The sequence below is a fragment of the Typha angustifolia genome, chromosome 8 (assembly GCF_048772165.1).
Source record: "Typha angustifolia cultivar Huaian chromosome 8, ASM4877216v1, whole genome shotgun sequence".
Lineage (NCBI taxonomy): Eukaryota > Viridiplantae > Streptophyta > Magnoliopsida > Poales > Typhaceae > Typha > Typha angustifolia.
Genome location: NC_133246.1, coordinates 10,792,745 through 11,037,793, shown reverse-complemented (window position 1 = coordinate 11,037,793; position 245,049 = coordinate 10,792,745). Strand labels below are relative to the sequence as shown.

Sequence of the window (245,049 nt, the reverse complement as noted above, 5' to 3'; positions counted from 1 at the left end):
TTGTCTCATAATATTTTTTGATCTATCACTATGTAACATACACTTAGCCAAAACATCTTCTTTATTAATATCACAAATTATAATTCAAATATTTAAAACAAAGGGTGTTGCTACCATGTAGGACTTAATAAAGGAAGTGAAACATCATAGATCAGGCTTTCTTTCTTCAAGTGTAAACATGCAATTAGCATAGATTTAGGTTTTTCTTTCTTGCCTCAACATATATCCATTTTACATGGTAGTTTCTCATTTTCCTCATCCTCGAACTGATTTTAAGTTCTCTAGAGGAGCATATGCTCAAGTTAAAATATAAGCTACTCATCTTATTAGAACTAAACTAAAAACAAAGTAGGAGAACTACTACAGTAGCCATAACTTCTAAAACTAAAGTCAAGATAAATTACTCCCGCAGTTGAAATTGAAATACAAATGGTTATAGTTAGTGTTGAGGTTACATTTGTTTCATTCCAACCAAATTGAGATATAGTTCAGATGTAACGTAGATCTCATTTGAGGAATAAAAAAGAACACCAAACTGAGATATGGTTCAGATGTAATGCATAACTCATTTGAGGAATTGAAGTGTTGTAAGACCACTCCACCCATGGTATGTACTCCAACTACTGCCTAGGATGATCTCCAACAAAGCATCGAAGGTATTATTCAATCCCCCGGTTCACGATCTCTATTTGCCCGTTGATTTGTGGATGATATGTCGAGCTTAAATCTGAACGGATCACTTGCAACTGAAATATTCAATCCCAAAGTTACTAATAAAAACTCGGTCATGATCTAAAACAATCTAGCATGGCATGCTATAGAGTTTGGCCATGTTTTGCACAAAATTTTGAGCCATCGTCTTTGCCAAAAAAAGATGCACCAAGGTTGAAAAATGAGTATATAGACAACTACCACAACGAATATCACTGATACCATTGAACCAGTGGTAAACCCTCAATAAAGTCTATGGATATGTCCTCCCACACACGGTCTAAAATGGATAAAGGTTGTAGAAGTCCAACTGGCTTCATCGTTTTCATCTTTGCTCGTTGGCACGCTTAACATGCTCTCACGTGTGTTTTAATGTCTTTCTTCAATCTAGGCTAAGTACAACTTTGAGAGAGCCTATTGTAGGTCCTCAAGATAGCCTCGTGACCTACCTCTAGTGTGTGATGGAAGTGCTCTAATAATTTGGTCTACAATGGCGTGTCCTCGGGCACCTGAATGCACTCATGGTTGAGCAAAAGCCTGTCTCAGTTTTCCAATTCAGGTGGCTCTTTGAATCAACTGTAATTTTCTGCAATAAACCTCTCACATATGGGTCAATCATACATGTTCTCCTTATGTCATCTAGAAGGGAAAAGATGGAGTGGAAGAGATCCGCAAGTTTAATTTCATTCTGTTGACGCGATAAAGTGTCCACCGCTTGATTCTCTGATCCCTTCTTATATTATAGCTCATTATTATATCTAAGCAATTTGGTTATCCATTGCTGTTGTGCCAGCATATGGATACATTGTCTGCTATGGTCGAGGTAGGTGAGGGTTCGTCGGCTTGGTGAATGTAAGGCAATGATGGTTTCGGGTGAGGTGGTTGGGTTTGCTACGGTTCGGCAATGGAGGTGGAGGTGGTAAGGAGGTTAATGGAGTGAAGATTATGGTTGTGGGAGGTGAGTGTTTTGGGAAAGAAGATAGGTGGGTGAAGGGATGGTGTTGGTCACGTTAGTTGAGGGGAGGAATGAGATAGGGTGGCTGGCGTGCGTGGGCTCAGCTGGTAGGTCTGACCTCTTTCATGAGAATAGCACCTCTTCCTATTCTTGAAGCATCACATTCAATAATAAAGCTTTTGGTGAAATCGAGTAAAGACAAAATGGGGGTTGTTGTTAGTGCTGATTTTAATGCTTCAAAGGTTGCCGTGACTTTGTCAATCCACTTGAATACATCCATCTTTATGAGAGTTGTAAAGGGTGCTATGATCTTCCCATATCTATCCATGAACCTCATATAATAGCCTGTCAGTCCTAGGAATCCTCAAAGCTTGCGTAGGTCTTTGGTTGTTGGCATTCAATCATATATGCAACTTTTTTCAGATTGACCCCTACTCCTTTTGCTGAGATTATATCACTAAGGTACTCCACTTTTTGTTCCACCCACAAGGCATTTGGACATCTTTGCCTTCAATGAATTAGCCTCCAAAATTTTCAATACCTCTCATAGATGTCGCAACTACTCCTCTCGAAATTTCTACTATACACTAAAATGTCGAAAAGAAAACCAATATGTCTCGTCACAAAAGAGGTATGAAAACTTTATTCATTAACCCTTGAAAGGCCCCTACAACATTTATAAATCCAAAGGGCACGACCAAGAATTCATAGCGGTCATCATGGGTTCAAAAGTTTGTTTTATGCACATTGATTGGATCAATCCAAATATGGTGATAATTGGCTCATAGATCTAATTTACTGAAGTGAGATGCTTTATTTAACACACCCAGTAGCTTCTCTATTACTACTATTGGATACTAGTCCTTGATGGTAATGGTATTTAAAAGGCTCGATAATTTATGCAAAATAGTTAAGCTCTGTCTTTTTTTTTCACTAGTAATATTGACAATGAGTAGGCACACTAGTAATATTGATAATGATTAGGCACTCTAACTTGGTCGGATGATGTCTTATCCAACATCTCCACTACCAACTTTATAATTTCTTCCTTTTGAACATGCACACCTATAAGATTTCACGTTGGTTGGCTGGACCCCCGGTATAATCTCTACAAGTGATCCGAACTTCTTCTTAGTGGTAACCCTTTAGGTTCATTAAATAAACCATAAAATTCAATCAATAACTTGATCAATTTCAATGTTTTACATTCGTTATGAGGAGTCATAGGTTTAGTTGGAGCTACTTCCAGTAAGTAGGTCTATCCCCTAGCTCTTAGTATCCCATCATTGGGTGCAAAGTTAGGTTTGCCGAGGTTTAACACCATTGAGGTGCACCACTTTTTTGTTTCGTCAAATCGTCATTAACATAAGGCTGAAATAAAAAATCATCGATCCTAGGCTTTAGAGCCATTAGGTACCTAGGACAACATCAGCATCTCAAAGGGTGAGAAATTACAAGTCCACGATCAAATTGTGGCCTCAGACTTGTATCTCCACCCAATGGCACAAGCTATCCACCTAGAGCTTGTTGCTGTTATCGATCACCACCTCAAACCCAATGGTTGGCTCCTCCTCTAATCCTATTTTCTCTAATCACTTGTCTAAGAAATTATACGTACGCCCCTAATTGATGAGGATGTGTATATAATGCTTCTCGACCAAGCTATCTACTTAAAGCGTCTTTGGTGCAATGATTCTCGAGTATACATGCACCTTTCGCTTGTCTCTCTTCCACCTAGGCCAGTGTCACAGTACAAACAGAAGGTTTAGCACGTCCCCTCATATTTGCTGAGGTCCAAAGTCTGCAACAGTAGCCCTTGGTCTGGCTAAAAAATTTTCCATCATCAAGTTTGATCGCACTGGGTACCTCATGCCTTAATTGGGTTAAGTAGTCCGTATCTAGTTTCTGAGTCCTCTATGCTTCTTTTCCATGAGCATAGCATCTTTATAGGCCTCTTTCAAGGTTCATGGTTGAAGTGTTTGAACATCTACTTGGATTGCGCTCTACAATCCTGAAATAAAAATGCTCTTTAACAATAAATAATCAGATCATGGTGGAAAGCAACGAGTACTAATTATTGAACTCTTCTTGATATGCAAGCACAATGGTTCATTGAACCATCTTAGTGAGAAGAGCACCAAAATCTTCATATTCGGTTGCCCCAAACCATTTAGTGAGGTCAGAACTAAAGATTTCCCACTGATACAACTTTTGGTGCGCGACCACAGCTCAATACCAATGTAGGGCTGATCTTTCAAAATGAAAACTTGTGAGCAAGAATTTTTGATCCTCTAGTGTCCTCTGAAAGGCAAAGAATTGCTCTACATGACATAGACAATCAACTGGATCTCCGTCGCTAAATTTTGAAAAATCTAGCCACACTATCTGCCCTTAAATCCCATGGTTGCCATTCGGATTGTATCCTCGTCCAATTCTAACATGGGATGGTCGTGGCCCCATTCTATGATGGTTTCTTCTCCTTTCTGCCTCAACTCGACATGGTTCAAGGTCTAGCTCCTCTTGCCAATAGCTATCTTCATCTAAATTCTTAAATTTGACTTGGTTCTTGTGCCCACTATTGACTGATTCTTGGAAGCCAATGTTTGCTACTCTATCATACCCGGATGGGGCAGCAAGGGTTCTATATATTGGTTTGAAGGTATTTGAGAGCCTTGAGGGGCCGATGGTGGGGCAGGAATTGTCAAAATTGGCATTGAAGGCCTTGGTTGCGAGGTAGCCAAATTGGATAGTCGGGCTATGATTAATTTTAGAGCATCCACATGTCTTTGTGCCGTTTCCACATTCTTTTATGTTATGAGTAGCAACTGTTTCATCGTGTTTTCCATCGTTGGAGTTATCGAGGTATCCTCCGATCTTTCACGGTTGGATCTTGATTCATGGCAGTCGTATCACCCTCCAAACACGTTTCTTTAGTATTTTTTATTGATCTTGTGTTCACTAACTGATGGAGCTCCGAGGTGGTCCAAGGGTTGTCTGGCTCTGATACCACTTACTACATGTTGGTTAAGAATATATTGTAGTTCAATCGATCTAAACCTCAGTTAGAGAATGTATATTTAATTAGGGTAAGGCAAGACATTGAAAATAATTTTGGTGGCAACATTGGGTATGTGGGTAGTCTAAATTGATGAGAAGAATGAGAGAAATATGCTGGTGGTTGTGGTTTAGATAAAAAGTATAGTTCAATAAGTGATAACCGAGGGGGGGGGGGCTAATCAGTAGATGAGGAAGGAAGCAATGACATCTCTAGATCAAAGTTAGATTGGTCAAAACTTGGAGATAGTTGAATGAGAGAAAAGAAGAGCGAGAGAGATGAAGATAAGACCAATAATTCTCAATTAATCAAAGCCTAATCTAAAGGTGTTTTCTCAACACCTATTTATAGGCTAACCCATGTCCTAAAATAATTAATAGAGTCTTAATGCAAGAAAACACATAAAGTAATCAACGTTCAAGTAAAACTCATCGTCGGGCATTCGAACGGGCCCTGAGGTCCCACCTCCTCTCTCTACATATCTTTCGCTTCCTCCATCTCTCATTCTTCCCTACTTCACTCTCAAACTCTCTCTCCCTTTTGGTATGTCATCGCCGGTCGCCTCGGACTGCCGTCTCCATCTCCGCCATGCTGGTGAGGCATCTCTCTCCTTCTCTCTTTTCTTCTCCCTTTCTATTCTCTCCCTCTCTCTCTATTTCTCTCTATTTCTCTCCCTCGCTCTCTCCGCTACTACCATCACCTTTGACCACTTGATCCTCCACCGAAAAATCATCGGTGCTCCCTATCCTCACCCTTCTCCTCTCCCTCTCTCTATTACAAACCGGCTTGATTTGATTTGTAATGGTTCTAGACAGATTTGAGGACGTAACTTGAGTGTTATATTCTGGCTGATCTAATCGTTGGATCCCTCTAAAATTATGATATGTTGTTGCTCTAGAATATAAATTTCCAACAAATCTAAGATTGTGAAGTTTGGCCAAGTAGATCTTCAAATATCATCTAAATAGTTACCAAAGGTTGAAGAAGAATGGATCTACGGGATGAAGGTCTTAAGTTGATTGTAGGGAGCCTATGGATGGTGGCACGGATTCCTACGTATAGGATGGAGGCAATGATAGAATGGAGGTCAATTAGTTTATGGAGGTGGCTCGATAATAAATGATGGTGGTGGATGCTTACGAATGCATATGCAATATATGGTTGAAGGCTATATTGGCCTACAACTGTGGTAGCGGGTAAAGATTATGAGGTTGTAGATTATGAGTATGAATCTATAATAACATTAAATATGAACATTGTAGATTATGAGGTTGCTAATCTTATCGAGGTGGTTTCAAGATATTCTAATACTAGATAGATATCTTATAAATATTTTTTTAAAATTGCACATAGCTTAATTTAACAAATTAAATAAAATTTTAACCTACCAAGACTTTAACTAAACCATATAAGCATAATGAATAAGATAACTAGACTCAATTCATTGAGTCCAATGTCTTTCGAGGTGATCCAATCTGCTTCGAATCACATCATTCTACCATGCTTCCATTCACATTGTCCTCAAGGTGAGAAGTAGTTCCCGTCTATGAAAAACGATCTCTTTAGTCATCTCAAAAGTGCCTTCATGATGTTTTGATGTGGCCTCTCTTATAATCAACATCTGGTCTAAGGACGACATACTCTGATACCACTTGTTACGAATTGATTCGATTTGTTTTGTAATGATTCTAAATAGATTTGAGGACATAACTAGAGTGTGATATTCCAACTTATCTAATCATTGGGTCCTTTTGAAATTTTGATGTTATTACTCTAAAATAGAGCTTTCTAACAAATCTAAGATCGTGAAGTTTGGCTAGGTAGATCTTGAAATATTGTCTAAATAGTTACCAAAGGTTGAAGAAAAACGAATCTATGGGATGGAGGTCTTAAGTTGGTTGTACGGATTCTGTGGGTTGTAGCATAGATTCTTAGGTATAATATGGAGATGATGATGGAGTGGAGGTTGAGTGGTTGATGGAGGTGGCTTGGCAATAGATGATGGTGGTGATGGCTTGCGAATGCAAATGCGATAGATGGTTAAGGGTATGATTGGTCTACAATTGTGGTAGTGGGTAAAGATGAAAATCATACGAAAGGTAGAGACGGTTAAGATAAAGAGACAAAGGGAGAGAAGTAGGTCTGTCCTAGTGGACTAAAGAAATTAGCGAAAAAGAGAGATTAGAAGCTAGATGAGACTTTGCCAACGAAAGAGGTGGCACTGGTTGGTGGAGAGAGAGGAGGGAGATGTTGAGGTCGGCGGCCAAATTGAGAGAGATGTAAGGGTAGAAGCCAATTAATCTTTCATTCCAAGCATGCCTAAAATATAAACCATAAGACCCTATTTATAGAGATTAAACCAAAAGTGCCTAAACAAACATAACTAAACTAGTCTTGCTTATCTTTCTCGAATTAGTTCTTCGTTTTCCTATAGATAGAGTCTGAATCTAGAGAAAACTTGAACATAAAAGTTGTAGATTATGAGGTTGTTGATATTATCGAGGTGGTCCCATAGTATTCTAATACTAGACAAATATCTTCTAAATATTTTCTCGAAACTATACAAAGCTAGATTTAGCTAATTAAATAAAATCTTAACCTGTTAAAACTTTGACTAAATCACATAAGCATAATAAATAAAATAACTAGACTTGATCTATTGAGTCCAATATCTTTCGAGGTGATCCGATTTAGTTTAAATCACATCATTTCACTGTGCTTTCGTTCACCTTATCCTCAATGTGAGAAGTAGTCCCCATCTATGAAAAGTGGTCTCTTTAGTCACCTCAAAGGTGCCTTCATGATATTTTGATGTGGTCTCTCTTGTGATCAGCATCTGGTCCAAGGAAGACATGCTCTAAGACCACTTGTTACAAACCGGCTTGATCTTTCTAGATAGATTTGAGGATGTAACTTGAGTGTGATATTCTTATTAATCGAATCATTGGATTCTTTTAAAATTCTAATATATTATTGCTCTAGAATAAAGATTCTCAACAAATCTAAGATCATGAAGTTTGGCCAAGTAGATCTTTAGATATTGTCTAAATAGTTACCAAAGGTTGAAGAAAAATGGATCTATATGATGGAGCTCTTAAGTTGGTTGTAGGGATTTTGTGGATGGTGCTATGAATTTCTAAGTATAGGATGGAGGCAATGATAGAGTGGAGGTCGAGTTTTGATAGAGGTGCTCGGCAATAGATGATGGTGGTGGTGACTTGCGAATGCAGATGCAATAGATGGTTTAAGAGTATGATTGGCCTACTATTGTGGTAATGAGTAAAAAAAAAATTTGTACAAAAGTTAGAAATGATTAAGATAGAGAGACGAAGGGGAGAAGTATGCTTGCCTTAAGAAACTAGGGGGATCGACGGAAAAAGAAGATTAGAAGCTAGATGAGACCTTGCTAATGAAAGAGGTGGCACTGGTTGGTGAAGAGGGAGGAGGGAGATGTTGAGGCTGGTGGCCAAGTAGGCACTAGATAGAATTTGTATGAAACTTTTGAGAGATATTCTAATGGATCTAGCTATAGATCAACGTAAAATTGTGATATGATGTAGCCCTAGAAGATAACCCTAGATTGAAAGATATCTTCAAAAAGGTAGATGAAGGTCGGAGGGTGAAAGTTGTTGGATTCAGGTATGCGTAGGATTTGGGATCCATCCTTCAGCAAAACTCCAAGTTTGCTGCTTGTATTTATAGCAAAGTCTTTCAACATCTTCGTGGTGTTAGGGTCCTCCTTGTAGGCCTCTCGCAGCCGCTAGAAAAAAAAAGGAAAAACTATTGCCAAAATTGCCACTAACTCGGTAGAATTCGATAGCCGCGATAAAGCATCAACAACAAATTCAGACTCTATCTACAACAAAATGAAGGGCTAATTCGAGAAAGATAAGGAAGACTAGTTTAGTTAAGTTTATTTATGCTCTTTTAATTTAATCTCTATAAATAGAGCATTATAGCTTATATCTTAGGGATACTTGGAATGAAGGATTAATTAGCTTTTGCCCTTGCATCTCTCTCAACTTGGCCGCCAGCATCAACGTATCCCTCATCCCTTTTCATCAACTAGCGCCACCTATTTTGTTGGCAAGGTTTCGTCTAGCTTTTAATATATTTCTTTCATTGATCCTCTAGTCTCGTAGGGCAGGCATACTTCTTTCCCTTTGTCTCTCTATCTTAACTGTCTCTACTTTCTATACAATTTTTATCTTTACCCACTACCATAGTTGTAGTCCAATTATAGTATTCAACAATCTATTGTATCTGCATACGCAAGCCACCACCATCATCATCTTTTGCTGAACCACTTCCATCAACTACTCGGCCTCCACTCCATCATCACCTCCATCATATACTTAGGAATCTGTGCCACCACCCAAGGAATCCCTAAAACTAACTTAAGACCTTCATCCCATAGATATGTTCTTCGTCAACCCTTGGTAAGTATTTAGATGATATCTCAAGATCTACTTAGCCAAACTTTACAATTCTAGATTTGTCAGAATGCTCTATTCCAAAGAAAAAACATATTAAAATTTCAGAATGATCTAATAGCTAGATCAACCAAAATACCACACTCAAGTTATGTCCTCAAATCTATCTAGAACCATTACAAATCTGATCAAGCTGGTGGAGGGGATCGGATGTTTCGGAGGGGGTGTCGAGGTCACTGTTTGGGTCATCACCTCCCCTCCCTCTCGAGTTGGATTTCTTGCTGTAGGAGGGCCTATTCCATTATGGTTGGTAATGTTGGTGATGCTGGGCAGCGAGTAGGGCCTCTGCTAAGGCCTTGATCAAGTCATTGATGGACGTTTGCATCTCCTTTAAGTTCACTATCAAATTGGCCAAAAGTTCTTTGAATAACACCTTCGCGTATGTTGGTGGCTCGTTGCCAGCAGTTGTCAGTGGTGTTGGTGGCACTAGAGAAACTCTCACAAAGATAGAGAGAAGTCCTTGGTCCTCCATGGGTGTTCCTTTCTTGTTCGTTTTTTTAAACTAGTGCTAACAATCGAGTGTTGAATAGTGGCTCTGATACCACTATTATGAAGTAGATCTCGATTGATATCGATGTAAGAAAATTGTGAGAGTTTTAGGGGTGGTAGCCTCACGAGTTACGGATCTTGTTAGGTTTTTTATTTGTTGGCAATTTTGTACAAAATATTCTAAGTGTATTTTTTCATGTATATGAGCTTTACACAAGTCTAGAATATCACTGGTGTGAAGAATTGCAAGATCATTGGAGAAAAGCCGTCGCGTTCTCACCGCGTTCACAAACGCGTTCGAACGCCAAATCTGCGTTCACACAGACAGAGAGCCGCGTTCACAAACGCGTTCGAACGCGGGCACTGCGTTCACACAGACAGAGAGCCGCGTTCACAAACGCGTTCGAACGCGGGTACTGCGTTCACACAGACCAAGAGCAGCGTTCACAAATGCGTTCGAACGCAACTTGAAGAATTCAAGTTGTCGCGTTCGAACGCACTTGGGCCCGTTCGAACGCACCTGAGATTAAGTTAGACCGTTCGAACGCACTCGGGCCGCGTTCAAACGCACCTATGAAGTTTGCAATTTATTGGATTTTCATGAGTACGAATATGACTTGGATTTGGCTCTATCTTGGAGATCATATATAAGAATAGTGTTGCCCTAACCTAGGGGAGTAGAAGAAGATTATTCAAGGAGACTTTTTGGAGGCTACATCGGTTCTTCAACAAACAAGGCTCTTCGCATCTACAAATCTTAATCTTTCGTCTTAAGGGCTATCTAGACGAAAGATCAATCTCGAGGGCTACTGAGATTGGACTTCAATCACAAGAAGCAGTGAATCGTGGGTTTTAGCGATCAAGACTGAGAGGAACAAAGTCGTTTGGATCGACGGGTTGTTTTGTGAGTTAGTCTTGTAATTGCTACTATCATAGTGATTGGTTTTGATCCGAGTTTGGATCCGTGGTTTTTTTTCCGTTTGGGTTTTCCACGTTAAAATCTTGGCGTTCATCTCTACTTTCGTTTTTAATATTTCTTCCGACCTTTACTTAAGCGAACGAGAAATATTATTGCCTAGAGGTTAGATACATACGTGTGTCTAGGGGTTTTTTCAATTGGTATCAGAGTGGGTTCTCTCACCCTTTGAGAGAGATCAAATAGGCATGGATTTTCATAGAGATGGACCCTCATCTATTAGACCTCCTATTCTAGATGGATCAAATTATGGATATTGGAAAGCTAGGATGAGAGCTTATTTGAAGTCTATAGATGAGAGAGTTTGGATGGCCATTATGAACGGTTGGAGTCCACCAATGTACATGGTGAATGATGAGTTAGTTGAGAAACCGATTGAGTCATGGGATAAAACAGATTATGAAAAAGTTGGCTGGAATAGCAAAGCAATAAATGCAATTTTTAGTTATGTTTTCTCGGAAGAATTTAGAAGAATATCTACTTGTGAAATAGCAAAACAAGCCTGGATGATCTTAGAAACAACTCATGAAGGTACTATGGCTGTAAAACTTTCGAAACTTCAGAGGTTGACTACTAATTTTGAAACCCTACGTATGGAGAAGAATGAAACATTTGATGAGTTCTATGCAAAGTTAAGTGATATAGTCAACTCCAGTTTCAACCTAGGAGAGAAAATTCCTGAAAATAGAATTGTCCGTAAGATCCTTAGGTCTCTTCCAGAAAGGTTTCAGGCGAAAGTTACAGCTATTGAGGAAAGTAAGGACATTGACTCTATGAAAGTTGAACAACTGGTAGGAAATCTACAAATATTTGAGTCCAGTCTTTCAAAACCGAGGAAGTCCAAAGGGATAGCTCTATCCACTGTTGAACAAAATTTAGAGGAGTCTGAAGATGAAGGTGATTTAGATGTTGAGATGTTGGCTATGTTTGTCAAAAAGTTCAATAAATTCTTTCGAAAACCAAACAAGTTTAATACTGAAAAGTTTGAAAAAAATAAAACTTTTGTGAAAAATAAGAATACTGTGACTTCGAATACAGGTGGTAGCAACAACAATGTCAAACAGAAAAATAAGAATTCTAAAAATAAAGTTCAATGTTTTGAATGTTCTGGTTTTGGACACATCGCACAAGAATGCCCTAATCGTCTTAAGAGAAAGGGCAAAGCTATGAAAGTTACTTGGGATGATTCAGATGAATCTAATGATGATTCTGAAAAAGACGAAGAAAACTTTGTAGCCTTTGCCTCTTCTTTGCTTAATACTGACTTTGTTGATGATACTGATAGTACAGATAATCTTGATATGCTACCGGCTGAGGAAGATGAATCTGAAATTCAAAAGGCATATAATGACTTGTACCTGGAGTCGTTTAAACTCAAGAAAAGCAATCTTAGACTACTTCAACGACTCAAGGAAATTGAACCAGAAAGAATTCAATTTGATGAGAAGTACAAATTGGAGCTTGAACGTGTCAAAGACCTTTCTGAACAACTTGACAATGCGAAAAATAAAATGAAGGCTGATAAAATTGAACTAGAGCGATTGCATAAGGAAGTTACATTTCTAAAAGGGAAGAACAAACCGGACGAGATTCTAAAAGCTCAGATCTCTGGAAAAGACAGGTATGGTGTTGGATATACTGGTAATTCAAATAATAATAAAACTGTTTTTGTTTCTGCAGGTATACAAAAGGAAGAATACTTGAAGCCATCAATCGTATTTTCAAAGCAATCCTGGATGAATCCTTCAAAATTGAAGTTGAATCTACAAACTGGTGAATCTTTGACGGCACCAAAGGTAAACTTTAGTCACACTCCTCGACAAAAGGTGAGTAGAAAAGGGTTTGTTCCGATATGCTATCATTGCGACATTCTAGGGCATATTCGACCTCATTGTAAATTTTTGCAAAAACCTAGAACTGCTTTCATTTATGGGATGAAAACAAAAACCATATGGGTCAAGAAAAGTGATTTGAAATGTTATGTTGTGCATACAGCCTTGAAAGCTTTAAATTCTGATTTATGGTATTTAGACAGTGGCTGTTCAAGACATATGTCGGGTGACAAGTCGTTATTTTCTAATCTTGAAAAACATGAAGGGGGAGTTGTGACATTCGGAGATGGTAATTCATCAAAGGTAATAGGTAAAGGAAAGGTAAGTACTCTAGGGATTCCTAGTCTCGAAAATGTTCTTTATGTTAAGGGCTTGAAAGCAAATCTACTAAGCATCAATCAATTTTGTGATGAAGATTATGAGGTAAAATTCTCCAAAAATGATTGTACTGTTCTAGATCATGATGGTAATGTTATATGTTATGGATCTAGAACATCTGATAATTGCTATGTCGTTGGAACTTCACATAAACTGAAATGTAACAGTGCGTCTTTCGACATTGTAGATCTTTGGCATCAACGTCTTGGACATGTGAATCACAAGGAATTATTTACTCTGTCCAAACATGAAGTGGTAAGAGGAATACCTAAGATAAAAGAAATGTCAAAAAGAGTGTGCGGTTCGTGTCAAATTGGAAAACAAATTCGTATCTCACACAAGAAGGTAAATACAGCTACCACTGACCGTGTGCTACAATTAGTTCACATGGACTTGATGGGTCCAACAAAAACCGAAAGTCTTGGAGGTAAACGCTATATATTCTTAATGGTCGATGATTACTCCAGATATACCTGGGTTGCCTTTCTACGTGAGAAGTCTGAAACTTTTGAAGTTTTTAAATCACTATGCTTAAAATTGCAGAATGAAAAATCTACAACCCTAGTTAGGATTCGTTCTGATCATGGTAGAGAATTTGAAAATGAAAATTTTTCTATATTTTACGATTCTCTTGGTATTCAACATGAGTTTTCAGCTCCTATAACTCCACAACAGAATGTGATTGTTGAAAGAAAAAATTGAGTTGTGCAGGAAATGGCTAGGGTTATGCTTCATGCTAAAAAGGTTACTCAAAGGTTTTGGGCAGAGGCGATCAATACAGCGGTACATGTAATAAATCGTGTTTATCTAAGACTAGGTACAAATATGACTACTTATGAAATCTGGAAAGGTAAGAAACCTAGTGTTAAATATTTTTGAGTTTTTGGTAGTAAATGTTATATCTTGCGTGATCGAGAATATTTGACTAAATTTGACACTAGAAGTAGCGAAGACATCTTCTTGGGGTACTCGAATAATAGTAGAGCCTACAGAGTATTTAACCTTGAAACTTCTACTGTTATGGAATCTGCTAATGTTATGATAGATGAATCCATGACTGACTTAACTAAAGCTACTTCTATTTCTGTTTCTGCAGATACATATTACGAAGAAATAGGAAAGGAGCTTGATCTGGAAATTAAGAATCAGGACGAGGACAAAGTTGAAATGAACAAAAATGACTGCAACGTACCGGAACCATCTGCTAGAGTGAAATCAAATCATCCACTGTCACAAGTGATCGGAGACGTGAATGGACCAATTAAGACAAGACGACAAATCCAAAGTGAGGTATCATTTACTTGTTATACATCTTCTTTTGAACCTAAAAATGTGAAGGAAGCATTATTAGACGATTCTTGGGTAAATGCTATGCATGAGGAATTAGAGCAATTTTCTAGGAATGATGTTTGGTATTTAGTTCCTAGACCTAAGAATGTGAACGTTATTGGAACAAAATGGATTTACAAAAATAAAAGTGATGAACATGGCAATATAGTTCGAAATAAAGCCAGACTAGTAGCACAGGGATACACTCAGGTTGAGGGTATAGATTTTGATGAGACATTTGCTCCTGTTGCTAGATTAGAGTCTATTCGTATACTGCTTGCCATTGCTTGTCATTTAAAATTTAAATTGTTTCAAATGGATGTTAAAAGTGCTTTCTTAAATGGTATCCTGAATGAAGATGTTTATGTGGAACAACCTAAGGGTTTCGAAGATAAAAAATTTTCTTCTCATGTTTTTAAATTGAAAAAGACTCTTTACGGGCTAAAACAAGCTCCAAGAGCTTGGTATGAGAAGTTGACCACCTTTTTAGTGGATGCGGGGTTCACTTGAGGGGGAGTGGACAAGACATTATTCATTAGACGTGAAAACAAGAGTTTAGTTGTGGCACAAATATATGTGGATGACATTGTTTTCGGGGCGACGAGTCAATTATTAGCTAAGGAGTTTGCTGATCTCATGCACAGTCATTTTGAGATGAGTATGATGGGTGAGTTGAAGTTCTTTTTAGGGCTTCAAATTACTCAATTGGAGAGAGGGATTTTTATCGCTCAAACCAAGTATGCTAAGGATCTTATGACTAAATTTGGTTTAGAAAATGCAAAACATGCTAGAACTCCTATGAGTACAACTACCAAAATAGGTAAGGACATGTCAGGAAAAAGTGTTGATCAGACAGTGTATAGGAGCATGATCGGTAGCCTTTTGTACTTAACGGCTAGTAGACCTGACATTGCATTTAGTGTCGGTGTTTGTGCTAGGTTTCAGTCTAAACCCAAGGAGTCACATTTGTTTGCTGTGAAACGTATCATAAAATATGTCAGTGACACAATTGATTTAGGTATCTGGTTTACTTATGACTCGGGTGCTATCATATCGGCATACACGGATTCTGATTGGGCAGGTTCATGTGATGATAGAAAAAGTACTTCAGGTAGATGTTTTTATGTTGGAAACAATCTGGTTGCTTGGCACAGTAAGAAACAAAACTCGATATCTTTATCTACTATGGAGGCCGAGTACATTGCAGCAGGAAGTTGTTGTTCTCAGTTACTATGGATGAAACAGATGGTCAAGGATTATGGCATTGAACAAGATACTATGGTGCTTTATTGTGACAATATGAGTGCTATTAATATATCAAAAAATCATGTTCAACACTCGCGTACAAAACATATTGATATCCGACATCATTTTATACGCGAGTTAGTTGAAGACAAAACAATAGCACTAGAACATGTTGAGACGGAGAAACAGTTGGGTGACTTGTTTACAAAACCTTTGGATTTACAGAGATTTAAGTATCTTCGTACTTATTTAGGGATTTGTGCTTTGGACTGATTTTATTGGGATTTGTGTTCTTTTTAGTTTGCGAGTTTCTTTTGTTTCGTTTTCTTTTTAGGTTCTCTTTTACTCTGAAATTTTTCTTGGTTTTAGTTTCAGTTTTGTCGAGAGTTTTTGTCATATAAAAAAAATAAAAAAATAAAAAAAAATTGATGCACTCCTAGATTCAATAATATACTCTTGACATAAAAATATGATTTTTCTTTTGATTATGAGTTATTATAGTCAATTTTGTCATCTTGTAGTATATTGTTTCAATTTTGATTTTGTCACTCCCTCGACTTCTATAATAATAAATTTTTAATGCCTCATAACGTATGTGTATTCTTGTGTGAGCATGATATCATGAATATTTTTTTTAAATAGCTCTCTATTAACTTTGATTTGCACAGTTTGACCTCATGCTTAGTTATCAAATATTTTTTTATAAAAGATCAATGAAAAGGGCTACAATGAGTTAGTGTGAAAGCCATCTTGTTTCGAGTCCAGTTTGACTCAGTAGATTATTTGCAAATTTAAAAAAAAATGATATATGTGAATTTCTTCTTGCACATCGTTTGATTTGTACTACAAGAAAATGGCTACCTACTCATGTGTGAAAGCTATCATTGCACATATATGTTTCAGTAAAAAAAAAATACAGGAAAAATTCCTGTTGAGTTATGGAGAATAAGTCGAAAGGTGCAAAATTTCTATACTAAGTCGGTTTGACTACTGTGTTGCATCATTATTTATATAGTAAAGTTTGTTTAAGAAGATTGGTTCATGTTTTCTATGCTCATCTTGCATATGCATATCGTTATGATCAATCAAGATTAATGTAATTTTGAGTGATGCATTAGAATTGATTATAATATGCTTTTGATGATTTGATTGATCTTGTATGACTTATTTCATTTGATTGTCATATTCTATGTCTTGAATATATTTTGGAATTCTAGAAGTGCATCTCCAAAAAGATTTTTAGCTTGTTTTTAGTTTAAATTTAAAAAAAAAATCCAAATCCTCAAGAACTTCATCTTTTTCATCAAAATTTTCACTTCAAATCTTTTTAAAGTCTTTTGGTCGAAACTTCAAGATTTTCTTCACTTTTTGCGAGGTATGATCATTCATCAATTTTCTTATTTTTTATTCAATTAAGTCTCTTGATCTTGATTGATTTCGTGCGGTTTCAAGTTTTGATCACGTTAAAGTTAATATCTTGATGTTTTTTTTTGTGCGATTGAACGTGATAACTTAACATTTTTAAGTGGAAGATGGATTTCATTTAGGGTGTTCATAGTTTCTAGAATTTTTGGATTTCTTGTTATTTTTTTTGTACTCTTTGGGCATATGTTGAATCTTGCGACTTTTTTTTCCTTCTCTAGAATGCCTAAAAAAAAAAAAAAGAAGCTACAGTTACCAAGAAACCAAGGCCGCCTTCGTCACCTACCTCGACTTCGTGTTGACAATTCTTTATCGTCAGTTCCCTCCGAGTTCCTAGTCTTTGGCATTTGTGCCAAAAAGGGGGAGAGTGTCTCAGTGTTTAGGTGTCTAGGTGTGTAGGGGGAGTATGGGCATAGGGGGAGTTTAGTGGAGTTTACTTGATGGTTGAACTTTGCTTTGTCTTAGTGTCATTGGCATTTGAACTTAACTTGAAGTAATTGTGATAACGTGTGTTTAATCTTTGTCTGTTAAATTTTTGCTCTTATGATAACTTGTGTTTTGATTTTTTTTATTTCAAGTTATTTTCACTTGATCTTGGATTGGTATATGTTTCCTTGCAGGGATTGATGTGCAAAATATTCTAGACTTGTTGATTGCTCAGTCTAAAGTCATTGTAATATCTTGTAACCTAGGTGTTTTGTCACAAATTGCCAAAGGGGGAGATTGTTAGGTTTTTTATTTGTTGACAATTTTGTACAAAATATTCTAAGTGTATTTTTTCATGTATATGAGCTTTACACAAGTCTAGAATATCACTGGTGTGAAGAATTGCAAGATCATTAGAGAAAAGCCGTCGCGTTCTCACCGCGTTCACAAACGCGTTCGAACGTGAAATCTGTGTTCACACAGACAGAGAGCCGCGTTCACAAACGCGTTCGAACGCGGGCACTGCGTTCACACAGACAGAGAGCCGCGTTCACAAACGCGTTCGAACGCGGGTACCGCGTTCGAACGCGGGTACTGCGTTCACACAGACCGAGAGCAGCGTTCACAAACGCGTTCGAACGCAACCTGAAGAATTCAAGCTGTCGCGTTCGAACGCATTTGGGCCTGTTCGAACGCACTTGAGATTAAGTTAGACCGTTCGAACGCACTCGGGCCGCGTTCGAACGTACCTATGAAATTTGCAATTTATTGGATTTTTATGAGTACGAATATGACTTGGATTTGACTCTATCTTGGAGATCATATATAAGAATAGTGTTGCCCTAACCTAGGGGAGTAGAAGAAGATTATTCAAGGAGACTTTTTGGAGGCTACATCGGTTCTTCAACAAACAAGGCTCTTCGCATCTACAAATCTTAATCTTTCGTCTTAAGGGCTATCTAGACGAAAGATCAATCTCGAGGGCTACTGAGATTGGACTTCAATCACAAGAAGCAGTGAATCGTGGGTTCTAGCGATCAAGACTGAAAGGAACAAAGTCGTTTGGATCTACGGGTTGTTTTGTGAGTTAGTCTTGTAACTGCTACTATCATAGTGATTGGTTTTGATCCGAGTTTGGATCCGTGGTTTTTTTTCCGTTTGGGTTTTCCACGTTAAAATCTTGGCGTTCATCTCTACTTTCGTTTTTAATATTTCTTCCGACTTTTACTTAAGCGAACGAGAAATATTATTGTCTAGAGGTTAGATACATATGTATGTCTAGTGGTTTTTTCAGATCTAATGGCTTTAGTTTCACTTATTTCTAAGGTTAGGTGAAAAGATAAAAATAAAATAGTGAGAGAAGGTCAGAACGGGACAGAAATAGAAATATCCGACATTGTAGTGGTTGTCGGAGAATGGTGAACGGCCATAAAATAGGGTGACGAGTTACGGATCTAAACTTTTCTTTGTTGTCTTGTGCATGCCATCCAGATGCTCTTACATATTGTCCGGACATCAATTAAGATCCTTTAAATGTATTGTTCCAACCAATATTAAACATACTTAACCCATGTGGCTAGATCGTCTCAAGGACCCTAGCGGATCTGAACCAATATTAAAGAAAGCACAACAAACATCCTATACTAATTTGTTAAAGCAACATAAATTAAGCAAAGAAACTAAGTACAAGAGACCAAGCTCCTTGAAGGATGTTTGCAACAAGGACAGCGACAAGACTGAGGTAGGGAGGAGGGAGGTGGCCGTAGTGGGGAAGTAGTGGAGGAGGTAGTTGGAGTGAGCAGAGGAAGAAGGGAGGGCAACTTATATTGTCACGGTCAAATAAGAAATTAACAAATATAATGTTTTTGAATGTAAGCCACTTTGAAGGCATGAAATTTTTGATCATATCTTTCAATAAAAACCAATCGTCACTCAACCCCGTTAATACTAAGGGGATATATGAGATGATATTGCTAACTACAAGGGGCTGGTGGTAAGAAATGATTTTATTTTACCCAAATAGAAATACTTGGCGCATAGACTAGATAAAAATAGTACTACCACTTGCTGTAAATACAAATAAGCTAGACTAAATTGTTTTACCAAATTGATATTATGGTATCCAATTATCAAATCATCCAAATTCATTGTTCCTATAACAGACAGAGAAGTACATTAGATGCATTGAAATCATGTGGAAACTAGACATAAAAGTTGTAAAAATTAATAAGCTATAATAGCTGTAATAACATCTCACATCCAGAACAAAAGAAAACACAAAGGACATGGCTACAATTTGACAATGTTGGTATAATGTATTAGAAAGTATATCATATAATGTCATTTTAGTTGTATGGAAGCCTCTTTGCACTCATAAAATCCAGCAAGTTCTTTGCTTTCGGCTTTTCTTCTTAGGCTTTGGAGGACATAGAACAATCTTTATTGCAGCATCGAACACAGTCTTCACATTCTGTTGCAGAAAACCCAAAATAAAAAAAGAAGTTATAACAAATAAACTTGGAAATATTTTTATGTTCACTCTTTTAAATTTAACATAATTGGCATATTTGCATTTCTCTAATAGAGGAATTGAAGTGGAATTTTACATTGTGAGCAACTATCATTAAAATATTTTAACTTATTAGTTGTAAAATAAATCCATTTCACTAGAAAATTTTCAAACACAATAATTGCAGCTAAAAAGAAAAGAAATCTAATTTCAGCTTTTGATTAAACCAAAACTTTCTCATTTCTGTCATCTTCCATCGATAGGGAATATGTATCTGAATCAATCTGCACTATTAAAAGAAAACAGAGAGAAGAAACTTTATAGGTCATTTGCATTAAAAACTAAAATGATTCCCATTCTGCAAGGGCCATAGTTATTCACTTTGCAGAACTAACCAAATCCAGTTATATATCACCACATTACTGTTATTATACATACTAATTGGTTATTTACTATCTACAGATTAACAAAAATGGTTTGAGTAGTTCTGTAAAAGTCAATTTATAAGTGTCATTCTCATTATCTATATTCCATTAACTACATATTTAAATTTAGAGATTTATGCATAATTGCCATCGAAAACTTTTCAAATATTATTATAGACACCACCTTCTTCAAAATATCGTAATTGCCACTAAATTCACTAAGTGATTTTATATTTACTATTTTCCATTAAATCTAACTAATTATAGTTAAAATTAGACTTTGATTAAGAAAACATTATTATTTTAATATAAATTGTTTGAAATGATTCAGGAGCTATCTAAAAACTTGTTTTAGTAGCAATTATATAAATAAACCTTAAAAACTTGTTTGGGGTTTCAGATCACTTCCTCACTAGTGTTTGGACTGGACCTGGACAGGGGGTTTTTTGTGCCATTAAACCCTCTACCGAGGAACCTAGCAGACCTCAGAGTCCAACAAAAATATAGATATGTGGACCTGCCAGACTTTGTGCTCGTGGACTTGTGGACATGGCTCTACTCCTTGCTGTTACACTTGGATGGTGGGTAACTAACATGTTCTTGATTGCATGCCTATAAATTGTTTGTAAGATTGCCTCACAGAGAAACCCTGCACTTTAACATATTGCTTGTCCAGCAGCATTTCAGCTTCACATGCAATAGATTTTCGCAAGTATTAATATTTTTACCTGTTGAGTCTTCGAGCTACATTCTATGTAAGCGGCTGCACCTATCATCCTTTTCAGCTCTTCACCCTGTTTCAAAACAAAAATATCCCGGTAAATTTTATCCATTTTGTTAAATCTTTCATGTATAGCTTCAACTTTATAATCATTATACATGCCTGTGATGTTGTAATTGGTGTTACACCTTGATGATCAGTGAAAAAATGCTTGTCTTCACGTAGATCTGCAAAATTGTAGCCATTGATTGTTACTTTTGATAAGAACATTTTAAGTATGGGGTTCATAAAACAAGTTCAAGTATGTTCTCTAATTGGTAGTTGTAGGAAAAGAAGGTTTACAAATTTGAAGGACAAGATTAGGAAATTCTTTTCAACTTTGTAGTTATGCATTTGCTCTTTTAGTAAAAGGGCATCCCAACGCATGCATTTTCGGCATTTTCAGTTTTAGCGCTACTTTAAATTGAATTCCTACTTATCTTCATGATAAGTTTGTACAGATTCATGAAAATAATTCTTTGATTATTACAACTTTTTCATTTTTAATCTTGAAAAATAAGGTTATGATGTATAAAAATACTTCTTAAATGCAATATACTTACCAAGTTTAGTTCCCACTAATATAATTGGTACATTTGGAGCATAATGTCTTAATTCAGGTATCCACTGTGCAGCACATAAGGAAAGGTAATCAAACATTTGATTAAATAAAAATACTGAAATGGGGAAGGAATGTCTTTGAATTTGCTACCTTTTTGTAGATGTTTTCGTAGCTAGCTTTGCTGATTAGTGAAAAAGCTAACAGGAACACATCAGCTCCTCTGTAACTAAGAGGTCTAAGTCTGTTGTAGTCTTCTTGACCTGCAGAAAATAGATCTACCAAAGTTAGAGATATCCTATAATGGTTTTCCATGGAAATTGCTAGGAATCATTGTCACATAAAGTCGCAAGTAAAAGCGTAAAACTCTAAGATTGCTATAGTAATATTCAAATTCTTTAAATTATAGCATTGTCAGAACTAGTGTTTCTAATAGACAACAAAAGTGCAGGCAGAAGATTATTTAAAATAGGCAAAGATAAACTGTTATCTCATTATATCAATTTAGCTGTTATATTAGCAGAGATATCAGGAGGTTGAATATTAGCAAACTAAAAAAGATTGTTAGTATATTCAAATACACTATCACCATTATAATATGACACTAAAGTACCATATATCAGGTTAATTATACCTAATGGAATACATTAAGATGGGGAATTCCTGAAAGAGAGCAAAGCATATCTGCGGCTTGTTTCATTTAAAATTTTTGAAGTTACCATTTTAATCTGATCTAATTAATTCTATACAGTTCAGTATCACTTTCTCTATTGAGGCAATAACTAGAAGTAGATTGCAACTTTTGGAACAGGTAGCCTACCTGCAGTATCCCAGAGCCCAAGGTTCACTGTGCTTCCATCCACGACCACATTCGCGCTGAAATTGTCGAACACAGTCGGAACATAATCCTATAGCCACAAAAGATACAAAATATTCTGGTGAAATCAGCAATTTAGCATTCATTGGTCATTGATTTTGCTAAATGTTTGTCAATAAAAACTCTTTATTCTTTACCGTTGGAAATGTGTTGCTTGTGTAGGAGATGAGCATGCATGTCTTCCCGACTGCCCCATCGCCGACTGTCACACACTTGATGAACCTTGCAGTGCTCATCCTAGGATGATCTCTTTCCTTTCCCTACCTCTCCTTTCTTCTTGGTTCCACTTGTATATAAGCCTCTTAAAGGGTCTTAACAACTGCTCAAAGCATGATGTATAAAGGCAAATGAATGCAAAAGATATGTAGATGGTAGTGGAAATTTTGTTGGCTAGGTATAGTGGGAGACTTTTGAATTTTGAACAGGAATGGAGGGGGAGGAAGAATAAGACTTCAAGAGTTAAAGATGAGGAAAAGAGTCTGTGATGAGGTGGGAGCAGCCCCACCTCTTTACAATGATGGGTAGCACCATATCTGAAGCTCTTTTTTATTTCCATTGCTTTGAGTGCAAGGCCAGAGGCATAGACTACATGAACAACCAATAAGAGTTAATTTGAGTGTGGATTGGTTAAGTGTGGGAGAAGGAAGTGATGAGGAATGATGGAATCAAGGTGGAAATGAGGGGCTCCTTTGCTTAATTAGTTGCCTACTACTGAATGACCATGATGGTGTGGAATCATGGTGTTGCCATTCTCTACTTTAATTTTGGAGAAGATGAGAAAGAAAAAGCAGGGGAAAAGATTGATGGTGGTTGTTAAGGTGAGTAAAAGTAACCAAAGTTTTACTTTCTTCTGTGCTAATATCTGTCGCTTGGTATTCGAATGCACAAGTAGGAATTAGTCCCACATGGCGGAGTAAGTAATCAAAGTGAAGACACGAAAGGGACAAAGCAGAGGAAATCAATGATAATGCAAGAAGAGAAGAAGGGCTAAGAACCATTATTGACCAAACACAAAATAAAAACAAACTTAGGGAAAAGGAAAAGGAACACAATTACAAGTTAGATAGAGCGAGTATCTTAAGGATCAGATTTTAATGGTTGGCTAGCTTTAAGAACAAAACAGCTTCTGAGTTTCGTGGGATGTTCGAAAAAAGAACAAATGTTTTCATAAATACAAAAAGAACTCTTATTTTCTTTTTGTTGTAAATTGTATTCCTATAATCATCCCCCATCACCCCCACCCATGAAAAAAAAATAAAAATAAATCATTATATGTTTTTATGGTTTCTTTTCTTGCCTCATGGTTTTAATGGTGTAAATTGCTATTATCTATGATGAATATGTAATTGAGTTGGAATAAAGAAATAGATACCGGGTTGGGAAAAGCTGTGTTACTTCGTAAAGTAAAACTAGTTCAAACGAAAAGATGAATGGCAATTGACATTTTAATGATGAATATTCTACTAAACTACCTTCTATTGTCGCTGGATACTAAATTAACTATATTTCTATATTGTTGGGTTCATTTGCCGACTATTTGGATGACTGTGAACAGAGATGTCAAACTTTGCTGCTAATAATGGTGCTTTCATACTTAAATATTTGAACGTTAAAAAAACTGTCTCAATTCTATATTACAAAATGTAAATATATTTGTCTCCTTAAGGGATGTCCTGGGTTCACTTACGAGTTCTAGTGGTAATAATCTATGCTCTTATGGACATAAAGAACATTCCAGTTAGCCTGAAACAATCTAATAAGTGAATATTTTCATTGTAAAGTTAGACTCGCACTGCCACTAAAAGAGAGTAGTATTCTTGGCAGAGAGGAAGAGAAGAGGGGAGATGAAGATGGGATAAAAAATGGAGGTTAAAGATATAATATATATTATTAGTTACTATTTAATAACTTACGTTTTTAGGTTAATCATTCATTAATTAGGTATCAGAACTAGGTTTACTGGAGGTCGTGAATGCAAACTTCATCAACCGCTTTTATTTCTTATTCTATATCAGTGCAGTTTGATGGGCCGTTTATCTTGTTATCTATTGTCTGTATGTCTAAGAGAAATCACACTCCATCTGAATTGACAAATTAACCACCACTTAATTAAAACAAGGGATTTTTACAAATAACACCCTACATTTTGCCTAATTTGTGATTCGCACCCCGTCTTTGGGGATTTTATAACGCGACCCCTCATTTTTCCTATAATATTCATTTAACACCCTAACGTTACTTTAGCTAACTGACATTAACCATATTATATGGTTTATGTGACTCTAGTTCAAAAATTACTAAAATACCCTTAAGAAATCATCACCTAACCCAAATCCTCACAATCCTCTCTCAGAACGAAACCTACCCCACAAAATCCTTTTCCCCAAACTTAAACCCTACCCCACAAAATCTAAATCCTCTTTTTTAAACTAAACCCTACCCCACACAATTAAAATAACAAACCCCACTTTCCCACAGTAATCCCCAAAATATCTGCGACGTAAAAGCCTCAGAAGCTTCACCCATTTTCTCCTCTCTCCAAACCCTATTTTTCTTAATCTTTTCCCAAATTTTCTCCATCCCCTCCCTGTTTTTGAGGTCGCAAGCAACAAAGTCAAGATTTCATCTCCCTCCCCGTATTCTCTACACAAGCTAAGATTCCCTTTGTTGAGGAATATAGTTGCACGCAAACAATTAAGGTTTATTATCTTAACTTTAATCTTTTTCAATTTTGTTTCTTTTGTCTTTTGTTACATTTTTTACTGATTTCTATTATGGTTTGTGGAGAGAGATTGAGAGATTTTTATTAAGAATTTTTTTATATTTTTCAGTAATAAATTTCTATTACATTTTCTATTACATTTTCTATTACATTTTCTATTAGTGTATTTATGTTAAGAATTTATGTTACGATGGATTTTAAAGTAAGGTTCCCTATGTTGTTATGTATTTTTTTTTAGGTTTTCACAGTGTAATGGGGTTTAGAGTTATGTATTCTTATGTGATGGGTTCCTAATGATATGTGTTCTTATGGTTGTATTGTAGATGGAAAGTAGTTTTATTGATGTAAGACTTCATTATGGAGGTATATGGAGGGCAAATCAACAAACATTGCTATCGAAATATGTGAATGGGAGGCAACTTAACTTTGTAATGGAACGAGACTACTCTAATTTCAAGGATTTGTATGAACATATTGAGACTGAGTCAAAGTTAGAGTATAAGTATGGCATGCACATTTGCTATAAAAGATATGGAGAAAAAGAAACTTATGTCACTCTGTCAACAGATTATGATGTACTCAACATGATTGATGAATGTGAAGCTCAAAAGTTTGTTGACATGTATGTTGCGGCTAATGAGGAACATAATCCTTCTGCTAGTAATAATAGACAGCAAAGTGAGCAGCCTCACTGTTATGATGATGCTGGGGGTTATCCTAGAGATACTAATGTGGGTGATCTCTTTGATAGTGATATCGATATAGCAGATGATATTATAGAAGAGTCTTCTGATGGCATTGTGGAAGAGGACCTGCATGAAGATATAAATAAAGATGAAGATGATAGCTCATCCGAAGATATGGAGAATTTTAGGATTCACACATATGAAACAGAGAAGCAGAAATTTTCTATGGCAGTTGGTAATTTATATGATAATGTGTATATGTTTAGAGATGCTTTCCGGGATTATGCAATATGTAACCATTTTGAAACACGTTATATCCATAATGAGAAACATAGGGTAACAGTTAGATGTGCTAAGCCTGATTGTAGTTGGAGGTTGCATGCATCAAAAGTACAAGGTGGCCCACTTATACAAGTAAAGACAGTAAAAGGTGAACACACATGTGAGGCTGCTAATGTTTATAGGAATAAAATGGCTACATCTAATTGGATATGCAACAAAATAATTGACTGGATAAGATTGGAACCTAACCTTACAATCAAAGCTATTTGTGCAAGAATCAAGGAGGCACATCATGTATAACTACATTATGCTCGGGTATGGAGAGGAAGAGAATTGGCATTTGAAAAGCTTTATGGAAATGTGGATAGATCCTTTCAGTTTTTCCCTTCTCTTTATAGAGAACTTGGAGAGAAAAATCCTAGGAGTGTAATTAAGTTAGATATAAACCCAGAAGACAATACATTCAACAGATTTTTTGTTTGTTTCAAAGCATGCAGCGATGGTTTTATTGCTGGTTGTAGGCTATATTTAGGATTGGATGGCTGTCATTTGAAAGGGAAATATCTTGGTGATCTTCTTACAGCAACAGCTTGGGATGCAAATTATGGGATTTTTCCACTAGCATTTGCTGTCGTCAATATTGAGACAGGATATACATGGAAGTGATTTTTGGACAACATTAGAGAGGCCATTGGAGAAGTAGAAAATCTAACCTTAATGTCAGATAGGCAAAAAGGTCTGGATGCTGCAGTTGTTGAGGTGTTTCCAAGAGCTGAACATAGGGTGTGCTTTAAACACTTTTATGAGAATTTTAAAAGAAAATTTCCTGGAAAGCAATACAAAAAATATATGTGTGGGGCTGCCAAAGCATACATTCACTCAAAATGGGAAGATGAGATGAAATTACTAGAGGAATTGTCCAAACCTGCTAGAGAATGGGTTAGAGCACAGAATGAAAAGGTAATTATTATCTACACTTTACTATTTCATCTTTTATTGTTAAAGAATATCACTATTTACTGCTAGAGAATGTTTTTGATTATTGTTTCACTTTTGACTAGTTTGTCCATAAACGCAGGGTTGGACAAGAAGTGTGTATGGTACTACAGCTAAAGTGCACTATTACACTAACTGTGGGGCTGAATCCTTTAATAGATATATCTTGGAAGATAGAGCTCGACCATATGTTGACTTGATAGATTGTATTCGACAAAAGATGATGACTCGGATGGAGCAACGTAGAAGGCATGCACAAAGTTGGCAAGGCAAATACACACCTACCATCAGTAAATATATTCAATGGGTTTGCAAAGAGGCTGCAAATGTTGGTGTGGTGTATAGATCGGCTAATGAGGAGGCAGAAGTACAAGGCAAAGATGATAGGTGCACTATTAGGTTGGATACACGTTATTGTTCATGTGTAAGATGGCAAATATGTGGATTTCCTTGTGTTCACGCTGCAGCTTTCATCTTATCAATTCGTCGAAATGTATCTGATTATATAGATGATTACTTCACTATTGAGAAGTATCGAGCTACATATGCAGCAAGTATAGCACCACTTCCGGATAAAAAGTTATGGAAAGACCCTGATGTTGGTCTAAATGTTTTTGCTCCACAAAGAAATCGACCTAGAGGGAGACCTAGAAAAAAGAGGATTAAGGGCCCGAATGAAGAGTTATTGCCATCTGGACTAATGAGACCCACCAAAGTTTGTGGACGATGTGGAGAGCGAGGGCACAATAGAAGAAGTTGCAAGGAGCCAATAGGAGAGAGTGCATCTGTTGGAGCACCTTCTACTTCAAATGTAAGAGGAAGAAGTCGAGGGAGGGGTGAAGTAAGTGGTAGAGGGAGGGGTGAAGCAAGTGGTAGAGGGAGAGGATGGAAGAGATGTATTACTAGATCTATGCACCAATTTGCAAGCAGTACACAATAGGTAATTTTAGCATATATTGTGTATTTCATATATACATTGAAATCTTTGACCTGCCTAATAACATATGTTTTTATCATTTGCAGGTTTCAAGTATGGATGCTTTGATGGTTATCTTTTTGTCTATTTTGTCATGGCCTACAAAGCCATTTTTTGTACATTGGAATCTAACATTGCCTATAGAGCCATTTTTGGTCTATTTTGTTATGGCCTACTGTGATGTATTTCTTATTATCACCTACTGTGATGTATTTTCTATTATCACCTATGTGATGTATTATGATATTTTCATGGTTATAATGAATTTGTGTTAAATTATGATGTGCTGTCAGATTATTTTTTAAGTTTCAAGTATGTTATTCTATTTTAGATGTGTTCTAATGTATGATATGAGTAAATCAAGGATATTATGGTGTGCTATTATGGTGCTTGGGATATAAATTTGGTGTGTTATTATGGTGTTTGGGATGTAAGTTTCAAGGATATTATGCTCAGCTATTATGGTTTATAGTTGAGAATTTATGGAATTAAACTTTTTCACATTTTGGGCATCTTTTTCTGTGAATGATTGTAAGAGTTAGTTTTGAACCTTGTTAGTGATGTATGAGTTAGGCACATTTGCATGTTCTGAGGATTCAAAATTTTCTATAGGGTAATCATCTGATTCAGGTGAAAGAGAGACAGAAGCTTCTTATTCTAAACAGACATATAGTCACTCAAAACCTTTGAAGACTTCCCTCTTATCGAGTGTCCTCATATCAACTTTGTCAATATTTGGGACACACTCTGACTCATTTTCTGAAGAAAATGAACTTTAGAAGTATACAGTTAAACTTCAAACAACATAGCAAGTTTGATTCCATAAATTGTCAATTGAACTTTAGATAACATAACTCACAAGTTTCCAACTGAACTACAACAAAATGATAAAATATTGGGAATTTCTTAAAATATTACAAATATGCTAGTTTTGAATCACTTCAAATAGAGTGATACAAAAATTAACATCACAATAATTCCCAACCAAAGAGTCTTATAGATCTTCCCAATCTTTTTTTCCATTAACTCCAATTTAAGTTCAATTGTGTATAGTTAGTATTTGAGATCTATGGGACGGAAATTGATATCATCACACCATGCAAAAAAGTCACACTTGTCATCCTGCAAATTCAAGTAAAATTGACATTATTATTCTATCATATTTATGTCAAAGAAATTTAACAAGAAGGGTTTTGCAAACTGATGATACCTTTCTTCCAGGGCAGCAATAGAACCTTCTATTTTTATTCTTCTACGTCATAGATATTCTTACGTTGCAATTTCCTCTACCACAAGGACAATTGAACATATAATCCATGTCATTCCAATTGGGCCCAGTTGATGATCCCATGCTTGAGCTCATTGTAGTCAAACAAATCTATAAGAATTTTAACAAACCAAAATTTAACTCCAGAAGATGAAATATTAACTTCTCATTGTTTTAATCATCTTTAAACCCTAAAATCCCAAAATGGGGTTGAGTTGTCTTTAAACCCTAAAACCCCAAAATGACATTCAATCAAAAATGATTACAGAAACTAACCGGTGTAGAGTTGGTACCTAAGTCTTGCAACTTAGGAGGAGTGATGTAGGCTTGGAGAAGTTCTTATCGTTTGGGCAACTTCGGAAGGCAACCTCCTTCAACCTTCGACTGCTTGGTGTTTTGGTGATGTAAGCTTTGGGAAGCTCTAATTCCAAGCTGTAATCTTCGGACTACAAGCTCCTTCAACTCCGATGGCTTGGTGTTTGGGGAGCTATTGCTTGGGGTTTGAAGCTTTGAGGTCAGCTTGGCATTTAGGGATGTTCTTCATGGTTTGGGGAGCTATGAGATAATAAATTATAGAGGTTTAAGTTATGAATAAAATTAGAGATGAGTACAAGGGTAATTTAGGAATATTATAAATTATATAATAGATTATAACAGAATATTCTCTTTCTGGTATCGTTCTGTTTGATTATAGTTAGGTTAAGTTAACTCAGGGTGTTAAATGAACATTACTATAAAAATAAAGGGTCGCGTTATAAAATCCCCAAAGACGGGGTGCGAATCATAAAATAAGCAAAATGTAGGGTGTGATTTGTAAAAATCCCTTAAAACAAACATGGGAGGCCTGATATGACTAACAACTATCCAACATTTCTCATTTATTACACCCACATCGTATTATATATATATATATATGTGTGTGTGTGTGTGCGCGCGTGTGTGTGTGTGTGTTTGTGTGTGACATGCACAATTGAAGCTCAGTTGATACGCCTAATGGTGAAGAGGCCAAGTTTGAGTGTTAATGATGATATACATTATTAGTAAATTATAATAGATCAAGATTGAGGATGGGCTTTGGCGTTCAAGAAAGGGGTGTGGGCTCGGCTCCGGTGATTTTGTTGGTAGCTTGGCCTAGAGTTCAGCCTAGCCTTCGGCCTAGTGCCATTGCGAATCGGGTTCATGTTCAAAGGTGTGATTGATAGGGCAGGGATTTGAAAATAAAGTTAGTGGGAAAACCTCAGGAGGGGTGTTGATACTATCACCCCGGACGGAGGAAACGAAGAGGAGTGTCAATATTCTCACTCTAGGGACACGAGAGCACTAAAATCAAGGAGGAGAAATGTAGCAATCCTCTATATGAAGATATTTTGTTAGGGTTTGGCAAGAAAATCAAGAATAGGTCGGCTAAGGCATTTCCATCTAAGGTTCCTTCAATTGAAGCAGCGGTGATCGATTGGTTGTTTCTAGTGTAGTGATCACTAGGCGATGAGTTATTGAAATAGTATTTTTGTTACGAATTAAATTTGGACTGATCTGGATGTAAGAGAATTATGAAAATTTATGTAGTAATAGAATCACGAGTTACAAATCTAATGGTTTTGGTTTTACATAAATCGGGAGTTAGGATGAAAAGATTAAAAAATAGTGGATATAGGTTAGAAAAGAATAGATATATAAATATTCGACATTGCGACAGTCGTTGGAGGGTGGCAGATGACCAAAGGTTGTGGTGGATGCCGTATAGTAGGGTGGTCATGATGGAGAAAGTGGCTAGGGTTTAAAATTTTACGGCTACAATCTACTCCTATAAAGATAATGACAATCTAATGATTATGGTAAAGAATAGAGCGAGACAATAAAATAACTAACTCAGTGATCAATTTTCCCCTAATAATCAACACATATCCACTCCTATTTATAAGAGTAAAAATTCTAGTGGATTAGATCACATATAGATTATTTACTTTATGTAAAATTTTAAAGCAATAAGATAAATTTAACTAATTAACTCAATTTGACTCGACTTGACTGACCTAAAAAAGTATAAATACTTAAAAGAAGATGTATCACAGAAAGAAAGCTAACCACAGATTAAGAGGATAATCAAAGGCACACGCAAACATAGCAAAATTAATGTGAAAAACACCCTCAACAAACTAGGATAAAATAACCACGAATCTCTTCTATGAGATCAAACCAAGTACTAAAAGACATGAGGTTACAAAACACTTACAACTCGATTGTGGTTACTCACAATCATCTTATAAGTACTTTGCTTAAATCATCAAATGGATCACTTCTAATGCTTGATATCCAACATTTGTAACCTTTAACATTGTTGGCCTTCGTATCCCTTGAGGCACTAGCAAGAATAAACTTTAATGCTCTAGGACTCCAAGAAAATCTGGCATTTAATCCCTTGGAAAACTCAAACTCATCTCTTGTATTAAATGCCCTTCTAGCCACTTGAATAGTCTTGGGGGAAGACAGTTCATTTTGCACAATCTTTTCCTTTTATAGTCCCCAATAGGTAAGCTACTTTTCAGCCCTAATCTAATGATCTTTCATAACATGTTCGAACCTGTTTGAACAAGTCCACTTTTAATGCTGCTTTCAATGGACTTTGCAAGATTTTGTTTGAAGATATTCAAACAAACTTTGAACAATTAAAATATGTTCGAGCAAACTTTAAACAATTGAAATATGTTTGAATGACTTCGAACAAGCTATCACTTGAATATTTTTCAACAGCTCTGGAAACTTTCGTTCGAAGTTTGTCCGAACAAGCTTTGAACAATCGGAGTAGGTTTGAACGACTTTGAACCAGCTACCTCTTCTTCGCTTGAATATTTCGAAAACTTTAAGTTTTGACCCAACTAATGGGGTTTTAATGTCTATTGGTGGTGTGCATGGTTCTATCTGTTTGTTATTTTAAACTCTGTTATGGTTGGTTTGCTATAGAACTTTGGTTATGGTCGGTAGTAGTGTGGTAAGTGTTGAACTTTCCCTTCAAAGGTTTGGATGTTCTTGTCTACAGTTTTGATGTTAGTTGAGGGATGTTGTGTTTGGAGTTTGGTGGTTTTGCATCAAATTCAGTTGGAGCTTGTAAGGATGTTTATCGTTTCAATAAAATATGGCTTTGGCCTTTTGTCACAAAAAAAGAGTAAATTATCTAATAACTTAATCTTTTAGCTATTACTCCTAAAAGTGAGGAAAGGGAGAAGTGACAACCGAGGGGGTTTCTTAAACCCTTTTAATGCATATAATAATAATATCTAGGTATTTTAATGCTATTAGAAGTTCATAGAGATCAAAGTATAGTTTTATGAATGATCTTTCCTTGTGCATCATGGAGACATTAGAGTTCACGAACAACTTACAAACATGTTAAATATAACATAGAATTCTTCATTTGAGAATATAAGTTCTTAGTTGTTTTTTTCCGCAGACTTTCATTTAGATGGAAAGTAATAAAGAGAACCTAATTTCACGTCTAACAAACTAGTGGGCATATAGATTGTTAGAACTACTTGTAAAACAAACAGAGACACTTCATATAAACTTCATTCATCGTGGACATTCATTCTGGATGTTACTAATAGTCCAAATTGGGTTAGAGTCTAGAAGGCCGAGAGAATTTGACCAAAATGAGAGAATCAGAAAAGATGTAGGAATTTATTCTTGACCGTAACTCTGCAACAATGTGAAAATACTCAAGAATAACCATTGGTTCTCTTTTTAGAGCACTCCCACAATGATCAAGTAAAATGGATTTAGAGAGAACATGCCTATGGGGAAGATTAAAAAGCTATAAGCCAACACCACTTTTATGTGTACCTCTCTAGGCTACATCCGCTCAAACTACATTGGTGGTTGGGAGAGAAGTAACGTCTGTAGCAGCAAAGAGAGGTTTTAATAGCAAAGGGGCCAACAGTATTGTAGTTACTTTCCAATCACTTCTTAGAGGCTTCAAAATATCTTCATCCCATAAAGAATAGGCTTTGGGAGCAACAATTTTGACACAAGGAGAGATTCCTTTGAAAACAAGGCCATTGTGTGCTTGTTAGATGCACCATATAGGAATAAATGAAAGATATAGATGAGAAGGTATCTGTTCAAGGAGTATTGACGTTGAGAAGCCAAACATCTTAAGGAATTTGGTGCTTCATCAAACCGAAAGTGCAGGCTCCTTAGAAATGGAGCCAAAGAGGACAACGACTTAGAGTATTATGTACCGGAAGAGTGCAACTATAGATCGTCGGATGCATGTTAGGATCCTTGGAGGAGTGACTTACAAGTCCAAGTTAGCCTCCATAAAATTTATTAGATTTGGAACCTTTTTGTGTAAAGAAAGTTTCCAAATCTTAGATGTGTTTGAAAAAATTCTGATACGATTCGGACTTCACCAATGTCGTCAGCATGGATTCACTTTAGGAGTGTTTTTGTTTCTTGTTTCAGTGTTTAATTTCCATGAGAATAAGTTTTATGTAAGTCGTGTTCGAACACGATTATGAACGGGGTTGTGAACGTGGGTGAAGAGTGTGCATTGTGCGTTCGAACACCTCGTTCGAATGCAATGTGAACGCCTGCATCGTGTTCGCAAATCCAGAGAAGTGGGAAACAGGCGCGTTCGATCGCCTACAGCGCGTTCGAATGTCTGTATCGTGTTTGCAAATCCAGAGAAGTGGGAAATAGGCGCGTTCGAACGCCTGCAACGCGTTCGAACGCCTGCATCGCGTTCGCAAATCTAGAGAAGAGCGAACTCAGTCGACAAAATTGTATTGTTTAGGGTTAATTTTGAGTTGTTGGTTAGCCTCTAAAAGGATGTGGATGGCAACCAGAGGTCATTATTGATTATTGAAGAATTAAGTTTTGCCTTGCCTCCTTCATCTTCTTCACTCTCCCTCAATCCTCAGCGATGCCGCTTCTAACCTCTCTCGACCGGCCAATCACCCTTGACCCTTAGGGGCGGCCCTCTCCTCCCCCTTCTTCCAATCTATCCGACACTTGCCCTAACCCTTCCATCGACCATAACCCTTCCTCCACCACTTTTCACCGGTGCCACCCCATTAACGCCGGTCCTCCACCAACCACCATCACCTAGGATCACGTGCCTCCATCCACAGATCCTAAACAGACCACCCTGACATTCATCCACTAATCAGATGATATCTCGAGATCTCCATATCCTATTCACCTGAAACTAGATTTGTTGGAAAGCTCTTTTCTGGGGTTACAACATATTAAAAATTTCACATCGATCTGATGGCAGCATCGTTTGGAATCTTATTTCAAAGTTCTATACCAGATCTAGTCCAGATCAGAGAATTGGAAGAGATCGAACCTTAGCCTAAGGGGAAATCGTATCAAATTCTAGATATGGAGAGAGAGTAATATAGTTGGAGAAGATAGAGGCAAGCAAAGCCATGTTCCATACAGTGCCACTATAGCAAAATAATCCTTTAGATGGGTGATTCGTATAGGAGGAGAAGATTGTGGGATTAGCATGGAAAAAGCCAAGGATATGATAGAATAGATATATGTATGATACGTACCAGATCTCGAACCATTCGTACGTAAAAAAATTTGTTAAACTTTAATGAAGATAAGGCATGGGAAAAGCTAGGGATATGATAGAATAGATATGTGTGATACGAACTAGATATGGAACCATTCGTACATAAGAAAATTGTGAAACTTTAATAAAGATAGCCTCACAGTTCTGTTGGCTCTCGCTTAAGAGGATTTGGAATTCCGAGCAAGAAGTTATGGCCAAAAGAGTGAGGGAAGGTCAAGATAGGGCTGAAACAATTTTTTTGATGTTGCGATAGTTGCTGGAGGGTGGTGGACGACCAAAGGTGGTGGTGGATGGCTATAGGTAGGGTAGCTCATGATAGAAGATGGTGTCTAGGGTTTGAAGCTTGGAAGAGTTCTACGGTTACGATCTACTTCTACAAAAATAAGGATAATCTAACAGCTACAATTAAATGGTAAATGCACGATAATAAAATAACTAAATTTAATATCATTCCACACATTACCTCATGATCACTCATATTTATAGGAATAGAATCATAGTGGATGTGGCCCAATCCACCCTATTGGGCTTACATCCACTTTATTTGTAATTTAAAGTAATAAGCAAATTTAACCAACTAACTCAACTGATTTGGGGTCGATCCAAATTGTGAGCTATTCTGCACAGTGAGTGAGAATATTCGCCAAATATTCTCTAGATATCAAAAAATTACAAAACTAATTGGAATAGCTTCTATAACTTCTAGATCTACAATTTTGATATTCAGACCCTTGTCAAATTATGATGAGATTTGGGTCTAATCTAGATAGCAAACTGACGGTGGTATTGTGTTACAAGCTGGCCTAATTCGATCCGCAACGGTTCTAAAACTTAGATCCTAGCTTGATAACCCTCCAATGGCTAGATTGATGCTAGGGTTAGTTCTTGGTGTAAAATGGGAGAAGTTGTTGTGGAAGAGGGGGGATAGAGGCTGGAAGAAGTCGACCAAAGACTTGGGCGGTGAAAGAAGGAAGGTGGGAGAGGGTGCCAATGGCTAGAGACAAGAAAGAAGGAGATAAGGCTAAACCTAATTCCATTAATAAGATAAGATTTCAATTAGGGTTTCCTCCACATATATATAGAGGTTCACCCTAAGAACTCCTTAATTATCATAAAAACACTTCAAACAACCCTAATAATCCATAACTTAACCCACACTTTCCCCGCGGTGCATTCGAACGCGCCCAATTGCATTACGCGTTCGAACACGAATTTTTCGTTCTCTATTGATGCAAATGTGATGCATGCGTTTGAACGACCGCGTTCGAACGCATCAATTTCGTCCTCTATTGATGCAAACATGATGTAGGCATTCGAACGACCGCATTTGAATGCACCCATTTCTGTTCGAATGCGCCAATTCCATCCTCTATCAATGGGAACGTGATGTAGGCGTTTGAACCACCCCGTTCGAACGCGGTCCTTGCATTCGAACACACCCTAGCAAAAATTGATTTTATTGATTCTACTTACTCAATTAGATAAATAGGCTCATTCCCATGAACCCAATGTCACGCGTGGAGCCAATATGGATTGAATCGTACCACTCCACAGCGCTTTCGTGCACCTTGCCCTCAAGGTGTTAGCTTAGGGTAACGGTCCATGAAGTCAGCTTCAGGCATCCATGTCACCTTATCCACTGGGCGTCCTTGCCACTCCACCAAAATCTTAGTCATCCACTCATCTTAAACTCAAGTGTGTCGGTGAGCTAGGATCCGAATTGGAGTACGGGTACTTGGTTCGGATTTAGACTCTTTGGCTTCCGTCATCGTTGGTTTGGGTGGAACACCTCCGATGGGCTCGGTAGAAGGAACTCGAGTCTTGAGATTCAAGACGTGAAATACTGGGTGTATTCGCACCTCCTCCGGTAAGTCTGGGCGATAGGTTATAGGTCCAATCTTTTCGATCACCTGGTATGGTCCATAAATTTTGGAGCTAACTTTTGATTGGGAATTGGTCTAATCGAGCTTTGCCAGTATGGTTCGAGTTTGATGTAGATCCAATCCCCAATTGAAAAAGACCTTTCTTGGTGCCTCTAGTCATAGATTTGCTTCATCCTATTTTGGGCAGCCACTAAGTGTATTTTGAGTCTCCTCAACACCTCATCATGGTCACGCAAAACTGCATCTACCTCGATTTGCTCATTTCAGGCTGATGGTAAGTATGTTTGCAAGGTAGGAGGTAGCTGTCCATAGACGGCCTCAAACGGAGCCATGCCAATGACCGAATGAAAAGCTTTATTGTATGATCATTTCACCCATGGCAAATATCCACTGCCATAGTCACTCGCCCACAAAACACCTCAAATACTGCTCTAAGCAACGGTTCAGCACTTCGGATTACACGTCCGTTTGAGAATGATAAGCTGAACTCATCCGGAAGGTAATCCCTTGTAGTGCAAAGAATTCCTGCCAAAATTGACGAATAAATATAGGATCACGATCTGAGACAATTGATTTTGGCATACTATACATCTTGGCCACGTTGCGCACATAGACCTCCGCCACCCTTTTCGCCGTGTAAGGATGCGCTAAAGCTGAAAAATATGCATACTTGCTGAGGTGATCTACCACCACCAATATAATAGAATGTCTTTTGGCCTTGGGAAGACCATCAATGAAATTCATGGCGATATCCTCCTAAACCTTCATCGGAATGGAAAGCGGTTGAAGCAATCCAGCAGGTTTTGCTGACTCCGTTTTTGCCCTTTGGCACACTTCACAAGCCTTGACATAGACCTGTACATCTTTCTTCATCCCAGCCCATATACAACTCTAACTCAACCTTTTGTAAGTGTGTAACATCCCTTCATGTCCAGCTATAAGAGAGTTATGGAAGTGGCGCATTAACTCCATACATAATTGACGGTCAGCTGGAACAATGATCTTACCCTTGTCCATCAAGAGTCTGTCCCTCATCAACACCCCTTATTTATAGTTGGGATCTGCAGCAAGGTCGTCCATCATCTTCTTGGCATCCAGATCATTCTTATAGGCCTCCTGTAGTAGCTGGAAAAAGGGAAAAATCAGTGCTGAAATGGTTGCCAACTCGGCTAGGTTTGGGCATTTGGATAAGGGGTTGGCGGCGTTGTTTTTAGTCCCCCTTTTGTACACGATCTTATAGTCATATCCGAGTAGCTTAGACACCCACCTCTGTTGGGCTGGTGTGTGAATGTGCTGCCTAAGAAAATATGGTAAACTCCTTTAATCCGTGCGAATCGTGAAGTGTCGCCCGATGAGATAAGGCCTCCATTTGGTGATAACATAGATGATGGCAAGCATCTCTCTTTCATAGGTAGATAGCAACTATGAACGCTCGGAAAGAGCCTTGCTCATGTAGGCTATAGGCTTTCCTTCTTGTATTAAAATCGCCGTCACACCGACTTTGGATGCATCGCACTCAATGGTGAATGATTTGATAAAATCTGCTAAGGCAAGGACCGGGGCTGAGACCATTGCCTTCTTCAAGGCTTCAAATGCTTCCCTGGTTTTGTCCGTTCATGAGAATGCACCCTTTCGTAGCAAGGCCGTGAGGGGAGCTACCACCTTGCCGTAGTTCGCTACAAACCGACGATAGTAGCCAGTTAAACCAAGGAAACCATGCAGCTCCTTGGTAGTCTTTGGCAGCGGCCAATCCACCATGCTTTGGATCTTCTTAGGGTCTGCTTCCACACCATCTTTTGATATGATGTGACCCAAGTAGTCGACCCTTTGCTGCCCCTATGAACACTTGGAGTCCTTTGCCTTTAGCTCATGCTGCCGAAGTAGTCCAAGAACCATCCGAAGATGCCCCAAATGTTCCTCCCATGTCCAGTTGTATACCAATATATCATGAAAGAATATCAGCACATATTTTCTTAGGTGAGACCTAAAGATATCATTCATCAAGCTCTGGAAAATGGCTGGGGCATTGGTAAGACCGAAAGGCATGACCAGGAACTCATAATGTCCATCATGAGTTTTAAACGCCGTCTTGTGCACATCGTATGGTTCGACTTTGATTTGATGGTATCCAGCTCTCAAATCCAACTTTAAAAAATAATATACACCAACTAGTTCATCCAACAACTCTTCAATCACCAGAATGGGGTACCGATCATTGACGGTGATGGAATTAAGAGCTCGATAATCCACACAGAACTGCCGCGACCCATCCTTCTTCTGCACAAGTAAGACCGGTGAAGAATAGGAGCTTCTACTTGGCCTTATCACCCCACTGGACAGCATCTCTTGGACCATCTTTGATATAGCTTCATTTTGGATGAATGGATATCGGTATGGCCTCACATTGGCTGGACCCGCCCCTGGCAAGATCTCGATGCGATGGTCTTGCGCTTTAGGTGGTGGCAGTCCATGGGGCTGCTAGAACACATCTTCAAATTCTTGCAAAACAACCTTTGAATCAACGAGTAAGGGTACTGAATCATCCATGTTTTGGGTCCCCTCGATGAGTTACATGTGGAACCCGCGGCACCCGGGTTTCGACAACCGTTCTAGGGACTGCAGTGCTCCAAAGATTTCCATGTTTGATGCTGCCATTAACTGGATCAGTTTGCCTTCGTATCTGAACTCCATCATCATGGTGGTAAAATTGAAGGTGACCGGTCCAAGATTTCATAGCCATTGCACCCCAAGCACCATGTCGGCTCCTCAAAGAGCCAATGGGTAGAGATCAATTCAAAAGGTATGGCCTTGAATTTGCAGCTGTACCTTGCGACCTATTCCCTTAGTTCTCAACACTGTGCCATCCCTGGTAATCACATCAAAACCATTAGAAGGTTCCGACTCTAATCCCAATCGCCTCACCATCCGTAGATCCACAAAGTTGTGGGTGCTTTTGTAAATCAATAAGAATTAGCACCTTTTTCTTCTTAATCATACCTTTGACCCGAAGGGTTTTCAGAGTCGATTCGCCGGCAAGCGAATGGAAGGAGAGTTCGGGTTGAACTTCCAGCGAGTTGTCTTCCTTGATGTGATTCATTTCTTCCACTTACTACCCTTCAAGATTTTCAATAGGATCTTCCTCAATCATCTCTTCCATGAGCATGATGGCTACAAGCTGTTTGGCACATTTGTGGCCCGGTGTGAAGCACTCGTCGCAATAAAAGCATAAGCCCTTCGACCGCCGATCTTCAACCTCTGCCAGTATGAGGCATCGCCTTGTCACCCTTGGCTGTCCCCTAGAATCATAGCTTGTCCGTGGTGGGTTTGGCTAATTAAGGTTTGGCTGAGCCCACCCCAAACGTGCCACTCCCGAGACCAACGATTAGGTGTTAACACGCAGGTCCGTAACGCTCCAATTGGGGCGATGAGTAGCCTTCAATTCCTTTATCTTTTCTTCCATCATTTGAGCTACTGAGAAGGCCTCTAGTAAGGATGCAGGACCGGTAGCCTTGACTTCCGCTTGGATATCACGATGAAGCCCAGAGATGAAAGTACTTTTAAAAGCCGAGTTCGACCACCCATGGAATCTATTGCTGATTCTTTCGAACTCCTCTTGACAGGCTCTTACAGAAGTCTTTTGGGTTAGTTTCGTTAAGGTGGCTTGGAAGTCTTCATAGTCCGATGGGCTGAAATGCACACAAAATGCATTGGTGAACTCCTCCCAAGTGGCGAAGGGACATGCGTGATGAGGCCAATAACACCTTTCGATGATTAGGTGTCCCTTGATATGTGAAGAATTGTTCCACCCTATAAATCCAATCCAACGGGTCCCCATCGCTAAATTTAGAAAAATCGATTTGAACAGTGTGGGGTTGTAGCATTTGGTCATGCCCGTTCTCAAGTCCTCAAAGAAGTAGCTCTTGTTGTTGGGCCCTTGGCTGATGAGGGAGTTCCTCCCACTCACCCCAAGGCTCCTCCTCTAGGTGTGGGGCCATAGGTTTCCTCGAGTGAAAAGGAGGTAAGTTGGCACGGCGCCCGTGTGGCTCGTCGCGTTGTCTCCAAGGTGCCTCCAGGATCGGTTCTCGTCGGTTCCCCTCTCTAGGTAAGGGGGGTTCTTTATGTCTTCAATGACGCCCAGGTGTATGCCTTGGAGGGTATTCATTCCTATCAGCAAGGGTGGCTTTGATCTCCAACAATGTTTGTGCCATAAGCGCTAGGGTTTGCACGAGATCAGGCAGGCTTTTTGTCTGTCCTCGAGAACTCTGAGGGGATGGAGATCTTGATATAGCCACGCGGTCCGTCTCCATGCCTTGATCACTTGCTTAGCCGCCTTGGATCTTGTGGTAGCCATAATGGTCCGAGGAAAGGTATCTCTGATACCGGTTCTTACGAACCGGCCTAATCCGATCTGCAACGGTTCTTAAACTTAGATCCTAACTTGATAGTCCTCCAATAGCTAGATGGATGCAAGGGTTAGTTCTTGGTGTAAAGGGGGAGAAGTTGTTGTAGAAGAGGGTGGATAGAGGCTGGAAGAAACCAACCAAAGACTTGGGCTGTGGAAGAAATGAGGTGGGAGAGGGCGCCAATGACTAGAGACAAGAGAGAAGGAGATAAGGCTAAAGCCGATTCCAATAACAAGATAAGATCTCAATTAGGGTTTCCTCCATATATATATAGAGGTTTACCCTAAGAACTCCTTAATTAACATAAAAATACTCCAAACAACCCTAACACTCCCTAACTTAACCCACACTTTCGCAGCGGTGCGTTCGAACATTCCTGATTGCGTTTCAAACGCAGAATTTCCATTCTCTGTCGATGCAAACGTGATGCAGGCGTTCCAACGCGCCCATTTTCGTTCGAAAGCGCCAATTTCGTCCTCTATTAATGCGAACATGATGCAGGCATTTGAACGGCCGTGTTCGAACGCACCCGTTTCCGTTCGAACATACCAATTCCATCATCTGTCGATGTGAATGTGATACAGGCGTTCGAACCACCTCATTTGAACGCACCCTAGCAAGAATTGATTTTATTGATTCTACTTACTCAACTAGATAAATAAGCTCATTCCCATGAGCCCAATGTCATGCGTGGAGCCAATATGGATCGAATCGTATCATATTGGTGGCAGGTGTTCAGCTTATAAATGTTGATGGAGATGGAGTGGATGATTGATGACAGTGGTGGTGATTTGGTAGATTGATATTGTAGAGGAGAAGAAAGGGAGAAGTAGGCCCACCCTACGAGTCTAAGGGGATCAGCGAACAAGGGGGATTAGAAGCTAGATAAAACCATTCCGACAGTTATAAGACCATATTAATGCTTTACTTAAGATACAAGTTATAAGACCATATTTATGGAGAATAGAACATAAGAATCCTAAACAAATTAATAAAATTAGCTAAATCAGTTTTCCTTAGTTATCTTAGAATATTTCTTCATTTCACCATATATAGAATTCAAATCCGAGGAAACTTCGAATATGAAAGTTCTAGATTAGGACATCTCCAATCTATCCAAGTGATTTCATAATATTTGAACTTTTGATGATAATTTTATGATTATTTTTCTAAAACCATGCAGAATTAAACTGAACTAAACTTAGCTAATTAAATAAATTTTAACATACTAAGACTTTGACTAAACCACATAAGCAGAATAATTAAGATAACTAGATTCGATGTATCGAGCCCAATGTCCCTATGATGTGAACCAATCTGATTCGATTTGCATCACTTGACTCGACTAACTTGACCCACGTGGTTGGATTGTATCAATCCACCACACTTCCGACACCTTGTCTTCAAGGTGACTAGTCCTTAACATTCTTATACTAGTACAGTCAATCATTCAAATCAGTGGACTCAGGTTCATCGTCTTTGAGTCCACCTAGGAACATGACGTGCGCTAGATAGCTCTTGTAGTTTTGATCGGGGCTAAACCAGTCATTATAGTAAAAACATAAATTTTTCTTTCTACACTCCTCTAAGTCATTAGGTACCAAGTGGCAAGAGATCTGCTGGTGGTTGGGCTGAGCTATTTGTGGGGGCTGAGTTGGAATAGAGGAGTCAGCTCAAGTGGGTCCTAAGAGTCACCTTCCTCATTTCCTCTTTGTGAAGCTGGTTCAACTTCGACTCCATTAGTACAGCTAGGAAGAAGGCCTCATTAGAAATAGTGGACCTTAGACCTTGACCTTAGCTTGAATGTTAAGCTTGACCTCACTAATGAAGGTACTCTTTAGGGTTGAGTTCAATCAGTTAGTGACCCGATTGCAGATCCGTTCAAACTTCTCCAGATAAGCTCAAACAATTATTGACTGAGTTAGCTCAGTCAACATAGCCTTGACGTCCTCATATTAGACCAAACTGAATTGAGTATCAGTCACATCAGCGAAGTCTTGCCAAGACTTAAATGGTCAAGTCCACTTTGTTGACTAGTGCTACTTGATCGCCATGCCCTCTAAGTGAAATAATGTGAGCTAGACCTTCTAGCAGTCAGATATGTTGTGGTACCTGAAAAATTGCTCCGCTAGGTAGGTCCAATCTAGCAGGTCTTCTTTTAAAAAATTTAAGAAACCAAGCTTGATAGTCCGAGCTTGAATTCTCCAATGTGATCCATCATAGCAAGCCAAGCGACCTTGTAGATGATGCTGGTCAGGTGGGTCATAGACCTAGGGGTCTGGCTCATGTCATGCCCAGGCTGCATGCTAGTTTAGCTTAGTTAATTTATGCGGGCCTATTGGGTCATTCCACTAGTCATCCTCAAGCTCGTATTTGGGGTCATGGTTATGCTCATGGGCCTTAACTTGGTTCACACGAGGTAATGAAACTGGTTTGCAAAGATTTGGCCTCCATTGGGATTCATGCATTTCATCTTCTCCATGCAATAATCATAGGGATGATATTAGATCTTGACCTAGGGGCACCGCGACAAGTTGCATGGTGGGTTGTGGCTGGGTTTAGTCGTGGGTCGTCCACAATCAACCTCTAGCTTACCTCGTAGTGGTGGAAGGAGATTATTCTCCACACACTGGGCTGGCTACATGGGCCACCATGGTGCGTCTCCGATGGCCCCTAGTAGCTGTGGCTAGTACCCCTGGCCTTACTATAGTGGGGCTGCGGTGGTGGGACAGATAGTGGGCGGCACTCTAGCGAGGTGAGGCTCGATGAAGGTTGTAGTGTAGAAGGGCATTGCGTCCAACCATCTAATGCTTGTCGGTGGAGCTTGTAGTAAGCTAGTGGAAGACGGTCGTGGCTACCGATGGTCATAGTGGAGATAGTTGCAGCAAGTGGTTTGCTGATTGTCTCTTACGGCTGCCACCGACTGGCTCAAGTAAAGGGGAGGGTTGTTATGATCCGATCACATATGTTAAGTCAGTCAAGTCGGTTGAGTCAAGTCAAGTCAGTTAGTTAGTTAATTTTATCTTATTATTTTAAACTTTAAATAAATCAGATAATATACATGTGGATCCAATCTGTTAGGATTTTTACTCTTATAAGTAAGAGTGGACATGTGTTGATAATTATCATGAAATCGATCATTGAATAAATTTGATTTTAGCCAAATTATTATTTTTATCTTTATCTTTTACCTTAGCTGTTAGATCACATTTATCTTTCTAGGAGTAGATCATAACTATAGAAGCATCCTAATCTTTCAAACCCTAGCCATCTTCTTCTACTAGCAACCACTTTTTTATGGCCATCAACCACCATCCGAAGACCACCGCAACGTCGATTATTTACCGTTCTACCTTATTTTGACCTTGCTCGACTATTTTATTAATAACTTTTCATCTCAACGTTAGATTCTCGTAAAACTAGAACCATTAGAACCAACACATAAAATATCACAATTTTCTTATAGTTCATAATATTGGTATTAGAGCTGAGTTCCTCGGACAATGGTTAACACGCGATCCAAGACGATCGAGAAAAGAGCAACCATAGAAGGTCAGGAACTCATCTCTGTGGGAGTATCTCTAGCGATCCCTCCACCACCAGCAACCATCGACGCTGAGCCATAAGCATGGGCAATGGTGATATCTAAAGAATTTTCGACAGAATTAAAGGAGAACTCGAAGGATATCCAAACTGCCATCAAGGACTTGATCTAAGCCTTGGCAGAGGTCCTACTGCTGCTCGCTGCAAGGACCCATCGGATACCAATTGCCATCAGCCAGCAACCTTACCCAGCCACCACCGATGCCCATACAGCCCATAGCGATGCCCTTAGGCTGAAAGATAATTTCAGCCATAGGGTTAGGGTTAAGGCTATCCTATGGGAGAAGTGCACATATCTCAAGGCATCCTAAATTTTTAAATTTTTGCAAGCAAACACAACCACCTCTCGTGAACTAGTTGAGACTGATGTGCATGACCCCGATCCTGAGTATGAACTTGAGGATGATTAGTGGTACAAATCAGTGGACCCGTGTTAGCTGACTAAGCCAAACCTATATGTAGACTTGTGGGCCCATGAGCACGACATGAGCTAGAAGTTCCAGCTCGCATACTCGTCACCTTGAGGACATGATTCGATCACATGAGTTAAGTTAGTCAGTTGGTTGAGTCAAATCAAGTCAAATTGAGTAAGTTAGTTAGCTTTATTTTATTGTTTTGAATTTTAAATAAATTGGATAATCTATATATGGATATTTGTTGATAATTATCATGGAATAGATTATGGAATGAATCTAAATTTAGCCAAATTATTTTCATCTTTATCTTTTACCGTAGCTATTAGATTGTCTTTATCTTTCTAGGAGTAGATCATAGCCATAGGAGCATCTCGATCTTTCAAACTCTAGCCATTTTCTTCTACCAGTAGCCACCCTATCTTATGGTTGTCTGCCACTACCCTTGGCTATCTATAACCCTCCGACGACTACCGTAATATCGGTTATTTACAATTCTGCCCTATTTTGACCTTACTCTATTATTTTATTAATAACTTTTCATCCTAATGTCAGATTCTCATAAAACTAGAACCATTGGAATCATAACTCATGAGGCTACCACTGCATAAAAATATTATATTTTTCTTACCTCCAAACCGGTCCAAATCTGGTTTGTAACAGGGGGGTCCCATAGAAGGGATCAAACATTATGGTTGGGGTTGGATCACCATAGGTGGAAAGCCTTGTGGACTGGTCTAGATGTAAGAAGATTGTGATACTTTATGTGATGCTAGCCTCGTGAGTTTGGGTCCCAGTATTTCTAGTTTCACGAGAACCTGACATCGAGATGAAAAAATATTAATAAAATAGTGGAGCAAGGTCAAATAGGACAAAACAGTAAATAATCGACATTACGGCTGTCGACGGAGGGTGACGGATGGCCAAGGGTGGTGGTTGATGGCCACAAAGTAGGGTGGCTGCTGGTAGAGGAAGATGGCTAGGGTTTAAAAGATCGGGATGTTTCTACACTAACGATTACAGTAAAAGATAATGATGAGATAATAAAATAACTTAACTTAATCTTCATTCCCACCCTCCACTAATCAACACATGACTACTCCTATTTATAGGAGTAGAGTCCTAGCAAATCGGATCCACATATAGATTATCCAATTTATTTGAAATTCAAAACAATGAGATAAAACTAATTAACTAACTTGACTTGACTTAACCAATGTGGTCGGATTGTAACAACTAAGTCAAGTTAGGGAGCCACCTATAAAGGCTATAGTGCGCATCTGAGTTAAAAGCTTTTGGATTAGTGGAAACCCTTCTTTGTCTCTCTTTCCTCTCTCTTGTATGACTCCTTCAAGGGTGGCCGACCCTAGCACCATATAGAAATGCCATTACTATCTACCTCCTCGACTGGTGGCAACCCTTTGACCCTCCTTCTCCCCATTCACCTTCTCTATCGACTACAATCACCCACCATCACTAAAGCCACCACCTCCACCTTCATACTACCCACCCTAACTTTCCATGACCACCATCCTTTTTGGTGCCACCACATCACTACCAGCCTATCATCTCCATCCAGTACATAGGAGTCTATACCTCCATCCACAGAATCCCCATAAGGCATCTGGAGAGCACCGTCATACTGGTCTATTGCCTCTGACCTGCGGTAGCCAATTGATCGATATCTCATGAGCTACCTAGCCGATTATTTAAATCTTGCATTTGTTGGATAGCTCTCTTCTAGAGCGACATATATTCAAATTTCAAGCAAGATCGTTCAAAATCATCCTCGCAAAGTTCCACCCCTAAATCTATCTAGAGGTTACTGCAGATGGATCAAGTCGTCCCCATCTCTAATAAATTAGAGAGCATATCAATAACTTTAGTTGCTGATTGGAAGGGAGCCTATAGTCCTCCAAATGCACCCAAATGTAGTAATTATGAATTGTAGAAGAGATTTCCATGTGAAAGAAGCATTATCAGGACTTCTTGATTGCCAAAAGGATTGTGAGGGAAATTATTTGGACTTTATTGATCAAGATCAAAGGGAATTCTCATTCCTTATGGCTTTATTTGCGTTTAGAGACCCCCTGTAAACTATTTATGGACTCTTAAACTAGTCACCAAATATTTTTTTATCCTTTTTTTATATCTAATTAAATTTATTCTTCAAAAAATTAAAACTAAAAAGTGAGACTAACTAACTGAGTTTGGGGCTTAGTCATAAGCCAAATAATCCTATAGAATTTGCTTATTGAGTTTAATAATTATGGCACAATTAATATGATACACCTTGCTAGAGTCTTTTCTTATTGCATTAGTTATTTATTTTCAGAAAAATAAAATTTTCTGTAGGTCGCATTCGAATGCGGAGGGGGGAGAGGGTGGGGGCGCGTTCGAACGCCTGCATCAATTCACAAAAATAGAGAACGTGGAATGTGTGTTCGAACGCGGTCGGGCGTATTCGAACGCCCATGTGCGAACGTTTGCATCAATTTGCATCCATAAAAAATTTTTTTTGTGCATTCGAATGGAGTCAACCCTGTTCGAACGCGATCAGCAAGAATCCACTAAAATTAGGGTTAATATTATTATTTTGGCTTGTTGGCTAGCTTCTATAATGGTGTGGATGGCAGCCAAAATCATTATGATGAATGAATATTGGTTTCTACCCTTCTCTATCATCTATCTAGTCTCTCTACCCTAATCTCCCTCTTCCTCTTCACCAATTAGCCACCTCTACCATTGGCAAGGTCTCATCTATCTTCTAACCTTCCTCGTCTATCGAGTCCTCCCTCTTCCTTGGGATCTCGACCATTTCTTCCCCTTCGTCTTTATCCCTTAAACTATATCAACCATCCACTCTCATTTTCATTATCATCCATAACCCTAACATCCACTCCACCCATCACTATCACCATCACCCCCACTCTAGCATATTTTCGTCCTAGTTACAGTTCGAATCTATAAAGGACGTGAATACGAAAAATATAGATCAGGAAGTTACAAATTGATCAACTTTTATTTCGTAATTTTTTTACTATAGAAAATATTTAATAAATATTTTCTCTCAATTACATGAATTGCTTCTTACAATTAATTCAGGAATCATTCGATAATTTATCATAATAATGGTGAACTTTTTAATGCTTAATCCTCCCGTAGAGAGAGCTCTGGGAATATATTGCCAAGCGTTAGTATAATTCTTTTTACCCTCATTTGTGTAACAAATGATGATGTGATTGATTTAACAGACGAGCTCTGTTGTCGAAGAATAGAGCATGATTGTCGAGAAGTGTCCCTACTGAAAAGAATAACTAATTTTGTTGATTATTAGATTGACTGAAACCATCTACATTAAATGTTCATGACTTGTCAGGGACGTGTGATTTAACAAGTAGTATTCTTTCCTAGAACCAGTCATATCTGAACATCGAATGTAGGACTGTTGTACCAAATCTAGCAAGTTTGAGGCTGTGGATGTTGTTGCAAGACATCCCATCTTCAAGCATGCAAGAGAGAACATCACAGAAAAGAATGAAAATGTTTTGTATAGTTTAAAACAATCTAAAAAATCATGAGTCTCTACATATGCTGTGATACCAATTAATATTTTGAGGAAGATAAGATTCACTAGGTTTAGAAGATATAAAAAAATCAGTCAAATAAAATCTGATTTCCAGAGAGAAAACCATGTAATAATAAGAAAAATAAAAATACAGCAAATACATGACCGTGACTCTTTCAATGCTAAATGCATCTTGGTCCCTTGATGTGAAAAAAAAACTATGAATTCGCTCAAATCGGACCAATCTATTTCTTATTATTCATAAATAGAAGAAATTATAATTCCTCGAATACTCCACGGTGTAAGCGTTTAAGATCTCTCTTATTCGTAATATGCCACAGTTAACTACTTCATGAATATATTATTTTCACGTCTGATTCATAGTATGTTGCCATGGCGATCCTCAAGCTTCACATTAGTCTGTCAGTAGTTGATGATGACTTTTTTAGCTCCTTTGATGCTCTTGATCAGTCCCTAATGTAGAAACAACAATCTACTATGTGTTGGTGGCTCTCCTCGCTCTAGATGTAAAGTATGCTTCTTGAGGAAAACCTAGAACTTTCAAAGTATGAAACTTCATCTCACTTGAGTTTGCTTTAGATAGATGCCCTAAGTTGTAGTTGGTTATTGACAGCTTGGTTTAGCTCCTCTAAATGCTTCAAGACTTATACGAACGAAGATAAACATTTAAATAAAAAACTCTTTGTATGATAAGAGAAAGTGAAGCTTATTTGTTATGATCCTATCACATGGGTTAAGTTAGTCGAGTCGATTAAGTTAAGTCAAGTCAAATTGAGTTAGTTAGTTAGCTTTATTTTATTATTTTAAATTTTAAAAAAATAGATAATCCGCATGTGGATCCGATCCACTAGAATTTTTACTCCTATAAATAGGAGTGTATATATATTGATAAATATCATAGAATCAATCATTGAATGAATCTAGGTTTAGTCTGTTAGGTTTTTATTTGTTGGCAATTGTGTACAGAATATTCTAAGTGTATTTTTTACATGTATATGAGCTTTACACAAGTCTAGAATATCTCTGGTCTGAAGAATTGCAAGGTTATTGGAGAAAAGCTGTTGAGTTCACACCGCGTTCGAACGTGGTGCGTTCACAAACGAGTTCGAACGCGGTGCGTTCATAAACGAGTTCGAACGCGAAATCTGCGTTCACACAGACAGAGAGTCGCGTTCACAAACGCGTTCGAACGCGGGCACTGCGTTCACATAGACAGAGAGCCGCGTTCACAAACGCGTTCGAACGTAACCTGAAGAATTCAAGCTGTAGCGTTCGAACGCACTCGAGCCCGTTCGAACGCACCAACAAAGTTTAAAAATATTGGAGTTTCATGAGTACGGATAAGATTCAGATTTGACTCTATCTTGAAGATCATGAGTACGGATAAGACTCGGATTTGGCTCTATCTTGAAGATCATGAGTACGGATAAGACTCAGAGTTGGCTCTATCTTGAAGTTCATGAGTACGGATAAGACTCAGATTTGTCTCTATCTTGAAGATCATATATAAGGATTGTGAAACCCTATCTCAAGGGAGTTGAAGAAATATTATTGAAGGAGACTTCTTGAGGCTACATCGATTCTTCAACTAACAATGTTCCACTCATCTACAAGAATTTAATCTTTCGTCTTAAGGGTGATCTAGACGAAAGATCAATCTCGAGGGCTACTGAGATTGGACTTCAATCACAAGAAGCAGTGAATCGTGGGTTCTAGCGATCAAGACTGAGAGAAACAAAGTCGTTTGGATCGACGGGGTGTTTTGTGAGTCAGTCTTGTAACTGCTACTATTATAGTGATTGGTTTTGATCCGAGTTTGGATCCGTGGTTTTTTCCCGTTTTGGGTTTTTCCACGTTAAAATCTTGGCGTTCATCTCTGCTTTCGTTCTTAATATTTCTTCGGACTTTTACTTAAGCGAACGAGCGATATCATTGCCTAGTGTTTAGATACATACGTGTGTCTAGGGATTTATTTTTTTCAATTGGTATCAGAGCAGGTTCTCTCACTCTTTGAGAGAGATCAAATATGCATGGATTTTCATAGAGATGGACAATCATCTATTAGACCTCCTATTCTAGATGGATCAAATTATGGATATTGGAAAGCTAGGATGAGAGCTTATTTGAAATCTATAGATGAGCGAGTATGGATGGCCATTATGAACGGTTGGAGTCCACCAATGTACATGGTGAATGAAAAACTTATTAAGAAACCGATTGACTCATGGGATAGGTCAGACTATGACAAAGTCGGCTGGAATAGCAAAGCAATAAATGCTATTTTTAGTTGTGTTTCCTCGGAAGAATTTAGAAGAATTTCTACGTGTGAGATAGTAAAAGAAGCCTGGACGATCTTAGAAACTACTCATGAAGGAACCATGACTGTAAAACTTTCGAAACTTCAGAGGTTGACTACTAGTTTTAAAACCCTACGTATGGAGGAGAATGAGACATTTGATGAGTTCTATGCAAAGCTGAGTGATATAGTCAACTCTAGTTTCAACCTAGGAGAGAAACTTCCTGAAAACAGAATTGTCTGTAAGATCCTTAGGTCCCTTCTAGAAAGGTTTCAGGCAAAAGTTCCAGCTATTGAGGAAAGTAAGGATATCGATTCAATGAAAGTTGAACAATTGGTAGGAAATCTACAAACATTTGAGTCCAGTCTTTCAAAACCGAGGAAATCCAAAGGGATGGCCCTATCTACAGTTGAACAAAATTTAGAGGAGTCGGATGATGAAGGTGATTTAGATGTTGAGATATTGACCATGTTTGTCAAAAAATTCAATAAATTCTTTCGGAAGCCAAACAAGTTAAATACTGAAAAACTTGAGAAAAGCAAAGCCTTTGTAAAAAGGAAGAATATTATGAGTTCAAATACAGGTGGTACCAACAACAATGTCAGACAGAAAAATAAGAATTTTGAGAATAAAGTTCAATGTTTTGAATGTTCTGGTTTTGGACACATCGCACAAGAATGTCCTAATCGTCTTAAGAGGAAGGGCAAAGCTATGAAAGTTACTTGGGATGACTCAGATGAATCTATTGATGATTCTGAAAAGGACGAAGAAAACTTTGTAGCTTTTACCTCTTCTCTACTTTATACTGACTCTATTGTTGATACTGATAGTACAGATGATCAGGATATGTTACCTGCTGAGGAAGATGAATCTGAAATCCAAAAGGCATATAATGACTTATACCTAGAGTCGTTTAAACTCAAGAAAAGTAATCTTAGACTACTTCAACGACTCAAGGTAATCGAACCAGAAAGAATTCAATTTGAAGAGATGTACAAATTGGAGCTTGAACGTGTCAAAGACCTTTCTGAACAACTTGACAATGCAAAAAATAAAATGAAGGCTGATGAAATTGAACTAGAGCGATTGCATAAGGAAGTTACATTTCTGAAAGGGAAGAACAAACTTGACGAAATTCTAAAAGCTCAAATCTCTGGAAAAGACAGGTATGGTGTTGGATACACTGGTAATTCAAATAATAATAAAACTGTATTTATTTCTGCAGGTATATAAAAGGAAGAATACCTGAAGCCATCAACTGCATTTACAAAGCAATCGTGGATGAACCCTTCTAAACAGAACTTGAATATACAAACTGGTGAATCTTCGACGGTACCAAAAGTAAACTCTAATCACTCTCCTCGACATAAGGTGAGTAGAAAATGGTTTGTTCCGACATGCTATCATTGCGGCATTCTAGGGCATATTCGACCACATTGCAAATTTTTGCAAAAACCTAGAAGTGCTTTTATTTATGGGATGAAAACAAAGGCCATATGGATCAAGAAATCTGATTTGAAATGTTATGTTGTGCATACTGCCTTGAAAGCCTTAAATTCTGAATTGTGGTATTTAGATAGTGGCTGTTCAAGACATATGTCGGGTGACAAGTCTTTATATTCTAATCTCGAAAAACATGAAGGGGGAGTTGTGACATTCGGAGATGGTAACTCATCCAAGGTAATAGGTAAAGGAAAGGTAAGTACTCCAGGGATTCCTAGTCTCGAAAATGTTCTTTATGTTAATAGCTTGAAAGCAAATTTATTAAGCATCATTCAATTTTGTGATGAAGGTTATGAGATAGAATTCTCTAAAAATGATTGTACTATTCTAGATCATGATGGTAATGTTATATGTTTTGGATCTAGAACATCTAATAATTGCTATATTGTTAGAACTTCACATAATCTGAAATGTAACAAGACAAAACAATAGCAATAGAACATGTTGAGACGGAGAAACAGTTGGGTGATTTGTTACAAAACCTTTTGATTTACAGAGATTTCAGTATCTTCGCACTTCTTTAGGGATTTGTGCTTTGGATTGATTTGTGTTTTAGTTTGCGAGTTTCTTATTGTTTTGTTTCATTTTTTTTAGGTTTTATTTTACTCTGAAATTTTCTTTAGTTTTAGTTTTAGATTTGTCGAGAGGTTTTGTTATAAAAATAAAAAAAAATTGATGCACTCCTAGATTCAATAATATACTCTTGACATAAAAATATGATTTTTCTCTTGATTATGAGTTATTATAGTCAATTTTGTCATCTTGTAGTATATTGTTTCAATTTTGATTTTGTCACTCCATCGACTTCTATAATAATAAATTTTTAATGCCTCATAACGTATGTGTATTCTTGTGTGAGCATGATATCATGAATATTTTTCTCTATTAACTTTGATTTGCACAGTTTGACCTTATACTTAGTTATCAAATATATTTTTATAAAAGATCAATGAAACGGGCTACAATGAGTTAGTGTGAAAGCCGTCTTGTTTCGAGTCCAGTTTGACTCAGTACATTATATGCAAATTCAAAAAAAAAATGATAGATGTGAATTTTTCTTGCACTTTATTTGATTTGTACTACAAGAAAAGGGTTACCTACTCATGTGTGAAAACCATCATTGCACCTATTTTTTTAAAAAAAAAATACAGGAAAAATTCCTGTTATGTTATGGAGAATAAGTCGAAAAGTGCAAAATTTCAATACTAAGTCGGTTTGACTACTGTGTTGCATCATTGTTTATATAGGAAAGTTTGTTTAAGAAGATTGGTTCATGTTATCTATTCTCATCTTGCATATGCGTATCATTATGATCAATCAAGATTAATTTAATTTTGAGTGATGCATTAGAATTGATTATAATATGCTTTTGATGACTTGATTGATCTGTGTATGACTTATTTCATTTTATTGTCATATTCTATGTCTTGAATGCATTTTGAATTTCTAGAAGTGCATCTCCAAAGTCTATTGATCTTGATTGATTTCGTGTAGTTTCAAGTTTTGATCACGTTAAAGTTAATATTTTGATGCTTTTTGTGCGATTGAACGTGATAACTTGCATTTTTAAGTGGAAGATGGATTTCACTTAGGGTCTTCATGGTTTCTAGAATTTTTGGATTTTTTTTTTGTATTCTTTGGGCATATGTTGAATTTTGCGACTTTTTTCCTTCTCTAAAATGCCTAAAAAAAAGCTACAGTTACCAAGAAACCAAGGCCGCCTTCTTCACCTACCTCGACTCTGTGTTGACGATTCTTCATCGTCAGTTTCCTCCGAGTTCCTAGTCTTTGGCATTTGTGTCAAAAAGGGGGAGAGTGTCTTAGTGTCTAGGTTAGTGTCTAGGTGTCTAGGTGTGTAGGGGGAGTATGTGCATAGGGGGAGTTTATGAGAGTCTTAAGTACTTTTGAACTTTGCTTGAAGTAACTGTGAACTTTGTCTGCTTAAGTACTTTTGAATTTATGCTACATTGATAACTTGTGTTTAGATTGTTTATTCATTTCAAGTTATTTTCACTTGATCTTGGATTGGTATATGTTTATTTGTAGGGCTTGATGTGCAAAATATTCTAGACTTGTTGATTGCTCAATTTGAAGTCTTTGTAATATCTTGTAACCTAGGTGTTTTGTCACAAATTGCCAAAGGGGGAGATTGTTAGGTTTTTATTTGTTGGCAATTGTGTACAGAATATTCTAAGTATATTTTTTACATGTATATGAGCTTTACACAAGTTTAGAATATCTCTGGTCTGAAGAATTGTAAGGTTATTGGAGAAAAGCTGTTGAGTTCACACCGCGTTCGAACGCGATGCGTTCACAAACGAGTTCGATTCACAAACGAGTTCGAACGCGAAATCTGCGTTCACACAGACAGAGAGCCGCATTCACAAACGCGTTCGAACGCGGGCACTACGTTCACACAGACAGAGAGCCGCGTTCACAAACGCGTTCGAACGCAACCTGAAGAATTCAAGCTGTCGCGTTCGAACGCACTCGAGCCCGTTCGAACGCACCAACAAAGTTTAAAAATATTGGAGTTTCATGAGTACGGATAATATTCAGATTTGGCTCTATCTTGAAGATCATGAGTACGGATAAGACTCGGATTTGGCTCTATCTTGAAGATCATGAGTACGGATAAGACTCGGAGTTGGCTCTATCTTGAAGTTCATGAGTACGGATAAGACTCGGATTTGTCTCTATCTTGAAGATCATATATAAGGATTGTGAAACCCTATCTCAAGGGAGTTGAAGAAATATTATTGAAGGAGACTTCTTGAGGCTACATCGATTCTTCAACTAACAATGTTCCACTCATCTACAAGAATTTAATCTTTCGTCTTAAGGGTGATCTAGACGAAAGATCAATCTCGAGGGCTACTGAGATTGGACTTCAATCACAAGAAGCAGTGAATCGTGGGTTCTAGCGATCAAGACTGAGAGAAACAAAGTCGTTTGGATCGACGGGGTGTTTTGTGAGTCAGTCTTGTAACTGCTACTATTATAGTGATTGGTTTTGATCCGAGTTTGGATCCGTGGTTTTTTCCCGTTTTGGGTTTTTCCACGTTAAAATCTTGGCGTTCATCTCTGCTTTCGTTCTTAATATTTCTTCGGACTTTTACTTAAGCGAACGAGCGATATCATTGCCTAGTGTTTAGATACATACGTGTGTCTAGGGATTTATTTTTTTCAATTGGTATCAGAGCAGGTTCTCTCACTCTTTGAGAGAGATCAAATATGCATGGATTTTCATAGAGATGGACAATCATCTATTAGACCTCCTATTCTAGATGGATCAAATTATGGATATTGGAAAGCTAGGATGAGAGCTTATTTGAAATCTATAGATGAGCGAGTATGGATGGCCATTATGAACGGTTGGAGTCCACCAATGTACATGGTGAATGAAAAACTTATTAAGAAACCGATTGACTCATGGGATAGGTCAGACTATGACAAAGTCGGCTGGAATAGCAAAGCAATAAATGCTATTTTTAGTTGTGTTTCCTCGGAAGAATTTAGAAGAATTTCTACGTGTGAGATAGTAAAAGAAGCCTGGACGATCTTAGAAACTACTCACGAAGGAACCATGACTGTAAAACTTTCGAAACTTCAGAGGTTGACTACTAGTTTTAAAACCCTACGTATGGAGGAGAATGAGACATTTGATGAGTTCTATGCAAAGCTGAGTGATATAGTCAACTCTAGTTTCAACCTAGGAGAGAAACTTCCTGAAAACAGAATTGTCTGTAAGATCCTTAGGTCCCTTCTAGAAAGGTTTCAGGCAAAAGTTCCAGCTATTGAGGAAAGTAAGGATATCGATTCAATGAAAGTTGAACAATTGGTAGGAAATCTACAAACATTTGAGTCCAGTCTTTCAAAACCGAGGAAATCCAAAGGGATGGCCCTATCTACAGTTGAACAAAATTTAGAGGAGTCGGATGATGAAGGTGATTTAGATGTTGAGATATTGACCATGTTTGTCAAAAAATTCAATAAATTCTTTCGGAAGCCAAACAAGTTAAATACTGAAAAACTTGAGAAAAGCAAAGCCTTTGTAAAAAGGAAGAATATTATGAGTTCAAATACAGGTGGTACCAACAACAATGTCAGACAGAAAAATAAGAATTTTGAGAATAAAGTTCAATGTTTTGAATGTTCTGGTTTTGGACACATCGCACAAGAATGTCCTAATCGTCTTAAGAGGAAGGGCAAAGCTATGAAAGTTACTTGGGATGACTCAGATGAATCTATTGATGATTCTGAAAAGGACGAAGAAAACTTTGTAGCTTTTACCTCTTCTCTACTTTATACTGACTCTATTGTTGATACTGATAGTACAGATGATCAGGATATGTTACCTGCTGAGGAAGATGAATCTGAAATCCAAAAGGCATATAATGACTTATACCTAGAGTCGTTTAAACTCAAGAAAAGTAATCTTAGACTACTTCAACGACTCAAGGTAATCGAACCAGAAAGAATTCAATTTGAAGAGATGTACAAATTGGAGCTTGAACGTGTCAAAGACCTTTCTGAACAACTTGACAATGCAAAAAATAAAATGAAGGCTGATGAAATTGAACTAGAGCGATTGCATAAGGAAGTTACATTTCTGAAAGGGAAGAACAAACTTGACGAAATTCTAAAAGCTCAAATCTCTGGAAAAGACAGGTATGGTGTTGGATACACTGGTAATTCAAATAATAATAAAACTGTATTTATTTCTGCAGGTATATAAAAGGAAGAATACCTGAAGCCATCAACTGCATTTACAAAGCAATCGTGGATGAACCCTTCTAAACAGAACTTGAATATACAAACTGGTGAATCTTCGACGGTACCAAAAGTAAACTCTAATCACTCTCCTCGACATAAGGTGAGTAGAAAATGGTTTGTTCCGACATGCTATCATTGCGGCATTCTAGGGCATATTCGACCACATTGCAAATTTTTGCAAAAACCTAGAAGTGCTTTTATTTATGGGATGAAAACAAAGGCCATATGGATCAAGAAATCTGATTTGAAATGTTATGTTGTGCATACTGCCTTGAAAGCCTTAAATTCTGAATTGTGGTATTTAGATAGTGGCTGTTCAAGACATATGTCGGGTGACAAGTCTTTATATTCTAATCTCGAAAAACATGAAGGGGGAGTTGTGACATTCGGAGATGGTAACTCATCCAAGGTAATAGGTAAAGGAAAGGTAAGTACTCCAGGGATTCCTAGTCTCGAAAATGTTCTTTATGTTAATAGCTTGAAAGCAAATTTATTAAGCATCATTCAATTTTGTGATGAAGGTTATGAGATAGAATTCTCTAAAAATGATTGTACTATTCTAGATCATGATGGTAATGTTATATGTTTTGGATCTAGAACATCTAATAATTGCTATATTGTTAGAACTTCACATAATCTGAAATGTAACAAGACAAAACAATAGCAATAGAACATGTTGAGACGGAGAAACAGTTGGGTGATTTGTTACAAAACCTTTTGATTTACAGAGATTTCAGTATCTTCGCACTTCTTTAGGGATTTGTGCTTTGGATTGATTTGTGTTTTAGTTTGCGAGTTTCTTATTGTTTTGTTTCATTTTTTTTAGGTTTTATTTTACTCTGAAATTTTCTTTAGTTTTAGTTTTAGATTTGTCGAGAGGTTTTGTTATAAAAATAAAAAAAAATTGATGCACTCCTAGATTCAATAATATACTCTTGACATAAAAATATGATTTTTCTCTTGATTATGAGTTATTATAGTCAATTTTGTCATCTTGTAGTATATTGTTTCAATTTTGATTTTGTCACTCCATCGACTTCTATAATAATAAATTTTTAATGCCTCATAACGTATGTGTATTCTTGTGTGAGCATGATATCATGAATATTTTTCTCTATTAACTTTGATTTGCACAGTTTGACCTTATACTTAGTTATCAAATATATTTTTATAAAAGATCAATGAAACGGGCTACAATGAGTTAGTGTGAAAGCCGTCTTGTTTCGAGTCCAGTTTGACTCAGTACATTATATGCAAATTCAAAAAAAAAATGATAGATGTGAATTTTTCTTGCACTTTATTTGATTTGTACTACAAGAAAAGGGTTACCTACTCATGTGTGAAAACCATCATTGCACCTATTTTTTTAAAAAAAAAATACAGGAAAAATTCCTGTTATGTTATGGAGAATAAGTCGAAAAGTGCAAAATTTCAATACTAAGTCGGTTTGACTACTGTGTTGCATCATTGTTTATATAGGAAAGTTTGTTTAAGAAGATTGGTTCATGTTATCTATTCTCATCTTGCATATGCGTATCATTATGATCAATCAAGATTAATTTAATTTTGAGTGATGCATTAGAATTGATTATAATATGCTTTTGATGACTTGATTGATCTGTGTATGACTTATTTCATTTTATTGTCATATTCTATGTCTTGAATGCATTTTGAATTTCTAGAAGTGCATCTCCAAAGTCTATTGATCTTGATTGATTTCGTGTAGTTTCAAGTTTTGATCACGTTAAAGTTAATATTTTGATGCTTTTTGTGCGATTGAACGTGATAACTTGCATTTTTAAGTGGAAGATGGATTTCACTTAGGGTCTTCATGGTTTCTAGAATTTTTGGATTTTTTTTTTGTATTCTTTGGGCATATGTTGAATTTTGCGACTTTTTTCCTTCTCTAAAATGCCTAAAAAAAAGCTACAGTTACCAAGAAACCAAGGCCGCCTTCTTCACCTACCTCGACTCTGTGTTGACGATTCTTCATCGTCAGTTTCCTCCGAGTTCCTAGTCTTTGGCATTTGTGTCAAAAAGGGGGAGAGTGTCTTAGTGTCTAGGTTAGTGTCTAGGTGTCTAGGTGTGTAGGGGGAGTATGTGCATAGGGGGAGTTTATGAGAGTCTTAAGTACTTTTGAACTTTGCTTGAAGTAACTGTGAACTTTGTCTGCTTAAGTACTTTTGAATTTATGCTACATTGATAACTTGTGTTTAGATTGTTTATTCATTTCAAGTTATTTTCACTTGATCTTGGATTGGTATATGTTTATTTGTAGGGCTTGATGTGCAAAATATTCTAGACTTGTTGATTGCTCAATTTGAAGTCTTTGTAATATCTTGTAACCTAGGTGTTTTGTCACAAATTGCCAAAGGGGGAGATTGTTAGGTTTTTATTTGTTGGCAATTGTGTACAGAATATTCTAAGTATATTTTTTACATGTATATGAGCTTTACACAAGTTTAGAATATCTCTGGTCTGAAGAATTGTAAGGTTATTGGAGAAAAGCTGTTGAGTTCACACCGCGTTCGAACGCGATGCGTTCACAAACGAGTTCGATTCACAAACGAGTTCGAACGCGAAATCTGCGTTCACACAGACAGAGAGCCGCATTCACAAACGCGTTCGAACGCGGGCACTACGTTCACACAGACAGAGAGCCGCGTTCACAAACGCGTTCGAACGCAACCTGAAGAATTCAAGCTGTCGCGTTCGAACGCACTCGAGCCCGTTCGAACGCACCAACAAAGTTTAAAAATATTGGAGTTTCATGAGTACGGATAATATTCAGATTTGGCTCTATCTTGAAGATCATGAGTACGGATAAGACTCGGATTTGGCTCTATCTTGAAGATCATGAGTACGGATAAGACTCGGAGTTGGCTCTATCTTGAAGTTCATGAGTACGGATAAGACTCGGATTTGTCTCTATCTTGAAGATCATATATAAGGATTGTGAAACCCTATCTCAAGGGAGTTGAAGAAATATTATTGAAGGAGACTTCTTGAGGCTACATCGATTCTTCAACTAACAATGTTCCACTCATCTACAAGAATTTAATCTTTCGTCTTAAGGGTGATCTAGACGAAAGATCAATCTCGAGGGCTACTGAGATTGGACTTCAATCACAAGAAGCAGTGAATCGTGGGTTCTAGCGATCAAGACTGAGAGAAACAAAGTCGTTTGGATCGACGGGGTGTTTTGTGAGTCAGTCTTGTAACTGCTACTATTATAGTGATTGGTTTTGATCCGAGTTTGGATCCGTGGTTTTTTCCCGTTTTGGGTTTTTCCACGTTAAAATCTTGGCGTTCATCTCTGCTTTCGTTCTTAATATTTCTTCGGACTTTTACTTAAGCGAACGAGCGATATCATTGCCTAGTGTTTAGATACATACGTGTGTCTAGGGATTTATTTTTTTCAATTGGTATCAGAGCAGGTTCTCTCACTCTTTGAGAGAGATCAAATATGCATGGATTTTCATAGAGATGGACAATCATCTATTAGACCTCCTATTCTAGATGGATCAAATTATGGATATTGGAAAGCTAGGATGAGAGCTTATTTGAAATCTATAGATGAGCGAGTATGGATGGCCATTATGAACGGTTGGAGTCCACCAATGTACATGGTGAATGAAAAACTTATTAAGAAACCGATTGACTCATGGGATAGGTCAGACTATGACAAAGTCGGCTGGAATAGCAAAGCAATAAATGCTATTTTTAGTTGTGTTTCCTCGGAAGAATTTAGAAGAATTTCTACGTGTGAGATAGTAAAAGAAGCCTGGACGATCTTAGAAACTACTCACGAAGGAACCATGACTGTAAAACTTTCGAAACTTCAGAGGTTGACTACTAGTTTTAAAACCCTACGTATGGAGGAGAATGAGACATTTGATGAGTTCTATGCAAAGCTGAGTGATATAGTCAACTCTAGTTTCAACCTAGGAGAGAAACTTCCTGAAAACAGAATTGTCTGTAAGATCCTTAGGTCCCTTCTAGAAAGGTTTCAGGCAAAAGTTCCAGCTATTGAGGAAAGTAAGGATATCGATTCAATGAAAGTTGAACAATTGGTAGGAAATCTACAAACATTTGAGTCCAGTCTTTCAAAACCGAGGAAATCCAAAGGGATGGCCCTATCTACAGTTGAACAAAATTTAGAGGAGTCGGATGATGAAGGTGATTTAGATGTTGAGATATTGACCATGTTTGTCAAAAAATTCAATAAATTCTTTCGGAAGCCAAACAAGTTAAATACTGAAAAACTTGAGAAAAGCAAAGCCTTTGTAAAAAGGAAGAATATTATGAGTTCAAATACAGGTGGTACCAACAACAATGTCAGACAGAAAAATAAGAATTTTGAGAATAAAGTTCAATGTTTTGAATGTTCTGGTTTTGGACACATCGCACAAGAATGTCCTAATCGTCTTAAGAGGAAGGGCAAAGCTATGAAAGTTACTTGGGATGACTCAGATGAATCTATTGATGATTCTGAAAAGGACGAAGAAAACTTTGTAGCTTTTACCTCTTCTCTACTTTATACTGACTCTATTGTTGATACTGATAGTACAGATGATCAGGATATGTTACCTGCTGAGGAAGATGAATCTGAAATCCAAAAGGCATATAATGACTTATACCTAGAGTCGTTTAAACTCAAGAAAAGTAATCTTAGACTACTTCAACGACTCAAGGTAATCGAACCAGAAAGAATTCAATTTGAAGAGATGTACAAATTGGAGCTTGAACGTGTCAAAGACCTTTCTGAACAACTTGACAATGCAAAAAATAAAATGAAGGCTGATGAAATTGAACTAGAGCGATTGCATAAGGAAGTTACATTTCTGAAAGGGAAGAACAAACTTGACGAAATTCTAAAAGCTCAAATCTCTGGAAAAGACAGGTATGGTGTTGGATACACTGGTAATTCAAATAATAATAAAACTGTATTTATTTCTGCAGGTATATAAAAGGAAGAATACCTGAAGCCATCAACTGCATTTACAAAGCAATCGTGGATGAACCCTTCTAAACAGAACTTGAATATACAAACTGGTGAATCTTCGACGGTACCAAAAGTAAACTCTAATCACTCTCCTCGACATAAGGTGAGTAGAAAATGGTTTGTTCCGACATGCTATCATTGCGGCATTCTAGGGCATATTCGACCACATTGCAAATTTTTGCAAAAACCTAGAAGTGCTTTTATTTATGGGATGAAAACAAAGGCCATATGGATCAAGAAATCTGATTTGAAATGTTATGTTGTGCATACTGCCTTGAAAGCCTTAAATTCTGAATTGTGGTATTTAGATAGTGGCTGTTCAAGACATATGTCGGGTGACAAGTCTTTATATTCTAATCTCGAAAAACATGAAGGGGGAGTTGTGACATTCGGAGATGGTAACTCATCCAAGGTAATAGGTAAAGGAAAGGTAAGTACTCCAGGGATTCCTAGTCTCGAAAATGTTCTTTATGTTAATAGCTTGAAAGCAAATTTATTAAGCATCATTCAATTTTGTGATGAAGGTTATGAGATAGAATTCTCTAAAAATGATTGTACTATTCTAGATCATGATGGTAATGTTATATGTTTTGGATCTAGAACATCTAATAATTGCTATATTGTTAGAACTTCACATAATCTGAAATGTAACAAGACAAAACAATAGCAATAGAACATGTTGAGACGGAGAAACAGTTGGGTGATTTGTTACAAAACCTTTTGATTTACAGAGATTTCAGTATCTTCGCACTTCTTTAGGGATTTGTGCTTTGGATTGATTTGTGTTTTAGTTTGCGAGTTTCTTATTGTTTTGTTTCATTTTTTTTAGGTTTTATTTTACTCTGAAATTTTCTTTAGTTTTAGTTTTAGATTTGTCGAGAGGTTTTGTTATAAAAATAAAAAAAAATTGATGCACTCCTAGATTCAATAATATACTCTTGACATAAAAATATGATTTTTCTCTTGATTATGAGTTATTATAGTCAATTTTGTCATCTTGTAGTATATTGTTTCAATTTTGATTTTGTCACTCCATCGACTTCTATAATAATAAATTTTTAATGCCTCATAACGTATGTGTATTCTTGTGTGAGCATGATATCATGAATATTTTTCTCTATTAACTTTGATTTGCACAGTTTGACCTTATACTTAGTTATCAAATATATTTTTATAAAAGATCAATGAAACGGGCTACAATGAGTTAGTGTGAAAGCCGTCTTGTTTCGAGTCCAGTTTGACTCAGTACATTATATGCAAATTCAAAAAAAAAATGATAGATGTGAATTTTTCTTGCACTTTATTTGATTTGTACTACAAGAAAAGGGTTACCTACTCATGTGTGAAAACCATCATTGCACCTATTTTTTTAAAAAAAAAATACAGGAAAAATTCCTGTTATGTTATGGAGAATAAGTCGAAAAGTGCAAAATTTCAATACTAAGTCGGTTTGACTACTGTGTTGCATCATTGTTTATATAGGAAAGTTTGTTTAAGAAGATTGGTTCATGTTATCTATTCTCATCTTGCATATGCGTATCATTATGATCAATCAAGATTAATTTAATTTTGAGTGATGCATTAGAATTGATTATAATATGCTTTTGATGACTTGATTGATCTGTGTATGACTTATTTCATTTTATTGTCATATTCTATGTCTTGAATGCATTTTGAATTTCTAGAAGTGCATCTCCAAAGTCTATTGATCTTGATTGATTTCGTGTAGTTTCAAGTTTTGATCACGTTAAAGTTAATATTTTGATGCTTTTTGTGCGATTGAACGTGATAACTTGCATTTTTAAGTGGAAGATGGATTTCACTTAGGGTCTTCATGGTTTCTAGAATTTTTGGATTTTTTTTTTGTATTCTTTGGGCATATGTTGAATTTTGCGACTTTTTTCCTTCTCTAAAATGCCTAAAAAAAAGCTACAGTTACCAAGAAACCAAGGCCGCCTTCTTCACCTACCTCGACTCTGTGTTGACGATTCTTCATCGTCAGTTTCCTCCGAGTTCCTAGTCTTTGGCATTTGTGTCAAAAAGGGGGAGAGTGTCTTAGTGTCTAGGTTAGTGTCTAGGTGTCTAGGTGTGTAGGGGGAGTATGTGCATAGGGGGAGTTTATGAGAGTCTTAAGTACTTTTGAACTTTGCTTGAAGTAACTGTGAACTTTGTCTGCTTAAGTACTTTTGAATTTATGCTACATTGATAACTTGTGTTTAGATTGTTTATTCATTTCAAGTTATTTTCACTTGATCTTGGATTGGTATATGTTTATTTGTAGGGCTTGATGTGCAAAATATTCTAGACTTGTTGATTGCTCAATTTGAAGTCTTTGTAATATCTTGTAACCTAGGTGTTTTGTCACAAATTGCCAAAGGGGGAGATTGTTAGGTTTTTATTTGTTGGCAATTGTGTACAGAATATTCTAAGTATATTTTTTACATGTATATGAGCTTTACACAAGTTTAGAATATCTCTGGTCTGAAGAATTGTAAGGTTATTGGAGAAAAGCTGTTGAGTTCACACCGCGTTCGAACGCGATGCGTTCACAAACGAGTTCGATTCACAAACGAGTTCGAACGCGAAATCTGCGTTCACACAGACAGAGAGCCGCATTCACAAACGCGTTCGAACGCGGGCACTACGTTCACACAGACAGAGAGCCGCGTTCACAAACGCGTTCGAACGCAACCTGAAGAATTCAAGCTGTCGCGTTCGAACGCACTCGAGCCCGTTCGAACGCACCAACAAAGTTTAAAAATATTGGAGTTTCATGAGTACGGATAATATTCAGATTTGGCTCTATCTTGAAGATCATGAGTACGGATAAGACTCGGATTTGGCTCTATCTTGAAGATCATGAGTACGGATAAGACTCGGAGTTGGCTCTATCTTGAAGTTCATGAGTACGGATAAGACTCGGATTTGTCTCTATCTTGAAGATCATATATAAGGATTGTGAAACCCTATCTCAAGGGAGTTGAAGAAATATTATTGAAGGAGACTTCTTGAGGCTACATCGATTCTTCAACTAACAATGTTCCACTCATCTACAAGAATTTAATCTTTCGTCTTAAGGGTGATCTAGACGAAAGATCAATCTCGAGGGCTACTGAGATTGGACTTCAATCACAAGAAGCAGTGAATCGTGGGTTCTAGCGATCAAGACTGAGAGAAACAAAGTCGTTTGGATCGACGGGGTGTTTTGTGAGTCAGTCTTGTAACTGCTACTATTATAGTGATTGGTTTTGATCCGAGTTTGGATCCGTGGTTTTTTCCCGTTTTGGGTTTTTCCACGTTAAAATCTTGGCGTTCATCTCTGCTTTCGTTCTTAATATTTCTTCGGACTTTTACTTAAGCGAACGAGCGATATCATTGCCTAGTGTTTAGATACATACGTGTGTCTAGGGATTTATTTTTTTCATAGTCAAATTATTATTTTTGTCTTTATCTTTTATCTTAGCCGTTAGATCATCTTTATTTTTTAGGAGTAAATCATAGCCCTAAAAGCATCCGATTTTTCAAACCCTAGCCATCTCCCTCCACTAGTAGCCACCTTATCTTATTGTCGTCTACCACCACCCTTAGCTGTCTGCCACTCTCCGACGACCGCCGGAACGTCGATTATTTATCGTTCTGCCTATTTTGGCCTTACTCCACTATTTTAATTATATCTTTTTATCCAAACATCTGACTCTTATGAAACCAAAACCATTGGAATATAAAATATCACAATTTTTGTACGTCTAGATTAGTCCAGATTTAGTTTGTAACATTGGTATCAGAGCATATGTTCCTTGGACGATCGTTAACACGTGATCGAAGACGAACAAGAAAGGACAACCATAGAGGGTCAGAAATTCATCTCAGTTCCTATGGGAGTATCTCTGGCGCCACCACCACCACTGGCAGCCATCGACGATGAGCCACCAGCATAAGAGAATACATTAATAAAGTCTGTGGACTCATTGAGAGAATCATCAAATACGGGCTGAGCTACACCTAGCCCAACTTGGAATGCGGGTCCGGGCTGGGTCGCACCTAGCTCGGCACGTGAGCCTCGGGCTGGGCTACACCCAGCCCAACCTAGCACTCGGGCTGGCTGCACCCTACCCGAGCCCGAGGCACCCCCTCTCCTTTCTCACCTCGATCAAAAAGAGGATAGAAGGGTGTCTATCGGAGGCTACCACCATCGGCAGCCAGGGCTGACACATTGGTTGACGCCTCGTCAATGGAGGAAGGCACTTAGGATGCCAACCCAGCCAATGGGAAAGATGGGGACAACCCATCGATGAACGAGAACCCAATCGGTGGTGTGGCGGGAGAGGGGTGGGGTGGGGGGTGGGCGGAGGGTGGAGGGCTATCAACTAACCTGGCCGCCGACAACCCAGCCGAATCCATTGACATGCTCCCCTCGGCAAGCAAAAGCCAGTTGAGGGGAAGCCGAGCTGCTAGAGGCGACCAACGCCGTAAATCCATCTCGCGTCGGCCAAGGCGAGGGTCCGTTCGATGACTCTGGCCGCGAGGGTGTCGAAGGAAGCCACCGAGGGCATCCTTGCAAAAAGGGGAAGCTCACCAGACTGATGCGGCAAGGCACGAGGCTGTCGGTCGGCCGATCATAGCGAGACTAAGAGGGGGAGAAAAATCAAAGAAAAATTCTAATTAACTAATGAATTGCAAATCAAACTTACTTGGAGGACGAGGGAGCTCCAGTGCTTTGATTCTGGAGTCGGCGATTCCGATGGGACTCCAACGCAACGGGAAGAAGATGGGGGAAAGTACTACTGACGGGGAGAAGAAAGAAGAAAATAGAAAAGAAGGAAAGAAAGAGAAGAAAGGAAAGAGAGAGGGAGGGGGAAGGAAAAGGGTGCACGTGCACGAATTTTTTTATTTTTTATTTGGATGTTACAACAGTGAAGTACGTCCAAAATCATAAGACATAAATCTACCCAAATCATGATAAAATCTGAGTAGAAAAAACTTAAAATGATTTTAAAAAGCCCTCTAGCCGACGTATTTAGGGATGAAAATAGATTGGATTTAATTCGATTGAACATGCTACCCTATCTAACCCGAATCAGATATGGGTGGAAAATCATTACTCGACCCAAATAAGGATGCATATACGACTCAATATTTGAAAACAACCTAGATACAGATACAAATATAGGTAGGATGACTTTTTTGGATATGAATAAGAATATCAAATATCTATTTACCAACATAAAAGCTTGGATTTTTCTCTTTGGTGGAGGAGCTCGGTCTCCTCAACTTCCTTGAGAATGTCGACACCATTTCTCCCTCATTCCCGCTTTCGTCTCTCTCCCACTTCTTGCCCCTAGTATCACCATTTATTTCCATCTTCATTCACCGTATTTTGCCTTTGCTATTGATTTGCACTGCAAAGGTCAATCAATATGATTCTTGGGTTGGACTTGGAACTTCCACTTTTGCAAATTACAATAGTAGATTCTTCATTTGTAGTTCTTTGTTGGTGCATATTTTTTTTTACCTTGTTCTCTTTCTTTCTTCTGTTTTAGGTTTGTTTCTCTGTAGTCCTGAAGTGAAGGATTTATTGTGTGGAGTGAAGCGGAAGGGTACGATAGTATAATATTTGTTTGAAAATTTCATGCCCTTAAGGTTTCTAACGATGTCTAATAGGCAGGGGATGTGAATGAAACAACAACCCACTAATTGTAGTTTTAGGGTCTTTGTAATTTGATGAATTCCTATTGCAACCTTTAATGAACAATCTTCTTTTATGCAAGAACCATAGGTACTGTAGAAGCTAACATTCAGATCCAATTAAGATCTAATCTATATCTAATCCATATCTATTTTTACTAGAATATAATTTAAAATTTTTTTACTATTCATTCAATATCTATATCAAGATTTGCATCTAAGTCAAAAATATAGATATGATATATAGATTGAATACTATTTAATCTGTATTCACCGAGATAGTTTGCACTTTCTAGCACTCATATTATGAAATATTTGAAAATTAAGGAGCATATCATCACATAAACCTTGTATATATATCATTAGAAGCATTATATATCTTTCGTACATTTGATATGACCATTGATATCACACCTATGATTAGTATCAATATGCAATTATCTACTTAAATCAATCCTACTTGTATTATACTTCACATCATGCTTCTTCATAAACTATGCTCAGCAAATAGGGTACATTATTTTGCTTTTTAAAGAAAAAAGTGCATACTTAGAGAGTTTATTATTGTCTCGTAGCCTTTACTTTATTGTCCCTTACTTTTGATCTCTAAGTAATTTTGTCTACCACTGAGAACATTGTTTCCTCGTCAAGTTAAACTCACTTTAAAATCCTAATCTTGCTTCTTTTGTCCATCCTTTTGATGACTTCGGATATTCACAGAAAAATTAAGAATTTAAATATATATATGCATAAATCATATATTTTAAACAATATACATATAAATATGACATTTAATGAGACATCACAACCAAATATAGGCCTCTTAAATTACTCAGATGATCGAAATACACACCCGTCGATAAATCAACTACATGTCCTTAGACGAACAAACAAGCAGAAAGATAAAATTCATTGTAATCCACCAAGAAACCCATCACTATTAACCTGTAACCCTGACTTTATGTAGACACTGCCACAAGACTGAATACTACATCTACTCGCAAATTCACTATTATCCGTTGCGTCATCCTAAGCATCTTGTCTATCAATTTGATAACAGTTGCGTCGTTCTAAGCATCTTGTCTATCAATTTGATAACAATCAGCGTCTTCCACTGCACCACCACTTCCATCTGAGCCCTAAAATGTTTAGGAGATGCTCCATATAAAGATCGATCATGTCACTTCTGAACGGCGAGAATGGTAGTGGTAGTTGTTGGGGTTGGTTACAGTGCTCTATCTGAGACATAGTACGATAAGGGAGGGAGAGATGGTGAGGAAATTGTCGGTATGTGAGCAGTTGCATTTTTTGAATGCATCGACATTTGGCTTTCCTCGCACTTGATGAGCTCGTTTGCCGGTCAGAAATCGATCCATCAAAGTCCCCCTCACCATTTCAACTGTCCGTGTGTTTGTTTTTCTCTTTCTTTTCTTTTTGTTTCTTATTTTGTTTGAGAGATGATTTGGTACAAAGCAAAAGGTTGCTGAATTGAGATTCTATCATTAGATCTATCAGAGGATAAAATTGGTATATGCATGCATTACTTGTAATTAATTTAGTCCCAAAATTAAGAGCAATTCCATCATATATATACGTTAAAATAGTAAATCATGTGGAGAGATAATATTGATTGAAAAATTTATACAATACATATGAGATTATGTAGTTGAGATTCAAGTCAAAATTTAAATAGAATCACTTTAATTAAGAAATTTTAATTTGAGCGGGAGAATGGCTTAGTAATTTTTCCTTGATTGTTGACGGAGAAGATTATAATCAAATCTAATTTAATTAGTGTAGACCACTTCCCTTACTTAAACTAAAACTTCTTAGTCAATATTTAATGTAAACTCAAAACCCATTTGTCGGAGAAAATTTTCACTCGATGTTAATAGTTGATTTCTTCTATCTCTACATCACTTATAGAATTAAAATTTTGTAGATCATCTAAGAGAATGAAGAAAATAAAAAGGCTAATTTAGCATTACAAGGTGAAAGAGTGACCAATACTTCCCGTCATACTAATTGGTACTTCATATTAGTATTGAATTATTTGCCATTTTGTTTTTGTTCTCGTTTTCTTTTTCTTTTTCTTTTTCTCTTCTACTCGATAAAGGTGTGGGCTTGCATTTGATCTTCATAAAGTAACCATCAAGTTATGCTACGGATCAACTTTATGAATTTTTAAATACTTTATATTACTACTGGGTGCGAGTTGCGATACATCAAGTTAACTGTTAATACTTGTAGCCTTGTAGGGCATGTTTCTTAATTTCTACATACTCCTTTCAAGATCACTAATCTGTTCTTCCAATTTTAGTTTAATATTTAGTTTATACAGGATTATGTATAAGATAATTAAATAATATGATATTATTATCCTCAATAGAGAATTTTATAGCTCCTATTATTATCTCAAAATAGTGTTGATTATCTCAAATTTTGAATATGTTGATAAAATAGATTATTGTATTTTTATAAATATAAAATTAATAGTAAATATTTTTTTCAGAAACTGTTAAATAATAAAATCAAATAACACAAAAGTGTTCAACGTTTATATTTAGAACTGAGAACATAGAATAACAAAATAAATCTAACATACAATTAAAATATAGAAAAATAAAGCAATAAATAATAAAATATTTAATAAAACTATTAATATAGCTATATTTAAGTAAAAGTAAAATAAACTAAAAATAAAACATAAATACAAAGTCCAGAAAAAATGAAAATAAAAATTATTGGAATAGTTACTAGTATATCAAGTCTCTAAATGTATCATTTCTAACATCGATCGGAAAGAAGGAACTGGAATATGCTAATCAGACCATTACCCCTCTGTTCGGATACAATTCCACCACCTTATGTGATCGTCTGATAGAAGAGGAACATACGCGACGTTACGGCGGTCGTCGGAGGGTGACAGACGCCAAAGGTGGTGGTGGATGGCCGTATAATAGGGTGGCTGTTGGAGGAAGATGGTGACTAGGGTTTGAAGGTGGAAAGGTTCTAGAGCTACGATCTACTTTTAGAAAAGTAAAGACGATCTAATGGCTAAGATAAAATGATAAATACGGTAATAAGAAAATAATTAAACTCAATTAATTCTCAATACTTGGATTTACTTGGATTCCCCAACAAAGAAGCCCAGCTCTCTATATATAAAGGTGGTACAAGGAGTCTTACTCGGACTAGCTCTAAAGGCTTATACGATTCGAACTAGGACTTGCCTTAGACTAACCCTAAAAGCTTATATGACTTGAACAAGGACTTGTCTTAAAAGGTTACATGACCTAATTGAACTTGTCTTAGTGGTTTACATGACTTAACTAAACTTGCCTTAAGTGCTTATATAAGAGATAAACATAACCTATAGATAAACAAAGTTAGCTAAATTAGCCTTTCTTATCCTTCTTAGATTGATTCTTCATTCTGCCATAGATAGAGTCCAAATTGGAGAAACCTTGAATACGAAAATTGTAGATCATGACGCATTTGATCTTCTCCAAATAATTTCATAATATTTGCTCGTCTGTGGAATATTCTTTGAATATTCTCCCAAAACTACACAAAGTTGAATTGGTTAATTAACAAATTCTAACATAATAAGACTCTAATTAAAACATATAAGTAGATAAGATAACTAGACTCAATCTATTGAGCCAAATCTCCCCTTGATGTGATCCAACCTGACCCGGTTCACATCAATCTACCATGCTTCCGACCACTTTGTCCTCAAGGTGTTCATAGTGGTTTCCAAACCTTCGTTCGCTCTTGAACTTTATGTTCTCGATCTTCATGTAGGTCTCGTCTACCATAAGGAGGGGGCCATGGTGGGTTTTGCTCTAGGGCCAACCATTTTGAGCCATAGTTCGTCCTAGCCACAAGTGGCTCGAGCCAAGGTCTTAGCACATGCGGTTTAGGCTATGGCTCGGGTGCAGCTGGTCCAAGGAAGGTGCTGACGGTGGTAGCTTAGACTGAAAGTGCCTGGATTACTATCGATAAAAAACTAGGGTTTTGACCTTTATTTTCCACCTCAACCAGGAAGATGACGATAGGGCTGTCACTAGGTGCTACTTCGGTGTTGCTACAATGGAAGGCTCCATTTGTAAGGATGGAAGGTGCTCCACCGCAACTAAAGAAGGGATAGTTGTCGTAGTTTGGATGGTCTTCACGGTTTCACCCTTACTAGTACTTGAAGGTAGAGGTGGTGATTGTTCCACGGTGGCCGATGGCAGTAGCGGCGTGGGGTGACTGTGCTGAGTCAGGAGGGCTGTTGCCAAGGCTTGTATAGCCTCCGTGATAGATCTAGTGACCTCGTTAGAAAGATCTTTAAAAAATACCTTAGCCTATGCCAGTGGCTTGTCGTTTACTGTTGGTGGTGGTGGCAGGGGTACTAGGTCAACTTTCACAAGAACAGAGATGAGATCCTAGTCCTCCATGGTCAATCTCTCCTCGTTTAGCTTTCGATCATGTGTTCACCATTGTCCGAGAAACATCGGTTTTGATACCAATGTTATATGTAGGATGATTATGAAAATTTAGGTGGTGGTAGCCTCACGAGATAAGGTTCTAATGGATTTAGTTTCACATCAATTGAATGTATGGATAAAAAGATATAATTAAAATAGTGGAGCAATGTCAGAACGGGGCAGAATAGTAAATATCCGATATTGCGACAGTCATTGGAGGGTGGCGAACGGCCAAGAATGGTGATGGACTGACGTATAGTAGGGTGGTTGCTGGAGGAAGATGGTGGCTAGAGTTTGAAGGTGGAAAGGTTCTAGGGCTATGATATACTTCTAGAAAGGTAAAGACGATCTAATGGCTAAGATAAAATGATAAATATGGTAATAAAAAAATAACTAAACTCAATTAATTCTCAATGCTTGGATTTACTTGGATTCCTCAACAAAGAAGCCCAACTTTCTATATATAGAGGTGGGTACAATGAGTCCTACTCGAACTAGCCCTAAAGGCTTATACGACTCGAACTAGGACTAGGTTTAAACTGATACACTTAGTTAGAATCTTTTTTTATTGCATTAGGTATTTATTTTTATTAAAATAAAATTCCTGTAGGTCGCGTTCGAATGCAGGTAGAGTCGCGTTCAAATGCTCTTGTGAACGCCTACATCAGGTTCGCAAAGACAAAGAACGCATATTGTGCGTTCAAACGCGGTTGGGTGAGTTCGAACGCCCACGATCGAACGCCTGTGTCACGTTCGCAAATCCAGAGAAGGGGCTTTTTGAGTGTGTTCGAACGCGAACGCGAACGGGCGCGTTCGAACGCGATCGACAGGAATCCTCTAAAATTAGGGTTTCATATTATTTTATGACTTATTGGCTAGCCTCTATAAATATGTGGATGACAGCCAACTTCATTAGCTATTGGATTCTTGATTTCTTGCTTCTCTCTATACTCCTCCTTCCTCTCTTTTCACCATCCTTCCACACCTACCGTTGGCAAGGTTTTTTCTCGCTTCTAATCTCACTCGTCTATCGAGTTACCCCTCACTTCTTTGGGATCTTGACCATTTCGTTCCTTTCGTCTACTTCCCTTAATCACTTCCACAATCTACCATCATCTCTATACCTATCCATAACCCTAACATCCACTCCACCCGTCACCACCACCATCACCTATGTTATTCTATATTTTCTTCCCTACTACAGTTCTAATCTGCGAAGGGCATAAATATAAAAGTTATAGATCAGCAAGTTACGGATCCAACTCAATTAGTTTCATAATTTTATGACTACTGAAGAATATCTGACGAATATTTTTGCACGATTCTGTAGATTAATTCATGTAATAAATTCAGATCTTGAAAGAATCTTAGCGTAGCCTATCTTTGGTTCCAGATCTCATCAATTTAGTATCAGAGCCTATCTAACAAATTGGTATCAGAGCGTATCAAAGTGGTATTAGAGCTTAATAATTTGTATCAGAGCCTATCATTGGCTTCAGACTTTAACAAATTTCCTTAGACTAACCTTAAAAGCTTATACGACTTGAGCTAGAACTTGCCTTAGAGGCTTACATAACTTAATTGAACTTGTCTTAGTGGCTTACATGACTTAACTAAACTTACCTTAAATGCTTACATAAAAGATAAACATGATTTAGCTAAATCAGTTTTCCTTATTCTTTTCGGATTGATTCTTCGTTCTGTCATAGACGGAATCCAAATCTGGAGAAATCTTGTATATGGAAGTAGATCAGGACGTATTCGATATTTTCCAAATAGTTTCATAATATTTACTCGTCTATAGAATATCTTTTGAATATTCTCTTAAAATTGCGAAGAATTAGTTAACTAACAAATTCTAACCTAATAAGACTCTAATTAAAGCAAATAAGTAGATAAGATAACTAGACTCAATCTATTGAACTAAATCTTCCCTTGATGTGATTCGATCTGACCTGGTTCGTATTATTAACAAATATGGGTATAAATTGGATGATGTGGATTGTGAAAAGTAAAATAACCGGAGAGGTTGCTACTAAACTGGTTTGGACTTCAGAGTATGAGAGTTATAGACTTTGACGATTGTTTCAATATTATTAGATACACTAGTTATGTAGATATATGGATATCTGAATCTGTATCCCAATTTGGAAAAAAGTCAAAATTCCTATCCAGGTCATAGAAAATTTGGTAAGTATATCCTACCTTTTTCAAATACGAAACTGAGTCGGGCCAGATCCCAGATATAATGAAACGAGTAACAATTGGACAAACTACATATTTTACTGACATAACCTCTGAAAAAGGATGGTCAAAGAAAAAAATTTCAATGGTGCACGATTATAACCATATGCACCATTAAAAACAAGTGTGTTCACACTATTGCTTATTGCCATCAGCTTACATGGGAGCTGTGGAACTTAAAAAAGTAAAGGAAAGAAAGAATAAGAAAGAGAAGAGAAAAAACATGCTGAACTCCTCTTCGTCTGGTTCCAAATACTACTTCTCTGCAATCAAATAATCTGAAGAACAAGACCAAATATAAAGCAATACATCTCTAAGCTTTAACTGTGAATTAGAATCTGGACAATTCGGTGAGCGATCGTTTACCTATATTGGCTAAGTTAGCTTCCGTTCCGGTAATCGGAGTTCACTGGCCGGTTCGGAAAAATATGCATGAAGTTGTTGATGAGGAAGAAGAAGCATGTCCGGCATAAGTCCCTGCGGTAATATTTGTGGTTCTCCAACGATTGCTCCACCCATGTGTACTTGGTAGCCATTGTTACCACCTCCATAGTTATTGTTGTTGTTGTTGCTGCTGCTGCTGTAGTGATTTTGTTGGCTGTCGTTGCTGTTGCTACCGCAACCGCTGTTGTTATTAACCCTCTGAACGATACTACCAGCAATCATTTTGTTAAGATTATTATTAAGATTGTTGCCTTGTTGATGAAGAAGACGCCTGCTGCACTCTCCGCATTGCTCGATCTGCTTACAAAGAAGTTGGATTTCTCTCTCTCTTTTTATGATCTCTTTGTAGCATCCCTCGACGGGATCCTTCGCTCTCCAGTTGGCCTCCCACGTCAGCGTCCACGCCGCCCGCTCCTTCTCCCGCCGGGTGGCGAGGCCCTTGAGCATCTTGGTGATGTTGCTGACGCCGAACACCTTATGCGCCTTGTCGAACTCTTCTTGCTTCTCGGCCGGGAAGTACCGCGCCAGCTCGCAGTTGTCCGAGCACTTCTTGCGCTGGTGCTTGCACGCCGCGCACGCTCCACCTTGTAGACCACCGAGGGCGTGGCCGGGGCTGGGATGGCTGTTCATCGGCATCATGATGGATGATGATCTAATTATTGGGAGCACGGAAAGACGGTCGGCCTTAGCAAAAAAAAAATGAAGGCTTAATTCATATTTATGAGGGTAGAAAGAAGGAAGGAAAGAGGGTGAGGTGGGAGAAGGGTGGAAGGAATTAGGGTTTTGTAGGTGGCTCACAGGAAGATTGGGAAAGGGATTTAAAGAAGCCAATTAAAACACAAACATAGATGGCTGGGTTTGTAATAAGAGTATATATAAAACGATCGAACTCTTAACGGTGTGATGGGAATCCTATTAATTTTAAATTTAATAGGATGGATATGAATAAAATTCTGAATATACTACAGTAAATAAGATATTGTAATTTTTCCTTTTTAAAGGAAAGATACGATTTTTATTTTTATTTTTCAAAAGCAGGGAGGTTAGATAGAGTTAGATAAAAAATTAACCATTCCATAATATAAAGATACTTTAAACTCTACAAAATTTTAGCCAACATATTAAGTTATCGAGTTTAAGTTCTAAATTATTTTGCTGTTGAATAGCTCTTCCAAATAAAGATAAACCAAGTCTCCTAGCCAAGTTAAGCCACCAACATCCACATAAGTTGCACAAATTAAATTTGTTTAGACTTATTTGTAATAAGAAGTTAGTACCTTCTCAACTTAAATAAGAAATTTTAATATTTTTTAATTATTCAAGAGCCCAAAAATTAGATATGGACTAAATCATAAGTAAATCCTTCATAAATATAGATACACTTAGACCTTACCAAACTTTAGCCAATATATTAAGCTGTTTAATCTAAACTTTAAGTCGCACGTATTGCCAAGCTATCACTGTGATCTAAACACCGTTGAGATATCGCTCTAAGTCATCATGAGCTGCTTGTTTAAGTCACCGCAAATAGGAAATTGCAGTTGTATTATTTATAGATATCCTAGTTTGTCGATGTGGGGGCAAGTCTTCTGTATTCCTAGCTGGAGGAAATTTTCCTACTGCTGGGATGAGCCGGTGTTTGGCTGCCATGTTAGGCCTATTAAACTTGATTCGTGCCTACGAACTTAGATCTTTGGAGTTTTTTTTTCTTTTTTCTTTTTTCTTTTGACTGGTACAAGTTTACACACCAAACAATGTACAGAAATATTTGACTTGTAAACTTACTTACTCCACTAATTAAGTTTTGGCCTAAATAAATGCCATATAAGATAATATGCATACGTCTACAAAAAGTATTGTCCAATATTTAATATAAATAGCTTTATCTGTTGGCGATTATGAGTACGCATATATAGATTAGGAATCAATAATTTGTATACCAATCTTTCAATTTGCAAGAGTTATTTGCACCATTAAATCAATTAGGTCATTTTTGCTTTGTCTTGCACTTAAGACTTTTTTTCTTACGTTTCTTTCAACTTTGCCATTTCTATCATTTAGTACCTTATTAAATATTGATGGGATATTATAATAAAGACAAAAATGACCCGTACTCATCTTCTTCTTTATTTTCTTCATCTTTTTCATCTTCTACTTCATATGCTGCTAGTAATTATTATTATTCTTCTTTCTCTTCTATTTCTTCTTCTTCTTCTTCATCTTCATTATCTTCTTCTTCTAGTGCTCCTTTTTTTATCTCTTAATCATTTTTTATATAAATCTCTAATCGATTTCTAATATCTAATCTTCTTCTTATACAAGTCTTTAATCACTCTTTCTACTTCACCACTGACGTTGTTAAAAGAGAATGAAACGTGTATGGAAAAAAAAATGAAAATTGTTAAACGACAACGAAATATAAATTCTCACCGCTATCTCTAATTAATCTCTTACTTTATTAATTAAATACTGATTATATTAGCACTAATACACCAGATCCCATTAGAACTTCGTAGTTAAGTGTGCATAAGCGAGAGTAGTCTTTACTCCGCCATAAATTCACGATCTTCCCGTTATCTGACACAGCCTTCGCCTTCGCCTTTTTCGTCCATCTCACCCATGCACGGTGTGCCGGAGATGCCAAAGTCCTCCGTTATCAAGGAAACTCCTCTCAAGCCTCCTTCTCTTAAATGTGTTTAGCGGTGCCAATCCTTCAGGTGCGATCATACTAGCACTAATCCACCGGTTCTATCAAAACTCAGTAGTTAAGCTTGCTTAGGTGACCCCTTGGGAAGTACTCGTGTTACACCCCAACTCTTTTTGTCGGCGTTCCCCTTTTTCGTCCATCTAACCCGACTGCGGAGTGCCGGAGATGGCAAAGTCCCTATCATAGAGAGAACTCCTCCCGAGCCTCATTCTCCTCTTAAATAAGTTGAGCGGTGTCAATCCTTCGGATGTAATCATACTAGCACTAATCCACCGGATCACATCAGAACCCTTGGAAGTCCTTGTGTTGCACTCCCATTCTTTTTGCTGTCCCTCCTCGCAATCTCAGGATACGCTGATAGGGTACAAATTATGCGCCCGACCCTTTACTCCGTCGAAACTTCACGCCCTTCCGGTCAACTGACATGGCATTCACCTTTTTTGTCCATCTCACCAGTGCGGGGTGTGCCAGAGATGCTAAAATCCCCGTCGTCGAGATAACTCCTCTCCAGCTTCTTTCTCCTCTTAAATGCATTTAGCGGTGTCAATCCTTTGGGTGCGATCATACCAGCACTAATGCACCGGATCCCATCAGAACTCTGTAGTCAATAGTCTTTGGGCGAGAGTAGTATTAGGATGGGTGACACCCCGCGAAGTCCTCGAGTTGCACCCCCACTCTTTCTATTGTCCTTCCACGTGATCTCCAGATGAGTAGATGTGGTACAAATTATACGCCCAACGCTTTACTCTGTTATCACTTCATGCTCTATCGGTCATCTCACACAGCCTTCACCTTTTTCGTCCATCTCATCCGTCCGCGATGTGCTAGAGATGCCAAAGTCCTCATCGCCGAGATAACTCTTCTCGACCGTACTCCTCTTAAATGCGTTTAGCAGTGTTAATTCATTTTGTTTAATCATACTAGCACTAATGCATCGGATCCCATCAAAACTACACTGTTAAGCATGCTTAAACGAGAATAGTACTAGGATGGGTGACCCCCTAGGAAGTCCACGTGTTGCACCCCCCACTCTTTTTACTGTCCCACCTCGGGATTCGCTGATATGGTACGAATTATGTGCCCGACCATTTACTCTGTCATAATTTCACGCTCTTCCGTGCTAACTCCTCTCGAGCCTCTATCTCCTCTTAAATACGTTTAGCGGTGTCAATACATTGGGTGTGATCATACAAGCACTAATGCATCGGATCCCATCAGAACTCTGCAGTTAAGCATGCTTGGGCGAGAGTAGTACAAGAATGGGTGACCCCCAAGGAAGTCCTCGTGTTGCACCACCACTCTTTTTGCCGTCACTCCTCGGGATACACCCATATGGTACGAATTACGCGCCCGACCCTTTACTTCGTCATAACTTCACGCTCTTCTGGTCATCTCACCTAGCCTTCGCCTTTTCCCCTCCAACTCACCCGTGCGCGGCGTGCCGGAGATGCCAAAGTCCTCGCTACGGAGCTGACTCCTCTCGAGCCTCCTTTTCCTCTTAAATCTGTTTAGCGGTGTCAATCCTTTGGTTGCGATCATACTAGCACTAATGCACCAGATCCCATCAGAACTCCACAGTTAAGCGTGCTAGGGCGAGAGTAGTACTAGGATGGGTGACCCCCTGGGAAGTACTCGTGTTGCACCCCCACTCTTTTTGCCTCTTCCGGTCATCTCACCCGTGCGCGGTGTGCCGGAGATGCCAAAGTCCCCGTCGCCGAGCTAACTCCTTCTCCTCTTAAATGCGTTTAGCGGTGTCAATCCTTCGGGTGCGATCATACTAGCACTAATGCACCGGATCCCATCAGAACTCCGCAGTTAAGCGTGCTTGGGCGAGAGTAGTACTAGGATGGGTGACCCCCTGGGAAGTCCTCGTGTTGCACCCCCACTCTTTTTGCCTCTTCCGGTCATCTCACCCGTGCGCGGCGTGCCGGAGATGCCAAAGTCCCCGTCGCCGAGCTAACTCCTTCTCCTCTTAAATGCGTTTAGCGGTGTCAATCCTTCGGGTGCGATCATACTAGCACTAATGCAGCGGATCCCATCAGAACTCCGCAGTTAAGTGTGCCTAGGCGAGAGTAGTACTAGGATGGGTGATGGTGACCCCCTGGGAAGTCCTCGTGTTGCACCCCCACTCTTTTTGCCTCTTCCGGTCATCTCACCCGTGCGCGGCGTGCCGGAGATGCCAAAGTCCCCGTCGCCGAGCTAACTCCTTCTCCTCTTAAATGCGTTTAGCGGTGTCAATCCTTCGGGTGCGATCATACTAGCACTAATGCACCGGATCCCATCAGAACTCCGCAGTTAAGCGTGCTTGGGCGAGAGTAGTACTAGGATGGGTGACCCCCTGGGAAGTCCTCGTGTTGCACCCCCACTCTTTTTGCCTCTTCCGGTCATCTCACCCGTGCGCGGCGTGCCGGAGATGCCAAAGTCCCCGTCGCCGAGCTAACTCCTTCTCCTCTTAAATGCGTTTAGCGGTGTCAATCCTTCGGGTGCGATCATACTAGCACTAATGCACCGGATCCCATCAGAACTCCGCAGTTAAGCGTGCTTGGGCGAGAGTAGTACTAGGATGGGTGACCCCCTGGGAAGTCCTCGTGTTGCACCCCCCACTCTTTTTGCCTCTTCCGGTCATCTCACCCGTGCGCGGCGTGCCGGAGATGCCAAAGTCCCCGTCGCCGAGCTAACTCCTTCTCCTCTTAAATGCGTTTAGCGGTGTCAATCCTTCGGGTGCGATCATACTAGCACTAATGCACCGGATCCCATCAGAACTCCGCAGTTAAGCGTGCTTGGGCGAGAGTAGTACTAGGATGGGTGACCCCCTGGGAAGTCCTCGTGTTGCACCCCCACTCTTTTTGCCTCTTCCGGTCATCTCACCCGTGCGCGGCGTGCCGGAGATGCCAAAGTCCCCGTCGCCGAGCTAACTCCTTCTCCTCTTAAATGCGTTTAGCGGTGTCAATCCTTCGGGTGCGATCATACTAGCACTAATGCACCGGATCCCATCAGAACTCCGCAGTTAAGCGTGCTTGGGCGAGAGTAGTACTAGGATGGGTGACCCCCTGGGAAGTCCTCGTGTTGCACCCCCACTCTTTTTGCCTCTTCCGGTCATCTCACCCGTGCGCGGCGTGCCGGAGATGCCAAAGTCCCCGTCGCCGAGCTAACTCCTTCTCCTCTTAAATGCGTTTAGCGGTGTCAATCCTTCGGGTGCGATCATACTAGCACTAATGCAGCGGATCCCATCAGAACTCCGCAGTTAAGTGTGCCTAGGCGAGAGTAGTACTAGGATGGGTGACCCCCTGGGAAGTCCTCGTGTTGCACCCCCAATCTTTTTGCCTCTTCCGGTCATCTCACCCGTGCGCGGCGTGCCGGAGATGCCAAAGTCCCCGTCGCCGAGCTAACTCCTTCTCCTCTTAAATGCGTTTAGCGGTGTCAATCCTTCGGGTGCGATCATACTAGCACTAATGCACCGGATCCCATCAGAACTCCGCAGTTAAGCGTGCTTGGGCGAGAGTAGTACTAGGATGGGTGACCCCCTGGGAAGTCCTCGTGTTGCACCCCCACTCTTTTTGCCTCTTCCGGTCATCTCACCCGTGCCGGAGATGCCAAAGTCCCCGTCGCCGAGCTAACTCCTTCTCCTTTTAAATGCGTTTAGCGGTGTCAATCCTTTGGGTGCGATCATACTAGCACTAATGCACCGGATCCCATCAGAACTCCGCAGTTAAGCGTGCTTGGGCGAGAGTAGTACTAGGATGGGTGACCCCCTGGGAAGTCCTCGTGTTGCACCCCCACTCTTTTTGCCTCTTCCGGTCATCTCACCCGTGCGCGGCGTGCCGGAGATGCCAAAGTCCCCGTCGCCGAGCTAACTCCTTCTCCTCTTAAATGCGTTTAGCGGTGTCAATCCTTCGGGTGCGATCATACTAGCACTAATGCACCGGATCCCATCAGAACTCCGCAGTTAAGTGTGCTTAGGCGAGAGTAGTACTAGGATGGGTGACCCCCTGGGAAGTCCTCGTGTTGCACCCCCACTCTTTTTGCCTCTTCCGGTCATCTCACCCGTGCGCGGCGTGCCGGAGATGCCAAAGTCCCCGTCGCCGAGCTAACTCCTTCTCCTCTTAAATGCGTTTAGCGGTGTCAATCCTTCGGGTGCGATCATACTAGCACTAATGCACCGGATCCCATCAGAACTCCGCAGTTAAGCGTGCCTGGGCGAGAGTAGTACTAGGATGGGTGACCCCCTGGGAAGTCCTCGTGTTGCACCCCCACTCTTTTTGCCTCTTCCGGTCATCTCACCCGTGCGCGGCGTGCCGGAGATGCCAAAGTCCCCGTCGCCGAGCTAACTCCTTCTCCTCTTAAATGCGTTTAGCGGTGTCAATCCTTCGGGTGCGATCATACTAGCACTAATGCACCGGATCCCATCAGAACTCCGCAGTTAAGTGTGCCTGGGCGAGAGTAGTACTAGGATGGGTGACCCCCTGGGAAGTCCTCGTGTTGCACCCCCACTCTTTTTGCCTCTTCCGGTCATCTCACCCGTGCGCGGCGTGCCGGAGATGCCAAAGTCCCCGTCGCCGAGCTAACTCCTTCTCCTCTTAAATGCGTTTAGCGGTGTCAATCCTTCGGGTGCGATCATACTAGCACTAATGCAGCGGATCCCATCAGAACTCCGCAGTTAAGTGTGCCTAGGCGAGAGTAGTACTAGGATGGGTGACCCCCTGGGAAGTCCTCGTGTTGCACCCCCACTCTTTTTGCCTCTTCCGGTCATCTCACCCGTGCGCGGCGTGCCGGAGATGCCAAAGTCCCCGTCGCCGAGCTAACTCCTTCTCCTCTTAAATGCGTTTAGCGGTGTCAATCCTTCGGGTGCGATCATACTAGCACTAATGCACCGGATCCCATCAGAACTCCGCAGTTAAGCGTGCTTGGGCGAGAGTAGTACTAGGATGGGTGACCCCCTGGGAAGTCCTCGTGTTGCACCCCCACTCTTTTTGCCTCTTCCGGTCATCTCACCCGTGCGCGGCGTGCCGGAGATGCCAAAGTCCCCGTCGCCGAGCTAACTCCTTCTCCTCTTAAATGCGTTTAGCGGTGTCAATCCTTCGGGTGCGATCATACTAGCACTAATGCACCGGATCCCATCAGAACTCCGCAGTTAAGCGTGCTTGGGCGAGAGTAGTACTAGGATGGGTGACCCCCTGGGAAGTCCTCGTGTTGCACCCCCACTCTTTTTGCCTCTTCCGGTCATCTCACCCGTGCGCGGCGTGCCGGAGATGCCAAAGTCCCCGTCGCCGAGCTAACTCCTTCTCCTCTTAAATGCGTTTAGCGGTGTCAATCCTTCGGGTGCGATCATACTAGCACTAATGCAGCGGATCCCATCAGAACTCCGCAGTTAAGTGTGCCTAGGCGAGAGTAGTACTAGGATGGGTGACCCCCTGGGAAGTCCTCGTGTTGCACCCCCAATCTTTTTGCCTCTTCCGGTCATCTCACCCGTGCGCGGCGTGCCGGAGATGCCAAAGTCCCCGTCGCCGAGCTAACTCCTTCTCCTCTTAAATGCGTTTAGCGGTGTCAATCCTTCGGGTGCGATCATACTAGCACTAATGCACCGGATCCCATCAGAACTCCGCAGTTAAGCGTGCTTGGGCGAGAGTAGTACTAGGATGGGTGACCCCCTGGGAAGTCCTCGTGTTGCACCCCCACTCTTTTTGCCTCTTCCGGTCATCTCACCCGTGCCGGAGATGCCAAAGTCCCCGTCGCCGAGCTAACTCCTTCTCCTTTTAAATGCGTTTAGCGGTGTCAATCCTTTGGGTGCGATCATACTAGCACTAATGCACCGGATCCCATCAGAACTCCGCAGTTAAGCGTGCTTGGGCGAGAGTAGTACTAGGATGGGTGACCCCCTGGGAAGTCCTCGTGTTGCACCCCCACTCTTTTTGCCTCTTCCGGTCATCTCACCCGTGCGCGGCGTGCCGGAGATGCCAAAGTCCCCGTCGCCGAGCTAACTCCTTCTCCTCTTAAATGCGTTTAGCGGTGTCAATCCTTCGGGTGCGATCATACTAGCACTAATGCACCGGATCCCATCAGAACTCCGCAGTTAAGCGTGCTTGGGCGAGAGTAGTACTAGGATGGGTGACCCCCTGGGAAGTCCTCGTGTTGCACCCCCACTCTTTTTGCCTCTTCCGGTCATCTCACCCGTGCGCGGCGTGCCGGAGATGCCAAAGTCCCCGTCGCCGAGCTAACTCCTTCTCCTCTTAAATGCGTTTAGCGGTGTCAATCCTTCGGGTGCGATCATACTAGCACTAATGCACCGGATCCCATCAGAACTCCGCAGTTAAGCGTGCTTGGGCGAGAGTAGTACTAGGATGGGTGACCCCCTGGGAAGTCCTCGTGTTGCACCCCCACTCTTTTTGCCTCTTCCGGTCATCTCACCCGTGCGCGGCGTGCCGGAGATGCCAAAGTCCCCGTCGCCGAGCTAACTCCTTCTCCTCTTAAATGCGTTTAGCGGTGTCAATCCTTCGGGTGCGATCATACTAGCACTAATGCACCGGATCCCATCAGAACTCCGCAGTTAAGCGTGCTTGGGCGAGAGTAGTACTAGGATGGGTGACCCCCTGGGAAGTCCTCGTGTTGCACCCCCACTCTTTTTGCCTCTTCCGGTCATCTCACCCGTGCGCGGCGTGCCGGAGATGCCAAAGTCCCCGTCGCCGAGCTAACTCCTTCTCCTCTTAAATGCGTTTAGCGGTGTCAATCCTTCGGGTGCGATCATACTAGCACTAATGCACCGGATCCCATCAGAACTCCGCAGTTAAGCGTGCTTGGGCGAGAGTAGTACTAGGATGGGTGACCCCCTGGGAAGTCCTCGTGTTGCACCCCCACTCTTTTTGCCTCTTCCGGTCATCTCACCCGTGCGCGGCGTGCCGGAGATGCCAAAGTCCCCGTCGCCGAGCTAACTCCTTCTCCTCTTAAATGCGTTTAGCGGTGTCAATCCTTCGGGTGCGATCATACTAGCACTAATGCACCGGATCCCATCAGAACTCCGCAGTTAAGCGTGCTTGGGCGAGAGTAGTACTAGGATGGGTGACCCCCTGGGAAGTCCTCGTGTTGCACCCCCACTCTTTTTGCCTCTTCCGGTCATCTCACCCGTGCGCGGCGTGCCGGAGATGCCAAAGTCCCCGTCGCCGAGCTAACTCCTTCTCCTCTTAAATGCGTTTAGCGGTGTCAATCCTTCGGGTGCGATCATACTAGCACTAATGCACCGGATCCCATCAGAACTCCGCAGTTAAGCGTGCTTGGGCGAGAGTAGTACTAGGATGGGTGACCCCCTGGGAAGTCCTCGTGTTGCACCCCCACTCTTTTTGCCTCTTCCGGTCATCTCACCCGTGCGCGGCGTGCCGGAGATGCCAAAGTCCCCGTCGCCGAGCTAACTCCTTCTCCTCTTAAATGCGTTTAGCGGTGTCAATCCTTCGGGTGCGATCATACTAGCACTAATGCACCGGATCCCATCAGAACTCCGCAGTTAAGCGTGCTTGGGCGAGAGTAGTACTAGGATGGGTGACCCCCTGGGAAGTCCTCGTGTTGCACCCCCACTCTTTTTGCCTCTTCCGGTCATCTCACCCGTGCGCGGCGTGCCGGAGATGCCAAAGTCCCCGTCGCCGAGCTAACTCCTTCTCCTCTTAAATGCGTTTAGCGGTGTCAATCCTTCGGGTGCGATCATACTAGCACTAATGCACCGGATCCCATCAGAACTCCGCAGTTAAGCGTGCTTGGGCGAGAGTAGTACTAGGATGGGTGACCCCCTGGGAAGTCCTCGTGTTGCACCCCCACTCTTTTTGCCTCTTCCGGTCATCTCACCCGTGCGCGGCGTGCCGGAGATGCCAAAGTCCCCGTCGCCGAGCTAACTCCTTCTCCTCTTAAATGCGTTTAGCGGTGTCAATCCTTCGGGTGCGATCATACTAGCACTAATGCACCGGATCCCATCAGAACTCCGCAGTTAAGCGTGCTTGGGCGAGAGTAGTACTAGGATGGGTGACCCCCTGGGAAGTCCTCGTGTTGCACCCCCACTCTTTTTGCCTCTTCCGGTCATCTCACCCGTGCGCGGCGTGCCGGAGATGCCAAAGTCCCCGTCGCCGAGCTAACTCCTTCTCCTCTTAAATGCGTTTAGCGGTGTCAATCCTTCGGGTGCGATCATACTAGCACTAATGCACCGGATCCCATCAGAACTCCGCAGTTAAGCGTGCTTGGGCGAGAGTAGTACTAGGATGGGTGACCCCCTGGGAAGTCCTCGTGTTGCACCCCCACTCTTTTTGCCTCTTCCGGTCATCTCACCCGTGCGCGGCGTGCCGGAGATGCCAAAGTCCCCGTCGCCGAGCTAACTCCTTCTCCTCTTAAATGCGTTTAGCGGTGTCAATCCTTCGGGTGCGATCATACTAGCACTAATGCACCGGATCCCATCAGAACTCCGCAGTTAAGCGTGCTTGGGCGAGAGTAGTACTAGGATGGGTGACCCCCTGGGAAGTCCTCGTGTTGCACCCCCACTCTTTTTGCCTCTTCCGGTCATCTCACCCGTGCGCGGCGTGCCGGAGATGCCAAAGTCCCCGTCGCCGAGCTAACTCCTTCTCCTCTTAAATGCGTTTAGCGGTGTCAATCCTTCGGGTGCGATCATACTAGCACTAATGCACCGGATCCCATCAGAACTCCGCAGTTAAGCGTGCTTGGGCGAGAGTAGTACTAGGATGGGTGACCCCCTGGGAAGTCCTCGTGTTGCACCCCCACTCTTTTTGCCTCTTCCGGTCATCTCACCCGTGCGCGGCGTGCCGGAGATGCCAAAGTCCCCGTCGCCGAGCTAACTCCTTCTCCTCTTAAATGCGTTTAGCGGTGTCAATCCTTCGGGTGCGATCATACTAGCACTAATGCACCGGATCCCATCAGAACTCCGCAGTTAAGCGTGCTTGGGCGAGAGTAGTACTAGGATGGGTGACCCCCTGGGAAGTCCTCGTGTTGCACCCCCACTCTTTTTGCCTCTTCCGGTCATCTCACCCGTGCGCGGCGTGCCGGAGATGCCAAAGTCCCCGTCGCCGAGCTAACTCCTTCTCCTCTTAAATGCGTTTAGCGGTGTCAATCCTTCGGGTGCGATCATACTAGCACTAATGCACCGGATCCCATCAGAACTCCGCAGTTAAGCGTGCTTGGGCGAGAGTAGTACTAGGATGGGTGACCCCCTGGGAAGTCCTCGTGTTGCACCCCCACTCTTTTTGCCTCTTCCGGTCATCTCACCCGTGCGCGGCGTGCCGGAGATGCCAAAGTCCCCGTCGCCGAGCTAACTCCTTCTCCTCTTAAATGCGTTTAGCGGTGTCAATCCTTCGGGTGCGATCATACTAGCACTAATGCACCGGATCCCATCAGAACTCCGCAGTTAAGCGTGCTTGGGCGAGAGTAGTACTAGGATGGGTGACCCCCTGGGAAGTCCTCGTGTTGCACCCCCACTCTTTTTGCCTCTTCCGGTCATCTCACCCGTGCGCGGCGTGCCGGAGATGCCAAAGTCCCCGTCGCCGAGCTAACTCCTTCTCCTCTTAAATGCGTTTAGCGGTGTCAATCCTTCGGGTGCGATCATACTAGCACTAATGCACCGGATCCCATCAGAACTCCGCAGTTAAGCGTGCTTGGGCGAGAGTAGTACTAGGATGGGTGACCCCCTGGGAAGTCCTCGTGTTGCACCCCCACTCTTTTTGCCTCTTCCGGTCATCTCACCCGTGCGCGGCGTGCCGGAGATGCCAAAGTCCCCGTCGCCGAGCTAACTCCTTCTCCTCTTAAATGCGTTTAGCGGTGTCAATCCTTCGGGTGCGATCATACTAGCACTAATGCACCGGATCCCATCAGAACTCCGCAGTTAAGCGTGCTTGGGCGAGAGTAGTACTAGGATGGGTGACCCCCTGGGAAGTCCTCGTGTTGCACCCCCACTCTTTTTGCCTCTTCCGGTCATCTCACCCGTGCGCGGCGTGCCGGAGATGCCAAAGTCCCCGTCGCCGAGCTAACTCCTTCTCCTCTTAAATGCGTTTAGCGGTGTCAATCCTTCGGGTGCGATCATACTAGCACTAATGCACCGGATCCCATCAGAACTCCGCAGTTAAGCGTGCTTGGGCGAGAGTAGTACTAGGATGGGTGACCCCCTGGGAAGTCCTCGTGTTGCACCCCCACTCTTTTTGCCTCTTCCGGTCATCTCACCCGTGCGCGGCGTGCCGGAGATGCCAAAGTCCCCGTCGCCGAGCTAACTCCTTCTCCTCTTAAATGCGTTTAGCGGTGTCAATCCTTCGGGTGCGATCATACTAGCACTAATGCACCGGATCCCATCAGAACTCCGCAGTTAAGCGTGCTTGGGCGAGAGTAGTACTAGGATGGGTGACCCCCTGGGAAGTCCTCGTGTTGCACCCCCACTCTTTTTGCCTCTTCCGGTCATCTCACCCGTGCGCGGCGTGCCGGAGATGCCAAAGTCCCCGTCGCCGAGCTAACTCCTTCTCCTCTTAAATGCGTTTAGCGGTGTCAATCCTTCGGGTGCGATCATACTAGCACTAATGCACCGGATCCCATCAGAACTCCGCAGTTAAGCGTGCTTGGGCGAGAGTAGTACTAGGATGGGTGACCCCCTGGGAAGTCCTCGTGTTGCACCCCCACTCTTTTTGCCTCTTCCGGTCATCTCACCCGTGCGCGGCGTGCCGGAGATGCCAAAGTCCCCGTCGCCGAGCTAACTCCTTCTCCTCTTAAATGCGTTTAGCGGTGTCAATCCTTCGGGTGCGATCATACTAGCACTAATGCACCGGATCCCATCAGAACTCCGCAGTTAAGCGTGCTTGGGCGAGAGTAGTACTAGGATGGGTGACCCCCTGGGAAGTCCTCGTGTTGCACCCCCACTCTTTTTGCCTCTTCCGGTCATCTCACCCGTGCGCGGCGTGCCGGAGATGCCAAAGTCCCCGTCGCCGAGCTAACTCCTTCTCCTCTTAAATGCGTTTAGCGGTGTCAATCCTTCGGGTGCGATCATACTAGCACTAATGCACCGGATCCCATCAGAACTCCGCAGTTAAGCGTGCTTGGGCGAGAGTAGTACTAGGATGGGTGACCCCCTGGGAAGTCCTCGTGTTGCACCCCCACTCTTTTTGCCTCTTCCGGTCATCTCACCCGTGCGCGGCGTGCCGGAGATGCCAAAGTCCCCGTCGCCGAGCTAACTCCTTCTCCTCTTAAATGCGTTTAGCGGTGTCAATCCTTCGGGTGCGATCATACTAGCACTAATGCACCGGATCCCATCAGAACTCCGCAGTTAAGCGTGCTTGGGCGAGAGTAGTACTAGGATGGGTGACCCCCTGGGAAGTCCTCGTGTTGCACCCCCACTCTTTTTGCCTCTTCCGGTCATCTCACCCGTGCGCGGCGTGCCGGAGATGCCAAAGTCCCCGTCGCCGAGCTAACTCCTTCTCCTCTTAAATGCGTTTAGCGGTGTCAATCCTTCGGGTGCGATCATACTAGCACTAATGCACCGGATCCCATCAGAACTCCGCAGTTAAGCGTGCTTGGGCGAGAGTAGTACTAGGATGGGTGACCCCCTGGGAAGTCCTCGTGTTGCACCCCCACTCTTTTTGCCTCTTCCGGTCATCTCACCCGTGCGCGGCGTGCCGGAGATGCCAAAGTCCCCGTCGCCGAGCTAACTCCTTCTCCTCTTAAATGCGTTTAGCGGTGTCAATCCTTCGGGTGCGATCATACTAGCACTAATGCACCGGATCCCATCAGAACTCCGCAGTTAAGCGTGCTTGGGCGAGAGTAGTACTAGGATGGGTGACCCCCTGGGAAGTCCTCGTGTTGCACCCCCACTCTTTTTGCCTCTTCCGGTCATCTCACCCGTGCGCGGCGTGCCGGAGATGCCAAAGTCCCCGTCGCCGAGCTAACTCCTTCTCCTCTTAAATGCGTTTAGCGGTGTCAATCCTTCGGGTGCGATCATACTAGCACTAATGCACCGGATCCCATCAGAACTCCGCAGTTAAGCGTGCTTGGGCGAGAGTAGTACTAGGATGGGTGACCCCCTGGGAAGTCCTCGTGTTGCACCCCCACTCTTTTTGCCTCTTCCGGTCATCTCACCCGTGCGCGGCGTGCCGGAGATGCCAAAGTCCCCGTCGCCGAGCTAACTCCTTCTCCTCTTAAATGCGTTTAGCGGTGTCAATCCTTCGGGTGCGATCATACTAGCACTAATGCACCGGATCCCATCAGAACTCCGCAGTTAAGCGTGCTTGGGCGAGAGTAGTACTAGGATGGGTGACCCCCTGGGAAGTCCTCGTGTTGCACCCCCACTCTTTTTGCCTCTTCCGGTCATCTCACCCGTGCGCGGCGTGCCGGAGATGCCAAAGTCCCCGTCGCCGAGCTAACTCCTTCTCCTCTTAAATGCGTTTAGCGGTGTCAATCCTTCGGGTGCGATCATACTAGCACTAATGCACCGGATCCCATCAGAACTCCGCAGTTAAGCGTGCTTGGGCGAGAGTAGTACTAGGATGGGTGACCCCCTGGGAAGTCCTCGTGTTGCACCCCCACTCTTTTTGCCTCTTCCGGTCATCTCACCCGTGCGCGGCGTGCCGGAGATGCCAAAGTCCCCGTCGCCGAGCTAACTCCTTCTCCTCTTAAATGCGTTTAGCGGTGTCAATCCTTCGGGTGCGATCATACTAGCACTAATGCACCGGATCCCATCAGAACTCCGCAGTTAAGCGTGCTTGGGCGAGAGTAGTACTAGGATGGGTGACCCCCTGGGAAGTCCTCGTGTTGCACCCCCACTCTTTTTGCCTCTTCCGGTCATCTCACCCGTGCGCGGCGTGCCGGAGATGCCAAAGTCCCCGTCGCCGAGCTAACTCCTTCTCCTCTTAAATGCGTTTAGCGGTGTCAATCCTTCGGGTGCGATCATACTAGCACTAATGCACCGGATCCCATCAGAACTCCGCAGTTAAGCGTGCTTGGGCGAGAGTAGTACTAGGATGGGTGACCCCCTGGGAAGTCCTCGTGTTGCACCCCCACTCTTTTTGCCTCTTCCGGTCATCTCACCCGTGCGCGGCGTGCCGGAGATGCCAAAGTCCCCGTCGCCGAGCTAACTCCTTCTCCTCTTAAATGCGTTTAGCGGTGTCAATCCTTCGGGTGCGATCATACTAGCACTAATGCACCGGATCCCATCAGAACTCCGCAGTTAAGCGTGCTTGGGCGAGAGTAGTACTAGGATGGGTGACCCCCTGGGAAGTCCTCGTGTTGCACCCCCACTCTTTTTGCCTCTTCCGGTCATCTCACCCGTGCGCGGCGTGCCGGAGATGCCAAAGTCCCCGTCGCCGAGCTAACTCCTTCTCCTCTTAAATGCGTTTAGCGGTGTCAATCCTTCGGGTGCGATCATACTAGCACTAATGCACCGGATCCCATCAGAACTCCGCAGTTAAGCGTGCTTGGGCGAGAGTAGTACTAGGATGGGTGACCCCCTGGGAAGTCCTCGTGTTGCACCCCCACTCTTTTTGCCTCTTCCGGTCATCTCACCCGTGCGCGGCGTGCCGGAGATGCCAAAGTCCCCGTCGCCGAGCTAACTCCTTCTCCTCTTAAATGCGTTTAGCGGTGTCAATCCTTCGGGTGCGATCATACTAGCACTAATGCACCGGATCCCATCAGAACTCCGCAGTTAAGCGTGCTTGGGCGAGAGTAGTACTAGGATGGGTGACCCCCTGGGAAGTCCTCGTGTTGCACCCCCACTCTTTTTGCCTCTTCCGGTCATCTCACCCGTGCGCGGCGTGCCGGAGATGCCAAAGTCCCCGTCGCCGAGCTAACTCCTTCTCCTCTTAAATGCGTTTAGCGGTGTCAATCCTTCGGGTGCGATCATACTAGCACTAATGCACCGGATCCCATCAGAACTCCGCAGTTAAGCGTGCTTGGGCGAGAGTAGTACTAGGATGGGTGACCCCCTGGGAAGTCCTCGTGTTGCACCCCCACTCTTTTTGCCTCTTCCGGTCATCTCACCCGTGCGCGGCGTGCCGGAGATGCCAAAGTCCCCGTCGCCGAGCTAACTCCTTCTCCTCTTAAATGCGTTTAGCGGTGTCAATCCTTCGGGTGCGATCATACTAGCACTAATGCACCGGATCCCATCAGAACTCCGCAGTTAAGCGTGCTTGGGCGAGAGTAGTACTAGGATGGGTGACCCCCTGGGAAGTCCTCGTGTTGCACCCCCACTCTTTTTGCCTCTTCCGGTCATCTCACCCGTGCGCGGCGTGCCGGAGATGCCAAAGTCCCCGTCGCCGAGCTAACTCCTTCTCCTCTTAAATGCGTTTAGCGGTGTCAATCCTTCGGGTGCGATCATACTAGCACTAATGCACCGGATCCCATCAGAACTCCGCAGTTAAGCGTGCTTGGGCGAGAGTAGTACTAGGATGGGTGACCCCCTGGGAAGTCCTCGTGTTGCACCCCCACTCTTTTTGCCTCTTCCGGTCATCTCACCCGTGCGCGGCGTGCCGGAGATGCCAAAGTCCCCGTCGCCGAGCTAACTCCTTCTCCTCTTAAATGCGTTTAGCGGTGTCAATCCTTCGGGTGCGATCATACTAGCACTAATGCACCGGATCCCATCAGAACTCCGCAGTTAAGCGTGCTTGGGCGAGAGTAGTACTAGGATGGGTGACCCCCTGGGAAGTCCTCGTGTTGCACCCCCACTCTTTTTGCCTCTTCCGGTCATCTCACCCGTGCGCGGCGTGCCGGAGATGCCAAAGTCCCCGTCGCCGAGCTAACTCCTTCTCCTCTTAAATGCGTTTAGCGGTGTCAATCCTTCGGGTGCGATCATACTAGCACTAATGCACCGGATCCCATCAGAACTCCGCAGTTAAGCGTGCTTGGGCGAGAGTAGTACTAGGATGGGTGACCCCCTGGGAAGTCCTCGTGTTGCACCCCCACTCTTTTTGCCTCTTCCGGTCATCTCACCCGTGCGCGGCGTGCCGGAGATGCCAAAGTCCCCGTCGCCGAGCTAACTCCTTCTCCTCTTAAATGCGTTTAGCGGTGTCAATCCTTCGGGTGCGATCATACTAGCACTAATGCACCGGATCCCATCAGAACTCCGCAGTTAAGCGTGCTTGGGCGAGAGTAGTACTAGGATGGGTGACCCCCTGGGAAGTCCTCGTGTTGCACCCCCACTCTTTTTGCCTCTTCCGGTCATCTCACCCGTGCGCGGCGTGCCGGAGATGCCAAAGTCCCCGTCGCCGAGCTAACTCCTTCTCCTCTTAAATGCGTTTAGCGGTGTCAATCCTTCGGGTGCGATCATACTAGCACTAATGCACCGGATCCCATCAGAACTCCGCAGTTAAGCGTGCTTGGGCGAGAGTAGTACTAGGATGGGTGACCCCCTGGGAAGTCCTCGTGTTGCACCCCCACTCTTTTTGCCTCTTCCGGTCATCTCACCCGTGCGCGGCGTGCCGGAGATGCCAAAGTCCCCGTCGCCGAGCTAACTCCTTCTCCTCTTAAATGCGTTTAGCGGTGTCAATCCTTCGGGTGCGATCATACTAGCACTAATGCACCGGATCCCATCAGAACTCCGCAGTTAAGCGTGCTTGGGCGAGAGTAGTACTAGGATGGGTGACCCCCTGGGAAGTCCTCGTGTTGCACCCCCACTCTTTTTGCCTCTTCCGGTCATCTCACCCGTGCGCGGCGTGCCGGAGATGCCAAAGTCCCCGTCGCCGAGCTAACTCCTTCTCCTCTTAAATGCGTTTAGCGGTGTCAATCCTTCGGGTGCGATCATACTAGCACTAATGCACCGGATCCCATCAGAACTCCGCAGTTAAGCGTGCTTGGGCGAGAGTAGTACTAGGATGGGTGACCCCCTGGGAAGTCCTCGTGTTGCACCCCCACTCTTTTTGCCTCTTCCGGTCATCTCACCCGTGCGCGGCGTGCCGGAGATGCCAAAGTCCCCGTCGCCGAGCTAACTCCTTCTCCTCTTAAATGCGTTTAGCGGTGTCAATCCTTCGGGTGCGATCATACTAGCACTAATGCACCGGATCCCATCAGAACTCCGCAGTTAAGCGTGCTTGGGCGAGAGTAGTACTAGGATGGGTGACCCCCTGGGAAGTCCTCGTGTTGCACCCCCACTCTTTTTGCCTCTTCCGGTCATCTCACCCGTGCGCGGCGTGCCGGAGATGCCAAAGTCCCCGTCGCCGAGCTAACTCCTTCTCCTCTTAAATGCGTTTAGCGGTGTCAATCCTTCGGGTGCGATCATACTAGCACTAATGCACCGGATCCCATCAGAACTCCGCAGTTAAGCGTGCTTGGGCGAGAGTAGTACTAGGATGGGTGACCCCCTGGGAAGTCCTCGTGTTGCACCCCCACTCTTTTTGCCTCTTCCGGTCATCTCACCCGTGCGCGGCGTGCCGGAGATGCCAAAGTCCCCGTCGCCGAGCTAACTCCTTCTCCTCTTAAATGCGTTTAGCGGTGTCAATCCTTCGGGTGCGATCATACTAGCACTAATGCACCGGATCCCATCAGAACTCCGCAGTTAAGCGTGCTTGGGCGAGAGTAGTACTAGGATGGGTGACCCCCTGGGAAGTCCTCGTGTTGCACCCCCACTCTTTTTGCCTCTTCCGGTCATCTCACCCGTGCGCGGCGTGCCGGAGATGCCAAAGTCCCCGTCGCCGAGCTAACTCCTTCTCCTCTTAAATGCGTTTAGCGGTGTCAATCCTTCGGGTGCGATCATACTAGCACTAATGCACCGGATCCCATCAGAACTCCGCAGTTAAGCGTGCTTGGGCGAGAGTAGTACTAGGATGGGTGACCCCCTGGGAAGTCCTCGTGTTGCACCCCCACTCTTTTTGCCTCTTCCGGTCATCTCACCCGTGCGCGGCGTGCCGGAGATGCCAAAGTCCCCGTCGCCGAGCTAACTCCTTCTCCTCTTAAATGCGTTTAGCGGTGTCAATCCTTCGGGTGCGATCATACTAGCACTAATGCACCGGATCCCATCAGAACTCCGCAGTTAAGCGTGCTTGGGCGAGAGTAGTACTAGGATGGGTGACCCCCTGGGAAGTCCTCGTGTTGCACCCCCACTCTTTTTGCCTCTTCCGGTCATCTCACCCGTGCGCGGCGTGCCGGAGATGCCAAAGTCCCCGTCGCCGAGCTAACTCCTTCTCCTCTTAAATGCGTTTAGCGGTGTCAATCCTTCGGGTGCGATCATACTAGCACTAATGCACCGGATCCCATCAGAACTCCGCAGTTAAGCGTGCTTGGGCGAGAGTAGTACTAGGATGGGTGACCCCCTGGGAAGTCCTCGTGTTGCACCCCCACTCTTTTTGCCTCTTCCGGTCATCTCACCCGTGCGCGGCGTGCCGGAGATGCCAAAGTCCCCGTCGCCGAGCTAACTCCTTCTCCTCTTAAATGCGTTTAGCGGTGTCAATCCTTCGGGTGCGATCATACTAGCACTAATGCACCGGATCCCATCAGAACTCCGCAGTTAAGCGTGCTTGGGCGAGAGTAGTACTAGGATGGGTGACCCCCTGTCAATCCTTCGGGTGCGATCATACTAGCACTAATGCACCGGATCCCATCAGAACTCCGCAGTTAAGCGTGCTTGGGCGAGAGTAGTACTAGGATGGGTGACCCCCTGGGAAGTCCTCGTGTTGCACCCCCACTCTTTTTGCCTCTTCCGGTCATCTCACCCGTGCGCGGCGTGCCGGAGATGCCAAAGTCCCCGTCGCCGAGCTAACTCCTTCTCCTCTTAAATGCGTTTAGCGGTGTCAATCCTTCGGGTGCGATCATACTAGCACTAATGCACCGGATCCCATCAGAACTCCGCAGTTAAGCGTGCTTGGGCGAGAGTAGTACTAGGATGGGTGACCCCCTGGGAAGTCCTCGTGTTGCACCCCCACTCTTTTTGCCTCTTCCGGTCATCTCACCCGTGCGCGGCGTGCCGGAGATGCCAAAGTCCCCGTCGCCGAGCTAACTCCTTCTCCTCTTAAATGCGTTTAGCGGTGTCAATCCTTCGGGTGCGATCATACTAGCACTAATGCACCGGATCCCATCAGAACTCCGCAGTTAAGCGTGCTTGGGCGAGAGTAGTACTAGGATGGGTGACCCCCTGGGAAGTCCTCGTGTTGCACCCCCACTCTTTTTGCCTCTTCCGGTCATCTCACCCGTGCGCGGCGTGCCGGAGATGCCAAAGTCCCCGTCGCCGAGCTAACTCCTTCTCCTCTTAAATGCGTTTAGCGGTGTCAATCCTTCGGGTGCGATCATACTAGCACTAATGCACCGGATCCCATCAGAACTCCGCAGTTAAGCGTGCTTGGGCGAGAGTAGTACTAGGATGGGTGACCCCTGCCTCTTCCGGTCATCTCACCCGTGCGCGGCGTGCCGGAGATGCCAAAGTCCCCGTCGCCGAGCTAACTCCTTCTCCTCTTAAATGCGTTTAGCGGTGTCAATCCTTCGGGTGCGATCATACTAGCACTAATGCACCGGATCCCATCAGAACTCCGCAGTTAAGCGTGCTTGGGCGAGAGTAGTACTAGGATGGGTGACCCCCTGGGAAGTCCTCGTGTTGCACCCCCACTCTTTTTGCCTCTTCCGGTCATCTCACCCGTGCGCGGCGTGCCGGAGATGCCAAAGTCCCCGTCGCCGAGCTAACTCCTTCTCCTCTTAAATGCGTTTAGCGGTGTCAATCCTTCGGGTGCGATCATACTAGCACTAATGCACCGGATCCCATCAGAACTCCGCAGTTAAGCGTGCTTGGGCGAGAGTAGTACTAGGATGGGTGACCCCCTGGGAAGTCCTCGTGTTGCACCCCCACTCTTTTTGCCTCTTCCGGTCATCTCACCCGTGCGCGTGGGAAGTCCTCGTGTTGCACCCCCACTCTTTTTGCCTCTTCCGGTCATCTCACCCGTGCGCGGCGTGCCGGAGATGCCAAAGTCCCCGTCGCCGAGCTAACTCCTTCTCCTCTTAAATGCGTTTAGCGGTGTCAATCCTTCGGGTGCGATCATACTAGCACTAATGCACCGGATCCCATCAGAACTCCGCAGTTAAGCGTGCTTGGGCGAGAGTAGTACTAGGATGGGTGACCCCCTGGGAAGTCCTCGTGTTGCACCCCCACTCTTTTTGCCTCTTCCGGTCATCTCACCCGTGCGCGGCGTGCCGGAGATGCCAAAGTCCCCGTCGCCGAGCTAACTCCTTCTCCTCTTAAATGCGTTTAGCGGTGTCAATCCTTCGGGTGCGATCATACTAGCACTAATGCACCGGATCCCATCAGAACTCCGCAGTTAAGCGTGCTTGGGCGAGAGTAGTACTAGGATGGGTGACCCCCTGGGAAGTCCTCGTGTTGCACCCCCACTCTTTTTGCCTCTTCCGGTCATCTCACCCGTGCGCGGCGTGCCGGAGATGCCAAAGTCCCCGTCGCCGAGCTAACTCCTTCTCCTCTTAAATGCGTTTAGCGGTGTCAATCCTTCGGGTGCGATCATACTAGCACTAATGCACCGGATCCCATCAGAACTCCGCAGTTAAGCGTGCTTGGGCGAGAGTAGTACTAGGATGGGTGACCCCCTGGGAAGTCCTCGTGTTGCACCCCCACTCTTTTTGCCTCTTCCGGTCATCTCACCCGTGCGCGGCGTGCCGGAGATGCCAAAGTCCCCGTCGCCGAGCTAACTCCTTCTCCTCTTAAATGCGTTTAGCGGTGTCAATCCTTCGGGTGCGATCATACTAGCACTAATGCACCGGATCCCATCAGAACTCCGCAGTTAAGCGTGCTTGGGCGAGAGTAGTACTAGGATGGGTGACCCCCTGGGAAGTCCTCGTGTTGCACCCCCACTCTTTTTGCCTCTTCCGGTCATCTCACCCGTGCGCGGCGTGCCGGAGATGCCAAAGTCCCCGTCGCCGAGCTAACTCCTTCTCCTCTTAAATGCGTTTAGCGGTGTCAATCCTTCGGGTGCGATCATACTAGCACTAATGCACCGGATCCCATCAGAACTCCGCAGTTAAGCGTGCTTGGGCGAGAGTAGTACTAGGATGGGTGACCCCCTGGGAAGTCCTCGTGTTGCACCCCCACTCTTTTTGCCTCTTCCGGTCATCTCACCCGTGCGCGGCGTGCCGGAGATGCCAAAGTCCCCGTCGCCGAGCTAACTCCTTCTCCTCTTAAATGCGTTTAGCGGTGTCAATCCTTCGGGTGCGATCATACTAGCACTAATGCACCGGATCCCATCAGAACTCCGCAGTTAAGCGTGCTTGGGCGAGAGTAGTACTAGGATGGGTGACCCCCTGGGAAGTCCTCGTGTTGCACCCCCACTCTTTTTGCCTCTTCCGGTCATCTCACCCGTGCGCGGCGTGCCGGAGATGCCAAAGTCCCCGTCGCCGAGCTAACTCCTTCTCCTCTTAAATGCGTTTAGCGGTGTCAATCCTTCGGGTGCGATCATACTAGCACTAATGCACCGGATCCCATCAGAACTCCGCAGTTAAGCGTGCTTGGGCGAGAGTAGTACTAGGATGGGTGACCCCCTGGGAAGTCCTCGTGTTGCACCCCCACTCTTTTTGCCTCTTCCGGTCATCTCACCCGTGCGCGGCGTGCCGGAGATGCCAAAGTCCCCGTCGCCGAGCTAACTCCTTCTCCTCTTAAATGCGTTTAGCGGTGTCAATCCTTCGGGTGCGATCATACTAGCACTAATGCACCGGATCCCATCAGAACTCCGCAGTTAAGCGTGCTTGGGCGAGAGTAGTACTAGGATGGGTGACCCCCTGGGAAGTCCTCGTGTTGCACCCCCACTCTTTTTGCCTCTTCCGGTCATCTCACCCGTGCGCGGCGTGCCGGAGATGCCAAAGTCCCCGTCGCCGAGCTAACTCCTTCTCCTCTTAAATGCGTTTAGCGGTGTCAATCCTTCGGGTGCGATCATACTAGCACTAATGCACCGGATCCCATCAGAACTCCGCAGTTAAGCGTGCTTGGGCGAGAGTAGTACTAGGATGGGTGACCCCCTGGGAAGTCCTCGTGTTGCACCCCCACTCTTTTTGCCTCTTCCGGTCATCTCACCCGTGCGCGGCGTGCCGGAGATGCCAAAGTCCCCGTCGCCGAGCTAACTCCTTCTCCTCTTAAATGCGTTTAGCGGTGTCAATCCTTCGGGTGCGATCATACTAGCACTAATGCACCGGATCCCATCAGAACTCCGCAGTTAAGCGTGCTTGGGCGAGAGTAGTACTAGGATGGGTGACCCCCTGGGAAGTCCTCGTGTTGCACCCCCACTCTTTTTGCCTCTTCCGGTCATCTCACCCGTGCGCGGCGTGCCGGAGATGCCAAAGTCCCCGTCGCCGAGCTAACTCCTTCTCCTCTTAAATGCGTTTAGCGGTGTCAATCCTTCGGGTGCGATCATACTAGCACTAATGCACCGGATCCCATCAGAACTCCGCAGTTAAGCGTGCTTGGGCGAGAGTAGTACTAGGATGGGTGACCCCCTGGGAAGTCCTCGTGTTGCACCCCCACTCTTTTTGCCTCTTCCGGTCATCTCACCCGTGCGCGGCGTGCCGGAGATGCCAAAGTCCCCGTCGCCGAGCTAACTCCTTCTCCTCTTAAATGCGTTTAGCGGTGTCAATCCTTCGGGTGCGATCATACTAGCACTAATGCACCGGATCCCATCAGAACTCCGCAGTTAAGCGTGCTTGGGCGAGAGTAGTACTAGGATGGGTGACCCCCTGGGAAGTCCTCGTGTTGCACCCCCACTCTTTTTGCCTCTTCCGGTCATCTCACCCGTGCGCGGCGTGCCGGAGATGCCAAAGTCCCCGTCGCCGAGCTAACTCCTTCTCCTCTTAAATGCGTTTAGCGGTGTCAATCCTTCGGGTGCGATCATACTAGCACTAATGCACCGGATCCCATCAGAACTCCGCAGTTAAGCGTGCTTGGGCGAGAGTAGTACTAGGATGGGTGACCCCCTGGGAAGTCCTCGTGTTGCACCCCCACTCTTTTTGCCTCTTCCGGTCATCTCACCCGTGCGCGGCGTGCCGGAGATGCCAAAGTCCCCGTCGCCGAGCTAACTCCTTCTCCTCTTAAATGCGTTTAGCGGTGTCAATCCTTCGGGTGCGATCATACTAGCACTAATGCACCGGATCCCATCAGAACTCCGCAGTTAAGCGTGCTTGGGCGAGAGTAGTACTAGGATGGGTGACCCCCTGGGAAGTCCTCGTGTTGCACCCCCACTCTTTTTGCCTCTTCCGGTCATCTCACCCGTGCGCGGCGTGCCGGAGATGCCAAAGTCCCCGTCGCCGAGCTAACTCCTTCTCCTCTTAAATGCGTTTAGCGGTGTCAATCCTTCGGGTGCGATCATACTAGCACTAATGCACCGGATCCCATCAGAACTCCGCAGTTAAGCGTGCTTGGGCGAGAGTAGTACTAGGATGGGTGACCCCCTGGGAAGTCCTCGTGTTGCACCCCCACTCTTTTTGCCTCTTCCGGTCATCTCACCCGTGCGCGGCGTGCCGGAGATGCCAAAGTCCCCGTCGCCGAGCTAACTCCTTCTCCTCTTAAATGCGTTTAGCGGTGTCAATCCTTCGGGTGCGATCATACTAGCACTAATGCACCGGATCCCATCAGAACTCCGCAGTTAAGCGTGCTTGGGCGAGAGTAGTACTAGGATGGGTGACCCCCTGGGAAGTCCTCGTGTTGCACCCCCACTCTTTTTGCCTCTTCCGGTCATCTCACCCGTGCGCGGCGTGCCGGAGATGCCAAAGTCCCCGTCGCCGAGCTAACTCCTTCTCCTCTTAAATGCGTTTAGCGGTGTCAATCCTTCGGGTGCGATCATACTAGCACTAATGCACCGGATCCCATCAGAACTCCGCAGTTAAGCGTGCTTGGGCGAGAGTAGTACTAGGATGGGTGACCCCCTGGGAAGTCCTCGTGTTGCACCCCCACTCTTTTTGCCTCTTCCGGTCATCTCACCCGTGCGCGGCGTGCCGGAGATGCCAAAGTCCCCGTCGCCGAGCTAACTCCTTCTCCTCTTAAATGCGTTTAGCGGTGTCAATCCTTCGGGTGCGATCATACTAGCACTAATGCACCGGATCCCATCAGAACTCCGCAGTTAAGCGTGCTTGGGCGAGAGTAGTACTAGGATGGGTGACCCCCTGGGAAGTCCTCGTGTTGCACCCCCACTCTTTTTGCCTCTTCCGGTCATCTCACCCGTGCGCGGCGTGCCGGAGATGCCAAAGTCCCCGTCGCCGAGCTAACTCCTTCTCCTCTTAAATGCGTTTAGCGGTGTCAATCCTTCGGGTGCGATCATACTAGCACTAATGCACCGGATCCCATCAGAACTCCGCAGTTAAGCGTGCTTGGGCGAGAGTAGTACTAGGATGGGTGACCCCCTGGGAAGTCCTCGTGTTGCACCCCCACTCTTTTTGCCTCTTCCGGTCATCTCACCCGTGCGCGGCGTGCCGGAGATGCCAAAGTCCCCGTCGCCGAGCTAACTCCTTCTCCTCTTAAATGCGTTTAGCGGTGTCAATCCTTCGGGTGCGATCATACTAGCACTAATGCACCGGATCCCATCAGAACTCCGCAGTTAAGCGTGCTTGGGCGAGAGTAGTACTAGGATGGGTGACCCCCTGGGAAGTCCTCGTGTTGCACCCCCACTCTTTTTGCCTCTTCCGGTCATCTCACCCGTGCGCGGCGTGCCGGAGATGCCAAAGTCCCCGTCGCCGAGCTAACTCCTTCTCCTCTTAAATGCGTTTAGCGGTGTCAATCCTTCGGGTGCGATCATACTAGCACTAATGCACCGGATCCCATCAGAACTCCGCAGTTAAGCGTGCTTGGGCGAGAGTAGTACTAGGATGGGTGACCCCCTGGGAAGTCCTCGTGTTGCACCCCCACTCTTTTTGCCTCTTCCGGTCATCTCACCCGTGCGCGGCGTGCCGGAGATGCCAAAGTCCCCGTCGCCGAGCTAACTCCTTCTCCTCTTAAATGCGTTTAGCGGTGTCAATCCTTCGGGTGCGATCATACTAGCACTAATGCACCGGATCCCATCAGAACTCCGCAGTTAAGCGTGCTTGGGCGAGAGTAGTACTAGGATGGGTGACCCCCTGGGAAGTCCTCGTGTTGCACCCCCACTCTTTTTGCCTCTTCCGGTCATCTCACCCGTGCGCGGCGTGCCGGAGATGCCAAAGTCCCCGTCGCCGAGCTAACTCCTTCTCCTCTTAAATGCGTTTAGCGGTGTCAATCCTTCGGGTGCGATCATACTAGCACTAATGCACCGGATCCCATCAGAACTCCGCAGTTAAGCGTGCTTGGGCGAGAGTAGTACTAGGATGGGTGACCCCCTGGGAAGTCCTCGTGTTGCACCCCCACTCTTTTTGCCTCTTCCGGTCATCTCACCCGTGCGCGGCGTGCCGGAGATGCCAAAGTCCCCGTCGCCGAGCTAACTCCTTCTCCTCTTAAATGCGTTTAGCGGTGTCAATCCTTCGGGTGCGATCATACTAGCACTAATGCACCGGATCCCATCAGAACTCCGCAGTTAAGCGTGCTTGGGCGAGAGTAGTACTAGGATGGGTGACCCCCTGGGAAGTCCTCGTGTTGCACCCCCACTCTTTTTGCCTCTTCCGGTCATCTCACCCGTGCGCGGCGTGCCGGAGATGCCAAAGTCCCCGTCGCCGAGCTAACTCCTTCTCCTCTTAAATGCGTTTAGCGGTGTCAATCCTTCGGGTGCGATCATACTAGCACTAATGCACCGGATCCCATCAGAACTCCGCAGTTAAGCGTGCTTGGGCGAGAGTAGTACTAGGATGGGTGACCCCCTGGGAAGTCCTCGTGTTGCACCCCCACTCTTTTTGCCTCTTCCGGTCATCTCACCCGTGCGCGGCGTGCCGGAGATGCCAAAGTCCCCGTCGCCGAGCTAACTCCTTCTCCTCTTAAATGCGTTTAGCGGTGTCAATCCTTCGGGTGCGATCATACTAGCACTAATGCACCGGATCCCATCAGAACTCCGCAGTTAAGCGTGCTTGGGCGAGAGTAGTACTAGGATGGGTGACCCCCTGGGAAGTCCTCGTGTTGCACCCCCACTCTTTTTGCCTCTTCCGGTCATCTCACCCGTGCGCGGCGTGCCGGAGATGCCAAAGTCCCCGTCGCCGAGCTAACTCCTTCTCCTCTTAAATGCGTTTAGCGGTGTCAATCCTTCGGGTGCGATCATACTAGCACTAATGCACCGGATCCCATCAGAACTCCGCAGTTAAGCGTGCTTGGGCGAGAGTAGTACTAGGATGGGTGACCCCCTGGGAAGTCCTCGTGTTGCACCCCCACTCTTTTTGCCTCTTCCGGTCATCTCACCCGTGCGCGGCGTGCCGGAGATGCCAAAGTCCCCGTCGCCGAGCTAACTCCTTCTCCTCTTAAATGCGTTTAGCGGTGTCAATCCTTCGGGTGCGATCATACTAGCACTAATGCACCGGATCCCATCAGAACTCCGCAGTTAAGCGTGCTTGGGCGAGAGTAGTACTAGGATGGGTGACCCCCTGGGAAGTCCTCGTGTTGCACCCCCACTCTTTTTGCCTCTTCCGGTCATCTCACCCGTGCGCGGCGTGCCGGAGATGCCAAAGTCCCCGTCGCCGAGCTAACTCCTTCTCCTCTTAAATGCGTTTAGCGGTGTCAATCCTTCGGGTGCGATCATACTAGCACTAATGCACCGGATCCCATCAGAACTCCGCAGTTAAGCGTGCTTGGGCGAGAGTAGTACTAGGATGGGTGACCCCCTGGGAAGTCCTCGTGTTGCACCCCCACTCTTTTTGCCTCTTCCGGTCATCTCACCCGTGCGCGGCGTGCCGGAGATGCCAAAGTCCCCGTCGCCGAGCTAACTCCTTCTCCTCTTAAATGCGTTTAGCGGTGTCAATCCTTCGGGTGCGATCATACTAGCACTAATGCACCGGATCCCATCAGAACTCCGCAGTTAAGCGTGCTTGGGCGAGAGTAGTACTAGGATGGGTGACCCCCTGGGAAGTCCTCGTGTTGCACCCCCACTCTTTTTGCCTCTTCCGGTCATCTCACCCGTGCGCGGCGTGCCGGAGATGCCAAAGTCCCCGTCGCCGAGCTAACTCCTTCTCCTCTTAAATGCGTTTAGCGGTGTCAATCCTTCGGGTGCGATCATACTAGCACTAATGCACCGGATCCCATCAGAACTCCGCAGTTAAGCGTGCTTGGGCGAGAGTAGTACTAGGATGGGTGACCCCCTGGGAAGTCCTCGTGTTGCACCCCCACTCTTTTTGCCTCTTCCGGTCATCTCACCCGTGCGCGGCGTGCCGGAGATGCCAAAGTCCCCGTCGCCGAGCTAACTCCTTCTCCTCTTAAATGCGTTTAGCGGTGTCAATCCTTCGGGTGCGATCATACTAGCACTAATGCACCGGATCCCATCAGAACTCCGCAGTTAAGCGTGCTTGGGCGAGAGTAGTACTAGGATGGGTGACCCCCTGGGAAGTCCTCGTGTTGCACCCCCACTCTTTTTGCCTCTTCCGGTCATCTCACCCGTGCGCGGCGTGCCGGAGATGCCAAAGTCCCCGTCGCCGAGCTAACTCCTTCTCCTCTTAAATGCGTTTAGCGGTGTCAATCCTTCGGGTGCGATCATACTAGCACTAATGCACCGGATCCCATCAGAACTCCGCAGTTAAGCGTGCTTGGGCGAGAGTAGTACTAGGATGGGTGACCCCCTGGGAAGTCCTCGTGTTGCACCCCCACTCTTTTTGCCTCTTCCGGTCATCTCACCCGTGCGCGGCGTGCCGGAGATGCCAAAGTCCCCGTCGCCGAGCTAACTCCTTCTCCTCTTAAATGCGTTTAGCGGTGTCAATCCTTCGGGTGCGATCATACTAGCACTAATGCACCGGATCCCATCAGAACTCCGCAGTTAAGCGTGCTTGGGCGAGAGTAGTACTAGGATGGGTGACCCCCTGGGAAGTCCTCGTGTTGCACCCCCACTCTTTTTGCCTCTTCCGGTCATCTCACCCGTGCGCGGCGTGCCGGAGATGCCAAAGTCCCCGTCGCCGAGCTAACTCCTTCTCCTCTTAAATGCGTTTAGCGGTGTCAATCCTTCGGGTGCGATCATACTAGCACTAATGCACCGGATCCCATCAGAACTCCGCAGTTAAGCGTGCTTGGGCGAGAGTAGTACTAGGATGGGTGACCCCCTGGGAAGTCCTCGTGTTGCACCCCCACTCTTTTTGCCTCTTCCGGTCATCTCACCCGTGCGCGGCGTGCCGGAGATGCCAAAGTCCCCGTCGCCGAGCTAACTCCTTCTCCTCTTAAATGCGTTTAGCGGTGTCAATCCTTCGGGTGCGATCATACTAGCACTAATGCACCGGATCCCATCAGAACTCCGCAGTTAAGCGTGCTTGGGCGAGAGTAGTACTAGGATGGGTGACCCCCTGGGAAGTCCTCGTGTTGCACCCCCACTCTTTTTGCCTCTTCCGGTCATCTCACCCGTGCGCGGCGTGCCGGAGATGCCAAAGTCCCCGTCGCCGAGCTAACTCCTTCTCCTCTTAAATGCGTTTAGCGGTGTCAATCCTTCGGGTGCGATCATACTAGCACTAATGCACCGGATCCCATCAGAACTCCGCAGTTAAGCGTGCTTGGGCGAGAGTAGTACTAGGATGGGTGACCCCCTGGGAAGTCCTCGTGTTGCACCCCCACTCTTTTTGCCTCTTCCGGTCATCTCACCCGTGCGCGGCGTGCCGGAGATGCCAAAGTCCCCGTCGCCGAGCTAACTCCTTCTCCTCTTAAATGCGTTTAGCGGTGTCAATCCTTCGGGTGCGATCATACTAGCACTAATGCACCGGATCCCATCAGAACTCCGCAGTTAAGCGTGCTTGGGCGAGAGTAGTACTAGGATGGGTGACCCCCTGGGAAGTCCTCGTGTTGCACCCCCACTCTTTTTGCCTCTTCCGGTCATCTCACCCGTGCGCGGCGTGCCGGAGATGCCAAAGTCCCCGTCGCCGAGCTAACTCCTTCTCCTCTTAAATGCGTTTAGCGGTGTCAATCCTTCGGGTGCGATCATACTAGCACTAATGCACCGGATCCCATCAGAACTCCGCAGTTAAGCGTGCTTGGGCGAGAGTAGTACTAGGATGGGTGACCCCCTGGGAAGTCCTCGTGTTGCACCCCCACTCTTTTTGCCTCTTCCGGTCATCTCACCCGTGCGCGGCGTGCCGGAGATGCCAAAGTCCCCGTCGCCGAGCTAACTCCTTCTCCTCTTAAATGCGTTTAGCGGTGTCAATCCTTCGGGTGCGATCATACTAGCACTAATGCACCGGATCCCATCAGAACTCCGCAGTTAAGCGTGCTTGGGCGAGAGTAGTACTAGGATGGGTGACCCCCTGGGAAGTCCTCGTGTTGCACCCCCACTCTTTTTGCCTCTTCCGGTCATCTCACCCGTGCGCGGCGTGCCGGAGATGCCAAAGTCCCCGTCGCCGAGCTAACTCCTTCTCCTCTTAAATGCGTTTAGCGGTGTCAATCCTTCGGGTGCGATCATACTAGCACTAATGCACCGGATCCCATCAGAACTCCGCAGTTAAGCGTGCTTGGGCGAGAGTAGTACTAGGATGGGTGACCCCCTGGGAAGTCCTCGTGTTGCACCCCCACTCTTTTTGCCTCTTCCGGTCATCTCACCCGTGCGCGGCGTGCCGGAGATGCCAAAGTCCCCGTCGCCGAGCTAACTCCTTCTCCTCTTAAATGCGTTTAGCGGTGTCAATCCTTCGGGTGCGATCATACTAGCACTAATGCACCGGATCCCATCAGAACTCCGCAGTTAAGCGTGCTTGGGCGAGAGTAGTACTAGGATGGGTGACCCCCTGGGAAGTCCTCGTGTTGCACCCCCACTCTTTTTGCCTCTTCCGGTCATCTCACCCGTGCGCGGCGTGCCGGAGATGCCAAAGTCCCCGTCGCCGAGCTAACTCCTTCTCCTCTTAAATGCGTTTAGCGGTGTCAATCCTTCGGGTGCGATCATACTAGCACTAATGCACCGGATCCCATCAGAACTCCGCAGTTAAGCGTGCTTGGGCGAGAGTAGTACTAGGATGGGTGACCCCCTGGGAAGTCCTCGTGTTGCACCCCCACTCTTTTTGCCTCTTCCGGTCATCTCACCCGTGCGCGGCGTGCCGGAGATGCCAAAGTCCCCGTCGCCGAGCTAACTCCTTCTCCTCTTAAATGCGTTTAGCGGTGTCAATCCTTCGGGTGCGATCATACTAGCACTAATGCACCGGATCCCATCAGAACTCCGCAGTTAAGCGTGCTTGGGCGAGAGTAGTACTAGGATGGGTGACCCCCTGGGAAGTCCTCGTGTTGCACCCCCACTCTTTTTGCCTCTTCCGGTCATCTCACCCGTGCGCGGCGTGCCGGAGATGCCAAAGTCCCCGTCGCCGAGCTAACTCCTTCTCCTCTTAAATGCGTTTAGCGGTGTCAATCCTTCGGGTGCGATCATACTAGCACTAATGCACCGGATCCCATCAGAACTCCGCAGTTAAGCGTGCTTGGGCGAGAGTAGTACTAGGATGGGTGACCCCCTGGGAAGTCCTCGTGTTGCACCCCCACTCTTTTTGCCTCTTCCGGTCATCTCACCCGTGCGCGGCGTGCCGGAGATGCCAAAGTCCCCGTCGCCGAGCTAACTCCTTCTCCTCTTAAATGCGTTTAGCGGTGTCAATCCTTCGGGTGCGATCATACTAGCACTAATGCACCGGATCCCATCAGAACTCCGCAGTTAAGCGTGCTTGGGCGAGAGTAGTACTAGGATGGGTGACCCCCTGGGAAGTCCTCGTGTTGCACCCCCACTCTTTTTGCCTCTTCCGGTCATCTCACCCGTGCGCGGCGTGCCGGAGATGCCAAAGTCCCCGTCGCCGAGCTAACTCCTTCTCCTCTTAAATGCGTTTAGCGGTGTCAATCCTTCGGGTGCGATCATACTAGCACTAATGCACCGGATCCCATCAGAACTCCGCAGTTAAGCGTGCTTGGGCGAGAGTAGTACTAGGATGGGTGACCCCCTGGGAAGTCCTCGTGTTGCACCCCCACTCTTTTTGCCTCTTCCGGTCATCTCACCCGTGCGCGGCGTGCCGGAGATGCCAAAGTCCCCGTCGCCGAGCTAACTCCTTCTCCTCTTAAATGCGTTTAGCGGTGTCAATCCTTCGGGTGCGATCATACTAGCACTAATGCACCGGATCCCATCAGAACTCCGCAGTTAAGCGTGCTTGGGCGAGAGTAGTACTAGGATGGGTGACCCCCTGGGAAGTCCTCGTGTTGCACCCCCACTCTTTTTGCCTCTTCCGGTCATCTCACCCGTGCGCGGCGTGCCGGAGATGCCAAAGTCCCCGTCGCCGAGCTAACTCCTTCTCCTCTTAAATGCGTTTAGCGGTGTCAATCCTTCGGGTGCGATCATACTAGCACTAATGCACCGGATCCCATCAGAACTCCGCAGTTAAGCGTGCTTGGGCGAGAGTAGTACTAGGATGGGTGACCCCCTGGGAAGTCCTCGTGTTGCACCCCCACTCTTTTTGCCTCTTCCGGTCATCTCACCCGTGCGCGGCGTGCCGGAGATGCCAAAGTCCCCGTCGCCGAGCTAACTCCTTCTCCTCTTAAATGCGTTTAGCGGTGTCACCTGTGTGCTGTGTGCCGGAGATGTAAAATGCGGACTTTTGGTGACCCTTGGGAAGTCTTTGTGTTGCACCCCACTCCCCGTCGCCGAGGTAACTCTTATTGAGCCTCATTCTCCTGTTAAATGTGTTCACCGGATCTTATCAGTACTCCGCAGTTAAGTGAGAATGATATAGACATAAATATAGTAAAAAAGTTTGTAACGTCATAACTTTTTGCTCGGTTATCAGTTTTAGTCATAAAATATGTTGTTTTGAAGATATGAAAGAGTTTGAAAAATTGGAATAACGCAGTCATTCACTGCAGTCAGCTGTGCTCAGAATCGCAAAAAAAGGACCGCAACTTTTCCCTAATTTACTTTGAATTTTTTCTTTCTATTCCAAAACGCTAAAAACTCTTCCCTAATTTATAATAGTTGAACATTTATAAAATAAGCTTTTTGATATTTTTATCTAAAGGTAAAAGGCTGAACATATTAATTTTTTATTTAGGGCTATAGTGCTGCAGATCCATTTTGGTACTAAGTTTTAACTATAACTATTATCTTGCCGTCTTGGCCAAATAAAATACGAAATTGGGCTAGTATTCAAAGCCTCAATTTAAGTGCCCTGCCGATTATTTTGGCGGGTAGGAAGACTTCGGCTATTGATTTAGGGCTCTTCTCTTCCTCTGCTCTTTCCATCTAATTCCTCACGATGGATAAACCCCAGAACAACAATCGAGGGTTCGAGGAGAACACCATGGCTATCCTCGACTCCTCCGGCATTAAGGATTCTCGCGATATCCACGATGACAGTACTATTTCGACACTACTGCCACAACTCTCTCTCTCTCTCTCTCTCTCTCTCTCTCTCTCTCTCTCTCTCTCTCTCTCGGCAAGCTGACGCCAATTTCTTCCACTTTTTCCTAGGAGTCTCCTTCCTCGAAGCCGTCCGATCCACTTCACTTGCTTCTGATTCCCCGTCGGCTCCCTCTTGGTGCTGTTCCCCTATTTGTCCTTCTGATTCTTCTTATTTTGATGGAAAGTTTGTTCCTTCCGCATAATTTTACTTGCTTCATTCTTGTTCTGTTGTCTTGATAGGAACATGTATGATGCCATCTTCAAGATTCTTAGAGATGGCGAATCTCTGGAACTGGCAATGGCCAGTTACCAGATCTTGAGTGACTTAGACAAAGTGAATTTCTTCATATTCTCTTCTTTTCAGTTCGGGATGACTGGATGGTATGTTGATTATGGATGGCATTCTTTTTGTGTCTTGCAGCAGTACCTAAGAGTTTATTTGACAAATTCTGGTGGGACTGATGAACTTGTTATTGTTAAAGAGGTGATGCAAAGATATCTCTTTAATCCCTGCTAATGAGGTCCTTCAATCTTGTGTCACTTCTGATAAAGTTGACAACTTGTGGCTTCTGTAGATTTGGTCACCGTTTATTCTTGTCCAGGAATCTGTGATAACTTCAAATCATCTTTTTGACACTTTGGTGAGCTGAATCCTAATAAGAATGCATGCCGTACCAATATCTTGTCTGCATTGCTGCTTCTATTTATCTTTCTGTTACAATATGTTAATGTGGTTTCTAGCCTTAATACTATCAATAGTTGATAACAAGAGGGAAATTGAAATGTTTCATCCTTGACCGCTGAACAATCATATAGTAATTGACTTTTGTTTCTTTCTGTTCTACTATGTTTAAATGATTCTAAACCAGTTCTTGTTTAACTTCTAGCAAAATGTGCTTCCCAGATGCAGAGGGATCTTTTAGTGAAGCATGAGACAACGACAAAGAACAACTTTGGAAGATATACTACATTCCTATTTAAGTTTAGAGAAAGTGGAAATGAAATCGCCATGACCAACTTTGACTCAATTTTTATTCTTCAAATGTCAATAGTTAGGATATACTACATTCAAGAGGATAAGTAGTTTAAATGAGTACGCTAGACTAGTTTAATTCACTAATTTTATGATAGTAACACTGGTTGTTTTTGAAAGATCTTTGTGGTATCTATTCCTTATTCTCTCATTTCTTGAGCTTATTTATATTTCTCTGACACAAACATGCTACTCAATAAATTCTGGGGTGGGAGTCACATTACTATTTATTGTGGGTTTGTCATGGTGCTGCTGCATATGCAACCATTTCTATGATTGAGACTATGCTCCAGGAACGAAGTGATTGGCTTCTGCTAGAGTACATTCACCAATTTGGAAGTTGTAATATACGATGAAAAAGAACCACAACTTTTTCTAATAAGCATGAGCATGAGTGTCTTGAAAAATTGGTAAAAACTTATTTACAAGCTATTGAAGGATAAAGGGATTTAATTACAACTTCATACAGAATAAAGGAATTAATATTATTAAATCGACATGATTTGATCATTAACATAATTGCACTGACAAGTGAAAAATTTCAATATATGATAATTGTTTCTATGATTTAAGTGAATAAATTGATCCAGTTTGGGTGGGTCCATGGTTTTCTTACTCTTTGGTGAGATATTTTTTCACGTTAAAATAATTGTGTCGTGGTCTTTGCCATGTTTACTTTTCCTATTCTTACTCGGTTTTTTGTTTTCTATTCTTACGCGGATTTTCACTTACCAATTTAAGTTCGGTTTTCAAGTGAGAGTAAAATTAGGATTTTCATCTCCCACTTGGTTTCAGTTCTCTAAATACAATTCTTAATCGATTTTTCTAAAAAACTAATAGGATTTTTTTTTCTATATGAATTCAGTTTTGTTTTTGACTTTGACTTCACTTATACTTTTTCTTTTCATACCTTTAAACCTAATGAGTATAAGAATCATCTCCCCTGAAATTCTCAATTGGTTTCCCAAAGAAGTATCTCTTATCTTAGAGCGATACTCATTCTTCATTGTGCTCTTTTAAAAGTGACATTTCATTTGTTAAATCTAACACACATGATTAAAACCGAAATAGATTGAATAAAGACCATTTTGCCTTTGTATAAATTATTTGAATTGATTCAAAAAGACAAACTATTCAATATTTTTACCCAATATCATAGTTCAAGGAAATAGATCTTCCTTTATGCAAGACAAAAATCATTTATAGAAATTTTACACTCTAAATTTCTAGAAAGAAGGGTATGTTACTCATTTATGTATGTTAAATTGTTAATTAAAAAAAAAATCTCCGTTAGAAACTAATCATAGCAAATTAAGTAATTATAATATTTTGACAGTTTTCAGTGGCAAATATGTAAAAATCCCTTAACTAAATTACAAAAAAACTCTACATGTTGGATGTTAGAGTCACTGCCACAATGATGACTTTATGATCATGATTGGTAATGTTCAAGATACTAGTTGTAAATCTATGTCTGACTTGCCTTCTATTATCTATTTGGTGCTAAGTACTACATTTTTTTCATAATTATCTCTATCAAGGTGTCATATTCTTGTATCTGTAACCATTCCTAGAATTTTACATATTTTACATATTTAAATATTCCAATTGTAGTTTGTTTCGCTTGTTTCCTTAAATTCATATGTAAAGTAGCTTCTTGGTAGGCTTTAACAATTAACACACCTATAATCTTTCTCAGACAGAATACTTATGATTGTTTACTAAGGTTAAGAGATTGTTCCGTGCTTTGAAAAGAACAATAATGATAGAAAAAGAAAGCACAAATTTTCCTAATTATAAGTTGGTTCTGCAATTTTAGGAAAAGCACTCAAACCAATCTCTAGGTCAGGCAGATTTTGACTTAAGCAGATTTTAGTTCTGGGCCATCATGGATTGGAATTTAGTTTCAGAGTTCCAGTTGTAGTTTCAAACAATGCTTTATGCATGTTGGATGTTGGCGTTTATCACTTCTTCTTATGTTATTGTACATATACTTATGTTAGTGTATGCTTTCTAAGATGCAGTGGGTTTAAGCCTAAGGTGTCTGACATGGGAATCAAATGAAAACTGACTTGTAAATGACCCTACGTAGATGCAATTGTCTTCAACCTTTAAATAAATTTCATGTCATCAGACGCACACAATTACAACAAGTATTCACTATCCCACGTAAGCCTTTGTTTCAATTTCCTATTTTGTAATAAAAAGTGTAAAGGTTCATCTGAATTTTCTAGTGCTCTCATATAGATATGTTAGGAGAATGTTGGCAGGTCTTTCTTCTTTTAGCAGCGGTGGATATTGTCAGACTGTGAGCATCATGATTATGTCATCGTGCCATTCTCTGGCTGCATATTCTAGGTTTGTTATGTTTGATACTCCATGTATAGTTGAATTGTCAGTTCAAGGAATTATGAGATTAAACTCATCATTCAAGCTGTTAATAATTGTGACTCTTAAAGGAGCCCCTTGTTATTCATTTTATATGGACTGATCTTTAAGTAAATTAGAACAAGGTTGTAACTTTTTAATCACTATTAGAATGATGACCTTATATTCAGGATAGGTAACGTTCAAGTTATGAGTTGTTTGCATATTTACCTATGTCTGAATTGACCTCTGTTCTGTTTGGTTTAAAGAACCTATTGTTTTTATTTAATATCTTTATCGAGGTCATTTATTATTGTTTGCATCTACCAATGGTCATTTAACAAGTCAGTTTTCTTTTGATTGCATGAGTGTGAGTCTGATGAAGATGTGGCATTTACCAATGGTTTAAAGAATCACTATTGGAATTCCATTTGATTTAGTTATCTTTGTTTCTTTTAAAGAAATTTTCTGCCTTGATAGAGGACATGGCTCAAGCAGTCAATAGCTTGGATGTTCAAGAGGGAATGAAGGCAAGTGTTAACTGTCTTAATTGTTCCTTTTGATCTATGAAGTTCATTGCTGTTCTATGTGTGCTTCCCTTCTGGTTTCATACTTTAATCGTTGCAACCATGGGTTTAATAGACAACTTTGTATTTCTTTTGTTAGTTTTCATCAAAGAAAAGAATAATAACATAAAAAAAGATACATCCCTCTTTGTTTTCATAAGTTGATGGTTGTAATGAAGGGATTCTTGTTCATGTATATACAAACTACAAAGCAAGTAGGGAGCTTTGAAATTATTGCATACTTACATGATTTCTTTTTTCGTTTCTCCATTCAGCCATACCTTTGCCAGCATGCTAAAGATGGCTTAAGAAATATATGAAGTGCTAGGTCAGGTAAAGGTTATGTGTAACTATGAAAAACACATTTGTTAATTTACTTTCTACTTTCTCTTTATCTTGGATTCGCCAGAAATTGCATGTCGCCATTGCTTAAAAATGCTTTATGCAATATCCTACCTTTTCTATGTTGTCCAAGAATGTCTTGCTAGCTACTCAATTTTTCATCTTTAACATTTCTCTTTGCCAAGACAGCCACCTTAATTCTGCTTCAGCTCTCGTTAGTTCAAACAACTATCTTCTCCCATACCGCTGCATCTGAAATTATTTTAAGCTACAATTATTTTGACAAAGTATAATTAGATCCTTCAAATACAGATTTATATTGATTCATTCATAAGTGTCTTATTTCTGTTTCATGTTCTTTTGAAGTTGAAATTTTGTCCATTACAATGTTTAGGCTGTACGAAACATGTTGCTGTTTCAGTACCTTGTCAATGTTCTTGAGGCAGATTTCATACCTCGACACACTTTATATAAAGGTTAACCTTTAGCATGTCATTTTGGTTTTACTTACATTCACTACTCTATTTTCTTCTATTCATCTACTTCAATGGTGTTATGACAGAATCATTGAATTGGGTCCTTTTTAGGGAATCTGTGCTTAATATGATTCTGGTATGTATATACTTCCACAACTGGAAACCAAGAAACATTTCCTCATTTTTATGTCCGTTTATGTTGAATGCCACCAAAGAAATATTAAATTATTTCTGGATTTTATGCAAATTCCATATGCATGTTTTTCTTTCTTGTCTACATAAGGGAATCAAATTTTATTTGAATTGTAAATGAGTGGCAGGGATCACGAAAAGTAAACTTTAAAAGTTTAGTCAGGGATTGCATGTCCCTTGTTCTTAAGCGATGTCGCCATAACATGAGAAACAGCCTTCAAGATCTGAAAGTTGTGAAAGAAAGTGGTAAATCGACAAATGATTCAGATGTATCTTTGGTAAATGCAATTCCTGAGCTACAAAGAAGAACCTGTAGTGCTGTGCAAAAACTTTTCACACTGGTGAGAATTTGACTATTCTTTTGAGGTACTATGTTATTTACATGGTTGAAGGTTAAATCTTTGATCCTTCAAGATTATGGGGCTGGATGATATTAGAAAAGAGGCAGATTTACTAGGAGCTACTTCAAGAATTGATGGCTTCAGGTTATTGTATTTTCAATTTGTGTTCATAACTGAAAGATGCCATTTATCATTGTGGATGATGTTTTAATATTAGCCTCTTGTGCAGGAGTCCTGCTTTGGAGATTATTTTGGATGAACTAACTTACAACATAAATCATGTGTCTCCATTTCTTGAGGTAATTAGAGGATCATTCCTGTTTATTTCTTGATCTCTTTCTTTTCTTTCTTTCTTTCTTTCTTCTTCTTAGGTTATGCAAATCTTAAGCTCTCAATTGGCAACTGACTTGTGATGGACTAGCATACAATTGCATGTCATTGTTATCATTGCTTTGTGATGTAGAATGGAGATACTAGCAAAGGACAAATGAACAAACCTGCAAAATCCAACAATAGAGTGCTATAATTCACCAACGAAAAAAGTAGACAATATCAAAAACTATAAATATTCATTTTAGAAAAATGATCTACAACCACAAAGATAGAATCTGCTTTTGGAAGGTATGTGGTAAATCAAGTACAAAATTTATATTCACCTTTTGCCACAGGCGATCTGGGTATAGGTGCTAGGGTGTACAAACTAGTGTTTTGTTTGCGATCCTTGGCTGATTGATAAGTTCTACACTGACCGACTAATTTGGTTGCATCACAGTTGAGGCTTGGATAATAATTTGGCATTCAACTTCCTTGATAGTCTCATCTTGTTGGAAATGACCTAAAGGCCATTAACATGAATTTTTCAAACTAAAAACTCACGCACAAATGTGCGAGATATACAAAGTTTGTTGGTCTTAAATAGATACCCTTTTTGGAAAGAATAGCTATCTAGAGCATAGTTCTCAGTTTCGGCCAATCCCGAGTGGGATCGGCCGAAACGGATCGGGATCGGCCAGGGCCGATCCCGATCCCAGCCGAAACCAATCAGTTGATTGGTTTCGGTTGGGGTTTCGGCCGTTTCGGCCGATCCCGACCGAAACGGGTCGGATCCGACCCGGATCCGACCCGGGGGACATCAATAATTGATGTCCCCATCCCCACCTGCCTCTCTCCCTTTTCTCTCTCTCTTTCTCTCTTTTCCTCTCTTAGTCTCTTTCTCTCTTTTCTTTATTTCTTTCTTTCTCTCTTTCTCACCGATTTCTTACTCTCTTTCTCCCCGGCGACTGAGTAGATCTCCATCTCTCCGGTGACCTCGACCTCCGGCGACGTTCTCCGACGACCTCGATCTCCGGCGACCTTCGGTAAGTTTTTTTTTTCAGTTTTTTAATTTTTTCTTCCCTGCTGCTGCTCACTGCTGCTGCAGCAAGGTGCTGGCTGCTGCAGCAGCAGGTGTTGCAGCACGGTGCTGCTGCAGCAGCAGCAAGCTGCAGGTGCTGCTTATGGCTTTATGCAATTATGCCTTATTTTAAATTATTTTATATTTTATTTTGATTTTTGTTTATGTTTTTTAGTTGCAGTCTTGCAGAGCTAAAATATCAATGGCTCCAAAAGAGAAGTCATATGATACCGATATTGGGTGGCAACATTGTAGCATTATTGGGCAAGATAAAAGGCGCGTTAAATGCAACTGGTGTGGAAAGGAAATGAGTGGTGGTGTCAGTCGTTTGAAAGAACATTTAGCTGGAAGACAAGGAAATGTAGCAGCTTGCACTCAAGTGTCTTTGGAAGTTAGAAAACAGATGTTGGCTCATTTAATTGGCAAAAAGAAGGATAAACAATCTGCACAACAAAGAGAGTCAATGATTCGTGAAGAATTGATGCATAATTCTGTACAGATTGATAATGATAGCAGTGAGCAAAGTGAGGAGGATGAGGAGGAGAGACAAATGAGGAGGGCAATAAAAGAGAGCAGAAATATGCATAGAGAAGAGGAAGAGATGAGAAGAAGCACTGGTAGTAACTTTCAGAGATCTAGATCAGTTAATATACGAGGAGAGAGAGAATATGGGGGCAGCAGTTCAACCCATAGGACTCCTGGTGTTACAGCAGAGTCTGAAAATATTGGACCAATGGATACATATCTTCAGAAAAAAAGGGGTCGTACACAGACTTCAATCAAGACAGCTCTCAAAGGAATTAAAAATGCAAAGAAACACATTGGTAGAGCTATCTCTAAATTTTTCTTCTACAATCATATTCCTTTCAATGTAGTTGATAGCCCTTACTATCACACTATGGTGGATGCTATACAATCAGTAGGGCCTGGTGTTCCCCCTCCTAGTTCAAATGATATTGCTACTAAATATCTTGACTCAGAGGTAGATGAACTTCATACTTATATTGAGACATTTAAACGGTATTGGGATGAATTTGGTTGTACACTGATGTGTGATGGGTGGAGTACACAAAACAGAAGAAATATAATTAATTTCTTAGTGTACTCTGGCATGGGAACAATATTTTTGAAGTCTGTGGATGCTACTGCTCATTTTAAAAGTGCAGATTATATTTGTCAGTTGATGGATGAGGTAGTACAAGAAATTGGTGAAAAAAGAGTAGTCCAAGTAGTTACTGATAATGGGGCAAATTATAAAGCTGTTGGAAATTTACTGATGATTAAAAGACCTCATTTATATTGGACGCCATGTGCTGCACATTGTATTGATCTGATATTAGAGGATATTGCAAAAGAGCCTGAAATTGATATGGTCATATGTGAAGGTCAGAGGTTAACAAATTTTATATATAACCATGGTTGGGTTCTTCATTTACTCAGGCAGATGACTGGTGGTAGGGAGATCATCAGACCCGGCGTCACTAGATTTGCCACTCACTTTTTAGCCTTGGAGAGCATCATGCGCTACAAGGATGATATTATACGGATGTTTACATCACAGGAGTGGTCTATGAAAATTAAGAATATGAAACCTAAAGATAAATCTTTAGGTGAAACTTTGAAAAATATGGTTCTTGCAAATACATTTTGGGATAATATTACAATTGCCACCGCAGTATTTGAGCCTCTTGTCAAAGTATTAAGACTTGTAGACAGTGATGACAAGTCTGAGATGGGTTTCTTATATGAGGCAATGGACATAGCTAAAGAATCAATAAAAAAAAATGTGGGCCAAAGTTATAAGAAGTGGTGGAAGATGATTGATTCTAGATGAAACAAACAACTACATAGAGATATACACGCTGCTGGTAAGCATGCTTTTAAGTTTTAAGTTTTAATTTACTTTTATTTATGAATATTTAAAAATTTGAATGCTTACAATTTTTAAATTTTTACAGGGTATTTTCTTAATCCAAGATTTCAATTCTCTAAAAATGTCAATAATGATAGTGAAGTCTTGTTGGGGGTTAGAAAGGTAATCAGCAAGCTTGAGCCCGATATTCATAAACAAATCCTGTGCGATAAAGAAGTAAGTTATGATTCAATTAAATAATTTTATTATTATTTGTTTCAAGTTTTAACTTTCAATAATCAATATAATCAATAAGCTAATAATATATTTCTGATTTCAGATGGAGAGATATAGATTGAGAGCTGGGCAATTCAGTACTGCTAAAGTTGTTGCAGCTATATCTCATAACACTCCAGCTGAATGGTGGTCTATTTATGGATGGGAGGAGGCACCAAATTTGACGCCAATAGCAAAGAAGATTTTAAGTCAAACTGTGTCTTCATCACAGTGTGAAAGAAATTGAACTACTTTTTCCTTAATCCACACAAAAACACGCAACCGATTGACAATGGAAAGATTGGAGAAGTTAGTTTTTTGTTATTATAATATGAGATTGAGGGAGAGAAATTTAAGAAGAAAGGCAGAAAATGAACAACTGATTGATTTAAATCATGTTTTTGATGAAGAAAACCCCTTGACTCCATGGATCAGAGAAATGGAGGACAAGTTATTAGATGACAGAGATAACCCATGGTTAGATAAAATATTGGGAGAGACCACGACGAGGGCAGAGGCTGGTACGAGTCATAGTCCTGATGATACATATGGTGGTGAGATCGTTCCATCTAAATTTGTTGAGGAAAGTCAAAGAGGCATAAGGAGTGAAGACAGAGAAACTGAGGATATATATACATATCAGCGACGTCGTCATGAGATGCATTTTGGTTCCTATGATTATGGTACATCGAGTATTTATTGTTTGGAGCCATCACAAGATCCATATGCTAGTTATTATCCTCAGTATACTCAGTATTCTCAGACACAAGATCCAAATGCTGGTTATTATCCTCCTCAAACGCAAGTCACACAACAAGATCCATACAATATGACTAGTATGATGGAATCACTTTTTGGAGCATCAGGTCCCAGACATCAATATTTACAAACTTATGGTGATTATGATGATGAAGACTATAGAAATTTACGAGAACCAGCTCAGTATTCAACAAAGTTTTAAATTTTGAGTAAGTTAATACATTTTTTTAAGTTTTTAGACTTCATATGTGAGTAATTTTTGTTTTCTTATTTTTTGTCATTTTTCTAAATTTTTCTGCATTTTTAAATAATATTTAGAATTTTATATAATTAAAAAATAGTCCGATCCGATACGAACGGCCGATACGGCCGATACGTATCGTTTTTCTGGACGGCCGATACCGATCCCGATCCCGATACTGGGAACCTTGATCTAGAGATGTTTGAGTCATTCGATAAAATGAGAAAGACTTCTCCAAAGTTAGGTCATGAAAAGTAATCTTTTTTTAGTTTGTCAAATCCGTGAATTTGGTACTTATGATAGAAAGAAGTTAACTCTTCGACTAAACACATTGATCGCATTGTTTTTGTGATCACGTTGTTTTCGACTTCGACACTATGTTTTGAATGCATAAGTGTAAGGCGGCAGCGATGGATGCGGCAACAACGACCGATGCGACAACAATGGTGTCGGTGGAGTAGTGGTGGCAACAAGAACAATATCGGTGGAGTTTGCAAAAAATGACAACAAGTGCTGCAGCGACGACATCAATGAAGTCGACAGCAACAATGATGGCAAGGTGAAGCTTGAGGGAGGCAGGAGACTCATCGCAGGAAGGGCTGCTGGCCGTCTGTGGATGTTGAGGAGGAAAATGGTGAGTCAGTGAAATTTAATAGTGTTGTGGGTTATTTTTGTTTATTTGTTTTGGTTTTAGTTGGAGCTGAAAGGAAAAAGATGTGGAAGTGGGATGAGAGCTCGAAGAGGAAGGAGGGATAAGGAGGGATTAAAGGAGGAGGTCAAGGTGGCAGCTAGGCTTTAGATTTTTTTCTTTTAACTATTCTTTTCCTCTCAGGCTAGAGGTTGAAGATTATTAGGAATAAAATGGAAAAAGAAATCACATGATTAGGCACGCTTGGTTTAGGTGTTGTAGCAAAATAATGGAATTTTTTTGAAACATCAAGTGGTGACATGATGGATGGGTTGTTTGAGAAGTATGGTGGGCACATGGGTTTTGAGGGTAGAAGAATTTGGGGGATAAAGGAAATGCCAAAATGGAAAGAAAGATAAATCTTCACTGGCTTGTGGATTTGGGGAAAGACATTCAAAATTTGGGTAGGTTTGGATAGTTTAGATATGATTAGGAAAGAAAGCTAAATTTGTTGAGATATAGATAAAGAGTAAGTGATATGAACCCAATCATGGAGGTTATGTTGGATGGGGTTGCAAGAATGCAATTTGCGCAGTCGGTAGAGAATATTTGTCCAATGCTAGAATGCAATCTACGTTTTTGATATTCACACCCTTCTCAAATTCGGAACGTATTTGGGTTTAATTTTGATGAAGTTTTGATGGTGGTGTTGGTGGCGAGTGGAGATGATCTCAGATTAGAAGGCTAGAGGTGGAGTTGTAGGCCTGTAATGGAATGGTGGACGTGAGGAAGATGGTTATGGTTGATTTGGGATGGAGGAAAGCTTAAGAGGGTGTTGGAGTGGTGGTTGATGGTGGTGAGGTAAAAAATGAGAGAATCGACAATGGTGGTCAAAGGCAAGGCGTGGTTTATCGAGGTGGTGGTTGGGCACAACAATGGCCGTGTCATGCCACTATTAGCACGGCACGTGTCGGTCGACACAAGGCGTGTTGAGCGGCACGCCTCAACACATCCCACTGTGCTAGTGGCACGCCTCTACGTGTCACTGGCATACATTTATAATATTTTTAATTAACTTTTTAGGATATTTAAAGATGCTTTTGGGTCTTCGATATGTCAATCCTTTTTTGGTTTAAATATATGTATTAAAAATTTAAAACCTACATTATAATGTTTTATCTTTATATTATTTTTGTAAATGACGTATTTAGTAAAGATAAGGCAATAGTTAAATATAAATATTATTTAACACATTCTATGATTGAAGACATTAATTAAAACTAATATTAATGATTAAACAATTCATAATATAATTGAACACATAATATTAATTGATAATAATTTAATATTTAAAATTAAAATCTAGTTTAATGTAAAATGATAAGGAGGATCAAAGATTTCATTTGTCGGCATAAAAATAATACGAGAATATTGCAGGAAATATTGTCGATATTTTTTAAAACTTATTTATTAGTAGTATTACTCGTTGTAACATCTTACACAATCTTTATACAAATAGGAATTTCATAATTCTCCTATGATATGATGTAGATATTGAGAATAAATAGCATTGACACAGGCACAGATACATTATAAACATATACAGATTGTGAAAATAGAGTATAATAAGGGTGTTCTGGCTCTGGTGGATGTGATTGATATGATGGTAATTATGATGAACCCATATCATTCTGTGGGTGTATTTCTTCTGATGTTTTGCTATCTATAGACTCGAAGTCTTTTGTCAAAATAATACCTTTTTGAGAAGGTTGTGTAGCAGGGACGCATATTTTATCTCCATCATCGTCGCTACAAGACTGAGTCTCATTATTACCATCACCATCATCATTATCATTTCTAGTCTCATTATCATCAATTTTATCTAGGCCTTCTAAATAATCAATTGATCAATTTATTTAAAAATGATTGATGAAAATAGAATTTTTTTTTTTTAAAAAGGACTTCACATGGCACAATGATTGGCAGCTGGCCTTGCTGAATGGCACACAGCAATGTCGGTTGGCATGGGTCGGTATGGGGGTGTGCCACTAGTACACGTCGTGCTAAATGCCATGCCATTTCTGGCACGGCAAGTGCCGGTCGGCACGGCCATTTATGGCTGGGCCTAGCAGGGTGAGAGAGAAGAGGAAGGAGGAGGTGGTCGATGCCCAAAAGAGAGGGGAGGTCGGCAAAAAAATGGGAAAGTAGTTGGCGGCCTTGGTGGCTTGCTCAGCTAGAGTTGAATGATGTGAGGGGGAGAGTCCAGGTTGAAGAGAGAGAAAGGAGAGAGTAGAGACTAGAGAGAATGATTCAATTACTCAAACATGACCTAACCTGATTGTACTCCACAATATATATTGGAGGATAAGTGGTTTAACCCAACCAAATACTTAATCCAAGTCCAAACAACCAATTAAACTATCTAAGTCATATGCTGAAATAGAAATAGACCAAATGCTGAAATCTCTTGGTGAGTTATTCTAGATCTGGTCCATTCCTGCAAGCCCAAGCACACCGGTCCATATCATCGGTACGATAAATCTACTTCTACCCTTTCAGATATGCCTTCTTTTGATCCTGTCATTTTCACCTTTTCCATCTACACAAAAAGAAAAAGATAGAGGCTGTTTTGGATGAATATATAACATCTCATAATACTGAAAGAGGAGTTCGCTGTTTCCTAGTTTGATGGAGAAACCAGTCGGATTCTGATAGCACGTGGATTACTAGAGAGGAGCTACAACAGATTGATCTTAGCATCTTGGAGTTCTATCAGAGCAGTCCTCAACCCCACTTGATTGAGTTGATTTTTTCCCACCCCAAGAGAACTGGTATGGACATTACCTTTAGATATGTGTATTCGCATAGGCATAGGAGGGCAGTGCACTTGGTGACCCTCTGGTTGGGTGAAAATCATGAGAGAAACTTTGGTGTTAAGAGTATCTTAGTCTTTTTATGTTAGGGTATTTTAATCTTTTCTCTCTCTTAGGGTTTTGCCTATGTAAAGGCTTGTGATGTTCTTATTTGAGGTTAGTGAATATTTTGAGATTGCCTACTTTCTTTCTTTTGTTGGTGAATTCTAACACCCCGTTGATGGATTCCACAAGTTTTTTTCCTTTCTTCTTTACCGATACATCTGTTCTACATTATTTTGCATATTAGTCTTTATCATACAGCTAACTCGGTTATGAACTAGTTATGCACTACTTAATAGTTTATATGCTTCTCTATTTGAGAACAATCCACATAGATTTCTCTGTGACATTATATGATTATTCCTTTCCATTGGAGATCTAAGTTGCCCTTGTTTATTATCTTTAGCTTGTACTATATTTATGATAAGAATGCTTAGGTGAGATTCAAACTGCACTAGAACTTTCTAGAACTTTCTGAGAGCACATAAATGAGTCGAGTTGCGATCTCTGATTGCTCCGTCGATGCTCTGACGCGCCAATTCGAGGACGTGAATCCAATGAGAAATAGAAGAAGAAGAAGATGATGATGATGATGAGAGAAAGGGGAGGAGGAGGGGGTTTTCGGCATGAATCCCCCCTAATTTAGGGTTAAGGTTTATATTTATAGGGTAAATCCCAATATCAATTTGGATTTGGCCGAGGATTTCGCGGCCTCCTCTTCCTCTTCCTTGTCACAACACGGGTGAGAGGAGAAGGGATCACACGTGCAGTGCACATGAGCCCTTTTCTTTATTAGGTTCTCACAGTATAGGTTAATCATTTCCTTCGAGCCTTCTCATTTTCCTAATTGTGCTCTGGTCAACTCATATTGTCAGAGAAAGCCTAAATTATGATTTATTGGAGCCTTTGTGATTTTTCGTTGTGCTCTGGCTGACCCATATTGTTGGAGAAGGCCCCAATGATGATTTATTCCATCTGTATATTCTCATAAGCACACTGACCATTTAATGCTGTAACCTGTATAATCTTTGCCATGGAATTCAATTGCTTCTCATTTGTGCTTGGGAAAGATGTCTTTTCACATTCAGCTACCTGTGTATTGTAGGTCTTTGCTGAACCTAAATGGAAGTTGGAGATAATTTTGCAATACTTCTCAAAATACTGTTTGAAGGTATGCCTTCTTATAAGAGCCATAGTTGCATAATCTGAGGTGAAACATTGTAGTTTTATCCATTTTATTTGCCTGTCATCAAATGTTAGCAAATAATTATAGGGAATTAGAGATGTTTGAGCATACATTAATGTTTTTCTTTAATTTGTGAGAAAAAAATAGGTTTGAGCATACATCATATTCTAATACCCTCCTTCACTTTTGATATATTTGTGATGGGCCTAAGAAGTGTATTTGATTTAAATGGGTTGGAATTTTTTTTAATTGATGAGATGGCTTGGTGAGATTCACACTTAGGATCTACTGCTCTGATATCATGTTAACTTATCAACTACTCTACAAGTTTCTTAGAGAATAACTATTTTAACCTTTTAATCAATAATTGATTCTAACACCCACTATAAGTTTGCTTAGTTTGACATCGAGATTATTTGGAAGAATGTCAATCTTTTTATTCCTTTTATTGGAAAAGGATGCTAGATAGTCACTGCAATCCAAAAGAAGGATGTTTATCTTTATAGAAAATTTATTATATATCAGGAAGGTGTGCAAATCCAAAAGAATTGGAAAGTTTGGGTGTTACGTTATCAAGCCAATTGGCATCCAAATTTTCTTCTTTGTTTTATGTGCCTTACGCAAAACTATTCATGACTAAAGATCATTGGTCTCAGATCCATAATAATGACTTTATTTGATCATGAGCAATCCCGGCTCCATGTTTTAATATCATTTTTAGCTGACTTATTTATCTCCATGGTCTTCACCATACTAAACACAAGGTCTAAGGCTTTAGCTACTGAATAGATGCCAATATGGTAGGAATGGGGCAACCACCTGCAATGAGAAATATCCTGTTAGGGTCTCTGGAAACACCTCTTGTCCACCATGGGCTTCTGGGGACTATATGAGATCTATTTTCATCTTGACATAACACTGCCTTACCCAGACTGCACTTAAGATATTACTTTGAAGGTGCAGCTGGTACTGGACAATAAACCTTTATAAATGTAAACAACAGTCTGAGGGTTTAACCTCTGAATCTCGGAAATAATCCCATTGTGATACTTCAAAAGATACTGCACTGATTTAGCAATCAAGGTAGGATTCAAAGTTCTCCTGTAAGTTTTGTGCCTTCAAATACCAGTCATCTCTCAGCACAGCTCCTGCCAGTTTGCAATTCGATAAGATCCTTAACCCTAAGATTAGTGTTTCATAGCTACAGGTTTAATATAACTTGATCTCCTTTCCATTGGAATACCAAAGATCCATGGTTCTGCGCCAATTTAGGGTGTTGTCTTCATCCTCCTTAGCCAATGTATTTAGAAAGATCTAGAGTCATCTGGCTAAGAGCAGAGCTCACCAGTCTTTAAGCCCAAGAGACTTTATTCTCTCTCCTTCCTCCAAAACATGTACACAGAAACTTAGATACTTAACCCCAGTTAGAATGGACCAAAGGGTTTGATCATCCTGAAGGATCTTTATCCCCTGATTGAGCTAGACTGCCATATTCTTTTGGCATCAAATATAGGTTATCTCACTGCAAGCAATTAAGGATTGCCTCTCACATATACACACACACATACATATGATTTCTAGAGCTGGAAATACTGAAACTTTAGAGGCTAAGAAATTTTTAGATATTGCTATAACTTATTAGTTAAGTTGAGGCTAATTTTCGTATGTTCAGGCTAATGGTTAACCATCCTTACATTGATCACATCTTACAGTACATTAAGTATCTACAAAGTGTAGACCAACTTAGGGATCTCATAAAAGTCAAGATAAAAGGATAATTTTTATTGCACATAATATACAAGTTTAGAGTGTTGATTATGATTGTGCTCAATATGAAGCCCGGAAATATTGACACTGACTTTTCTTCAATTTCCTGAGATAAGTGGAATTCAATTTCCATTTGTTCAGAATGAGATATGCATTAAAAGGTAGTGCATCTGAAATAAACTGTCAAAAAATTCAAATTGAGTGGCACCAATGCTTAGTACAAGTAATGTATGGGCTGACATATATTTCGTCCATAGTTTTTTACTGTGCATCGTGGTGAAAGTGTATCTGAACTATGCAAATAATACATAATGGTTACCATATATGATATATGGTTGAAAATGCACTTAACTCTCTCTCTCTCTCTCTCTCTCTCTCTCTCTCTCTCTCTCACACACACACACACATGCATGCATATTGCATATATATTCATGCATTAAAACTTTCTGGATAACTATCCTTTCCTGGTAACTTGCTTCTTGTAAGATCGTAATCTTTAACAAGAAATAAATGCTTTATGATGGAGGCAAATGATTGCCACTTAATTTGCTTTTTCTGTATGCTGTCTTGTATAATAGCATTCGGTTCGCACTCGAAGATCAAATGATGCACCAAAAGATCTAACACTGGAAGGTGTCCTGAATTATTTCTCATCCACCATGAGTACAAAAAGTATCCTGAAAAAAATTACTTCAGAGGTAGTGCAGGTGCTGTTAGCTCATGCCTTTCAGGTAAACAAATTGTCAAAGTTGGCAAAAAATGTTTATTCCTTGCTCTAGACCATATTTTGCTAAAGTTGACAAAATATGTTCTGGACTTAGTTCACAAAAGATCTGCATTGATTATTTAATTTAATCCCATTTTTCTTTCAATTAGACATTTAGACCTTAATGTCTATTGTATTAGTATGGTCAATATATTGACTATACATCTGTGGTTTTTACCCTAGTTTGGAGTTTTCGACGTAAATCTTGCGTGATTCCTCTAAGGAGTCAAGTTACTTTGATCTCTTTATTCATTTTAAGTGATGTGGAATTAGATCATGAAATTTTTTGGGTGAAAGAGTTGTTTGTGGTTTTGTCAGTGAAAAAGAAATTCATGAAACATATCAGCATCACAAACACTATGGTTGATCCTAACAATGGTTATGTCGATCCCTAGTCGGCACGACACACCCTCAGCGCACCTCTATGTGCCAATGGCGCACATTGGCATATGCCAATTTAGCACATTTTTAATTAACATTTTAGGGTATTTAAAATTATTTTTGGGTCTTCGACATATTAATCTTTATTCTTTGATTTAAATATATGTATTAAAGTCAGCATTAGCCAGTCAGCACGGTTTGGCATGGAAGTGCGCCAGTAGCACCCCAATGCTAGGTGCTGTGCCACCATTGGCATAATCATCATTGGTCAATCCAACCTTAAAAAGTTAAAATTTAATGCAGTTCATATAGACTAATTCAAGGAGTGTTTAAGTTCTCTTTTTAAACAATAAAATCTGTTGAAGGCAATGTGTTAAATTTTATTGCTTTTTCTTACTCATTATGATATGTATGAATTGCCATCAAGTGGTCTGACAAACACGCCATTTCCGAGTACTCTGATGCTTGCTAGCTCAATAAGTAGAACATCTTGTGCCATCTTCCCAGCTGTCCTTGATTACATAGCATGGTGGTATTTCATTGTCTACTACTATGCATTATAAAGGATAAAGTTAGATTATTCTAGATTCTTTCTCTTACAACTGTATCTCTAATTTAGAGTAATGTATTCTAATGTTTATTTATAATGTAAAATAGTAGTGTAATAATTACTTTTGATATGACATAAAGTTAGGATAAACTACAAATAAGAGGTAAAAATTGATTCAAATATCCTTGTTTTGATATATAAATTTAAATTAAAGTGTTCTTATTTCTTATAGGTATGTAATACAAACTTGTATGTAAAGAAAATTGGGCAGTAATTTTTTATTTCTGGAATGAAATAGATGAGTGGTAGAAGAGAGAATTTTAAAATTAATTTTAGTCAAATTGAGGGTAAAATTCTAACTGGGCTTGTGTGGAATAATTTAAACAATGTTTCTAATATAGAGTAAGGATAATTTGATATTTATTTTCTAATCTAAAGTAGCATTTCCTAATCTAGAATAAGAAAAAGATAATCCTAAAGCAAATGAGCGCTAGATGAGTAGAATGATGCAACACCAACGAAAATCTTTACCAGGTGCTGCCTCAACTGTGTCCATTCACAGAGTGCACGCAACAGTTGCCATCTCATGATGGCTGTTGCAGGCTTGCAGCAACCAAAGATTCCGTGATTAGCTCAATACAACAACAACAACAACAACAAAAAATCTAAAATCAGCCTTAATATAGGGAACTGCAATGGCATAAACAAGAGGATAGCAGGCCTCCCACATAAGAAGAGGGATCCTGACAACAGTGTGTGGTGCAAGAAAGACCTGATGTCTTGATATCTTCTTTGAACATGAAGATATTGGTCTTAACTTGAAATTAGAAGTTCTTGGATTGTTGTCAATTTGCTACTCTGTATTTGGTTTTTATCCTGTACCTTTTGGTTGAGTGACCTTACTCCAATAGAGGGATATGTTAGACCCTCTTTTCCAAATGCAAAGACAGTATCACAGCAATTTAATTCTTTTACATTCAGTTCACGACTGCCCCCTCTGAGAAAAGTGACTTCTCTGTGGAGTTCAGCTTTGGAAAGGCAGTCAGAGGATGACCTTGGTCCATCAAAGTTTTGAGTAGTGGGTGGTAGCTAGATTTTTTTAGAAGACTCCTCGAATTGTAGAGACCCAGAAGATTTCTCAAATTGTGGAGACCTAGAAGATTCCTTAAGTCGTAGAGACCCAAGGGAATCTCTACTGCCAAGGGGTTGAAAGTATTGGTGTTGGCAGCTAAAAGGTACTGCCCTTCTACATTGCTGCATAAAAAATGACTGATTTTGACAAGATATCCCTAGGGCGTGGACTTTACAGAAGTGATCTTTCCTGTCACATCTGTACATATTAATATGTCTTCTAATAAAACCTTACTATGATCCTCCAATTATATTAGAGACAGTTATTCTCCACCAATGTCATTCTTGTGATATTTTTATTTCAATTCATTATTTATTCTCTTACTTAATGCATTCTGTCAGGCTTGTCTCTCCCTAAAGCACGATCCGGACCATATCCATGACTCCACTGAAAAGATTGGAGCCACTCTTTTACAGATATGCAACAATATTATTTCTGCTTTTCAGAATCTGAGAAAAATTGATGAGTAAGTCTATGAGCTTTGATGTATAATAGTATTATTCTTGACCTGTGTTAGCATAATGGGCGACTACCTTGAGCTACTTGCTTTTCATTATTTAGATGGAACTTATGATGTATTTATTTATTTGGGTGAGCTAGGGTGGAGGTGTGCTGTGTCGGGGTGGTAATTTACTTTTTCTCAATCCTGCAATTATGCTGCTATGCAAGACTAAGATCTCAGAAATTCAATTTCAAAAATAAAGATCTCAGAAATTCCACGTAATTTCCTTTTAATTTTAAAAATAATCATCATCTTTCAGTTCTTAGCATATTCTCCTACCAGTCCTTGCGTGTATAGATTATTATTGACCTTGGTGAGTCGTTGATGTATTACCACATAGTCTTCTCTGGGAGGTGGAAAACTCCTATCCTGATTATCGGCTGTCTTGTGTCATGTATGAAATATTGATCCTCTAAAGATAAATGTATCTTGCAGCTTAAACCTTTTAGGTTGCCCCTGTTACATGGTGTTTGAGCAGGAGGGTCCTGAGTTTGAATATAGCAGGCCTCTCTGTCATCAAAATGAAAACCTACCATTTAATTCCAGTCCATGTGTTGGGCCTCAAACATGGTGAGAACAGTCTTTTAACTCAAAGATGTCTCAAATTCTCCCAAGGATCAACTAGATAGATATGAGGTTCCATGTTGAAACAAAAAGCTTCTATATTTTACTACTATCCTATTTGTGGCTTGGAGTTCTGCCAAAGTGTTCCTATGTTTGGTTCCGTTTCCTGCCATAACATTTAAATTTTTTTTACAGTTGATGTTACCATTTTTTGCACAGGAATCTGGAGTTGACTTCATTCGAGAAAGAAGCTCTGTTTACTGCTGCAATAATTTCGTCACAAAAATTGGGAACTGAAGGGTGATAGAAGCCTATACCTATATATTTTGTCGTGCTTAACCAACCTGGTTAAAGTTAACATTGCAATGAGCTTTGTGGCATGCACAAATATTTTGAAAACAGGTTTGGAGACTTTGATCTGCTTCATTTTGGAAGATAGTCAAAATCAACCAGAAATGACACAGTGAATAGGTATTCAACTAGCAGCTTATGTATATGAAATTCAATAACGCAGAAGAGGTTCTTATTTACTAATGAGGACTTGTAGCGTGAGTTGGTCTTCAGTATCCTAGTTCGAGTATATGTATCTTTACCTGGACATATTTGTAAGTAAATCTACCATGCAAGGGAACTTGCATGAGTTTACAAAAATTTATTCTGTTTGTGAGATGAGTCAGTCAGGATAAAAAATTAGGTGGTGGGCTTAAAAAAGTGTTTTATATTTTTATGAATCATCTTTTATGACAAGTGACTTAGTGTGTGCATCAGATTTATCGGAGCTTGGTTAGCTGTCGGTTTAGGGTGTTTAAGGTAAGAAGGGTGATTTGAGGGTGAGCTATTAATGTTTTGTTGGAAGACGCTTTTGTGTAGGGCTTTTCTTGAATACCAATTAGCTAGTCTTTAGTGGGTTCATGTTCACCACTTTTTTTTTGTCTAAAGTTTTGGTTGGGTGTTGATAATGTCTAAATAATACTTAAGAGTAGAGCTGTTTTTATTTTATAATAAGAATGTTAGAGGAGTTAGTTTCATGATGCCTGGATTTCTCCTTGCTTGGAATAATAAAAGGGCTCCCCCCGCCCCCCCGCCCGTAATGTCCGAATTTCTACTTATGGATGATTGATGATTGATGATTACTTATGCTTTAATTTAGTATTTAAGCTCTCAAAATTGTGTAATTATTAGAATAAGTGTTGGGTGAATGAAGAATGATATTGTAAGTTAGATCAGTCATTTAAAGAAAAAATTTATTGAGGAGTTATGTGGCTGCTAGTGAATTTTTATTATTGTTGGTGGTAATAGAGTTAATTTATGAATTCTTGTATGGTTAATGACTTATAGTAGTAGATATGAAGATCATAATAGAGAATTAATACTATTAGACTGCTAATTTGATAATGCATATCTTAGTAGAGTATTATCATGTGGAAAGTAAGAGTTGAGACATGACATGAGTGATGATTTTTGAAAGTCGTTATTGTGAAATGAAACTCTTTAAGATGTGCTTGGTGGCTGATGTTGTTATAATGTGAGGTCATCACTTTATGTTAGTGTGTCTTTCTTAATGTATTGGTAGATAGTATGAATTTTTCTATTTGTACAAAGTATAGTAGACCATTAGTTGAAAGATTTAAATTATTGAAGACATGTTAATAGTAATTTGACATTTTTGGTAGACAGTTAGAAATAAGTTGGAAAAGTGGACTCAAGGTTTGGAAATTGTTTGGATCACTTTGAACTATGAGGGAAGCGTATATTTTAGTTTTATCAGGACGATATTATGACAATTTGTTTTGGATGATACCAAGTGACTGCATTTCTATGTCTAGCTGATTTGATACTATCCTTAGATTTTCATCCTTGGTGAAGGAATAGGCTATTTCGTTGGCAGAATCTGAGTTAGACCTTATAGCTAAAGTTTTGTAAAATGACTTGTTGTGTGGTATCCTAAGTTAGGGCGCCCATTATAAAGAGTATTGGTGAGCAAAATTTAGTTTTGGGGCCTAGTTTGAAGATTTTGTAAGCTTTGTGGTATTATCATAGTCATTTGTAGCGTTAAAAGTTATCGGTAACATTTAATTTTGCTATAAATGATTTTTACTAATTGATGAGTTATTGTCGATAGCTTGTTGAATCTTTAACTCATGGTGTTAGCTATTGAGATTCTAACGTCGATTTCTATGGTTAAGATTGCTCTAGGAGAGGTTTATCTTTTAGAGGACAAATTTTTTTTTGATGCATGATATGTATTGAATATATTAGGTTTTATGCTCATCATATTTTAGTGAAAATATTTTCTAATTATTAAATGATCCTAAGTCCATGGAGGAGTTCGTGAAGATTTGTTTTATAATTTTTTTATTTATTTTATTATTATAAAATAAGTTAAATAGATTGTAGTTCTCTAGTTGGTATTTGTTTCTGAATAGGTGGACTTCTTTTGCTCGTATCAGTTTTAGAAATATTAGATTTTTATTTTGTATATAGTTTTATAAATATCAATTAATATGTTATGTGAAAATTATATGGGTTTTATCCATATAAAAGAGACATGTATTTAGAGATGGGTGTTCTACATAATTTACACCGAAAGAGAAATGTAATGTATTTTCTACTCTTTTATTTTTGAAATATTGCATGATGGTGTGATTTATTAGATAAATAAAAAAATCTTATGTTAAAGTTCAAACTATTTAGGTGAAGAGAAATGGTCCTACCACACCCACTCGGGATGGTGTGCATTTGATGGATTTGTGGGAATTTTATCAATTTACATTTTGGGCTATCTCTTTTGTATATCATCGAGGCATCATGACGTGATGGAATTTTATGATGTGATGTTGAAGAAGGATGTAGTTTTCATTGGATTATAGTCATATTCTGTTGTATTATTGGATTTATTTTATATCAGATTTTTATCGAGAGACACGACTAAAAAATATCCTATAAGTACAACGGTTATTTATAGCACACTAAAAGGATAAAAGAGATACCATATAGATTACTACTGTTTATAAAATGTTGAATAAATACAATAAGCAAGTAAAATAAATTAAAAAGAGAGAGTGACTAGGTATTGGTGCTATATTAGAATATTTTAATTTTATCTGTTTTTAAATTTAATATATATAACTCAATTTAGAGGTTTCATATTCTAAACCCTAAATTGGATAATTTAGTATTATTATAGAAAAAATTTAAAGTAATTTTATTGGCTTTTTTTATCTTGACTAACCATGTAACTAGTTCTATTTAGCTTAGTCTAAGGTCGATGATGTATCAAAGGTAACAATATAGCAGAGGATCAAACTATTAAATAGAGATTAATTTATCATGACATAATTATGTAAATATTAATTATATAATATACGTAAATCATGAGATAGAATAAATCGATCTTTAAAATTATATAAGCATTTCAGAATTACAAAATTAAAATAAAATAAAAATAACCAAAATATGGGAGAGGCATCCCTAGTTGTGCCAATATGTTTTGCTACTAGTAGCTTCTTTCTTCTTCTTTTGTCTTTTTTTTATTTCTTTCCCTTCTGCTCTCTTTTTTTTTTCACTTTTTTCTCTTATTTTCTACGTATTTTTTGGAATATTTTTCCACTGCCTCTACCCCTCTATTTATAGAAAATTTTCAAAAATTACTATCACAGGATTTGTTGTTTAGCCGACTGCACGAAATTGGTCAACCGGAATGGATGTAGATGACCTGCGCGTGGAATGGTGGCCGGGCCGCTGCGGGTGCGAGCGCGCTGCGGGTGTGGATCGGGTCGCTGCTGGCTCGCGCGCATGGGCCGGTGGGCCGACGGGCTAGCGGGCCGACAGGCTACTGCATCCAACCTGTTTATGATCTAAAAATTTTTTGCAACTTTGGCACATATTGTTTTGACAGAATTTCTCAAAACTTCATTTTAGTATTAAAACATAAATTTTAATCAATAATTTAGCATTTTATAAAGTGAAACGTGAATTTAGAGAAACTCATTTAAACAGCTAGAAGGACTTTTATTTTTTAACAATTAAACTAGTATTTTTATTATTTATAAGGGCATTTTTATGCACTTATCAGACAACTTTGTATTTTTGATCAAATTTTGTTGTCATATCCTCTCTTGAGCTTGATGAATTTTACTAACTTTTCATTTAGGTCTGTATTGTTGAATTTTGTTGATATATTAAATTCTTGATAGATCTTTTGGACGGCTTTGATTGTCATGTTCTTTTTAACTATATCAGATTTCATGTGTTTGACGGATAGAGCCTTTTGCGATAGATTCTGATCGACATGTCCTATTGGCTTTAGAAGGCTTTCATTGACTTGTGATTCTCGATGTGTTAGCCTAACTAATTCTTGGATTACTTCACACATGGAGAATTGCTATCGATTTTTGCACACTTGTCATGATCTTTATTTACATAGACTTTGGATTTTATGGTTTCTATGAGTTTTCAATTACATGTCTTTTTTATTACTGGACTTCTATGACACATGTGTTTATCATATTTTTCAAATTTGTCCTAATTGATATTTGATAATTTTAACTCATTATTCTAAAAGTTGTTACGAATCAGATCTCGACCGATCCGAAGGTAATAAAATTATGAAAATTTAGATAGTGGTAGCCTCATGAGTTAGAGTTCTAATGGCTCTAGTTTCACGTCAATTGGGTATCTAGATGAAAACATATAATTAAAATAACGGAGCAAGGTGTGAACGAGGTAAAGTGATAAATATCCGATATTGCAGCGGTCGTCGGAGGAAGGCGGACGGCCAAGGGTGACAGTAGATGGCCGTATAGTAGGGTGGCTGCTGGAGGAAGGTGGTGGTTAGGATTTGCATGCTTGGAATAATTTTACGGTTATGATCTACTCCTATAAAAATAAAGATGATCTAACAGGTGATAATAAGAAAATAACTAAACTCAATTAATTCTCAATGCTTTAATACTTGGATGCTTGTATTCCTAATGCCCAACCACTATATATATATAGGTTGGGTACAATGAATTCTACTCGAATTTAGTCCTAAAAACTTATACGACTCAAATTAGGATTTGTCTTAGAGACTTACATGACTTAATTGAACTTGCTTTAGTGACTTACGTAACTTAATTAAAGTTGTCTTAATGGCTTACATGACTTAACTAAACTTGCCTTAAGAGTGGTTACATAAGCATAAATAAATTAAAAGATAAATAGGCTTGATCTATCTAGCCCAATATCCTTATGATATGACTTGATATGACCCAGCTCATATCAATCAACCACAGTTCCAACCACCTTGTCCTCAAAGTGTCCATGGTAGTTTTCATACCTTTCGATGCACTCGAATTGTATATCCTCGTTCTTTGTGTGATCTCGTCTGCTACGAGGAGGAGGGCTCTATGGTAGGTTCTGCTTTAGGGCCCATTTATTTGAGTCAAAGTCTGCCTTAGCCATAGGTGAGTCGAATCAAATCCTAGCCACGAGCGGTTCGAGCCAAGGTCTTAGTGCATGTGGTTTAGGTCATGACTTGGGTGCAGGTTGTCCAAGGAAGCTGTTGGACATGGAGACCAACGCTGGTGGGGGCTAGATCGCTGCTGGTGAGAAGCTAGGGTTTTCGGCTCTAGCTCCCACCGTGGATGGGGAAGACTACTCGAAGGTTGTCACTATCGGCTGCTTTGGCGTGATGCAAATTGGGTCAGATCAGATCGCATTATGAGGACATTGGATTTGATGGATCGAGTCTAGTTATCTTATTTATTCTACTTATATAGTTTAGTTCGAATCTAAGTAGGTTAGAGTTTATTTAATTAGCTAAGTTCGTTAACTTTTGTGTAGTTTTAGGAAAATATTCTACAGATATTCATTAGTTAAGAGAATATTATTAGAGCACTTGGAGAAGATTGAGGATGTCTTGATCTACAACTTTTGTATTCAAGGTTCATTAGATTAGGACTCCATATGTAGCATAATGAAGAAACATTCTGAGAAGGATAAGGAAAGGCTAATTTAGCTAAGTCATGTTTATCTCTAGGTTATGTTAATAAAGTAAACTCTTAAGGCAAGCTTAGTTAAGTCATATAAGCCACTAAGGTAAGTTCAATTAAGTTATGTAAGCCTTTAAGGTAAGTTCAATTAAGTTATGTAAGCTTTTAAGGTAAGTTCAATTAAGTCATGTAAGCCTCTAAGACAAGTCCTAATTCTGAGTCATATAAGCCTTTAAGACTAAGTCCGAGTTGTACCCGACCTCTACATATAAAAGGGCTAGGATTTATTCATCAAAACATTTAAGTATTGAGAACTAATTGAATTTAGTTTTTCTTATTCTCGCATTTATCGTTTTTATCATAGTCATTAAATCATCTTTATTTTTGTAGGAGTAAATCTAAGTTAGAAACCAAAATTCTACCTCCAACCTATAGCCACAATTACCTCTAGCAACCACCCAACTATACGGCTATCCACCACTATCCTTGGCCATCTGCCACTCTCCAATAACCGCTACAACGTCAGATATTTACCATTTTGCCCCGTTTTGATCTTGCTCCATTATTTTAATTATATCTTTTCATCCAGACATTCGATTGATGTGAAACTAGAGCCATTAGAACCCTATCTCATGAGAATACCATCACCTAAATTTTTATAATTTCTTACATCCGGATTGATCTAGATCTAGTCCATAACACAGCATCACTACGATGGCAGGCTCGGCCTGCAGGGATGGAAGGCGCTCCTCCTTGACCGGAGGATGGGTTTTGGCCGACAATTTGGGTCTCCTCTCCACCTCCCTCATGTTTGATGTTGATGGCCATGGTTGGGCTATTTCTACCATGGCCGTAATGAGCCAAAATAGCTGTCGTCAAGGCTTGGAGAGTCTTCTCTATCCTTTTGGAGCTCTCCTTCGATTCGAACGAAAATTCTTTACAAAATGCCTTTGCTCATGCCAAATTGCTAGTAGTGGAGGGGGTGCCAAAGATACTCCCACAGGAATGGAGATGAGTTCCTGATCCTCTATGGTCATTCATTCCTTGTTCGTCTTGGATCGCGTGTTAATCATCGTCCATGGAACGTCTGCTATGATACCATCGTGACGAACCAGTTATGAACCAATCCAAAGGTAATAAAATTATAAAAATTTAGATAGTGGTAGCCTCGTGAGTTAGAGTTCTAATGGCTCTAATTTCACGTCAATCGGATATCTGGATGAAAACATATAATTAAAATAGTGGAGCAAGGTCTGAATGGGCAAAATAGTAAATATCCGAAGTTGCGGTGGTTGTCGAAGGGTGGCGAACGGCCAAAGGTGGTGGTGGACGGCCGTATATTAGGGTGACTGTTGGAGGTAGGTGGTGGCTAGGATTTGGATGCTTGGAATGATTCTACGGTTACGATCTACCCTTATGAAGATAAAGACGATCTAACGGCTATAATAAAAACGGTAAATGTGATAATAAGAAAATAACTAAACTCAATTAATTTTCAATGCTTGGATGTTTGTATTCCTAATGCCCAGCCCCTCTATATATAGAGGTCGGGCACAATGAGTCCTACTCGGACTTAGCCCTAAACACTTATACGACTCAAATTAGGATTCATTTAGAGGCTTACATGACTTAATTAAACTTGGTTTAGTGGCTTACGTGACTTAACTAAACTTATCTTAGTGGCTTACATGACGTAATTAGACTTGCCTTAAAGACTTATATAAGCATGAATAAATTAAAAGATAAATATGCCCGATCTATTAAAGCCCAATATCCTCATGATACAACATAATTTGACCCAGTTCACATCATCTCTAGTCGTGGATGTAATCGGCAGATCTGCCCTCTTCTTATTGTTTCCATTTATTTTTTTATTGTTTTGTTTGTTCTTGTTCTGATAGGTTGCTCAAATGGAGCTTTCAAGCAATTGAGGTATAATGGATGGACTCCGTCACTGATGTGCTTGTATTTCTTTTTGGGCATGCTGAATGCTCAGCCTTTTAAGACTCATATTTGTTTTTACTGTGTAGCTGTGGTTGGCCAAACAGACGATTGATTCTAAATATTTGCTCTATCTCCTCTTTCTCTTATTATGCATGAGAGCTTATTCTTGATACATTGCTTTAATTATTATATGGTCTGTAATATAGCTAAGTATGGGGATTGTTCTTAGGGTTCTTACTCTATTTTCTCTCTCCTTTTATGCATCAAGTTTGTAAATAAAATTAATGACATATCAGTCTGATGACTATTTTTCAACAAAAATAAAATCTATTTAAAATCGGCTTGAACCTGCTTATCAAGCAGTTTGAGCTCCAATTGGCTAAAATGAGGCTAAAATTGTTGAATTTTAATGTTGTGGCTCGAACTTGAAATTAATTTTAAGCGAAGAATAGATCGAGCCCCCCCCCCCCACTGGCAATAGTCATTACATAATGCAAGTAGAAGATTAAATTTTGGTTCTTAAGAACTCCCAAAGACTGATGAGACAATTTATGGCCTTGCAAGTTCCGAGCAATTCGAGGATTATCTATACGTGTAGAATTATGAGACCGCAACTTTGAACATTTGGTAAAAATCTCTAAAACCACATATTAATACGATTTTCCTAAATAATGAACTATTATCATTTTGCTCCTCTCTCTTTCTCTCTAATTACTTTTATCTCTCTTTAATTCGTTGGTCAACGTTTACTTTTATTTATTTTTTTGATAATATAGCTATTTGAAATTTTGACATCTTATACTCAAAGTTAACTTTTTATTAATTTGTGTTTTGATGTCATATCTCACAGATGACTTGACAATAGAAGTGATAACTCTTTCTTAATAAAAAAGGATGAGAAGTCTAAGCCGTGATTGAAAGAGTGACATTGACGTCCCTCCACGACCGGCCTTGTCCACCTTTCTTTGTGGAATTAAATCCATGAAGCTGTCCACACTGAGACGACTACAAAGTATTTACTCCATATTTGGAACGGAAGAAGGATTGCCGGCTTATGCTTTGAGCCATCACTGAAACTATTATCATAAAAAATATGAAATATTTTATCATTAACAACATTAAAAGGTTTGCCATACTTGCAAACCGAGTTAAATAGTTGTTCATTTTATTTCTTTCTTCTTTTGCAAAACTATCATTTGTGTTCATCTATTCAATCTTTCTCCACTTTATAACTACAACTTTTGGATTAATAAAGATAAATTTATTTATAAGACGTCTACTCTCGGTCTTTTACTTTCAATGTTTGAAATTTATAAACTATTCTTCTCTCCAAATATATTTACTTCTATTTTCGGTTATACTCTCTCTTGATTTCTTTTTAATATTCTTTTGATTCCCCTCTAAAAGTTCCTTAACAAATTTTTTTTTTTAACCTCAAGATTAGCTTTTGGATAATGCACAATATTACCTCTATCATGAGCTATATATTTCTTAAATTTACTAATTTTTTTCCTCGTAACATTTTCACAAAATTAATATTTCACTATATTAGTATTATTCTTATTAGGAAGGTAACTATATTTCCACCCTAGATTAGTGAAGCCACCGGGCACAAAATATTCAAATAATTTTGATCCAGCCACAGAGTTTGAAAAGAATTAGTTACCATATTTGATTATCTGTATATTGTATACAAAATTAGGGCAATTGGACAATCCACAAACTAATTAATAATTAATTCCTCTAGCATAAAACATTAACATTAATTACTAAATAGCAATCTAATTAACATTTTTTTTTTCATGACAGTGTAGATTTTGTATCTAAATAATGGATTGATCCACCTTCACGTGTGATTTGTAACTTAGGACTTGAATGCAAATCCTATGTCTCCCGACTTTCATAAAAAAATAATATATGATGTAATATGAAAATGTGAAAAAAGATGTGGTCAGAGTAAGAGACGAGATGTAGTCATAAAATCATATCATGGGTGTTATTTGACAATTTCATTCTTTTCTAATGTAATCCGGGCTTGATCAAGTCATCTCATAGGAGAGATTGGGTTCCCTGGGTCAAATCTGTTTATTGTAATATTAGTTGTTTATTATTTTTATGGAACTTCTGGCATCGGGCTCATGTGGTCGAATGTTCGACCAACAATGTTCGGCTGGTACACCATTACCTGAGAGTAGTCTTCGTCAACGCATTTAAACTCCAAATCTGAGAGTAGTCTTTGAACGTCGACCTATGGTATTCAAACGCCCGAACCCGAGAGTGCAGATTTGGAGTTTCAACAAAGTTTTCGAACACCTATCAATGGTGTTTAAACGTCTAACCCTGAGGTCATTTCACATTAGGGTTGATTTAAATGTTTTTAATTTTTGTCATTTTTCTACTTTCTTCCTCCTCTAGCCTCCTCCTCGACCTCTTGATCTCCTTCCCTATTGTTTTATCGATCCAAGGCTGATGCCAACCCTTCCCTGCTCAACTATCAATCCCTTAGTCTAATAGTGGTGGCTATCTTCTCCCTCTCCCTCAAACCCTAGGCCACCGACTAGATCCTCCCTTCTTATCCATTGGCCCTTCTTTCTCTTTAGGACCCGACCATCTATTCCCTCCTCTTCCCCTCTAAGAATTAGATCTACCCCAGGCCATCATCATCTCCATTGCCCTTTCCTTTTTCATCCTCTAAATTTCATCATCTCCACTGAATTCATCACTTGATCACTTACCACCATCTCCACCAAAACCACCTTAACTCGGCACACAACATTTTCATAATTATATTTTTAACTCTATGAACTATCACTTTATATTACTTTTATTGTTGAGAAAAAAGTGAACACGTACACCTGAATTATCAAATTATATCACTAAGTCTCTTAATTAGAAATTATTTCAAAATTAATAACCTAATTATATGGATAAAAATGTTGTTTACTTTCTCTTCTCCCCTCCTCTTAGAAGTGGATTTTGAAGAAATTAAGAAAGACCAATTTACAGTTTGATATTTAGAGAAATTGCATAAAGACCACTAATAAAGAGGATAGAAGGATGTGGAAGGAAGACAAGAATATTTTTATCATTCTATTTAGTTGGTCAATTTTTTAAAATTATTTTTTCTGAACTTTTAATGAAAGATTGATAAAGAGAACTTAGTGAGACATTTAAATAGTTAAAGGGTCAATGTGTTTTTTATTTTTTGAAGAGTAAAAGTGATAACAAGACAATAGTTTAGGGGATCAAAATATAATTAACTCTTTTTAAATCCAAATGACACGACTCAGTTGGATTAGATCTGCTCGCAGTATTGGGTTAAGTAGGATGAGCCCATTTATCTAGTTTGTGTTTGCTTAAGAAAATAAGGTCTTTTGCCAGAGGGCATTCGAACGTCAGGGATCCGTGTTCGAACGCCTATACGCACTTCACAAAGACAGAGATCGGAAATTGTGCATTCAAATGCGATCAGGCGTGCTTCAACGCGCCGCAGCAAGAATGCTTGGCTTTTTAGGAATTTATTTTTGTTGTTTGGGTCAATAGGGTGAGTCTCTATAAATATATGGAGGAAACCCTAATTAGAGGATATCTGATAATTGCTTTGGTATTGTTGCCCTTATCTCCCTCCTTCTTGCTCTAGCCATTGGTGCACTCTCCCACCTCATTTTTTTCACTGCCCAAGTCCTTGGTTGGCCTCTTCTAACTCCTAATCTCCTTCTTCTATAGTAACTTCTTCCTCTTCACTCCAAAAGAGTTATCTTAGCACCTATCTAGCCATTGAAGGGCTAGTTAGGATTTATTCGACCTTCGACTGTTGTTTGGCCAATATCTCAAGATCTAGCTATCCAAATCCTAAGATCTTGGATTCGTTAGAAAACTCTTTTCAATACAACAACATATCCAAATTTTAGTAAGATCCAACAGCTAGATCCTCCAAAATTTCCTTTGAAAGCCACGTCCTCAAACCTGTCCAAAATCATTACGGATCAGATCAAACCGGTTCGTAACACCAAACCTCAAATTCTACTTCTAATTGTCACAGTTTACAAATGGTTTCATCATTTTCCACTTTTATCCTTTTCAAAAAAGATTGATATTTGATTTCAAAAATAAATAAAAAAATAACTTTTTTATGTACTAAAAATAGTTTCATTTTTTTTAACTTGCTTTCTAATAAAAAGAGAATTATTTTACTGAAGTACTTCAGTCACAAACTCTACTCTAGTAACTAAACCGCTGACATTAGTAGTGTTCTCTGTAATGAGGGCAATTTGCAGCAAAAATACTCTTCACTTTTCTAATTGGCAGAAATAGGCCCCCAAATTATCAAATTGCAATTTCACACATTTTTTTTACTGATTTAGCCCTAACAATCCTAAAAAGACTGTCATATCCTAAAAACGTCACGCATCAGTTATGTAATTTATACGTATTGAGATTAAAAAAAAGATATGCATTATTTATGTAATTTATATATATCGCCTATACAAAATATATACTCTAATTTAAAAAAAAATGTCACGCATCATTTATGTAATATATACGTATTGCCTATATAAAATATACGCTGCAATTTTTAATAATGTGTGCATCTAGAGTTAAAAAAAAATGCCACGCATCATCAATATAATTTATACGCATTGTTTATACAAAAGATATGCTCTAATTTTTAACCATGTGTACATTGAGATTAAAAGGGAGATTAAAAGGGTAAATTAGTAAAAAGAATCTGAATTTGTAATTTGATAAATGGGGTTTGGCCTATTTCTGCTAATAGAAAACTAAAGGTTTTTTGCCGCAAATTACCCTCTCGATTGGAGCTCCACCGAGATCCAAATTTAGAGTTTTGAAGCTCGGTTGGAGATGCTCTAGTGGTTGCTAAGTTTTAATATATTTCCTTTTTTTTTTTAAATAAAAAAAGTAACTAATAACACCGTTAGTCAAAACAACAACCAACTACCCGTCGGCACCCATACGAGACCATCCTTATCCGACCGTTTTCGCATCAGACGGCAGATGTCCCTCCTTCTCCTGCTGACACGTTACTAACGCGTCCTAACTCTTAACGCCGTACGTGTTCTCCCACTCCTGGTCGCCTTTTGCTGCATTACTTAAAGAAAACAAAACCTACATAGTTTTGCTCCTCCTTCCCTGAATTCATATTAACTTCTCTCTTTCGTCCTCCCTTCTTGGGTTTTATCGAGAAATGGTATAATGGAGGTCTCGGTTATACACCACATTGTCGTAGTGCTCGCCGTGCTCTGGATCGCTGCGTGGTTGGGGTGGTCTCATCCTTTGCTTTTCTTCATCGCTTTCTTGCATCTTTACGAGGTATGGAAGGATATATTCTCTGATTCTCTCTCATTTTGCCTAATTTTAGTTTTTTTTTCTTCGATTTAGTCTCCTCCGTGAATTTGAATTTTTTGTGTGGATCTTCCACCTCGTTGGAGAATTTCCGACCTTTGAAAAGTAACAGCCTATCTACAGCAGCGATGAGCAAGAAGTGGGTATTGGTTACTGGGTACCTATCGACCTTAAAATTTCCAGAAGCCGTGTATAGTTGACGTTGAAATACTACTTTAAAAATGTCTTTATGGTTTACGAAAAGTTCTCCTAGAAGGGTAACATGGTCATTTCACAATCCCAGTTAATTTATAGCTATAGTCAGAAAGAGTCCGGAGATCTGAATGAGAATTATAATATTATTGAAGAATGAAGAAAGAAGAGCAAAAGATCTTGGTTATCCTTTGGCTTCTGCGCCTCCCAATTGAGAACTCAATGATCCAACTAGTGGACCTGATAAATATCACTAATTAGATTCTAATCTAAAATCCAGTCAGTCGGTACTCTGGCAAAGTTTTGAAGTATTTAGACCCAATTGTACTGCATTCTCGGCTGGATATGTTTCCTTTACAGCCTTCGGCATGGATACCATTGAGACATTCAGAAAATTTTCAAGAAGGGTTGATTGTGAGAGATGCTTACATGGACACAAGTACACTTTTATTTTCTTTCGGTTTAGCAATTTTCCTAGATGGATTTGATCCATCTTGAATATTCTCCTTTAGTGAATCTCTTTTTCCTTCATTAAACTGAGAGCAAGTTAGTCCCACTAGGTTTTCATCCTTTTTATCTTCATTTTATGCCAGCATTATAGTTAATTCATACTGTCTTCTATATCATAATTTCTGAGTCAGTCTATGCTTGATAAGCTGAAAGGTTCTTTGCATAAAAGCCAAGATTCAAAAAATCGGGATCGGCCTTCTAAGAAAATAATACGTATCGGCTGGATCGGCCATATCGGCTATCCGGATCAGATCGGATTTTTTTTTAATTACAAAAAATTCTAAATATTTTTTAATAATATTTTTTTAATTCAATTTCTTTCATACTACGACGAAGATATAGTTTGACTTAAGATTTTCTTTGCTATTGGTGTCAAATTTGGCGCCTTCTCCCATCTATAAATGGACCACCATTCAGCTGGACTGTTATGAGATATAGCTGTAGCAACCTTAGCAGTACTAAATTAGCCAACTCTCAATCTATATTTCTCCATCTGAAATATATAATTGAATACATTTCATAAGAAATTGAATATATTGAAACTTGAAATAAATAATAATAAAATTATTTAATTGAATAATAACTCCTCTATCACAAAGAATTTGCTTATGAATATTAGGTTCTAGTCTGCTGATTACTTTTTTAACTTCCAACAAGACTTTAGTATTATTATTGATATTTGTAGATAATTGAAATTTGGGATTAAAAAATATCCTATAAAAATTTAAAATTTCAAAATTTGTAAGCATTCAAATTACCAGCAGCGTGTATATCTCATGTAGTTATTTATTCCACCTGGAGTTAATCAACTTTCACTATTTCCTATAACTTTTGCCCATATTTTTTTATTGACTCTTTTGTTAAGTCTATAGCCTTGTATAAGACCCATTTCAGACTTGTCATCACTGTCTATAATTCGTAATACCTTGATAAGAGACTCAAATATTACGATGACAATTATAATACTATGGCAAAATGCATTTCCAAGAGCTATGTTCATCAAAGCTTACCGAAACTTTGATCTTTAGGTTTTATATTTTTAATTTTTGTAGACTACTTTGTTGATGTAAATACCTGTATAATCACATCTTTATATCGCATTATGCTTTCTAATGCCAGAAAATGAGTGGCAAATCTGGTGAGGCTGGGTCTGATAATCTTTCTTCCACCGATCATTTGCCTAAGCAAATTAAAAACCCAACCATAATTATATATGAAATTTGTCAATCTGTGACCTTCATGTATTACTATATTAATTTCAAGATCTTTGGCAATATTTTCTAACATGAGATCAAGACAATGTGCAGTATATGACGTCCAATATAAATGTTGTCTTTTCATCATAAGTAATTGTCCAGTAGCCTTATAATTTGCCCCATTATTAGTAATCACTTGGACTACCTTTTTTCACTAATTTTTTCTACTACCTCATCCATCAATTGAAAAATATAATTTGCACTTTCAAAATGAGCAATAACATCTACGGACTTCAAAAATATTGTCCCCATGCCTGAGTACACTAGAAAATTAGTTATATTTCTTCTGTTTTATATAGTCCATCCATCAGACATCAGTGTACAACTAAATTCATCATAATACTTTTTAAAAGTCTCAATATAAGTGTGAAGCTCATCTACCTCTAAATCAAGATATTTAGTAGCAATATCTTTTAAACTAGGAGGCGGAACACTAGGCCCTACTGACTGGATAGCATCTACCATAGTGTGATAATAAGGGTAATTAGCTATATTGAAAGGAATATAATTGTAGAGAAAAATTTAGAAATAGTCCTACTAATATGTTTCTTTGCATTTTTTATCCCTTTGAGAGCTGTCTTGATAATAGTCTGTGTACGACCCTTTTTTCTCTGAAAATATATATCCACCGATCCGATATTTTCAGACTCTGCTGTAAAACCTGTAACACCAGGAGTTCCAAAACTACTGCCCCTATATTCTCGTTCTCCCTGCATATTAATTGATCTAGATCTTTAAAAGCTACCACCAGATCTACCACTATTTTTTCTCATCTCCTTTTCTTTTTGTGTATTTCTGATTTCTTTCATTGCCCTCCTCATCTATCTCTTCTCATTATTCTTCCCATTCTGCTCACTGCTATCATTATAAATATTTTTATGATTATGCATCAAGTCTTGACGAATCATTGACTCTTTTTTTTGTGTATTTTGTTTATCCTGCATATTAAATGAGCCAACATTTATTTTTTGACTTCTAAACTAACTTGAGTGCAAACTGTTTTATTTCCTTGCCTTTCAGCCAAATGTTTTTTCAGACGACTGGCAAAGCCATTCATTTTCTTTCAGATGATTGCACAACAACAAAAAGAGCTAGTCTAAAAGCTAGTACAGATGAACAAGTAACTAACTCTTTTGAAGATAAGATCACTCTAATTATGTTCCTTACTGTCCAAAGTTGTAGGAAACTATGGCTGATTCAGGACTTGATGCAACATAACCTCCAAAAGATAAAATAATAATGCCATCACAGAGCTAGTTATTGTCTTCCTATATTAAATATGTGTAGATCATAAACTAACTGCAACAAATATCAAACTGCATTATTAGTTAACTCCACGAAGTTGGTTTGCTAGTTGCAGGTATTGTAAGTCACAAATTGTAGTTGAATAAGATGCCCTAATTAACTAACTGAGTCCGCTGCAAAGAAAACTACTTTGATTGATCTCTGATATATCAAATGAAGTAAATGATGGATCTCCTTGAGATTTGTTAGATTACATTAATCAATATCATAAAGTGATAAGACAGTGGAAATTTGATTGATATTGATAATGAGTAAATTGTCCTACAGTTTTTGTTGTTAAATGCTTGATTCAGGTGGACAACTTGGTTTGATATTTGGATTACTCAAGCACTTAATTGTGTTGACATCTTCATAACAAGCTGGAGAGAGCATTATATATCAGTAGCTGACCACAGGATATGATTCAGAACAAACATTGTCTTTCTAATTCTTTTTTGCCACCTCTCAGCTTGAGCATAACCTGCCATTTTCTCTTAAAATGAGCTTGTTTCATTGGTGTTTTTTTTTCTTTGTATGTTTTTGCTATGAACATATCTATGATTGGTTTACAAGAATATATACTGTTGTAGAATGTTGCTGATGGGTCACTCTAATTTGTTACATCTTCATCCTTTCCTATAGGTGAATGAGAAATATTCAGTAAGATTGCGGAGTCGAATACAATATGAAGAGAGAAAATGTGCGAACCAACAAAGGGTATGTAGAACCGTGTTCTTAATCAATGTTGATCATAAATCCTGATAGAAGTTCCAAGTTCCACTTTCTCTGATGAATGAACTTCCAAATTTCTTTATGTTGGTTAGTGAGCTTGGCATCTAATTGGAGTAGCTCTCGTTCATGTTCTTTTATTGGTCAGGTTCTCTCTGATACGGAATCAGTAAGGTGGTTAAATCATGCTGCTGAAAAGATCTGGCCTATATGCATGGAGAATATTATATCCCAACATTTTCTGTTGCCCATTACACCATGGTTCTTGGACAAATTCAAACCTTGGACAGTAGTAGTAAGTTTTCTCTCATCAAATTTTTTTTTCATCCAATCTGTAAACATATTTTTTAGTTACATACTTCCATCTACTCGTGTTGGCCTCTCTTAAAAACGTAAGCAACTGTTATCTAGCATTTCTTGCCGCTTAAATATTTCTCCAAATTTATAAGATAACTTGATTGGATTTTCCAATATTGTTGTCTTTTTCTTTTCCTATACTAGCTTAACTGTATGTTCCTCTTCAGTAAATGAATTTCTAAGTCCCTCTCGCTCTCTTTTCCTCTGTTCTCAATATGCCTGTGGACAAATAATATTTTATGCTAAATTTGTTTCATGATCCAAACTTTACTCAATTGCATTTGTAGGGAAAAGCAGTTATTCAGCACCTTTATTTGGGGAGGAATCCGCCTACTTTTACAGATATAAGGGTTCTTCATCAATCAGCAGATGACGATCATTTGGTATATACATATCTTTCTTGTACATTTATCACTGACAGCTATACTATGGGTCTTCATGAGATTTTTTTTTCGTATCAATATATTTGGGACCTTTGAAGATATGATAGTTATTGCAGGTTCTCGAGTTAGGAGTGAATTTTCTCTCAGCAGAAGATATGAGTGCAATACTTGCAATGCAAGGGTTTGGCATTACAGCAAATATGCATGTAACTGGTATGCATGTTGAAGGAAAGGTAGAGAAATTAATTTGTTTTTGCTTTGAGATTGAAAATTCTAAAAGACTTATGCATAAGGAGTCCATAATCTTTGATGTGATTTAGGTCTAATTGGATGTCTCACGGGGACATTGGACTCGAAAGATCGAGTCTATTTAATTTATTTATCTTATTAGCTTATGTGATTTAGTTAAAGTCGTAGTAAGCTAGAACATGTTTAATTAGCTAAGTTCAGTTAAGTTAAGCTTTATATAGTTTTGAAAGAATATTCATCAAATATTAGTGAGACGTTCAAATAATATGAAACCAAATGGATAAGATCGGCGATATATTTGGAGTTTCTTCATATTCAGACTTTCTCTGGGGCAAATCAGTGAACTAACTTAAGAAAGATATAGAGGCTGGTTTAGCTAAGTTTATTACTTTGTGTCTAATTAGGTTTAGGATTTTTTATTTTATTCTCCATAAATAAGGCCTTATGGATTGTATCTTAAGCATGCATTGAATAAGGCATTGAGATTATTTCTAGCCTTAGATTATCTTATGAAACACCCAAACCTCCAAATACACGTGTAAACCGCGTGGGTAAATCCTCCCATGCGGTACATCACATGACCTGTCAGTACAAGGATTTCACAAGGCACACAACAACACAATTTCACCATAAATAACTCAACTAAAGGAGTCCGGATACAAGTTCCACAGGCCACAACAAGCCTTCCAAATATACATCCAAAATACTATGTTAAAGTCCAAAAAAATACAACGTCATCATCATACCCTCGCAGGGGCTTAATACAACTAACATACGTACTAAAAAGAAAGAAAACGGCTACTCCTCGCTACCCGCACCTGCGTCCCCTAGCTCTAAAATAATACCACCACGAGGGGTAAGCTTACAGCCCAGCGAGTAGGATCCATAGAATCTAAAATAATGACATCACATGTGTATATCCAATATATGCCTATATTTGCTAATGATAACGACATGCTTATTGAAATGACTTACCATAATTTACTAAGTCAATGCAATTGATAAAGATTACCAATCACTATCCTGGAATCTGCTAGTTCCTAAACATATTATGATAAGTTCACACAGATATAAAGCTTGAGACAATCTCTTATTCGTGCACATCTCAATCATAGGTTTTACATGTTATGCATAGCAATAAAATAGCAGTTTAGTCATCTCATGTCTACCAAAGCAATAATCATACTTATCATCGCTCATCGAGCTATTCACCACACAGGGTAAATACTCTTACGAAACAATCATCCATCATCACATACATCGAGGGGGGATATATACACATCTAGCGGTAATGTCACCTACACGTGTATGGCGACACTACATGTGACCGGTTGTCTGTGGCCATCAGACTCAGGACCCCAGTCGTAAGCCCATATCTCACTCTCTCTAAATCATCACCGCCCTCGGCGAGAGAATCGGGAGCCCTCGGCTCATCAACAGACGCCCTACCCCTGCGTCGTCGGGTACCGCTAGAGTTATATCCCCGCCTCACAATCATGTTCTTCTATCATCATAATCTAGTTCTAACTATGCAGTATAACTACCTGAACGCCACACAGGCTTCCTGACCTCAGGTGTAGACCGCTAATAGTATAGACATATATGATACACTCTACCCTTAACCCTGGGCTGAGTGAGTAGGGGTACTGCCTAGTCAGAATTCAACTACTAATGATAGGTGGAAGTGGTGCAGTGTTTATGCGTGTATAAAGCATGTTATAGTCATCATGATCATTACATTCCATATTCACAGCAATCATACATCTATGCAACGGTATACCATACAGGACACATGTAAAGCATTATCATACACATTAACATCCTCATGATACTATGATGAACAGGTTATAAATAACTACATATGCAAAAGATATAACAGGGAGTACCAACTGCATGCATTAATACTGACATTTCCTACCGTATCATGACAGGTATAATGACTGTAATTATGTTATTCTAGATTTGTATAACTCTACTCGCCTGGGGGTCTCCACGGTATGGTAAAACTCGTCAACTAGTCCGGAATCCCAAAATCTTCCTCACGCGGTGTCAATCCTATTAATTCACGCAAATAAGCCATTAGCGAACTAATAGAATTAATTATCTTATTAGCACATTTATGTTTGGTACGAGTCAATGGTATCCTAGGAATCTTATGTTATCCCAAAATTAAGGATCATGCTAATCAAATCAGGTGAAAATGATAAACAGGGTTATAGGGTCCAAATGGCCCCAAATGGGCTAGGCTAGAGGCAATGGGTAGACCCAAACCCAACCCACAAAGCAATAGGGCCTTGATGGGCTGGGGACCCAGCCACAGCCCACCAAGGTTGGAATAGTGGGCTGCAGACTGCAGCCCACTCCACAATGGGCTAATGGGCTGCAGCCTGCAGCCCACCCGGATCCAAGGCTAGGTGGGCTGTGGCCTGCAGCCCACCCGAGTCTAGGTGGGCTGCGGCCCGCAGCCCATCCAGACCGAGCTGGTGGGCTGCGGTCTGCAGCCCACCCCAACAGATTAGTGGACTGCAGACCACTGCAGCCCACTAAAGGGGAAATGGGTGGGGGTTTAACCCCCACCCCTCCACCCCATCTCCTTCCACTCCCGATGGAAGGAGGGTGAGGCGGAGAGAAGAGCCCACGAGGCTGCGGGGCTGCGGCGGCACGGCACGAGGCCAGCGGCGCAGCGCGGGGACGGTGGCAGCATGGGTCCAGCACAGCACGAGGCCGAGGAGGGGAAGGAAAGCTTACCGGAGGGGGCGGGGGGGTCGGCGAGCTCGGCGGCTGGCGGCAACCACGAGGGAGAGAGAGGAGAACGGAGGGGCTACGGTGAGGGAAAGAAGAGATGAGGGAGATGGGGGGAGGATGGCATGCACGGCAAAGGAAGGGAAGAAGAAGAAAAGGGAAGGGCAGGGTGGCAGGCTGACAGGCTGTTTCTTTTTTTTTTTTTTTTAAATTGGGGTGTTACATCTTAGGAGTAAGAGTAACATAAGAGTCGAAGTAAATTAGTCTCCCTTCATTACCACCACCACTGCCTATCTTCTCTCTCTCCATAGTGCTCCACTACCTTTCACCTTTATCACTATCGTTGGTCACCTCTATCTACCTCTTAAAACCCCTTGTTGTGGATTGATTCTAGTCGGATCGTAATAATTTGGTATCAGAGCAGTTGTTATCCTTGGACGAGATGGCAACTACTCATAGAATGGTGGCATAATTGGCCAGGGAGACTTCCACTGCTTAGGATCCACCAATGGCAGTTGACGTGGCACTCGAGATCAGCACCTTACCATCGGAGCCTCTGATCCCACCTCTATCAACTGCTCAATTGAAGTTGTTGCAAGCCTTGCTAGCAATCTAGGCATCCATGGCAAAGATGGTGACGATTCTCTGTGAGATCCGCGGAGCGCAAATGTCTAAAAATCAATCGAAGTGGTGCGCGGTTGAATTGTGGCTGCTCGGTGCCCCATAGAGGTCGAACCAACGCGCACCGTATTGATCGATAGGGAGGAGATACTAAGTTTTAGGGCAGGCCCAATCCTTGGGCACACACCCTAAGGCTCGACCCAATCGAGGACTGACCTATTAGATTATGCACCACTAGCTAAAATCGCAACTCATCCGACGACTAGGGCTTGGTTTTATCCGACAGTGCCTAGGACTTGGCCCGAACCACCTATGCATAAGGTTTGGACCGAGCCACCTATAACTAGTGTCTAGCATGAACCATAATAGGCTATTACCTGGTTTAAGTCGTCAGCACCAAGACCTTGGCTTGAACCACCTGTGGCTAGGATTTGGCCCGAGCCACTCGCAGTTAGGGCAAACTATTGTTTGAACCAATGGGTCTTAGAGCAGAATCCATCATGGGGCCTCCTATCAACATGATAGATGGGACCCATATAGAGATGGAGGACGTGATGTTCGAGAGCAATGGAAGGTCTAGAAATCACCATGGACACCTTGAGGATAAGGTGGTTAAAAGCATAGTGGAGTGATGTAATCTGAGTCTGATCGGATCACCTCATGGGGACATTGGGCTCAATGAATCTAGTCTATTAACTTATTTATCTTATTAGCTTATGTAATTTCGTTAGAGTTTTAGTAAGCTAGAACTTATTTAATTAGCTAAGTTAAGTTAAGTTAAGTTTTGCATAGTTCTGAAAAAATATTCACCTAATATTCGTGTGATGTCCAAATAATATGAAATTAGATGGATAAGATCACCAACGTCATCATCTACGACTTTCGTATTCGGAGTTTCTTCTAATTCGGATTCTATCTAGGGCAGAACGGAGAACCAATTGAGAAAGATATGGAGACTGATTTAGCTAAATTTATTAGTTTGTGCATTATTAGGCTTAGGATCTTTTTATTTTATTCTCTATAAATAACCCTTTATGGCTTGTATCTTAGAGATACATATAAAGCATTGAGATTATCTTTATCCTTAGATTATCTTAAGAGTAAGAATAACATCAGAGTAACTATAAGAGTAATCACTACAGTCAACCACCTCTAATCAACACTTAGACCCCCTTGTTTCGGATCGATCCTAGTCAGACAATAACAGTCTTTACCACTCAACTTTCCTGCATTAAAGACAGTAGTGATTATTTTCTATGTGATATTTGTTGATTAATAAGTAATAACCATCAAGATGAAAAATGTTTTTTCAAATTAAGTACCCTGTTTAAAAAACATAATTTTTAGGGTAAATAGACCTATTCTACTTAAGTTCAGGCAAGTTATTAAAAGTATGAGATACTGAGTTTTGACTTGTCCCTAGATCCTTTTAAGTCTGATGTTCTCTCCAAACTGACTTGTTTTACTATCTTTCACTTTTATCTCTCTTGCTGTTGGTGTTGCATGTTTTACCTGCAGATTAATTTTGCTTATTGTTCTATTCAGAAATGGAGTGGTGCAAAGAAAAAAGTAAAGAATTGCCTAATCTAATTTAAGATTTTGTAGAACTATTTGACAAATTGAGGAACATGATAGTTAACTGAAGGCATTTTATACTGAAAAAAAAACTACACTTTCTTTACATAGGTCCATCTGGGTGTGAAATTTCTCAAGCACTGGCCATTTGTTGGACGTGTCAGAGTATGCTTTGTTGAGCCTCCATATTTCCAGATGACCGTGAAACCAATATTTAATCGTGGTCTCGATGTAACTACATTTCCTGGAATTTCAGGATGGCTTGTAAGATTTTCTTTTAATTTATGGCTGTTAATCATAATAATGTTATGCTTACCTAGTTTTCTCAGTATCTTTATCTATTGGTTTCGCAGGATAATTTATTAAATGTTGCATTTGGGGAGACGCTTATTGAGGTTAGTTTTATAGGGTTGGAGAGAATTTGATGATGATTATTTAATTGAAGGAGATATGAAATAAATTAGTCATTGTAGCTCAGATTTCTTAAATTATGACAGATAATAAATTTTCATTTAGTTTTTAAGAAGACTCTTTGTTTCCCAGATTTCAGCATCAAAGTATCAAACATAAAGATAAAATGTTGATTCCTAATTTTGGCTATGTGCTTTCTAAACTTTGGCTTTACATCAAAATCTTATTCTAGTCTTATGTCCCTTGCAGCCTAACATGCTTGTGATTGATGTGGAAAATTTTGCTTCAGTAGCCACAGGTAACATAAAGACTTTAGTGTATGATTTATATTCTGGGACTTTCCTTATAAGTCCCATGTTTATCATATTAAATTGCTCTCCTATATTGAAAATAAGTCCCATGTTTATCATATTAAGTTGCTCTTCTATAACATATGTCAAGTGATGACAATTTTAAACATCTTGGCTATACATCCTAATTTGTTGGTTATCATTAATGAAATATAGAGGGAAAGTATATTCTTAGTGAGACAATGCTACTGTAGTCGGAAGCATACTTACAAACCGAGACATGTTCATGTACCGAATGCCATAAGATCCCTTATCCATTTTGTAGCAACTCGATGTTTATTTGTTCACCCATGATAGTGTGATGCAGGACAACATCTCAATTGCAGAGTTGAGAAGAAGTAGGAAAAAATAATTAAACCCGTGGAATCCACCAATCGGGGTGTCGAAATCCACCGACGTTGAAATCCACTAACAAACACTCAATATGCAAAAGCTCTCTCATAATATTCATTAACCCATAAAAGATTATTACAAGCCTTTATATAAGCAAAATAAAGTAAAAAATAAAAAGACGAAAATAGCCCTAGAAGGTGGCTAGTCACAACCCTCGTTAAGCCAAAGGGCTACGGGTGCAACCCTTTTGTGCCTACAAGAATAAAAGTAACGAAAAGTAGTGTCCTCACCAACTCTCCCAAGGTGGAAGAAACTCGACTCAGTCAAGTGGCTCTAATAGTACTCCAAAATGTCAGGGTCAAGCTGCTGTGACTCCTCACGAGTGATCCACATACAATCAGACTCTGGTCGCCCGTGCCATCGAACGAGAAAATAGTGAACCCCTCCTTCTGCAGTAGATGTTATTTGATCATCTAAAATAGCATCTATCTTTTCTTGTGATGTGGATGGAAAAAGAGAAGTGGCATGTGGCACAGCAGGGATGTCTAGAAGGGTAGTTGATGTAGCATAGGGTTCGGTGGGGATGTGCATAAGTGGTTGGTTAGCTGCTAGATCCTCAATATTAAAAGTACAACTAATGCCATAATCAGAAAAAATATCAATGACATAAGCATTAGCACCTACACATTTTAGAACTTGAAAAGGTCCTGCACTACAGGCATGCAACTTTCGAATAACTCCTAAAGGGAATCGTTCGGGTTTGAGACGAATCATAACATGATCTCCAACATCGAACTCCTTGGCACGTTTGTGCAAGTCGGCATGTATTTTATATTTACGATTACTCGCCTCAATTCACTTAGTGATCTCTTGATGCAAAAAATAAACATGATGTGTAAATGCTTCGGCGGACTCAGAGACTCTAGAATGAGATGACATAGGCAATAGATCTAGAGGTTTGCGTGCTTTAAAACTATGAACAACTTCAAATGGGCTCATGCCAATAACCTATTAATGGAGTTATTATATATAAATTGGGCTATAGGAAGAATGGCATCCTAGTTTTTGTTATGATTACCCATGAGATAGCGTAAAAGATTTCCAAGACTACGATTAACGACCTCGGTTTAACCGTTGGTTTGAGGATGATAGGCAATAGAAAATTTTAATTTTGTGCCAATCATGTGTCATAAGGTTTTCCAAAAATAGCTCATAAAGTAAACATCCCAGTCGCAACCATGTGCCATAAGATGATTACAAGCTTTTATATAGGCAAAATAAAATAAAAGATAAAAAGATGAAAATAGCTCTAGAAGGTGGCTAGTCATAACCCTCGTTAAGCCAAAGGGCCACGGGTGCAGCCTTTTTGTGCCTATGAGAATAAGTGTGACGAAAAGTGGTGCCCCCACCACAGTGCCTAACATCTTGAATGAGAATGGGAAAGAAAGCGCATTTTAGAGAGGGAATAGCTTTTTGTGCTCATCTTTTCATGCACATTTTATGAATCCTTTTCTCTCTTGTGAATTAAGAATAGTGAGAGTTTTACTTTTTCCTAATCATGAACTTTGGGAATAATATGATTTCTTGTGGAGTTTGGCCTCTTAGATCTATTACCTTTGAGGTTGTTCTGAATCAATTTTTGCTATAAAATTTGTCAGAAGATTGGTTCTCTGTTGATGAGAAACCTCCAATTGCTTATGTTAAACTGGAGATAATAGAAGGAGCTGACCTGAAACCCTCCGATTTAAATGGTAAGCTATGGCATCACTCTTCTTTTTGCAGATGTAAAAGTTCTTTTTTTCTAATTGTTTATTATGAAATGGATTACACAGGACTTTCTGATCCATACTTGAAAGGTCAGCTTGGGCATTCTAGATTCCAGACGGAAATTAAGTGGAAAACATTAAATCCAAGGTGGATAGAAGAAGTTAAAATTCCAATCAGATCATGGGAAGCACCTAATATGCTTACTCTTCAAGTTCTTGATAAAGATCGTATGTACGATGACAAGCTCGGGTATGTTCTTGTTTCTACATTTTTCAAGTAGTAAATAATTTTAACATGGTAAGAAAAAGTCCAGTTCATGTTGAAATATTCCTTTTATACTGTCAAAAGAACAACTATATAAGCCCAGTTGCATCAAGATTTTGGAGGCTATTTTTTTTCATATCTTGTGATATATTCTAATATCATAGCAAACCATGCTATCTTTTTGCTTTCTTTGTAATCATCCCAATCCTTGAAGACATGCTTAACAGTCTTGCTCTTATTATTTCCTTCTGTCTTGCTTTGACTCTTATCACTCTTTCCAGAGTTTGTTCTCTAAACATTGATAACTTAAGGGGTGGAGAAAGACATGACAAATGGTTGTCATTAAGGAATATTAAGATGGGCAGGATTCACATTGCAGTAACTGTACTTGAAGTTGATTTGGAAAAGGTATGTTCTTTTCTACTGATTCAGACATGTCAAAATGGTAATAGCTAGAAAAGTATTCTAGAACTTGAAAGCTCCATTTTGAAATAGTACTCCTACAGGTGAAAGATTCTAACAAAGAAATCTCTGAGGGCATTGAGACTGAGACCAAGAGATCAAGTTTTCTTGACAAAAATGCATCTTTGGAGGCATACCAAAAGATGACAGATGAGTTTGAGCGCATCAACATCAAGGGACAAGATAAGATAGGAGTATGGATCCATCACCCTGGCAGTTGTGTTTCCCAAACATGGGAGTCTCGAAAAGGACGAGTGCAGTATATGAAGACTCAAGCTGATGAAACTATTGATCGCAATGAAAACAACAATGATGAGAACACGTATGGAAGTAAATATGCTCGACTTGGCAAAGTGCAAAGAAGACTAGGCAAGTTTGTTTCTGTGTTTCATAGTAGTACAAAGGAGAGTCCAAGAGAGAGTAGCAACAGGCATATTCCAACTCCACGTCCAAATCTTGGGCCAGTTGGAGAGAAGCAGACATCAATCAAGCTCATCGTGGATGAAGCTATTGCTGGCCATAGTGGAGAAGGGTAAGGCAGAAATACCAGGCAAGACAAAGAACATGGTCAAACTGGTGGCAACCAAATATTGGCAGTGTATGGAAATTTGAAAGAATCCAATTAAAAGGAAAGAAGGCCAATTGCTGAGAGATATTGGATGAACCTTACTAAGGGGTGATCAATCGAGTACTAGGAGGTTCCCTAAAAGGATATCAATTCCTCTGACGACCATGATAACAAAATCATTATTGCAAGAGAAGTATAGAATGTCACAAAGTTTTTATGCAGATTCGGATGCATTAAGTTCTGCATTAGAATACGAAGTTTGTAAGGGTATCCTAGTATATGAGGCTCTCAACTATGTAGGGTATAAGGAGAACAGATGCATGCAATTTTACCCTCATTTACAAGGAGTTTGTTTTCAAGACTCGAATACATGACCTTTTGGATGCTGTAGAATAAGACTTATCATCACCCGAAGTGACGCACTCAGTTTGGAGTTTGTAAGAAGTTTGCTTATTGGTATGTTCAAATATGCAAATAGAACAGCTTAGGGAGGATCAAACACTGGAGTTTATGAAGGTGTGTAAAAGAAACGAAAAATGGTTTACAAGGTTTTAAATCATCTGTTGCTCTTGGTAAGAGACTGCAGGATTTCAAGAATAAAGAAAAGTAACTGAAGACCTGATAAGGTTGAGGTATGAGCGCATTTTTGGACTCTTGAAATCTATTTTCAAAGAGGTTATTTTATCAGATTTATTATCCGGAACAGTAATTGAGATATTCCAATGGCTATTGTTTTGCAAATTGGTTGTCCTGAAATCTATTAATCCTTGCGCTCCATATTTTGAGAAGAAATCCAGATTAAGATTTTAAATTTATGGTATGATTGAAGGTAATCTTTCTCGAAGATTGAGATCTTGCTAAATTCTTTAACAAGCTTATTGGTCAGTAAGTTCGGTTAGAGGATCTTCTCAAATTCTTAGTCAACTTTCTAGTAGAAAGGGTGAATACTTACCAATTGGTGGGTGAATGACAATCCTTTATATTTACTTAACAGAAAAAAAAAAAAAGAATGGCAATCCTTTGTTCTAACCTTTTGCATTTTTTAAAGACAACTCTCTTTTCTCTTTTCAACCCCTGAACTGCTACTCATTTCACAATGACCATAAATTTTTTTTTTTGGTACACTATGACGTCTGAACTATCAAAAACATCCCACCCCTAACATTGTTGACAGAATCGGTGAATTGACCAAGTTGCCCCTCTACTCAATATAGTAGGTTAATTACATGGCAGAGCTAAAATTAAATATAAAATTTATTTTTTGAAATGCCTTCATTGCCCTCTGCCCTAATACCCTTTTGCCCTAATTTTTTTTTTTCATTCTCCTCTCTTGCACGTCAACCTCTCTCGTACCCCCAACAAATAGGGGATCAATCCAATAAAAAAATTCACAACCTGATATTTTTATATATTTAAAATTTAGGTGAAAACTTAAGCTAAAAATTAAACTATAGAACTGAAATTTAACCTTAAAATATGCACATCCAAAGAATCTCTTGCTAAGATTGTTCTCCGTGAAGCTTGCTCGAAGCGCAGCAATCATTCCACAATGGCATACCACTTCAATTGAAGGGTGTGGCCATCTTTGACTATTAATGCTATCGATTAGAGAGCTTGAAAGTGTCATGAAGGTGAGAGATTAATGATACCAGTAGAGAAAACTTGATTGTGTAGGGTGTGGAGGTGGAAGGTTAGAGCTTGAAGAATAAAAAAAAATTTAATAGAAGTGGGAGGTGGGGAGTTGAAAAGATTAGAGAATAGGATGAAATGCAACAGACTTGAAAGAAAAGTAATGAAAATCAAGCTCAGCAAACATTGGAGAAGAAAAAGGTTTTAATTGGCTATCTAAGGATATTTTGGTTATTATAAAAGTTATAAGTTTCTTTTAAGTTGTCATATAAAGATATTATGGCCATTTAGTTGTCACGTGACCACCAGTACATAACAACTTATAGATAGAAATGAATAACGAAACCTTAACCGAAAGAGTCAAGTTGAATATTTCTAATAATTCAGAAAGTCATAACATATATAAAAAAAAAAAAAAGGTTTAGAGAATCATTATAAAAATGAGTGATAGTCCAAGGGTGAAAATAAAATTATCCCTTTTTTTTATATGGCTGTCAAAATAATCAAGCCAAATCGAACTCGGTTTGATGTAGGCTCGATTCTACAGAAGATGAGCTTTGTTCGCTCTTGCAAGGACCTCACTTATCCGCTGCACTTTAGGCTCAAACAGGGCTTGATAAATTGGCTTGAATATAAAAATAAAATAATAAAAAACAAAAGCCTCAACAATAGCTCACACCAGAAGACCAAAAGGCCTCAGAACCAGCATTATCCGGCAACGATGTACAGCAATATCAATGGTTCATGTTCCTGCAGCTTCTAGCAAAAGAGATCGGTAAAATGAAGGAAAATGGCAAAAAAAAAAAGTTTGAAATTTCTGGTAAAATTCAATACACATGAGATCATTTAAAGAACCAACTAATGTCAGTTTACAATAGTTCTCCGCCCCCTAGTTCTCAAACTGATGTCATTCCTGTTCTAAAATTCAAGAAAATGTAGTGTTCTCTGTATAAAGTAGATGCAGCTAGGGATCTCTCAAAGATGAGCATCTGACTATCTGAATTTAACGGTAACCCCGTCCTCTTCCTCGGCTTCCCCAGCCCCTCCCTCTTCCACTGCTCCTCCCGCCCCGAGATAGACCTTCTAAAGCTCTGTTCACAAGCTGGTTTTGCATTACTCCCTCACCTCGCCCCTTCTTGCCTGCCGAAGTGGTGCTTGCACCATTTACAGTAGTTACAGCTCTCTTTGTCCTGAAGCCAACCAGGGTTGAAACAATTGATGTCCGGATAAAGCATAGTCAAAATACTTAAATATAGGTATAAAGCAATGATGTATCTGACCCTGCTCTGGTTGTTGAACCTGGTGTTGTCTTCACCAGTTCTCTCCATGAGAGGCTGATCTTGTTGTCTCCAATAAATGGAGGAGCTTTTGCATGCAACGGCTGAAAAGACAACAAAAATAAGAGTCAATATGGAGATACTAAATACAGCCATCAGCTTTTGGGAATGCATCTGTCCTGTCATAAAGCAAGTGATTAAGAGTGTCAACATCTGATTGCTTGAATTGAGCTAAACCTTTCCCTTTCAATCACTTTGTTTTAGTTTAGGATGAAATAGCTGGTAGAAGGAACCAATGTCCTTGCCACATTTTTAGCAGGTGGAAGACTCTGCACAGCATAGAACTCCCCAATGGCAACAGTATCATTTTTATTATTCTCCCTGTCATAACCCCTAACATATATTCCCAATTACAATGTAAAATAGCACATAAAATTTAAGCAAAAGGATGAGATTTCAGCTACCTGTGTCATTGCCAATATATTGTTACATATTCGCAATGCAGTTGTAGTTTTCTGTTGCTCCATTTTCTGCAAAAGATTCATGAATGATTCAGAAAAAAGATGAAAGCTAGCACTTAGCAATGAAGATTAAAATCAACTCATAGATTGAAATAAGTTATTCGCAGGTAAGTGCAATTATCTACTGTTGTTAAAAAACCATCTGGGATTCCATATTTTTGAGAAAGCAACTTTTTAATGTTATAACATATTAAGCAGCAATTGAAAGAGAACTATCTAATATTCAGAGAACTTGACAAACTTTTGTGAAGAAAACCTACAATGTTGGCCTTTGCCTCCTCAGTCTTAGCCGCAGACATTGCCTTATTGTGCTCTGCCATCCCCTGCGTGAGTTTCTTCAAGGCTGCTCGCACTTTATCTTCTGTTGCAGTTAACCTGCCTCATAAGATCTAAGGATTTAAGGAAAAAAATCCACCAATCTGAAAGTAAATGAGACGACACTATTTCAACAAATAACTATCATTGTATACATAAGCAGCACAATCAACCAACCAAAAAAATAGAATCTTAAGCAATCTCAACACACTCGGTTAGCAAGAGTGAAAATCTGTTTATACTTCTTCTAGTTCATCTCCCTTCATGCAAATTCAGTACTAACATAACAAAATCCAGCACCAAAACTTACATTGCCAATTGTATGTTCACTTAACTAGTAACTGGAATAATTTGAAATAGTTTGCAAGTGTAGTAAGATTCCCATGAACAATGCATGCTACCACAGACTCTGCAGCATCTACCAGACAATGGCATGGAAGCAGCCCAGGGTGTACTGTGTGCACATATATACTGTGTCGAATTGTTTTCTAGCACACTAAACCTAAAATCGATCAAGATATTGAATTCCAAGGTAAGTAAAGGGGATAGTAATCACTCAGTAAGCCCCACTTTTTCATCTCCATCCATTTCTCTACCTTGATGTGCACTTATATTATCTAAGCCGTGTTTGGAATAGGGTTAGCTAGAATATTCTATCCAATGTTTTACAAAATGTATGAACATAAATATGCCACCACATGAAAATATGATTCCTTGACTGGACCACATGGACCACAGCTGCAAAGGAATTAGGCACAACAAACCAGTATACATGTGAAACACCATACCACTAGACATTATAGGTAGATTATAAGCCAGTTAAATATGAAATTATCTGAGTAGCTACTTAACTTAGATAACACTAGTTGTGTCAATAAGTCTACTCTAGTTTGGATATTTCTATCACTTATTGAAATTCAACACAATCTTTATTATGTTACCATCTCCTATAATTAGCTTAAAAGTTTCGTATTATCCTTTTTCAACTGGATTATTTTTGTGCTCCCTTTTATTTATCCTACACTCCTTTTGTCAACCTATCATATTTGTTAGAAACATTGGTTTGTTGGCTTAACCAAAGTACTATCATAAGTACCATTCTATTTGCAGATAGGATTTTCACAAAGGTAATTCACCATATAAGATACATAATCAGTTGTATATTTAAATTATAAATACCCAGACCTTTGTGATTCATATACGCCATAAGCAAAGGAAGCACCAGTACTAGAATCTGTTGTTCCAGATCAAGTACCAGCCCTAATAGCAAGAGAGGCGATACTACTAAAATATTTTTATCACCTATTTATCCCACATATGTGAATCCGTACCAGCACCAGCACATATGGTGGATTAACTGCTGCATGCATAAGACACTTTTCAAAACATTGATGCTATCCTTGAGACAACCCTTTAATCAGAGATAAAAAGTAGTGAACTTTGGCAGGACAAGGAAAAGTGCCTCCCATAAAAGAAAAATCTATCGATCACATACTCACAAGAACTTCTAATCATACAACTAAAGTGATAACAACAACATGATCTTTCTTGCAAATGCAACGCCAGCCGTCCACCATGCTTCCTTGAAACACATCTATCAAGTGTCCAGCATTATAATTTGTCTTCCCCAAATATGAAGCAAATATGATATAGGAATATAGTAGTGACAAATTCATTTAAGGGTAACACATATAAATGCAAAAGTACTATGCAAGTAGATAATGTTTACATAAGACAATGCCTTGCACAATAATTCTTGGTAATGATACATAGAAGCAGTCCAGTAAAGTAAAACATCAGCAGTTAAACCCTATTAACTGCCCCAAATTTAAAGTAAGTGCCTCAAATAAATTTGTCAGACTTAATGTTGTTCAACGCCTAAAAAGATAAAAGAAAATTCAAACTATGATTCTTCATACCAATTAAAAGTAACAAGTGGAAAACTACTAACCCAAATTAGCATAAAGGGAATGTTAAATAACAGATAAAAATATTACCTCTCAGTAAAATCTTTGTAATTGTCTGAAAAGTCCTCTCCAAGCCTATCTGATGGCTGCCCAGTCACAATCTTGTAACCACACAAACTGTTTGTGGAGTTTGGGGTCTGCATTGCAAATAGTTCAGCAAAGTACAACAAATGCAATATGAAATTATAGAGGCAGCAACACTAAAGTCAAATTACCTTGTGAGCTAAGTGGTGGAATGTGTACAACAAGCACTCAACGTAATTAAAGTTAGTCTCTTCCGTCTTTCTCGTTGGCATATACCCCTGCAAGTATCACAAATAAGAAGGTACAGATCAAACCAGAAAAACATTGAAGCAAACCAAACAATAAATTGGCAGTGTATGCATGAGAAAAGAATTCGCTCCAAAAAATGTACAGTCCATCAAAAGACAGGTCCATGAATCATAAAATCAAGTTTTCATATGATAAAAGAAAAAAAGAAACAGCAGAAAGTAGATGAAAAATTATGACCATAAAAATAAATCGATCTCTCTAGACCATAGCATGCCAATCATGTACCTTTAGCAATTGAACAATAGATGGAAGAAGTTGGCGCGAATCCTGTGCCGTAGCATATGGTGAACTTCCAGCAACAGTCTTGAGTAAATCTACTTTCTTCTCTTCAGGAAGCTGACAAAAAGTTGGCAGAGGAGACAAATTATAATTTAGGTCACCTAAAACAGAATAATGTAGGGGACCTACAATATAAAGATTTTATTTCTCTGTGGATTAATTCTCACAAAGATCAAATTCCACAAAATCTACTTTTTGCCTGCCAAAATAATCATAATATCTATGCTCCAGAGGTTACATCAAATGTCAGACATATAATATGCTTGGAACTTTCTTAAAACTAGGGATGTGCTTTTCTAAGAAAACCTTTTCACTAGGGAAATCAAATATTCTAGGTCAAGACAAGGTTATGCCAGCCATAACGGTGGCAACATAGCAGTGTCATCACTGCCTGTAGAGGATCCCATACATGGTATCATGGTGAACAAGCGCAGGTAGTGACTAGTGAGCTGCCATGGGTCTATGTGAAAGTTATGCATATTACATAATACATTCTGCTAGCTTTATATATAGATTATACTAATACGAACCGGACCTAGTCGTATCACATCTTAGGGATATTGAACTCAATGGGTTGAGTCTATTTATCTTATTAGCTTTTATAGTTTAATTAAAGTCTTAGTAGATTAGAATTGTTTAGTTAGCTAAATCCACCTCCCCACAATTTCGGAAAAATATTCGCAAGATATTCAAAAGATGTCCAAATAACACGAAACCACTTGGATAAGATCGAGAACGTCCTGATCTAAAACTTTTATATTCAGAGTTTTCTCAGATTCAAATTCTATCTTTAGCAGAATGAAGAACTAATCTGAGATATATAAAGAAGACTAGTTTAGTTAAGTTTGTTTAGGACTCATTTTATTCTCTATAAAAAGGATCTTATGACTATCTTAGGTATGCATGAATTAATAAAGGATGAATTGGATTTTGCCTTTGTCTATCTCCCTTCTCATCTTAGTTGACGGCTGCAACTTCTCTCTCCTCCCTTTTCACCAACCAATGACGCCTTTCTTGTCGAAACAATAACGTCTTGCTTCTAATCTCCCTCGTCCATCAAGCCCCCTAGTCTTGGAAGGCAGACCTACTTTTCCCCGTATTCTCCTCTAGAGTATTAATCTACCAAATCACCACCACCATCATTAACCATTCATTCCATCTCCTTTACCATCTACAAGCTGAACCACTCCCACCACCAACACTACCATCGGCTTGTTATCTAGATTAGACCTTGATGTCATCCTAATCTGTAAAGGAATTAAATATCAAAAACCTAGATCTGAAAGTTATGAAGCTATTTCGACCGATTTCATAGTTTTTTCTTATCCAGAGAATATTTGACGAATATTCTCCCTCGACTATTCAAAACTGTCCGCAATTCGGATCAACCCCAAGTCGGTTTGTATCATATACTCTACGTGAAAATTTTCTGCTATGCAATTAATCTCCTTTTTAAAATGTTTCTGTTCTAGCAGCTCTCTATAATATTACAATTTTTCTTGAAAATAGTAACATAGTTATTAAATTTGCTCATTTGAATTTATCATTAGTACATTTTCCAGGCCCACTTGAGCTCCAGACATTGGCAAGAAGTCTGCCATCAAGTTTGTATTGTTATACTCCTATTCACAATAACTCATCAACCACCATTTTTAACATTTGACTAGATAGGACAACTTGAAAAATACTCACTTATGTGTTTACTTCATTATCTTCACAATCTAAGGAAAAATAAATAAATTTAAAATACAACTAGAACAAATCAAAGAGCACTCTTGCAAATTTACAATTAACCAAAGAGTAAGCATGGAAGAAGATAGAGTTTACCTTGTCAAAAACAGGCACAATGTGTTTATTAAAATAGTTAAGGAACTTGCTGCTTGATGCACCTCTCTGAGAAGATAGTTTAGTGCAGACAAGGTGAGCAATAGTAGAAAAATAAAAATGCACTTGGCTGAAAAGTAGATACCATTAGCATGATTTCATTGTCATACCATGAAGAAAGGAAGAGCCATATACATGCATGAAGTCAGTCTGTCAATATGATCAAGATCAGAAACCTGCAAACAAAGCATTATCATGATTAAGATCAGAAACCTGCAAACAAAGCAATTATCATACTCCTAATGCAAGCAATAATATATATCAATATATGCAATCTCAAAATAGATCAAATAAAGCTGGAAACTCAATGTCAACTATTTGGAGAACCAATGTATCATAGCCTTAAAAATAGACATTTCAAACTATAGGAAGGAGAATTAGTATAATTAACTGAGAACAGAAGTCAGAAAATGTTTGATTGCATCTACATGAATGTAAATTAATTCACTTGTATATATCAGAGTATCAGTGTTGACACTGCATACAGACATTAACAGAAAATTAGATACTTTAATTAACTTAAAATGTCTTGAAAATTGATATACATACTGGCACAAGCACACACCCACACGCACACACACACACACACACATATATATCCACTTAAAACTAAGTGATTGCGGCCCTAGAAATGTCAAGATAATAAATGATTTAGTTAAGTAAAATCCAAAAATAAGTAGAGATTTTACAAAGACCCATCTTAGCCTATAGTACTAAACGGACAATCCAGAAATGGAATTCCGTTGCTGGAAAGGGAGAGTATATCAGTATAGAAAGTGTATTGTCAGTCTATCACACTACCACATATTGTTATAGTCAATACGATGATCACAAGTAACATGTCTGAGAAAGGGAAATGAACCAGTGCGTCCAACAAACCACTTGGAAAGTAATGGAAACAAGCTTGCATCATATGCAACATTGCTAATTAGATATATTCCAGATGGAACAAACTCATCAATTTCCTCACATCATTGCTCTCTTCTTGTCCCTGATGTAGTCCCCCTTTTCTTCTTGCTTCCTCTCTTCTAATCTATTCCTGTAAATTTATTTTGCTATCTGTAAATTCCAATTTCCTGCTGCATATAGTCATGGGATGCCATAATGAGAAGAACAAAGGCCACAGGTTAATATCGCCACACAGCTAAACCAAACACATGAGCATCTAACCTTAAAATCTTATATTTACACCCTCTTAGAGTTTTTGCACAATGTTGCAAGAATAGGTTGATGTGGGTGCCTTGATGGATCTGGACACCCAAGCGCTATGCCTTAGGGGTAGCGGCCTGAATATTTTTCCCTTTTAGGGAGAGCCTAAGTAGCCAATCCAAACCTAATTTCAAATGGCTTAGAATCTAGATAATAGTCACAGACACTCATCCCTTTGTCTTTTTCCCTGATTCCACTTGGAAGAGAAATTGAGACAAAACAGTCCTAACAGTGGTAATCTTGATTAGTGTGAGATGAGAAACTACCTCACCACCAGTGGCCTTGACTCACTCTCCAACGAGTCAACAGCATGCTCCAGTTTGCAACTGTACCACTAGTGACTTGGAGCTTGTAACCACACCAATTGTGGCTTCCTCAGCACTTCTTGGAGTAGAGGGAAGTAGCACAGAGGTACGAACAACAGTATCTTTTCCATTTCTTTTTTCTAAATATCAATAGAAAAGTTTCAAACTTTCAATTGGTCTGCTAATTAAAGATGCCATCTATAACTGCATCTGAATTTCTTATTTCTTGATATGAAAATTTGTAGCTGCGGTCATGAGTGAAAGGACTGCAGGAATTTTCCTGCAGTCGGATGCAGTACTAAGTGCAGGAAATTCCTGCATTATGCAAGACTCCTGCAGCTAGGTTATGTCTTTCACAGTTTTCGAATTAATTCTTTCTTTTTTTTCCATTTCAGGTTATTTCAATACATAGTGTACCAAAATGTAACTTACAAATCTTTTACATAATTAGAAAGTTTGTCAATTATTTTTATAATATGTTTAATTTTGATAATTTTTCAAATTTTAATTAGGTTACTGAAGGTTTAAGTACGTCATCTTCTGCCTCAAGTAAGCCTTCCAAGCAACAAGATCAGCGATAAAATCATGACCTTCTTCCAAATGATAAAGGCAGGAACATTTGATGCAGTTACTCTCACAATGACACAATGATTACAATGGAGGGAAAAGTAAATTAAAGAAATTAAAGAGGCACCTGGCAGGAACTAGGGGTGATCCTGCCCCTTGAAGGCAAGAGAGCAATACTTTCTCTTATTACTATAAAAATGAAAGCAAAATCAGACGAAGAGGAAGCTCTGAGCCAGCTAAGAGAAGAAATAAACATAGGTGGTGCAGATGATGCAGACGATAATGTGGTAGAATCAGATTGTCTACTAAAGGAAATTGATTTTCTTTTACAAAAGGTCCAATAGATAGATCTTGTATGTCTAACCTAAAAATTGAAAGAAAAGGGAAAGAGATGCAAACTACATTAAATAATAAATATACTGCTCAGTGGATGGCACAAAGTTGTGTAGTATATTACCAATGGGTGTATGACGCAGGTGTTTCTTTAAATCATTGCCTACAAAGGTTTAGTCTAATGTTGGAAGCTATTTGACAATCTAGTGCAAGGGTAAAAATCAAGGAAACTCTGGAATTCATTGAAGGTGCACAAGAAGTCTAGGGCATCAAATGGTTGTTCTTTTGTGACTAATGCATGGACAGATCAGGGTGGCCACAGTACAATGAATTTGGTTACATGGGACATCATTCCTTAGGTCAATTGTATCAGCAGCGAAGTGCATAATGGTGCATAAATCTTTAAATTGGTGGATAGTTGTGTTGAAGAGGTTGGAGAGAAAAAATGTGTGGTGGTTTCAAATGATGCATCAAATAACATAGTGACGACGAGTCTATTGAGTATCCTAAAGACCTTTTGGACATCGAGTGAAGCTCATTGATTAAAGATGTTGATATAATTTGACAAGTAAAGAACATGATAGCAAAAATTAGACCTATTCCTTCCTTCCTCTGCACACTATCATGATAAATTTGATGAGGAATTTTAATAACAAGAGAGATTTAGTCTGGGAATGCTAGGCTGGCTACTGCTTTATGTATCAATGAGGAAGAGAAAGAATTGAGAACCTAGTTCACAAACTTCGCATTGCAAGACTGGGATGATTCAAAGTTGTCAAAGAAGGAAACAAAAAAGATATTTTTCAGAATTGTGTCACTTCTTTCGAAGTTATTTCAGCCACTAGTAGAAGTGTCAACACAGGTTGAAAGTGGTGCACCAGCGATGATATATTTATATTGTGACCTTGAAAATGCCAAGAAAGAAATTCCTTTACTTGTAAATAAAGATGAGAATAAATATGAACCTATTTAGTATATTATTGATGCATGATGGGAAGCCAAACTCAAAGGCTCGTTGCACAGTGTAGTGATGCCAAACTCATCTTTACTGTTTCCTAGAGGGAGAGAGGGAGGGTCTTATGTTCATGGGTTGCTAAGTCCATTTTGTTTTAGTTGTATGGTGATAGTTATAACTATTGCACTTCTTTGGTGAGTTATTTGGTGACTAATATTTAATTTATCAACTTGTCTTAGAAATTGACTTGTTTTACTTGGATAATCATATAATAACAAACTATTATCTACTTGCTAAAAGGTTTTGAATTTTTGAAGACTACTACTTCATATATATTGCTTAGCTACTTTGATTCATATATTAGTTTATTCAGGACAAAATATTTGAGATGCTAGGGAGTTCCAATTATATTAGTTATGCTAATGATTGGTAAACCGTCTTTGCAATGTGGTGGCTTGAGCATCAGCATATTGCGAACACTTGATAATTGCTACTACCATTACAATCCTTCTTCTCCCATCTTTTTCCTCTCAACTTCTCTCCTCTACCACTGTTGTTTCTCCATTTCATCCTATTTTGATGCAACAAATTTTTCTGCTAACATGACCACATGCAAAATTTAAAACTTCTTAGGTGTTCTGCAGTTGAGACTATGTTGACCTCCAAACAATATATTTTCCATTGAGTGAGATCTAGCCCTATCATTTCTGCTGTCCTGGATATCCTGGTACTTTTACTGCAGCAAACAATTACTTATCTACCCTTTTAGTTCATCCTCAATTGGTTATTCAATCTAGCAGTTTACTGAAAGACGGTTGCAGGTGGCGGGGGTTCACCCCACCGCCTAGCATCTTCCAAGACAGTCTAGCATTCTTAATAAAAAAATTTAAAAATAATTATATACGATATATAATTAATACTAACATAGTATATATAGAATTTTTAATGGTCCACTACAAAATAAAAAAATAACATGATCACAATCTGTGATCCAACAGTAACTAGCAGTAATCTAATGGTGGCAATTGTAATAATTAATATCATAATAGAGCACAATTGCAGAAACTAATATAAATATAACTAATAGCATAATAGAGCAGAATCATAATTAACACACAATTACAGTACTTCCAACCAGTGCACGAATTTGCTGGTGGGTAGGAGTTGTGAGATGGTGGAAGTGGTTGTGGGAGTCCCTGTCAGGAGGCGGTGGTCGGCGGTGGGGGTGGTAAGACTCGAGAGAGAGAAAGATAGTGAGGGGGAGAGAGACTGACCGAGAGAGGAGAGAGAAAGAGAGTTATACAAAGGGAGCTTACCACCACCATCCGCTGCTCGCCACTGAAGAGAGGAGAGACTGAGAGAGCTAGAGAGAGAAAATGGAGGATTAGGGCTCGAGAGGTTTGGGAAAGTGAAAATGAGGGATTTTTTTAAGTAAACTAGATAGAGAAACCCAATTCGCATTCAACCTGACCCGCAATGCTTCGACCCGTAACGCCATATCGTGCCCTACCAAGCCCGTAAAATGCCTTGCTGGTGGCCCACCAAGGCTGCTACAGCAGCTCGCCCGCCAACCCACAGTCACAAATAGTGTTATTGGGGCCACCACTGTGCCACCCCGTCAATGCGGCCGCTATTACTGATTTTCAAAATACTGCAATCTAGTTCATCCTCAATGTTATAGCATACAGGGAAGTTCATAAAAGATGTTTAGAAAAACAAGACCAATCTATACCAATAAATCAACACTTTAACAGTAGAACATAAGAACTATAAATAATGTGCAAGAAAAAGTAGATACTCCCAAAAGGGCCAAAACAGCTAGCTTCCTCCTAAAATTAATATACAAAATAATAGGGGGCAAATAAAACTAAAGAAAACGAGATTGCTTCAGCTATATCTTGGACAAAAAGGACAAGACTAAATTATTTGAACCTCATATATTTATCATTCTACTATCAAAGATTTTTGCATTTACATATATAGATAACTTACATTGAATTGTGCATCAAGGTCAGCCTGCCCTTCAATAATTTCAATCAGCTCTTGGATACGTTCTGGAGGAGCAGCATTTCCAAAAATACTGAAACTCTTCAGGAAGTCCATAAATAATTGAAATTCAGCACCAGTAACATCTTGTAAGCTCTGAAATATGAAGTATTTTGTTAGAGTCCTGACAGAAAATACATGACATTGAAATGGCATATGTCATTAAATCCAAGATGAACTTCTACAAGTCAAAGTAGATTCATTGTCTCCTTCATTAAAGAAAAGATACCTACTTTCTTTACCAAATCTGTGACATATCTTTCCATTTCCACTTGAGGCTTGAGTAGCTCAGCTTTTAAAGGAAATACCTGGTATAAAATGTTTTTTACACAGTAAGGAGGATGCATCTACAAAAAGACTGTCCACATTGCTTAGTATTTACCTTGTCTTTCAGGAAACAAATAACCTTCTCGCGAACATTTTCCATGCCTATCTCAATATGCTTAAACAAGGCCATTAAAGAAGCTGCATTAGAGAAATTTACTGATCAACAAGAGTGTATCAAATGCAGAATAAGCACAATACTGTATATAGATCTACAAAATAAAATGTTATTATCAAGTACCTTTGGAACTTAGAAATCAAGTATTAATAGGATAACAACAACAAATCTGTCTTTCCATCAAAAGCTTTCAAAAGAAACAGCAGCACAGCAGCTGCCACTTGCAGCTCATGGAGGAACTACAAAATTGTATTGCTGATTGTAGACAAAAGAAATAGGAAAGAATCCTTTGCATGTGATGGACAATAGAATTCAAATGAAGGAAAGAAACTGAAAAGGAGAAAAAGCATGCTGAAATCTTTTAAGAAAGAGAACTTTCAACCAATGTATGTCTCTATACATACACAAAATGTCTTTGTATGCCTAATTACAGGTTCAGAAAGGGTTACACAAGACTACATTGACCAGATTTTAGGTTAAATTAGGTTTTCACAAAATGTGAAAATGGGTGATCTAAAACAATGATTTGACAAAAAGCAAAAGAAAAGCATGTTTATCGTTCCCATTCCCCATGCATGATACATAGAAATGTGCTTCTGTATTTTATGATGAATATTCTGCTTTGATAAATAAGTAAGAAAAATCAAAAGGAAATGGCATTTTCTTTCAATGTGGCATATGCAATCCATATTAGACATTGTTAAAATGTTCAAAATATGGTAAAATTATAAGATTAATAAATAACCAATTAAAGAAAGAATCAAGAAGAAAAGGGAAAAAGTATGCTCCATGAGTTACTAAATGTTATTGTAGAAAATACTGATCCAAAATAAGTTTTCAACTAATATAATGCAAGAAAGAGTAAACCAAAATAAATTAACAAATAACTAGGACAAAATTACAAAGATACATGTGCATTTGTTTTAAGTAGCTACTCATTTACATTTCATGGAAAAAAAACCCCTTCTATCAAATTTTTTAGTAATCCATAACAGGTGGTGGCTCGTTCATGTATTCCTCATTTGACCCACTTGTGCCTTATGATTTTGAAGTTTCGATGGATCAGTCCAACCAAAGGTTATTCAAAGCCAAGGCAGAAATTCATTGTCCAGTGACGAAACCAGCAAAAATGCTAATTCTAACGTTGGTTTGGGCTTGCAATCAACCAGCAGCCAAATGTTTCTCTTTCTTCAGAGATCAAAATGACCAACAGACACTGAAACTTCAAACCGCTCACCTAGATCCTATGTCGGTTAGCTCTATATGGGTAGATAAGGGACTGAATCCACAATATGTGTCCTCATATGCAGCTCCAGATGTTTGTTCTTCAAAACATTGCTAATTTGCCTTTAAAATATAATACATAGTTACATAGTTCACTTGATTTACAAGTTTCTTCGACGTAGAGATCTAGCTTCGGCGAACTCTAATGACGTAAATTTTACTACGGCAAACTCTGCCAACCTCAAGTATGCGTTTTTTTATTTCTTTCTTTCTCATTTTTCATTTCTTCCACTCTTTTTTCTTCTTCACTGTAGCAGCTTTTTTTTTCTTTTCGTTTCTTCCACTCTCTCTCCCTCTCTCTTTTCTGCTTCTTCTTCATTGCACAACAGTTTTTTTTTTCTTTTTCTTTTTTTCTTTTCATTTCTTCCACTTTCTCTCTTCTTTTTCTTCTTAGTTGCAGCAGCTTTTTTTTTCTTTTCTCTTTGTTTTTTTTTTTCTTCCACACACTCTCTTTCCTTCTTCTTCATTGCAGCACCTTTTCTTTCTTTTTTTTTTTTGATTTTTGATTTTTGTTTATTCCACTCTCTTTTCTTTTTCTTCATTGTTGCAGCAGTTTTTTTTCTTTTTATTTATATTCATTTCTTCCACTCTTTCTTTTCTTCTCCTTCTTCTTCAATGCAACAGCTGTTCTTTTCAATTCTTCCACTCTCTCTTTCTCCTTCTTCTTCTTCACTGCAGCAGCTTTTTTTTTATCTTCTTTCTTTTCATTTCGTTTCTTCCACTCTCTCTCTCTTCTTCTTCTTCTTCTTCAATGTTGCAGATCATTTTCTCTTTTTTTTCTTTTCGTTTCTTCCACTCTCTCTCTCTTCTTCTTCTTCAATGTTGCAGAGTTTTTCTTTTCTTTTTCTTTTCTTTTCTTTTTCTTTTCTTTTCTTCCACTCTCTCTCTCTCTCTCTCTTCTTCTCATCTTCACTGCAGCAGATTTTTTTTCTTTTTTTTATTTTCATTTCTTCCACTCTCTCTCTCTTCTTCATCTTCTTCGCTATATAAGCAGCAGATTTTCATTTCTGCTTTTTTTTTTCTTTTTAAGCAGCAGATTTTCATTTCTTTCTTTTTTCTTTTCGGTTCTTCACTTCTTCCACTCTCTCTCTTCTCTTCACTAAAAATTACTGCAGAACAGAGTAGAGAGGGATAGATTAATTGTATTCAAAATTATTTTGTTCTTTAATTTTCTAAATTATATTTTTAATTTGATCTCTATGTAGGTATTTATACTAGAATTAAAATAGCTTTAAGAAAAAAAATCACAAGATACCAACATTGGAAGGTAACATTATCGCTATTACCCAAGGCAAAAGGCATGTCAGAAAAAAAAAAAAAAAAAAAAAAGAGTGGTGGTGTTGGCAGTTTAAAAAAACATTTAGCTAGAAAATAAGAAAATATAGTAGCTTACGCACAATTAATTTGAAAATCAGAAAACAAATGTCAGCCCATCTAATAATCAAAACATAGGATAAATAATTTGCACAATAAAGAGAGTCAATGGTTTGTCAAAAATTAATACATGATCGTAAAAATATTGATGATAATAGTGTAAGCAAAATGAGGAGGGTGATGAGGAATATGGGAGCAGTAATTCTAAAACTCCCGACATTACAGGTCTTATAGCGAAGTCTAAAAATATTAGATCAATAGATACATATCTTTAGAAATAAAAAGGACATACACAAACCACTATCAAGACGGCAATCAAAGAGATAAAAAATATAAAATAACACATTGGTAGGATTATATCTAAATTTTTTCCTTCTACAATCATATTATTTTCAATGTAATTGATAATCCTTATTATCACACTATGATGGAAGTAATACAATCAGTAGATCTTGATATTTCGCCTCCAAGTTCAAAAGATATTACTACTAAATAATTTAAATCAAAAGTACATGAATTTCACATTTATATTAAGACATGTAAAAAGTATTTAAATGAATTTAGTTATACATTGATATGTGATAGTTGAATTACACAAAATAAAAGAAATATAAAATTTCATATCGTACTCAAGCTTGAGGATAATATTTTTGAAGTTTGTAAATGCTACTACTCATTTCAAAATACAAAATTATATTTTTCAGTTGATGAAGAAATAGATGAAAAGTTGTTACTGGTAATAGGGCAAACTATAAGGTTGTTGGACAATTACTTATGATAAAAGGACAACGTTTATATTAGATGTTATGTGCTGCACATTGTCTTAATCTCATATTAAATGATATTACCAAAAATCTTAAATTGACACAATCATATTTAAAAGTCAAAGGTTAACAAACTTTATTTATAACTTAGTTAAGTTTTTAATTTACTTAGACAAATAATTGATAATAGAGAGATCATCAAACCCATCTCAGATTTATCACTTATTTTCTAGCATTAGAGAGCATCATGCGATATAAAGATAAGATTATGAAAATGCTTACATCAAAAGAGTGATTTATAAAACTTTAAAAAAAAATCTAAAGATCAAAATTTAGATGAAACTTTGAAGAACATGACTCTTGGAGATACATTTTAAGACAATATTATAATTGTCATCGAAATATTTGAGCCTCTTGTCAAGACATTACGACTTGTAGACAATGACGACAAGTCTGAGATGGAATTTTTATATGAGATTATAGATATAGCAACATCAGAAGAGCGGTATATAAAACTTTAAAATATAAAATATAAATATTAAAATTTAAATAAAACTTTGACGAACATGACTCTTGGAGATACATTTTAGGATAATATTACAATTGTCAATACAATATTTGAACCTCTTGTTAAGATATTACGACTTGTAGACAATGACAATAAGTTTGAGATGAGTTTCTATCATGGGGTTGTAGACATAGCAACATCAAAAGAGTGGTCTATCAAACGTAAAAATACAAACCCTAAAAATCTAAATTTAGGTGGAACTTTGACTAACAGGACTCTTTGAGATACATTTTAGGATAATATTACAATTGTCAAAGCATTACAACTTGTCAATAGTGACGACAAGTCTAAAATAGATTTCTTATATGAAGTTTTAGACATAGCAAAGGAGGCAATAAAAAAAATAGGCAAAAGTTATAAGAAATAGTGTAAGTTGATTAACTCCAGATGGAACAGACTACATAGAAATATAAACACTGCCAGTATGCATACTTTTAATTTACTATTTTACTTTTATTTATAAATATTTTGAAGTATAAATGCTTACAAATTTCAAATTATAATTTCTATAGGCATTTTCTTAATCCAAGATTTTAATTCTCTACAAATGTCACTAATGATGCCTAAGTCTTGCTGAAAGTTTGTAAGTAATCAATAGACTAAACCTGCCATTCATAGATAAATCTTTTATGATAGAAAAATAAGTTATAATTCAATTAAATAATTTTATTATTTCTTTTATGTTTCAACTTAATCAGTTTCTTATAAAATGAAGGATATAGATTGAGAACCGCGCAATTTTTTTACTGCTAAAGTTAGTTCTTATAGTTATATCTCATAACAGTCCAATTGAATGGTAGTTCATTTATGGATGAGAAGAAGTATCAAATTTGATATCAATAATAAAGATCTTTAAGTCAAGCTATATCTTTATCACAATATGAAAGAAATTAGACTGCTTTCTCCTTAATCCATATCAAACACGTAATCGATCGACAATGAAGAAATTAGAGAAGTTAGTCTTCTGCCATTACAATAAGAGATTGAGGGAGAGATTTAAGATGAAAAAAAGAGAATGATCAGCTGATTAATTTAAATTGTATAAAAAACCCCCTTAACTCCAAAGATCAAAGAAGGAAAGAACAAATTATTAGATAATAAAGATAACCATAGTTAGATGGGGCATTGGAAAAGACTATCATAAGGGTAGAGGCTCATAAGGAGTCATTTGATAGCGAGATAGTACAGTTATTAGTGCCAGCAATAATCTTAATAATCCTGTTAATACACTTGGTAGTGAGATAATCCCTTCCACATTTGTCAAGGAAAATCAATAAGGTAGAGAGATTAATAACAGAGAAACTAAAGATGCATATACATATCAGCGACGTCGAAATGAGAATGTTGCTCCCTATGCTATGGTACATTGAGCATTTATTGTTTAGAGTCATCACAAGATCTATATACTAGTTATTATCCTCTTCAATATCCTCAGAGACAAGATCCACATATTGATTATTATTTTCCTCATGACTAGTATGATGTAATTACTCTTTAAAGCATCAGACCCTAGACATCGCTATTTACAAACTTATGATAACGATGACCATTTTATCCATTTTATTTTCCTCATGAGCTAGGGATTTTTACAACTCACATCTTACATTTTATCCATTTTATGATTCACATCTCGTCTTTGAAAATTTTATAACTCGACTCTTTTTCCTCTAAAATTCTCATTTAACACCCTGGATTAACTTAGACGATACTAAAAAAGAATTATTTCGTTATAATATACAAAATAATTTATAAATACATAAATTATCCCTGTCTTCTTCATCTTCTGAAGAAGAAAAAGAAAAGGAAAAAGGGAAAGATAAGGAAAAGTGATAGCAGCGACAGTGAAGAAGGTAGGTGGAAAAGATGGTAAAAGAATATAAAAAATGTGAGGAAATAGTGGGGCTATTTTAGTGACTTGGTCGACGTTAGTCAAAATAACACAAGAGTGTTAAATGAGAATTATAGGGAAAAAAGAAAGGTCGGATTATAAAATCTTCAAAGATAAGACATGAATCACAAAATAGATAAAATATAAGGTGTGATTTGTAAAAATCCTTTAGAACTATAACAACCCACAATCCCAATTAAGACAAAGTTCATGGTGCAACAAGACAAAGTCCATGAAAATCAAACACATCCACAACAAAACTATTAATAAGGTGAGTTCCCACCATAAGACAACAATGAAACTTTTAAGATCAACCAAAAAGCTTGAGCATATCTTGTACGTAAAGGTGATTATACTTAACACTATTAATCAAAGGTGTAATTACCGCAAGAACAATACCTTTCACATCTTGCCTTAAAAGAGATAAGATGGCCTTATGAACTGCATCACGCTCAATATTTTCCTCTACAGGAATAAAGAAGTAAATAAATAAATATAGTAATGAAGGAAGATCTAAACCACAAATCTTACAAAAGAATACCATATGTAAGGAGTTGTCCGAGGACATCCACAATTTTAGAAACATATTCTGGCGTATCCTTGCAAAGAAGAGGAAGCCCACGAATAGCTTGTACTCTGATCTGTAGCCACAAAATGACGAAAACTACTTTGACTTTCAAAATCATAAAAAACCTAGTTCACATAAGTCTAATATCATGAAATTCCAGCAAGAAATATGGATATATAAAAGATGATATATCATAATCAAAAAGATAAAATAGTGGCATCAACTTAGAGCACTTCATGATGATTATCTTCTTTGCTATTTCAATATTCTGATCAATAGTGTCAGAAGTAGCACAAGAGCAGCTAGATACCACATCGCACATATGTAAAGGCAGGTAAAAATACCAAGCATATACAGCTCAATGTATGCTTATCGGAAAATATCTAATATATTAAGTATGAAGAACATGCAGGAAATGAGAAAAAGAGAACTATTTGACAAGTGCTAAACAGAAATCCATAAGAGAATACAAGGTTAAAAATTTCGACACAAGCAAAACTAACACTGAAGCAGCCTAGCATTAGGTACACAATAAGAAATGACCAGCAATCAAAATAAAAGCTACAAAGATGTAAACATAACACATAATGTACATAAGTTTAAAACTCTAAATACTTAGTCATCTACATAACATGCTTGTCCACTTATACCCAACTCTAGTGTTCTACTTCTATGCTTCTATGTCATGGATAAATTCCTTACACCAACTAAACCATTCTGATAAGAGATGCCTCTAGGCCCTACATATGACAACCAAGTAATGCAAAATCTCAAATGCATATGTATGGACAAAAATTTGCCCATACATAACATTTCAAAAACATTTAATACACAATATACTATCACATTAATCCGGATAAATAACAGCCCAATCCCGCATTTTCAATACTATAAAAGATCCTAGTAAAGGATGTAAAGTCATCATACTTCTCAATGAGAATTTAATTCAAGAAAATTATGAAAATCAATGCAAATATATTTTCTTATCCATTGTTTCATTAACTAAAATATTGATACTACAAAGTTTTCTTAAGAAGGAAATTACTGAAGCATTTTCTTGATATTTGTTACAATTATGGGTGGCAATCGGGTCGGATTAGCTAGGTTTAGGTAAGATCATAATAATGCAAACACGAAGACAACCTGTTTATTAAACGGGTCATAATTTCTAAATACGAACACGTCTTATTTATTAAACGGGTTACACAGGGCATAACATGTTATCGAGTGACACAAGTTATTTATTTTTTTAAAGGTCATTCGGGTTATAAATAGATTTATTCAGGTTGTAAACGGATTTATTTGGGTTATATAAACGGAATTTTTTTCGTGTTATAAGCAGATTAATCGGGTCATAAACGGATTAGTTGAGTCATAAATAGATTAGTCGGGTCATAAACGGATTAGTTGAGTCATAAACGGATTAGTTGAGTCATAAACAGGTTATCAAATCATAAACAAGTCATCATATTATAAACAGGTTAACAGACCATATCATAAATGAGTTCATCGGGTTGAGGTAATAAATACGAACACGACCCGTTCAATAATCAGGTTAAGCAGGTTGACATGTATTATGACACGAGTCTGATTAGACTAAACTCAAACACATAAAAGCTAGATTATTGTGTCGAGTTACCGAGTCGAATCAACTTTTATCACTCCTAATTACAATATCCACTTTTTTTTCAAAAACTTAGTAAAATCAGAATTACGTTGGATTATTGATCAAACTTTTCTTCAAAAATGATCTCTCTAGTGGACAAGGTACGCCAATTAGCTATCAAAGTTATATGTGCTAATTGACTTAGCAAACTAGTGGCCACACAGCCATGTGCTAAATAATCGCTATAATCTTGTGAGTTCCGGAAGAAGGCAAAGAGGAAACATGGATTTAAACAAGACAATGCAGGGTGGGAATAGGGAAATATTGTTGATTCATAATTGGGAGCAACTGAATACATACCAAAACCTGGGAGCTCACCTTTTCTACCTAGTTTTCTCCCGTGATTCTAGTCAACTTTAGGCCTAGGATGCAGTGTTGATATTCATTAAGATCCAAACAATAAAAAGTCTAATAACCTAAGTGATGGTCAATGTAGTGTTGCCCAAGAAGAAGCCTCAAGAAACATGCTTACTTGCCTCACCCTTTTGGACAATATTGCGAGCATGAGTGTGCTAGTGGAACCATCCCTAGAGTCCAAACAAATGATTGATGAATTGAGGAAGTTATAAAAAGAAACAAAACCAAAAGGTTAAGATATTCTACTTGACATATTTATACTACCTACATGATTAGCAAATTGATTCATCCTATGGTTAGAACAATAAAAAATATCTTTATATTCCTAAGATGAAGAATTAGCGCTAAAAGAACATATACCATTTGTCGGCATTGATACAGTCATATACCATAAGATGTTGATAATGTTTGATGAAAGTAGTTCACATAGACAGCTATTTTTTCCTCAACATGCATCATTTACCATCCTAACTTCATATCCAGAATGAGAAGTCAAACAACATTCTGGCTAAATTTCCCCACCTCATTTCATAATTCTCACTGAATTTCTCAGGTAATGAAACTAATATGAAGAATCAGATTCCTAATTTAATCTCTAAAATTAAGGAGCTAAGAGAAAGTTCAAAGTAACAATTATTGTTGAAAACTATGAAAATGGTCAAAAAGAGACTGCTTTTATATAGTTAACAAGAATCAACATTATCTGACAACAAAGTGCAAGCCATATATCAAAAATTATGCATGCAATAAGCATCTCTACAAACAGTAAAATTAGTATAAAGTACTGTGATTTTAGTAGTCTACTGGTAATCCTACATATGAATCACGTCTTCTACTTCAAAATTGAAGACACCATTTAGGAGCATACTGCAAAAATAGGTTTTATTCTAACCAGGCTACGACTCATCCTAAAACCCTAATACGGCAATATAACATCTAACTTAGTTACATTGTCAGGAAAAGAGTAGAAAGTAAAAGTACTAACCCCAAGCTCGTCCTCCTCGACGAGATCGAACTGTGCGGTCAAGGCCTTGCTCGTGAGGCCGGGGAAGAACTTGAAGAACCTCGGGATAAGCTGCGCGGCGAGCTGTTTCGCCTTCACGCTCTGCCCCTTCACTGCGTTTATAATCCCCTCGTAGTCCCCAACATGCTGCCAACCCAAACCAAATCCGCATAAAAACGCCATGAAACCAAAAATGAAAACCCTAGAAAGCAAAACATAGCTTCTAAATACACGAAGAGGTCGACGGAGAGGTAAAGGAGTACCTGGGACTTGTCTTGTGCTTCGTTTAGTCTCTCGCCGAACTCGTAGAGCTTCTCAACCTCGGCAGCGTCGGGGGAATCGGAGGTCATTTTGGCCGGAGAAGAGGAAGAGATGGAAAGGAGAAGGGGGAAAGGAGAAGGGGGGAAAAGAAGGGAAGGAGACGCGGCAGGAGCAAAAGAGGGGTTAACCTTGGCTGGTGGTAATCGTGTTAGGGGAGAAATTGAGGCGGTGAGGCGACACTGTATCGGTGAGCGGACCGCTAGGGATGAGATCAGGAGGAGGGGAGCTGATCGGACGGTGGTGATTTTGTGGAGTCAGAAGAATTGTCTTATCTAGATTAGAGGTAGTACTACTATTCATGTGACTTATGTAATTTAATTACAATTGATTTGTGATTCTATCGAGTGCATATATTTTTTATAGTAGATGCATAATTTGTTATGATAAAGTATACACGATTTATATATACTGGAGTTCATTATTATAAAATTAAAATTTTAATATAATTAAGTTATAAAAGCACCTTCTATTCTTGTCTGAGTTGAAGAATCTCTTATTGTGATTGAATGAAAAAGAGTGCCTATATGAATTACTTGTGTGCTCCTTCTTTTCAGGCTTATACTTTGCTTTTCTAAACTTAGATTTAGAATCACTTTACTCTTTATGTTTATTTTTTTATGAAAATTTATATTATTTCTTTCAACCAAATGTTCTCATAAATAAGTTGCCATTGGTTGGAGCTTTATTAGCACATTAATGGTGTTTTTATATCTTGGGCAGGCTTAAATTTACTTTATCCCATATAGTTCTATTTGTATCATTTTATCCCATTGTAATTATATCTAAATTAAAATTATTTTTTTATTTTATCTTAAATATGTTGAAAGTTTATTAAATTTTCTACAACTCTGTCTCTAACGAAAATCTTCAAATTCTCTTTGTAATTTGATCATATATGACACAGGAAATAAACGTTTCAATTTGGATATAATGTCAAAAAATTAAAGTACAAATAAAATCACAGAGGCCAAAGTAAATTTAGATCTAACTACAACTAGATAAAGTATAATCTCCACAATAAGATTTGTACGGTAATTAATTGGATTGGAAGTTCTCTCACTAGCCATTATTCTATCCTCAACCTTCTACATCCATCCCTCCACCTTCTACATCCATCCCTCCACCTTCTATCCCTTGATTAGTATTTTCACCATAACTTCAAATCTACACTCTGATTGTTTTAACTCTGGTTGAGTTGGATTCCTGACTTTGGATACAACTTACTCGAGTTTTAAGCATTTTGGATGGTTAGATCGATCTGTATTGCTTATCAAATTTTCAATTCTAGATATGATTAGAGTTCAGTCATATTGCAATCACAAACCATCCTAAGGGTGATCATAACACCCATGCATCCAACTTTTTCTTCCCTTAAATTTGATCTTAGTTTCGCCCTTGATATATTCCAAATCTATAAAAATCTTGAATACGAAAACATAGATAATGATGTCACCATTCTAATATATCTAGTTTCATATTTTCTTAAATGTCATATGGATATCTAATTATTCTTCCTAAACTATATAGATTGTAAGTTCTTACAATTCACAGACTTAGGCTAACTGGACTCAGATTGATACGATTCAGGCTTCACCGATGTCGTCTCGAGAATAGATACACTTTAGGGGTATCTTTTATTCTTGTTTTAATGTTTAATTTATAGCAAAATAAGTTTTCTATATGTTGCGTACAAACGCGGGAGAAGTGCGTTCAAACGCGCTTGCGAACACCTGCATCAAGTTCACAAATACAGAGAGTGCAAAATGTGCGTTCGAACGCAGTTGCGAACGCCTACATCACGTTCGCATATACAGAGAACGCAAAATGTGCGTTCGAACGCGATCGGGTGCGTTCGAACGTGATTAACAAAAATCTACTATTTTAGGGTTAATAATTACTATTTTTAAATTGTTTGGTTAGCCTCTAAAGCTATGGGTGGCAACCATGAAATCATTATTGAATGAATTGAGTTTTGCCCTAGTCTTCTTCATCTTCTTCTCTCTTGTTCTCTCGTTCCTCGGCGTTGCTGCTTCTAGCCTCCCTCGACCGGCCACTCACCCCCCTTCTTCCAATCTATCTATCACTTTGTCCTAACCCCTACCATCACCCATAACCCTTCCACCTCCACGTATTCACTGGTTCCACCCCATTACCGCTAGTCTACCACCAACCATTATCACCTAGGATCTTGTGCCACCATCCACGGATCCTTAGACGGACTCTCTGACGTTTGTTTACTTCTCAGATAATATCTCGAGATCCCACCATCCGATTTCCCTAAAACTAGATTTTTTGGAAAGCTCATTTCTAGGGCTACGACATATTAAAATTTTATATCGATCCGATAGCTGCATCTTTCGAGATCTATTTTCAAAGTTCTATATCAGATCCTACCCAAATCTAAAAATCGGGATAGATCAAGCCTTAGCCTAAAGGGGAGATCGTATCAAGTTGGTATTAGAGCCACCGTTCCTCAAGCACGCACTTCCTATGATGACAACCAGAGCTATGGTTGCACGGCGAGATGAGGAAGACGAGATTTCCCCAATAGAGGAAGGGAAAACGATTGTGGAGACTTCCACCTATGGAATTGCTCGACTAAATCTAAATACGAAAGAGCCTAGAGTTCAAGCCATGTTTGGGTCTCTTTCTGAACAAATGACCATCAACAACTAGATGATAATGGAGATGATGGGGGAAGTATGGGCGACAAGAGAAGCCATGGCGAACAGAAATGCACCATCGACCCCACGACGCGAGTCCACCCTAATGAACCTGCCACAATCGGTTCAGAATTTGCACCCACAAGAGCCTCTGTTGCCACCACCCTATGGGCAGAGACAAGCAAGGATGGTTCCACCAGGCCCAGTTGCAGGAGCCCTTCTGACGAACGAACCACTATGGAGATCGTCTTGGAGATCTAGATCCGTGGGTGGGGCAATACGAACTGAAACCGCATCGAGTTAACCAACATCAAAGGAGGGATCATCAATCATTCATGGTGCATCCTCCTTCTGTTAGACAAAGACTGGGATATGATCCGGATCGAGACAACGATATTCGTGGGCAAACTATGCGTCTTGAATTTCCCAAGTTCGAAGATGGTGATTCGATCAATTGGTTGTACATGGTAGAATAATTCTTCGCGTACCAGGGTATAGCGGAAGAATATAAGGTGACGCTTGTGAGCTTCCACTTTGAAGATGCGGCGCTTCATTGCTTTCAAGCAGCCAATGCCCCTAAGATGATTGAAACTTGGGCCGACTTTTGCGCTAATATCACGCGGCGATTTGGAGCATCGAGGTATGAAAACTTTGATGCTGTCCTCTCAAAGACGGTGCAAAGGACCACTATTAAGGCATACCAAGAAGAATTTGAGAGGATAAGTAGCTAATGCTAATCCCCATAGACGGATTAACAACTTCGCAGCACTTTCATCTCCGGGCTGCGGGAAGATATACACGCTAACGTGAGGGCTTTAAGGCCTAGAACCTTAAAGAAGGCCTTCAAAGATGCAGCACTCATGGAAGGCAAACATCGAGCTATGAAGTTACACCTCAAATAGAACTGGACGAGCCAAGAAAGTCGCAATCCACCTCAACCAACCATAGCGGTAGGAAATGTTACCGGCGTACCAAGAATCGTTGTTGCAATGGTACCTTCTCGAGCAACCCTGAAACCCACCCAAGATGTTAAGTATGCACTTAGAGGTCCGGGTCGAGCACTCACACCTGCTCAAGTGGAGAAGCAAAGAGCCAAAGGCTTATGCTTTCGCTGTGATCAGAAGTTTGTACCCAGACATCACTGTGTTAAACCGATGTGATCGGTGATGCTAATAGATGGATTGGAGGAGGTTGAGGATGAGATTGCAGATGAAGATGAGGCTGTGGCTAGATAGCAAGAAGGAGTAACCGAGGAGCAACATGTGGAGGACATGAAAGCTGAGATCTCCCTCCACGCCTATTCCGAGACAGCCGCACCAAAGACTTTACAGGTGAACAGTATAATTATGACAACCACAGTGAGAATTTTGATCGACACCGGGTCCACCCACAACTCCATTGATAAGAGGTTCTTTAGGAAGATTGGGCTTGAGTCGGAACCCACGAAAGGGTTCGATGTGACGATTAGAGATGGCACCACCTTACGAGCAGATTTTATTTGTGAAGGTGTGGAGTTAAAGGTGCAAGACCAAATTTTCACATTAGATCTTTATTCGTTGGCCTTGCGAGGTGCCAACATTATTTTGGAGACTCAATGGCTTCGAAACTTGGGGCTCGTGTCATTTGACTTTACAAACCTCACATTGACATTTTGGAGGAATGACCGGAGAGTGTTGTGGTAGATGGAAATCAACCACTGTTTCAACTTTCAAGTGTAAGGGGTTGCTGGAGGTTCGAGGACAATCGGTGGTGTTCGTTGTGGTAGATAGACTGAGCAAATATGCTCATTTCATTACATTAACGCACCCATTTTCAGCAAAAAAGGTTGCTAAATTTTTTGTTCGGGAAGTGGCGCGTTTGCATGGAATGCCTACGACGATCATGTTAGACCGGGATCGCATCTTCATTAGCGAGTTTTGATCCGAGTTCTTCATATTGCAAGGGACTTGAGTCAACCTTAGTTCAGTTTATCACCCTAAAACGGATGGCCAAACTGAGGTAGTGAATCGCGGACTAGAGCAATATTTGCGATGCTTTGTGGCTGACTGACCAAAGAATTGGGTCAAATTCCTTTCATGGGTTGAATAGTTATACAATACAGCCCATCACTCTAGCATCGGTATGACCCCCTTTGAAGCAGTTTATAAGCGCACTCCCCCTGTCTTGCATGCCTATGATAGAGTCACAGCGGCGAATCGGACCAAGCTCGACTTGAAACTTACAGATCGATATGAAACCTTGAGACGGCTCAAGATTCACCTAGTCTTAGCTTAGAACCACATGAAGCAGACTCATGATAAAGGCCGGCGTGAGCGAGAATTTGAGGTGGATCAATTGATGTTTGTTTGAGCTCAACCGTATCAACAATCCACATTAAGGTCGATTTTGAACCAGAAGCTAGATCACAAGTACTATGGGCCATATCAAGTGCTACAACGAATCGAACCGGTAGCTTACCGGTTGGACCTACCAGAGGGAACACGGATCCATCTGATTTTTTATGTATTGGCATTGAAGGTCAAGATTAGGCCTAACCATGTGGTGGGTTCGGCCTTGCCCGAATCAATGGAGGAAGATAGCCAGCTGAACCGGTCCGAGTCTTAGGTTGTAGGAGAAGATGCCATGGATCCAGGTTAGAGACAAAAGTGTTGATCGAGTGGCTAGGCAAGCCCACTGACGAGTCTACCTAGGAGTTAGAGTCAGATATCATGGATCGCTTCCTCAATTTCACACCTTGAGGACAAGGTTGTGGAAGTATGGTGGATTGATACAATTCGGACTTCACCGATGTCGTCTTGAGCATGGATACACTTTAGAGGTATCTTTTATTCTTAATTTAGTATTTAATTTATAGCAAAATAAGTTTTTTGTATGTCGTGTTCGAACGTGGGAGGAGTGCGTTCGAATGTGCTTGCGAACGCTTGGATCAGATTAGCAAAAATAGAGAGTGCAAAATGTGCGTTCAAACGCTGCATTCAAACGTAGTTGTGAATACCTGCATCACGTTTACACATACAGAGAATACAAAATGTGCATTCGAACGCTATTGGGCACGTTCGAACATGATCGGCGAAAATCTACTGTTTTAGGGTTAATAATTATCATTTTTGAATTGTTTGGTTAGCCTCTAAAGGTGTAAATGGCAACCATAAAATCATTATTGAATGAATTGAGTTTTGCCCTAGTCTCCTTCATCTTCTTCTCTCTCGATCTCTTGTTCCCCGACGTTGCTACTTCTAGCCTCCCTTGATCGGCCACTCACCCTAGTCCCGTAAGGGCGGTCCACTCCTTCCCTTTCTTCTAATCTATCTATCACTTTGCTCTAGTCCTTACCATCACCCATAACCCTTCCACCTCCACGTATTCACCGGTGCCACCCCATTACCGCTGGTCTACCACCAACCATCATCACCTAGGATCTCGTGCCACCATCCACAGATTCTTAGACGGATTCCCTAACGTTCGTCTACTTCTTGGACAATATCTCGAGATCTCATTGTTCGATTTTCCTAAAACTAGATTTGTTGGAAAGCTATTTTCCAGGGCTATAATATATCAAAATTTTACATCAATCCGAAGGCTGTATCTTTCGGGATCTATTTTCAAAGTTCCATATCAGATCCTGCCCAAATATGAAAATCGGGATAGATCGAGCCTTAGCCTAAATGGGAGATCGTATCATAGACTCAATTCAAACTTAGACTGTATCTGGAAAGAATAAATAATGGGCTTAAGGCCCGATTGATAATAGGAAAGACAAATTCTTTGATTGACGGCCATGAGAAACACCATTATCACCACTCGAGCAACATGTGCCCCAAAATGGAGCACTAAGAGCTTTTATTAATGGAGGGAAATAATAACAACTGGTAAAGTAGTGGGCACTACGATATGGCAATCAGAAACACATCCAATAACAGATAAGAAGAGGCTACTTTGCGTAACCTCATTCAAGGGGTATTAGAGCCTTTGGAAAGTACCATTAGCAACATCACACTAAGAAGGAGCTTCTTGGATTGGAGCAAGATAGATTGGCGATGGCCCGCCAATGAATTTGATCATAGAAGATGAAATTTAGGTTCAATTCTATAGCCTTTGCAAGATTTATTAGCTTGTTAAATATGTTCAAAATAGTCTATTTATATTTGTCTCTCCAAAAAAACGTGATACGAGAATATATATACAAGTGATTTAAGATTTAAATCGAAGATTTTTAAATTTCGGAGGAGTGCAAGTCAAGGCATTTAAACAGACTTGGCTATCACTAAAAAATATAGAGACACTATATTTTGTGAGCTCAAGCATTCGAACTAGTCTGCAAAAAAGAAAATAATATAAATCAAGTCATTCAAGTAACTTTTCCTGTGTTCAAACGACATTGAGAATTTTCATGGATTCTTTTATTTCGTAAAATCTTTTAATAGATTTGTTAGGCCTATCTTGAAGAGGTATTTAAGGGTTAGAGGGCCCAAACCTAAGAGCCCAAACTTAAGGAGCCATCTCGAGAGTTACTAAGAATTAAAACTTTTTAATAGAAGCAATGAATCATGGAATTTAGCAAGATGGTTCAAATAGAATCGTGGGTATTGATGGGAATTTGTAAGTTAGTCATGTAAACTATAATAAAATTTAGTGATTGGTTTGATCCAAATTTGAATCTGCAGTTTTTTATCTACTATGAAATTTTTTCACATAAAAATTTTAATGTTTATCTTGGCTTATTTATCTATTATTATTCCGTATTGTTATCTATAATAAGCAAGGGTTCGAAAATTCACGTCTAGATTTTATAGCTTTTTAATTAGTATTAGAGAAGGATTCTCTTACTTGAAAGAGATCCACTAGGTAATAGATTTTTATAGAGATGGACAATTCTCTAACTCCAATACTTGACGGAGTGAATTATGCCTACTCTCGATTGTTGGAATGAGGGCATTCTTGAAGTTTATAGATGAATATGTTTGGGTGGCTTGTAGTAAATCGTTGGAGTGCATTTACTCACGTGGTGGATAATAAAATTATTTCCACATAAAAGTCTTGGTGTTTATCTTTATTTATTTATCTACTATTATTTCATATTATTATTTCGTATTATTATCTATAATAAGCAAGTTTTGGGAATTCATGCCTAGGTTTTATAACTTTTGCAGCCTTCACAACTAGATAGATATTAAATTAATTGGAAGGAGTAAGCGGGCTATTTGTGATACAAATGGTGGTGTGGTCTTGTCTTGGCGGTGCTTTAACGATAAAAACAAAATGTTGAACACCTCCATGGAGAAGAAAATAAGAAAATAGGGAGAGATGAAAATGATGACCAATAGGAGGGAGAGAGATATAAGAGTTAAGATGGGTTTTGAAGGGAGAGGCAACTAGAGTTTTGGATCGTCAATCCATCTCTCCCACGATCATGGCAAGATCGTGACGGGTCATACCCTTTTGATGGTGGCTAAACAAGAGAGGACAAGGGAAACATGAAAAGTTGTGCACGCACCATATGCGCCTTTTTTTAAGATGTTATGATCATGATCCTATAATATGTCCTTAGAAGACTAGGAGAGGAGGGAGAAGATGAGCCTAAAAATTCTTATCAAATAAGAAGTCATAATACATTACTTCAGTGCAAAAATATAAGCAATATGATCATAATATAAGAATTTGTATGAATTCAAGTTGATGAGCATGCATTAGCAAAGGAGGGGATTGGTGATGGGCTTGGCTTATCAATCTCAATAGGAGAAGGGCGAGAAGCATGGTTTATGGCAATGAAGTGGCTGCGGGTCTCCGATGTGTGGGAGAGGATAAGGATTATGGTAGGAGGTGAATACACCAAGAATAGGGTGGTAATAATAGATGAAGTGGAGGATTAGTGAAAGGACAATGTAAGATCACTAAAAAAAAGTTCATAGAGATGGAGCTATGACATAAGTGGGATTATTTGAACTGATAAAATCATAACTTGGCTTTTGATGCAAGGGGGATAAAATACTAGCTATATAGTGGTTGGAAGTCTAAAAAGAAGATGGGTGCTAGGATTGATGCATTATACTAGAATTTTTAGAAGGCACAATCATCTCCTAAGATAGAGAAGTAATGATTAATACTAACCACTTTGGTAATGAATGATCCTTGAGTTAAAGAAGAGATAGGTGTAATAGGTACCTTGGAATAGGGTCAAAGTAGTCACACTAATCCCATAGTCTTCAATGCAGATAGAAATTGAGACACCTTTAGAAAGTAGGGTCCGAAACATAGACATGATAAATGTTGAGTGTTGGGTTCGAGACACAACTGTAACAGTAATGAGGGTGGGCCTTAAGGAGTGAATAGGTGTTATTGTGAGTCTAAGCTGACTCAACATAGCCCACAATCTAGCTGGCCTACGGTGTAATAAAGAAAGCGACTATGGCTGTTGAGCAGGAGAAGGGGTTGATGGCGAGTCATGAGAGTTTCTCAACTGTCACGATCATCACAACTGACCTGAGCATTGAACATGAAGCCACGATTAAAGGAGTAGGACACTATTTGGCGTGGCATAGGGAGAAAAATCCTTTTTAGTTTTAGTTGGGGAGGGGGTTTAGTATTAGGACACTAAAGAGCTTATTGTGCATTGGCTCCATGTACAACCCATGCTTGTGGGTATAGAGAGGTCGAGGTCAACACAAACTTGCACATAATGCCCTTAGGCTTAAGAGATAGTAATGTCATCAACTCGAAGGGGCAATACAAGTGAGCCACAACTTGAATCAAGATAGGGAGCTTTCAATACTTTGAAGGGAGGTTATGGATTTACTCTTAGGTGGGCATCATTTTGACAAGCTCTTCTGCCGGTTGGAAATATGGCTTCCACGACATAAGAATCAAAATCATACCATGGAAAGACCATGATCCTTCAGTGAGGACCCACAAAGCATGCCTGATTAAAAGAGAGTTGGAAAAGATGAAAACTATGCATAACAAGGAAGATGACTAGCCAAGCCTTGGTAAGGAGCTATGAAGGTGTTCACTTTGGTATAGAACATCCGATGAATTTGCCAAATAAGGTAAACTTTCACTCTTTATGACTTTGCTTAAGATGCCCCGTTCACTTGCAGAATAAGGATAATTTTAGAATAAATATTCTAATTTTTAATACCTAGAAAAAAGAGCTAATACTAATATAAGCTATTCTATTATTTAGTTGATACTAACATAATGAGTAATAATATATTTGATGTGATATAAAGTTGATATTAAAATAATAAAGAATAGTGAATTTGTGTTGGTAATGTTTATACCAAATAATGAAAATACCATTGATTGGATGTAAAGTAGTAGTAATCATATATATATTTTTCTAAAAGTATAATTATTTTATTACAAATGCGAACTTAAAATGTTTTATATATCCGTATTAGGACAAATGCGTAACAATGCGGATATATAACCGCATAGTATATGATAGTACAAATATATAACCACGTAATACATAACAATCCAGATATATAGCTATGTAGTGTAGGACAGTGCGAATATATAATTATGTACTATGTTGCAGTGAGAACATGTAGCTATGTAGTGCCTCGTAGTGCAAATATATAATCATGTAATGCATTGCAGTGCAGACATATAACTATGTATTGTAGACTTAAATTCTTTGTACTACAATACTGTATAGATATTATAGTGTATTTATATGACATGATTGCTCTTTGAGATAAAAAAAAAAGGAAAGAGAGAGTAATCTCACCTATAGCTAAAATGATGTTTAATCCAGGAGCAAAATAATAATTATAGATTGTTATTAAATTATCTTCCAAAAATTGTATGAAATAAAATAAGATAAAATAATAAATTAGTATACTAAAAAATCCTAAATTGTTGTTTAGTTACTAACGCTAGAATAATAAAACTTATTCCTATTCCACAACAAGGACTTGGGTTGATCTCTAGCTGATTAGTTGTAGTAGCTTCCTTGTCCTATTCAAGTATACTACTCGGAATAAGGATGACATAGGATATCCCGAATTGCGGACAACTGTATCCCTGAGAGTTTATATATCCAGATAGGCGAAATGAATTTTTACCATAATGGAAGATAAGTATGCATTCTGGATCTACTATTAATAAAATTGACAAAATATCAAAGTAGGTAGAACTCTGGATTTTCTGATTTCCTGACAAGAATGCTTCAGTCTGCAATAAGAGCGGAAAAATGGACATTTATTTTAAGTCTATGATGAAGAGAAGAGGATGCCACAGAATTTGGGAAATCTATCCATATAATGTAACTCTGTTAGTCACTTCTGTGCCAAGAAAGAAACACATATTGTCAGTTTGTGCTACAGGGTCAGAGTGTCGGCATTTCAAGTGCCTGAAGAACATCTTTGAACTCAAATTCATGAGTCTCTTTGTTGAACTGTTCGACAAGCTTGTACCGCATGTCGTTCAGATAGAAAGACTGAGCAGTCTCTAGAAGCCACTTTGCCTCTGAGTCGTTAAGTTTGCTGGTAAATACAACATCCCCACGAATAAGCACCACATCCTTGCTTTCTGCGAATTCTGTGTAATAGGTCACAGTAAAGTATGGGCTTGCTTGAGTTCCTCTTGCCTTGTAATCCTCAAGGCCTGTGAAGAGCATGTGTGGCATCTGGACTGGGAAAATGAAAAGCAAACACAACAAGATCAACATTTTGATAAGTTGGATAATGAGAAAATACTCAAAAAAAGATTCATAATTTCAAGATGCAGAATTAGGACAATACCAAACCAAATTTGAGGCCTATGAAAGACTTCTAAACTGAGCCCTCCAATATATACAAGCTTGACTATATCATAGAAAGCAAGAAAGAGAATTTTTAAAAAAACAACCTTGTATGAACATGTTGGTATATCCGCTTCCTCTCCATAAAGGAATAACAAAATGCCGGCTACAAAATAAAAGTTTATGGGAATGAATAAAAAATATATGCGACTACATAGAAAATAGGAAAGTGAAGAAAGACAAGTACCAGGAAGTAGATCTTTGTTCCAAGAGATGGTATAGCTTAGCTTTCATGGATGTACCTATGTGACCTCTTCCCAAATGATACTGAAGTTTCATAAGGAAAATAAATTAGTCATATCAAAATGAGAAGATCTAGAATATAAAGGAGTGATCCTAGAATGTGCCACATTCATCAAATCTTTATAAAACTTGTTCATCAACAAACCAAAGGATAAAAAGCAAAAAATTCATGAAAAGAAAAAAATAGCACCATACTCGATTACAATTTTACGATCCGACTATGTGGGTTATATCAGTTGAGTCGAGTCAAGTTAATTTATTTAATTTATTTATTGTTTTAAAATAAAATAAAACAAATAATTTGTATGTGGGTTCAATCCACTAGAACTTTACTACTATATATAGAAGTCGTCCTGAGTTGATATTATTGATGAATGAATCGATGACCGCCCCAACATCGAATATTTCTATTTTTGTCCTATTTGACCTTCTTTCACTATTTGATTTTAACTTTTTATCCCAACTTTTGATTCACATAAAACTAAAGTTATTAGATCCGTAACTTCTAAGACTACCACCACAAAAATTCTCAAATTTTTTTTACATTCATATTAGTTCAGATTTGGTTCGTAATAGTGGTATCAAAGTCGACTTTTCTCAGACAATGGTTAACATGTGATCCAAGACAAACGAGGAAGAAGCAACTAGGGAGGATTAGGAACTCATCTCCGTTCCTATGGGAGTTTCTCCAAGAGCCACCATCAATGACGATGGGCAAAGGCATTTTTTAAAGAATTTTCTAAGCAGGTCGTTAGATCCGCCGTGGAGAGCACTCAGAGAATGGAAAAGGCTATTCAAGCCCTCCTGATCCAACACCACTCGCTTGCGCCACCAGCCACAGTCGAAATGGACCCCCACGGCGAGAACAATCTAAGACGTAAGGGAGGGGACAAGCTAGCCCAAACTGTGGCCTTCACCTCTCTTTCGGACGCGGTGGAGGCCCCCAACCACTACAGACCCTAGACATAGCCATTGTAGCCCTAGAAAAGCCGCAAGCGTAGAGTTCAACGTCATCTTCCTCACTTGCAGTGGAAGTAAGATTCTAAAGCCCTAATATTCCACCGATCTAGGCACCTTGGCTCTGGCCTTCACATCCGATCCCTTCCATAGGACCCCCGCAATTGAGCCATACTGGCGACAACCACATGGGATGGCAAGTCAACAGCTTACGGTGGCTCTCTTCACTGTAGAGAACCCAAATTGCATGGCTGTGGGTCCGGTGCCTCCACGGCTGGCTTACTTGGGCCGACTGCCAGCTAGTGGTGGCTGAACCCGATAGCTACCACCACGGGGAACTATCCTTTCATTGGAACGGCTTCGTCGGGGCTTCCCACCTCTGCGGCTCTCCAACAATGGGGCTGAGCTCGATTTCGACTTGCCACTGCTACTCCCTGCTGCAAAGCCACCGTGGGGACCCATCGGATGGCAATTGCCGATGGCCAGCCACCCTTTCTAGTTATCATCGAGGTTACAACAACCTATGGCGACACCTCTAGGCCGAAATTCAAATTCAGCCTTATGTTAGGTTATGGCAAATGCATTGAGGAGATAAAGTGCATGAATTTCGAGGCAGGTCAAATTTTTGCAAACCAGTTTGGAGCCCATGAGCATGACCTTGAGACTGAGTACAAGCCTGAGGATGACTGGTGGAACGACTCGATGGGTCCGCATCATTTAATTGAGCTGAACAAGCATGTAGCTCGGGCACGGTATGAGCTGGATCCATGGGCCTACCCACGTGATCAACATCGACCAAAAGGTCACTTGGCCTGCAATAACAGGCCACATTTTACAATTTAAGCCTGGACCGTGAAAGCTTGATTTCCCAAAAATTTTAAGGGAACCACTAGATTGGATCTACCTAGTAAGAGCAGTTTTCACGTATCATGACACGCCCAACCACCAAAAGGTCCAGCTTGAATTCTTTCACCTATAGGGCATGGTGATCAGGTGGTACCCGTCGACTAAATGAACTCGACGATTTTAGCCTTGGTAGGACTTTGTTGATGCGATTCGTGCTCGGTGCGATCCGACTCAGTATGAGGACTTCTAGACTATGTTGACTAAGCCGACTTAGTCAACAATAGTTCAAGTTTATTGAGAGAAGTTCGAATGAATCTGCAACCTAGTCACCGACTGGTCAGACTCGACCCTAAAGAGTACCTTCGTCAGTGGGCTCAGACCTGATATTTAGGCTAGTGTCAAGGCCTTGAGGCCCATTACTTCTAAGGAGGCCTTCTTATTGGCGGTTTTGATGGAGTCTAAGTTGGATCAGCTGAACCAAACCCGCAATGAGGAGATAACGAAGACGACCCAAGCTCACAACCCACTAAAGATTGCATCTACCTCGACCTAGCCCGCACAGACGACTTAGCCTAACCGCCAATAGATCTCGCATCGCTTTATACCAATGAGTTGGAAGAGCGCAGAAAGAAAAGTTTGTGTTTTTACTGTGATGATCGTTTTATCATCGATCATAAATGCAAGCATTAGTTAACCAACGTCATATTCTTAAGCAGTCTCAAAGAGAATAAACCCGACTCCTCTATCTGGCATGACAAGTTGTACGAGTACAAGAATGTGAAGAAAATCACCTTACGGGCAAAGTGTCAAAAGCGTGGTGGATTATTACGATTCGACCAAATAAGTTAAGTCGGTCGAGTTAGTCGAGTCAAATCAAGTAGAGTCAAGTTAGTTAGTTAGAATTGTTTATTGTTTTAAATTCAAATAAAACGAATAATCCGTATGTGAATCCAATCCGATAGGATTTTACTCCTATAAATAAGAGTGATCATTAGTTGATTTTATTATCGTTGCATGAATCTTAAGTTTAGCCAATTTATTCTCATTATTTTTATCTTTTATTATAGACATTAGATCGTCTTTTTCTTTATAGGAGTAGATCTTAACCCTAGATCCACCTTCAAGTACCCAAACCCTAACTACCATTCTCTATCATGAGCCACTTTACTATACGGCCGCTCACCACGACCATTGACCGCTGCCACCCTCTGACGATAGTCATAATGTTGAATATTTTCACTTCTGTCCCATTTTGATCTTCTTCCACTATTTTAGTTTTAACTTTTCATTCTGACATCTGATTCATATGAAACTAAAGTCATTAGAACCCTAACTCATGAAGTTATTGCCCATAAAAATTTCACAATTTTTTTATGTCTAGATTGGTCCAGATCAGATTCATAAAATATAACTTAATGATTTGATTAAGTCATTGAACAACATCCAAACAGAAGAAAATCACGAGATAAATTAATAGTAATAAAGGTGAAAGTTTCTTATAGAAGATTGTACATAGTAAACAAAAGTTATAACTTAAAGACTAAATCATAGAGGAACTCTCCTTAAGTATGTGCAAAATACACATACACCCTATGCTAGAGTGGAACCATAAATCCTTTCGCAATTTCTCCCACAAGGTTGACTAAGCATTTAACAAGTTTATTTCCGTTGTACCAAATATAACAACTTAGCTTAACTAGGAAATCACCTTAGGTATCTCATTCTATGTTTCGCATGCTTGGAGATTGTGCTATAAAGATTTCCCTTAAATTCCAACATCAAGTAATAGAATTGGCAAGAGTTCCCATTCGTACTTGTTATTGTAATTCTTTTTCGTTAACATTTTCCATCAAGATGCCACCAAGAATGTTAGGATTAAGCACATTTCAACCTTTTTCTCACTTGGAGCATCAAGACATTCAAGAATGGTAATAGTTGGAGAACCTTCCACAAGGCTCCCAATTAAATAACAACATGGACCTCTTTATCATCATTTAAATCTGCTTTCCCTTCATAATCACTCCTATGGTATAGGAAACATACCTCCAACTAGCCCAAAGTGGAGAAATAATAATAAAATCGCTCAAGACAAATGACACAACATTATGCAAAGTTTGATCAAAAGTGAAGTGAATACAAGAAAGTCGTAATATTCCTAGCAGATAACTGGATAATAAGGTCCTTCGATCCTACTGTCCTGATAAGATGGATATTCTACATGTACATGTTATGAGCTTTAACATGCACCTGAATATAGCATGATAAGAGAGACTTGAGACTAGAAATGATCCCAGCAGTGATTCATTACTGAGTGGAATAAGATACTCCATCGATCCGGCATGCAAAATCAAAGATTTATCACATTATAGTATAAATAAAATTACTTCAGCATAGGTTCATTCTTGCTTAACTTCCTTATCTGGAGTTAGTTTGTCAAGGACAATATCAACACAGGGTTACCCTAGGAGATGATACATCACTTCTACTACGATAAAGAAAACAAAGGAACAATGTAAAACACAAATGAAACAGGAATAGAACCATGCTCAGGTAGTTATAGTTAATCACATGAAAACCAACTGTACTTCAGTCGAAAAAGGTTCACCAGAAGAAAAGGAAAATCAAAGAAAAAAAAAAGTTAAAATCCATGCAATGAGTTTGCAGGACACGTAATTGTCAAGGTCTACAGCACTACACCATCAAAGGTCAAGTAGTCCAAAAGAGTAATTATGCAATTACAACATGAGGCTCACTGAAAGGTCACTGTGATCAAGGAATTATGAGCCGCCAGCTCTAGGGGAACATGCTATCTCATATTTCTCCTCCTTGTACCAAGTTCCGATTGGTAGGATGAAAATAGATCTCTTGGATCCATATTAACCAAGAGCTTGGTATGGTATGATAAATTAGTTTGCTTTGTAGATTTTGCTAATATTTTTTGTTGGTGAAAGAAATTCCACTAATTTCATTATGAAAAGCCTTCTAGGGCTAATATGTCTCAACTAAACTTATTCCAACCTTATACACCAAACCAGATTAAACCACTTCAGAAACAAAGAAATGTTAACTTTGGCAAAGATCACCACATCAAGCCATAAGTTAACATGTTAATTAAAAGAAACTAAAACATAAAAGAACTTTGATATAGTAGTATAAATTTTTTGCCCACCAAGATTAAAGAATTACTTTGCAAGTAAACATTATCCCACAGAAGAACTACTTCTTCAGCCAACTAACGACTGAACATAAATGTCTTCATAGCCAAAATTACCAAAATTCTATTTGATCTCAGAGAAATGTTGAAATTTGAGTTTGGGGGACTCACATCATCCCAGATGGAGATTAGGTCTTCTGGTGAGCAGTCCTTGGTCCTATCGATGTCGATGATGGAGCCCAAGGTCTTGGGCTGCAGAGGGGCGAAGCCGGTGGCGAATCTCGAACCTCTACAGCATCCTAGCGATGCCCATTTCACGAAATCGCTCGGAATGGTCTGCTGCGATCGTTGGGGAAGGGGGGGTAATAAGCCGACACCACCGCGGAAGTAAGGATTACGAAGAGAAGAGGAGGACGAGAGGGGGGCCAATCGAGAGACGAAAGAGGTGGTGGAGAGTCGAGGAATTCTTGTGAGAAGCCTTCGCATCGTTCGAAGGATCCTGGGTTCTGTTCTAGGATTTCTGGAATGGGCAAATTCTATTTTGACCTCGAGAGTAAGCCGTGAGCACCCCCCCACCCCACCCCACCGCCCGGGCTTTTTGCAGTCTTTGAGCAAATTAGCCCTATTCCAAAATTAATTTATTTTGCCTATCAAACTTATTACGGGGTTCTATATTTACTATAACCCTAAAGGCCTAAATGGAACACTTATAAATTTTAGTGTTTTACTGTCTTTAATAAAACGCTGAAACGTTCGGCATTTAGCGCCTTAAAGGAAGGGCTCATCAATTTAGCATTTTTACTAGGCTTTCTAGCACCCTAAAGACTTATTTTTTAGTGTGTCAACTGATGAGCGTCTTATATAAGTGAAACATTGAATTTGTCAGTGTCTTACATGACTTAAAACCCTCAGCCCTCTTCTTCGTCTTCCTCTTTCCTCATTTTATTTCTTCTAACTAACTGAACCCTAGCACAGTGACACAAGACTGTACCTTCCACATAGGCCTCCTCCTTCTCATTCTCCTTCGAATACCCTAACCAATAAAGGCATCATCAATACTAAAAAATTGGTGAGTATCAGATCTATTAATTTTTTATATTTTAATGAAATGTTGGTAATATTCTTAGTTTATTTTAATATGAATGTATTCATTTCGACCTAAGAGCTATCATTCAGTTTATTTTAAATTCATTTTTAGTTTATTTTTCAATTTATGTATAAGAACTTCACAGGAAATTAGATAAGAGCCGTTAATGCTGTGTATAAGATCAGAATTTTATGGAAAATTCTGAAGATTTCAAGGTTGTATAGCCAACAATCATTCATTTTGTCATTTGACTAGCAAAGAGATAAACGACTATTAGGTAAAACATCTTATAAGTATTTTGAAGGACCAATATTGTTCATCAAAACAAATGTCAATTTCTATTTTTTGAGTAATTAAGCCCTTCAAATTTTATATCTAGAGTTCTTGTAATCCAAGTTGGCAAATATAAGATATATCATCCTTTCTTTTCATACAATGTTTCAATTCATTATTTTACTAGAGTTTATTGGAATTGATGATGATAATGATCTTGATGTTATGCTTAATATTATAGAATACTAAGGTATGTTCAAAGGCTATATTGGGGTACACTAATTATTGACGACGAAAACAATCATACTGATACACCAATGGAGCTATACTATGTAGCCATATTGATACACCAATTAAAGCTCCACTATAAACCATACTAATACACCAATTGATGTTTCATGGATATTTAACGAAAGACTTAGTCAACGAGATTGATTCCACCACTTTAACTTCAACCAACACTAACTTCAAATTTGTTGACTACCTTACCTCAAGCCTTTCGGTTTATGGACTCAACCCCTCGCATTGGTGAACCCTGACAACCACTTTTGCCATTAGTTTCCCTCCTCCTCAGTTGCCTCCTCTTTTTTTAAAATCGGAAGGAGGTGCGGGTTAGGCTTTAGCCCAACGTATGTGCTGCAGTCTAGTCTATAGGCTGACTTAGTAATGTTGGGGCCAAGGGTCTAACCTACTTTTATCATCTTGGGGTGGGTTGCTGATATTTTTAGTTAAGGTCTTTTCTTATTGTATAAGTTATTTATTTTTATCAAAAAAAATTTTTTGTAGGTCACGGTCGAACGCGGTTGGAGGCGCGTTCAAACGCATTTGTGAAGGCTTGCATCAGGTTTGCAAATACAGATAACGTGAAATGTGCGTTCGAACGCGGTCGGGCACATTCGAACGCGGTCGGGCGCGTTTGAATGCGGCATTCAAACGCCTGCATCGCGTTCACATCGACAGAGAACACCTTTTGTATGTTCGAACGCGATCGGGCGCGTTCGAACACAATCGATGAAAATCTTCTAGAATTAGGGTTAATAATTATAATTTTGGCATGTTGGCTAGCCTCTATAAAGGTGTGGATGGCAGCCAAAATCATTATGCGATTAAATTATTAGTTTCTTGCCTCCTATCTTCTCTCTATTCTCTCTATCCTAATCTCTCTCCTCCCTATTCACCAACCTACCACCTTTTTTATTGACAAGGTCTTTCCTAACTTCTAATCTCTCTCTCTTTCTTGGGATCTCGACCACTTCTTCTCCTTCATTTTTATTCCTTAAACAACATCAACCATCCACCCTCATCTCCATTATTATCCATAACCCTAACATCCATTCCACCCGTCACTACCACCATCATCCGCACTAAATCATAATTTTGTCCTAGTTGTAGTTTGAATCTGTGAAGGACGTAAATATAAAAATAGTAGATCAAAGAGTTATGGATTGATTTCACTTAGTTTCATAATTTTCTAACTATGAGAGAATATTTGGTGAATATTTTTGTTTGGTTGCCCGGACTGCTTCCTACAATAAATCCAGATCTTGAAGGAATCATTTTGTAGCCCTATTAGTTGCAACTATGTAGCAGTCTATCCCAAATCTTTGGCCACGGTATGACTCAAAAGTAGATTGACTATTGTTTAAAGAATTTTAGGTTATTATCTCTATTATTTATCATTTGTTGAATTTGACACAACTAAGAACAAAATGATTAGATCATGTTGTTTTTAAAGTTGGTTTTAATGACATTGAAACTGCTAACAAATGTATTGTCTTATCATAAATTTTGATAACTCTTTAGATCAATATCAATTTACATCATCATTTCTTGGACAATACATATAAAAGCCTAAATTAAACCTACTCGAACTCGGAAGGACAATACGTAGTTTATGTGATTAGTTAGATCTAGATGGCTCATTTTACTTATGTATAAATTACTTATATAAATTGTTAGATCTGTTATCATGCTAGGAGGATCTCGAGACACAAAAGGAGCTCGATATTTGAGATGAGTTGGTCCAATTTATATATATTTCAGACAACTTAGATCCTATGTTAGTCCATGAGTTAGGTAAATGGTCTAATGATAACTACTCTTATCTCTATGACATACTTATAACACCAACAAATAAATAATTAAATAAATTTGCACATGCGCATCTGTTCATCTCGCTGGCCACAATAAAACTAGCCCCTCCCACGACCATTATCTTCAACTTGTGAGGGAGGAGAAGAGTTGGCCCACAATGTGGCCAAAGCACCACCTCCAATTGCGGAGGAGTCCATGCCACCTTTGTAGACCCCATTGTGGAACAACCGCCATCTCAACCTTCAAGCACCAACAATGGCAAAACCCTTGGGACCATCTAAACCATGGCAAGCACTACTCCTTTGTCCACGGTGAAGCTCCCTTCACCCTTTCAGACCCATCCCACCATAGGCGCAATGCTTGAGAAGTCCCCAATGATGGTCCCAATGCCATCTTCCTCAACCATAGTGGAAGCTAGGGTTTAAAACCCTAGTTTTCCACTAACTGTGATCCAAGCTCTCCCACCCCAAATAGCTATGTCCGATCCCTTCCACGAGACTTCTACACCTAAGCCATGTTGTCAGTAGACACTAGAGATGGCAGGAAAACCACCATTGATGGTTCTCTTTGCTGCAACAAAACCATCGCTCATGGGCTCAGGTTCGATGCTCTAGTGACCACCATTGGGGCTCCATTACAATGGGGCCATGGCCACCAAATGCAGCCACCGGGGGCACGTGGGCCTATCGACAACCTACCACAGCCGTTGCTACTGAGCAACTCGAACTCGAGCTTAATAATTGACTTCCATCACAGCTCGTCGCCACTCCATTGCTACAAGGATCACCTAGAGGATGATTGCCGACGGTTGCTGAAGCCCATGCAACCTACGGTAGCGCCCCTAGGTCAAAATCTTATTCCAGCCCTAGGGTTAGGGTTATGACAAATGGATGGGAGAGATAAAGTGCATGTATCTCAAGGTGTGTTGAATTTTTGCGATTTGGCTCAACCACCTCATATGAACTAGTTGGGAACCCATGAGTGCGATTTAGGGCAAGAGTATGTGCTCAAGGATGATTAGTGGAATAACTCAGTATACCCATATAAGCTGATTAAGCCAAACCTGCATGTAGACCCATAGATCCACTAGCATGACATGAGCCAAAAGATTCAGCTTGCATACTAGTCACCTTGATGGCAAAATGTCGGAAGTGTAGTGGATTATTACGACATGATCACATGGATTAAGTCAATCCAGTCAAGTCGAGTGGAGTCAAGTTAGTAAGTTAGAGTTGTTTATTATTTTTAAATTCAAATAAGTGGATAATCCACATGCGGATCTGCTCCACTAGGAATTTACTCTTATAAATTAGAGTGGTCCTGTGTTTATTATTATCATGGAATTGATCATTAAGTTAAGTTATTTTATTATATCGTCTTTATTTTTTATCGTAACCATTAGATTATTTTTATCTTTGTAGGAGTAGATCTTAACTGTAAAACCGTTTCAAGCTTCCTAACCTTAGCCATCATCTTCATCCAGTAGCCATCCTGCTCTATGTCCATTCACTAACACCCTTGGCCGTCCACCATCCTCTGACGATCGCCGCAATGCTGAATAATTATAATACCATATTATGACCTTTCTCTACTATTTTATTTTTAACTTTTCATCCCAATCTCGAATTTATGTAAAATTAAAGCCATTAGAATTTTAACTATCAAGGCTACTAACTACAGAAATATTATAATTTTCTTACATCCAAATCGGTCCAGATTTGGTTCTAATATAAAACGAGAACATTTAGAAAAATTTCTACCATATAAATTATTATTTCTAAACATTTAGATTCAGTTAAACATAGTCTATCCATCTGCTCACAATTGGCCTGCTTAATAACATGGTATGGACTGGACCGGGCCAAAAAACTTGAACCTTGCCTGAGCCCAGACTCGACATAATACCAATCTAGGAATGGATTGGGCTAGACCTTGTCCAAGCTCGAGCCCAATTTTATTTTGTTCGAGCTAGGCTCGATTTGGTCTAGGAGAACCCCTACATAAGAGACATGAAGTACTTATGCTCTAACCCTCTTGATTAATGTTGCAATTTGGGCATTACCTGTTTGATATGCCCATCTTTTGCAAGTGTAATTTGGACGCACTTTCTATGGAACCATCTTTCATAGACATCATAGCATATCTAAAAATCATCATGTGCACTATTCCATGCTTCACAAAGCATGTGTTGCCATGTTCCTTGTCTTCTTCGTCATCCTTCTCTTCTCCACTCTCCTATCATCTTTATAGGGTGCCATCTTTGAGGCCTTTCTATTAATCAGATTGGACTGCTAGGAAGTTGAAAAAAAGAAGAATATGAGAAGAAGCATGAAGAAGAGTGAAAGAGAGCTAAAGAAGAAGAAGAAGAAGCAAAAGGAGAGTATTGTAATATTTCCCTCAATTAATCCTCCACAATCTTGCTTTGCATGCATCCCTCATTGAATCCATAGTGTCGATCTAACCAAATCCAAGTAAGAAAGTTATCTTCTTTCTCTCTGTAATATTTCTTCTCCTTACTTGTCTTATTAGTTGAAACATCCATCATCGCAATAGTTAGTGTCATATCAAAATGTTTACATCTACTCAAAATGATGTCACTCATCCAGTTGAGATTATTCTTGATGGAACCAAGTATAACTATGGGACTATACCATGTGTGATTGTTTAAAAGGGCACAAAATTTTGGTGATATGTTTCCAACAAATTTTCTGTGCCAAAAAGTCATTATCTGAAACTGATATAGACTATGCAAACTAATTAGGTGATTAGGAAAGCATACAATGTGAAATTCTTTCATGGGTCATCGACACTTTAGTTCCTTCCATCATAGCTTACTACCCAAATCAATAAAATTTCACCAATGATGCATTTTTATAGTTTCAAATTGAGACTAAATTCTATCAGATGCGCTAGGAGCCAAGTCATAGATTTTTATTCCCAAGTTACTAATCTTTGAGGTCACCTGGCTGTTGCAGTATTGCAACTCCATTACATTATAGATATGATGTTGTACGCCAACTATCAAGATTGCCGAAAGTTTATGCACTTCATGATGGCACTTCGTGATGATTTTGAGTCCACTTGAGCTTCTCTCTTGCATTGCAGACCTCTTTCTTCATTGATGTTGCTATTGTTGAACTCATTTTGAAAGAAAATCATCATTTCACCATGAAGATGCAATCTCTAGACTTGATTATAGATACTCCCTCATTTGGTGGCCTAAGATAATCATCTAAATATTTAACACCGTAATCCTCATTCAAACAACTGTGGTGGAAATATTGTTGAGGCTATAGTCCCTATCTCAATGTGGCAAGCTACAAAACAAGAATCAAACTCGGGCTCCCACCTAGTACGTCTCAATGAGTGTGGCATACTTTAGAACAAGAACCAAACTCGGGCTTTGAAGCACTCAAACCTCCAAATACACGTGTAAACCACGTGGGTAAATATCCTCACGCGGTGCATCACATGACATGTTAGTAATAGATTTTCACAAGACACATAGTAATGTAGGTTCATATCATAAATAATATCAATAATATGAGTCAGATACATCAATATACACATCCAAAATACAATTCTAAAGTCCAAAATACAACGTCAATCATAACGCCTCATAGAGGCTCAATTCAACTAATAGACATAAGCATAACTGAAATAAAAAGGCAGCTACTTCTCATTACCCACACCTGCTTCCTCTAGCTCTGAAATGATGCTATCAGCGAATAGAATCCATACAATCTATATCAATGAAATCACATGTGCATATCCAATACATACATATAGTTACTAGCAATAACAATACACTTGTTTAAATGACTTACTATGAGTTACTAAATTAATACAATCAATAAAGACTACATGTCACTATTCAAGAACATGCCAACTCCTAATCATATCAGAATAAGTCCACACAGATATAAAGCTTGATATAATTTTTTATTCATATAAATATCAATCATAGTATTTGCATGTTATGCATAGTAATAAAAGAGTAGTTTAGTCATTTTAGGCTCACCAAAGCATTAATCATGTTTTATTATAACTCACCAAGCCATTCACCACATAGGGTAGATATTCTCAAGAAAATTATCTATCACATAACCATCCATCATCTCATACATCGAGGATGGATATATACACATCTAGCGGTAATGCCACCCATACATACATGGTGACACTGCATGTGACCGGTTGTCTATGGCCATCAGACTAAGGACCCTAGTCATGAGCCCATATCTCACTCTCTCTAAATCATCACCACCCTCAGCGGGAGAATCGGGAGCCCTCTACTCATCAACGGACGCCCTAACCGTATGTCATAGGGTACCAATAGAGATATATCCTTGCCTTACAATCATGTTCTTTTATCATCATAATCTAGTTCTGACTATGTAGTATAATTATCTGAATGCCGTACAGGCTCCCGACCTCACGTGTAAGTCACTAATAATGTAGTCATATACTCTACCCTTAACCCTAGGTTGAGTGAGTAGGGGCACTGCCTAGTCAGAACCTGACTACTAATGATAGATGGAAGTAGTGCAGCGTTTGTGAGTGTATAAGATATGTCATAGTCATTATGATCGTTAAATTATATATTCATAATAGATATTTATGCAAGAGTTTATCATACATGATACATGTAGAGTATCATTACACTAATGCATATGCTAACATTCCCATAATATAATGTTGAGTAAGCTATTAATAACCGCACATGCCAAGATATATCATAGTACACTAAATGCATACACTAATACTAACATTCTTACAATGTCATGGAAGGTATAGTAGCTATAACTACATTATTTGACTTGTATAAACTCTACTCATCTAGGGGTCTCCACAGTACTCTAGTTTTCTTGACTCCTCATGTAGTGTCGATCTAATTAATTCACGCAAGTAAAGCCATACGTAAGATTATTAAATTAATAGAATTAATTACCTTATTAGAGAATTTAGGTTTAGACATATAAAAGGGTCCCTAGGTGAGTTTTATGTTATTCTAAAATTTACACTATTTAGATGTTAATAAATTATATTTAGGAAAGTGGTTAGGCGAAAATAAAAAAATAGGGCTATATGGTCCGAATGGCCCCAAATGGGCTAGGCTAGGGTGTTGGGTTGGGCCCAAGCCCAATTCAATAGGCAAGGGAGGGAATGGCTCATGGGCTGTAGTCCAAATTATAGCCCACGGGCTCCACACCCTTGTTGGGTTGCGGTTTAGATCGCAGCCCACAAGCCTCATGGGCTGCGGTCTAAGCCGCGGCTTAACAAGGGCGTGGGTGGGGGTTAAACAACCCCCACCCTTACACACTATTCCCTTCCAAGGGAAGGGGACAGAGGGAGGGGAGAGATAGGCCCGGCGCTGCCGGTGGCCCAAGCCGCCGGCAACCCGCCCTTGACGTCGGCGGCCCGCGGCCCTCACTCGGGGTGGGCGGCTGGCTGGAAGGAAGGGAAAGAAAAAGAGGGAGAAAATCAAGGAGAGAGAGAGATGCGGCGACCATTGTGATCGACGGCGTTGGCAGTGCAGCCACATGGCCGAGAGGGGTAAGGCACGGCGGCCGAGGGGGTGAGTACAAGGAAGAAAGAGAAACAACGACAACAACAAAAAAAGGTTTACTGAGGGGTCGCGTAGTTGGCTTCGTCGGCCGTTGACTCCGGGGCTTCATCTCCGACATCGGCAACCCAAGAGAGAGGAGAAGGAGAGAGAGATGGTGGGGTGGTGAAGAAAATAGGGGGTTGGGATGGTTGCGGTGAGAGGAAGAAATAGAGGAGGGGCGTCGATGGCGTGCACGATAAGGGAAGAAGAAGAAGAAGAAAAGGAGAAGAGGACAGGCCGGACGGGGGATGGCAAGGGGTTTGTGCGTGTGTCAGTTTTTGTTTTTTTTTTTCGGGTGTTACAGGCTCTCACTAGGTAGGTTGCTACAATTGCTTCCTCTTCTTCCTATGTATAGTATATATATAAATATATATAATTTAAATATATTATAAACATAAATCGAGCCTTATCACACCAAGCATGTTCTTAGCCAGACATAAGTCCTCTCTTTTTTTGCCCCAACTATTAGGTTTTTTTTTTCAATTAGATCGGTAAATAACCAGCAAGCGACACATATTGGATTATTTCAGGAAATAAAAAAATTAAGTTAATAAGTGAAGTAGCTAGCAATAAACTTCAGTAGAAGCGTAAAAGCTATGTTATCACAAATTAAAAGAGTGTAATAAGGTAACAAATGCAACAACAATCACAACAACAAAATTACGTCATCATAGACCCAGATGGTTTGTTATCACAGAAGTAGTCCAACATGGAAATAAATCACGTAGCATTAAAACTGCAAGTCATCATGGAGGTATACCCAAATGTAAATTAACATAGCACAGAAGTAGTGGGCCATTTTGTGCATGAATCCAGAGCTCATGCCTACACGAAAATGGGCAACTTCTCTTAATGGGGAGGGTGGTTCTGCAGACGAGCGTTTCCCCTTTCTGTCATTTGTGCACCATAAAAGCGCACTACGCGACGCCCCAAAACTACCCACTCCACTCCCTGAGACCTCCTGAGTCCCTCATGCAGTTCCTTTCGGCAGTACGAGTATTTATAGTATGCCGTTTGGACCTCCTATTCGATCACGACTAGCTACCAAGGTCACAGCAAAAGCGCGCTGTTCTTTAAACGAAATAAAAGCGGCTTGCAGCTCACTGCAGCAGTTGTTCTCTCTGAATTTAAGCTGCAGAATACAAATGGCATATTGGATAGATTTTAACACCAGGAAGAAGAGAGGGAGAAAGATGACAAAACTTCTCTCAATGAGTCAGGCCACCAGTATATCTCAAAGGCCGGGCTCGATCCCTACTATAGATGTTAGGGTTAATCTTTAGTATCAAGAATTATCATGAAGTGTGAGCATAATAGTGGATTGTGCAGCCATTAGTGGAGAGCGAGGTTCCCTAATTACATGAAGTACATATATCCTGTTATACTATCATCCAAATCATTTCACTTCTACTGAAAATATGAAGTAAAAACTATTCAACTATCATCTTGACTATTATTCTGATTGGGTACATTGTTGAGAGATCTAGAGAGAGAGAGAGAGGGGGGAAAAGGACAAAAACAATAAAATAGAAAAGACATAATACTATATAGGCTCACAGACTCTAGCTATGGTCAGGTTGCTTCTGCATTAAATTTTGGGACATGATTTCAAAGCTTTGGATCATATGGCAGGTACGTAAAATGTTTCTTTTCTTTTCTAAAAATATTGTTTATTTTTAATTTAATATGTTCAAGGTGATTTTAGTGGCAGAAATAAAAGTTTCTTAGTTATTGTTTACAATCGTTGGATCAAATTTGCATTAATCAGCCAAGACCCAAGAAAGACCACTTCTGAATCAGAAGTCGGATCTGATCTAGAGATCAGAATTTAGAATAGACATTACCTCCATTTCAAATAGGAACATCCAAAATTTTTTAAAATATTTTCAGATTGAAAATTTGACAGTATAACGATAAACATTGAGTTTACCAACGAACACATGTTTTAATTTGCTATCTTAATAATCTAATGATTCGTGGTAGTTTATCGTCTAAAATCTATTACAAATTAGCTTTTTTTCCTAGATTTTTTTTGCTGAAATTTTCTTTAATGTGCCATTTTTTTTTCTAAATAGGACACTGTTGCATTGCATCTTAGTTAGAATCTGATCAATTAACTGCTTGACTAGTAAACGATCTTAATTTATTTTCTTAAAGGTCAGGCATCTTGCTCTTGTAAACAGACCTATTTATTTTTATTTGAGAAATTTCTAATTATAACTTGTGTATGCTTGATTTATTTATTTGCTGATTTTGGCCGATTTCTATCAATTTATGACACGGGCCTTAAAGACAAGCCATTAACATCTCTTTGTTGTAATTAATTGGTGGTGATATCAAAATTTGACATGATCAATACATTTGCTAAACTTCTCTCCAAGTAGGAGCCATGTCTGTTGCCATTCTTGTGCAACTAATATTTACTGAGTTTTCCTACACCTTTCTCATAACCTCTACTCTGATTCACAGCAAGCAAGACATAACTTCATATATGTTATTGAAATTAAAGACAATCGTGACATTTAACAACCAATGTAAATAGTACCTTATATACCAATTTATATACGCGGGTCCAAATAACTTAAATCATAAGAACTCTCAAGGGATACACATATTACACATGGGCATGCAACATAAACCATCTTCTTCTCTCTTATTTTCTGTTTGTTGAACATAAATCAACTCACTTCATATCCCTGGCATATTTTGCCATGTGGTACCCACCACCACCATTTAATCTGCAAGCAAATTCATCACTGCCGTAAATTTGATATAGGCATACAATTCTATTCTGATTATAAGGTAAAAGACAAGTAAGTAATTAAAAAAAAAGGAATGATAGAGAAGTCTGGAAATTAATTACAGTACGAATAGCGGCAGGTTAATGCTCTATATACCCCATGATGAAGAGAGAGAGAGAGAGGTAGAGAGAACGAGAAGAGAGTCAAAGAGTAGTAAGTAAAACGGGACAGCACAACGTGCAGAACACGGCGCTTCTGGCGGACTCTGCGCCGAACCGCGCATGAATGCGGCCGATTTCGTCGCCGAATTGATTGGGGTGGTGCGGTGGACGATAAGCTTGGAATCCACTGCCTTGTTTTACTCGGCCGGGCAGCTTTTCCTACATCCCCCAACTCCCTGATCACATCGTAGATATATATGTATATGAAACAAGAGAAGGGCATATTACCTGATGGGCATCAAGAAGAGATATGTTGTATACGATCGTTAAACTCAGAAAGAAATAATCTTTCTTAGGATTAGAAGAAGAAGAAGTAAAGAGAGAAGCGAAGGGATCGAACGACATGATCTTGCTCAAGACCGCAGCAGCCTGACCATAACCAGCGCATCGACGTCCAGGCCTATCGTTCAATAACTAATATTCTCCTTGGATCACTGGATGGATAGGCAAGTACAACGATGCGGTGTCATATGGAATAGTTGCGCGGTCTTGAGCAAAAGCATATCCTACTTAATGTACTTACATAGCTTTCATCAAGGATGGTGAAAGATGAGAGGGAGATGGACTTGGCATTCCATAAGTTGTGGGAATTGAAGTTTTAGAAGAAGAAGAAAGATGGGTTCCAAATGAAATGGTAAGTCTTTTAGGGTTTGGTGAGTTGTGAGTGGAAGTTTGATGTTCAGGGAGTGGAGTTAAAAGGATAGATGCGGACGAGAGGGGATTTAATATATAGGAAGTTTGGCCAGACCCTGGCTGGCCCACTCCTCCTTTGTCATCTCTCTCTCTCTCTCTCTACACTTCACTTTTGATATTTTGGAGTCATTCTACCATTCCATTTTATTATCATTTTGCAGCCAAAAACGAGGTCTATTAATGCTACAACGACATGCTCATGACTCTCTCCTTAAAAGCTTTGCTTTCGGTTTTCAAAATATTAAAAGTAACTTATTTATTAAATTCTGATCTCATCCTTTGTCTCTCTCTCCTTTGTCTCTCTCTATGGCTATCTCTTGTCTCAAAAACGTAACTATGTATAGAGAGTGTTGCACAAGATGGATATATCAATGGTCAAAGGGTAGAGTTTGATTCCAGCACTAAGTTTACTCTTATGATGCAACCTAATAAAAGTAAACAGCTTGCTTGCAGAGCCCTTTTAAAGAAAACTCCCATTTTATGAATCACCCCACAATAACCCTGGGTTCAGGTGAAAAGGTTCTTCTATTGTGATAGAGAGCTGCAAGGCCATCAAGTGCTTTGGATGCTTATCTTTGTAGAGCATCTGAATTTGATTTGCTGTTGAAAAATGACGAGTATTGGAAGATGCTATACTGCTTAAGTACTCTAGATATGAAAAATAATCAAACATAGAAACCAACAGTTGTTTAACGTGAAAAATATCACACATAGAAATCAGTAATATTTTAACATGTTATAATCCCCTTCGACATAGATGAAAAAAACTGCTGATTTGATCGCACAAGGATTAATCTATAGTAATAAATTAAAATTATAAATAACTTATAATTCCCACTGCTAAACACCTAGGGCTATTGATTGAAGAGCTTCTTGCTCGCTAGACCACAATACACTGGTCCCATACAAGTAGGGCGCTCACGTCATGATGCTGAAATTCTGTAGCAAAGGTAGTTGATTAAGGTCCTCAATGATGCAGATACTAAGAGTTGATGTAGAATTCATATCGGACTTTGAATTTTCACTCTTAGACACAAGGATGTCTTGAGAATTTGCTGGGATCCTAAAAGGTGGGAATAACATCATTTGTTTGGACTAGTAAAGTCACCAAAGAAAATTAATTATTATTATTATTATTATTATTATTATTATTATTATTATTATTATTTATGCTAACTTTCTTATAGTATCTAAAATTTGAGCACCTATAAGGCTAACTTGCGTTGTCCAAAGTAATTGGACTATCTTGACCTTGTAGTATGAAAAGGATGGCTGGTACAAAAACTCCTCAATTTGAAGGGGGATAATAAGATATTTTTTGTTAAAAGAATATTAACAAGATGTGAAGTGGAGCTGCTTCTTTTGATGTTATTTATACTACTATTGCTATCCATGCCCAATAGTCAATTAGACTTTTTTTTTTTGTTGAAATTAACGAGCTTCATTCAGCTGGCCGAATCCGAGCTAGCTAGCTACCCCGGGTTTTCATAGCCCAAAATGTTACAAAGATCTGAGGGAATCGGGCTAGCCAGATCCAACCTACCGGTGGACTCTGCCACCTTCCCTCGGTTAGCTGCCCAGTCGGCCGCTCTATTTGCCTCTCTGAATACATTTAGTACATTCCATTCCCTACACTCCCTAAGCAGGCTTTGGCATTCTTCTATTATGTTCTTAATGCACCACGGAGGGCTTTTCTCACTTCGCAGGATTTCAGCGAGCTCCCGGGAATCTATTCAAGGTGCAGTTGGCTCACTTTGCCCGTCGACCGGAGACCAAATCTTGCCGCCCACGCTTCCGCATATAAGGCAGACTTATTTGGACACGGTTCCCATGCTATCTGTAGCACCTTGCCTGTCTCGTCCCTGAGCACCATGCCTACACCCCCTTGGTATCTGCCTGGTTCATAGGACCCATCTGTATTAAGCTTTAGCTAGCCCGCCTCCGGAGCTTGCCATTTGGCCTGCGCCGTTTTCGTGACCTCCTTAGCTACCTTCTCACCCTTGGCATATTCTTTAGCCATAGTCATCGCCCTCCCCGTGGTTATCCTCGGGCTAACTCTACCTCCACCGAAGGTAACAGCATTTCTTTGCTTCCAGATCTACCACAGCATCGATGCAATAATGGCCTTCACTTTCACGTCTTCCTCAGGGATTGCATGCCAGGTAGTGGTCAGCCAGTTCTCCTCCACTTGCGTCTCCAGCCTCCCCATGCAGGCTTGTAGCTCGGCCCAGCATTCGAGGCCATATCTGCATGTGAAGAACAGATGGTTGATAGTCTCTTCATGCAGCTCACAAAGCGCGCACAGCGCCCGTGCCTCAGGCCTAGTCTTCCCAGCCAAGCGTTGGTGGGAAGCCTTCTCCAAGAGAGTTTCCACACGAAGGTGCGCACTCTAGGCGCAACCTGGATTTTCCACAGTATCTTCCAACCCGGCCAATTATCCTCCACTGCTGGGTTGAGGAAGGAGTAGATGGATTTCACTGTTGGCGTACCTTGCGGGTGCGGCCACCAAATCCACTGATCTGCTGTTGTAGGGCACCCGGCTTGGAACGTCAGTATGTCGAATGCCAGTTCTTCACCCACCTCAGTGATTATCTGGTGTTCAGACCACCTCTGACGATCCAATAGGTCCCTAACCTTAACGGTCTAGTCCAGAAAGCTTACATTCATTATCCTCGGTAGTCTGCTCCAAGGAACAGGTGAGAGCCAAGGCTCTGTCGCTGCGCTGGTCGTGCTTCCGTTGCCTATCAACTTCCTGAGACTAAGCTTCAGACTTCTCGCCACTCCGTAGATCAACCTCCATAGCCAAGAGACATTCTGCCCACCCATGCGGGTCCATGGATTCAGTAGACCATACTTAGCAATAAGTAGGTTTACCCATGAACCCTCTCCTGGTTCAGAACCTTTAACGCCAACTTTCCTATGTGCGCAGTTCGAGCTATCCTGAGATCTCTGATTGCCAGACCTCCTTCGGCTTTCGGTCTGCACACAGTCTCCCAGTTAACAAGGTGCATTCCACGTTCGGTTGATTTATCCTAGAGAAATGATCTGGCTATTTTGGTGATCGCCTCCAAGACCGAGTCTGGGATCCAGGTGCTCCCTAGCCAATAGACTGGAATTGCTAAGAGGGTAGAATTGATGAGAGTGCACCGACCCGCTGTAGACAGCACCCATCTCTTCTAGCTCGCTAGTTTCCTGCTCACATGATCTACCAAAGCTTGGTGTTCCTTGACTTTCACCTGTCTGCCGGAGATGATCACCCCAAGGTAGACGAAAGGTAGAGCCGCAATCTGCAGGCCGAGGCTGCCACTAAGCTCTGCTTGCTGCTCTTTAGGCATCCGGGTCGGTAGGTAGAGCGTAGATTTTTGGCAGTTCACTCTCTGGTTTGATAGGGCCTTGTAGCGGCTGAGGCATTCCATGATGCAGTTCGCATTGGTTCGCGTTGCCTGAGCAGTTATCAGGAGGTCATCCGCGTATAAGAGGTGGGATATTTGTACCTCCCCGACCTTGAATGCTAGCATCTCTCCATTACTCACCTTCCTGTTGAGCAGATCGGACAGCAGCTGGGACACCAGGATGAATAGGTAAGGGGAGAGGGGATCTCTTTGCTGGATCGGATCCATTCCGACGGCTGCCCGTTGAACATGATGGCGTAAATGGGCGAAGAAATACAGGCCCTTATCCACTTTCGCCAGGAATCCGGGAAGCCCATCCTCTCAAGGGTGCCTATGATCGCCTCCCAGCTCACCCTGTCGTAGGCTTTTTCCGTATCTAGCTTTGCCATCATCACCGGTGGGGATCGCTTGTTAGAGCACATAGAGTGCGCCACCTCCTGAGCCGCCAGGGTGTTATCAACAATGCTTCGCCCTACCACGAACGTCGCCTGCTCCGGCTCTACCAGGGATGGTAACACCGGCTTAAGGGTGATATCGGTCTGTATTCATGGACGCGGGTGGGATGATCTTTTTTAGGGATAAGGGTGATGTAGGTCTACCCCATCTGTTGGGGAGAAAGGAGTGCGTGAAGAAGTGGTTCACTGCCCTCATCAAGCTTGCACCCATGATATCCTAGAACTGGATGTACACCTCGGCTTGTAAGCCATTCGGCCTAGGTGCTTTCCCGCGGGGCATGCTCCACAATGCAGCCTTGATCTCTTCCTGGGACACAGTAGCCTCCAACTGCTGGGCATCTTCCCAGGACAGCTGCAGCAGCTTTGGCCAAGCATCTCCAGAAGGAGAGTTGACGGCGTCCGGTCCCCACAAGGTCTGATAGAAGTCTGCGAACAGCCTGCCTACATCCGCCGTCTCTTGCACCCAGTTGCCATTAGTATCACACACACCTGGGATCCGGTTGCGTTGTCTCCTAATCGTGGCCGAGAGTTGGAAGTACTTTGTATTTCTATCTCCTTCTTCAACCCAGCGCAGCTGCGATCTGTGCAACCATTTAAGGTTTAGCTGTCTGCTAAGGGAAGCCTTCTGGTTGTATAGGCTTCTCATCACGGCCAGATCCATCTCACTTAATGGTCTTGCGGCATCACGACGCTCCATCTCCAAGATTCTCTCCCCAGTACACTTGAGACGTTGATCCAGGTTACCGACTTCATGTTTGGCTCATCTTCTAAGCTCCCTTTGGATTTTATTGATCTTGTGCATGAAGTCATGCATGGGGTTGGCTCTACCTCCTTGCCTCCAGATCCGCTCCATGAAAATAATCATTGCTAACTTGTTGCATGCATCGGAGATTGCACCAACCTTACCTTTGCTAGGGTTTTGCAGAGACTCTTCCCTTCCTTTATTGGAGGGATTTTCTCCCTCATGTTAGGGATTTTTTTTCCTCCTCTCCCTTAGCTAGCTGGCTAGGGAAGGGGAACAATTTTCCCCTATCCTCCTTTCTTTTTATTTCATCTCCCTTTTCCTAAATTTTTGCTCTCCTTCACTTATTAGGATTTTTCAGCCTTGATCTCTCATCTCCCCCCCCTCTTTTCTTTCCCTTTTCACTTTTCTGTTTCCGACTGTCCCACACATCCCTCTCCTTCCACTCCCATTGACTTGACTCTGGTTGTTGGACCTTTTTCTCCACTATCGTTGGGATTCATCTTCTTTAGCCTAGTTGGCTCCATTCCGACTAACAGATCTGCTCTCCAAAGGTGTGGGAGTTTTGCTAGTCTCTACCGACTCCCCTGCTAGTGGTTGATGAGCTCTCCCTTAGCCTCACCCATGGGATCCTGGCTGGGGCTTTTCCATGGCTAGAGCTCTACCAAGGACTAGCCTTGGCTTGAGTTTAGGCTAGGAGGTAGTCCTTGGGTGGATTCTAGGTGTTGGTCTTGTTTGGTGGGATCTGGTTGCTCATGTTCGGTCGGTGTCTACTTGGCTTGACTTGGACTAGGTTAGGGTCTAGTTTGCTTACCCTGAGCTCACCCCCTCCTTGTTGGGGTCTCCTATGCATTGTTTTTGCTTCGACTTAGAATCTCTAGTGATGCAAAAATAAGTTGTTCATGTTATTGATTGATTAGGCTAGAATCTCTAGCGATGCAAGGTCATTTGTCTAGTACAAACTTTGGGATCAAGGGTTGATAGTAAAGTTTATAATTGGGGGTTTAGAAATATTCTCCAACATTTAGAAGATTTTGCTCTGTTTAATTAATTTGGCGTCATTGTGGCCTAAATAATATAAGTAGTTTCTTCTTTTTTTCATAAAAAGACAACATCACTAAAACAATATCCAATCAAAAATACACTCAAGCTAAAAACATTCATAAAGGCATTTAGAAACATATTTGGAGATTTCATATGGGGAGTTCAATGTAGATGCACACTATTAAAATTATGTGGGGACATATATATATGCAATGATAAATTAAAAAAAAGAAACACATTACTTAAATACTATGAATACAAAAGGAGTTGTTAATATCAGCGACAACATAACAAGATAGAAGGGATAGATAAAAGAAGAAAAATAAGGGGTTGTTAATATCAGCGACAACATAACAAGACAGAAGGGATAGATAAAAGAAGAAAAATATAATCCTCTACAAGGGAGCAATGGACTAGAGCACATTGGGTGAACCCTTCACCATATTGATGAGAAGCATGGAATCCATCTAAATGGCTAAGGTAGTGATGCTGCGATTTATTATGCATAGGAGCGCTTTATGGAGTGCGAATCCTTTGGCCACTAGACTGGAAGCAAACTGGCTAGAGCGACTAGTAACCATGATTAGGGAACCAAATAGAGTGCGTAAGATGAAGCCCATCTCACCTGGCTCATTGGGACTCAAAAATAAATAGTTAGTATTGAGCTTAAGGAATCTTAGCGAGAGAGGTTCCCAGCAGGTGAGAAGACCACCAAGCAACAAAGTGACATACTTTGAGTATCGATGCTCAAAGTACCCATAAGTGAGAGCCATAAAGTACCCATAAGTGAGAGCCATAATATGCTTCCATGTCGAGTAGACGGAGTTCCGAGAGTTGCTGAAGGCTACTTTTATTAAGGATCATAATCCCATTGATAAATAATATGATATGATGAAATTGATAGGTGCTAATAAGGAAGATGTTGTGCAAATAACCAAATGGGTGAAGGAAGCGGAAGCAAAACCTTCACCCCCAAATATCACAAGTAGGAATAGTGATGGGAAACCAATGCAATGTTTGAGAAAAACTCCAATGAGGTGCTAATGGTGATAGAAAAGCACTAAAGAAGTTCTAATCACAGATTAAACACCATAATGCAAGCAATCTCTAGAATGGAAGCAATGGAAACAATAGAGAGAGAGAGATACAATATTTACATAGTTCGGCGATGTGCCTACATCCACAGGTGAAGCAATCTTCTTTACTTTGTAAATCCCTCATTTACAAATAGTTTAACAACTCTAATCACTCTCAATACAATGGTGACTCAACCTTCATAAATGTTCTTCAAACTACCAAGCTCTAAAAACACACTTTAGTATTTATAGGCAGGTTCAGATTTGGGATTTTTTCGCGTCGTGTTCGAACGCGCCCAATAAAATACAACAGAATCAAATGGGCGTTCGAACGTAGGAGGGACCATTCGAATGCCTACATCAAAGACAGCTCTTGGGTTTGGATTTATGTTTGAACGCCTGCATCAAAGGCTGCTCTTGGGTTAGGATTTGCGTTCGAACGCGACTGTGCCGTTCAAACGCCTGCATCACTACTCTTTGTCTGGAACCTGTGTTCGAACGCCCCCAAGGCCCGTTCGAATGTGTTGGCACAAAAATACTGATACATGCTGAAATTTGTTGAAAACTGAATTTGAGCCAATTTTTAACATGAAAAAACCCCTAGACACACTTATGTATCTAACCTTTAGGCAATGATATCGTTGGTTCGCTTAAGTAAAAGTCGGAAGAAATATTAAAAACGAAAGTAGAGATGAACGCCAAGATTTTAACATGGAAAAACTCAAAACGGGAAAAAACCACGGATCCAAATTCGGATCAAAACCAATCACTATGATAGTAGCAGTTATAAGACTAACTCATACAACAACCCGTCGATCCAAATGATTTTGTTCCTCTCATTCTTGATCGCTAGAACCCACGATTCACTACTTCTTGTGATTGAAGTCTAATCTCAGTAGCCCTCAAGATTGATCTTTCGTCTAGATAGCCCTTAAGATGAAAGATTAAATTCTTGTAGATGAGTAGAACCTTGTTCGTTGAAGAACCGATGTAGCCTCAAGAAGTCTTCTTCAATAATGCTTTTTCAACCACACTAGAGATAGGGTTTCATAATCCTTATATATGATCTTCAAGATAGAGCAAAATCCGAGTCTTATCCATACTCATGAAAGTCCAATATTTTCAAACTTCGTTGGTGCGTTCGAATGACATGACTTGATCTCATCAACTTTGCTCCAATAATTTTGTAATTCTTCAAACCAGAGATTTTTTAGACTTGTGTAAAGCTCATATACATATAAAAAATACACTTAGAATATTTTGTACACAATTGCCAACAATTAAAAACCTAACAATCTCCCCCTTTGGCAATTTATGACAAAACAACTAGATTACAAGATATTACAAAGAATTCAAAATGAGCATTCAACAAGTCTAGAAAATTTTGCACTTCAATCACTACAAATAATAAATATACCAATCCAAGATCAAGTGAAAATAACTTGAAATTAATAATAATTCAAACACAAGTTATCAAGCAAGCATAAGTTTAAAAGTACTTAAGCAAAGTTATTATGTAGTAAACATAAACAAGTAAACTGTAATAAACTCCCCCTATGCTAACACTCCCCCTACACCAGTAAACTCCTAAACTCACCACACATCACACACTACACACTCTCCCCCTTTTTGACACAAATGTCAAAGACTAGGAACTCAGAGGGAACTGACGATGAAGAATCGTCAACACGAAATCGAGGTAGGTGACGAAGACGGCCTTGGTTTCTTGGTAACTGTAGCTTTTTTAGGCATTCTAGAAAAAAAATTGCAAGATTCAATATATGCCCAAAGCATACAAAAAAAAAACAAGAAATCCAAAAATTCTAGAAACCATGAAGACCCTAAGTGAAATCAATCTTCCACTTGAAAATGCTAAGTTATCACGTTCAATCGCACAACTTTAACGTGATCAAAACTCGAAACCGCACGAAATTAATCAAGATCAAGAGACTTTGGAGATGCACTTCTAGAAATTCAAAATAGATTCAAGACATAAAATATGACAATCAAATGAAATAAGTCATACACAGATCAATCAAATCATCAAAAACATATTATGATCAATTCTAATGCATTACTCAAAATTAAATTAATCTTGATTGCTCATAACAATAAGTATATGCAAGTTGAGCATAGATAATATGAAACTATCATCTTAAACAAACTTTCCTATTTAACAATGATGCAACAAGTAGTCAAACTGACTTAGTATAGAAAATTTTGCACTTTTTGATTTATTCTCCATAACATGACAGGAATTTTTCCTGTATTTTTTTTTACTGAAACATACAGGTGCAATGATGGCTTTCACACATGAGTAGGTAGCCCTTTTCTTGTAGTACAAATCAAACAATGTGTAAGAAGAAATTCACATATATCATTTTTTTTTGAATTTATAAATAATGTACTGAGTCAAACTGGACTCTAAACAAGACGACTTTCACACTAACTCATTGTAGCCCTTTTCATTGATCTTTTATGAACAAATTTTTGATGACTAAGCATGAGGTCAAACTGTGTAAATCAAAGTTAATAGTGAACTATTTAAAAAAATAATTCATGATATCATGCTCACTCAAGAATACATATACGTTATGAGTGCATTAAATTTGGTTTCATTATTACAGAAGTTGAGGGAGTGACAAAATCAAAATTGATACAATATACTACAAGATGACAAAATTGACTATAATAACTCATAATCAAGTAAAAAATCATATTTATATGTCAAGAATATATTTTTGAATCTAGAAGTGCATCAAATTTTTTTTATAAACAAAATAAAACTCTCGGCAAATCTGAAACCTAAAAAAAAATTTCAGAGTAAAAGAAAACCTAAAAAAAATGAAACGAAATAAAAAGAAACTCGCAAACTAAAAAGAACACAAATCCCAATAAAATCAGTCCAAAACACAAATCCCTAAAGAAGTACGAAGATACTCAAATCTCTGTATATCTAAAGGTTTTGTGAACAAATCTCCCAACAGTTTCTCTATCTCAACATGTTCCGGTGCTATTATTTTGTCTTTAACTAACTCGCGTATAAAATGATGTCGGATATCAATATGTTTTGTACGCGAGTGTTGAATATGATTTTTTGATATATTAATAGCACTCATGTTGTCACAATAAAGCACCATAGTATCTTGTTCAATGCCGTAATCTTTGACCATCTGTTTCATCCATAGTAATTGAGAACAACAACTCTCTACTGCAATGTACTCGGCCTCTGTAGTAGATAAAGATATCGAGTTTTGTTTCTTACTGTGCCAAACAACCAAATAGTTTCCAACATAAAAACATCCACCTATAGTACTTTTTCTATCATCACATGAACCTGCCCAATCAGAATCCGTGTATCCCGATATGATAGCACCCGAGTCATAAGTAAACCAGATACCTAAATCAACTGTGCCACTGATATGTTTTATGATACGTTTCATAGCAAACAAATGTGTCTCCTTAGGTTCAGACTGAAACTTAGCACACACACCGACACTAAATGCAATGTCAGGTCTACTAGTAGTTAAGTATAAAAGACAATCAATCATGCTCCTATATAGTTCTGATCAACACTTTTCCCTGAAGTGCCTTTTCCTAGTTTGGTAGTTGTACTCATAGAAGTTCTAGCATGTTTTGCATTGTTACATTTCAGATTATGTGAAGTTTTAACATAGCAATTATCAAATGTTCTAGATCCAACACATATAACATTACCATCATGATCTAGAATAGTACAATCAATTTTGGAGAATTTTACCTCATAACCTTCATCACAAAATTGACTGATGCTTAGTAGATTTGCTTTCAAGCCCTTAACATAAAGAACATTTTCAAGAATAGAAATACCTAGAGTACTTACCTTTCCTTTACCTATTACCTTGGATGAGTTACCATCTCCAAATATCACAACTCCCCCTTCATGTTCTTCGAGATTAGAAAATAAGGATTTGTCGCCTGACATATGTCTTGAACAACCACTGTCTAAATACCACAGGTCAGAATTTAAAGTTTTCAAGGCAGTATGTACAATATAACATTTCAAGTCACTTTTCTTGACCCATCTGGTCTTTGTTTTCATCCCATAAATGAAAGCACTTCTAGGTTTTTGCAAAAATTTGCAATGGGGTCGAATATGCCCTAGAATGCCGTAATGAAAGCATGTTGGAACAAACCCTTTTCTACTCACCTTTTGTTGAGGAGTATGACTAAAGTTTACCTTTGGTGCCGTTGAAGAGTTACCAGTTTGTTGATTGAACTTCAATTTAGAGACATTTATTAAGGATTGTTTTGAAAAAGCGGTTGATGACCTTAGGTTTTCTTCCTTTTGTATACCTGCAGAAACAAAGACAGTTTTATTATTATTTGAATTACCAGTGTATCCAATACCATACATGTCTTTTCCAGAGATCTGAGCTTTTAGAATCTCGTCAAGTTTGTTCTTCCCTTTTAGAAATGTCACTTTCTTCTACAATCGCTTTAGCTCAATTTCATCAGCCTTCATCTTATTTTTTTGCATTGTCAAGTTGTTCAGAAAGGTCTTTGACACGTTCAAGTTCCAATTTGTACTTCTCAAATTGATTTCTTTCTGGTTCGATTACTTTGAGTCGTTGAAGTAGTCTAAGATTGCTTTTCTTGAGTTTAAACGACTCCAGGTACAAGTCATTATATGCCTTTTGAATTTCAGATTCATCTTCCTCAGCTGGTAACATATCAAGATCATCTGTACTATCAGTATCAACAGCAGAGTCAGTATTAAGTAGAGAAGAGGCAAAGGCTACAAAGTTTTTTTCATCTTTTTCATAATCATCATCAGATTCATCTGAGTCATCCCAAGTAACTTTCATAGCTTTACCCTTCCTCTTTAGACGATTAGGGCATTCTTGTGCGATGTGTCCAAAACCAGAACATTCAAAACATCGAATTTTATTCTTAGAATTCTTATTTTTCTGTTTGACATTGTTGTTGCTCACACCTGTATTCGAACTCACAGAATTTTTCTTTTTCATAAAGGCTTTGCTTTTCTCAAGTTTTTCAGCATTCAACTTGTTTGGCTTTCGAAAGAATTTATTGAATTTTTTGACAAACATAGTCAACATCTCAACATCTAAATCACCTTCATCATCATACTCCTCTAAATTTTGTTCAACTGTGGATAAGGCCATCCCTTTGAACTTCCTTGGTTTTGAAAGACTGGACTCAAATGTTTGTAGATTTTCTACCAATTGTTCAACTTTCATAGAATCGATATCCTTACTTTCCTCAATAGCTCTAAATTTCGCCTGAAATCTTTCTGGAAGAGATTTAAGGATCTTACGGATAATTCTGTTTTCAGGAATTTTCTCTCCTAGGTTGAAACTGGAGTTGACTATATCACTTAGCTTTGCATAGAACTCATCAAATGTCTCATTCTCCTCCATACGTAGAGTTTCAAAACTAGTAGTCAACCTCTAAAGTTTCAAAAGTTTTACAACCATAGTTCCTTCATGAGTTGTTTCTAAGATCGTCCAGGCTTCTTTTGCTATCTTACAAGTAGAAATTTTTCTAAATTCTTTCGAGGAAACACAACTAAAAATTGCATTTATTGCTTTGCTATTCCAGCCAACTTTTTCATAATCTGTCTTATCCCATGACTCAATCGGTTTCTCAATAAACTTATCATTCACCATGTACATTGGTGGACTCCAACCGTTCACAATGGCCATCCATACTCTCTCATCTATAGACTTTAAATAAGCTCTCATCCTAGCTTTCCAATATCCATAATTTGATCCATCTAGAATAGGAGGTCTAATAGATGATGATCCATCTCTATAAAAATCAATGCCTATATGATCTCTCTCAAAGGGTGAGAGAACTTGCTTTGATACCAAGTAAAAAAACCCCTAGACACACGTATGTATCTAACCTTTAGGCAATGATATCGTTGGTTCGCTTAAGTAAAAGTCGGAAGAAATATTAAAAACGAAACTAGAGATGAATACCAAGATTTTAATGTGGAAAAACTCAAAATGGGAAAAAAACCACAGATCCAAACTCGGATCAAAACCAATCACTATGATAGTAGCAGTTACAATACTGACTCACAAAACAACCCGTCGATCCAAACGACTTTGTTCCTCTCAGTCTTGATCGCTAGAACCCATGATTCACTGCTTCTTGTGATTGAAGTCTAATCTCAGTAGCTCTCGAGATTGATCTTTCATCTAGATAGCCCTTAAGACGAAAGATTAAATTCTTGTAGATGAGTAGAACCTTGTTTGTTGAAGAACCGATGTAGCCTCAAAAAGTCTTCTTCAATAATGCTTTTTCAACCACACTAGAGATAGGGTTTCATAATCCTTATATATGATCTTCAAGATAGAGCAAAATCCGAGTCTTATCCATACTCATGAAAATCCAATATTTTCAAACTTCGTTGGTGCGTTCGAATGGCATGACTTGATCTCATCAACTTTGCTCCAATAATTTTGTAATTCTTCAAACCAGAGATTTTCTAGACTTGTGTAAAACTCATATACATGTAAAAAATACACTTAGAATATTTTGTACAAAATTGCCAATAATTAAAAACCTAACATAACAGAAGATGCATCTACATAATTACCCCATCACAAATCATCTAGGTGCTAATAAAGAATATGCATATACATAATTACCCCCATTATGGATCATCCATGTGCTAATAAAAAAGATGCTCATCACAGATACTTCGGGTGCTAATAAGGAAAGTGCATCTATACAATTATATCGCAAATATCTTTTTCCCTCGTTAACTTACATTCCTTATATAGCAGATCTCTATTCTTTTATTTTTACCATTGTAATCATGCCATATGTGTGTAAGCACCTCTATAAATAATTCAAAACTCCAACACTCTTTTCATTGAGTGAATTCCTCACAAACTTTCTTTATATAAATATTTCTATATAGTATCATAGCCACTTGTGAGAGCAGAGAATCCATCTTTCACATACACCCTATTATTTTTTTTTTCTCTATTAATGTTGGTAATTTCGTTATACCAAAGTTCAAGGTTGACAACTACACTTTATGGCGTAAAAAAGTTTTGGTCTTGATTAAGAGCCAAGACCTCGTTAAGTTTCTCACAAGTGAGAGGAAGGTGTCATCTGTTAATCTACCTATTACCGAGAGAACCTTAGTCTTCATCATAACAGAGGCCAATCTTGAATATCTCAAATGGAAGCAATGAGATCACCTTTTGCATGAATATATTATTGGCACTCTTTCTAAAGAAACTTTGGCTTTGTTGTAGGCTTTGAAACTTATTTTGATGTTTGTACTGGCTCTCAAAGAATATTCTGCTCAAGTTTCATAAAGACTAAAGTTCTAACTTCTTTAGAAACTTAATTACATCTGTTAGGATCCTCAAACTATTATTATTGATTATCTTTACAAGTTTAAATTCATATTTGACAATCCTGCTGCTATTGGCTATCTTGTTAATGATAAGACTAAGGCTTTCTCATTACTTAATAGATTTGGGCCTAAATATGAGTCATTTACTATTTGTATGTCATGTCCACCCCTTCCCTCTTACGTTGAGATCATTCCCTTGCTACAAAGTTAGCTTCAATAAGTTTATTCTTGGCACACATTATGCTTTTAATCTCTAGGTCTTAAAAATAATAAGGCTCACTATATCAAGGGCTCCTTCAGCTCTAATGAACGTGGCTTCAATCTTGCTAACCATTCTCCCTGACTTACTCAAGTTAAGCTATCATCCTTCACTCGCCCATCGCGACCCACTACTTCAAAACATCACAATGAAAAGGTTGTGGAGTGTCAAATTTGTTTCAAAAAGGTCATACTACTATTCATTGTTGGGAGTGATCTATGCTTCACTTATTGATGATTATACATATTATACATGACTAATACCATTATGACACGAAATCAAAATTTTATCATGCTTTTCTTTACTTCGAGAAATTTGTAAATCGTTATTTTGATGAGAAGATGAAAGTCTTACAAACCGATGGTGGTGGCAAATAATCTTGCACTAAATTCACCTCTTATCTTCAGCAAAAGGATATAGTTCATTAAGCCTCTTGTGTTTTTCTAGGTCATGGTGACAAGCATAAATGGTATAAATGCTTCTACCCTCCTAAATGCAAGTTTTATATTTCGTGTCATGTTGCATTTAATGAGATAATTTTTCCTTACCAACAACCTAGAGATCTTCGTGCTCCTTTACTAGAAGGAATTGATATAACTACTTTTGAACAATGGTTTTCTTCTCCAAGTGTTGATATTTCTTTAACTAATGCTACTAACACTCCTACTTATGTGCAGGTTCACCATGAGATGGCAAACTTTCCCATTCCACATGCCTCGATTATTGTTGGCTTGTCAAGTCCATTGCAGCAAACCAAATCCCTCCTATATACTTGCTGAATCCATGCCACCTACTCTTGATCCTTCTTCTCCTAGGAGTATACCTCTTGAACCACCTATTTCTACACACAATTCTCTTTCTAGTCAAGCAGATGGATAACTTATTAATGAAAATCTTAGTTATGAGCTTGCTTGACCACTATTAGTCTCCCACTCATGTCCAGTTATCCAACATCCGATGATTACAAAAGCAAAAGATGGAGTTCGTAAACCAAACCTCAAATATGCTCTCACTCATATTGTTTGTTAAAATTGCTCTTGCTCACCCAGGTTGGCTCAAGTAATGAAAGAAGAAAGAAATGCATTGCATTATAATTCCTCATGGTCACCTATTCCTCGATTACCCTCAATACAGCTACAACTGGGTCTATAAGACAAAATTACATTCAGATGGCTCTCTTGATCACCTTAAAGCCCGACTAGTTGCAATGGGGTTTCAATAAGTAGATGGGATCGATTACAAATAAACTTTTTCACCTATCATTTGCCCAGTTACAATACCTCTTGTTCTATCTCTTGCTATCATTCATAATTGGGAGTTAGGTCTGGCCGAAGTGGGCTGGGTCCAACCACAGCCCACCAAAGGCTTGGTTGGTGGGCTGCGGTCTGCAGCCCACCCAACCCAAGCCTAGTGGGCTGGGGTCTGGACCGCAGCCCACCAAGGGGCTCGGTGGGCTGCGTCTGACCGCAGCCCACTAAGGGCTCGGTGGGCTGCGTCTGACCGCAGCCCACCCAAGGGCTCGGTGGGCTGCGTCTGACCGCAGCCCACCCAGGGATCAGTGGGCTGCGGTATGACCGCAGCCCACAAAGGGAAGGGGAAGGGCACGGGGGGTTAAACAAACCCCCCTCCCACCCACCTACCCTCCCTCGGTATTCCCCAACCGAGGGAGGAGACGAAGGGGAGGTGGAGAGGCTGATGGGCTACGGGGCTGCGGCGGCGCGACACGAGGCCGGCGGCGCAGCGCGGGGACGCCGGCGGCGCAGCGCGGGGACGGCGGCGGCACGGCGCGAGGCCGAGGGGAAGGAGAAAGGGGAGAAAGGAAGGAGGTTTACTGGAGGGGGGAGGGGTCGGCGAGTCGGCGGCTTCGCCGGCTGTCGGCAACCACGAGGGAGAGAGAGAAGAAGGGAGGCTGAGGGAAGGAAGAGATAAGGGAGATGGGGGGGAGGGTGGCGTGCACGGCAAGGAAGGGAAGAGAAGAAGAAAAGAAAAGAGGGAGGGTGGCAGGCCGACGCACGTGCTCGGCACGTGCGTCGGTCAGGGAATTTTTTTTTTTTTATTTTTTTTTATTAATTTGGGGTGTTACAAATGGGGTTTCAATAAGTAGATGGGATCGATTACAAATAAACTTTTTCACCTGTCATTTGCCCAGTTACAATACCTCTTGTTCTATCTCTTGCTATCATTCATAATTGGGAGTTAGCTCTGTTAGATATTAAAAATGAATTCCTATAGAGTACCCTATATGAGTATGTATATATGGAACAACTAGCAAGTTTTTAGTCTCATACTCATTCTATATATATATATATATATATATATGCAAGCTACATGACTCTATGGGCTTAAACAAGCCCCTCAGGCTTAGTTCGGTAGGTTTAGTTCCTTCATTTTATCCTATGGTTTCAAATGTGCTACTACTGATTTTTTCATTATTATTTATTTTTGGTTCTTCTCATGGAAAACTCAAATTGCTATTATATGTATATGATATGCTTGTCACAGGTTTAGATTCCATCTTAATTAATGACTTTCTCAATCTTCTACAAATTGAGTTCTTCATGAAAGATATGAGAACACAATATGCCACTAGTATTCTAGCACATGCTCAGATGCTTGATGTAAAATCTATGACCATGCCTACAGAAGCAAAAATAAAGGGTCTTAAGGGCAATGAGCCTTGTCATGATCCTATGCAATATCGCAAAAATCGTTAAAGCTTTACAATACCTAACCTTGACTAAATCTGATCTATCTTTTTTTATTAATTATATTTTTTTAATTTATGTAGGATCCTAGCATTGCTCATTTCAAGATGGTTAGATGTGTGCTTCTTTATGTGCATGGCACTATCCACCTCAGTATGATCATTCTTCAAAATCTAGTCTCAGCTTTTATGCTTTCTCAAATGTAGATTGGACGGGCTATCCACTAACTCATCATTGCACCCCTAGATTATATACTTTCTTAGAGCAACATGATCTCCTGGAATACCAAAAAGCAAATACTATTGCTTATTGCAATTTGGAAGCCTAATATTGCTCAATGGCTCATGCAATTGCTGAGCTAACATGGCTCTCTTATCTTCTCTATGATTTGGGTGTTTTTCTATTCAGCTCTAGAATTCTCTTTTGTGATAACCTTAGTGCTCTTTTCATGATAGTCAACTTAGTGTTTCACAGTAGTAGCAAGCAAATTCAGATCGACTACCACTATGTTCACGAGAGGGTGACTCTAGGTCTACTTCAAACATAATATATTCCATCTTCTACCTAGCTTACTAATATCTTTACTAAGCCTTTGTCTAAGGCTCCTCTACTTCATTTTACATACTAAACTTGGTCTCATCCTTGAGCCAAGTTTGTCAGCAAATATTAAGGATGACAATCCCATTGATGAAGAATATGATAAGAGGAAGATGCTCACAACATCTAGATGCTAATAAGGAAGATGCACCTACATAATTATTCCATCATAGATTCTCTAGGTGCTAAAGTGCATCTACAGCAATTATATATGTTTAATTATGTCTTATTATATTCTTTGTAAAGCAGGCTTCTTCTTTCCTAGTTAACTTACATTTCTTATATAGCATATCTCTATCCTTTTATTATTAGCATTGTAATCATGTCAAATTTGTGTAAGCACCTCTTTAAATAATTCAACTCTTACACTATCGTCATTTAGTAAATTCCTCACAAACATCCTTTGTCGAGATATTTCTATACATTATCGTGATGTAGCAAGATATGCCAAAAGGACACTACAATCGATAGAATGAAAAAGAGCTCTCTAGGGAGGGGGGAAGGCTTGTTAAGACAACAAATGAAGAGAATTATAGGGTCAAGGCAAAATAACATCTTTGTACATAAACCCTTTTCCTATATTGAGTTTATCTCTGCTTCTTGTAATTAATCTACACGTGTAGCATCCAGATTCACATTAGGGCACCTTTGTAATCTGCATATAAATACAATAGGTATTGTCTCAACAGCGATTTAGCTAGCTAAGACTTGTCCAGCATAATATTCTCCTATTCCTCTCTTGGTATCAAAGGAAGATATGGCTAGCGCCGTTAATAGCAACGTCTCTGGCAATGTTCAAGGAGAAAACACTGGCAACACTAGTAATACTAGCATGTCTTTAACTCTTGCAGGTAGTCCCCTTGGCTCTTTCTGTTCTATGAAGTTCAACCATGATAATTTCTTGCTTTGGAAGAATATGGTTTTGCCTGTGTTTAGAGGCAATAAAATGGAAGTTTCATAACAGGGGCCAAACAATGTCCACCTGAGTTCATTGAGGTAACTATTGAAGGAGCCATAAAGAGTGACTTCAAAACAATCCTAAGTATGATCTTATCTCACAAACTCTTACTGGACTTGATTCACCTGAATACAATTGCCTCCATCAATCTTGGTCAGCCAATAGCTAATTTTGCTAATACTAGAGGAAATAATAACTACAACAAAGGTCAGAGTTATCATAATCAATCTCAATCTCAGCATCAAATAGGCAACAATTGGGTTGGTGGTCGCTTCACAAGCAACAATAGCAGAGGTGGAAGATCCTTTAGAGGCAGAGGTGGCAGATACAATAACTCTCGTCCAAAACTAATTGTTGGTAATGGTCAAAAACTAGAAATAGCTCATATTGGTAATAGCTCTTTGTCTGTGTTTGGTAACAAAAATTTACTGCTCAAAGATATTCTACATGTTCCTAGCATTGAGAAGAATTTAATTAGCATATCTCAATTGACTGCTTGCAGTGATATAAATGTTATATTTGACTCTCGTGGTTGTGTTGTGAAGGACAAAATGACAGATCAGGTACTACCCCAAGGGAAGCTTGAGAAGGGTCTGTACCAGTTCAAAACACCACTAAAATCTCAATTTAAATCAACTCAATTCCAGTCTTTCCTTACCAACATACAATCTAATTATCAAGTCTTTAACTCTAGGGTAGGTGAGTCCAAAGAGTCTATTAGATCTAAGTTGTTGAATTCTAAGAAAGATGTATGGCATAGGCGTTTAGGCCATCCATCAGATAGAGTCTTGTCTAAAGTTCTCACATCTTGTAATCAAAAGATTCAAATCAATGAAAATACAAATTTTTGTGATGCTTGTCAGTATGGTAAATCTCATCTCTTACCTTTTCCTCTTTCAAATTCACATGCTACTCAACTCTTAGAACTAATTCATAGTGATCTTTGGGGTCCTTCCCCTGTTTGTTCTACTCAAGGCTTCAAATACTACATCCATTTCATTGATGATTATAGTAGATACACTTGGTTTTATCCCCTAAAATAAAAATCTGATGCTCTTCCTATCTTCCTTGAATTCAAAGAACTTATTGAAAACAAATCGGATAGAAAAAATAAGTCAATCCAATCTAACATGGGGGGAGAATACAAGAGCTTTCTTAAAGTTGTTCAAGAAAGTGGCATCCAAGTTAAGTACTTATGTCCTCTTACTTCAGCTTAGAATGGTCGAGCTGAAAGAAAGCATAGGCACATCGTGGAGACTGGTCTTACACTTCTAGCACAAGTCAACATGCCTCTAAAATTCTGGACTGAAGCTTTTCATACTACAGTCTTCCTCATTAATTGTCTACCAACTCCAATCCTTCAAGACTCAACACCACTTCAAACTCTCTTCCATAAAACACTAAATTTTTTTGTCTCTAAAAAGCTTTGGTTGTGCATGTTTTCCTTGTCTAAGGCCATATCAGACTCACAAGTTTCAGTTTCACTCTACAAAATGTGTGTTTCTTGGCTACAGTGATACACATAAAGGGTATAAGTGTCTAAGCTCCATTGGCAGGATATGTATCTCAAGACATGTAGTTTTTAATGAACAAGAATTTCCTTTTCAAATAGGTTTTCTTAACACCAAAGCTTCTGAGACTCAAACTATTATTGTCCCTCCAAATTGGCTAAACATCCCATCTTCCACATCTGTGATTTCTCATGCTATCCTTTTGGATCACTCTCAATCTACTCCTGGAGTTTCACCAACTACTAATTTGCCTTCATCACCTCCTAATGAGTCTCATAATTCTGCTAATACTCAAGAGAGTTTGGATTTTGAGCAAGGTACAAATGTTGAGCATGATTTTGGAGAGTCTGGGTTTGACCTTGGGATTGAACTAGACATCGACACACAGCAAAATGCCAACTCTTCTGCTCATGCTTCAGAAAATCAAAAGACTCTTGAACAACAACAACAACAGCAGCAATAGGTTGAAGCCTCATATCCAAAACACCAAATGATTACAAGGGGCAAGGTAGGTATTCACAAACCAAAGAAATACCTTGCCGAGTATAAGCTTTACTTGGCATCCAATCCTAATATCCCAAATGAACTTGCTACTGTCTGTGAAGCTATTAATTTGAAACACTGGAAATCAGCAATGGAAGAGGAATTAAGTGCCCTCAAGAGAAACAATACCTGGTCTCTGGTTCCATATTGAGAAACAATAAATGTAGTAGGCAACAAGTGGGTTTTTAAAGTCAAATACAACATTGATGGTAGTTTTCAAAGGTGCAAAGCAATATTGGTGGCTAAAGGGTTTCATCAAACTCTTGGGGTTGATTTTAGTGAAACATTTAGTCCAATGAAAAAAGATGCAATAGTGAGAGTTATTTTGACTATAGTTATCTCAAAAGGATGGTCTGTGAGGCAATTGGACATAAATAATGCATTCTTGAATGGAAATCTTTAAGAAGTAGTGTATATGTACCAACCTGAAGGGTTTGAAGATATATAGAAAAATCAAGTTATGTCTACAAACTCTACAAAGCCTTGTATGGCTTGAAACAAGCTCCTAGAGCTTGGTATGAAAAACTAAAGGTTACTCTGCTTAGATGGGGTTTCAAAAACTCCAAGTGTGACTCATCACTCTTCTTTGCAAAAAGTTCAAATCAAGTCATCTTTGTTTTGATTTATGTTGATGACATGATTGTGATAGGTAATAACTCAAGATCTCTGCAAAGCTTCATTGATAAGTTGAACAAGTTATTTTCTTTTAAAGATCTAGGACCTTTGCATCTATTTTTGCAAATTGAAGTAGCCCGAGATGAAACTGGCATGTATCTTACACAAACTAAGTACATTGAAGAGTTGCTAAAGAAGACAGACATGATGAATGCTAAACCTTGTTCAACACCAGCTGCTGTTGGTAAACATTTGACAGCCCTTGATGGTGAACCTATACAGAATGTGACTCTTTATAGGAGCATTATAGGGTCACTATAGTATGTAACTCAGACAAGACTAGATCTGGCTTTTATTATAAATAGGCTTAGTCAATTTCTATGAAGCCCTAAAGTGCATCATTGGCATGCTGTCAAAAGAGTTCTGCAGTATTTGAAGGGAACTAAAGATATGGGCCTGCACATTAAGCACTGTGATAGGTTATCTTTGACAGGATACTCTGATGTTGACTGAGCCTACAATCTAAATGACAGAAAGTCTATAGCAGGCTATTGTGTATTTTGGGGATACTCTTATGTTATGGAGTTCTAAGAAACAGAATGTTGTGTCTAGGTCAAACACAGAGTCAGAATATAGAGCTTTAGCTCATCTATCATGTGAAATAGCTTGACTGGAATCACTCTTAGGTGAGTTAACTTTCCCTTTACTTGCACCACCAATCACTTGGTGTGATAATCTAAGTGCTAGTGCTCTTGCAGCCAACCCAATATACATCAAGAACAAAACATACAGAAATTGATGTTCATTTTGTTAGAGACAAGGTTCTTAGGAAGAAATTGGAGATTGGATATGTACCCTCACAAAATCAAATAGCAGATGCCTTACCAAGCCACTATCGCATGCTCACTTTAAGTTTTTAAGAGACAAACTTGGAGTAGTAGATAGACCTCTACCGCTGTCAAGTTTGACAGGGGATGTTAAGACAGCAAATGAAGAGAATCACAGGGTCAAGGCAAAATAACATCTTTGTACATAAACTCTTTTCCTATATTGAGTTTATCTCTACTTCTTGTAATCAACCTACATGTGTAGCATCCAAATTCACATTAGGGCACCTTTGTAATCTACATATAAATACAATAGGTATTGTCTCAACAGCGATTCAGCTAGCTGAGACTTGTCCAGCATAATATTCTCCTATTCCTCTCTAGGCCATCTCCCACGAAGGCCAACTCTTCCCCCAGTTGGGCTGGCTCAGACCCATATTCAAAAGACCGAGATGCAATCTCGATTAGCAAAGCTATAATGGGAGAAGAGACGTTTATTAGATTCAATGTGAAGGTGACAAATAGAGCAAAAAAGGTCTAAGCCCAACCCTATATACTGCAAGGTATTGCATATCACAAGCTTGTTCCAACACAACTCTTCCAAAAGGAAGATTTTAATCTTAGTACGAACCAAAATGCCCCAAATGATTTCTTCCGGCTGTGTCTGAATATGTCTCCGGCTAATTAATATTTAATAGTAGGTAGATCTGAATCCAAAAATTTGTGTAAAACTCTATCTGTATACGAATCCAAATCTGAGATAGATAGCAAAGAAAGAAACTCATATTTGGATTGATCCATATGCTAAATTCAAGTCGGGTTGGATTTAATCCGTCTAATTTTCACCTCTAAGTGAGGGCTATAAATGCAGCATTTTCTTATGAGTAGAAAAGAAAACATTATTTTTAGTTATTAAATAATTATATTTGAGGAAAAGGAATTTTTATTGTTTGCTCCTATTTTTCCCCTGGTGGATTCTGAGTGGAAAAGGAGCGTGCTCAACTCCAACGTGATGGATTTTATATATGGAAGGGCAAAATGTTCATTCGGTAGCATTTGTGTTACCTTCGGTATCAGTTATGTTTGTCTAGTGTGTTGTGTGGATAGAAAATTAAGGTGCACAGATAGCTGCAGGAGGGGTGCTAAAATTGATCCTATTGACACTAGACAACTTAAGCTTGGTTTAGGATAAGCCTAAACAAAACATAGTGATAGGTGGTCTTAATTACAGCTTAATTCCAACATCTGCACTTCCATTGTTAGACGCCTCGTGTTGCACCTTCAAAGAGGCCACTTGGAAAGTTAAAAATGCAAATTTTTTTTGTCATTTGCTAACAACTTTAAGCAGCTGTTTGGTACTCCAATAGTAAGTCACCGAAACAAATCACAAGCAAAAGAAACGTGCAAGCTCATGTAGAACAAGTAAGGCAGACAAAGATATTGCAAATTGCCAACCTCACGAATTGTTAACATTGCACAGCACATCAGGAAAGGTCGCTGGACTTGGCTGGCAAGCATCTTAGATCAACTGGTCCGAGAGGAAAAAAAAAATGGTGAGAAGGCTTCTCCGCCTAGGGTGCTCTATATAGAAACTAATATACAAATGATAGTTGTATGTAAACAAATAAACATTCGAAACCTAAGCACATTTTGTAGACTGAAAAACTTTTCAGTATCATCAAAAGAAATCGAGCAATATAAGTGAAAGCAACCTGCTACCTGCTTATATGCACAAAATAAGTAAATGATTAATCTAGATCCAACAAAAGTAGAACTGCTAGACATGCCGAACTTTCCTGCAATTCGAATCTTGGAAGCCAAACATTAGCTGCCAAACCAGTCAATGATTGGTTTGATGGCGAAATATCAGCTGCACATCGGCTGCACTAAGTTCCTATATTTTGGTGCTGTAGGGAGTCCTCCCGAAGTTTTTTATTGGTCAACACGAATCTTGCGAACTTGTTTGTTAGTCCCACGTTAAATGAGTGGTATTGGAGGGTTCCAGGTATGCTTGTTTATTCTAATATTCCCACCATCCGCTCTCTCATAATTGATCAACTATGATATTTGCAACCAGGGAAATTGCAACCAATTCATCAGCTGCTCAAGCATTCCTCAATCTTTAGATCTTACTCCAAATAAGTTCCAAATTTACATATATAGATCAATGGTGGATGTTATTGTTTCTCAGCTGGTTTCCAATCTTGGCAAGCCGATCATCCAAGAAATCGGCCTTCTCTGGGGCGTGCGCAATCAAGTGAATTCACTGTCAGCAGAGCTGCGTGCCATTGAGTGCTTCCTGAAGGACATGAGCTTCCGTCAGCGGCAAGACGAGAGGACGAAGAACTGGGTGTTGGAACTAAGGGATGTGGCTTACGAAGCAGAAGACATCGTCGAGACTTTCATGCTCGATGTTGACATGCACGGTCCTCTCCGAAGAGCAGTAAGACACCACGATATTGCAAGAGATATTGAACGTGTACTTGCCAAGATTAAGGAGATTACTGATCGTAGGTTCAGATACAGTGCTACTCCTGATGAACGTGGAGGGGAAGGCTCCAGTCGCGCCGCAAGTAGTATCTGGAGACGGTCTTTTCCTCATCTTGGTGATGATGTTATTATCGGACTCGACAACGATGCAAACTCGTTGTTGCAAAGGTTGTTGGCTCCTGGTGGTCGACGAGAGGTAGTGGCTATCACCGGTATGGGTGGTAGTGGCAAGACAACTCTTGCTACTATAGTTTACAACAGAGCCTCTAAAGCTACGTTGCATTTCCAAGGCTCAAGAAGTACCCTTTCCAAAGAAGAAAACTTTCAAAATATGTGGGCCGGGAAGTATTTTGATGCTTGTGCATGGGTATCAGTGAATCAAGATCCTGATGTTGGAAACGTTTTGTGGGAGATAATGGACCAGGTAGATTTTCCAATGTCCTCGCAATTGAGGAGTGAGGTGAGTTTTCCACATGGAAGGGATACGTGGATAAGACGGAAACATGCAGAGATGCTATGCCAGTTCTTGCTCCACAAAAGGTTTCTAATAGTCTTGGACGACGTGTGGAGGAATGAAGTCTGGGACCAAATAAAGGTAGTCCTTCCAAATTGTGCAAATGAAAGTAGGGTGATAATCACTACCCGATCTATGGAGGTCGCTAATTATGTTGACACTTCTTTCAGTCCCTATGTGATGCAACCTCTAAACGATGAAGACAGTTGGAAACTCTTTCTCAGTAAAGTCTTCCAGGCGCCAATTCTGGAAGGTAGACCAATATGTCCTCGGGAGCTTGACGATCTCGGCCACTGCCTCTCAGAAAGATGTGGAGGTCTCCCTCTTGCGTTGGTAGTCTTAGGATCTCTACTGTCCAGGAAGGAGAAGAATCCAGTAGTATGGTTGAATTTGGTCAACAACATGGGTTGGGAATCCTCAGATGTACGTAGGCAATGCTTAGAGATACTATCTTTGAGCTATCATGACCTGCCTAATTATCTGAAGCCTTGTTTTCTCTACTTGGGTTCTTTCCGACAAGGTTCTGATATATGTGTGTCCAAGATGGTGGAGTGGTGGGTTGCAGATAATTTAATCGATGATTCCATTGTACAGGAGCAAGGAAAGACGACGAAAGAAATCGCTATTGATTACTTGGAAGAGCTAATCCAAAGGTCACTCGTTCAAGTGCTGAGGAGGGGTTCTGATCAGGCTCCTAAGAGGATACGTGTTCATGATCTGATAGGAAACTTATCGAAATGGGAAGCTAGAGAAAGTCGATTTTTCCAAACTACAGATCCTACTTCTCTAAATGCAGAGAAGATACCATGGGAGATCACACATCGTCGTCTTGCGCTGCATGTGGACTCTTTGCATTATTTGTCCATCCTCAATTCCACAAAAAGACTGCGAGCACTGTTGGTAATTCCCAGAAATAGGATTGATTATCAAATTGTTGCAGGACGTGCGCATACTAATTATAGACCCATTCGACGCATCCTAAATATGGTACCTCTTCTTCTCCGCAAACTTCTTACAATCAACTCGCCGCCCACCAATAGCATGAGATACTTAAGAGTGCTGGAGCTGGAGGGATTGCGCGGTGTTAATTATCTTCTGTTACCTGAAATCAGTATGGTTCATCTAAGGTATTTGGGACTGAGAGACAGTGAATTAATACGCTTACCAATATCAGCAAGAAGTGCCCGACATCTGCAAACATTGGATATTAGAGGTACAAGCATAGAGTTACCGAAAGAATTCTGGACGCTTAGCATGCTCCGGCACTTGTATTTGAATCGCGTATCTCCTCCAAGACTTTGTGGCTTAAGAAATTTACAAACTCTACACCAAGTAGTTCCTGGCAGCTGGGTAGAGGACTTGCCAACGCTTATCTACCTCCGAAACCTTCGAATTGATGAGGTATCAGAATCTTACCACAGCTCCCTAGCTAGCATAATCAGAGAGTTACCTCGTCTTTCTTCTCTGAAGTTACTTGGAGAATCGATTGCATATGAGGTGATTCCAACAACCTTGACACATTTCTTCCTCTACAAGTTGAAGTTGGACGGGCCAATACAGCCAGCTCAGTTACCTAGCTACAATGAATTTTTGTGGTATCTCACCAAGCTAACATTGGTTCGCTCAAGGTTAGAGAGAGATCCAATGCCAACTTTGGAGCAGCTGCAGAGCCTCAGAACCTTAAAGTTGAAGGATGATGCCTACTACGGGCCAACAATGGTATGCTCTCCAGGTGGGTTTCCAAATCTTCAATATTTGAAGCTAAGCAAGCTAAGTATTGTGACATCCTGCATACTGCATCCGGGGTCACTACGCAGTCTAGCACGGTTGTCTATCCATCGCTGCCCATTAGAAATGCTTCCCGAGGAATTACAGTATATTCGAACACTTACGGTATTGAAGTTGAAAGATCCCCACCATGCTCTGCTACTTCGGGTCCAGGAGGGGCAAGGAGAAGATTGGTACAAGATTCGACGCGTGCCTTCTATTATCCTACGCAATGGCAGAAAGTAGATGATCATCCTTTGTGTCAGCATTTCTTCTTCCAGTCTCCAAAGACGTTGCAATATGTATATTTATCTTTTACCAATTTGCTCTCTGCTACTTTTCTAGTCTATGAGTGTGATTTGATAAAATTTCTCCATTTTCTAGAAGTTCCTTCTCTGGTAGAGAGAGTGGAGTGATATTAGTCACTACCCTCTATATGGATGTCGCTAATTATGTCGATACTTCTTTCAATCCTTATGTGGCATGAATTCTAAACGATGAGGAGAGTTGGGAACTTTTTCTCACTAAAATCTTCTGGGCATCAAATATAGAAACCAAACCAGCCTGTCCTTTTGAACGTACTTGAGGATCTTGGCTGCTACCACTCAAAAGATGCGGAGGTCTTCCTCCGCATTTGTTGAGACACTAAAAGTGGAATGCAATAAGAAACGAAAAAAAAATAAGGAGATATAAATTTTACATGATTCACTCAACTAGAGCTACATTCATGAAGATCCTACTAGTTTTATTATATAGAACAAAAGAAATTTCAAGAGAGAAATCCTTTCAACCCAAAAACTAAGAACTTCACGCTCTCTCTCTCTCTCTCTCGTTTTTCTCTTTACAAAGCTCTGTAGGTTTTGCAATGCTTTTTCACACACTTTGCAACTCCTTTATGAACAAGTTATAGATATAGGTCTAGTGAAAAACCTAACCATGTTTGCCATGGATTCGTCGGAGCATTCAAATGCTCGACATAGACGTAGGGAAGACTCACCTGGGTGTTTGAACGCCTTATGCTATGTTCAAATGCTCAAGTGATTTTAGACATCGAGAAAAATCATCCGAAACTTGTTGTAACGTCGTCGTGATGAGTCATTCTCGAAGAATGGCGTTTGAACGTCTAAAAGAGCCATTTCAACAACTTTTCCCTTTTGCTCTGATTTGTCTTCATTCTTAACAATCTCCCACTTGACAACTAATTCGACTCTTTAGATGACTTGTGAAATGAGCCCTTAATATGTATCGAGACTCAACCACTAATGAGATTTTGATACCATCTTCAACCTAGAAGACCAATAGAAGCTGACTTTATTTGTGGCGATAATTTATATTAACATGTCAGTTTGATTCTAACTAAAATGAATGTTCACTAGCTTCAAGGTTCTGTGGTCCATATTTTGCCGTATGAAGTGATACTTGACATTAATGTGCTTGGTCCTTGAATGAAATACTAAATTTTTTGCTAAATATATAGTGCTTTGACTATCACAATATATATAAATTGAAATCTTTCTACTCCATTCCTAGGACTATTTTTTTGTAACTTTGAAATCCAAGAAACTGCTACATTGCCTAGGATAAATGTACATACCAACCAATACTCTTCCTTCTATCATGATCTCCTACAAAGTCTGAGTTGACAAAATCTTCTAACTTGATCTTGGAACCTCCATTATAAAGAGAATTTTTGTGCCATATAGATATCTAAGAGGGTCTCGCCGCTTTCCAATACTCTTGACTTGAATTTTACATGTACATGCTAATAACTTCTACTATATACGTAATGTATGATCTTGTACATATCATAGTATACATCAAGCTCCCCGCCGCTGAGACATATGGAACTGCGCTATCTTTACCTTCTTTTCTTATGTCTTTGCAGATTGCTAATTTGAAAGTTTGAAATGACCTGCAAGAGGTGTGCTAACTAATTTAACATTCTTAATATTGAATCTCTTCATCACCTTATGAATGTACTTTTTTTAAGATAGTCTCAAGAGTTGCCTCTCTCTATCCCTTTCTACTCGCATTCCAAGGGTTTACTCTCATTCATGTAAGAACCTACAAATAATGTGATCCACATACAAGAGTAAACTGCTATATGAATTTTAAAACTTTCTACAGTAGCCTCATGTATTCTTCTGGTTGCTTCATGTAGATGTCCTCTAAATCTTCATGAATGAATCCTATTTTCACATTTAATTGTTCTAAATGTAGCCTATGTAGCCATAATGCTGAGCATAATCCTGATAGTAGTAGACAATTTTATAATAGTAGAGAAAATTTCTATAAGATGATACCTATTTTCTATTAGAAATATTTCACCACTAATCTAGTTTTCTATCTCTTAGAGTCATCAAAGTCCTCTTTCAATTTATATAGTCTACAGAAAACTCAAATTTATCCATGTTTTCAAACATCGGTGTGCTAATCTCATTGCTCATGCCTATGGACTCCTTTTTCTGATTGTCACTTGTATGATGTTTGAGCAATATGCGAACGTTTGTCAATCTAAAACTCTCTATATCTTTGAAAGCAAAATCTATGTTTGAAAGACTTGCAAATGACTGTCAATCTCACTATGTTCAAATATTAGTCACCAACTTGATCTTCCATACTTCCTTTTCTAATGAATCCGACCCTTAACTAATGCATTTGCTTATTAAAAAAAATGTAGATACAAAATAAGTATTTTGATCACATTTACCAACGTACAAACTTTACAACAAAAACCATTATCAGCATTCATTCAACATTCAGCATCCCAATATAGTTAGACATAGGTGATTCACACCTAATAATAGCAATTGAGTCAATCTAGTTGCATGGAAGTAGGTCATCATAGAATCTAGCGAGCAAAAAGTTTTTTTAATCAATTAGCTACGAGTGGATTGCAAATATTCTTGTAATTGTGACTCGAATACAAGAGATTGGTCCATGTGATCTGATTCATGGCCTTTTTCTTTCCTTAATGAGGGAGGCGTTCCACATTAGAAAAATTTAGCCTCAATATATTTTCTACTTTCCATATGATTTAATTGGATTAACATATCATCCCCTACGTAATTCAAAACTATTACCCCTATGCTCAAGTATTAAAAAAGGATCAAGTATAGATCCACCTTTACATGCATGAAAATTCTAAATTTAGCATTTCAGTGATTTCAAAAATTTGTTCTCATCTTGAAAGGAATATCATATTTTTCAAATTAAAATAGGTATCTATAAATCGATTTCACCAGTAGTAAGAATGCATTGTGTGAAAATTGAACTTATAACATTACTGTTTTGGAAGCCTTACATAAATTACAATAGATTTGTTAAACTCATTGTTAGAAATATATTAACATAGTTTTAATTGAAATTGATGTGAAACTATGGGTTAGATGTGGTTTGGAGGAGGTGGTGGCAAAAATTGAAAGAAGAAAAGGAATGAGGTGTTACACCATCACCCTTAAATAATGGTTTCATACTAAGACAAAAACTCAAAATTGTTCATTAACTCCAAATGGGAAAACAATGGGCCTATATATAGACTTTGCCATTAATGACAATAAACGGAAAACACTCTAAACAATTGTAAAACACAAATGCAAACTAAACACCATATAATAAAAAAAAAGACATAATATCTAACCCAAAACTAGATCCCTATTGGAGGGATCATCAATTGTTGGTGCCTTTAATACTAGTACACACACTAATGTGTTTGATTAATGAGTCTGCATTATTTTTCCAAGGTGGGAGAGAACTCAACTTTGTCGAATGTGTTGCTTTGCTGCTCTTATACTACTCTAGAATATCAGGATCATGTCTCTCTAAATCACAACAAGTTACGCATGTGCAATCAGATGTAGATCGTCTTTCCCAACGTATTAAATATCGCCAAGTTCTATCTTCTCTAGTAGATATGATCTCATCATTTGAAATTTTATTAATTTTATTTTATCTTAGATGGAATGTTGGAAAGTAGAGGTAAAGAGAGTCTCATAAATATGCTCACTTGTTAATGAATTATTAAGAGTAAAACTTGGACCTTTATAAGTTACTAGATCCTTAATATTAAAAATAGAACTGACGGCACAATCATTGGATAGATATAAAACATAAACATCATAATTACTTTTCTTTAGATTTTTAAAAGGACATGTATTTCATGAATGCAACTTTTTGACAATTTTTGGAGGAAATCATTCTGGATGTATTTAGATAATCACATAATCTCCAACATTAAATTCCTTAAATCTCCTTTCTAGATTAGCTGAAAGGCATTGTTTTGTGCAGTTATGTTATTGATATATTTAAGTAAGTCATGACTATGTGATGCAAATGTAAATTCTGACAATCTATAGTAATGAGCCATAAGAATGAGATTTGTAGGTTGTTTTGGTTTATAACCATACATTACCTTAACTAGACTTATACTATAGACCTATTAATAGAATTATTATAGGCTAATTTAGCAATCAAAATTCTTTTATTCCAATCTCTTAGGTTGAGATTTGTAGGTTGTTTTGGTTTATAAGCATACATTACCTTAACTAGACTTATACTATTAATAGAATTATTGTAGGCTAATTTAGCAATCAAAAGGTTTTATTCCAATCTCTTAGGTTCTCGTCGATTAGGGCCCCTAAAGATTAGCTAGACTTCTATTAATTACTTCACTTTGACTACCTGTGTGAGGATGAAAAGTATTTGAGGACCGAAGTTTGGTTCTCATCTTATACCATAAGGTTTTTACTAATAACTAGTGAACTTCACATCCTTATTAGACACAATAGTTTTTAGTAGCCAATGCCATCTAACAATTTTATCAAAGAAAATTTTTGCAACTCGAAAGGCATCAAAACTGTAAGAACATAGTATAAAGTGCGTCATCTTAGAAAACTGATTCATTACTATAAGAATGAAGTCATGTTTTTGAATAGTCTTTAAAAGCCTAAGCACAAAGTTCATACTAACATCCTGCCAAGGACAGTTAGAAATGTGCAAAGGCATATTCAATCCCATATTTTGTCTTCATTACTTAGCAAATTGACATATATGACATCGATCAACATGTCTAATAATATCTCTCTTAAGACTTGGCTATAAAAATTCTCATTTCTATTTTGATAGTTTCTGCATGCCTAAGATATTCGGCTAGACCTCCAACATGCAATGCCCAAATTAAGAATTTCCTTAGTAAAGTGCTGAGAATGCATAACTTTTGAGATTTAAATAGTGAGCCATTTTGCATTAAGAAACCATCTATTTCTTGAGTCACTTCATTGCTTAACAAATTATAAATTTTATAAAAATTAAGACACAACTTGTACTCAGCTTTAATATTTTCAAAGCTCATTACCTCTGTGGTCATCTCTGAAATAAGGGTCATGCGACGGCTAAATGCATTAGTAAAGTAGGCAACTATTATGGACCATGCCTCAACTACCTGATCAAGCTCGAATGCAGTGATGTAGTCTGCGCAGTCAGGGAAACATATTCTCAGAATATTCTCACATAGTCAGAAACATATGAAACAAGATGGTTTTGTTCTATATCTTCCTAATTTACGTTTTTTATATTCACGCTCTTCATAGCTTTCGACTACAGCAAGAGAAAAAACATGCAAAGTTACGGTGGAGGTGGATATGACGAGTAATGGTGATGATGGTAGTGATGGATTGGTTGCACGAGGTGCTGTTGGGAGAAGGAAGAGAGAGAAAAAGATGGTCAAGATCTCAAGGAGGAGGGAGGACCAAACAGTCAAGGGGGGACTAAGAGTAATCGACATCGAAGTGACATGCGGCTAAAGTTTGAGCGAGGAGGAAAAAAATTTAGAATAAAGGAAGGAGGAAGGAAAACGCAATGTTCATTGATAATCTCAAATAGGTTGCCTTCCATATTTTAAGAGGCTAACCTAACAAGAAAAACTAACAAATGATAAACCTAGAAATAATGTGTTCTCGCTGAGCGCGTTCGAACGGGGTTGAGCTCGTTTGAACACACAATTTGTATTTTCGCTATGTGGTAATGTATGCAGGTGTTCAAATGCGGCCTTGCATATTTGAACACACAATTTTTATTTTTGAAGCAAACTAAGAAACCAAAATAAGAAAAAAGGTCCATAGGTCATATTCATGCACAAGATGACTTAGTGTGTTTTGAATCACATCAGCAATCAGATAGCTTTCTTGGCTCAAGACTTCACCTATACCGATTCTTGACGTGATACATGCAACATCAAAAACTTTAGAAAAGTTGAGAAGGAAAATGACAAGAGCTTCCACTATCTTCCTGGATTTCGACAATATCTTTTGTAGCCCTCTTTGACCACTCAAATTCACCCTCTTAAGGCATTTAGTTATCGGGGTCATGATGGTACTGAATCATCTAATAGATCGACGATAGAAGTTAGTGAGCCAGTGAAAACTTCTTACATCTCTTATTCTAAGGGCCTCGGCCCATTCATTAATAGCTTTAACTTTCCTGGGGTCAGTAGAGACTCCTTTAGATGAAATTATGAACCCTAACAAAATGGCTTTGCTTATAATAAAAGTACATTTCTTAGGGTTTGCGTATAATCGTTCTTTTCTCAAAATAACACAAACTTGACGAAGATGGTCTACATGTTTCTTCCAAGATTGACTGTAAATAAGGATATCAACAAAATACATGACCAAAAATTATCCCATAAAGGGTTGTAGTAACTGAGTCCTCACTCATGGAAATATTTGAGGTATTAATCAAGCTAAAAGGCATGACCATCCATTCGTATAACCCATTCTTTTGTTGTGGTTCGTGATTACGATATGGAATGGACTTGACTAACCTGCCCCAAACTAAACCTTTTTTGTTTCTAAAGAATAAGGATTTTTGGTTAGGGCATTTGAATGCTAGGAAGGGCTGTTGAAATGCCTGCATAGTGTTCTCACATATAGATGCACTATTTTGACTGCAAGAGGACCACACATACACAGTGCTGCCTCCTCCGCCCTTCATCATGGATCTAAATATGGAGTTGCTATCAAAGTCCATTAATGCTTTGGGACAGACCTTCTCTATCATCTTTGCCCAAACCATCAGAACCTTTAGTCAAATGATTCTGCAACAAAAAACTAATTTAGTGTGGGCCATCCAAGAAGGGTCAATCTATGGATAAGAGGTACCTCGATCTTCCACACCTAGACCCCCTATGATGGCCCTATCAGTCGACCAAAGGCAAGAGAAAGGGACCACACCCAAGCCAAGGCTAGGTGGGCTTCGCCAGCAAGCGCGATTTGAAGACGACGATGATGATGATGATCCCTGGATTGAGAGGGATGATGAAGAAGATTAGGGAGCTGATAAAGAACATTGGAGGAATCATGTATGGCTAGAGGAGCACTCACCTCCGATTAGGGCTGGAGCAAGGTTCAACCCCAACTGCCAAAGCTTATCAAGAAGAATTTGAGTTGGTGTCCAACCTATGTACACCACCATGATAAGATATTCCCTCAAATCCATATTTATTGTTGGCTTGTGGGAGGATATTCAAGTCAACGTACGAGCATTACAACCTAGGGATCTAGGGCAAGCAATAGAGGATGCTCTACTCATGGAGGACAAACACGAGTACTTAGAGGGCACTCAAGGTAGCCATGGAGTAGTAGGCTATAACCGAAGTCATCGCACACCATTAGCAGCTCAATTTACCCACTATAGGATCCTACGGGAGCAGTAGGACAATGACCATCATTTCACACTTCCATTAATGTGAAGATAGCCCCTAGGCCACCTATGCATACTCTAACACCTACCTAGGTAGAGGAGCAAAGGCCAAAGTGTTGTACTTTAGGTGCGATAAGAAGTTCACCCCAAGGCACTGTTGCATGCAGCAAATTGATTTAGTGATGCTTATCGATAGTGAGGCTGAAAAGGATATACATGAGGACAAAATTGCTGTTGGTAATGAGCATGAGGTTGAGTAGCAACTAATGGCCAAGGAGGAGACTAGTTCAAAGGAAATAC

At 39.6% G+C, this 245,049-nt stretch overlaps 9 protein-coding genes, 1 long non-coding RNA gene, 120 other non-coding genes and 5 pseudogenes across 138 annotated transcripts; 131 read left to right on the top strand and 4 right to left on the bottom strand.

The window, feature by feature from the left end:
- Positions 1-19,509: 19,509 nt before the first annotated feature.
- On the bottom strand, positions 19,510-22,718 carry LOC140765367 (rac-like GTP-binding protein 7). The gene is made up of 7 exons (XM_073104421.1): positions 22,579-22,718; positions 22,385-22,472; positions 21,718-21,827; positions 21,569-21,632; positions 21,129-21,193; positions 20,974-21,039; positions 19,510-19,781 (listed from the first exon to the last, which is right to left on the bottom strand). Exons 1-7 carry the CDS (start codon positions 22,675-22,677, stop codon positions 19,683-19,685), a joined length of 591 nt encoding a protein of 196 aa, XP_072960522.1. The 5' UTR covers positions 22,678-22,718; the 3' UTR covers positions 19,510-19,682.
- LOC140765368 (uncharacterized) lies at positions 19,791-22,736 on the top strand. The gene is made up of 4 exons (XR_012105177.1): positions 19,791-20,826; positions 20,925-21,063; positions 22,376-22,502; positions 22,604-22,736. It is a non-coding gene; the product is annotated as an uncharacterized lncRNA (long non-coding RNA).
- A 4,112-nt stretch (positions 22,737-26,848) lies between these two features.
- On the top strand, positions 26,849-28,284 carry LOC140764562 (uncharacterized). The gene is made up of 3 exons (XM_073103181.1): positions 26,849-27,091; positions 27,210-27,999; positions 28,151-28,284. Exons 1-3 carry the CDS (start codon positions 26,849-26,851, stop codon positions 28,282-28,284), a joined length of 1,167 nt encoding a protein of 388 aa, XP_072959282.1.
- A 50,244-nt stretch (positions 28,285-78,528) lies between these two features.
- LOC140766348 (5S ribosomal RNA) lies at positions 78,529-78,647 on the top strand (annotated as a pseudogene).
- Positions 78,648-78,882: 235 nt separating this feature from the next.
- Positions 78,883-79,001, top strand: LOC140766350 (5S ribosomal RNA; annotated as a pseudogene).
- Positions 79,002-79,152: 151 nt separating this feature from the next.
- On the top strand, positions 79,153-79,271 carry LOC140766347 (5S ribosomal RNA; annotated as a pseudogene).
- Positions 79,272-79,502: 231 nt separating this feature from the next.
- Positions 79,503-79,621, top strand: LOC140766345 (5S ribosomal RNA). Its single transcript, XR_012105390.1, has one exon. It is a non-coding gene; the product is annotated as a 5S ribosomal RNA (ribosomal RNA).
- A 118-nt stretch (positions 79,622-79,739) lies between these two features.
- On the top strand, positions 79,740-79,858 carry LOC140766336 (5S ribosomal RNA). Its single transcript, XR_012105381.1, has one exon. It is a non-coding gene; the product is annotated as a 5S ribosomal RNA (ribosomal RNA).
- Positions 79,859-79,976: 118 nt separating this feature from the next.
- Positions 79,977-80,101, top strand: LOC140766346 (5S ribosomal RNA; annotated as a pseudogene).
- Positions 80,102-80,219: 118 nt separating this feature from the next.
- On the top strand, positions 80,220-80,338 carry LOC140766335 (5S ribosomal RNA). The gene has a single exon (XR_012105380.1). It is a non-coding gene; the product is annotated as a 5S ribosomal RNA (ribosomal RNA).
- Positions 80,339-80,456: 118 nt separating this feature from the next.
- On the top strand, positions 80,457-80,575 carry LOC140766334 (5S ribosomal RNA). Its single transcript, XR_012105379.1, has one exon. It is a non-coding gene; the product is annotated as a 5S ribosomal RNA (ribosomal RNA).
- Positions 80,576-80,694: 119 nt separating this feature from the next.
- On the top strand, positions 80,695-80,813 carry LOC140766333 (5S ribosomal RNA). The gene has a single exon (XR_012105378.1). It is a non-coding gene; the product is annotated as a 5S ribosomal RNA (ribosomal RNA).
- Positions 80,814-80,931: 118 nt separating this feature from the next.
- LOC140766332 (5S ribosomal RNA) lies at positions 80,932-81,050 on the top strand. The gene has a single exon (XR_012105377.1). It is a non-coding gene; the product is annotated as a 5S ribosomal RNA (ribosomal RNA).
- Positions 81,051-81,168: 118 nt separating this feature from the next.
- LOC140766344 (5S ribosomal RNA) lies at positions 81,169-81,287 on the top strand. The gene has a single exon (XR_012105389.1). It is a non-coding gene; the product is annotated as a 5S ribosomal RNA (ribosomal RNA).
- A 118-nt stretch (positions 81,288-81,405) lies between these two features.
- LOC140766331 (5S ribosomal RNA) lies at positions 81,406-81,524 on the top strand. Its single transcript, XR_012105376.1, has one exon. It is a non-coding gene; the product is annotated as a 5S ribosomal RNA (ribosomal RNA).
- Positions 81,525-81,633: 109 nt separating this feature from the next.
- On the top strand, positions 81,634-81,752 carry LOC140766330 (5S ribosomal RNA). The gene has a single exon (XR_012105375.1). It is a non-coding gene; the product is annotated as a 5S ribosomal RNA (ribosomal RNA).
- Positions 81,753-81,870: 118 nt separating this feature from the next.
- Positions 81,871-81,989, top strand: LOC140766337 (5S ribosomal RNA). Its single transcript, XR_012105382.1, has one exon. It is a non-coding gene; the product is annotated as a 5S ribosomal RNA (ribosomal RNA).
- Positions 81,990-82,107: 118 nt separating this feature from the next.
- On the top strand, positions 82,108-82,226 carry LOC140766339 (5S ribosomal RNA). The gene has a single exon (XR_012105383.1). It is a non-coding gene; the product is annotated as a 5S ribosomal RNA (ribosomal RNA).
- A 118-nt stretch (positions 82,227-82,344) lies between these two features.
- On the top strand, positions 82,345-82,463 carry LOC140766341 (5S ribosomal RNA). The gene has a single exon (XR_012105385.1). It is a non-coding gene; the product is annotated as a 5S ribosomal RNA (ribosomal RNA).
- Positions 82,464-82,581: 118 nt separating this feature from the next.
- Positions 82,582-82,700, top strand: LOC140766343 (5S ribosomal RNA). Its single transcript, XR_012105388.1, has one exon. It is a non-coding gene; the product is annotated as a 5S ribosomal RNA (ribosomal RNA).
- Positions 82,701-82,818: 118 nt separating this feature from the next.
- LOC140766329 (5S ribosomal RNA) lies at positions 82,819-82,937 on the top strand. The gene has a single exon (XR_012105374.1). It is a non-coding gene; the product is annotated as a 5S ribosomal RNA (ribosomal RNA).
- A 118-nt stretch (positions 82,938-83,055) lies between these two features.
- LOC140766327 (5S ribosomal RNA) lies at positions 83,056-83,174 on the top strand. The gene has a single exon (XR_012105372.1). It is a non-coding gene; the product is annotated as a 5S ribosomal RNA (ribosomal RNA).
- Positions 83,175-83,292: 118 nt separating this feature from the next.
- On the top strand, positions 83,293-83,411 carry LOC140766342 (5S ribosomal RNA). Its single transcript, XR_012105386.1, has one exon. It is a non-coding gene; the product is annotated as a 5S ribosomal RNA (ribosomal RNA).
- A 118-nt stretch (positions 83,412-83,529) lies between these two features.
- On the top strand, positions 83,530-83,648 carry LOC140766326 (5S ribosomal RNA). The gene has a single exon (XR_012105371.1). It is a non-coding gene; the product is annotated as a 5S ribosomal RNA (ribosomal RNA).
- Positions 83,649-83,757: 109 nt separating this feature from the next.
- LOC140766325 (5S ribosomal RNA) lies at positions 83,758-83,876 on the top strand. Its single transcript, XR_012105370.1, has one exon. It is a non-coding gene; the product is annotated as a 5S ribosomal RNA (ribosomal RNA).
- Positions 83,877-83,994: 118 nt separating this feature from the next.
- Positions 83,995-84,113, top strand: LOC140766324 (5S ribosomal RNA). The gene has a single exon (XR_012105369.1). It is a non-coding gene; the product is annotated as a 5S ribosomal RNA (ribosomal RNA).
- A 118-nt stretch (positions 84,114-84,231) lies between these two features.
- LOC140766323 (5S ribosomal RNA) lies at positions 84,232-84,350 on the top strand. Its single transcript, XR_012105368.1, has one exon. It is a non-coding gene; the product is annotated as a 5S ribosomal RNA (ribosomal RNA).
- A 118-nt stretch (positions 84,351-84,468) lies between these two features.
- Positions 84,469-84,587, top strand: LOC140766321 (5S ribosomal RNA). The gene has a single exon (XR_012105367.1). It is a non-coding gene; the product is annotated as a 5S ribosomal RNA (ribosomal RNA).
- A 118-nt stretch (positions 84,588-84,705) lies between these two features.
- LOC140766320 (5S ribosomal RNA) lies at positions 84,706-84,824 on the top strand. Its single transcript, XR_012105366.1, has one exon. It is a non-coding gene; the product is annotated as a 5S ribosomal RNA (ribosomal RNA).
- Positions 84,825-84,942: 118 nt separating this feature from the next.
- Positions 84,943-85,061, top strand: LOC140766319 (5S ribosomal RNA). Its single transcript, XR_012105365.1, has one exon. It is a non-coding gene; the product is annotated as a 5S ribosomal RNA (ribosomal RNA).
- Positions 85,062-85,179: 118 nt separating this feature from the next.
- On the top strand, positions 85,180-85,298 carry LOC140766318 (5S ribosomal RNA). Its single transcript, XR_012105364.1, has one exon. It is a non-coding gene; the product is annotated as a 5S ribosomal RNA (ribosomal RNA).
- A 118-nt stretch (positions 85,299-85,416) lies between these two features.
- On the top strand, positions 85,417-85,535 carry LOC140766317 (5S ribosomal RNA). Its single transcript, XR_012105363.1, has one exon. It is a non-coding gene; the product is annotated as a 5S ribosomal RNA (ribosomal RNA).
- Positions 85,536-85,653: 118 nt separating this feature from the next.
- Positions 85,654-85,772, top strand: LOC140766315 (5S ribosomal RNA). Its single transcript, XR_012105361.1, has one exon. It is a non-coding gene; the product is annotated as a 5S ribosomal RNA (ribosomal RNA).
- Positions 85,773-85,890: 118 nt separating this feature from the next.
- On the top strand, positions 85,891-86,009 carry LOC140766314 (5S ribosomal RNA). Its single transcript, XR_012105360.1, has one exon. It is a non-coding gene; the product is annotated as a 5S ribosomal RNA (ribosomal RNA).
- A 118-nt stretch (positions 86,010-86,127) lies between these two features.
- On the top strand, positions 86,128-86,246 carry LOC140766313 (5S ribosomal RNA). The gene has a single exon (XR_012105359.1). It is a non-coding gene; the product is annotated as a 5S ribosomal RNA (ribosomal RNA).
- A 118-nt stretch (positions 86,247-86,364) lies between these two features.
- Positions 86,365-86,483, top strand: LOC140766312 (5S ribosomal RNA). The gene has a single exon (XR_012105358.1). It is a non-coding gene; the product is annotated as a 5S ribosomal RNA (ribosomal RNA).
- A 118-nt stretch (positions 86,484-86,601) lies between these two features.
- On the top strand, positions 86,602-86,720 carry LOC140766311 (5S ribosomal RNA). Its single transcript, XR_012105357.1, has one exon. It is a non-coding gene; the product is annotated as a 5S ribosomal RNA (ribosomal RNA).
- A 118-nt stretch (positions 86,721-86,838) lies between these two features.
- On the top strand, positions 86,839-86,957 carry LOC140766310 (5S ribosomal RNA). Its single transcript, XR_012105356.1, has one exon. It is a non-coding gene; the product is annotated as a 5S ribosomal RNA (ribosomal RNA).
- Positions 86,958-87,075: 118 nt separating this feature from the next.
- LOC140766309 (5S ribosomal RNA) lies at positions 87,076-87,194 on the top strand. Its single transcript, XR_012105355.1, has one exon. It is a non-coding gene; the product is annotated as a 5S ribosomal RNA (ribosomal RNA).
- Positions 87,195-87,312: 118 nt separating this feature from the next.
- On the top strand, positions 87,313-87,431 carry LOC140766308 (5S ribosomal RNA). Its single transcript, XR_012105354.1, has one exon. It is a non-coding gene; the product is annotated as a 5S ribosomal RNA (ribosomal RNA).
- Positions 87,432-87,549: 118 nt separating this feature from the next.
- On the top strand, positions 87,550-87,668 carry LOC140766307 (5S ribosomal RNA). Its single transcript, XR_012105353.1, has one exon. It is a non-coding gene; the product is annotated as a 5S ribosomal RNA (ribosomal RNA).
- A 118-nt stretch (positions 87,669-87,786) lies between these two features.
- On the top strand, positions 87,787-87,905 carry LOC140766305 (5S ribosomal RNA). The gene has a single exon (XR_012105352.1). It is a non-coding gene; the product is annotated as a 5S ribosomal RNA (ribosomal RNA).
- A 118-nt stretch (positions 87,906-88,023) lies between these two features.
- Positions 88,024-88,142, top strand: LOC140766303 (5S ribosomal RNA). The gene has a single exon (XR_012105350.1). It is a non-coding gene; the product is annotated as a 5S ribosomal RNA (ribosomal RNA).
- A 118-nt stretch (positions 88,143-88,260) lies between these two features.
- Positions 88,261-88,379, top strand: LOC140766302 (5S ribosomal RNA). The gene has a single exon (XR_012105349.1). It is a non-coding gene; the product is annotated as a 5S ribosomal RNA (ribosomal RNA).
- A 118-nt stretch (positions 88,380-88,497) lies between these two features.
- On the top strand, positions 88,498-88,616 carry LOC140766301 (5S ribosomal RNA). Its single transcript, XR_012105348.1, has one exon. It is a non-coding gene; the product is annotated as a 5S ribosomal RNA (ribosomal RNA).
- Positions 88,617-88,734: 118 nt separating this feature from the next.
- On the top strand, positions 88,735-88,853 carry LOC140766300 (5S ribosomal RNA). The gene has a single exon (XR_012105347.1). It is a non-coding gene; the product is annotated as a 5S ribosomal RNA (ribosomal RNA).
- Positions 88,854-88,971: 118 nt separating this feature from the next.
- On the top strand, positions 88,972-89,090 carry LOC140766299 (5S ribosomal RNA). Its single transcript, XR_012105346.1, has one exon. It is a non-coding gene; the product is annotated as a 5S ribosomal RNA (ribosomal RNA).
- A 118-nt stretch (positions 89,091-89,208) lies between these two features.
- Positions 89,209-89,327, top strand: LOC140766298 (5S ribosomal RNA). Its single transcript, XR_012105345.1, has one exon. It is a non-coding gene; the product is annotated as a 5S ribosomal RNA (ribosomal RNA).
- Positions 89,328-89,445: 118 nt separating this feature from the next.
- Positions 89,446-89,564, top strand: LOC140766297 (5S ribosomal RNA). Its single transcript, XR_012105344.1, has one exon. It is a non-coding gene; the product is annotated as a 5S ribosomal RNA (ribosomal RNA).
- Positions 89,565-89,682: 118 nt separating this feature from the next.
- LOC140766296 (5S ribosomal RNA) lies at positions 89,683-89,801 on the top strand. The gene has a single exon (XR_012105343.1). It is a non-coding gene; the product is annotated as a 5S ribosomal RNA (ribosomal RNA).
- A 118-nt stretch (positions 89,802-89,919) lies between these two features.
- Positions 89,920-90,038, top strand: LOC140766295 (5S ribosomal RNA). Its single transcript, XR_012105342.1, has one exon. It is a non-coding gene; the product is annotated as a 5S ribosomal RNA (ribosomal RNA).
- A 118-nt stretch (positions 90,039-90,156) lies between these two features.
- LOC140766294 (5S ribosomal RNA) lies at positions 90,157-90,275 on the top strand. Its single transcript, XR_012105341.1, has one exon. It is a non-coding gene; the product is annotated as a 5S ribosomal RNA (ribosomal RNA).
- A 118-nt stretch (positions 90,276-90,393) lies between these two features.
- LOC140766292 (5S ribosomal RNA) lies at positions 90,394-90,512 on the top strand. Its single transcript, XR_012105339.1, has one exon. It is a non-coding gene; the product is annotated as a 5S ribosomal RNA (ribosomal RNA).
- Positions 90,513-90,630: 118 nt separating this feature from the next.
- On the top strand, positions 90,631-90,749 carry LOC140766291 (5S ribosomal RNA). Its single transcript, XR_012105338.1, has one exon. It is a non-coding gene; the product is annotated as a 5S ribosomal RNA (ribosomal RNA).
- A 118-nt stretch (positions 90,750-90,867) lies between these two features.
- Positions 90,868-90,986, top strand: LOC140766290 (5S ribosomal RNA). The gene has a single exon (XR_012105337.1). It is a non-coding gene; the product is annotated as a 5S ribosomal RNA (ribosomal RNA).
- Positions 90,987-91,104: 118 nt separating this feature from the next.
- LOC140766289 (5S ribosomal RNA) lies at positions 91,105-91,223 on the top strand. The gene has a single exon (XR_012105336.1). It is a non-coding gene; the product is annotated as a 5S ribosomal RNA (ribosomal RNA).
- Positions 91,224-91,341: 118 nt separating this feature from the next.
- LOC140766288 (5S ribosomal RNA) lies at positions 91,342-91,460 on the top strand. The gene has a single exon (XR_012105335.1). It is a non-coding gene; the product is annotated as a 5S ribosomal RNA (ribosomal RNA).
- Positions 91,461-91,578: 118 nt separating this feature from the next.
- Positions 91,579-91,697, top strand: LOC140766287 (5S ribosomal RNA). Its single transcript, XR_012105334.1, has one exon. It is a non-coding gene; the product is annotated as a 5S ribosomal RNA (ribosomal RNA).
- A 118-nt stretch (positions 91,698-91,815) lies between these two features.
- Positions 91,816-91,934, top strand: LOC140766286 (5S ribosomal RNA). Its single transcript, XR_012105333.1, has one exon. It is a non-coding gene; the product is annotated as a 5S ribosomal RNA (ribosomal RNA).
- Positions 91,935-92,052: 118 nt separating this feature from the next.
- Positions 92,053-92,171, top strand: LOC140766285 (5S ribosomal RNA). The gene has a single exon (XR_012105332.1). It is a non-coding gene; the product is annotated as a 5S ribosomal RNA (ribosomal RNA).
- Positions 92,172-92,289: 118 nt separating this feature from the next.
- On the top strand, positions 92,290-92,408 carry LOC140766284 (5S ribosomal RNA). Its single transcript, XR_012105331.1, has one exon. It is a non-coding gene; the product is annotated as a 5S ribosomal RNA (ribosomal RNA).
- A 118-nt stretch (positions 92,409-92,526) lies between these two features.
- LOC140766283 (5S ribosomal RNA) lies at positions 92,527-92,645 on the top strand. Its single transcript, XR_012105330.1, has one exon. It is a non-coding gene; the product is annotated as a 5S ribosomal RNA (ribosomal RNA).
- A 118-nt stretch (positions 92,646-92,763) lies between these two features.
- On the top strand, positions 92,764-92,882 carry LOC140766281 (5S ribosomal RNA). The gene has a single exon (XR_012105328.1). It is a non-coding gene; the product is annotated as a 5S ribosomal RNA (ribosomal RNA).
- Positions 92,883-93,000: 118 nt separating this feature from the next.
- On the top strand, positions 93,001-93,119 carry LOC140766280 (5S ribosomal RNA). Its single transcript, XR_012105327.1, has one exon. It is a non-coding gene; the product is annotated as a 5S ribosomal RNA (ribosomal RNA).
- Positions 93,120-93,237: 118 nt separating this feature from the next.
- On the top strand, positions 93,238-93,356 carry LOC140766279 (5S ribosomal RNA). Its single transcript, XR_012105325.1, has one exon. It is a non-coding gene; the product is annotated as a 5S ribosomal RNA (ribosomal RNA).
- A 118-nt stretch (positions 93,357-93,474) lies between these two features.
- Positions 93,475-93,593, top strand: LOC140766278 (5S ribosomal RNA). The gene has a single exon (XR_012105324.1). It is a non-coding gene; the product is annotated as a 5S ribosomal RNA (ribosomal RNA).
- Positions 93,594-93,711: 118 nt separating this feature from the next.
- LOC140766277 (5S ribosomal RNA) lies at positions 93,712-93,830 on the top strand. The gene has a single exon (XR_012105323.1). It is a non-coding gene; the product is annotated as a 5S ribosomal RNA (ribosomal RNA).
- A 118-nt stretch (positions 93,831-93,948) lies between these two features.
- LOC140766276 (5S ribosomal RNA) lies at positions 93,949-94,067 on the top strand. The gene has a single exon (XR_012105322.1). It is a non-coding gene; the product is annotated as a 5S ribosomal RNA (ribosomal RNA).
- A 118-nt stretch (positions 94,068-94,185) lies between these two features.
- LOC140766275 (5S ribosomal RNA) lies at positions 94,186-94,304 on the top strand. The gene has a single exon (XR_012105321.1). It is a non-coding gene; the product is annotated as a 5S ribosomal RNA (ribosomal RNA).
- Positions 94,305-94,422: 118 nt separating this feature from the next.
- Positions 94,423-94,541, top strand: LOC140766274 (5S ribosomal RNA). Its single transcript, XR_012105320.1, has one exon. It is a non-coding gene; the product is annotated as a 5S ribosomal RNA (ribosomal RNA).
- A 118-nt stretch (positions 94,542-94,659) lies between these two features.
- LOC140766273 (5S ribosomal RNA) lies at positions 94,660-94,778 on the top strand. Its single transcript, XR_012105319.1, has one exon. It is a non-coding gene; the product is annotated as a 5S ribosomal RNA (ribosomal RNA).
- A 118-nt stretch (positions 94,779-94,896) lies between these two features.
- Positions 94,897-95,015, top strand: LOC140766272 (5S ribosomal RNA). The gene has a single exon (XR_012105318.1). It is a non-coding gene; the product is annotated as a 5S ribosomal RNA (ribosomal RNA).
- Positions 95,016-95,133: 118 nt separating this feature from the next.
- Positions 95,134-95,252, top strand: LOC140766270 (5S ribosomal RNA). The gene has a single exon (XR_012105316.1). It is a non-coding gene; the product is annotated as a 5S ribosomal RNA (ribosomal RNA).
- Positions 95,253-95,477: 225 nt separating this feature from the next.
- On the top strand, positions 95,478-95,596 carry LOC140766269 (5S ribosomal RNA). Its single transcript, XR_012105315.1, has one exon. It is a non-coding gene; the product is annotated as a 5S ribosomal RNA (ribosomal RNA).
- Positions 95,597-95,714: 118 nt separating this feature from the next.
- On the top strand, positions 95,715-95,833 carry LOC140766268 (5S ribosomal RNA). The gene has a single exon (XR_012105314.1). It is a non-coding gene; the product is annotated as a 5S ribosomal RNA (ribosomal RNA).
- Positions 95,834-95,951: 118 nt separating this feature from the next.
- Positions 95,952-96,070, top strand: LOC140766267 (5S ribosomal RNA). Its single transcript, XR_012105313.1, has one exon. It is a non-coding gene; the product is annotated as a 5S ribosomal RNA (ribosomal RNA).
- A 118-nt stretch (positions 96,071-96,188) lies between these two features.
- Positions 96,189-96,306, top strand: LOC140766349 (5S ribosomal RNA; annotated as a pseudogene).
- An 85-nt stretch (positions 96,307-96,391) lies between these two features.
- LOC140766266 (5S ribosomal RNA) lies at positions 96,392-96,510 on the top strand. Its single transcript, XR_012105312.1, has one exon. It is a non-coding gene; the product is annotated as a 5S ribosomal RNA (ribosomal RNA).
- Positions 96,511-96,628: 118 nt separating this feature from the next.
- LOC140766406 (5S ribosomal RNA) lies at positions 96,629-96,747 on the top strand. The gene has a single exon (XR_012105444.1). It is a non-coding gene; the product is annotated as a 5S ribosomal RNA (ribosomal RNA).
- A 181-nt stretch (positions 96,748-96,928) lies between these two features.
- Positions 96,929-97,047, top strand: LOC140766405 (5S ribosomal RNA). The gene has a single exon (XR_012105443.1). It is a non-coding gene; the product is annotated as a 5S ribosomal RNA (ribosomal RNA).
- Positions 97,048-97,165: 118 nt separating this feature from the next.
- Positions 97,166-97,284, top strand: LOC140766404 (5S ribosomal RNA). Its single transcript, XR_012105442.1, has one exon. It is a non-coding gene; the product is annotated as a 5S ribosomal RNA (ribosomal RNA).
- A 118-nt stretch (positions 97,285-97,402) lies between these two features.
- Positions 97,403-97,521, top strand: LOC140766403 (5S ribosomal RNA). Its single transcript, XR_012105441.1, has one exon. It is a non-coding gene; the product is annotated as a 5S ribosomal RNA (ribosomal RNA).
- Positions 97,522-97,639: 118 nt separating this feature from the next.
- On the top strand, positions 97,640-97,758 carry LOC140766402 (5S ribosomal RNA). The gene has a single exon (XR_012105440.1). It is a non-coding gene; the product is annotated as a 5S ribosomal RNA (ribosomal RNA).
- Positions 97,759-97,876: 118 nt separating this feature from the next.
- Positions 97,877-97,995, top strand: LOC140766400 (5S ribosomal RNA). The gene has a single exon (XR_012105437.1). It is a non-coding gene; the product is annotated as a 5S ribosomal RNA (ribosomal RNA).
- Positions 97,996-98,113: 118 nt separating this feature from the next.
- Positions 98,114-98,232, top strand: LOC140766399 (5S ribosomal RNA). The gene has a single exon (XR_012105436.1). It is a non-coding gene; the product is annotated as a 5S ribosomal RNA (ribosomal RNA).
- Positions 98,233-98,350: 118 nt separating this feature from the next.
- Positions 98,351-98,469, top strand: LOC140766398 (5S ribosomal RNA). Its single transcript, XR_012105435.1, has one exon. It is a non-coding gene; the product is annotated as a 5S ribosomal RNA (ribosomal RNA).
- A 118-nt stretch (positions 98,470-98,587) lies between these two features.
- Positions 98,588-98,706, top strand: LOC140766397 (5S ribosomal RNA). The gene has a single exon (XR_012105434.1). It is a non-coding gene; the product is annotated as a 5S ribosomal RNA (ribosomal RNA).
- A 118-nt stretch (positions 98,707-98,824) lies between these two features.
- Positions 98,825-98,943, top strand: LOC140766395 (5S ribosomal RNA). The gene has a single exon (XR_012105433.1). It is a non-coding gene; the product is annotated as a 5S ribosomal RNA (ribosomal RNA).
- A 118-nt stretch (positions 98,944-99,061) lies between these two features.
- Positions 99,062-99,180, top strand: LOC140766394 (5S ribosomal RNA). Its single transcript, XR_012105432.1, has one exon. It is a non-coding gene; the product is annotated as a 5S ribosomal RNA (ribosomal RNA).
- A 118-nt stretch (positions 99,181-99,298) lies between these two features.
- LOC140766393 (5S ribosomal RNA) lies at positions 99,299-99,417 on the top strand. The gene has a single exon (XR_012105431.1). It is a non-coding gene; the product is annotated as a 5S ribosomal RNA (ribosomal RNA).
- A 118-nt stretch (positions 99,418-99,535) lies between these two features.
- On the top strand, positions 99,536-99,654 carry LOC140766392 (5S ribosomal RNA). Its single transcript, XR_012105430.1, has one exon. It is a non-coding gene; the product is annotated as a 5S ribosomal RNA (ribosomal RNA).
- Positions 99,655-99,772: 118 nt separating this feature from the next.
- LOC140766391 (5S ribosomal RNA) lies at positions 99,773-99,891 on the top strand. Its single transcript, XR_012105429.1, has one exon. It is a non-coding gene; the product is annotated as a 5S ribosomal RNA (ribosomal RNA).
- Positions 99,892-100,009: 118 nt separating this feature from the next.
- On the top strand, positions 100,010-100,128 carry LOC140766389 (5S ribosomal RNA). The gene has a single exon (XR_012105428.1). It is a non-coding gene; the product is annotated as a 5S ribosomal RNA (ribosomal RNA).
- Positions 100,129-100,246: 118 nt separating this feature from the next.
- Positions 100,247-100,365, top strand: LOC140766387 (5S ribosomal RNA). Its single transcript, XR_012105426.1, has one exon. It is a non-coding gene; the product is annotated as a 5S ribosomal RNA (ribosomal RNA).
- Positions 100,366-100,483: 118 nt separating this feature from the next.
- Positions 100,484-100,602, top strand: LOC140766386 (5S ribosomal RNA). Its single transcript, XR_012105425.1, has one exon. It is a non-coding gene; the product is annotated as a 5S ribosomal RNA (ribosomal RNA).
- Positions 100,603-100,720: 118 nt separating this feature from the next.
- LOC140766385 (5S ribosomal RNA) lies at positions 100,721-100,839 on the top strand. Its single transcript, XR_012105424.1, has one exon. It is a non-coding gene; the product is annotated as a 5S ribosomal RNA (ribosomal RNA).
- Positions 100,840-100,957: 118 nt separating this feature from the next.
- On the top strand, positions 100,958-101,076 carry LOC140766384 (5S ribosomal RNA). The gene has a single exon (XR_012105423.1). It is a non-coding gene; the product is annotated as a 5S ribosomal RNA (ribosomal RNA).
- A 118-nt stretch (positions 101,077-101,194) lies between these two features.
- Positions 101,195-101,313, top strand: LOC140766383 (5S ribosomal RNA). The gene has a single exon (XR_012105422.1). It is a non-coding gene; the product is annotated as a 5S ribosomal RNA (ribosomal RNA).
- A 118-nt stretch (positions 101,314-101,431) lies between these two features.
- LOC140766382 (5S ribosomal RNA) lies at positions 101,432-101,550 on the top strand. Its single transcript, XR_012105421.1, has one exon. It is a non-coding gene; the product is annotated as a 5S ribosomal RNA (ribosomal RNA).
- A 118-nt stretch (positions 101,551-101,668) lies between these two features.
- On the top strand, positions 101,669-101,787 carry LOC140766381 (5S ribosomal RNA). Its single transcript, XR_012105420.1, has one exon. It is a non-coding gene; the product is annotated as a 5S ribosomal RNA (ribosomal RNA).
- Positions 101,788-101,905: 118 nt separating this feature from the next.
- On the top strand, positions 101,906-102,024 carry LOC140766380 (5S ribosomal RNA). Its single transcript, XR_012105419.1, has one exon. It is a non-coding gene; the product is annotated as a 5S ribosomal RNA (ribosomal RNA).
- A 118-nt stretch (positions 102,025-102,142) lies between these two features.
- LOC140766379 (5S ribosomal RNA) lies at positions 102,143-102,261 on the top strand. Its single transcript, XR_012105418.1, has one exon. It is a non-coding gene; the product is annotated as a 5S ribosomal RNA (ribosomal RNA).
- Positions 102,262-102,379: 118 nt separating this feature from the next.
- LOC140766378 (5S ribosomal RNA) lies at positions 102,380-102,498 on the top strand. Its single transcript, XR_012105417.1, has one exon. It is a non-coding gene; the product is annotated as a 5S ribosomal RNA (ribosomal RNA).
- Positions 102,499-102,616: 118 nt separating this feature from the next.
- Positions 102,617-102,735, top strand: LOC140766376 (5S ribosomal RNA). The gene has a single exon (XR_012105415.1). It is a non-coding gene; the product is annotated as a 5S ribosomal RNA (ribosomal RNA).
- A 118-nt stretch (positions 102,736-102,853) lies between these two features.
- Positions 102,854-102,972, top strand: LOC140766375 (5S ribosomal RNA). The gene has a single exon (XR_012105414.1). It is a non-coding gene; the product is annotated as a 5S ribosomal RNA (ribosomal RNA).
- A 118-nt stretch (positions 102,973-103,090) lies between these two features.
- On the top strand, positions 103,091-103,209 carry LOC140766374 (5S ribosomal RNA). Its single transcript, XR_012105413.1, has one exon. It is a non-coding gene; the product is annotated as a 5S ribosomal RNA (ribosomal RNA).
- A 118-nt stretch (positions 103,210-103,327) lies between these two features.
- On the top strand, positions 103,328-103,446 carry LOC140766373 (5S ribosomal RNA). Its single transcript, XR_012105412.1, has one exon. It is a non-coding gene; the product is annotated as a 5S ribosomal RNA (ribosomal RNA).
- Positions 103,447-103,564: 118 nt separating this feature from the next.
- LOC140766372 (5S ribosomal RNA) lies at positions 103,565-103,683 on the top strand. Its single transcript, XR_012105411.1, has one exon. It is a non-coding gene; the product is annotated as a 5S ribosomal RNA (ribosomal RNA).
- A 118-nt stretch (positions 103,684-103,801) lies between these two features.
- Positions 103,802-103,920, top strand: LOC140766371 (5S ribosomal RNA). Its single transcript, XR_012105410.1, has one exon. It is a non-coding gene; the product is annotated as a 5S ribosomal RNA (ribosomal RNA).
- Positions 103,921-104,038: 118 nt separating this feature from the next.
- On the top strand, positions 104,039-104,157 carry LOC140766370 (5S ribosomal RNA). The gene has a single exon (XR_012105409.1). It is a non-coding gene; the product is annotated as a 5S ribosomal RNA (ribosomal RNA).
- A 118-nt stretch (positions 104,158-104,275) lies between these two features.
- On the top strand, positions 104,276-104,394 carry LOC140766369 (5S ribosomal RNA). Its single transcript, XR_012105408.1, has one exon. It is a non-coding gene; the product is annotated as a 5S ribosomal RNA (ribosomal RNA).
- Positions 104,395-104,512: 118 nt separating this feature from the next.
- Positions 104,513-104,631, top strand: LOC140766368 (5S ribosomal RNA). Its single transcript, XR_012105407.1, has one exon. It is a non-coding gene; the product is annotated as a 5S ribosomal RNA (ribosomal RNA).
- A 118-nt stretch (positions 104,632-104,749) lies between these two features.
- LOC140766367 (5S ribosomal RNA) lies at positions 104,750-104,868 on the top strand. The gene has a single exon (XR_012105406.1). It is a non-coding gene; the product is annotated as a 5S ribosomal RNA (ribosomal RNA).
- A 118-nt stretch (positions 104,869-104,986) lies between these two features.
- Positions 104,987-105,105, top strand: LOC140766365 (5S ribosomal RNA). Its single transcript, XR_012105404.1, has one exon. It is a non-coding gene; the product is annotated as a 5S ribosomal RNA (ribosomal RNA).
- A 118-nt stretch (positions 105,106-105,223) lies between these two features.
- On the top strand, positions 105,224-105,342 carry LOC140766360 (5S ribosomal RNA). Its single transcript, XR_012105399.1, has one exon. It is a non-coding gene; the product is annotated as a 5S ribosomal RNA (ribosomal RNA).
- Positions 105,343-105,460: 118 nt separating this feature from the next.
- LOC140766351 (5S ribosomal RNA) lies at positions 105,461-105,579 on the top strand. Its single transcript, XR_012105391.1, has one exon. It is a non-coding gene; the product is annotated as a 5S ribosomal RNA (ribosomal RNA).
- Positions 105,580-105,697: 118 nt separating this feature from the next.
- On the top strand, positions 105,698-105,816 carry LOC140766340 (5S ribosomal RNA). Its single transcript, XR_012105384.1, has one exon. It is a non-coding gene; the product is annotated as a 5S ribosomal RNA (ribosomal RNA).
- A 118-nt stretch (positions 105,817-105,934) lies between these two features.
- Positions 105,935-106,053, top strand: LOC140766328 (5S ribosomal RNA). The gene has a single exon (XR_012105373.1). It is a non-coding gene; the product is annotated as a 5S ribosomal RNA (ribosomal RNA).
- Positions 106,054-106,171: 118 nt separating this feature from the next.
- On the top strand, positions 106,172-106,290 carry LOC140766316 (5S ribosomal RNA). The gene has a single exon (XR_012105362.1). It is a non-coding gene; the product is annotated as a 5S ribosomal RNA (ribosomal RNA).
- A 118-nt stretch (positions 106,291-106,408) lies between these two features.
- On the top strand, positions 106,409-106,527 carry LOC140766304 (5S ribosomal RNA). The gene has a single exon (XR_012105351.1). It is a non-coding gene; the product is annotated as a 5S ribosomal RNA (ribosomal RNA).
- A 118-nt stretch (positions 106,528-106,645) lies between these two features.
- Positions 106,646-106,764, top strand: LOC140766293 (5S ribosomal RNA). The gene has a single exon (XR_012105340.1). It is a non-coding gene; the product is annotated as a 5S ribosomal RNA (ribosomal RNA).
- A 118-nt stretch (positions 106,765-106,882) lies between these two features.
- Positions 106,883-107,001, top strand: LOC140766282 (5S ribosomal RNA). Its single transcript, XR_012105329.1, has one exon. It is a non-coding gene; the product is annotated as a 5S ribosomal RNA (ribosomal RNA).
- A 118-nt stretch (positions 107,002-107,119) lies between these two features.
- LOC140766271 (5S ribosomal RNA) lies at positions 107,120-107,238 on the top strand. The gene has a single exon (XR_012105317.1). It is a non-coding gene; the product is annotated as a 5S ribosomal RNA (ribosomal RNA).
- A 118-nt stretch (positions 107,239-107,356) lies between these two features.
- On the top strand, positions 107,357-107,475 carry LOC140766401 (5S ribosomal RNA). The gene has a single exon (XR_012105439.1). It is a non-coding gene; the product is annotated as a 5S ribosomal RNA (ribosomal RNA).
- A 118-nt stretch (positions 107,476-107,593) lies between these two features.
- Positions 107,594-107,712, top strand: LOC140766388 (5S ribosomal RNA). The gene has a single exon (XR_012105427.1). It is a non-coding gene; the product is annotated as a 5S ribosomal RNA (ribosomal RNA).
- Positions 107,713-107,830: 118 nt separating this feature from the next.
- On the top strand, positions 107,831-107,949 carry LOC140766377 (5S ribosomal RNA). The gene has a single exon (XR_012105416.1). It is a non-coding gene; the product is annotated as a 5S ribosomal RNA (ribosomal RNA).
- Positions 107,950-108,067: 118 nt separating this feature from the next.
- LOC140766366 (5S ribosomal RNA) lies at positions 108,068-108,186 on the top strand. Its single transcript, XR_012105405.1, has one exon. It is a non-coding gene; the product is annotated as a 5S ribosomal RNA (ribosomal RNA).
- Positions 108,187-108,304: 118 nt separating this feature from the next.
- On the top strand, positions 108,305-108,423 carry LOC140766265 (5S ribosomal RNA). The gene has a single exon (XR_012105311.1). It is a non-coding gene; the product is annotated as a 5S ribosomal RNA (ribosomal RNA).
- A 744-nt stretch (positions 108,424-109,167) lies between these two features.
- LOC140765143 (negative regulator of systemic acquired resistance SNI1) lies at positions 109,168-133,571 on the top strand. 6 transcript variants are annotated; one of them, XR_012105146.1, is made up of 17 exons: positions 109,168-109,326; positions 109,442-109,508; positions 109,613-109,706; positions 109,794-109,856; positions 109,948-110,013; positions 113,234-113,302; positions 114,075-114,156; positions 114,243-114,292; positions 114,477-114,689; positions 114,763-114,833; positions 114,919-114,988; positions 123,859-123,924; positions 126,285-126,437; positions 128,877-129,001; positions 129,473-129,607; positions 129,821-130,072; positions 133,261-133,571. XR_012105146.1 is itself a non-coding variant. In XM_073104081.1 (16 exons), the coding sequence occupies exons 1-16, from the start codon at positions 109,227-109,229 to the stop codon at positions 129,903-129,905; spliced, it is 1,506 nt and encodes a 501-aa protein (XP_072960182.1). In that variant the 5' UTR covers positions 109,168-109,226; the 3' UTR covers positions 129,906-130,270. The 6 variants fall into 6 exon arrangements, 5 of the variants coding, with proteins under 5 accessions (XP_072960182.1, XP_072960181.1, XP_072960184.1 ...); XM_073104081.1 differs by lacking the exon at positions 133,261-133,571 and having other exon boundaries at positions 109,797-109,856; positions 129,821-130,270; XM_073104080.1 differs by lacking the exon at positions 133,261-133,571 and having other exon boundaries at positions 129,821-130,270.
- LOC140765142 (uncharacterized) lies at positions 116,138-118,253 on the top strand. The gene is made up of 2 exons (XM_073104079.1): positions 116,138-117,950; positions 118,041-118,253. The coding sequence occupies exon 1, from the start codon at positions 116,285-116,287 to the stop codon at positions 117,914-117,916; it is 1,632 nt and encodes a 543-aa protein (XP_072960180.1). The 5' UTR covers positions 116,138-116,284; the 3' UTR covers positions 117,917-117,950; positions 118,041-118,253.
- Positions 133,572-142,546: 8,975 nt separating the features above from the next.
- Positions 142,547-157,759, top strand: LOC140764177 (C2 domain-containing protein At1g53590-like). 4 transcript variants are annotated; one of them, XM_073102592.1, is made up of 12 exons: positions 142,547-142,851; positions 146,769-146,843; positions 147,004-147,150; positions 147,500-147,595; positions 147,712-147,828; positions 152,894-153,046; positions 153,136-153,177; positions 153,443-153,491; positions 155,535-155,627; positions 155,709-155,892; positions 156,189-156,315; positions 156,403-156,540. In XM_073102592.1, exons 1-12 carry the CDS (start codon positions 142,735-142,737, stop codon positions 156,415-156,417), a joined length of 1,215 nt encoding a protein of 404 aa, XP_072958693.1. In that variant the 5' UTR covers positions 142,547-142,734; the 3' UTR covers positions 156,418-156,540. The 4 variants fall into 4 exon arrangements, with proteins under 4 accessions (XP_072958693.1, XP_072958691.1, XP_072958689.1 ...); XM_073102590.1 differs by having other exon boundaries at positions 142,560-142,851; positions 155,538-155,627; positions 156,414-157,759; XM_073102588.1 differs by having other exon boundaries at positions 142,572-142,851; positions 156,414-157,759.
- A 1,480-nt stretch (positions 157,760-159,239) lies between these two features.
- Positions 159,240-180,943, bottom strand: LOC140765223 (apoptosis inhibitor 5-like protein API5). Its single transcript, XM_073104197.1, has 16 exons — positions 180,735-180,943; positions 180,454-180,618; positions 177,419-177,518; positions 177,277-177,342; positions 170,940-171,022; positions 170,791-170,865; positions 170,504-170,653; positions 165,253-165,318; positions 165,086-165,151; positions 163,205-163,315; positions 162,862-162,948; positions 162,677-162,783; positions 160,625-160,739; positions 160,308-160,373; positions 159,847-159,947; positions 159,240-159,756 (listed from the first exon to the last, which is right to left on the bottom strand). The coding sequence occupies exons 1-16, from the start codon at positions 180,819-180,821 to the stop codon at positions 159,570-159,572; spliced, it is 1,632 nt and encodes a 543-aa protein (XP_072960298.1). The 5' UTR covers positions 180,822-180,943; the 3' UTR covers positions 159,240-159,569.
- Positions 180,944-191,577: 10,634 nt separating this feature from the next.
- On the bottom strand, positions 191,578-198,055 carry LOC140764208 (uncharacterized). Its single transcript, XM_073102643.1, has 4 exons — positions 197,630-198,055; positions 192,446-192,525; positions 192,306-192,364; positions 191,578-192,089 (listed from the first exon to the last, which is right to left on the bottom strand). Exons 1-4 carry the CDS (start codon positions 197,942-197,944, stop codon positions 191,785-191,787), a joined length of 759 nt encoding a protein of 252 aa, XP_072958744.1. The 5' UTR covers positions 197,945-198,055; the 3' UTR covers positions 191,578-191,784.
- Positions 198,056-212,273: 14,218 nt separating this feature from the next.
- Positions 212,274-213,795, bottom strand: LOC140764561 (uncharacterized). Its single transcript, XM_073103180.1, has 4 exons — positions 213,376-213,795; positions 212,837-213,154; positions 212,490-212,785; positions 212,274-212,421 (listed from the first exon to the last, which is right to left on the bottom strand). Exons 1-4 carry the CDS (start codon positions 213,793-213,795, stop codon positions 212,274-212,276), a joined length of 1,182 nt encoding a protein of 393 aa, XP_072959281.1.
- Positions 213,796-234,447: 20,652 nt separating this feature from the next.
- LOC140764560 (putative disease resistance protein At1g50180) lies at positions 234,448-237,371 on the top strand. The gene has a single exon (XM_073103178.1). It carries the CDS (start codon positions 234,448-234,450, stop codon positions 237,295-237,297), a length of 2,850 nt encoding a protein of 949 aa, XP_072959279.1. The 3' UTR covers positions 237,298-237,371.
- Positions 237,372-245,049: the final 7,678 nt, after the last annotated feature.

What these genes read in the sequence shown, in the direction of transcription:
- LOC140764177 (XM_073102588.1), top strand. Translation starts at nt 142,735, where the DNA reads ATGGAGGTCTCGGTTATACACCACATTGTCGTAGTGCTCGCCGTGCTC. An exon ending in CTTTCTTGCATCTTTACGAG is followed by an intron (nt 142,852 to 146,768) that starts GTATGGAAGGAT and finishes CCTTTCCTATAG; the next exon opens with GTGAATGAGAAATATTCAGT. An exon ending in TTTTGCTTCAGTAGCCACAG is followed by an intron (nt 153,492 to 155,534) that starts GTAACATAAAGA and finishes AAAATTTGTCAG; the next exon opens with AAGATTGGTTCTCTGTTGAT.
- LOC140764562 (XM_073103181.1), top strand. Translation starts at nt 26,849, where the DNA reads ATGTCAGATAGGCAAAAAGGTCTGGATGCTGCAGTTGTTGAGGTGTTT. An exon ending in TTAGAGCACAGAATGAAAAG is followed by an intron (nt 27,092 to 27,209) that starts GTAATTATTATC and finishes CCATAAACGCAG; the next exon opens with GGTTGGACAAGAAGTGTGTA. An exon ending in AGGGAGGGGTGAAGCAAGTG is followed by an intron (nt 28,000 to 28,150) that starts GTAGAGGGAGAG and finishes TATCATTTGCAG; the next exon opens with GTTTCAAGTATGGATGCTTT.
- LOC140764561 (XM_073103180.1), bottom strand. Translation starts at nt 213,795, where the DNA reads ATGGATCCGATCCAGCAAAGAGATCCCCTCTCCCCTTACCTATTCATC. An exon ending in GACTACCGAGGATAATGAAT is followed by an intron (nt 212,786 to 212,836) that starts GTAAGCTTTCTG and finishes TTGGATCGTCAG; the next exon opens with AGGTGGTCTGAACACCAGAT. An exon ending in CTGGGAAGACTAGGCCTGAG is followed by an intron (nt 212,422 to 212,489) that starts GCACGGGCGCTG and finishes CTTCACATGCAG; the next exon opens with ATATGGCCTCGAATGCTGGG.
- LOC140765367 (XM_073104421.1), bottom strand. Translation starts at nt 22,677, where the DNA reads ATGAGCACTGCAAGGTTCATCAAGTGTGTGACAGTCGGCGATGGGGCA. An exon ending in CAAGCAACACATTTCCAACG is followed by an intron (nt 22,473 to 22,578) that starts GTAAAGAATAAA and finishes TTGTGGCTATAG; the next exon opens with GATTATGTTCCGACTGTGTT. An exon ending in ATTAGTGGGAACTAAACTTG is followed by an intron (nt 21,194 to 21,568) that starts GTAAGTATATTG and finishes ACAATTTTGCAG; the next exon opens with ATCTACGTGAAGACAAGCAT.
- LOC140765143 (XM_073104080.1), top strand. Translation starts at nt 109,227, where the DNA reads ATGGATAAACCCCAGAACAACAATCGAGGGTTCGAGGAGAACACCATG. An exon ending in ATGTTCAAGAGGGAATGAAG is followed by an intron (nt 113,303 to 114,074) that starts GCAAGTGTTAAC and finishes TACAATGTTTAG; the next exon opens with GCTGTACGAAACATGTTGCT. An exon ending in CTGTGCTTAATATGATTCTG is followed by an intron (nt 114,293 to 114,476) that starts GTATGTATATAC and finishes AATGAGTGGCAG; the next exon opens with GGATCACGAAAAGTAAACTT.
- LOC140764560 (XM_073103178.1), top strand. Translation starts at nt 234,448, where the DNA reads ATGGTGGATGTTATTGTTTCTCAGCTGGTTTCCAATCTTGGCAAGCCG.
- LOC140765142 (XM_073104079.1), top strand. Translation starts at nt 116,285, where the DNA reads ATGGCTCCAAAAGAGAAGTCATATGATACCGATATTGGGTGGCAACAT.
- LOC140764208 (XM_073102643.1), bottom strand. Translation starts at nt 197,944, where the DNA reads ATGCGAAGGCTTCTCACAAGAATTCCTCGACTCTCCACCACCTCTTTC. An exon ending in TAATCTCCATCTGGGATGAT is followed by an intron (nt 192,526 to 197,629) that starts GTGAGTCCCCCA and finishes ATGAAACTTCAG; the next exon opens with TATCATTTGGGAAGAGGTCA. An exon ending in GAACAAAGATCTACTTCCTG is followed by an intron (nt 192,365 to 192,445) that starts GTACTTGTCTTT and finishes TTTATTTTGTAG; the next exon opens with CCGGCATTTTGTTATTCCTT.
- LOC140765223 (XM_073104197.1), bottom strand. Translation starts at nt 180,821, where the DNA reads ATGACCTCCGATTCCCCCGACGCTGCCGAGGTTGAGAAGCTCTACGAG. An exon ending in AAGCACAAGACAAGTCCCAG is followed by an intron (nt 180,619 to 180,734) that starts GTACTCCTTTAC and finishes TTGGGTTGGCAG; the next exon opens with CATGTTGGGGACTACGAGGG. An exon ending in TGGCTCTTCCTTTCTTCATG is followed by an intron (nt 165,152 to 165,252) that starts GTATGACAATGA and finishes CTATCTTCTCAG; the next exon opens with AGAGGTGCATCAAGCAGCAA.